The following is a 256,828-nucleotide window of genomic DNA, read 5'->3' on the forward strand; positions in this document are numbered from 1 at the left end:
ACACCAAAGTAAGCTTACTTCATGTCTGGAAAAGGGGTAAGCGGTTGGTGATCTAAGGAATGTGGCAGAAAGGCGACTAGATGCAATAAATAAAGCAAAGACCGCTTAATAGCAATCTTGACATTAAGCCAGCAATGCTCTGCTCCTCGCCCCCACCATCACACTTGCTAAGAGTCGCTTATCCATGAACAACGCCTTTGCCCAAGGCACACCACGTCATGTTCCACATCCTTCAAGGTGCCTTCAGATCGGTTTGGAGGCCGGAGGCCGGAGGTCCCGGCCCGGGCACCGGGCACGTTGCAGCGAGACACATCAAACATACCGAACGGGCCTCCGATCACTACAGGCTCCACTTCCCGGACCGACAGCCCGGAGCCGTGGATCCACATTCTGGACGGGGCCTCCGTAGGGTTCTCGGTGCGACAAAGTGAACTCCCATGACGAGTTGGCACGCCCGGGATCCAAGACCGCAGATGGGTTTTTCGTCACCAGAGTCGGGATCGGTGAGCTACCGTCTCCCGAGTGAGCGTCATCAGTGCCTCAGGTGGGCGAGGGTACGTTGGTGGCCAAGGCAGTGTGAGACGGCAGTCTCAATTCGACACCCAGCTTTCTGAACACTTTGTAGTGTGTAGATGGAAGATCATCTCCGGCCCGAGCGGCGCAGACGGGTCTTGAGCCCTTGGCTTTATCGGTCGCGGCTCTGTGTTGATCGTTGACGTGGCAACGCGCACTCGCCACGAACCCTCGGAGCTTCACCTCCTCCCGCGCGTTTCTTTTTCTCCAATTCCCCTCCCCCAAGAGAGGAGACTAGCCGCTGGGGGCCGAGCCTCAGTCATGTTCAAAAACATTGTCTCACGACTTCAAAGACGTCGTATTCTCTTGCCAGATTCCCCCCTCGCGCGCTCATGAGGCCAGCTCGTGACAATGCGCACGACATCGCGGGCATCGCTCGGAGATAAGCCTAGATCACGCTAACGCAAGTGGCCCCTTCCGTTCGCAGGCACCAATGGTGAAAAGAAACAGGGAGAAAGAAAAAAGAAAAGAAGAGAAAAAAGCGGACAGCATGCTTTCCACAGCGCTGTTCCCCTATCCCTACATGAGGGTCGAAACTATGGCGAGACGCGAAGGCCACCGAATTATTTACCGCAGCATTAGGTAGGCGTGGATATCCCTCATAAATGTTGAATACAAGTCCTCGGGGCACGAAGGACCGCCTGGATCGAAGCGAAGTCGAGTCTGCACGGCGGGACTGTGTCCGTCCCTGAGCAAAGGGAGAGATTGCATCTTATGCCGGCAATTCTCCTTCCGTGCAGGATGGAATAATGCATGAGTGACATAGAGTGGCTTGCATGTATGCGTATGCACCTCTCCGTCGACCTGGACTCGCTTAACTCGGCAAACCCATCACCTTCTGTGAGAGACACGCCCTCCTCCTCCCCCCATCTCAACGCTTTCTTTTTCTCGTCCAACTTGCTGCGCTCCCTTATCTCTGTTGTCTCTACTCCCCACGCAGGTGGGCCTCACATTTACGACCTGCCAATCAGGGCCGGATGCTAGGCGAAGGATATCAATCAGCCTGGGAGTCGCTCTTGCGGGCTGAGTTTGTCCGCATTTAGCAGGCGAGCAAGCGAGCGAGAGAGAGACATCTTACCTCATCACTAGACCAGCTACCGAGACTTTTAACAGACGTGAACGCACCATTGAGAAGAAGCAAGAGGAAATTTAGAGCAAGGGGGAGGGCGAAATCTCAGCACACGAGAGATTGAAGGGAGGAGACTATGGATGAACCGTCGTTGCGCATGCGTGCATGCATATGCATGCACGAACAGAGCATGTTGTTTTTTTCATCTCCACCAACGGCTTCATCGTCCTCATGCTACCTCGATGCTGTAGCACCTCGCCTCCCTTCCCTTGCCCCCAACCCCTCTTATTCTTGTAGCCTTATTGCTACTGTCACGGTCCAGAGATACGTCATGACGCTTTCTGATCTGCTGATAGAGGAGCCTGTTGATAGAGGCGGTCTGCCGGTAGATGGGGTGAGGGAAAGAAAAGCTCTCCTGGGTAGTACAACTTTGCCGCTGCCGCAAAGTGCCACGACGTTTTGTGCATCGACGCATAAACAACAGTGAAGTACCGGTAGGATGCTTCATGAAAAAGATGCCGGGCATTTGAGAACAGAACGGGGTGGCTGCAGATGAAGCTTGCGGCGTCGTACGACCTCAGAATTGGGGGCACAAGGTTCCCCATCACAGCTGGTTTTCACTTGACTGCGACACGTCATGTAAGTAGACAGGTACACTATATCACGACAAGCATGCTGAGACATTCAGGCATCGCCGAAATCGGAACGCACAATGCACAATGAAAACAGTGTAAATTTTCATTATCGATTGAATGATTACTGCACGTTTACTGAATATGTGGCGGTCAGAAAGGTAAGGTATGTTCATCCAAAAAAGGAAGAAAAAAAAATGCCCCGCGTATAGTAAAAGGGAATAAGTCGCAAACCAGATGATTGGTCGTGAATGACAATCGCACGCAATTTGCCGCCCCGCGCCGTACCGTGCCCATCTCTAGTCAGGTATCCCCCTCTAAATTACACCAATTAAGGGAATGGTTTTTCTGGGAGCTCTCTATATGCTCTGGGCGTTCCCATGCCATTACCCATTTAGGGGTAGTTGAGATACTCTTGCGGTGTGACGGGCCAGGCGTCGATGCCATCCTGGATGATGGCAGACATACCTCCCTGAATATGACTCTGGATGTGGCAGTGGAGCAACCAGGCGCCAGGGTTGTTGACGAGGTACCGCACAGCCATCCATGTAGGGTTGTCGATGGCGTTAGGAGTCGCGAAAGTATCCCTGCGAGGGGGGTCGATCAGGTTCCAGCCAGTGCTGTTGGCGGCAACAGCCTCTTCGATGGAGTTCCAGGTGAAGTTGCCGGTGCCGGAGCCAAGCAAGAACATCTTATTGCCGTGCTTGTGAATAGGATGAGGGGGTTGCGGCGAGTTGACAACCTGGAAGACCATGTCGACCCAGGTACCGTTCTTGTTCGAGACGATGGTAGGATCGTTCTCATTGGTGTTGACACTGAAGAGAACAGGGGTGTCGTTCTCATAATCCGCGGGGAGGAGGACGGTCTCGTTCAAGGCCCAGAAGTAGGAACCGCCCGAAGTGTGCATGAAGAACTTGTGGAGGACATTGCCGTTGCGGGGGATCGGGATGGGCGGGTAAGGCTTAGCGAGGGCCTGGCGGAAGACGCGGACAGCGCTGGAGACCGGCATGCCGTTGTCGGCGACCCAAGGGGCAGAGGGCACGATCTGGGGCTCGGGCTGGCCCTTCTCGCGCCACTGGAGGAGAGCGGTACCGCTAAGCATCTGGGTAGCGATAACGGAGTCGGCGCGGATGGTGAAGTCACCCTGTTGCTTGTACTTGACGAGAACGGAATAGCGGTCGCCGTTGGTGACAGGAATGGCTTCAACCTCCTGGGGGAGAACGTAGGCGCCATCCATCGCGTAGACCCACATGGAGTGGTTGTCGATGGAGAACATGGCTGTGTGCAGGTGGTAAGCACCAACAATGTCGAAAGCAACCCACTTCTCAGTGTCGCAGTTGCTCTTCTCAACCTTGAAGGTCTCCTGGCCACCATCGCTGGGCTGGCAGCCGTCGAAGACGCCGGGAGGAACCTTGCTCAGGTCTCCCTGGCCACGGGCGATGATAGCAGCGGGGATACAACTGCGCGGTGTTAGTCAGATGGCCACCCTAGCATTTTGCGGCGTCACTTACGCCTTGTCTGTCATCCTGGCACCAGCAAGGTTGGCCAAGACGTCCTTTCTCTCTGGGGTCAAGAGCGCATCGATTTCCTCAGGGGTACGGCACGTGACTTTGCCCTTTCCGTTGAAAAGGAAGGAGTCATAGCAAGAGAACTGGATGTTGGCAGCTGCAGAGAGCTTGGTGACCTCCTCGGAGATCATGTGGCGATGATCGGAGAGGACGAGGGGAACGACCTTCTTTTCAGCCTTCTCCATAGCGTTGATAGCAGCACCATCGCTGGAGATCAGGCTGAAGGGCTTCTGGTGAGAGGCGGCAGGGTGAATAGTGATGGGGCCAAAAAGACCATCCTCGATGAGGCTCTCCCAGTGGGCGTGATACCAGTAGGCACCGTACTGGGTAGCCTTCCACTGGTACACGAAGCTGCCGCCGGGCGGGATGGGGCGCTGGGTGACGCCAGGGACACCATCGGACCAGGGGGTATCCAACTGCTCGATACCTGGTTTGAGGGATTAGTCATAGGCTGCCATTGAGGCGGGTGTGCGTCGGGACATACCATGGTAGTGGACGGTGGTCGAATAGGGGAGGTTGTTCTGAACCTTGATAGTGATATCGTCTCCCTCAGTGGCCTCAATCCTTGGGCCAGTGAACTGGCCGTTGATTAAAATCATCTTCCGGGCGAATCCATCGGGGGAGGCCGTCTCCCAGGTAAGATTCAATTCGAAGTTGCGAGACTCGGCGATGGCTCCCAGCGCCAGGGCCAGGGTCGGAAGAAGGTAGCGTAATACTGACATTTTGACAGCTGCGAGACGAAAGAAACGTAAACGAGTGAATGGATAGGATCTAAGACTGAGATCCAAAAGGTGAGTGAGCTGGTGTCCTTCCTGAGAAGTACGACTGAAGAGACGGAGGACGATCATGATATATATGGAAGAGACACATGCACTGCGCTCGCTTCTCCTTGGCCCGCCAGCAGAAGGGGGGAGGGGCGTACAAGGCAAGGGTGATGTGCCGTCCGCCATGGCGCAGTCCTTCGCATTGGGACGTATCCGAGAATGGTCGACGACCAGGGGTGGCGGCCAAGTGCCATGGTGCAGAAGGAGAGAGGGCGCACCTCCTCGCAGGTCCAGCTGCAATCTCGAGGCTCACAGACCAGACCTCAGGCCCAATCAGATCGATTCACTTGTCGTTCTAGTCGCGGGAGATGCGTAGTAGTCTGGGTCAAAGCCATGAACTCATCGACACCTTAGCCACGTTGTAATCCATTGTCGCCATCGGGATGCGGCGCGGGTTCGTTTCTAGTCCCTCCTGTCTCTGCTCCCCAAATTTATTTGACTTTCACCACACAACTAATGCCGGAGCTGGTGGCCGAGGGTCCGTGATTCTTTGCCTTTGCGCCGGCGCGTCGAGCTAGACATTCGAAGTGGATAGCGAGTGGAGAGAGACGAGAGAGAGCCGAGAGAGAGAGAGGGAGAGGGAGAGAGAGAGGGAGAGAGAGAGAGAGAGAGAGAGAGTGTGTGTGTGTGTACCTGTGTGTGTACAGTTTGGTGTGAGTGAAAGAGAGAGTATCAAGGTACCAGAGTGGATGATGTCAGCAAGCCGAAGAACAATCAACAAAAGCCAGGCAAAAGCAAATATTACAGAGGCAGAGACTATCAGACGCAGTCGCAGAACGAAAGACTTCGCCCCCTGACATCTGACATAAACCCCAAAGATCCTGGCCGGCGATCGCCTCACTATCTGCCGTAATTGGTTGTGGCTTGTCCGCAACGTCTCTCTCAGCTTGAGGTATCCGTATACGGAGCGCAAAGACAGACAATCAAAAAAGCATTGAGCGCCAAGCAGGGGATTGATCAACGCCCCACCCCTTCTTCTTCTTCTCCAGGACAAGCCAGAATAGGTGAAGAGAGAGAGAGAGAGAGAGAGAGAGAGTGAGAGAGAGAGAGAAAGGCCTGTCGTGACTTCAGGACGCAGGGTGTGTGCTCTCCACGTTGGCGCAACGCCAATGTAGCCCGTCCGGCCGCTAGTCCGGCTTGCAATTTCAGGAGCCCCCGGAAATCGCGATGGTCAGACAAGTGGCGTAAGCTGGACTAGCCGTCGTTGAAATTGATCGGGCGCGCGCGGACCGTCTTGATTCTTGGTGTTTCCTCGGCTGGGATCAGGTTCAGGCACCATCGAAGCCTTTTGTCCATCAAAATAGTTCATGCCGAGAAGCGAATCTCAATGCGCCACATCATAACGCTCCTCCTCCTCCTGAACGAACCTCAGGGACCCCCCAATCCAGCCCTCCTTGGTCAACGTCTATGCACAATGCACAATTTCCATCGCCGTTCCGCCTTCTCTATTTCTGGTCAAGGACTAAATGCCGAAGACCTCGGATCGGAACCTTCCATTCTCAATCTCGCCTTCGCCCCATGACCTCGCGAGTTGTTTAGTGATGCTGTCAAATCTGCATCCTTCCACCCGCCACCGCCCATACACTCGGCCGGACGACGCCAGAGATGCTATCCGCATCCACAAGGTGACTCGCCCGACAATCACCGTAAGTCAGGCTTGCGCGCTTGTCTCGTGCAAATTAGCAAGGGTCGAGACGCGAGAGTCGTCGATGGAGGTGGCGACCGACCGCGACGACAAGAAATAACCCTTCGTTCGTGGAGGCGCACCTGCGTTACTAAATGAATCATCAAGACAGACGGGTCTCGACCGTGACTTCTCCATTTGCCACAACTTTCTGCCCGAGGCTGTCTTGGGCCTGTGGCCTGATGTTTCGACGAGCGGGAAACATCCGTTGCTTGTCCAGGCTGCTGGGAACCGAAGCTTCAACGCCGGACGCGTCGCCACGTGCCTAGGCCGTTCGAGAGGAGCATTTTGCCCCCCCTCTCTCTCGCATCCCAACGAACGTATGCGTGTGGTGGGTGGTAGGAACAATGTCATCCCGTCACACCATCCAGCCAGCTCTTTGAGTGATGCGACGGTATGGGGTACACTCCGGACGACGTTGTCACGGTCCCTCCTATCGGATATGTCCCTCTCGGCGAGGCACATAAACCTTGTTGCATCGGCAGTCTGGCTCTTGCAGACCGTCTGATCAGAATTTATCCGATCGAAAACCCCCTCCCAGCCTCATGATGCTATTTTTGTGATGACGCTTTGGCGGTACTCTGTTGAATCAGGTTGCCGTGAACACTTCCTCACGATGCAAGGTTCAATGGCGGGGGGAGGGGGGTGACCATCACGTCACGTAGACTTCGTCACCTGAGGATTTTCTTGCTATTCGATTTGGAAAGACGAACAGGCCGGTTTCATTCCTAAGAGGAGGGGATTTCCAACAACGCTCCCAACATGAGTTCGAAGGGACCCGGTATTCTGGCCGACGTGGGAGCGACTCCTCCCCGCCTGGGTCCACTTTGGAGCCGTATTGGAAAGAACCTCACAAACTGTCCTGGCAGATCACACCAGCCTCCATCTATGAAACGGCTCTCCATCTGACAGACCTCGTGATAGAGATCCGTGTCCTAACATGAATATAGGCTTGGCAGGCTCTCGCCGTTGGTCAGGTGTTCCGAATACACCACATCCAGGAAACTGCCGACGGCAACACCCAGCACGGAAACAGGCCAAGGACCTGCGCTTCCCGCTTTGTCATTGCCAACTCTTGGCCAGTATTACACGGGTATGCACGGAACCGCGAGATGTGGCGCGCCGAAGATGGTGTTTCCTCCTTTGAACAGTCGGGCTCGGAGCTAGGTATTTGATTTACCCCGCAAAGGGGATATCCTCACTTTAGCATAACAACTGATAAAGCACCTTGGTGGCTGGTAATGCAGCATGGACTTGTTGCAACCCAAGTCGGGATCTCAGTTCCAGACGTCGAATTGGGGTGGCGTGGGTTCTCCAACGACGACAACCATGCGTCTGGGGAGAGGGTTCCATGCCGCTGACCAAGGCCTTCGAGCCCGTGCTACCATGGCTCGTCAACGGGTAGAGGTTCTTATTGGAACGTGACAGAGTTGCTACCCGAGCGCGCTTTACAGCCTTTGAGCCAAGCTGACTCCGTTGTTTCCGCAGGCCGAGGTTCCTGCGATGGTTGGGAACAAAAGCATGGAGGCAGGATTGCGGGGTACCGGCCAGTGACCTTCTTGAGAGCAAATTGATATGATCAGCGACAAATCCCCAGCGGAGCGGCGGTCGCCGAAGCTTGCAGCTCAAGGGGCAGCAAAAGCAGGCGCACCGACGAAGCTGCACTCCTCGACCAGTTAGTGCGTTCGAGGCTTAGCTCACTCATCATTTAGCGGTTCCATCGAAGGCCGATGCCAAAGGTCTTTACAGATAAGCGAAACCAGCCAAGGCGCCGACGGACCCCAAGTTCCTCTGCTATTGGGAAGTAGTTGTTTGACTCATCTGGGCAAAGTTGGATTGAGACTGATCGTATCGTGCTTCCTGGTGGTTAATTGCCCGCAAGTGTGTGCTTTGTTCGCCACAACTCCAGTAGCAATCCATAAGGAAAACAACCTGTCGAAAGGGAAACAGAAAGAGATTGCTCCGGATAACCTGCCTCTGAGGATACATCTTTGGCGAGAAGGATTCGAAAAGGCGAGATACCAGCATCAGCCTAGTCTGCCATTACCCAGCCTGTGGTTGTTCAAACTGGGGAGGCACCTGGCTGGTTGATCTTGCTGACGCTGGCTGTCGCTCGACTGCTCCAGCTCAGACTCAATGAACCGTGCGGGTCGTCGACAAATCCGTATGTGGGTATTTCAACGCCATCGCCGCATAAATTAAGGCTGGGCCATATTGCTGAATGGCAGGGACGTCGACTCACGGGTTGTCCGTCACCGTGAACCGCAAAGGCAGGTCGTGCGGTGCGCACGATATTGCACCATTCCTTCCAAAAGGCAAATGATCCACCCGTCTGCGGGATTGTAGAGGCTGGCAATGAAAAGGCTACCCTATTCACAGCTGCAACCTGGAAGCTTCAACGCAACACGGACCAATAGGGCTGAGGAATTTTTGACTTCCCCAATGCTAGAGTGAGCGCAGCCACAGTGCCAGCCACGCAGATAGCCATATCACGTTCAGTTGCAGGATGAATACTCCAAAGACCGTTCGACATGGCCCCCAGCCGCTTGACGGGGCCGATGGGCGAAATTGACAAGTGCAGCAGACGTAGCGGCTCGGTTTAAAGAAAGCCCGATGGTGAGCGATGGCAAACTGGACAGAAGGCAGTCATTCGTCAGACGTGGGAGGAAGTCGTCGTCATCTCTGAAGTCGCCCCAGACGTCGTGTGTCTTCCTGCATGCCGAATCAGCCACAGTCAGTCACTGGCCTTGGCGCCATCATCAAGGGGGCTTACTGCGCATCCCGGGACCAATTTGTATCAGCCCCGCGAGAAGGGACTTTGGCTTATGTCTATTTTCGAAAAGGATGACGGGGAGGCTCTGTTTGGATGGCGGCGCCTTCAACACTCAATCGAAAATAAGGATTTGAGGGGTGGCGTTGGTGAAGGTGAAGGTGAAGGAAAGGAAAGGAAGGGAAAAGAAGGGAAAGGAAGGGAAAGGAAATTAGTCACTTCCAAACCGGAGAGGTGAGATTGCACTGCTCCTGCCTGCTGTCGACCTGGACATCTGGAGACGGTCCACTCCACAGCGGTGGGCACGTGCGTGCCTGCTTGTTTGTTCTAGACTGACTCTCTCGCTTTCAAACGACGTAACTTTCCTCTTTCGGTGACCAGGAAGTGACGGTCTGAAGCCTCATGTCTGGGAAAAGCCACATAAAAACGCAACTTTGCCTCTGCTTCCAAATCCTTGCCCTTCTTCCACGTACAGATACTGCGCCTCCACCGGCACTCCCTCGGGAAGTGCAGCGAGAGAGGCTTGAGATGTAACTCAACACCGTGGACCCCATCGGGGCCGCAAGTAAACTTGATATCTACCTGTTGGGATATGAAACCCGCTTCCAAATACAGACATTTCCAGAGGCTGAGCACTTGCATTCCATTCGCTCTATGGGCACGCTGACGTGCCCTGAGAAGGTCGTGCGAGCTATGATTTCATTGCAACGTAACATGGAAGTCTTGTTTGCCTTCCTTGAAGCAAAACCCTATACAGGAGACGTAATGTCCGACGACATCAATCCTACAAGCTTCAAGACAGACTGGCAGACATTCTTTCAGGTAGTCATAAATCAAGTGTTTGATTAAGTGCAAGCTCGGCGCAATGATCGCGGCCCTACTTTTGTTGAGAAAATCATCGATATCGGTCAAGCGAGCAAAGGACACAGACCATAGCATAGGATTCGCCGATACACAAACAATCAAATAGGAAGGGTTTCCGTGAAAAAGCCAAAGGGTGAGCTTCGCATTTTCAAGAAATACCCCCGAAGTAAGCACTGCAACAATTCGGTTTGCTATCATGTATTCCTATCTATATCCCGTACCTCCGATCAACTTGCTGATTGATATCTCTTACCGAGAATTAGATGCCACATATTGCGAATCTTTGCTCTCTAGCGGTATCAGTCTAGGTTGTTGAATTCTTAGTACAACAACCTGGCAATGCTGTTGGTAATATGGGCACATCCTCACGGCATGAGCCACCGGCCGCTTCTGATGCTTGCATCTATCGGTCACCAAACGGACAAAGTGTTGGTCTAGTATGTTCAAACCCCGACAGAAACATCTCATCCTCGTCACAACATACTATTGATCGAATGCCATACGAAGATCTGCTTCGGATAACACGGACTTGTCTGTATCAAGCACGTGACTTCCATGTCGTCAAATAAGCCCAGATACTACAACATCCGATAGGTGGATTTCCAGGCCCGCCTCTTTGTCTACGACGTGTTTTCCAAGAAGAGGGATAGCCTAAATGCTAGCAGCTTCTCACCGCGGACTGATTCCACTTGCCTCATCCCCAGGGTGTTTATCTGAGTGTCTGAACACTCTAGCCGAGGAGGCAACGACTGACCCTTTCGAGGGAGGAACTGTACTAAACTCTGGAGATCTCACTCACAACAATCACCATCGAGCGCATACCTATTCCCTGAGAACCGACTTGGAGCCTCTTAATCGATCTCTTCGTCAAGAGAGCACGAAGACAGCTTCCCGCAGCTTCCAACGATGGGGCCTGCAAGCATGTAGCCAGGCATCGACCTTGACAAAAACCGCTCTTGCGAATTTGAGGCGAAGAATGAATTATCGCATATGTGGGTGCTAGACTTCAACCCCTATAGCACGAAGAAACATGAAAAGACCAGCCGGAGGTTCCGCCGGCAGCGGCATCGCGGAAGAAATGAACCATGGCATGACATCAGATATTGACGAGGAACGTACGATTTCAGGGCAGCGAGTGACCGCAACTTTCTGATCGAGAATCCCGCAAAGGCCGTTTTTGAAAATGTCCTGCTGAGAGTTGGCGAACAAGACGAGTGACGGTGCTTTCTCTCCAACCGCACTTGCTTCACGAGAGGCCGATGGCATCTTAATTATGGTAGGTTGGGCCTATTGCATATATCCTTTATAGTCTGTTTCGAACGAGAAGGGACGAACCTAAACGCAGAGTTGGGATCCTGAGCATTGCGAGACCAAGGGTTAAGCGGTGTTTGTCCCCCGTTGCCAGACTACGGCAGGCACGAAGGTCACTACAAGTGGCTTCCTCTCCACAATACTCCTAGCAACATCAATCCATCCAACCACGGACACACATCATTGCACCCGTCCTTGGACTTATTGGCCCTTTTCGATCAACCTCTCTCTGGGCGGCCTAGCTTGTATTCAAGGAGTCTTTCCTAACCGGCAGCAGGTTCCGAGGAGCGTCAAGCGTGGCTGCGCAGCGTCGATGAAGATGAGATACGTAGACGTGGCGTTGATATCCCCCCATGTCCATACATACCGGGCACGACAAAGTTGCACTTCTTGTAGGCAAAATGATGAGAGCCAGGGCCCGATGAGCCTGTCCCGATACACAAGTCTCAACATTGCCCCTGGGCTTCCCCCTCCGCCTCCCTTCGCCAAATCCAGGAAACCCCATTCGGACCGCCAAAAACATGAGTTCTCTGCCGCTCCGGGGGGGCTCCGCGGTTCATACACATATGGCAAGTTTCGCGAACAGCAAACCGGACACGTGCGGTCCCCCAAACTCTCATGCTGCATATTCCGTCAAGGAAGATGTCACACATGAGATGCGACTTATGGATCCAAGACATCGGATGATCTGCCGCGATCCCCAATCCCCGGTCCCCGGCCCCCGGAAGCCCCCGCTCATCCCGAAACCCCCCGCCCCGACGTAACATCGTCCCGACTTCGCGTAAACTTCCCTTGCCGTCCCCCCACCCGGGATCCCATGACGCAGTCCATACCGTACTTCCCCTCCAAACATCGGCCGAAACCCGCGCTCCCGGAAAAACAACCTAGCTCATCGCTTCATCATGCAAACCCAAGCCTTCCGTCACCCCATCTCATCGGCTCAATCATCTCATCTTGCGAGAATCCTTTCTCCTTCCATTTCACCCGCCGTCCGTCCGTCCGTCCTGAAACCCTTTCCTCGATTCGACGACGTCACCTCAGTCATCCCCCACAACGGGAGAAGGAGAAAAGAAGAAGCGGATACTGAAGCTCCCAAATCACTCAAACACCCTCGGGAAATCGTTTTGCGACGACCTTGCTTGTTCGCCAAGAAAGAAAAGGACAAGGAAGGAAAGAACCGACGCGGGGCAACGCGAACCGAAGATGCCCTTCCCCTCCAAGACGGCCCTCGTGACCGGCGCGACCTCGGGCATAGGCCTCGCCCTCGCGGAGCGCCTCGTCGCCAACGGCACTTTCGTCGTGGCCGTCGGCCGCCGCCGCGACCGTCTCGACGCCCTCGCCGCAGCCCACGGGCCCGGAAAGCTCGCCGCGGAGCCGTTTGACGTCACCGACCTCGACACCCTGCCGGGGTGGGTCGAGAAGTGAGTTCCCCTTGAGTCCCGTGATTCCCTCCTCTCACGTCGCCCCGCTGTTGCCGTTGATGGCCGTTGTCGGTCGTCGACAACTCCCCAGCAGCGCGCCTCACCCCATGGGGAGGCCCCGGAACAATGATCGACTGACAACCACTCCGCAACCCCCAGGATAACAACGACCTACCCGACCCTGGACACGATCATTCTCAACGCAGGCATCCAGCGCAGCGTCGACTTCACGGACCCGTCCGCCATCTCTCTGCCCTCCGTAGCCTCGGAGCTCACCACTAACTATCTCGCCCCGGTGCACATGATCACCTTATTCCTTCCCCATCTCCAGTCCCTCCGTTCGTCCACCACCGCCTCCATCATCCTCGTCTCCTCAGGCCTCGCCCTCGTCCCCATCCCGCGCTGCCCAAACTACTGCGCCACCAAGTCCGCCCTCCACTCCCTCGCCTGGTCGCTCCGTGCCCAGCTCGCCGGCCACGGGCCGTCGTCCCACATCCGGGTCGTCGAGGTCGTGCCCCCCGCCGTCCGGACCGAGCTGCACTCCCAGCAGCCCGACCTCGTCGCCGCCGGCCAGGCCGACTTCGGCATGCCCCTGGACGCCTTCGCCGAGGAGACGTGGGCGGCGTTGGAGAAGGGGGAGGAGGATGAGATCATTGTCGGGCCGGCCAAGAACTTTGCGCATGTCGAGACGGACAGGAAAATCATGTTTGACAAGATGGCCGAGTCGTTCAAAAAGGGCAACAAGGCTTGATATCAAAACATGGTTAACCGTCATACCGGCGCTCTGAGGGGCGTGGACACACAATCAAGTCACCGGTGGAACTCGGGTGTTGGCTATCAATCTTTATTGTGCCAAATCCTAAGCTAACTACATTTCTCGTCCTGTCAGCCGCTATCATAATCGTCAACCTAGCCTTCCAGCGAGATACGACGAAACGACTGCGTGTTGTGCGTGTTTTTCTTTTCTTTTCCCGGTCTGTTAAAAAAACCCTGCACAAGGACTGCAAATAGAAAACGAAAAGCAAGCGTCTCTGGCGCGCCGGGTCGCCCGCGTTCCATTTCAGGAAATCGTATCGAGGCCCGCTGCGCAGAAATCAATTCCATCGTAGCCGAGAAAGGGAAGAAAACCAAGCCTGGCCAAAAATGTTTCCTTGACTCCCTTTCCCTAATGGTATATCTATCTCTCGAACCGTCCAGACCAAGACTGCATGAGCCTCTAAGATGTTGCTCGTTCAGAGTCAAGCAAGAAATATCAGTGAGAGGCTGTCGATACCTCATTGACTTGGCTAAGAATGTAAAAGAAGTGAAGATGGATTTGTAAGTCAACCAAGCTCGGATGCTGGAATGTAAAAAGAGCCGCCAAACCCCTTGAATAGTAACACCGTATGATTCGTAAGAACGCGCCTGTCCATCCGACCCGTCGTTCAATTCTGCGGTCCAAGGGGTTCAAGGATCAACCCATCCCTTGCGCAAGTCGTGAAAAGGAAAGACATGGATGTGTGCGCATAGTCATCGTAACGTCAAGAGACCAAACATGTCTATGCCAGAATGCCGCTCTTGCGCTTCTCGGCACTGGTCAGGACCAACATGGGAGCCTTGCGCTGACCGTCCATCACTTCGATCCCGGCGCGCTGAGCCGAGTTCTTGAAGACGCTAGCGAAGCTGTTCTCGCCGCTCTCATTGCTGCCCACGCTGTCGAGGCTCTTGCGAGCCCTCTGACGTGAGCTCGGGCGGTCGGACCCAATGGCACCCCAGCTGCCGTTGGTAGAGGTTCTTGAGCTAGGGAGGGAGCAGTCGATGTCACCCGCCAGGCTGCCAGATCCGCTGCGACCTGAATCAGACTCATTGTCGGTGATGGGGGAACCAGACTCCTCCTCGGCGCTCTCGGATACAGGGCTCATGCTGCCGTTAGAGCTGCCGGTTCCCTTTCTGCGCTCTCGTCCAGCACGAACCAGATTGTGTACGGCAGACCGACGAGTGCGGGTGGCAAAGTTCTTGCTACCCTCGTGCTTTGCAGTGGGCTTGGCCTTGAGTTCTTCAATAGAAGGAGGCCCACGAGGCTGGCGGACGGGGTGCTCGCCGGCACGTCCCTGGCCAGGTCCATAACCTCCAGACAGAGGGGTGAGCGGGAAAGAGGCCGTCTTAGGGCCGGCAGACTTGGGAGGCTCTTGAGAGGCCGAGAGGTTGGCCTGGTTACCGCTCAAAGACATGCCCTTCTTATGGCCACGGCGGAAGGCATTGGCCGACGGGGGAGGCAGGGGTGCGACCTCGGAGGGGGACTCGTAGCGCTTGGGGGGAGTCGATGTGCGGAACGGGGAGGAGTGGTTCTCGGGAGGTGGGGATACCTGAACACGGGGCGCTTGCTGCTGCAGCATCTGTTGCTGCTGCTGCTGAGCAAGGGCGGCGTAGAGCTGGGCAATCTGAACCTGCTGGTCGTTCTGACCTTGGTCGACGTAGAAACCCTGCTGGCGGGTGACGGGGTCGTAGTACGTGTAGACATTCTGCTGCTGCTGGTTGGCCATCTGCCCCATCATGGACTGCTGGATGCTCTGGAGCTGCTGCTGCTGCTGATACATGGCCAACTGCTGCTGCTGGATCTGCTGCTGGGCACCCTGCAAGTTCAGGCCTTGGAATTGCTGGGCAGCAGCCTGAACGCTGATAAGCTGCTGCTGCAGGCGCTGCTGCTGCTGCGCTAGGTACATGTTGGTAGCAACCAGCTGGGCGTACAAGTTGGGATCCATCTGGTCCTGCTCGTCGAAGTGAATCTCCGGCGGCGCCAGAACCTGCTCAGCGCTGTAGTGCTGACCAGCGGGGATCGACTGGTGGATCTGCTGCTGGGGCTGCTGCACAAATTGCTGCTGCTGTTGCTGCCCAGCGTACCGGGGCAACGCAGTCTTGGGTCCATTGTACTGGCCATTCTGGGCTTGGGGGTACATAGCGCTGTTAGGGTTCAGGTTGTTCCTCCCGAACGACTGGGCGGTGGGCGAAGCAACGTTGGCAGCCGAGAAGCCGGCCGCAGCAGCGGACTTGGGGGCCGTCCTGAGGCCTGCCAGCAGATGAGAGCGGCTGGTACGCGGAGTGGGAGCTCCATTTTCAGCTGCGTTGCTGGTGGGAGTGGCGCTGGACAGGGAGAGCGGCTTGACGGGGCCACCACGGCGCGAGGCGAGGCCTCCGCCGGGCAAGGCGAGACCGTCTGCCGAGAAGTTGTTGGGGTTCATTTGAGCGAGACCGCCTGCGTCCATTGCTCAAATAGGGGTCGGTGTCGAACGTGGAAATGAGCTGACGGGAGGTTCCGGGCAGGCGTGGTTCCAAACTCAACCGAGTTTGAAGGAAAGAATGAGTGATGGTCTTGCGAAAGGCGGAGCGCAACTATGTCGAATTACAAGAAGGATAGTCGAGATATAATGCGCGGCGCCACGCGTCGAAGAGGGGGTTTATTATGGTTCTCGAGTGTAAGGGTTTGACAGTGATGTGTCCGACCGAACCAAGTGGATATCCGGAGCTTGTCCTGGAATAGCGGCGATGGGGTATCTGCGGAGTCGAGTGAACGGAGGTGCCAAAAAGTCAAGATCCAAAAATCGGCGGTATTTTGGATGGAATCGAGGTGATGTTGCGAGTGTGGTTGAGATTAGATGGTCGCGTAGTCAAGCGTCGAAATCAGGGGCTAGAAATAAAAATGATTGTGGTGATGAAGGAATGGGCGACCAATGTTTTGCCGTCGGAAAGTGAAGAACAGTGCTCGGCTCGAGTTGTCGAGGGGGTCCGGAACCACAAAGGACGAAAAGTTCTTTGTTGAACCAAAGTCGAAGGCGCGCGTGCAAGCAAGACAGGAAAAGGTCGCTACCGAAGCGGTAAGAGCGAGCGAGATCGGGTGACTGTTGACTTTTCCAGAAAAAGAGTGCTGGGTGCAGCTGCAGGGACGTTTTCCGTCGAGAGGTGCTTCGGGCAGATGTGGAGCGCTGAAGATTACGGAGGCAGGCTTCTTCGCTGGCGTAATTGCGAGGATCGAAAACAAAAATGAGGTGTAGACGAAAGCGAAATAAAATACAGTCGATTAAAAAGTTTTTCTCTCGGATGGCTGTTGTTGTTGTCGTCGGTGGTTGTCGACTGCCGATGATGCGGAGATGCCAGATGCGCGATTGTTGTGTGAATGGACCTGTTGCCTCTTCTCTTGCGCCTCTTGATTGGTTCCTTTCGGGAAAGAGAGTTGAGAGTTTTTGTGCGGTGGTGTTGCGAATATGCGGAGTCTTCGGCGAGAGCAAACCTTCCAGAACCGGTAAAGTATTTCTGTGGTGGTTGAAGAAAAAAAAAAGATGAGGCGAGACGGATCTCAAGAGAATGCGAGCTTTGGGGGGAGTGATTATTTTTTTGTTTCTTTTTTTTTTCTCGTGGTTTCCTTTTTTTCTTACTTCCTGTTCTAAAAAGACGACGATAACGAACAAATCGCAGACCAGAGCGGCGGGGGAAAGAGTAGGGGGAGAAAAGGTTGAAGGAGGGAAAAAAAGAAGGGCGGTGAGCTAAAGAGAGGAAAGAGCAATTGTAGAAGTAGAAGATGGGGGCAAGCAGCAAGTGGACGACAGATATGGATATGGAGTGAGTGGGTGGGCGGAAGGGAAGGGAAAGGCCAGCCAAGGAGGTGGGAGGAGGGAAGGAGGGGAGGAGGGCGGCAGCCAATTAGAGCCCACGCCAGTCCAGTCACTGACTGCCCGGTTCTTGTTGCCCACCAAAAAGGCACAAGGGCCACCACCACAATGGCCACCACCCACAGTCACTACTATTAGGGTAAATACTGTGCGTACATCATCCCTCGTCCAGGTCCCCACGTCTAGTCACCAGTCCAAAGCCGCTCCAGGAGACAGTACGTAGTAGTCCAGGACGGGACGAAGCAGCAGGGACATGGCTAACTACAGTGTACCTACTACTACCTAGGACAGGCAAGGATAAAAAGAAGAGGAGAAGAGAGGAAAGGAAAGCCGTACGGATACGGGTACACTACTATGTATGGTACGTAGACGGTAGAGCGGAGCAGAGCAGGTGTGGACAGGCGAGGCAAGGCAAGGCACCAAAAGCAGGTGTCAGGGGGAGGGGGCTCGAAAGGAAGTGGGGACAGAACAAGGCCAGACAGGGGCCACGAGCGCCCTGCCACAGGTGCGCCCAACTTTACCAACTCGAGGCGAGAACCCGGCCAATGGGCAGAGGAAGACGCGAGGTCCGGCGACAAGACGCGCCAATAGGAGAGGCAGGAACGAAGAAGACTCAGAAGAGACATGGGTCCTTTGGAAATGGGCCCACCTGCAAACGTACGGAGAAATGGGTAGGTTCCCTTTCTTTGCCTTCCCAGACCACACCATCGCACCACACAGGCGTGTGTACCTACCTGCCTTTGTACGTACCTGTCCCATTATTTTGCTGTACTCCATACACGCTGCATACTGACCAAGGCAACCACGGGTGCCCAACGCTAGAAGGAACGGGCGACTTCTGTATCTGGATTTCTGTCTGTCGTATACGGAGTACTAAGTACTAACGGAGGAGCAGAGAGTACGTACCCAGAATGGATACGAAAGCTGGGAAACGGGGAAACGGGGAAACGGCCCACTTTCCATCCAATACCGTATTCCTATCGAGGACAAATATCTCAAATAGAGGGCAAATACCTCACATAGAGTGGTAGCAGACACCGGTAATCATATGCACACCTACCTGCCTACCTACCGACCTACCGACCTATCTACCTGGGTACACAGTTAATACGAAAATGAATATTACACAAAGCCAGCCTCAGCCAACCAGTCAATCGATTAGTCGGTTTCGGTATAGCGGTGGCGGCGACGGCGACGGCGACGGCGGCGAGGGGATACCCTTCCAGATGCTGTTACTACCTATAGCCAATCAAGGAAGAAAACGCGCTGGGTGGGAGGCATGGCCAGGGATGGTGGAATGACGGCACCAGTCCCGGTTTTTTCTTGTTGTTTTCTGGGATAGATGTCGATCAAAGAAGCGCGGCGTGAGCGGTGCATTGTCGGAATTCACTTGGTTTGAAATGCATTGGTGACGAAGAACCGGGTGCCCCAGGTTGCGACTATTCGTATGTAATTAATTGAAAGTACCTACCTAGGTAGGAGTAGTAGGTTGGTGTACTACTATGCATCAACCGCTCCTTCCTCCTTCATTTCCTGTCTTGCCAGCTGCCAAACGTACCTGCTGCCTGCTGCCTCGCACCCGCACTTCCCTCCTTCAGTCATTGCCTATCCGTACCTATCTACGGTACAACCGTGTAAAGTAGTTGCAGGCAACCTCCTGCCGCAATCCACGCCACCAAGCACCATACCGTTCTGCATCCCCCCAGCGAGGCTAGCCGGTGTGATGACTTGACGCCTCGTAAACCAATCACCGCCGAGTCCCTCCTAGGCTCTATCTGTACCGTACCGTACCGTACCGTACCGTACCGTACCGTACCGTACCAAGGTACCTTACACAGGCTAAAGTGCACTGGCTGATGCATGCTGCATAACACTGGAAACTGTCACTGCCGCCCGTTGCATGCACTTCCTATCCTATCCGCCTTCGGTTCCAGATCCCAATGCATGCACAGCTCCGTGCGCACATCGACGCACTACATCTACCGGTAGCATACGGATACCTAGGTAGGCACACATCCACTACCTTGTCCATCTGCCGCAACAACAAGTCAACCATTCTACAGCCCTCAGCCACCCGGCGCTCGCTCGCTCGGACTCCCGCGCCATCACGGATACCTCGTCCAGAACATGCGTCTGCCCAAGACAATAACCGCCTCTGCCATTCTATCCCGCCTGACGGGAATCAATCCTCTACCATGCGTGGCCGCCCACGAGAGAGCACCCGGCGGCCCTTCCATCTTGGACAAAACGTAGCCTCGCTCTAGCCACGGTTTGGGCTCTGTCGTCTACACAACGCGCCGCCACAGCGCTCTCTGACTCATTGCGGCATATGCGCTTCCAACGGAGCTCGAGCAGGCATCAACCCCCCTCGAGCCCCTTACCGGATCAAAAACAACAGTCTCATGGTGATACTGTTCTCTTGCTCGCCAAAGGCCGTATCCAAAGTACCGCCTGTTCCGATCCACCTACCTGCCTACCCACCACCGATGCCGACTGCTGTGTCCCTCTGTGCATAGCAACCGTCCTGAGGTTCCGGCCGTTGCCAAGGGGGCCAAACCTTCGCTTCGCTGAAGCCCGGATCGCTGCTCCCCTACCCCCCGTCTCTAGGTCGGTCCCCCAGAAAGGCCGCCATGCACCCCTTACCTATACGGAGCATATGCCACCATGTCTTTCGTTCTCGGACGCCACTGCTACATTGAGCAAGCTTCCATTACTGTTTCTGGCCAACGTTACGATACCGACATTATGGAACATGCCCGCCATAGCATGACGGGCCACCCAAGCCTCCGAACGTTCATCCCACCCACCATGTGCCGTCCGTATACCGTACGCGTCTACAACAACACGGTGTATCGAGGCCAAATCACACTCAAGAACCCCCCATCTCTCTTTTCTATTTCCGTGTCTTGATCAACAAAGAGCAGGCATTTATGCCCACATATCCACCCGCCGCACCCACGGACGTTTTTATTCTGCTGCTTTCATCAATCAGCAACGGTCTCGATGGCTATTCAAACACTGCCAAGACCCCCCTCCCCCTTCAATGTGTGCGCCCGGCCATAATGATTATAGGGGTTCTAGGGGTTCGCCCGCTGATATGAGCCAAGGCTAATTGGGTCATCAACACCATCCGATCTGCGGTGGTGGCCTTTCACGCCCCTCTCTCAACCGCAATCGTCGTCCGGGATTTCGAACAGTGGCCTTGGCGGGCAACGTCGAAGCTTGAATGTCTTCACCTTTTCAACATGCCGGCCTTTTGAAAACGATAAGCTACGGACTGCATAGCGCTCATGTACTACGCAGTGACTACGTACGGGAGTCGCAGCCGAGGCCAAGACGCTTCGACATACACTGGACAACGGCAAACCGACACCGACAAGACGGCGACGGCAACCATCTCCATGGCAAGCTTGGACTGCTTGAGCCTCCTCCAGGGGTTCTCCCATCCACCGATACCGAGCTCCTCCCACCAAGGTTTCCCCAACTCAGCCGTGGCCCATCAATTCTTCGCGAAAGAAAAAAAAAGAAAAAAAAAAGGAAGAAAAAAATCCACTTCGGAGTAGCGATGCAATACCTCACGTGCCGTCTTCCTTTTTTTTTCCCCCTCATCCCTACTCCGTAATCCGTACATGTACCGGACTCCATTTCTTCTGGTTCTGAGGGCCAGCCCAATGTTTCCTTCAAATAAGGCGACATAAAGCATGATGCCGCTCACTGGGTTCTGCAGACCGACTGGCGATTTTCGGAGGGCAGGCGACATGAGCAGTTTACCCCTTGCTCGCTCCCAGCATTTACCAAACTCGGTATACGCTGACCTGTTTCCCATGAAATTAAAAACAAAAATGCTTAAGTGAGCACGTTTCACTTCGCTCGTGAGCACGATTCCGCGCACCGGAACGGCCTAGGCCCTCCGAACACACACCACTTTTGCCACTGGGTAACATTAGGCGGCATTCCCAGGCGCTGCAATTCGTCTTGCACACCGTGGACGGCCTTCATCCGTTCAAAACATGATGGAAAGCTCCGGCCACGAATTGACCCGAGGAAGCTTTGGAGATGATGTGTTGTGCCTCCGGTGCACACACGCTCATGCCAGATGATGCCCTGAATGGTAGATGAACGGTGTGCGTCTTTATCAATCACGATGCGACGAAGCAGAGCCCCTGGGTCCACGGGCTCGATAGATACGAATCTCGCGTCCCGATATCCCCAGGTCCGCTGCCGACGGAGACTTTTCATCGCACTACCTTTTGACTTTGTGTGTCGCTTCTACTTTCGGAACAAGCGTGCCAGGGGAGGCGACGCCTTGCAAGGTTGGAAGCAAGGGGCAAGGAAACTGAGACACACCCGCAAAGGAGGCTCCTCCGGGATCAAGACCCTCAATGGGGTCGACGGCTCTGTGCGCTTTCCAGGACATGGGCATCAAACCTCCTGAAAGAGGTACCTGGTGCCTTAGGGTTACACTCACGATGGATCTTGAAGGGGTATGCCCACCTGAAGGCTGTGTGGTTGCCAGCGAAGAAGGTGTCGAGGGCCGGATCGGCGAGCGTCCGTCACGAGAAGGGTATTTTAATCCTCTCGACAAGAAGCATCGGCTATTGCCCCCCTTCGTCTTTCCTGACGCTGCCCGCGGACCGCCGCTACATCACAATCCGGCATTGACAGGTGGCCTTCTTCAGAGGTGGACCGGGCAGAGACTAGAGCAGATGCAACGGGAGAAAAGCCTTTATTTCCCCGGTCACGTTGAAGGAAAACTGTTAAGCTCGTTGCGAACGAGATATAACGAGCGGCCAATCTGGCACCCGCGGCTATACGCATACGTGTGTACCTAGACCCTTCCGCCGCGCCTCGAGCTAAATTGCCTGTGGAAAATGGAAAATATGTGCCACCGCCGCTGCCGCAGACGCGTCTTCCCTGCCGCATGTTGCGCGAAGCAAAGAATTTGTGGCTCTCGCCGCACGACTCGCAAAGCCACACCGTCCTGTCAATCCCAAACCTTCATTTCCTTCACAATCCTTTCCCATGCTGACAGGAGTTGGCACCTGTGATGCGACGCTGGCGATCCCGGATTTGCGGGAACAAAGGGGTCCCGACCGAGATCTCGCCAACCACATTCCCGAACCGGCATGTCTGTGCTGTGAGGGGAATTTGGGCCGTCACGAGGGGGTCTCTCTGCTTCGTGCATCATCCCGTCAAGATCCTCCAGTCATCATCACTCGAGAGGCTGGCGGGTTACCGTAGGAGCCAGATGATTGGCATCGCCTTTACCAGAAAGATTTCCCCTCTTGCTCCCGCCAGTGGCCAGCAGCCAATCTTTGCCTGGCTTTACCACCCACACCGGAATCCTTTCGCCTCCTCCTTGAGGCCCAGCGGCCTTGTCGAGCAATTGCCCTATGAGGGGTTCCACGTAGATCGGCTTGTGAACCGCAAGGAGTCCCCCTCGTGAAACGCGCTTTGCAAGGTATAATCCACTTATGCGGGGGAGATTTGAGCACGACGAACTGGGATCCAGAACACTGGACCGTTCCCAGAAGTGTCCACTTGCATCCTGCATTCTGCAAGCCTTTTCTGTCCACGAGCGCTTAAGCTGCAGCAACAGAGCTACCGGTACAGCCACTTTCGCAATCTCTTGTCCTATGATAATGATAATCCATCTGCTGGACTTGGGGATCGCCAACGTGGCTCCAGTCAGTCGGCTCCCGGACCTCCAGTAGTCACTATTTGACCGCCTAGCCGAGCTAGCTGTACCCTTAGCCGCCGCCCCCCTTGCGATGCCACCTCGTTGATTGGTGTTGGACAGGACGAACTGCCAACAGCGCACAACCCAGACATTATTTACGCCCTATGCACTCGGCGTGACAGACGTGCTGGTTCTCATATGTGTTTGGTTTAAGCACCAAACTATCAAAGATCTGCTCTTCCACAAGCAAGCGCGTAAGGTGCAGTATGCGGGATGCGTTGCGGACCATCTATCGCCGGGGGCTGATTGAAAATTGACCGTTAGTAGCGCTTCTATCAATATAAAAGCGCGCCAAACATGGAACTCGTAGCCGCGCCGCTCGCAAGCCGATATTGGTTCCAGGCTCCCGGGCACTATGTATATGCCTCGGCTTCGCTGGGACTAGTCGGTGGCATCTTTGGGAATAAATGTTTGCTGAGCCGGTTCTAGAGAACATGTGGGAAGTGGCATGGGTAAAGAATCTGCCAACAATCCTGTGGCCGGGTCGTCCATTTCTCGTCATGGCCCCGTATAAGGCAAGAATTGTTCTAACCATGGATGGTGACAGAACCGGTCGACGCTCCAGAATGTTCCAAGGTGCCCCACGGTGCTACGGGATGCCCTGGTGAACCCAGCCCAAGTAATGCTACAGATGGCGCTGGCAGACGCAATGTCATCGCTGCGACAGCAACACCAGGCAATACTAACCGCATCCTGACTTTACATTCGAACTGGCCTTATTCAGTCACTCCTGGCATACAACCTCGAATTGTGGCCCAGTATGCAGGTATCAGTAGCGTCGTCCGAGGGGGCAAGCTGTGTCTGACAGCAACTGATCTGTCTGGGGTAGAATCGGATCTTCAGCGGCTGACATGACGATGACGATAATCACCTCCCATCGGACAAGAGTTTGACAATGCTGGATTTCTCGTCACTCCTCCGCCTTCATAGATACTTCCTTACAGCATCGAGCGTCAAAACTGCCGTCTCGGTTTGTAACTGCGACATCGCCCGAACCTTGACGGGCTACGCATATGCTCGACCTGTGATCCAACGAGACTCTTACTCGTCAGAGAAAGTACGATGTACCAGCATGAAGTAGTCGAGAGAGAGGTCGCCTCGTCGATGGAAGGGTATCTGTACAGTATCAGCCGTGAACGTTGTTTGATCTTGCTGCAAGAACGACAAGTGACACACAACCCTCACATCTCCAACACAGTTCTTTCTCCAGCGTCCTGTTGATGTCAGACTGCACACCGAGTCGGCGATGCTCGCTCGACTGAACGGATGCGGTTCACTATCATTCAAAGTAAGTCGATGCAGCTCTCGGGATACCTATAGCGTTCGAAGTATACATCAATCGAGATGTGAAAGAATTTACCTGTGGCAGCCCAAAAGGTCATCATGCCAGAAATCGTATGAGTTTGCTTGGGGTTGAGTTGAGAAACATCAAGAAGGCCATCAGCCGTACGTCGTCTTTTCCCATTCAATAAGAACTTAAGCTCGAGCACAGCGTCGAAAGGTCGCGTTGACCGGCCTCGCCAGGGCCCATTGCAACAAACCACCCCCCCCAGCCAAACCTACCTGGAGGCATTCAAGCACGCCCAGGCTGGCCGTGCCATAGGGCTGAGGGTATTTGAGAGTAAAGCTCGGTCTCCTGGTCCTTGGGTTTTGGTCACTAGCTCTGCCCTCGAAGTTCGCCGCTCAGCCAATCAACCGTTGCGTCTGGCGAGGTTCGTATATCAACCCAATGGCCACCCCAGTAGGTTTTTGAGGAAGGATTCCGCGCTTCTCTCGCGTCCCACGACCCATCCCATCCGAGAAACGAATCCTTCCGCCGCCTTTCGTGCTGCGATCCCGCCCAAGGCTCGATCACACGGTCGACCATGGTACTTGACCAAGGCTGGCCTACTACGCGGGTTTTCCTGAAGGCGACACGCCTCGAAACCCAAGAACGGTAATATGCTGAGAGGATCGAGCAACCTAGACGGTTCTTCCTGGGTTCGATCAACGCATTGCCAAGAGATGGCTTTCGACAAAGGAGGCGGGGGTGTCAGCAGTGAGGCAGCTGACGTGGGAATAATCACACTCCCCATCCATCTCGATCTGTTGACGCGCAAACCGGAAAATTATCCGCTTTAAGCGTCTCGGACTCTTCCCAGGATCTCTGCGCCGGAAAGTGTTTGCAGCAGAGAACTCGATTGTAGTGGCGCATCGAAGAATCAGTCACCATGCCCTCATTACCGCCCCCCCCCAATATCTACCCGCCGCCCCTTTCACCCGAGCTTCTTCAAAGAAGCTACGGTATGTTCACTGATCATGATTTCTGAACGACGTCACGGCCTCTGCCGATATCGCAACACCGAATCCGCGCGTGACATGCTACACAGCATTCATTTCTCGGGCAGAGACTGTGCGCAACAATGACTAACCGCCCGGGACGGCCATAAGGATCGATAGGTCATGGCAATGGGACTTCGGTTGAGGTCCCACCACAGAGCCGCGTAGCTGACGATCGGCCTATCAGTCGCCGCCGCCGACGGGTGCGTACAAATCCATCGACATCAACGATCATCTGCCGTCCTCTGTGTGTCATGCCCGCGTGACGGCATGGAAGGATGAGAGCCACACATACACTTCATCGGCCTAATCGGGTCCCAACTTTACGAAGGATGCCGACGTCAACCTGTCTCCCACGCCCGGTGGGATCGGTTGTGCTTTCTGGAATCTCCCGAGGATGACGTGAGATGAAATAGAGGGCCGGGCAGGGTCAAGGGTATTAGAGTTTCGTTCCGGGAGGGGTGGGTGTGTGGAAGGGCAGTTTGTCCAGGTACAAGCGCATCCTGAACGCGATACCCGCCGCCTGCCTTCTGGAAAAGGTCATGAGGGTACTGACGAAGTTGCTGACCCGGCGGTAAGACGGCAGTGGAAGACGTGGAACCCACAGTTTCGAGTAGTTGGATCCCGAATACCATCACTAGACTGCCGCTCCTCGTCGTCCAGATGCTACGAACACACCGCCTGATCCGCTTGGGGATGCTGAGGCGGTCAGGACTTTCTGGCACGGCGGCAGCTGCTTCAAGTCGGAGAGGGGGGGGGGGGGGGGGGGGAGCCGTTGGATTCCTGTGACAATGAAGCGGAATCCTAGACTCGCTGCGCTTATGATGAAGAAGGGTGACGGTCCTTGACTTGCAGTGGCAGCGGCAGTGGCGGGGTATCCCCAAAATCCCACCATGGCGAATGGTGATGGGCGATATCGCAACTCGTCCGAGAAAGCCCCCTCCCCCCTTTTCTCAGGTGAGAGAGCACTCTGGCGCAACACCACAGCGTCTACAACTTCTACTGTTTCCAGCGGATATGATATAAAGCCGTTGTGACATGGATGGTTCGTGAGAGCGCCTACACCGAGGAACTTGACTGATAAACACGGCCTGGGGAAGACTTGGAAAAACAGAAATGTTAGAATAATCTTTGGGTTAGGACCAAGTGGAAAAAAGAAAAAGAAAAAAAGGAAAAGTACACATTCCTACGGATACCATCACGACGCTAGGCGGATCTCCCTCCGATGGCGGCTCCATGGCGAACGCGCGTATCCCCGGGGCGGGGAGGCGAGTCTTCCGAGGCTGGTGGGCTTCCGGCCTAGTTTTGCTGACCGTCTCGTGCTGTTCCGCCAGGCTGGGATGGTATAGGAAACCCAGAAGGATCATGAAGAAGGGGGGGGGGGGGGGAAGGAGAGGGGGAGATAAGCACCTGTCATTGATAGATCAAAAAGACACTCGTCTTGCTCCATGACTTCGCAACGATATCTGTTGCAGCAGGGGAGAAAGAGGGGGGGGGGGCTCGAGATGCTGACAAGCAACCTCAAGCCGTCATCCCCCCCTCCCCTGCTACTCCCTTCCCTACTCCTTGAAACCAACATGTATGACTGACGGAGGGAAGCTCCATGTTACACCGACAGAACGTGCCCCCTCCCGATCCGCAGTGGCCTTCTGCCCGATTGTCCGGCCGGACGGATCACGCAGCTTCACCTTCGGCCCGAGGGGGCCTCGTCGTGGCTTTAGACAGTAAGGCAGCCAGCCATTGAGAGAAGGGGAGGGGCTGGGGCCATTTAGCTAGTATTGGTGGACTGGAAGAGACTCGGCGCGTCGACCGTGGAATCGGGGAGTGTAGCGTGGTGCTCGGAAGCGCGTGGTGTCATTCTGCGGGAATCAGGTCGCATTGCTTTCGATAACGGAGGGCAGACACCATCTGCGCCGCGCCGGGGGGTTATTTTTTTTCGCTTTTGATATCATGAACCTTTTTGTTGTTTGGATTACACACACGCGCCGTACATACATGCTCTCACCCTCGTGTAGGCCTCTTCTCCTAAGCCATGTTCCTCTCGCGGAAGAAAACCTGCAGCCCGTCTCTTTTCTCTCGAGCCGGACATACACACAAACAAAACATACAGGGCATTCCCCCCATCTTCCACTTTGTGACCAGAAACCGAGTCGTCAGCGTCGTCAAGTCGTAAATGTCATCAAGCGCGAAGAAGCTACCAAAAAGATGAGAGGGTGAAAGAGAGAAAATAAAGAAACCCATACCCTTCCCACCCCAATATCACCTGTAAGCTTCTAAAGCCCGTGAAAGAAAGGAGCAAAAGAAACAAAAAGCCCCCCTTCTCCACCATTAGACACACCAGGCAAGGCCAAAAAGAATGACCGAACGGGCCCAGCTCTCAAGCTCTGTGAGCTTGAGAGTAAAGATACAAGACGACTAAAATGCTGCAAGGCTGAAGCCCCTTCCCAACGAGATTTAAAATCGAATACCGAACAAACCCATTTTGTCCCGCCGTAACGCTGGTGAGGCCCTGCTCCCACCTCTTTCTGCTTTACGCCTCGAGAAACCAACTCGTACCAAGGGGTATAGACAGCCACTGATCAGACAGCTGTTTGTAACCGACTCCAAGAAAGGCTCAGTACCGCTTCTCCTCTGGTAAAACGTTCTCTCCATAGAAACCGCCGTGGTGACCATCATCACCGGATGCTGCACAGGCGAGGCAGACGCCGCCGCCGTACACCCTAGTGTGGCGTTTCCACCCTTGGCCGGCATCATCAAGGAGAGAGATGATCTCGCCTTGAACTAGGATCTCTCGATTTGTGGCCTCGTCGTAAAGGATCTCGCCGTATATGGGAGGAGGTCCCGGCAGCAGAGGCGACGTGGGCGGGTATGATGACGGAGAAAAGGTCATCTCGGCATCGTCAAGGATAGGACTCGTTGAAGGAATTGGCGTCCCAATAGACAGTGTTTTGGTGTAGGATCTCCTTCGAGGCGTTAAGGACAAGCGCGTAGTATGCGTGCTCTGTGTAGCTATCGATGCTCCTGTAGACGTGGATGACATGTAGTCTGGGTTTGGCTGTTCAAAGAAGGAAGCGTCTAGTTCCGATACGCCACTGGTGAAGCTCCTCCTGCGCTCGTCGTATGTGAAAACGGACGGCGATATTTCCGGAGGCGTCATGGGTGGCGGAGGCTGGGGCCTCGACAGCATGAACCGGGCCGAAGCCATGTTTGAAGGCTTTCCCGGTGCAGCAAACATGGCGCCGCGCGACGATGGGTCACTGCCGTTCCCCTTTCCCTTACCCTCTCCCGCTTCTTTCTCATTTTCAGACGAGAAATGTAACTGCGGATCTGGGTCCCCGGCCGATCGCAGCCCGCCGACCTCAGTGTCACTGCTGACTCGACGTGTCTTTTCTTCCATTACCCAGCCGTCTTGCTGAGCGAAGGGATGATGAAGCCGTTGATGTCTAATGAGATGGTTAATGTCGTCAACGACCGGCGTATGGCTCTGGGCGGCCTTTTCCTTCTTGCTCGTCGCAGAGGAGATGGCACGACATGCTACCAGGCGGAAGACGGTCAGAAGTGCAATTAAGGCGAGCCCGGTGCATAAATGAGAGAAGGTGAAGTGGTGGTAAGAACGGGCAACCGAGGGCGGCTCGTACAAGCCCAGCTGAGGATGATTGACAGCGGGCATCGCTGCTTAAAGGCTGGCCCGGCTTATTCGGGCAAGTGATTAGGCTTGGGAGGTTGTAAAGGGGGTCTCTGCCAACCTTCACCACGGAAGTAGAGGTACCTCGGTCGGTGAGCTTCAGATGCGGTATGGTCGGTCTTTGGAGGGGTATGCCTGTGCCTGGCGGCCTAGCCAAGAACTAACGGTGGCTTGCGAGTAATGGAATGGCGCTGCTGGACATAAGCGACTAGGGGGTGTGATGGTGGGCCTCGGCCGTTGCATCTGCCGTACGTCGGGAGGAAAAGTTGTCTTGTCAAGAAAGATCCGGGTTTGTTGAGCTGATTGCTTTGTGTGGCTCGTTCAGTGTTCGGATGAGGAGGACAGGAAGTGAAGGGATAGTAGAAGTGGCAGGCGTCCGTCTATATGATCGATGTGTAAGTGCTTGAGCGCTTTTGTGGTGCTATTTTCAACTGGGTGCCGCGCGCTAGGGTGGCGCGAGGCTCATTGCGCCGTAGGCTCTGAAACGAACCCATGAGCAGAACATGAATGGTTCCCACGCGTCGCGGGCAGCGGCGTCGTCGTCCAATAACTGCATACGATGCCAGACTTACAACAAGGCAGGTTCCAGATTCCTCCAAAGGCTGCGAGCTGAAGTGAATTAAGGGCTCGGTTCCGTTCTTGGCAGATGCAGGTCGCAATGGTTGAGGGATGAGGATAAGGACGAGTACGAGGACGAGGACAATGCTTTGTCTTCTGGCGACGACAATTTGATTTTTATGTGCCCAAAGGACGGCCAAAGGATGAATGAGGATCGGAACTGGGGAGGGTTAGGACCTGAATGGAGCGCTGGTGGGGTGGAAGGACTGCAGACAAAGCGAGACGGGCAACGGGCAGCATATATATAGACACAAAGTTGATGCACCAAGCCGCGGGAGACGATGCAGTACGGGGACAGCTCGCAAAGGTATCGCCAGATCTGGCTCGGCAAGAAAGGACTGGCAAAAGGAATGGGATAATGAGATCAAAGTAAGAAGGGGTCGAGGCCGTGAGGGTGTGGGACAAAAAAGGAGGTGTGTGGTAAAGGACGGCACACCCCTTGGCTGGCGTGGAATGAACAGCTCAGCCCAGGATCCCCCGTTTCCAGAGAGCACGGCCTTCGTTCTCAGTCAGCCTCCTTTCCTCTTCTCCCACTCTCACTCTCACTTTCAAGCGAGAGCCGGCGCAGACTAATGACGCTAGCCAGACCCTCGGGCGTTCTGGAACAGCCATGATGGCGACAGCGCTTTGTTTGATTTTGCCGCAAAGCGGCGCATGTAGTGGTGTGCGGTTATCGGCCTCGAGTGGTTGATTTCGAAGCTGGAGACGCCTCCATGTTAAGCGGAGTTGCAGAAGCGGGCGTGAACGGGATTGAAATGGATGCGCCTAAGGGTGTGGAGGAGACCCGGCTACAATGAACGCCATGGTAGTCTGAAAATGCGGTCATCATGTACGTTGGAGAGTAGTTGACTTTACATCCTTGGGTTGGGTAGGCGACTGACAGTTGGTTATCGTCTCGGCTGTTTGACTGGCCAGGGCAGTTGGGAACGTCAGCGCCAAAGCTGGCAGTGACATGGCAACGACATGGCCGCGACTCTGATAAGGACAGGCAGGCATAAAATATGGAGTGGAACGGCGAACGTGGTGTTGGATGGATGGTCGAGCAAAGGCGGTATACTCTTTGACGAAAATAGCCGAAGACGCCGGCAAGATTGGATGCCAACGATCCATACCTCGAACTCGTTTTGCACTGTTGGTGGTTGCCGTTTCTCCGAACAGAGAGCAATAGTTGGGGTCGACTTTTCTCGAAGCGAAGCCAGGGGAAACTAGCACAGCCGATCCCTGTCGTTCAGCCCAGCATGATCTTCGCTCGAATGACCCCATCCGTGGCACCCGTAGTGCTGGGAAGACCAAGCTGGACTGATCCCAGCACCAGTCCGGTCGCAGTGTAGGTTGGTGACCACGTAAAGTCCAGATGATCCACAAAAGAAACAAAAGAAAGGAAAAAGGGAGACGCGACTCTGCTTGGTCGTTCTGGTCTGACGAAGCGCAGCGCAAACTTGAGTGGCGATCCCACATTGTGACTGGTATTACACCATGGCTAGCACTAGGACGCTTCCAGTGGCCAACACAAGCCGGAGCGGACACCAGCTCGCGGGTCCCAAATCCAGGATGAGAGTATGGCCAGGGGAGTGGAAGACGCTGAGCAGCTGGGGCATTGCTGACATACCCACCATGGTGGTTGGACACAATCCACAATTGCCAGCGGCGGCGGTTCGGTGACCTCTGTGGTATAGTAGTACAAAGTAGCTGTCGTGATCGGATAGACCCTAGTCGCGGCAAACGGGGACTCGTCGGTGGCAGGTGACCGGTTCGGACCCAAACGGAAACGAAAAGTCGCAGAAGCAAGCTGGCAGAGACCCTGTCAACGAGGGTTTGGGATCTTAGGGGGACTAGGAGATATGTCGTAAAACCAGTTAGCGTTGGCTGAGTGGAACGGGGGACCTGTTCAGCTGAGGTGAGCCCTACAGCCACGCCATCTGGAGCCCACCCTGTCTAGCGGGGTGGAATACTTCCAACTTTGTTCCTCTTCTAGGCCCTCTCCATCGCACGATTGGCTGCTCAGCCAGCCCTGTGGCGCCGATCGATGCGTGCCCGTCAGGATGGGGAATTCTCGGGCCAAGCGACCATGTATCGCGACGCGGATGATGGAGTTTGACTCAAGACGCTGCCGGAGCCGGATTGGGTTGGGCGTTATGCGTGTCGGTATAGGTTGGTGTCACAGTGTTACTGCAAAACAGACAGACATGTCGTCACAGACAGCCGGAAACCGGCGTGCCGCAACAGACCAGGACAAAGAACCGGCGATGGGAAGTTGCCGGGCCTACATGACGTGGCGCATGAGGAGAGCAATTGCCGGAAGCTAGCAAGTGAGCAATACACGGTGGTAATGGCGACGATGATGGATGGGATGGTGCGACTGCGAGGTGAGCAATGGCAAACCAACCAGGGTGAGATGATGGTATAATCATGCCGATGTAGAATTCTTGAATAGACGGTGAGGTGCCGGGATGGGTGGGAAGTCGAGCTTCGTCAGCTGCGAAGATGAGTGGGTGTAAGAATCCGAGGAAGCGTTCGCACCATGCCGGTGGTAGCTCCGTGCACCATAGCAGGATGGATGTGGCGTTGACCGGGCGTGACTGTCTACCGGGAGGGAGGATGCCTAGACGTACGCCCCTGGGCGACGACGAAGAAGGATTGGACTGTGACTACTGATCCAGATCCATCACGCCCAACTGGGTTAACAGGGCCAAAGGCCAGTACGATGTTTGGCAGTGTCGGTGGCCGTGAAATCGGAATCAGGCGGAGGAGGAGCGTGCCTATCTGGATCTAGATTCCTGACAGGAAAGTGGTGTGCTACGGGAAGCTTTGTGGTGTGTGTGTGTGTGTGTGTGTGGAGAGAGAGAGAGAGAGAGAGAGAGAGAGAGAGAGAGAGAGAGAGAGAGAGAGAGAGAGAGAGAGACGATGGGCCCGTCCCTAGGTTGAAGGCTTCGAAGACATGGCGTGCACTGAATTCGGATTGGAACTTTGAATTGTCTGATGTGGCTTATGCGAAGGCATGAAAAGCGACGACGATGCGTGATGCGTGATACCTAGTCTGGCCAGAAAAGCATCCTTCATTCAGCCGGCGTTGAAGCGGCAAGAGCCTTCCATTCGCTCTTTCCATCCAACCAAAGGTGGAACAATGTTTCGAGAGGTGCATTCCCCAAGGGTTCCTGAGCACGAATTTAGTAATTAAAAAGAAAAAAGGAGAAGAAAAAAAAGAAAACACCAGTACGTCGTCCAAACTATGCATAGTTTGATTCATGCATCGCCCACATCTGTCATCTGGTGGCCTTGGCCCGAGTTATTCTCATCGCCGGTGGCCCTTGCCGTCCACGACAGTGACTAATTTGGGGCAATGCTGTAGAAGGCAACAGGAAGCTGGCAAGTCAGACATTGGAAGGCATGTCGTCCAATTACCTGCTCCTACATTGTGTATACTGTATACCACTCTACCAACTTTGGGTATCTTTGGGTAGGTACCTATCCAGATAGGCATGCGCGACTGCCTTCCCCTTTGGGAGTAGCCTCGGAAAGCGACTGGCTGTGATGTCCGAGCGTACGGAATCATACACTCACTCACTCTCCTCCGTATACTAAGTAGGTAAGTACCTACGTAAGTAAGGCAGAGGGGATCGATCCCCCGCCCGTGTGATGGCTTTTTTCTTCGTTTTCCAGTGAGAGCATCACATCACATCGCATCGCGGGGACAGGTCGTTCCTACCAACTTCACGCTGTCATCCTTGATGTGTTGCTGGTCCTGTCCTGTTGGATCGTGATTATCCTGGAGAAGCCGCGTCCACATCCATCCTTCCTGTATTCAGGCGCTGCTGATGACAAATGGTGCCCATACGAAACCCCGTCGCGCCTGCCTTGCATTACTGCACGATTAGAAAACCCCCCTCTTAATGGCCAAAAGACGACATTGCATGCCGCCATGCCAGCCGTCCCTTATGCGCGCAAATGAACCTCAAGTCGCTGCTGCTGCTGCTGCTGTTGCTGATCATCGCACTTGCTCCCGCCTGTAAGGTCCCGTTCCGAGCTTCATATCCTCGAGATGGGGGTACATCTTGCATCCGCGGCCACCATCAATCATATCCTGGCCCAGACATCCAACAGCTCCTTTCGACATTTCCTCGCTGTTTGGTTTCGCCTCCCGCCCCCCTTCAGCGCCATGGCATGCATGATGATGCCAAACGGCCTCTCACTCGCTTTACTTGCCAGAGATGCAGCGTTGCGGCCGCACCTCGCCGACACAGCCACCAATCCGGCCCCCGCGACCCCCTTTTTCTAGTCCATCCATTCCCAACGCATTTTCAGCTCGTCCCCGACACCACGGTAACGAATCAACCTCTCTGAGAGACGCACTCGTGTCTATTCTTGTGTCTCCCTTAGAAGCACGCGGACTGACTTTAGATTGCAGATGCCCCTCCCGAAATGGGGCGCCGAGCCACGGAGCCGACGCGGCCGCATCGCCGTCCGTGGGGTCCCGTTTTCCCTATGGACGAAGACGTGTACCTATCCCAATGAGTTCCCGTTCTTGTCCCTGTCCCTGTCCCCTCAGGCAGCCGGCCCTAGGCCCGGGTGCAACCAAAACGCTGCCACTTGACTTCTCGATGCCAACCAACGCAAACGTGCATAGTCTTTCGCTGACCATGTCTCAATCGCCCTTCCTCTAATGAACGTTGGCCCTGGCTTGCCTTGCCGGGCCCCTTGTCCAAGGCAATTTCCATTGACGAGTTTACGAGGGAAAGATCCTGTTCCTTTCTCGCCTCCTTACGAATCCTTCATTCGCCGGTCCTGTTTGGTCGCGCATCCCGGTCACCCTGGACTTCTCAGGAGCAGGAACAGCTCTCGGCAAGCCTGCAAGTCATTCCCAAGCAACGCCCGCTATGACAGCCCGGTGGGAGCAGCTTGACAGATTCTGCGCACTGGTGCAGGCCTTGTGTAGCGTCCCCTCTTCTGCTAACGTCTCACCCAACCGTTCTGCCTGCCGATCGTTCCCGAAGAACACAAAAATTGACCTACACGTGTTCTCTCATTCCTTGGCCGCCGTCCACAATCTCGCAACGCCCGGAGTAGACACTCCATCGCCTCTTTCGCTAGGGTGCAAGCGGTACCGAGACGGCGTCGAGGGTTAGGGACCAGGGGGGAAAAATATAATAAAAAACTCTTGTGAGAATTCGATGTTGCCACCACCAAACGTCTCGTATTACAGACACATCTGTACCACACGCCCTTGGCCAAGCAAGCCACCGGGGCTTCCAAGGCCATGCGTCTTGCAGCATTTGCCTGCCGTGCGCTGAACAAGGGGGGCAGGAAAAGTACTGTGCCGTTCCTAGTCCGGGCCAAAACATGGGGATTCGGCCAAGTGCTTATCCAGATGTCGTCTTGCTCCAACCTCGAAATGCAGCCGACCGTCGTCACCTCACCATGCATGAAATCTGCAATGCACCATTGAGATGTGTCACAAAACCCAAGCTTGTCACGTCCGAACCCCAGCGGCAAAGGTACAATCTTTCATCTGGCGTCAGCGGACTGGACCGATTTAACATCGGCCCTCGTGGTCGCGGCTGTCACGGCCATTCACGCTGCATCGCCGGCAGCCTCCCTTGCTCTCTCCCCTTGCACACATCCCAGCCCCCTAAGGCCCCAGGAATGCGAAGTCATTCGGGACCCTCGCGCACTTCAGCCTTACGAAGATCATGACATACCCTCGCGTCAGCATGTTAATCGGCCCTCATCCACTAGGCACTCCCCCCGGCCAAGCCCTTAGACGTCCCCCTGGTCATTGGAATCCCATTGGCTGACCCTTCTCGAATACTTTGCCTGACTAGCATGCGGATGTACCATCGGTTTGCTTCGATGGGGGAAAAGGGGGGGGTTAGCCAGGGTGGCCAGGCTTTATGAAATCGCCTCAGAACTTGGCCATCTAGCCTTGGCCTGTCGTTTCCATGTCACCGCAGTTTCCGCTGACCGCCTCGCTCACCCGAATGCGAACTGTTGATGTACCCGCTGCAAAGTATCTTCACGTAAAGCCGCTAAAGGGTCCTGCTGCCAAGTCGGGCGCACTAGCGACAATTCTCGTGTCAGGAGGGACGACGAGTCGAAGAGCCATGCACCCACTGCCTGCCATCGCCACTCATTCGGTGAGACCTCTCATGGCGCGCTTTGGCCATCATCAGATCATGATAATCCCCACGGGTGTAGCTTTCAGAATGCCCCGATACTTGATCACCATCGTAGCCTTGTGCTTCAATGCTACAGGTCAAGATACGACGTGCCTCCAGCCTTGGCGCGCGCAGCCGATACTTGATAATTGACGGCCCTTTCACACCCGCGGAACACCACATCCGGTTGACGAATCATGCCAAGCCATGCAAATTGCGACTGCGGCGACGGCAGACATGATTCCTCTCCAAGGATACCTTTCTACAGCGAAAGACTAGACTGGTCACAACATCACGCTTTGTCCGACTCCTGCCCGCGTCTTGGCCTCGGATGAACGCCTTCCTCCCCCGCCCATGACCAATGTTCGGATCCTGCGGCTCTGCTCCGACGACGTCGGAGTCGAGTCAGCCCTGCATCCCGTCGTGACCCAACCTCGCACATTGCCTCTAACGGTACCGAATCGTTGCGGTCGAAACGACGTCAGTAGTTGCAAAGTACGCAAACATGGTGCTGGCTCGGTTGCGCGCATGAACCCGGGAACCTCGGGGCGACGAACAAAACGTCAGGCGGTCGGTCTCCCTCGCGACACCGAGTCGTCGCTGTTTTTTATTGCGGTGAGCGTCGACGGCTAAGCTGACTCCTTTCTTACGCCCTTCTCACATACTAATCTCGTCGCCCGGGCCCGACGGGCATCGCATTGCCAAAAGAGGTAATATCCCCCCCCCCCCCCCCCAAAAGTATCACCAGGTGGACGTGACGCCGTGGATCACGAGACCCTACACCCCCGCCTTTAGGCCCGGAACTTTGAAATCAAGATAATGGGGATGAGGCGTCGTGATGGCTGGCTGGTACGCCGAGTCAGCCCGCCAGCCGTCACGACAAGCTTCCTTGCCCACACTATTCGAGCGGCCGGGCTGACACGTCGGGGATCGGTGTCGGGTACCCTTCCCGTCCCGCCATCAGTCAGCATCACCGGGGAAACGGACAGAGGGTTTGTCATGATGATGGTCCGTTTGTCATGTCCGGACTCTGCGTGAGAAACTTCGTTACGATTACGCGGCACTCTTTGTCTTTCCAGGTCTCCATCTCCTCTCCCCTACCCTCTCTCTCTCGCTTTCGAACCCCGCCAAGAATTACACAAGGTCTAGTCAGACAAAAACACTTGCGCGCTTGGTGGCCTCTTCAAAGTGCTCTTCTTCTGCTCGCCTCAGATCCGCTTCCGCACAACCATCCCACACTTTCCCCTTTTCCCGTGAATCCTCAAAACGCCAGTTGGAAATGAAGAGAAGAAAACCCAAAGCGTAAAGCGTACTTTGCTTTGCCTGCCCTGCCCTGCCCTGCTCCGCCCTGCCCTTGCTTGAGCGTAAAACACCGAATAGAAATCGACAGAAAATCCCGAACCCCTGTGCATTGAAGATATCTCCCCTTTTTGGAATCAGGCGGAAAAGACACTTTGTAAAAACATCACATGGACCGGGCGAGGCGAGCTCCATAGAGTCGCGTCGTAAATCTTACATCCAACCGCTGATTGCTCAGGATACGGCCGAGTGATGTGTCTGTTCACCTGCCTTGGCGCCTGCTGGTAATCCAACAAACAGCCGGTGCCACTGGGACTAAATGCCAATGCCGATGCCGATGCCGATGCCGCTCATTCCAACGTCCATGGGTTCGAGTCCTGAGCCATCGCCTGGCAGGTCGCGATCCTCCTCCATCATCTCGATGAGGTTATCCAGGTTCTCGTCCAGGTTCTCGGCATCGGCAGGAGGCAGGCACTTGCGCAGCAATCGGCGGTACTTGTCAATGTTTTCGCCCGTGCCCACCATGCTGAGCGCCTCGACATAGTCAGACTCGGACTGCCGCTGCTCCGAGAGCATGGCTTGCAGCTGCTTCGCCAGGGACAGACGGTCCTCATACGAGGCTTCGTCGACGTCACCGTTCAGCTTGCTTATCTCTTGGTCGAAGGCCTGTTGCACGTGCAGACGGTTCTGGTGGGTGATGAGGGACATGACCTGGTGCTTGGCGCGGTTGGCTTCGCTCATGATCTGCGCCGCGCCGTCGTCCGGCTCGAGCTGCGCCTCGAGCTCGGCGATCTGCTGTCGCACAGCGGCGAGCTCGGCTTGCGTGTTGGAGAGGATGCGACGGGCTTCTTTTTCTGCCTGATCTTTTTCGCGGAGCTCCTCGTCGTAGCTCCCTGCGAGGTCTTGGAACTTCTCCATGATGAGCGGCGTGATGCGCGCGTGCACTGTGTTAGCCGCCTCCGAGCTGAACGACGAGAGGGCAAGCTTCTTGCTGGCCGTCATTCTTTCTGGCATCGCGTCGCGGAAGGAGACGTGGCGCTGGGAGTCGGGCGCGAAGGGCGACGAGGAACGCTGGGGGCCGCGCTCTTTCTTTGTGGCGTTGAGCTGGGCGATGAGATCTTCCGCTCGTACGCCCTCGCTGTTGGGGATATCGGTTGACGCTTGGCGGCCGAGGAGTGCCCTGATGCATTTCCTTGCATTGCGTTGCGCCGCGAGGTGGAGGGCAGTATTGCCTTGCTCGTCTTGCGCATCAATGAGCTGTTGGACATAGGCGGGATCGTGCGTTTCTTGCAGCTTGTTCAAGATGTTGTCGAGGTAATACCTCGAACACGAGTGGCTGACCACCCTCCCGTTCTTCATCACCGCGGCGTGGTGGATGACTGTGCTGCCTGAAGCATCCCGGGCATCAACGGTGTCGAAGAGTTCCTTCATGACCTGGGGAAACGTTTGCTTCTCGTAGCAGTTGGTGAAATGCACCGCACGCATGAAAGGAGTCTCTCCCCTCACGTTCTGCACGCTCAAGCTGGCACCGAACCGACGGAGCTGCTTGATGACATCCACATCACCCATGGCCGAAGCCCAGTGAAGCGCCGTGTGTTCCTCGGAATCGATGATCCAGTTGGGCTGGAAATTGGGCGGGGGCTCGGGGCGGTATGCTGGCTTCTCATTTCTAGAGAGAAGGAAGTAATCGAGGAGCTCGTCTCCGTAGACGGAGTGCTGCTGCTGCGTTAGGTCCTGGATCGCCTCTTCTCTCTTCCTCTTTCTGTGGCCGGTGGACTGATGGGATAGGTCGAAGCGGTCGTCCTCACCCATGTACGAGGCCGAGGCAACGGTGAGGTTGTCTGGGGTATCATCATCATTCATGACCGAGTCGCCGACATCGTACTCTTCTGCCGGCGGGAGTGCGGCTTGCGCCGAGTTAGCAGGGGCGTGGACTTGTGGTGGTAATTGCTGCTGGTGCTGTTGCTGGATGTTCGTACCGGGCCATTTGGGCACTGCGGGTTTCTTTGGTGCCTTTGGTTTACTTGTGTGCCGGGGGGCCGGCGGCGGGCTCTGATCGCCCGGGGTGTATTCGAAGATGGGCCGCAGACGGTCGTAGATGTTGTTGCGCTGGGCGAGTGCGACGCCCTTGTCGAGGGGGATCCATGTGCCCTGGTACTTTCCGTATCCGCCCTGGATCTTCTCGTGCTTCTCCTTCTGTACCTCGCGCTCGAGAATGCGTGTTCGTGCTGGCTTATCAAAGCCAGCGGCCTTTAGAATGTGTGTAGCGTTGATCCAATCATCTTGCCGCCGTCGCATGACATGTTCCTTGAGGTCATCTCCGAATTGGAACTCGTAAACGGGGATCTAGTCGTACGACGAGTTAGCATATACGGTGCCAATTGGAACAGAGCGGGCCAATATGTCACTGGGCATGCTTGATTTCGACGTTGACATTGAAGCCATCCCCTTCCATGGGGAAGCATTTTAAGCGCCCAGCCTGGCCAGGCGGCTCGGGGTGACAGGATGAGAACCCCACGAGGCCCGGACAATAGATATCTTTACAATCCAAGAGACATGGACTTACACCACTGTAGGTGGCACTGTAGATGCCGGGCTGCGCATTGCCCTTGACCATCGTCATCAGCCTGGAGCAAGGGACAGGCCCTGCCGACTTGTCGCAAACTGGTCAAGAGACAATTTGGGGACAGGTCGTTTCGGTCGGCGGCAAGGAGAATCGACGAGATGGTGGTCGATTGCAGGAGGTCACTCGGAGTTTTCGTCTTTTTTGTGTGGCGTAAGGCACGTTGTTGGGCGAGAGAGGGTCGTTCGGTGAGGCTTGTAGCTGAGGATCGGCTTCACGGAAGATTTCACCAGATTGAGTGGATGCACTTCGGGTGATGGAAGTGGCACGTCGGTGACGCGAGACGCGCCTTCTTAGATTACCTTACGCGCGCAGGGCAGGCACTTAAGCAGCGCGAAAGAAAAGGTGGCCCGAGCGTCATTACCAGACAGTGGGACACCTTGCTCCTGATGGCAGGTCACGTGCCGTCTAGTCTTTAATCAGGACGTCCAAGCTTTCTATCCGTCAAGGGTCTGTATGATTCCGTATCATGTTCCCGTTCCATTACCGGGTCTTGCGAGAGTAAGCACCCAGTACGGATACGTCGATGCAAGTATCCCTAGGTAGGTATTCAAAAAACAGGACACGTCCAGTATAGACGTGCATATAAAATGTTTGTCAAGCCATCTGTATACACAAGCCATTCAGAGTCATCTTTGTTCCATGGATAGTTGCACAAGACGGTCTTGCACTAAGTCGCCTTGACAACAGAATGGCGCATACAGGAGCTAGGGTTTAGGAGTTAATGTTGATCCCGATAAAGCAAGACGTCACTCTTTGACAATAGGGCGGTTGCCAACGCTCCAGCTTGTAACTTACTCAATTCCAATCCAACCCATTCGGGAAGGAAGGGAGACCATTAGCAGCCTCCAGTTCAGAATAGGAAGCTCTTATTCATCAGTAACCCCCCTATCTCGGTGACGTCTTGCGTTGTCGCATGTGTCTTTGCCCCGCAAAGATGGTGGGGTTTCATCCCCCACTACGAGCACGTCCCCCTGGAAGTCTATCTCATCACGACATCGCTTTCGGACACAAGACGCTTGTAACTCCGATCACATCGACACCGGAGCAAAAGGCCTCATACATAAACAACGTCCAATATATATCCCCTTTGAGAATCTCAGAAGGAACAGCTGTGTCTTTGTCTGGTAGGCAACTCCCCGATCCTTAGACTCCCCGCTTTTGTATCCGCATTGTCCATCTTACTCAAGGGTCCCCAGCAATCATCATGCCTCTCGTCGCCTCAACCCCCAAGGACCGCGTTATCCTGGGTCTTATGACCTTCGGACCCAAGGAGTCTGACGGCGCCCGAATCACCGACCTGGAGACCTTCAACAAGGCTCTCGACGTTTTCCAGAGCCGTGGCTACAACGAGGTCGACACTGCCCGTGTCTACGTCGGTGGGCAGCAGGAAGCCTTCACCCGTGAGGCTAAGTGGAAGGAGAGAGGGTTGACGCTGGCCACCAAGGTCCAATATCCCGGACAGGCTGGCGACCATGCCGCGGCCAAGGTTTTCGAGTCGGTGGAGACGAGCTTGAAGGAGCTGGGTACTGACTGCGTCGATGTGAGCCGATATTGTGCCGCGCCGTTATCTGCGAAGAGACGAGCTAATGAAATCACCTAGATTCTCTACCTTCATGCTCCGGTATGAGTTGACCTCATCCGTCGTGACCAAGGCCGACATGGGCCGACTAACACTGGCTTGCAGGACCGTGCCACGCCGTTTGCCGAGACCCTCGAGGCTCTGGACAAGCTCCACAAGCAAGGCAAGTTCGTCAAGCTTGGCCTGAGCAACTTCACTGCATTTGAGGTGGCCGAGGTGGTCTTGACGTGCAAGTACAACGGATGGGTTCGGCCGACGGTGTACCAGGGCATGTACAACGTCATTACCCGCAGCCTCGAGTCCGAGCTGATCCCGGCGCTGCGACGTTACGGACTGGACCTTGTTGTTTACAACCCGATCGCGGGCGGGCTGTTCTCGGGCAAGATCAAGTCCAAGGACATGGTGCCGACCGAGGGCCGGTTCTCGGACCACAACGGCACGGGGGGTAATTACCGGGGGCGCTACTTCCGCGAGAGCACGTTCAGAGCGCTGGAAACCATCGAGGCGGCGGTAGAGAAGAACGGGCTCAGCATGATCGAGACGGCGCTGCGATGGACGGTGCACCACTCGGCGCTCAAGATCAAGGATGGCAACGACGGAATTATCATTGGCATCTCGAGCGTGCAGCAGCTCGAGAACAACCTCGACCACCTCGAAAAGGGCCCGCTCCCCGACGAGGTTATCCAGGCGCTCGACCAGGCGTGGGCCATCTCCAAGGCGGACACGGCCAACTACTGGCACCTGGATCTCGAGTACAAGTACGATACCCGGGATGCGCTGTTCGGGGCAGGGGCCAAGTGATGGATGATGAAGTGGAGTGCGAATAACCGTAGATAGGCAGGGCAGGCAATGACAGACAGACAGACAGACAGACAGACAGACAGACAGCCGGCAAGGGCGATGTTGCAGTTGTGGACGAATAAATGGACCTATCACATGTCAAAATTGGCGCACGCGAAGGGCACCTAACTACTTTGCAGTCAGTCCTTACTGCGATGCGCGGCGCGAGATGTGTGTGTGACGTGACTGAGAGAGTGTGAGAGAGCGTGTGAGTGTATGTGAGCGCGAGTGTGAGTGTGTGCCAATGAGAGTGTGTGGCAGCGGGTCGATGCCAGTCATGCGACTGCATGCGTGATGGCGTAGAATGGGGGTCGAGGTGGTACTTTTTGAGGCCCTCTGCTCTACCACGGCAGCGGTCTACAGGGATAACCGGGCGCACTACCGGTAGTCTAAGACATGGGCGGACTGGCGACCGGCTTCACAGCGTGAAGGTTTTTATCAGATGCAGCCGCAGGTGACTGACTGGGCTTGTCGCGTCGCTCATGAGCGCAACTTGTGACAGATCCGGTATCTACCTTAGTAATCGGCGCGGTGCCGTGATACTACTATACTATATCCGTAACACAGTCGGGACAGGTGCTGGCTGGTGCTCTTGCGGTCTGGCATCTCAAGGATGGACCTGGCAGGCTTAGTTCTGGTCAGTGCGGTAGGGACAGACGCACACACACACACACACACACACATACACACGCACATACACAGGACGAATGATTGCTTACTGGAAGTACACCATGGTACTTGGGTGAGGTTAGAGTGGGAAGGGCTGTATTAGTGTATGCGCGTGTTCGTCCAAGTAGCGTATACAGAGTGTACAGATATGTGAGGTAGGTGTGTGGTACAGAACGTTGAGACGGCGTTGCGTGTGCCTCACTGGATATCGGAGAGTGAGGGGAAAAGACGGAAATAGATGAAAAAGATGGGGGGAAGACCCTTCCGCGAAAACCGCCCATGCCTCCAGTCTGTGCCAACTTCCAAGTGAGGCAGCAAGTGATGTCTCGGCGTAGAGGATGGGGCATGGCATGGCCTATCCATCCGTCCGAAGGCGTTTAAACCCTTCCCTGAGATGAACAGGCAACAAGGGCTGAACGGGGGGTTTGCTTGTTTGTCTCGTGCAAGTCCCTCATCGCGGACACGGACGCCAACATGTACACATCGGATACTTTTTTTTTTATACTCGGTGCTCAAGGCGGACTCTTAGTAGTGTCCAGCGCATTCCGGGGCGGGCTCTTTTTTTCCCCACTGGGAATTCGCATCTTTCGAGTCCCGAGGCCACGTCCAGCGTCCCTGTCTGCATGCAAGTCTACGTCAGGTAGACTACTTAGGCACTTGGGCAGGTATCTACCTATCTGCAGGTAGTAGAACCCACCTAGATATTCAGGCATGTGCCTGTTTAGTAAGGTACCTACTCAGTAGTGTGCATGTGCTATAGTTCCACTCCCCCCAAAAAGTGACACCAAAGCATCTCCTGCAGCAAAGCGACTCGCATCCTATTCCCTTCCTTTCCCTTTTCCTACTCGACTCTCCTTGCAGCGCATCTCTCGTAGCAATTGGGTTTCCGATTCCAAGTCACTCCTTCTTGCCTAGTCCCTTTTCCTCTCTGCGCCTCTTTCTTATCTTCCGCCGTTATCTTTTCTCCCACCCTCCCTTGTCCCTCTCCCTTCTGACGCTCCTTTGGCACATCCCTTCTTATGCCTCCCAGACTCATCTCAGGGCCGGACGGAAGCCTCAACCTCCCCCATCTGCGCCGACTCGAGCAGTTCCAGAACCCTCCTCTGACCGCCACTACATGCGATTCCAACATCTCAGACTACATCGGTAGTGGAGCCAGTAGTCCTGCACGCACCCCCGGACTCGACGCGCGCCTGGCCGAGTTTGATGCATTGCGTAGCGGCAACGACCACTACTTCGAGCACGACAAAGACGCCGACTACGACTACGACGACGACTACGAAGACAACGACGATATGGACAACCGGCCACCCCTCCTCCGAAACGCTCACTCTCGCGCCGGCCAGCCTCTACTCAACCCCAAGGTCCGCGATGGCGATGACGACCACCGCGGCAGGAGTTATTCAACTCGTTCCCGAGGAGCCAGCCCCTTGCTGACCCCGAACCGACCGACCTTCTCTCGAAGTTCCACCATGCGAAACCACTCTCCCTCCACGGTCAAGGCCAACGCGAGGAGGAAGTATATGTACGCCGCCTTCTTCCTCGTCCTGAGCCTCATCTCCTTCGTCATCCAGACCGAGCTGTCTGCATACATCCAGCAGGAGCTGCACTGGGACAAGGCGTACTGCATGCTCTACTTGACCCATGGCTCCTGGGTCATACTCTGGCCAATCCAGCTACTCATCTTGCGCATTAACAAGCGCAAAACCTCCTGGCCCTCGTTCTGGCGCCGCCATCGTGAGCTGGTGCACACCACCGCCGTCATGGTCCAGAAGCAGGACCTCGACCTGTCGCGTCACCCCGCCCACCCTCGCTCCTCGCCGTGGTTCTATCTCGTCCGCACCACCGCCTTCATCACCTGCGCCCTGACGGTTGCCGGCCTGAGCTGGTACGTCGCCGTCAACATGACGACTCCGTCCGATCTGACAGCCATCTACAACTGCTCGGCCTTCTTCGCCTACGTCTTTTCCGTTCCCTTGCTCAAGGAGCCCCTGCGCATGGACAAGTCCCTCGCTGTCCTCGTCGCCATTGCTGGCGTCCTCATTGTCGCATACGGTGACAGCAGCCCTACCGACGACGATGCCGCTCACAGGCAAGCTGCCGGCGAGCGGCTGACCGGCAATCTGACCATTGGCGTCGGCTCCGTTCTCTACGGTCTGTACGAAGTCCTCTACAAGCGCTATGCTTGCCCGCCCGACGGCTGCTCGCCAGGCCGCGGCATGGTCTTCGCAAACACCTTTGGTTCCTGCATCGGCGCCTTCACCCTCACTGTGCTTTGGATCCCGCTGCCCATCTTGCACTGGACCGGAATCGAGTTGTTCGCCCTGCCGACCGGCTACACCGCCTTGATGCTCTTGTTCAGCGTCGTCATGAACGCCACTTTTGCCGGCAGCTTCCTGGTTCTCATCAGCTTGACGAGTCCTGTGTTGTCCAGCGTGGCCAGTCTGCTCACCATCTTCATCGTCGCCGTCACGGACTGGTTCCGCACCGGCGAACCCCTCAGCGCTGCGGCTCTCATCGGCGGTCTCATGATCATGCTCGCCTTTGGCATGCTGAGCTGGAGCACCTGGCGCGAGATGACTGAAATCGAGGCGGGCAAGGCAGTCGACCTCACAGACAGTGGCGAGGATAGCGACACCGATGAACGTGTGCGTTGAGCGAGATCGAATTGCATACGTGGTGTTGGCAAACATCAATGGCGTTTGGGGGGGGGGACCGGCGATTACATCTGGTTTTGTTTTCTTGTATTCAACACGGGCAATGGCATCATTACATCAGAGGCTGGCGGTGTTTTCTGGCATTGGATCGTAACAGCATGATCGCGACGGACCCCGAACCGTCACAGCGGACGTCAGGAGGGAAGGCAATGGCCATCGCCATTGAGGTGCAATGTTTGATTTATTGCACATCGGCCCTCGGCTCTATTCTTAACTGTTCATGTTATACTTTTTTCTTTCCTTTTTTTTTTTCTTTCCCTTTGGTTGGTATATTCTTGGGCATAGATGATTCTGGTTCAGGTTCATTGGGGACCCTTGTTTAGAAAAGCGGCAGGATCACGAGTCATCCACAGCTGCTAGATGGTAGTCTTCTTTTTTCTTCCCCTCGGGCCAAGCCTTGAAATAGGATTGCGATTGCTGCTCTGCAGCACACAAGCCAAAAACCAATGACTGACTTCTGCAACCATCTTCGCAGCCTGCCAACAGGCCAGCTGTTCTCCGGCCGCGAGGTAAGTGGCATTATGAAGAGACTACGGATACCGGGTTCGGTTGACTTGAAACAGGGGCGCTCAGCGATGAACCCGACCCACCCCGAGACGGGATCCACGTCCAAACCCTTGTATCATCGACTTAACCCCCCGGACAGGACCGACGGGCCAGTCACGATGCTCAGAAGCCGGCCCAGGTGATGGAGATGCTGGACATGCGAGATACAGATCTTCTTGACGCCGCTCCGCTGCTTGGGGCGCGACCTCGCAGCATACCCACATGGTAAAGTGAGCAGCAGATGGTGCGTCAGTAAGTCTGGGAGCGACGCAAGAGATTGACCTCTCAACTCAATCGTGAGTTAGAGTTGAGATGAGGCTACGGTGAGTCAGGTGCGCCCATAGTAAAGGGGATATATGGTGTCAATTCTCGACAGGTCGCGGCATCTCATCAGCGTCCGCGTTGAAGGCCATGGAGAACTTTATGCTGTTTACCCCGAAGATTAAAACAGGCCAAGTCTGTGTGACGTAGCTCTCTTCCCTTTAGCAAGGTATGCAGTTGTAGTTATAATCGTAGGCGCCCATCTCTTTACGAGACATCCTGTCCGTCCACAATAGCGTCAAAAGCTGCTTGCTTGCTTGCTTTTGGGTTCCCTGGCCCGCGTCCACAAAGGGTGGGACTTGTTCTGCTCGACAGACACCCAGCACGTCCCCCCCCCCCCTTTTCTAATCACCGACTTAGTTTTCGTTGCGCGCGCCCCGCCACTGAAACAGGTTCGACGTCCACACTTGGAGCCTCAACCCGTCGTCCGTCCTGCACTCCCCCCCCCCCCCCCCCGCCAATCAACGGAAAACATCCAACAATGCTCGATCAGGCGCTCAAGACCATCGGCCTCGTCTGGGTTCTCTACTCGGCCTACCGCCTCTACGATGCCCTCGCGCTGCGGATCCTCCCCGCGGTGCCGCTGACGCGGTACCAGAAGAACGGCCCCTTCGAGTCCTGGGCCCTCGTCACCGGCGGCTCGGCGGGCGTCGGCCTGGGCTGCGCGCAGGAGCTCGCCCTGCGCGGCTTCAACGTCGTCCTGTGCGGCCACGACGTGGACGAGCTCGAGGACGCGCGCGCCCTCGTCGAGTCCGAGTGCCGCCTGCGCCGCCTCAAGGGCGACGTCGCCGTGCGCCTCGTCGTCCTCGACCCCGTCGCCAGCTCGGCGCGGCAGCTGCAGGCCGCCGTCGACGGCCTCGCGGACCTCGACGTCACGGTGCTGGTCAACAACGCGGGCGGCGTGCCGGCGCAGCAGCAGCAGCAGGGGTGGCCGCTGCTGCGGGAGATGAGCGTCGACGAGGTCGACGCGACCATCGACCTGAACGCGCGGTTCATGGCGCGCCTGACGCGGCTGATGGCGCCGGCCCTCGCGCGGAACGGGCCCTCGCTCGTGCTCAACGTCGGCTCCTCCTCGACGACGACGGCGGCGGCGGCGGGGAGCGAGCCGGGCTCGGCCGTCTGCTCGGCCACCAAGGCCTTCGTCGCGTCCTTCAGCCGGGCGCTCGCGCGGGAGATGAAGGCCGACGGCGCGGCCGTGGACGTGCTGTGCGTCGCGGCCGGGGAGGTGAGCGGCGGCACGCGGGCGAACCCGGGGTCGGTCGGGCCGCGCGGCGTGCCCGACGCGCGGGCGTTCGCCAAGGCGGCGGTGGGAATGGCGGGCCGCGCGGCGCGGAGGGGGGTGCTGGAGGTGACGCCCTGGTTCCGGCACGCCGCGCAGCGGGCGTTCCTCGAACGCGCGCCCGAGTGGCTCGGGCGGAAGCTGGCGACGGCGCCGTCGGAGAGGAGGAGGCGCGCGGCGCACGACGAGAAGGTCCGGAAGGAGGAGTGATTTGGAAGGGCCGTCGGGCGCTGTTTACGAGGGGGGGGGCAAGAAATCGGTCCGGTACACCTGGCGTCATGCCATACGGATCTTCAAAAACGAGATGGGCTTCGCCGAGTATAAATGCGTACCGTACAATTACGACATCCTATAACATGACATCTTATACGAAGGTTTCAGTCGGAGGAGCTTGTGGATGATGCTCGAAGGGGAAACCGAGGAGACGGTTACGCGGTTCGAAGGAAGAACGGCAGAGGAGGCCTATATAGAGCTTTTCCCCCTCGGTCGAGTCTGCGGAGCTCGCAGAAACAGAAATGATGAGGCCAGAGAGGCTGCATGACCATGGAGGCAAGAGTCGAGTTCCGGACCCTCCGCCGCCTGGACTCGACTTCTTGACTGCTGCCTTTGGGAACCATACTAGTCGTAGGCAATCGCAAATGATGTTTTCTTCCATACAGTGCCTGCACGCTTTTTCCTTGGGAGGGGGGGTGGCCCCCCTTGTTATCACGCCTTACCCATTCAGATCACAACGTGCCTAGTTGGTAACCTAGGAGAGTTGATACTACCTCGGGGAGAGGGGGGCATCCATAGGAGACCTAACGATGGCAACTATGCCTTTTTTTCTCCTACTCAAGCCGACCTGGCGATGGATACCTCAAGGAGAATAGCCGTAAAATCGGTTCGCTAGAGTCGGTCGGGTGATGGAGAAAAGCGAAAGCTAAGCAAGTGTAACCACCATCTCCTCCGGACGAGCCGCCCAAAAAGCACAGTAATTGACCTTCCCTCCCCCGATTCTCTCCGAAACGCCGTCCCGGTCCCTCAGAAGCAGCACGTCGTACACGTCGATGACGCCCACCCCGTTGAACCGTCCCTCGTCCCAGTGCGGGTCTCCGTTCTCGTTGTCCGGCGGCGCCGTCCGCGGCTCCGCCGTCTCGTTGGGGACGCTCGCTCTGCCCGGGCCCGAAACCCACTCCTGGTTGAAAAGCTGGTGCTGGATCTGATGGGGGTGCGCGCCCCAGTAGGCGTCCCAGCCGGGCGCCGGCGGCGGCACGTGTGGGAGGCTGCCGCGCGTGATGGCGGCCAGGTGGTGCTCGGCGCCGTCCGACGGGTCGTACGGGGCGTTCAGGCTGAGGAACCCGGCGCGGTAGCCTTGGTGGTAGACGATCCGTTGCCAGGGCGGACGGTAGTTTGCCGAGCGGTCCTCGTCGTTGTAACCGATCTGCAGGTGACGGTCCTCGATTTCCATCTTGAAGGGTTCTTGTGCCATGTCGCAGGCCACGACCGGCACAGCGTGCGCCATGAAATACAGCATGCCGGCCCCGTCTGGGCGATCGTCGACAGTCTGGCCCGGCAGACTGGCCGGGTATGTGAACCTTGCGTTCTGGTAAGCGGGGTGGGAATAGACATGTCGGTTACGCCCTTCGTCATGTTCCACAGCCCAGCCGTCATCCTCCATGTCGTCCATATGGTAAAGCGAAAAGGGGTTGAGCTCTCGCAACAGCACTTTGGACTGGGCCACCCTCTTGGAGTATTCCTCGACCTCCTCTTCCGTCCTCTCCCCCGACTCCTTGAAGTTCTCGATGATCCATTTGGGTTCGACCCTGACCATCCAGCGTATCACAGGCAAAGGCTCCCAGCATATCGAGTTCTTCCAACCTCTTCCGCGATAGGACACATGGCCCCGCCAGGCGGCCCACGACCAGCTTGGGAAAAGGGATTTGCCGTTCAGAGAACGCCTTTCGAGGACCTCTCCGGGATTCCACATGAGGGATCGCTCGAACGCGAAGGAGGGCAGTCCGTACCAGAACTTGGCGTTCGTGCCCTGCCTGACGATATGCTCTACGCCGCCAAAGGCGTCGACGGCGTCCGACTCCCAGCTCAGCTTCCGTTTCGTGTAATCGTCCACGGCGAGGCGGTACAGATCCCAAGGCGTCGATGCCTGGGCCTCGCCGAGGGAGCTCATGAAATCCCGGGCCGCGTCCACCGTGACCTTGAAGACGGATGCCTTCTTCTTCAGCATGTCGGGCCGGAAGTTCTCCAAGTCTATGTCATCGGACGACATGATTGCATCGCCGAACCCGTGGTCCATGGCGATGCCTCGGTTCGCAAACCGTCCCAACGAGGGATCGCTCCAGATGCGAGGCATCAGGTTTTCCTTCATCCGGTCTTCTGTCGTCGAGTATCGGAAAGCCGGGTCGGCGACCGGCATGGACTCTTCGAACATCTCCGGGCCGTGGACGCACTTGAAGACCATCTGCGAGCGCGTGAAGTGGACGGATCGCCGTGAGAGAGCCCGCTCCTGGAACGTCCACGCGCGCGAGCTCCAGACGGAATCCTCGATGTCCGGTACCGGTCTCCGGGGGTCATGCAGCGCAACAGCTAGAGCCATGCCTTGTATCTCTGCGGTTGTCTGGGCGGTAGGACGCGGGGCAGTGCCCATTCCTGGGAGGCCTTCTTGGGGATCGGCGTTCGTAGAGGCAACAATAGTCAACGTCGCGCCGCCGTAAATAAGCCCCATCTTTGATATGAGTTTAGCCTTATCTGCAGCATCGTCTTGAAGGATGCAGAGAGCATCGACCCACAAGTAGCGCAAGCCGGCTTCCTGGGTGACTTTGATGGCATCTTTGATTGTCTGGGGCAAGCCGAGGGAGTTGTCCGCCAATCCCTCCGGTGCTTCTAACGCCTCCTTTGTCGCGGTGGTGTACTGTGTCTGACTCCCCTTCCCCCATACGTAAGAGAGGCAGCTATAGCGGAAGGGCATCTCCACCTCCTTGATGCAAAGTTCCTCGGTATCGATGACTCGCAGCGAAGTAAGGTCGGGATCGGCTCCCTGACTGGAAACCTGATGCGTCTCCTCGCAAATACCAAGCCAGTTCCTCAAGCGGCCCATGTCAGCGTGGTCTTGCCGCACGATTCGGCCAGCTAGAGGCTGTCGCGACAGTTCCTCAATCTTGTGCACTAGAAACCTCTCCGGCCTCTGCGCCGCTCGGTCCTCGAGTTCCACCTCCAGTCTCAGCGCACGTTCGGGGCCCTCGTCGACCACGTTGAGGTAGAAGCCTCCTTCAGAGATCTCTTCTGCTGTCATGCCGGAGACAAGGCCGTCGCCGGTGATCTTCTGCCGCAGCATCCTGCAAAAGGAGCAACTGTTCTCTTCTTGCATCACTCTCCACAAGCCGTGAACAGTGATCCGCACGGCGCCCGAGGGGAGCCCGCGCTGGGACAGCAGCAACTTGAAGTCGATGTGCCGACACATGTCGCAGAGATACGCCGGGTCATCCTCGGGCAGGACCTCTGGCGACGCGATGAACCACGCCACGTCCAAGGTCGCATCCGACGACCTTGTTGGCCCCCAGCTCTCGTCTGGCGAGCTCAGCGGCTCCCATCGTTTCACAAACGTGTAGTGCCTGAAGCTGCGGGATGTCTCACCAACAGACTTCTTTTCCTGTGGGTCATTGTCGTCTTCCTCTTCGTCCTTGAGGGAGATGGTAATTCGCTCAAGGTCCTTGTCGGAAAGGCCATCGACATCGTGCTTCTTCTCGCTGCGAGATGCATCCATCATTGCCAGGGTCCTGGCGCCTCGCCGTTGATAGAGGTCAAGCAAATCCCTGTTTTCTGACGCTTGAGGCTTCTGCGACTCGCCTGCCGCGATGGCTTCGTTTGTACTCGGGGACGCCATAGTTGTTTAGCGGCGACTAGGCCGCGATTCTCGTTCAACGTACACACGAAAACAACACACTTGAGTTTACAAGGCAGAGATGGTTGAAAGGTCACAATAGCCAAGTGACTCACTCGTCTGTAAGAAGGCGAAGCTGGAGCGGCTCTGGTTGATCAGGACGTTTGGAGGCCTGCCGTCAGATGTCTCCACCATCCTAACCAATAAGCCCACACTCCTGGTGCGGTAGGATCGCGTCTGCCTAGTATAACACCGCGATGCTTACTCAAAGACGATTGTCTTCGTTGCTACACGGTTGCGAGTGAACGCAACGGGACTCGATCATTCCAATGCTCGCGTCAAGACACTTTCGCTTGTGCTCTGAGCGAGTAAAAACCCCGTGTGTAATGCCCATGAACTCGACTTTTGGGCCAGCGGGCGCCGGCCGGTACCTCGACAATGTTTATGGGAGCGACTTGCCCCCATATAAGCGAACCGGGATGATTTCCACAAGACGTCGAACTCCGCATGATCTCAAAGAGCTAATGTCGTGTTGCCGCATATCGACACTACCCCGCTTTGTTATCATGTCAGTCTAACATCTGAATGCATCATAGTCTGCGATTAGGCGGGGTTGAATCATAACAACAAATCAAAACCCTGATGGCTTTCCTCTCTCTTTAGTACCGAACCGTCGTCCTCTTTCCTTGGTACCCTCACGTAACAGCATCGAACCCCCCACCCCGCCTCGTCTCTTCCGTGGTCCACAATCATAATGGACAAACGCGTTGCTGATAGTAAACCCGCGCTGGTCTCGCTCTCCCCCGTTCAAGCCGAAGACGTGCCGGCTCTCTTGAGGGTCCACACGGCGGCCTTCAAGACCGACCAGTTCTCGAACCTGATGCTCCTCAATCGGGACGAGGACGCCCACCACGAGGTCATGGGCAGGTCGATCAGACGATGGATTTCGGACCCCGCCGCCAAGCTCACCAGGGCTCTGGACGAGGACGGGCGGCTGGTCGGCTGGTCGTGCTGGATCGTCAAGACCGGGTACGAAGAGGAGCCCGCGCCTATCCGGGATCCGGTGGCGGACGCAGGGGCAGGCCGCGCCGAGGCAGGGCATGCCGAACGCGGCCCTCCCCCCGAGGCGCAGAAGGAGCAAGACCCCGCACGGGCGCTGGGCGGGCTGATGTTCAGGGACATGACTTCGTGGGAGGGCAAGCACCTCGGCGGGAAAAGGTACGTGGTGTTGCAGGCTCTGGCGACGGACCCGCGCTACCAGCGGCAAGGGGTCGCGACCAAGCTGGTCCGGCACGGGCTCGAGAAGGTCGACTCGCAGGGTTTTCCGTGTTGGATACATGCCTCGCCCACGAGCCACAGCCTGTACGTCAAGGCCGGGTTCGAGGAGGTCGGGAGGAGCGACTATGATTTGGACGAATGGGCACCTGGTGGCAAGGGCGGAAATCGAGGTTGGGGAAGATACACGTTCAGATACATGTTTCGACCAGCGAAGAATGTCGTCTAGTCACACAGTCTCTGGTCGTTGGTCTTGTGCACTTCCCGAGAGCCAACACGGGATGGGGTGGTCTGGGGGTGTAGCTGTAGCGATCAAATGAACAATGGTAGAACCGAACAACACACCTTTGACCTTCGACTCTATCTTTAGCCATCGTTGCTATACTTGGAAGTGCTTGACGCTGGTCTAAGGACGGATAAACTGGGCACCCAACACTAACGGTGTGGCGGTCCGAATTCCAAGTACATATAGTATAGGCCTTCTGCAGCCTTCGGTTATACCAAGCTAGCTTGTGCCGGAGTATGCGAAGAACATCACTTGACTCTTTGAGCCCATTGCTGACCCGATAAACTTTCCATAAACGTCTGAACTGGTGGTATACCAGCTTGTGCCGCAATGACGGGTAACTCGGTTACACACTTGGAAGAGCCGAGGGCCTTACCAATTCACCCCGTACCAATAACAATAACTCAAACAAGTAGTGGGGGAAGGTCATGAATATCAACCTTCGATCCAGACCCAGAGACCGACTACCGAGGCAGATAGGCAGTGAGTGGACTGCATCAACGAGCGTCGAAGCTGTGGATCTTGCCGGCCTACCTGCCAGGGAGTATTGTACTCTCTTATGCATCGTTCCCGGTACACCCTTCACCGCGATAGTAAAGGATTGCGGCCAGACGTGGGAAAGTGGTGTTGTCACTCCAGTGGCCAAGAGTGATACTCGAGAACGGCGCTCAGAATGCTGCAGACCTGTCGAGCTAATTGTGACGGGAAGGAGATCGGCTGTATGCACATCCAGCAAGCGACGAACTATAAGGCCACAAGACAAAACGGCATGCGAAGGGACATGTCGCAGGTAGGCTGCCGAAGCGTGATGGGTAGAGTTCGGAAAGCACCTCTTGCTCTCGCTCTGATTCCTTTCATGGTCATCTGCCCCCCCACCCCATGGAAAGGGCAGCCATCGGCGGTTTGCAACTCATTACTCAAAAAAGCTCGGTTGGTGATTCTAAAGCAGTAGTCAGGCCCGCCCCCACGGGCCTTGCCACACTTACTTGCGCGCCACGGGAGCTTCTCATAGCCCATCTCGATTCGGACGTCTGCGTGCTGCGCCGTCTTTGGGTCTCCTCGACCACGGCCAGGTTGCCTAGGCGGTGCCAGCGCAGTCGGCATCCATCATGTGAGGGCTGAGCAAGCAGTCGACAAGGCATTCGTACAGCCGCGACCAACTTGTTCCTCCAACAGTTTGTTGGTCATCTGCAAGCCCATCCAACATCCGCGCCTCTAGCGCCAACAAGCAATGGCACCAACACGCCTGGCTGCCGACAAGCGCACTTCACGCCGCTTCCATCTCCTCGCGGCCCAAGCAGCCAAGCGGCCGAAGGAGCAGACGAGCATGATGAGCAAGCAACTAGCGCAAATGGAAGGGGGCCATCTCGAAGTCAGATGGCGGCTGACATGGGTGTCAACAAGACAAATGTCGGTGGGAAACTGCTGCCATGAGACCTACCAGCAATAGGCAGTCCAACGTTGGCATGCGTCCTAAGCGCACCTCTTCCGGATGTCAGCGGGTTTGATTGGTCGAATGGACGCCATGCGGGCCACACGCTACTCTGCCGCGGCGATTGAGCGTCGACCGGGAATGGAAGAAAATTGATTATGTGCAGTTAGTCGTGCTTTAGTAGTCCACCCTCTGCGAGCTGCTTGCGTTAGTGGACGGCGTCTGTGTAACTGGAAGTTGCGGTCCAACGTAGTCCGCGGAGGGGGATGATTGGGAGCTTGGGACCGCGTGATCGTTGCTTTCCTGCGCGAACCCCTCATCCCTAAGCGAACCAGGCTGGGAACGGCTCCGACGCAGGCCGCGGGATCTCGGACAAAGGCCGAACGGCGCAGATAAGAAGCTGTTTGTCAGCCCGATACCTGGAAGTCTGCTCTTGGTTCGGACTTGGCGTTCCGTGGTGGTCTATGGCACCTCGCAGGAGTGCCTGCGCCGCACGTAGCGTGCCCGTTGGAGGTAATAGTCTTGACGCCTGCATGATCCGTGCGTCTTGCAGTTCCAGAAGAGAGGCCAAAACGAATGCAGGATTGAGGCACGCAGCTTGGTTGCGCGTTGTACTTTCAATTGCGACAGACAGTTGGGTGCTCTAAAGTTCCAAACGAGAAGGCGAGAGAGGACGTGCTTTTGACAGCCTGAGTCGAATGCTTGGCGTCGATCAGACGGCCGAGTGCCATTCCTTTGGGTCGGCGAGGAAATCCTCGCCAAAATTTTCGACCAAGGACTGCTCGCTTCTCCCCCCCACGCTGCCGTTCGTCTTCGTTCTCGCTTGTTTATGAGATAGCTAGGAACCCCAACCCCAAGAGCCAAAGGGGCTGGCTGCAGGGGCCATCACACAGTCGCATCATCGTGTTGTGTAGGTAGTCAGTTAGTGAAGGCCGTTTAATCACGGATGGGCAGTCGGTTTGATCGTCGTACATCGAAGAAAAGTTTGGACGAACACCCTCCCGAGAAACATGATCCTCCTTTTGTTTGGATTGTTGGGTCGTTGCGGGGCGGGAAGCCTTGGGGTGATTGTCAGGTAGGAATGAGGGGATTCGGAGAAAGCATGGCTGGGGTGCCGCACTTTGAAACCCGGGGCTAAGTATTTAGTGGCCGCTTGAAACGGAGGGGTTTCCCTTGGCTTGGGAGCTGCGGGGAACGAATTCTTCATCGCCCGCAACGCGACACGGCCATGGAAAATTGACTTTACATCTCTGACGAATTCCGCCTGATCAGTCGAGGTGTGGGTGGCGCAAAATGTCTGAGACGCCATCAAGACGCATATCCCGTCCAATTTCGATATTCGCGATCGGCTCAAGGGATTCTTGTTCATGCCTGGGTAGATTAGATTGCAAGGAAAAACCTAGCAACATTGATTGCGGTTCGGTCTTGTCCGGGATTAGTTATTAGCACCAACACGATAGATGGATAGAACGAAAGCTTGAATTGCGGCCCCCATGGGTCTTCGTTTCCTGAACCCCATCTCGAAGCGACAATGAGGCCCCGCAAAGCTGTCATTATGATGCCACATAGAGTTTGAACCTGAGGGAGAGAGAGGGTCAAGCTCAAGATACGAAGCTTAACGTGTCGTGTAGGTGGTTCCGAGATTCTGGTTGTGCACAAGGGACTGTGGGAGTTTGTCCGATGACTTTCATGCAAAGAGCAGGACGGATGAAAGTTGGACAAACATGATTTGCCCCTGAAGCCTTTACGTTGTGGTTCAACGAAGCCATCAATCACCATCAGAGTGCCAACGGTAGGTGTCGTATTGCAGATCCCCAAACGACGCGACTGAACTGGGCGAAGTTTCAGGCTTGGCATGTTGAGCTCTGTTGCGTGGAAGACTAACCAAATACCTACCCGGGCAGAGATATACCGGCGAGAAGGTTGACTATACGAATACAGTTCAGGTCAGGAGAAGGTGAGTCTGAAATAAAGTGCAGTTGCAACTCCATCGCACAGTGGAGCACCGAAAGGCCCTGTCAGCCTCTGCCCGTTCCCGTGGCGAACAGTGATCAGGTTGCCAGGAAACGAAACGCCCAGGATGCAGGGAGAGAGAGGCGTGCCGAGCAGATGACGGTAGCGTGGAGGAGACCCGCCGATTGCATCGGGGAGCTGTCAAGCACCATTGTCAAGCAGCGGGCAGCTGACTCGGTTTCAAGGTGAATTTTAGTAGTAGTGTGTGCAAAACGCGACGGCCGCCGGGGAAAAAAAAAAGAAACCGGATGACGAGATAGACGGCCAGGGCTCATCCTGTCATACGCGTCTCTTTGGCGAAGGATAGCGACCTAATGCGATCTCACGACCGAGGGCCGGCGTGCTCCAAATAAAGAGGCACCCGTCAGAATTAGCAGCGGCCGCTAATTGAGCCAGTCAGCACGCAGGTGGATTCATGAGGTCTCGGCTCCTCGGACAGCCGTGCTATATTTTGCGAGGGGTGCTTACTTGGTAATGGAAGCGTGGTAGCCGAATGCCCAGCCACCATCAGCCAGTCGTCGAGGCTTTGACGCGGATTAGCGGGGGCAAACAGGCGCATGGGGATGGGTTGGTGAGGGGTCGAACTGTCAGCGTAGACGCGCCCACCCGCGATGAGCGAGAGATACGGAATGGCGAAGTAGCATCCAAGACGCTTTGTTTGGTTCGAAGTGGTGTCGGACTCGACAACACAAGCAAGGGCCACGTTGATGGTGGATATCTGGACAGTTGGTGGGTTACATGAAGGAAATGAAGTACCTGTACGGAGGTGCGTGTCAAAAGTTCATGCCCGATATGCCAGGACCAAATCTAGCTAATGGACCCACTTAATATATATCTAGCTAATCAGAAAGGCAGGATTAATCTACTGTAATTTCTTCTTTACAGGGGCTAAAGCAAAGTAGCCTATAATAACAACAATAACAACAACAATACCACCTTTTTGCTTCTTTAACTATTACAACTTATAGTGCATATTAACCCTTCTTTATAGGCAGTTATTCTTGCCCTCTAGAGCTATATTAGAGGTAAATTAGCTAATAAAGTTACTTAAGCCCTAGGGTTATCTAAGCGTATAGTTAATAATATTCTTAACTAAGTAAAAAAGTAAGGCTTTAATCTAACTGCTTCTACCTTCTCTTTATAACCTAAATATATTAATAATGCCCCCTAAGCTAGCTAGCTAAAGAAGGCTACACCTATAGTAGCTAAGCTTATTATCTAAAAGGTTTACTATAATTAATATAGCAGGGAAAAGACATATACTAATATTACTAGCAAGCTCTAAAGTAAGCTAGACATAGATCTCTTAGTAATAATAGTCTACTGTATCCTTTAGTAAGCTAGCTTTAGAAAAACTAAACTAATAAAGAAGCCTAGCTTAATAGCTTAGATAAAGCAAGAAAGGCTTTCTTAGTGTCTAGCTTATTACTACTAGTTACTTAAGGATTAGAAGAAGGTTGTCTAGTCTAACAAGACCTTAGTAGTCTTAGGCTATTGCTATAGTAGCTATTATCTATAGTAACAAGTATATAAAGCCTATATAAAGTTATATATTTATGCTTAATAAAAGGGATACTCTAAGTTTATATTCTAAGGCTACTTTATATATAACAAGAAAGGCCCTTCCTACTACTAGTTACCTAAGTTAGTAGTAATACAAAAGGCTACTAATAAAGAGATTATAAAGTTAAATACTAAGCTAGAGCTAGTTAAGTGTCTTAAATAAGAGTTAGAGAAGAGGATTAGCTAGCTTTAGCTTTAGTAGCTCCTTAGCTATAAACTAACTTTTTACTAGAATACCTATACTAGTAAGTTAGTCTATAAAAGTAAAGAAAAAATTAACTAGTATTATTACTAGAAGAAGATTTTTCTACTAAAGCTCTTCCTATTTATTTATAATAAGTGCCTACCTAGTACTTTTATTTAAGAGGATAAAGCACCTTTTTATAATTACTACTTTATTTACTAGACATATTTAACTTATAATATTAAAAAGCTCTACTAGTGTAGTAATAGCCTTAACCTTAACCCTATTAAGCCCTACTAGCCCTAGATAAAGCAATTTATAACAAGGAAAAGTGCCCTAGTTAACTAGGCAGCAGCTAAAAAAGCATAGCAACAGTGCTAGTAGGCATTACCTTAAGAGTAAATCTAGGCCTAGATAGAGAGGCTACTAGCCTATATTAAGGCTATTATTGCTCTTAATAGTAGCAACAAATATAAGGAGGGGCGTTATGCTGGCAGATATTGATCAGAAGTTCTAGATAGGCATTATTAAAATGTTAGTGGCAAATTTATTTGGGTGGCTACCCCTGTAATTACCCTTGTTAATTAACATGGGGTGGTCTTGGCATATTGGGCATGAACTTTTGACATGTACCTCCATAGTTTGACGACTGGAGAAAGGTGTGCATGCCAACAGAGTCAGCACCATCTCGGCCATCTTTGACCTGGTGCTCGTCCGAAGCCTCGAGGATCGTGGAGTCAGTCATGGGTGGTGGTACCAAGCCAAGAAACGGGGTCAGAGACGACCAAGAAGATTGGCTCTGAGGATCTCCGTGCTTCCCCTCCTCCCAAGCAAGCCTGACAGCAACACAAAGGCACATCCGAGGGAAGACCGGCTGACAGGATATGGCCGCCTGCGACCGCCGTGGATCCGAATTTTGATATGGGATGAGGTAAGGCGCAGGGGATGGGAAAGAAGGAAAGAAAGAAAGAAAACATACAGAGAGTATTACTGCATAGGTACGGAGTAGTATCCGTAATGTTCGTACCTGCCGACCTTCCTACCTACCTACCTACCTAGGACCGCAAAGGCCGGCAAACAAGCCCTTCCCAGCCACTGGCAGCCCCACCCCCTTCATCGTTCCTGCCGTCTTCAGTCACAGACCCACAGCGGTTGGTGGGCTGCCTTCCGACATAAACGCGCATTGCGCCAGGCATCCCCGCAGAACGAAGGCAGGGGTCCATCGTGGTGGTTGCCGATTAAGTACATCGCGTATATGTCCTGCATCGGCCGGTTACGAATACAGAGCAGGTAGGTAGGTAGGTAGGCAGGCAGGCAGAAGGTAAGGAAGGCAGGGAAACCCGGCCTTTCGTCGCCCGTTGGACCTGCCCTACCGATATCCTTCGCATGGTCCTCGAGCCCCTTCGTCTCATGAGGAAGGAACGCTATTGTTCGTGTGTGGGTGTGTGTGTGTGTGGGTGGGTGTGTGCGTGCCTACTCCCTCTTTGCACGTCTTCCACGTTGCTGTTCGCGATCCATCCTCGCAGCAACCTTTTCCGCCATGGTGTTTAGCTTGGCTTGCAAGCAACCCGCATGCACGGCACGGCACAGACGGACAATCGCATCACCATCTAGCTCTCTCTCTCTCTCTCTCTCTCTCTCTCTCTCTCTCTCTCTCTCTCTGATGCTCCTAAAGAAACCCTTGCCTCATCCCACCTGCGGGGTAGCGGTTAACAGGCAGACACATTGCAGGTCTGCCCACGGGCCCCCGAAGTACCGCACTGCAACCAACATTAATTATATTAAAATAATAGATATATTCGGATATTCTGATTAGTTAATCTAGTTAATGTAGGTCCACCACATCCTCCGCGTTTTTTCAGGGTCAACTAGACCACCTACCCACGCGTAACAACAGCAAGTCAACAACCTATTGCTGCTAACCTATTGCTGCTAACCTATTGTTAACTACGTTATTTATTACTAATTAACCCTTTACCTTATTATTATTGTTTTCTTTATGTTACTATAGTATTAGATATCCCTCTGTTAACTGCTAGTAAGGCTAACGTAATTAATATATTAGATAATAAAATTATAACCCTCTAAGTGCCCTTACTACTTAACTATAAAGACAATATAGTTAACTTTAACCTAAAGGACTTTTAGAAGAAGCTTAATAATAAGAATATTCCTTTTACTAGCTTACCTACCTATCTAACTATTTACTCTATTAGGACTTACCTTATATATCCTTAAGACCTAGGCTAGCCTTATTATTATACTTAATAACCTTGCTACCTACTATAAGTAATACTTTTACTTTACTAAGCCTATAGAGGTAGATACTACTAAATTTAAATAAATATAGGCTTTTATTAGTAATTTCTTTAATTTAACTAAAGCTTAAGGCTATACTTTTAGTAGTACTACTACTACCTACTATTACTGCCTACTTTAGTTAACTAAAGCTAATAAGCCTTAAGGTAGTAAGGCTATAATAACCTATAACTACACTATATAGGTAAGCACTAGTTACCTTATATATACTAAAGTTATTAAGTAATAGATAGGTAACTTTACTATAACAGTAGTTATTTTATAAGTTAGCCTAGGCCTTTATAACTACCTACTTAAACACCTTAATTAAATTTACCTACTATAAAGTATTAAAGACCTTGCTACTAAGCAAGTTGCCCTTAGTTATTTGCCTACTAAAGTCTACTATATACTCTAAGGCTACTTTAGCTACTATAAGGCTATTAAGTAAGCGCTAGCAACTATAGGTAGCTATTAGCTTTCTTACTAGGCTATATATAACATAGGCTACTACTAGCTAGCTATTTACCTTAACCTTTACCTTATTAGCTATAACTATTTATAGTACTTATAAGTTACTAAAGCTAAGGCTTATTACTATACCTATAACCTTTAATTTTAGTATTATATAGTCTAATGTACTAATAGGGTAAGTAAAAGGCTTACGTAGGCCTCTAAGGCTAGCCTTATATTATTATAGTAATATAGCCTTTTTACTATAATAAATATTACTTACTAGACTAACTAGTTTAGCTAGCTACTTTATATAGTTATAGTTAGAGATACTATAGGTAGCTAGATACTAGTTAGCTACTTTTTTACTAAAAAAGGTAATACTAATATTATTACTGCTTACTTATATATATTAAAGGGCTAGGCTAACTAGTAGTTATATTACTTTTTTACTAATAATTTAGCTATTAAATAATATACTATATATAATACTTTTTATAGCCTTATAGATAGTAAGATAAAGGTATTATACTTCTTTTACTATATCTACTATAAAAGAACCTTTTACTATTGTCTTATAAAACACCTAACTAGCCTACGCTATATAATCTCTATATTAAAATATTACTATATAAGGCTAGGTTATTATAAATCTATTGCTACTATAATAAAAAGTTTAATATATAAAGAAGCTGCCTATATTAAAAATAACTAGCTACTAATACTTAACCTCTAGGCTAACTATACCTATAACTATTTACTACTACTACTCTAGGCTAAAATAACTAACCTACTTAAAGGCCTTTATAGCGTTATTAAGTGTAGCTACTATTATATACTCTAGTAATTTAGCCTCTAAGGGGCTATTAAGTATATTAACTATATTAATAGTAGATACTTTACTACTACTAAGCTATACCTTGTAAACTTTTATAGTAAAGTCTTTTATAAACAATAGGTCTTACCTTATCTTTTTTGCCTACTTATACCTATATAAAAGTTAATTACTAGTAAACTTTATAAGGTAGAGGTAGCTACTACTAATAGTTTAGATTTACGTTATAACGTGTAGGCAAGTAATAATAGGCTAGTATATAACTATAGCTTTTATAAGTAGTAGGTTTTACCCTACTAATATATCCTCTAATAGGCTATAACTAAGGATAATATTATAGGTGCCTACTAGTAGTAATAAATATAGGGCTAAGGTAAGGCTAAGTACAAGATATACAAGGCTTATAAGGTATACTATATACTATATATAGCTAACTATAAAAGTATTCTTATCCCCTTTAGGCTTACTATTTAGAGCTATATAGAGGTTTTATTAAATTAATACTATTAACAAGAGGAGGCCTATTATAACAAGTAACCTAATTACCTTACTTAGTATATAACACAAGTAGAGGAGGCTATTACTTAGCTAGTAGGTCTTACACTTAATAATTAGTAATAAGGCACTTTAGTTAGCTATAATAGTTAATTTATACTTTTTAATATTATAGTAGGTAACCTAGTAAAAAATAAAAACGTAAACCTTACTGTTAATAAAGAGATAAATAGTAGTAATTATTAGTATATAGGTAATATAGCTAGAGGCAGTAGGTTATATAATACACTGCCTACTAGTAGAATCCCTTACCCTTGCCTATACGCAAGGGTGCTACTACACTTATGCTTCTACTTTACCTTGTTAACTAGTTAACTATTAATAACTATAAATTTAACTACCTTTTCTTAACCTTTATAATATTACAAGATATAGGATCCCTATTAATTAACTAGTAAAAACTAACATTAATTAATAGTTAATTATTACTAATAACTAGTAATTAACAAGGCTTACTATTACAGGAGTTTACCTAGCCTACTATAACCTAGCAGACTACTAACTAAGTTAAGTATTATTAAGGCTACCTTACCTCTATAAGAAACACTATAGCATCTATTACACTATTAGAACCTCTTTAATAAGCAAAAATCTCTTTTACACTAACCATAGCGCTATTAAGAAAAGACACTTAAGTAGTAATAATTACTACCTTATTTAACTTTCCCCTTTATCTTTACATCTACCCCTTTAGAAAACTATCCCTATTTACCTTATATACATAAAAATAACCTAGCACTATCTAGACTTACAAGTGTAAGTTATATTAAGAAGAAACTTACTACTTAATTACTACTATAAAAGTTATATAGTAATTACTACTAATTAACCCTAATAACTAACCTTATAATAAGTTAATCTAGCAGTACCTTATACCCTAAAGTACTTACCTCTATAGTAAGATATATTAACTATAAGAAGTATAGCTAAAAAATCCTTCTTAATAAGTAAGACCCTTTTACTATTTACTTTTACTTTACCTATTATATAGCTAAATAGGCTAAATGCGCCCTTATAGGTTATAAGCTCTAGAGGGACTTTTAATATTACTTTAATAGATAAGATAAAGCCCTCTTTAGCGTAGCTAGTAAAACACTACTATTAATTTTTTATAACTTCCTTCTTAATTAAGGTGTCTTTATACCTAAAGACTATTAATAAATTACCTTATACCTTATTACTATTATTAATAATAATAAGTTTTATGTTTAAATAGATAAAGAAGTTAAAAAGGTATAGTATAAGTTAGTAATATTTAATAGGCTTATTAAAACGTATAATAGCTTCCTAAATAATATTTAACGTAGTTATATTAGCCTAGAGTAGTGTAAGTAAAAACAGTAACAGTAACCTATTACCTATATAACTAAATAAAGCCTAGTAATATTTATAAACCTTAAGTAATAATTAGTAATAATATAAGCCTAACTTAATAAACAAGTGTAGAAGTTATAGTAGTAAAAGCAGTAGACCTTAGTATTACTACAGTAGACTTAATCTATATAAGATTTACTACTTCCTCTATATAATATAACATAGGGACTATCTTAACAAGGTAATAGCCTATTATCCTTCTCTACTTATTATTAATTACAGCAAGAACCCTTTACTTGCTTACACACTAATCCTATAGAACCCTAAAGCACAAGATAGCTACTACTAATTAAGAATAACACTATTAGTAACTATCCTTCTCCCTAGTAATTAGGCACTTTAACTAAGATTATTACTAATAAATCTAAGTATACTAGTAAAATATATAATATATTTAACGTTAAGTTAAACTTATTCTATAATAACTATAGTAAAATTAGTATTAAGAGACACTAAATAGCATTAGCCTTCTTGTTAATACTTAAAGGCAAGGCTTTTACCTTTTATTTTACCTAAATTAGCAGTAGGAATATCTAAGACCTTACTACTATAGTTACCTAAGTAAAAGCTTACTTTAAGAGCCCTAAGGCTATTTAGATGTACCTTACTAAGTAGCAAGATACTACCTTTTACTACGTTGTATATAATAACCCTAAAAAAAGTAAGCTTAAAGTGCTTAAGAAGCTTATTAATAAACTTACTCTTATCTAATAAGCACTACCTAATAGCTACTACAATAATAAAGTCCTTTAATCCTAGCTATTAAATACTTACTCTAGAGTTTACAAGTATAAATTATGCCTATTTAATCTAGTGCCTATATTAGAAGAAGTCTATAACTAACTATAGTTATTAGTAAGTACTATAATAAAACATAATAACAAGGTTAGCTAGTACTAGGTAGACCCTAATAATTAATACTAGGTTAACTATACCTACTATAGCTAAGGGTATAACTAGTAGTTTAGTAATAACTATAGTAATAGTAACTATTATAGTAATAATAATAGTAACTATAATACTAAGAAGTACTATATCTACTATAAGCCTAGTTATTAGTTAATAAAATATACTACTAATAAGTAACATAAGGTATATTAATAATTTAAAAATAACTACTAAGTAAAAGACTCTTTACTAACGTATATTAATCCTTTCTTGCTAGCTACAAAGGTAGTTACCTATAGGAAAAAGAAGATAATAAAGATAATAAGGACCTTAGTTACTACCTTTAAGGTAACTACACTCTTAAAAGTAGTAAAAATAAACTAGAAGGTAATACCTTTTATACCTTTACTATATTCTTTAGTAGTGCTACCTTTAGTAGTAATAAGCTTACCTTTAGCCTAGCTAACTAAGTAGTCTATTACTAGTTAACAAAGGATAACCCTAGTATAGTATCATTAGATCTAGCTACCTCTTTTATATTAATTATTACTTATTAGGCACCTTTTAAGGTATCTTGCCTAATATAGGCGTAGTAACCTTCTCTACTACTAGTTACCTATAAGTAACTATATTACAGTAGATCTAACTGTTAGTAACTATTAATATAGCTACTACTAGCTAAGTAAAGATCTAGTTTAGTAGTAGTAACACTATTTACTTAAAGGGCACTATTATAGTTAGTATACTATTTAGGCCTATTACCTTTTATATAATACCTATAAATATACCCTTCTTGCTCTACCTAGTAGATATAGATTAACTACTTATTTACTTTAATAACCTTATAAATACCCTTTAACAAGGCAATATTATAGTACTAGTTATATAAAAATAAAGGCATCTATAAATACTCCTTGCCTACCTAAACGCAGCCTTACTAGTTACTACTTAACTAACATAGAGTTATAATAACTTTACTAATAATTTAGGCACCTATTAGTCTATTACCTTTACAAGGTCCTTTATAAGGCTAGTTATAAGGTTAAGGTTAAGGCTATTAAGCACTTAACTAAATACTACTATTACTACTAGCTTTACAAGAAGGCACCTTTATAATTTAAATTTACCTTATATAATAACTATTCTTTTAACTATAAGGTTATTATTAACGTTATATACCTTAAAGGTAACTAACTAGTTCTTTATATTATTAATACTGTAACTACCTTTAATGTAGTATACTTTCTTTATAATATTTCTATAAAGACTATATAGAAGGCACTTTATTACTACTAGATTAATATCTACTAAGACCTCTAGACTAGATTATTACTAACGTAGGCAGGAACTTTACTATAACTAAATTTTTATATAAAGCCTATATAATAGGCGTTAAAGTTAAGATTATCCTATTAAGGTACACTATAGCGTTAAAAAGGTTAAATAATACTATATAGTGCTTTAATAAGCCTATAAAATTATACATAAAAGTACTTAACTACTAACTATAAATCTATCCTTTAGAGCGTAGTCAAGGCAGTTAATAATACTATAGGCCCTAATAGCCTTATACTAACCCTCTTAGTATTTAGCGCTTACCCCTATATAACTACTAACTTTACCCTTTACTTAACATTATCTAATAGCAGCTACTATCTAGAAGGCTACTAATAACCTCTATAAGAGCTATATAATACACTAAGTTTATAAGGCACTTAAGGTATATAATAGCCTAGATACTTCTACTATTAAGGACCTACTGTTAGGCAGTAAGGTATAAGTATAGTGTAAAAAGGGTAAATAGTCTAGCCTACACTACCTACTATCTATTAACAGTAAGGATTACACTATTAATATTAATAGCCTATATAACTTCTATTCTACCTTAGTTAAACCTACTACACTAAAAAGGAAATAGTAAGCCTATTAATATAAATCCTTAACCTAACTAACCTATAGATACTAACTACACTAGTAAATATATAGAGGATACTATTATTATTACTATAAGGACAAGAGCACCTGTCTAAACTATAGCTTCTCCTCCTCTATAGTATACCTATAGGTAACTATATAAGACTCTAGTTAATATACTACTATAGAAAATAAATAAACCTCCCTTACTACCTTCTCTTTACTAAAGAAGAAGCTAACCTAGCCCTTATATAATAACTATATAACTAAGGCGTTATTACTACACCTAGTAAGCCCTTTAAACAGTTAGGTAAAAGTAAGATCTAAGGCCTTATTAACTACAGCGTATTTAAGATTATTATATATAATCCTTCTATTTACTAGGGCTATATCTTTAAATCTTACCTTATTAATAAAGTCAAAGGCAAAAATAATAAGCTATACAAGAAATTATAACTTATAGTACAAAGTTATAGTAATAATAGTAAAGAAACCTTGCTAGTTTAGTTACCTATAATTTAGAGAGCTAGCTAGCATGTAATTCTTACGCTTACCTTTTCCCTTATAGCTAACAGTAAGGTAATATAGCTATAAGATATAACGTAGGCCTATATATAGTTAACTTTATAACTTAACTATGCTATCTATGTATAACTTCCTCTCTAAATCTATAATTATTACCCTTAAGGCACTATTATAAAGGTTATAAAGCTATTATATAGCCTTACTAAAGTAAGTACCTATTAGTAAGCAATATATAACTACTACTACTATAAAAAGCTTAATATAGTTACTACTTTATATAACCTATGCCTACTCCTTTTATCTATAAAAAACCCTAACTTTATAATAATTAAAATATAAATAGATAAATAATTAGCCTAACTAGCGTTAATTTCTCTAACTATAAGGATAATAAGCTTACTAAGGTAAAGCTCCTTATAAAAAAGAAAATTTTACTTATAGAGAATAAACCTCTAGTATTTAATAAAGAAATTATCTTATTAACTTTAGCTAAAAACACCTTTATTACACTTTACTAAAAGGGCTAAAGCGTAAAGCTAAGACTTATTAACAAGAAATTACCTATAGCCTAGCAAGACTATATCTAGTAGTGCACTTAAGGAGTATATATTGCTTCTATTTACTAGCCTAAAGTATACTTTGACCTATCTACTGTAGCCTAGCACAAGGAGCCTAACAGTAAAGCTATTTAGTAACTTAACTAGAGAATCTAGTAGTAGATAAACACACTTAACTATAGCCTTACTTTTATTCCCTTTAACCTACCTAACGTAAAGCTTTTTATATTTATTAATAGATCTTTTACTAATAATTATAACTTAACTTTATAGTTAAGATTTATTATCCTCTTTACTAATAAAGAGGTTAATAACTAGTAAAATAAGTTTACCTTCTGTAGTAACGTCCTCTATTTCTTATTAACTAAATCTAAATAAGTAATATAAAGTGTTCTTACGTTAGAAGTCTATAGTATAGTTATAGGCGTTAATATAGTGTATACTCTCTCTATAACTATTATAATAGTAGTAAACAAGCTTAGTAACCTATTAATCCCTACTATTACTTACACTAACTTATACTTACTATACAAGTGCCTAGTAAAGTTAAGTACTACCTATAAAAAGCACTTAATAATTAATATTATAGTACTATAATAATTATATAAGTAACATAAGCTCTTTAAGGTATAATAGATCTATAGTAATAATAACCCTACTAATAGGTTTATAAAGTCCTTACTAAACTAAGCACTTAAGAGTCTTATCTCTTATAATAAAATAAAGATATAAATAAAAGGATAAGTTATATAAATATAATAAGAAACAACAAGAACAATAGGATATAGGATAATAGACACTTAGAAGAAAAAATAGGTTATATAAACTATATAGATTAATAGTAGTTAAATCTATTTAACGTAGGTATATACCTTTAACAGCTATAGCTAAAAAGAAATACACCTAAATAAGATAGTGTAAGCCTACCTTTACTAAGTAAATAGATAAATAAATTTATAGTAGTATATAACTATAAAAAGTGTAATACTTTTACTTTTCTTATTTTTATTATATTTTTAGGCTTTTTAGGAAGAATAGGAGCACTAGTGACTTTTACTACACAAGAAAGTTACTAGTGTTAGTATATAGGTAATATAGCTAAAGGCAGTAGGTTATATAATACACCGCCTACTAGCAGAATCCCTTACCCTTGCCTATACACAAGGGTACTACTACACTTGTGCTCCTACTTTACCTTATTAACTAGTTAACTATTAACAACCACAAATTTAACCACCTTTTCCCAACCTTTGTAATATCACAAGATACAGGATCCCCATCAATTAACCAGTGAAAACCAACAGTAATATAAAGGAGGAAAGAAACAATAGTTAACACAGTAGGTAGGCAAAGTGTTTATATATAGGTACAGATATAGGCACATCTGTGCTAGCCCCCCTAGTATGCCCCCTATACTGCCTCATTGGGTTTAATGCTGACTTCAGGAGAAATAGGTGGCCGCCAGGGCGAAAGTCCCTGAGGTACGCATGCGCACAGATGCCAGCCCCGCAATGTGTCTGCCTGTTAACCGCTACCACCTGCGGCCTAAGCAAACGCCATGGTACTTTGACGACTCACGCCCAACATCAACATGGTCCAGGGGAGTCATTCCGCGACCCGTCCAGCAGGATGCTTCCCTGCTCCTTCTCCCCCTCCTCTCCCTACACCAACGAACACTGCACCAACTTGTGCCCGCGATGGACACATACGGACTGCCATCGCGGCCCCCTTCGTGACCCCTGCGCCGCCTTGCATTCCGAAAAGGAAACCTGCCTTGTCAGACCGGACGAGAGTGCGCCTCGTTCAGGTGTGGATGGATACTGACAGGTCGCATCCAATTCCTCGTTCCCGGGTCCTCTCCAGCTTGTCGTGTAATGTTCAGAATCGATATAAAACCCATCCTCCAGTTCCGCTCCATCTCATCTCTTGGTCCGTCCCATAGCACAAACTTTACTCATCCTCTCAGCTCTTTCTTGTTTGCCATCTCTTTAGCTCGAATCTTGCCTGCTCTGCTCGCTGCATTACTACCAAGGGCCTTTTCCTGCACCTCTTTGTTTATTTATTCTCTTCCATCTCCCGCCCGCATTAGTCTCGCTTCTTGTCTCGGTCCAAGACCTTATCCGCCCCATAGCAGCGCCTGTAAGCGCCGTACCTAAATTCGGCTCAAATTACCCACATAACCCGCCTCCCCCAAGGTCATCTCCAAGGCGGCCCGCCGCATTACGCCCCTACTATCCGTACCGATATACTAGCCCCTTCTTTCTTTTATTCCTTGGAAGCAATCTTTTATTAGATCCGAATTCTCTGCGCGTGGCCTGGTAGCTACCCGCATACGTCTATATTACCTCTCTTCGCCGCGTCTCTACTTTCTGCCACCAACACCCAACGCCAGAGTCCAGTCCATTGCCGACCACAGCCAGCCCAACATGCTCGCCAAGACCTTTCTCCTGCTAGCCTCCCTGGCTCTCGCCTCGGCCGCCCCAGCAAAGAGAGAAGCCGGCCGCCCCGGCTGTGGCCCCAAGCCCGTCGCTCCGACCCTCCCCACACACGGGAATGGTACGCCACATCTGCTTACATCCTCTCCTTGAAGCCATCACTAACACACCCACCTTGAAGGCGCCGAACTTCCCGCACCTGCTGCCGACCTTGTCCTGAAGTACATCGCCCTCGGCCACGGTATCCAGAACTATACCTGCGTTGTTCCAAACGCCACAACCCACACCGCCGTCGCCACCGGTGCCCTCGCCGCCCTCTACGATGCCCGGCCTCTGTACCCGAACGCCGGACCCGGTTCCCTCCCCTCCGTCGAAGCCTTCGACGCCCTCACCACCAACGCCGTCTGGGGCTCCCCGCTTCCGCTTGTCTCCGACGGCGTCACCCGCTATGGCGCCTCTTTGGATCCCTTCCCCGCCCCAGCGGATCTCGCCCTCCCCAACATCGCCCCTCTGAAGCAGATCGGCGTGCACTTCTTTGACAACAAGGGCGTGCCCACTTTCAAGGTCGGCCAGGGCATACTTAAGGCTGCCAAGCTCAACGGCATCAAGGCTCCCGCGTCTGCTGACCCCGGCCCTGAGGAGACCGGTGCCGTCGACTGGCTGCAGTTGGGCGACAAGGGCGGCAGCAAGGGCATCACAGCTGTCTACCGCGTCGCCACGGCCGGCGGCGTTGCGCACAAGTGCACTACGGACGGCGCCAGCGACAGCGTGCCGTACGCGGCGTACTACTGGCTCTACGGCCCCAAGGCTTGATTGAGCATGGCGTTCCGGCCTCCTCGGCACCTTTCCCTTCCCTCTCTGGCGTCAAAAAGAAAATCATAAACCGGGTCACACGGCCCTCAACGGCAGTCATGACAGGCGTTTTTCTCCATTTTCCTTTCCCCTTTTCTAGATGTTCTTTTCTCTCTTAAACTTCTTCTTTCCCCCCGCCCCTCCCTTACAAAATTCTCTTCCAATCCCTCACAAAATCTTCGTATATACCCCCTTGGGCGCGACTGAGACGGATCGACGGAAAGATGTAATCAAGGTTGGGGGGTCTAGCTGGAATCGCATCGCGGCCAGAGAGGTGCCCCGTCTTGCCCTCATTTTCACATGTACTTATTTAGGATCTTATTCTATTTTACATATCACAGTACCCAGTCTGGCAATTGGCGACAAGAATATGTTTTGTTTCTCCCATTGATCATGCCCCCGCGGCTATCCCCTCCCGTGACTTGCCTGAATCCACACAAAAGGAAACTTGTGATCAGAGGACGCAGACCACCGGGAAACATACCCTTCATCAAACATTGGCTACGGCCTTCGATCGTGCATGCACCGGTAGGCCGGAAAGGGAAGGGGGGGCGAGACAGGTATCGCAATGACGACCTCGACTCAAGTCATCGCGTCGGGGGGAGGCGACAACAGGGACGACAGGGACAGGGCCGGCTGGAAAGACAAAGTCTTGTCGCAAGACTTGGAAGAGACTTCCCATTCCCGGAGCTGGAAAAAGGCAGGATGGATGGCTACACCTGCCGCTCACTTCAACTGGGCGTCGATGGAAAGATGGCGATTCCGAGAAAAAATTAAACCAGAAAAAGGTCGGCCACGGATGTAGAATCGTAGGTAGGGAATTACTGTGTAGGTAAATTGAGAGATTTCTCATCATCTTGGCCGTGTTCATTCATCCCCCCCTACTCTCAAAGTCGGGCAGTCTAGTCTCCTCCTTTCCTCCTCCCCCATGACCTCTTCTTGCCTATCCTCCTCTTTTTGCTTCTTCCCTCCCGCATCAGAAAAAAAAAAAAAAAGGTTCGCCGTCCAAAACAATGCCTACACCTTCTAGCGGCCCGAGGCGTCTCGACCTTTGATTTGCTTAAGCTCGAAATGACATCATGTCCAATGATCGCAAAACGGCCCGCCGGTGGTTTCTGCGAGTCAGACACATCCCCTTCCCCACCCTCCTTCCCCATCGGTGCGCGCCTATGTCCATGACCAATGCAGGTTTCTTATCTCCGGTGATCGAGACCGCCGGCAAGGTCCGCCTCCAGGCCACCTCCCTGGCCGGCGTACTCTTGCGGCCTGGGATCCGAGGACGTCCATCCCGAGTTTCCTGACGGGATGGGGACCTGGCTGGCACCTGGCTGCTGGCCGGCGGCCTGCGAGCCAGCCTGGGTGGCTCCGGGAACGGTGCGGACCAGTTGGCGGAAGCGGTAGACCTCGTCCAGGATCATTTTGCGCATCTCGCCGACGTCCTCGACGACTTCAAAATCGAAGTTGAAGGTCGTAGGGCAGTCGGGCTCATCGGAAGCGTCGTGCCAGATTTGAAGGTAGGGGTGCTCGAGGGCTTGCTCGACACTGATGCGGCTCGATGGGTCAAAGGCAAGCATGCGGTCGAGCAGGTCGAGGGCGTCGGGGTTGGCCTGAGGGAACAGGCTGGGGAAAGCCTTCTTGGGCATGAAGGGCAGGTTGCGCACGTATTCCTGGGCACGGGGCGAGCCGATGCGGGACAGAGTCTCTTCGTTGGGCGTTCCGAGGATGTGGAGAATCTGGTTCAGCTGGTCGACGTAGTCACGACCCTTGAAGAAGGGACGACCGCCAAGCAGCTCGGCCAAGATGCACCCGACCGACCAGACGTCAACTGTCACGATTGTTAGCCGGCCCGTCCAAACATGATTCGTGATGCCAGGCGCTGTGAACACGTACTGGCTTTGGTGTAGCTCTGGAAGCTCAGCATGATCTCGGGGGCACGGTACCATCTCGTGGCAACGTACTCCGTCATGTAGCCGGCATTCTCCTCGGGGTCGACGGAGAAACCACGCGCCAGACCGAAGTCGCAAATCTTGAGCTCGCAGTCGGCGTTGACGAGCAGGTTACCGGGCTTCAGGTCGCGGTGCAGGACGTTGGCGGAGTGGATGTACTTGAGACCGCAGAGGATCTGGTAGATGAAGGACTGGAAGTGGGCGTCGGTCAGGGGCTGGCCGGATCGGATGATGGCAGCCAGGTCGCATTCCATCAGCTCTGGAGCACGAAGCACGGGTCAGCAAGCTAGGTCGGGCTGCACGGGGGGTCTGTCTGCAAGCAAATTGGAAATGCGTACCTTCGTAGAGGTAGGTCTCGTTGAAGTTATCGGGTCGGGGGATGTCCATATCGTACAGGCAGGTGATCTATCGCGACAGGCTGTCAGCATTCTACCGAGGGCATTTCCTGCAACCGTGTGGGTGGCGGCGCTGACGGCTGCGCGCGCGCGCGCGCGCGGGGTTGTTGGGAGATGGCTTGACGGTGAGGGGGAGAAGGGTGACAAAGGACTCACGTTGCGGTGTCCCCTGAAGTGCTGGAGCAGCTTGATCTCGCGCAATGCGCGCTTGGCGAGGATCTTCTTGCTGAAGACATTTGTAACCTTCTTGATAGCAACACCTTCCTGAGTCTGGTTGTTCACAGCGGCACTGCGTGAGGAGGAAAGGTCGTCAGCTTCATGTCGTGGGCGCAATGGCGGGGCAGCGACGATGGGGGAAAACAGTGAAACGGTGTACACACCAGACGATGCCGTAAGCTCCCTGGCCGAGCTCCTTGGTGACGGTGTATCGCTCGTCGACGACGAAGTCCTGGTTGAAGACCTTGAAGACCTTGCGTCCCTGCAGATCAGCCATTTTTGCGAGGTTGTTGGTTTTTTCTTCTTCCTATTTTCCTTTTTTCCCCCTTTTCTTCGGTCGGGTCGGGGTTCACTGCGGGAAAGCTGTTGTGGATTTGTTCCAGTGGTCGAGTTGTTGCCGTGTGTCCAAGACCTTGAAAGCGAGGGGTATCTTTTGGCGAGTCAAATCGAGGCAAAGGTGGGGAAGCAAGCAAGGAATGCGATGGGATGCGACAGTTGCGGAACAGACCAGGGAGGGAAGCGAGGCTCAAGTATAGGAGAAGAAAGAAAGATGGATCGTTCAAGCTGCCGAGTCGACGAGGGGAGGCCGTAAGGTATTATATGGCCCCCTTTTCCACCCCTTCTCTTCCTTGTTGCTTCCGCTCTACTCGGTTCAGGATGACGGGTGACAATGCAGTGTCGCCGAAACAATCTTCGTCCTTGTCCGTCCTGCAGGAGGTTTATTGCTTTGTGTGGGATCCTTGGCTGTTTAAAAGGATGATGGGATGTGAAAGAACGAGAAAGCGCAAGAATGGCAGCAAGAGGGAGAGCCAGATATTGTGCAATTAGTAGTTTCGGGGGGGCGAGGAGAAGATACCTCGGGATAGGTACCTACCTACTCGAGCAGATAGGTGGTTTATCTACCTTAGGTACTGTAGGACGAGGGACGATGAGTGGGTAGAAATGGGGGATGGGATGATGGCATAGGATGGGCATGTCGGTTCAGCTTGGTTCAGGCACCACTTCTGGGCTGCTGGCTTATGGGATAGGAGAAGTCGAGAAAAGGTCAAAAGCAATGGGATAGGTACGTACGGTACGTGTACATACCATACCGACTTTGGGCAGGACCAGATGCAAAAGCACGAGGCGAGAGGGGGAGGGAGGAGGGGCAGTACACACACACACACACACACACACACACACACACACACACACACACACACACACACACACACACACACACACACACCATGGCGCACCAGGGACTGGACTGGACCTTGACGGGAATGGAGAAGGGAGGGGCAGCTGTACTGTCATACTTTGACCAAAGTGGACTGTTGTCGTTTGGATTGGATGGGACCCGGGAATTAAAACGGAGGATACGATACAATGCTCCTGCGATTCTGCCACGTCCTGTTAATCGTACCGTGCGTGCCAATACTAGAGCTCTCTCTCTCTCTCTCAGCTTTGCACGTCTCTCTACCTTGGTGCTTGCAAAGGCCCCTCCCTATTCATGCCGGAGGAGATAGCTACCGAGCAAGAAGCTCAGCTGTCTCCGAGTCGATGCTCCAGCTGCCAGGAGGAGATGTTCAAAAGTACAGGGTACAAGGTACAGGTTTGCTGACGTTAAGCCGGAAGCGACTTGGCGGGAGAGACCCGCACATCACCCCCGGTACCGCTCCTGATTTGCTGACATGGGCCTTCTGACGCTTGTCATTGGCCTGTTTCTGAACCATTTGCCTCGGGGCCGGTAACCGCTGAGCACCGTGATTGGGACTGCAGCTCTGCAACCGCGCGACAAAAAACAAAAAAACCCATCCTTGGTGGGGGTGTGTGCCTGTGCGTGGGCAAATACCAGGGAGACCAGACAAGTGTGTTAGTTACAAGTAAACTACCTACCTGTATGGCAATCCCGGTGAGAGTCAGTTGCCTATGGATCCACCCTAGAGGACGCTGAGAAGAAACGGAACTCATTGCTGAGGACGAGGGTTCGGGTTTCAATGTTTCCCCGGTCCCTTGGGCGAGCAATCCCGACCGGCTGGGATATGTGGTGAATCTCTCGAGACCGAACTCCGGAGCTGAAGAAAGGTTTTGCATAGTGCAGCAATGGTACCGTACTGGTTTCATAATGCGGGTAGATCGCTGTCAGCCATCTCAGCCGCACACTCTCGCCGAGGGATGCGCCTGTCAGCGCGAGGAACACGGAGACTGCTTGCCTAGGTACCGTACCGTAGGTACCTATCTATCTACCTACCAGCATGGCATGGTGTGTTTGTTCGCAGCGACATATCGCCTCAGCCAACAAGACATATCATATCGGCTTCCGGTGTTTCCAAGAGCAAGAGCCCCTCGTTCGCGGAAAGCTGACACCATAGCAACTCCTTCAAGATGACGCTGCCTGCCGTCAGCACGAAGCGTCGCTCCAAGTGCTCGTCGCCTGACGTGATCCAGCTCGGCGTAAGCCGACGCAACCGTGACGGCACACTGGGCCGGGCCATCATGGTCACGACTCACCGCCTACCGAGACCTACCTGCTTCGTCCTTCCTCCATGTGTCTGCAGTGTATAGGGCTGAAGACTGCCTCCTCCCTTTCGTCTATTTGGCTGTTTATCGTCGACCCGGTCACACTGTACCTCTGTGATGCCAAGAACATCGTTCATTGGCCGCCAACAGGGACGGCTTGAAAAATCAAATCTTCTATATGCAACTTGCATTTGCGGAACCAAACAAGACACGCTAATATGCCTCTCCCAATGCCTGTCTGTCTGCCGGATAATCACTTCACTAATGCATCTGGTTGTGTCGGTTTTCCTCTTTTTTGTCTTTCTCTTTCTGCAGATGGCCCTTTCCTTCCCCTGCCCTCGCTCAGCGCTGTACCGTAGACGTGGTCATCGTCGGCCTTTTTTCTTCTGCAACGGCGGAATATGTCCCTACTGCAATCTCCATGCCGCCTTCCAAACGCCTTGCCTCTCCACGACTAGTCACGTGCGAGCTGCTTACCTGTGCTCTCCGGCGCTTGTCGGTGCCCCTTGAGAGTGAATCGCCGTGCCTTATACCTTGGGGTCGATGTGGGGGAAGATGTGTTTGAGGAAATTGCCGGAAAACCGCGTGCACTGCTCGTAGGCCTTGGAGAAGCCCTCGTCGCCGCCATAGTACGGATCTTCCACTACTTCCGGCCTCCGCCCCCCCGAAAACTCGCCAAACAGCATCACCCTGGCCTTTGAGTCAGGGTTGCCGCGCTGCTGGAGGTTTTGGAGGTCTCGCAAGTTCGATCGGTCCATGGCGAAGATGTAGTCGAACTTGTTGAAGTCGGATGGCGACACCTATCCGATCAAGAGACTCGCGTCAGCTTACTGTTCGTTACGTGGCTCCCCGGCCGACGCGCTCGGGGTGGGAGGGGTAGCGCGCCGAAGGTTCGAGAGGAAACAGCCGTCGTACCTTGCGACCGGAATGGCGGTAATCCGTGATACCGTGGTCTTCAAGCGTCGCCATCGTCCTGGAGTCTGGGGGGTCGCCGACATGATAGGCAGCTGATTATCCCGTCGTTCTTGTGTCAGCCGGCTGCGCAACAAAAAATACCGAGACTTGAATCCATGACGTATTCGTCCGTACCTGTACCGCAAGAATCCACCTTGGCGATGAGGCCCTTGTACGGCGGCTTCTGCGCAATGTTGCGGAACACGCCCTCGGCCATGGTCGAGCGGCAGATGTTGCCAAGGCAAACGAAGAGGACTGATACCGGCTGTTCCGTCATGTTTGGCAGCGCTGGGTTTTGGATGAGTGAGCGGGAGGGTTCTTTATCGCGTTGGGGAAGCTGACTTTGTCCAAGGACCGACCGAATGCCCCGCGGTGTAGCCTATCTACGTACCTAGGTAGGTAGCTACGGGGGTAGATGGAGGGGCAGCGATGCACCGTAGCATCCGTCGATCTTTGCACAGTATGCACTGTGAGTGGATCTTTCGATTTCGATCTCGTTACTCCGTACTCCGTACCAAGCAGCAATTCCGACCTCCTTGGGTCCCCACCTGATTTTCCCTACCTAGTTAGTTTCCACTTCCTTCCCAATCATCATCATGTCGACGTTCAACTCGCTCACAGTCGTTGTATGTTCCGAATCTGCACCCGTTCTGCACTCGGTGGCAAAAACGTGTCGTCTACGACTGGTCTAGGGCTCTGAGAAACCTAGACAATTGCGTCTCCCGTCTCCCGACTCCCGCCCTCATCCTTATCCTGCTCGCGATGAAAAACCCGCTTTCGCTTACCATCTCACACCCAAGTCCCGACCTCCTTTGAAGCATAGGGCTTGGTCAAGCGATGGCCTACTCTCGGCAATATAGCCGAATGGAAATCATTCGTGAGCCTGGCGCGGATGGAGTTGTCGTTCTAGAGGCAGCGAATGCAGCAAAGTCGGGAGAGCAAGCGACCTGCTGACCAAAAATCCAACCATGATGACATTGACTTTCAGCCCTTTTAGACAGCAGACGAAAGCAGCGGCGGCGCCGTCAGTGGTATCAACCAATGGAACTCGCCGGAATGTCTGTCGAGAATAAATGCCATCTGCACCACCAAGGTTGGACCCTATTATCAACGTGCAGCCTCTACTCCGGATTGCTCTAGAGCACCGACTGAACGAATATATATGGCAGCATGCCATCTCGGCTGGTCCTCCCGATCCGTTTCTTGGTCTCGGTATAGTCCCAGAGACTGATATCTCCGCCCAAGTAGCAGAGCTGTAATCCACCTGCAGCGTCGGCCATTCATTCGAACTCCAACACCGGCGGAACAACTGATCCGGGAAGACGCGCCTTGGCAATGGTCATGACCACTATGCCAGAGCCAACCACACCACGTGATGTCGAATCACTGCCTCGGATTTGATGAATCGCTCTCGGCTGTCTCTGACTTTCCGTTTGCATTCCTTTCCGTTCATAGGGACAACACGACAACCGACCATTCCATATTTATGCCAAGACCGCCATTGCTTTCACCTGTCGGCGAAGCCCTGAACATTTAGCTCCAGCTACCTCGGCGAGGGAACAATAAATCCTGGATATTGCTTGAAATTGACAAAGCCACGCTTGCGGATCACCTCGGGAACGCTCAAGGGGCCATCTTCATTTGGGCGAGGTGCTTTCGGATACCGTTGTTTCCCACACAGGTAGACCATATCACGTTTTCCAATGCGACTCGCATGGATGGATCCCGCGTTTCATTTAGCAAGCGACAGCGGCATGCCAACATTCACATTCAGAGCGAAAGCCCTGAAGAAAGCGGTGACGCCACTCTTGATGATTACAGTTTGCCCTCACAATTGAAATACCAAGCGAGCGGATCGGGCAAGGTAGGGCTACGCCAAAACCTATGAGCTGACGACAAAAAGGTGAGATGGCAATCTCCTACAAGCAATAGATTCGACGGCATGATCTAGAATAGGTTAGCGGTAGGCCTGCCTACATTGCATCACCCCGACCAGTGGCAACTAGACAGCAGCTCTTGCTGCAGAGATAAAGCGAGTTCCACAAGAGCCCCTATCATCCCATCATCAAGTTAAGGGTCCAGGTGAGATGGTGAATGACGGCTAATGCAGGTGTATGTTGCCAACGCGACCCGTCCGCCGGGGAAAGGGTGAATATGATTGGTCAGGCATCTCGACCATCCTTCTGATCTGCATTATTGACAGGGGTCTACAGGAAGCTTACATGATGCCGGACGAGCTTAATCGACGTTCCCTACGCCAAAATGTCTCAAACCACAGGCTGAGATGGTTAACGACATGTCTGCCACATCCAAGGCACAAAGGTTATCGGGAGACGCATTCTTCTCTAGATCCTAGACTTCCTCGGAGAAACAAAAAACCATCTCTGCACGGTCATTCGGCCATTCCGCTTTGCAAAGGCTGTTCGTTGTTCTTCGAAATGTGCCAAGCGGACGTTTGCGGAGGACTGGCTTTAGCTCAAGGGTGGGAAATGGATGCTACTAACTGACCTAGGACCAGGTCTAGCCGCCTTTGTGCTATTGAGCCTCGACTAGCGCCTCAGCCTGCTACATAGCAGTAGAGAAGCAATGGAGGAAAACCACCGGGCCAGTCTAGGCAGCCCATCCCACCAGATGGCAGATGCCTCATGCTCAGGACGCCGTGGCAACATTAAGCCGATAGTCTACAAGCTACCAGAGACGAGTCGACATAGATTGCACGGACATCAACTCGGGCCGACGGGACCTCTTGGCCTTGTTCACTTCACTTGCGCCCTGCGATCTTTTCCGCTATCGAGACCGCGCCTTTACCTAATCCGGGATGCAAGATATCTACGGCGGGCTGGCGTTGACCGCATCTTGACGGTGTTGGGAAGCCTCGAGTAGACGACCTGGCTGGACGCGTCCATTTCGGCGTTCATTTGCTGCTTAGACTGCAGCGTAACGGACTCGAAGATGGTCTTGTCTATAAGAGCACCATGGCCCCTCGGCTGACTAGCTTACGGTTGATAGCAACAAGCTGTGTTATAACATCTACACCTCACGCTCTACCCACACTCTCATCGCAGCATCTATCAGCCCATTCCCGGCCACTATCGCCCAGATTCCGAAGCCCATCTATCAACACTTGCCAAGATGAAGCACACCGCCATCACTTCCCTGCTCGTCGCCATCGTCGCTGCCGACACGATTAACCAGCTTGTCGACCAGATCCCCACCTGCGCCGTCACTTGTATCAGCGACCAAGCAAATGCGGTCGGGTGCGACATTACAAATTTTGCCTGTTCGTGCGGAAAGATTTCGGAGCTGACCCCCAAAGTCGTCTCGTGCCTCGCCACATCCGGTTGCAGCACTGCAGATCAAGCCAGTACGTTTGCCACCCTCGTTTCGATCGCCGTCGATTCTCTTGGGGGACTCCTGAGCAGCCAACTAACGTGTGTAACCTACAGAGGTCTTCCAGATCACACCTCAGATTTGCGCTCAAATCGGCCAGAACACCACCACCGCCACCGCCGCCGCCAACGCCAGTAGCCCGACGGCAACCGGGGCCATGTCGACCGCGGTACCCGCCGCCGCTGGCAAGGTGCAGGCTGCTGGCTGGGCCGGTGTCATCGCCGCCGCCGCCGCTGCCGCCGCTTGGGCTCTTTGAAGCCCTGTTTGCCATGCGCATCATTCGAGTGGATTTTGTACAACCTGCTCTTTCTTCCAATCCCATTCATGGAGGTCGTCTGGGAGGGTAAGCGGTGTTGAGGAGTTTATCAGGCAAAGGGGGGGGAGGAAAAAGAAATCATCAAATGTGTATCTGAGAATGGAATTTATGTATAATTGATGCGCACGCACGCATGTCTAGCTCTATCGGCAGGTGTAGCAAACAACCCGTTCAAACAAAACAACCATGCCCCCCTCAGGTGCGAGAGACTTCCCACACATGTAATGTGGCCCTGCCCTTGTTTGGCTTGGCCAGGTCCTTGTACGGCCAAAAAGTTCCCAACCCTAGTCTATCTATATTCCAGGCAAAATTTCTATCGGGTATCAATCGTCCCTCGCCCTGCCCGCCCGCTTCTGCTCCTCCCCCGCCTTCACCACGCGACCCGGCGACTAGCCGCCAAACTTGGCCAGCGCGCTGCCGTCGCCGCCGTCGGCGCCGTCGAGCCAGCCGTGCAGGTCGTCCATGCTGGCGAAGCGGGCGGCGTACTTCATGCCCTCGCGGCGCCTCTTCTCGACCATCCTCCAGTCCCAGGCGCCGTCGTCGGCGACGTCGCTCAGGTCGACGTCCTCGTCGCCGACGCCGTTGGGGCCGCCCTGCCAGCCGCCGTCGGGGCGCTGGGGCAGCAGCTCGCTCTCCTCGAGGGCGACGGCCGGGTGGACGGTGAGGCGGCCGATCTTGAAGACGTACTTGCTCACGCCGGTGGCGTAGATCTTCTTCTCCCAGTCCTTGCTGTCGGCGTTGGCGTTGGCTGCGCCGCCGCCGGGGCCGCGGCGCACGCGGGCGGTGCCGAACTTGGGGTCGAGCCACTCGGTCGGGCGGGCGGTGCCCTTGGGGACGAAGTGGGTGACGATGTAGAGCCACTTGCGGTCCCAGGCGAGGACGCGGGACCACATCTCGTAGGGGGCGTAGGCGGTGATCTCGCGGCGGAAGGAGCAGTGGACGGCGCCGAGCATGATGCCGAGGGGGCCGCGGGCGGGCTTGCCCGAGGCCGGGTCGAGGACGAGGCCGGTGGTGGCGTTGTGGGCGAGGCGGCGGAAGCCGGGGCGGAGGAGGTAGGTGCACAGGTGGGTGCGGGAGACGTCGAGGTCGGCGAAGTAGGTCGAGTTGGACTTGTGGATGTTGTAGTCGATCTCCGTGATGGGCGCGTGGGACTGGCTGATCATGGGGCGGAAGAGGGAGCGCGGGCCGAGGCGGGGGGACTTGCGGATGAAGAGGTGGTAGATGATGGCGGACCACACGCGGTACTGTGGACATGGAACATGTTTTGTCAGTTCGGGATGCCCCCCTTTCTCTCTTTCTCTTTCTCTCTCTCTCTCTCTCTCTCTCTCTCTTTTCTCATATAAGCTTCTCCGGGGGAGGGAAGAACGTACGGTCCAGACAAAGGGCATGTTCTTGAGGTTCAGCAGGGCGAAGAAGAGCATCAGGATGCGGCTGACGCGGCCGGGGCCGGTGAAGAAGTTGGCGAGGAGGACGCGCCAGTGGACGCGGTAGGCGGCGTAGGCCAGCCCGCCGGCCGTGGCGAGGCGGACGAAGCGCACGACGCGGACGGGGACGCGGTCCAGGTCGGCCTCGGTGCGGGTCGCCTTCGCGATTGCGGACGCCATTGCGAGGGGAGTGTCGAGGTCAGGTCCGGAGGGGGGGATAACCCTTGCGATGGATTCTTATGTCTGTCTGTCTGCTTTTGTTCAGGACGACGCGAGAGAAGACGGGCTGGGGGATCTCCTCGTCTTGTCCGCGACGGCGGCGGTGGCGGCGGGCCGTCGGGGAGGAGGAGGGCGAGAAGGGAGCACGCGCTGACGGACGGCGCCGAGGAGCAGGACGACGAGGACGAAGGCCCAGAGCGGTAGGGATCGGAGGTGGCACCAGAGCGTGCTGGAGCATTGAGCAAGGAGGGAGGGAGAGGGTGGCATTGGAGGGACGGGGGGGGGGGGGGGTTTCTGGATTTATTAAAAATCCGGCGAGAACGCGGACCGACGGTTCGCAATGCGCGGCGGCGCGATTGTCCTTATCCACCCACCCGGTCGGTCGATCGGTCGTTCGGTCCGTTCTAGGTAAGGTAAGGGGTGATTGGCCTCCTCTTCTTTTCCCTTCTTCCCAACTCACTTTTCCCCCCTTGGATTTGCGAATATTGCGGGTCCCTCTCGCCGGGGTGCCGTCACGTCGTTGGGGTGTCGCGCGCCCCGTGTGGTTGCTTCTGTTGGGTCGGGGGGCGTGCGGTGCGGTTCTCTGGCTGGCGCATTCGAAGCCGTTATCACAGCAAGATTTGGATGGCCCCCCACTCCCTGGACTGGGTTCAATGGCTTTGGGTGCAAGTGACGGTGTGGGAAGGTTTGGGATGGTGTCGTGGTCTTGGTGCCGTGGTCTTGGTGCCGTGGTACCTGGACGGGCTTGTCTTGGTGTGTGTGTGTGTGCTGGCTCCAATTGGAGCTCGTGGTGGTACATGCTGGGCCTCGGCTCGCCCCTTGAACATTCGTTCATTTGGAATTTTCTCTCGGGGAATGGACCATGCATGTCATGTCACTCTGGGCCTCGGCCGCACTGGCTTTTCTTTCTTTGGTGCCTACGGAGGATCGGATTGATTAGCAGAGTTGCGCTGGACTCGGGTCCCTCGGAGACCCGAGCCTTTTGCTTGGTTGAAAGCATGAAGGACGGACACACACCCACGTCAGGCTCATTTTATGGCGAGTTGCGTCGTGGGATTTACCCGGGTGTGCAGTGAAGTGAGTGTGTGTGTCACTTGGATCTGGCAGGTAATCTAACCCAACGCCGTCGCTGCATGAAGACACACGCGCTAGCCAGCATCTAGCCCTCAAGCCCCATCATGCTCTTCGGCTTTCGGGCGACGGCTCGTTATTAACTCACCCGACTTTGCAATGCGGGCGGAGGCCGCTTTCGGTATATGGTCCCGGCCGGGACGCGGCGGCTTTTTGAAGGGGGGCCTTCAGCTCCGGTTCGCGCACGGCCGCTCCGGGATCCCGGAGTCATGGGCTTGTTCAAATGGTTAACTACGCTGTCCATGACTAGCTTATCTCGGCATCATGATTTGAAAACTGGCCAATTGCCTAACATATTGCAGCGGTAAAATCTGATCAGACAAACCTGACAGGTTGCTGTACATACTGACAGAAAGAGAACACTAGCTACTCCTCGCCTCTAGAGTCTTGCCAATCTTCCTCCAGCCTCTGTTCAAGACGGACCAGGTAGTCGTCGGGAAGAAGACTTCGCCAAGTGAACTCCAGGTCTTCCCGGCTTCCCAGCGGCCCTTTGCTCGCAGCCACTCCGGCCGGGTTCGTTAGCTCCAGCTTGGCTAGCTTTTCCCGCCCCCATATCGCAAGGCCCAATTTCCGAAACGGCCAGAATTCGACACCGCGTATAGGAGAGCGCGGGTTGGTGTGGAGATGGCCGAAAAACGCCCATGCCGTAGGCGGGGTGTTCAACCGCCTGGTCCAGCCCGGCCAGGCATCCGTCGGGGGCGCCTGGCATAATACTGGCCATGAAGGGGCCGAGCCGTTGCCTGTTGGCGGGTCCGGAAGCCTCATGTCGCAGTCTTGAAGGGCAAAGCGTTCTTCTGGTTTGGTTGTGTATTCGCGCACGAAATCCACCACGGTGAGCAGCTCCTCCAGCTGTGGACCCCAGACATCGAAGAAGTCTTCAGGTGTCATGTCAGCGGCCTCCCGCTTGTCTCGTTCGGACCACCTAGTGCGATCCTCGGATGATGCTGTTTTCAGCTCGTGAAACACCTGAAGCCTCCAGAGCCCGCGCATCACACGTTGCTCTTCGATCCATGTTGGCGGGCCCACGTCTCGAGGCCGATAAGGGATGCCATCGGAGCGTTCCTCCCAGGGCTTCGATGTCATCCCACAGGATGAGCCTCCCCGCTCAGTTCTGTGAGATGGCGTGATCGAGAGGCATCTTTCGCGGTAGCTGGCAATGCAAAGCGAGGTCAGGCAAGCTATGCGCCGGGCAATCAAGAGCAATTTCCTGACGCCCCCAAGCTCCTTCTCACCGCTGCATGTCTGACTGAGAGGCGGGGCCAAAGGGAAATACTCCTTGTCATCCGCCGCGGGACGGATGTACTGGCCCAGGAAGGCTTGGAAAGAAGGCGCTATTGGACTGCTCGGTGTTGACGTGCGTATAACCCCCACGAGCCGGATGAGTTGATGGATTTGCGGAGGCACAGACCGGGCAAGGACTCGCTCCAGGACCTCGGCGCCGACTGCTGTGTAGAGGCGGCAAGCGGCAGGAGACGCTCGAATGAGTTGATACAGAGCCCTGGCGTCGGGTAGTTCGGCAAGTATCAAGATGAGTATCTCTCTTGGAAGGACATCCAAAGAGACAGTTGGAGGGCATGCGGCCATTGAATGAGATCATCGACAAGGGCCGATTCCGGTGGTCAAATGGTGATCAGGTTGACGCTGCTTGACCAAGCTGGGAAATCTGACAGCATGTGTCGAGGGGCTGACTTGTATACCATCCCCTCCCCCTTGCAGCTCGGGCCATACCGTATATGTGCATCTTGGCGGTGCTCACGTGAGACACATGAGATGGTGTTTTAGGAGGCGGTTGAAAACTTGCCGCAGCGGACAGTATGCATATGCAAGCAGGATCTGTGTAACTGCATGCATGCTCTGTGATTTCAATCAGTGATTAATTCGCTCGAATGTTGTTGTCTGCAGTAAGGGTACGGCCGTGATGTAACTTTAATCGGAGAGTGTTGCCTGATCAAACGACGAGACAAAGCTGCCAATATGACTCTTTATACATAATTAAGTTATTAGCTGGCTTATCGTTCTTGGCGTCAGTCAGGAACGTGCCTGGTCAGTGGTCACTTCGCTTTACCATCGCGAAAGACGACCATGTGCCGAGTCTCGTGGGTGTGCATTGCCACACACGGGTTTCCCGCGCCCAACGAGCTCCTTTTTCAATTTCTCCAACGAATAAGTCGGGGGAGAAGGCTTCACCGTCGGATCTCTTGGCAAATCGTAGCCCTTAGGAGTCCTTGAGGCCTGTGAGAAAGATCTGTGTAATAGCCAGTTTCGACTTTCGCGGTGACCCGGGCGGCAAAATGACTGGAGGGAATGCGCTGTGAAAGGAGTACCACGGCCAACGGGACTTTGGAAAGGTTTCTGGGACTTTAATGTCGGCGGTATCACTTGCTCGGGACAATTTCACAACTCTCTGTGGTGAGTTGTAAATATATGCCTTCCTATGCATTTATAGCCTGTGGCAAAACTGACTGATTCTAATGCACTGAGTGCAGAATACGTCAGAGACAAGACATAACATAATAACAAGTAAGGGGGAAAAAAAACTAACTCTGAATATTGCAGCCTCAATTTTGTCCTTGTATGTTATGGGCCGTTGCCATTTTGAATCACCCGCGGGTATTCAACTTCACCTGATACAGGTAAATCAAAGTACTCAAAGGGTTATACCTGGAACAGTCAAGTCGCACCACGTTCCATCCGCTCCCAACTAAACTCTTTCCGCCTCTTCCTCGCGAGTTTCGTCATTTCGCCGCTCGTCTCCTCCGCCCACTTGCTGCCCAGCGCATCCAGGTCATCCACCCCCTCCTTCGCCGCGAGTTCCTCTGCGAACCTGACCTGTGCCTCGTTCAGCGAGTCCTGGTGTAGCTGCATGTCGCCCTGGAACGGCCCACACGTGAACCGGATCTTCATCCACAGGGGCGGCAACGCCCTCATCTTGCTGGTCGAGAACCTCATCCACTTCATCCACATCTTTATCTTCTGCTCCTCGGTCTTGCCGTCCAGCACCATACCCTCCTGTTCTTCAAAGTAACTCGGGTCCACATTCAAGATGGCCGTGAAACGTCGCAGCTTGGGGAAGTAGGACTTGAACAGGTACGCGTCACGGATCACTATGTGCCACAGCTCGCCGGCGTAGTGCTTCAAGGGATCGTACCTCTCGTACCACGCGTTGTATTCGCCGTACTGCCTGCAGCACATCTGCAGCGCCTGCGCGTGTGCGGCCGGGAACTTGTCAAGAACCTTTAGGGGACCCCCCTCGAGCCGCGGCTCGGAGCCGATTTCGACCTGGTTGTAGCGGTGGAAGACCTCCAAGGCCTCTTGGTAGACTTGCCGGCATGTTTGGAACAGCGACACGACGTCTTCGCTGGCGAGGAAGGGCCATCGCGCCGACGCGCCGCGACTGTAGTAGGCTTGGTTTTCGCGGTAGAGGTAATAATAGTAGATCCTATCACGGACCTCGCGGGGGCAGGAGAAGATGGCGGGAACGGTTCCTTCGCTGTTGAGGGACGGAACACACGCGGGTGACGAGGTCCAAGGCTTGGTGGACCTGTCCTCTTCGGCGATGAGAATCGAGCCCAGGGCCGATTGCAGCTCGTCAATTGCAGACGGCTCGGCCTCGGAAGACGATGCTGGAGGTCCATCATATTCAGGGAAATCGAGCGGATAGTCGAGGGCCTCCATGAGCGAATGCAATTCTTTATGGGACCGTCGTATGGATTGGTTTCTTCCATAGTCTTCCTGCACACAGCGCAACAACGCCACTACATATACAGCAAACCTCAGCCCCACAGTGAGAAGCACAGTACAGTCGTGGTGGAACTTTTCTACTAGTCACGGGGATGAAACTGGCGTTACAGCTCCTCACCAGCGTTATGGATAAGAACCAAGTGACGGCGGACATGGGGCCCGGGTCTTGGGTTACCTCAAATAGACAAGAACCACCTCGCACTGCAACACTGCAACCAGGTGACACGTGACATGCGGCGCGCGAAGCGGGTGTCGGCTATCTTCCCAAAGGTGAACGGGGCGTTGAAACACTGACGAGTCAATGCGCTTCCGACTTTTAGAGGGGGTGATAATATGGGCAATGGGGTTTTTGTGTTTCAAGAGTTCCTTGGTTCTAATCCAAACCCGTACTCATGCTTTTCTTGGGTAGGACCAGCAATGAACAAATTGAGTTACCCCACCGGTTCGTGGAGGCCATCGGGCGAATGATGGATTTGCCGATGGACAAGAGATCCACCTAAGCGAGTTTATTCCAGCGACTGACGTCTGGGGCTATGCGATGGACCTGGCTGGGTTGACATCTCTGCCGGGCTGGTATCTCGGCCGCTTATTGTGGTAGACCCAGCTAGATCAAGAGAGCGTGGAGTTGGTTGAAGAGATTCGGCGGCGAGATGGCATAGGCATTTGTTGTGCTGCTCACTCCATACCTCCTACGCTCCGGATGGCCCTCCGATTGGCTATAATGCGAACCACCCTCCTGTACCATCTCCCTTCTCGGGCTCTGCCGGGAGGTGATGGCCGAGGTCGAGTGCGACTTCGTCTCGCGCGCAAACCGCGACGGATGGAGGACTCTTGTGGAATGGATAGACATACAGAGCCCTTCCTGGTCCCGTGAGCTCACATAAAAGGGACTTGTGTTCACACCGGCTCCATAGACTCGCACGTGAGGAACGGGCCATCCAGGACAGCCCGGAGCCACGACTTCCGCACAAGCGCATCCTCTACCTCTACCGCCGACGGCGGGAACGGTCCTCTCCGCGTGAGGGGAGCCCAGCAGGCCACGGCGTCCCTCACGGAGACCCGGGGCGCATCCGCCCAGGGGACCAGCGCTTCAAGCGGCGCGTCGAGGCGGGCGCGCTCGTGACCGAGACCCTCGTTCAAACGGCCGCCCGACCGCTCGGAGGCGGGTGCTTTCCCACCATCGAGACTGCCCGCCGGGGGTTTTGCCGCCGATGACATGGACATCGCGGACTGCGTGCGCCGGGGGCGACGGAGGCGACGTGGGACTTCATCGGCGCCCCGCAGCCGTACCATCGTCGGTGTGCCCGTGAAGGTTCCGCGGCAGCACGCCGCCCCGAGGCATACATGGTGCCGACGCCGCCGGGCGGCTCGCGGCGCTGCAGCGTCCCGCCTATCCGGAGCCGGTGGGGCCGGATCGGCCGGGGCGGATGGCTCGTGCGGCACAGGGCCAGCGGACCCATGGTCCTCCGAGCACCGGCGCGAGACATGGTAACATACAGGTTGTTCTTGTAAGGTAGGTAGGTATTTAGTTAGATTTAATAACCGGTTCGTCCTCGACTGTCAAAAAATTAATAAATTTGGTGCATCACATCTGCATTAGGGCGTCTCCAATTCCCGTCTTCGACCCCCAATGAAGTGTCCCCCTCCCGTCGCCTGGACCAGTTACAGCGCTAGCAAACACCTAAACACCCGACTCTTCTGACCCAATCGTCTCCAAGCACCTGCACCACCACCAAACACCTTCCCCCAGCTGCCGGTCCTTGCGTGACTCTTTCCAAAGCCATTCCTCCCCCTTCCCCCCCTTGCAACGACCAGACAAAACGAAACCCGACTTCTTCCCTGCGGCTTGGCTTGGGCTGCTGGGCTTCGAACTTCTGGAAACGCGTTTTCCTCCCGTGTTGCGATGCGCTGGGGAAACAAACACACGTCCCAGTCATCCACCGTGACTCCTCCTGCATGGCGTGCCACGCCGGTGGGTGTGGGGGGGGGGGGGGGGGGTTGAATAGCCATCCACCATCCACCATCCACCACCAAACCAACTCCCCCCCCCCTTTTTGTTTGCCCTTTTTCGCGTCAGTACCGAGTAGCATTCCGAGGTGATTCTAGATAGTTGGGGCTGCCAGGATGACGAGGGAAAAAAAAAGAAGATAAAAAAACAGACACATGCCGTGCCGGTCCTGCCACGCACTTGCCTCTCTCTCTCCCTCCTTGTTTCCTCGCCCTCCTTTTCTTCATTGACGTCGATGACGCTGGCCGTGTCGTAGTCCCCTCTCCTCCCCCTTGCCCAGTCTCTTGGATTCTTCGATTCCATTCAGTTACTTCCCGCTTCTCTTCCATTCGCACAAGGTCTCTGTGTGATTTAACTTGACACTGAGAAAAACTCTCAAGAGCCGGTCTCACTACTCAGCTACCGGTTCATAAACACCATCTTACCCTCACAGGCTAACCGCGCCCCCCCTAAAACCCCATCAACGCCCGTCACCAAAATTGCAAGCCAACATGCGCCGCCCTCTCTCGTTCCTCCTCATCCTCTTCGCCTCCTCGGCCGCCGCCCTCCCGGCGGCGCCAGCCACACCGACAGCTCCGCCGCCCACCTGCACGGATCCGTCAGACTCGCCCGGCTCGCCGTTCCTGCGGCCGCCAGCCGAACCGTTCCTCCCGACCGCCGCACCGGTCGCGACGGAGGCCGCCCCCACGGGCCCCGGCCCGGCCCCGGCCCCGACCCCAATCTACTCGACCCTGCCCCGCCAAGGTCGCCTCTCGACGAACTCCTCGTCCCCCGCCGCAAACTCCACCGTCCCCTGCGCCGACGCCGCCTCCCGCAGGCCGCTCCGTCTGGACCCGGCCCGGTTCCACCGCAGGCCTCCCCAAGACCCCGCCGTCACGCCGACTTCCGCCTCCGCCTCCGCGTCTCTCGCCGTCCCCGCCGTCGCCATCGCAGCCGCAGCCGCCGCCGTCGAGACGCCCGCGGACTCCGGCCCCCGGGACTACGCCTCCCTCCTCCCGCCCGCCCCCGGCGTCACCCCGCGCCCGGAGCCGAACCTCGCCGAGATGGGGTACTACCAGACGACCTACTACTCCTGCGTGACGCAGGAGGCCTCGGTCCACTGCGGCTGGCACAGGCCCATCATGGTCGCGCCAGCCAACAACGCCGCCGCCGCCGGGTCCTCCTCCCCGGGTCGGCGGACGGGGACATGGATGCTCGTCGTCGGCCTGGCCGCCGTTCTTCTGGCGGGCTGAGAGAGAGGACCGAAGAACCCTCTCCTGGTTTTTGATAATGATAATGATGATAATAATGACGATGATGAGGATACACATCAGTGGGAAGTATCTCCGGCAAGGGACAGGGGAGGACCAGTGAAGGCCTCGCAAAAACCGCCGCCTTGTGCGGCCCTGCCCGGGACATTTACTAGCGCGGCTCCCGACGCAGGCTCCCCCCCCCCCTTCGGCGTCACCGAAAGAACCCCGCGCGGCGCGCACGCGCATCGGCACTTGTTGGACAGAGAGCCGTTGACATGGCCCCCTGGCGAGAAAAAATGTGATCAACGATGGATGACGGATGACTGATGACGGGTTGCCCAGCTGGCTGGGCAGGGAACGAACACGATGATATGGCTGGGTACAAAACATGCCCCCCATGTGTTCTCACGGCGATGTTGTAATTAAATAAGTAAATAAGAAAAAAAAGGGCCTGCACTCTTTCTTTCCACGAGAACGGCGAGAAGGTGGGATTTCATACAATTCCTTGTACATCGTTCCAATACAAACTTATAGAGAAAAGATAAAAAAAGGGGGGGAGGGGAAGGGGGCCAAGGAGAAAAAACAAAATACAAAAAACAAAAAACACCACCAGCCTATTTTTTGGCCCCGTCCCAAACCACGTTCTTTTCTTTTCGCCTTCTAAGAACTTCGGGTATTTTTCAGAACGACAACATGGAATGACACCAGAGAAAACGAAAACATGTAGGACGAGACACAAGCATAAAAAGACACAGCCAGCAGCCCAATAAAAAACCTATGATGGATGTATGTGGGAAAGGCCGTTCCTCCCCTTGCCTTTCCTTCGGCCCTCCTTCTGCCCCTCCCTTTCCATTTTCTCTCCGTATCGGCGTAGTTAATAACGTTACATTGAGAGTTTGGGTGGCGAAGAAGAAAGAGAGCTGTAGGCGAGTTGGAGGACCCGGTGCTGCCGATTATTAGTACGAGGAACCAATAGTCCTTCAGGGCGGTCATCGGCAGCGCGCTCTTCCGGAGGCATCTTTTCCTGAGCCCATAGCCCGGGCCGCGACGGGTTATCAGATAGGTGATAAACAGTCTAGTATCCGGGCGGATTCGGTTCGGGGGGACGGTCGATGCCTCGCTATGTAATCTGGAGTGACGCACAGATTGGGGAGGGTGAGATGGGGCTGAGCGGACGGGTGGGTAGGTGGGTAGTTCCGGTCGGCGAGTCGGTGAGTCGTAGAGGATGGGGATTGTGATGATGAGGCATATCCGTCGTCTTGTCGTTTACTTCTTGGCCGGAGCGGGGGGTGCCTTGACGTTATTGGACAGCCAGGCCAGGCCTTCGAGCAGGCCCTCACCCGTAGTCGCGCAACTGGGCACGACGTACCAGACCTTGTCTTTCAACTTGGAGAGCGAGAGGGCCTCGGTGACTTCTTGCGGCTTCATGGCTGTGGTAAAAACGTGCGTTAGCGACTTGCTTGCCGTTGAGGAGAGCAGCAGTCAGTCTCAGCGGCGGCGGTCCGGGTCCGCATGAGGGGGAGGAGGAGGAGGAGGGGCGGTGGTGTCAAACTTACCGCCGTTGATATCCTGTTTGTTCGCAAACACCAGTAGCAAGCTGTCCTTCATCTCGCGGTCGTTGATGATCCTGTGCAGTTCCGACTTGGCCTCGTCGATTCTTGCGCGATCAGACGAGTCAATGACGAAGATCAGACCTTGGGTTCCTGAGCAAAGGGGGGGGCGTCTCGTCAGCGCAATTGTTCAAACGGCAAAAGGAGGGGAGCATTCGCTCGGGCGAGGCAAAGGGAGAGGGGGAGAGGAGCAAAGCGGAGGCGGCAAAGACTCACCGCTAAAGTAATGTCTCCAGAGGGGACGGATCTTGTCTTGGCCACCGACGTCCCAGACGTTAAACTTGACGTTCTTGTAGGTGACGGTCTCGACGTTGAAGCCGACGGTGGGGATAGTGGTGACGTCTTGGCCGAGCTTGAGTTTGTACAGGATGGTGGTCTTGCCGGCGGCGTCGAGACCCAGCATCAGCAGGCGCATCTCCTTTGATCCGAAGATCTTGCCCATCATCTTGGAGAGTTGACCACCCATTGCGACGGTCGAGGGTGGGTAATGGGTATGGCGTGTTGCGTACAGAAGTCAGAATGTGGATGTATGTCGAAGGTGTCGGTCGTGGGCGGGCGTGTCGTGACGCGGTGTCGGACTTAAAGGGGATGTCGCAACGTGGTAGGGTGGGTCGCTCCCTCTGATGACTTGTGTTAAAATGCGGTGACGGCAGGCCTATCAAGGGTTCGGGCGGATGCTGCGCGTATGAATGATTGAACCGCAAAGGCGCTGCGCGGTTGTCGGGGTGAGAGGATTGTAATTGGGCGGTAGACAAGAGGGAGAGAGAGAGAGAGAGAGAGAGAGAGAGAGAGAGAGAGTATGTATGTGAGAGGTGCAAGTGTTGTGGTTGAAGAAGATGTCGCAGAGGAGAGAGAAGAGGGAGGAAAAGAAAAAAAGAAAAAGAAAAAAAAGGAAGCAGCCTTGCGATTTGACACTGGCGCGCCCCGATGGCTGTCGAGGATCGGAGGTTGGGGGAGGGGGTCAAATGCAGTTGGGCTCTTTTCTTTTGCTCAGGCATGGGACCTAGTGGACGATTGGCCCCCCTCTCTTGGGAGGGAGCTGGAACGGGGAATTGGTGGTGGTACTAGGACTGGGGACGTGGGCCGAGACGTGTTGGACATGGGGGATGGGGCTTGGGGAGGACAGGAACAGGAACAGGTCAGCACACTACAAGTATCATAACAGGCCAATTGACAAGTATATTTGGAGCGAGATTAATGCTAACCGTCGTCCGAAACAAAAGCTCAGCACGAGAGTGTACCGAACGTGTATATTCGTGGAGACGTGTGCCCATGCCTTATCCCAAGGTACCTACCTCCTTTTACCTTAGCTTACCTTAGCTTACCTACTCGGTCGATTAGAAACGCTGTGCTCGTCTAGCGCTGCCGTTAGGAATGAGGAACCCCGTCTTGCCTCACTCATGCGTTTCAACGTTTGCTGGAAGGTGGGGGGGGGCGAGAGGGATGGAGGCTCCCTTCCACTTCATTCAGTCCTACCTAAGGTAGGTGGGTAGGCAAGGTAGGGTCAGGCAAGTAAGCGAGTGAGCGAGCGCTCGTACTTTGTAATCATCAACCATGGGCACGGTTACATCAATGATCAGATGCCTTGCCTCGGATGACCGCTTGTGGTTTTTTTTTTTTTTTTTTCTCTTCTTCTTTTTCTTTTCTCTCTCCTGGGGCCCCGCGTCCAACTGTGATGGCTAATCACGGAGAACGGAGAGGAGAGATTGGACCATTGAATTATTAGACCATGCAGCAATGCAAGGCACATACATGTGTGTGTGTGTGTGTGTACATGCACAATGAGTGGCAGGAGGCCATGCAATGCATGCTTTGCCAAAGCATGCACGGAAGCTAAGTACGGATGGAGACTCTCTCTCTCTCTCTCTCTCTCTCTCTCTCTCCTGCGAAGAGGCAAGGAATTCGTAAAGGTACACACCGTACTTGTACGGAAACCTACTTCGTAAAGAGTATCCGTAATTATGGGACCTTCCTTTCCTTCCATCCTTCTGTCCTCTCACCCTCCTCCCCCCCCCTTCCCCCGATCCGTCCGTTTCTCTCTCTCTCTCTCTCTCTCTCTCTCTCTCTCTCTCTCTCTCTCTCTCTCGCTTCACAGTTGTTTCTCTCCCTTCACCCACGTTTGTCACCCCCCTTGGCTGCGCCCGACCAACTAACTGGTCCATCTTGACTCTTGGCCCGGAGATTCGTTGCGGGTAGGAGGTACGTACTGGGAACCACACACACACACAAACGCAAACCCGCCGGCACCTTTCCATTCCGCACGGGGACGAGGAAACTGCACCGGACCAATGAGCTGTCCCGTGTACCTTTTTTGGAGGTGGATTTAGGGACCCAAGGCATCTCCAAAAAAGAAAAAGTGGGATACCTCCAAAGGGTCCTGCTCTCGTTTGGGAGTAGCTTCATCCGCCGTGCTGCTGATGTCTCTCCCTTTCTCTGTCTTTCTCTCCAACGGGCTGCCCGTTGGAGCCAAAAACTGCTCTGCTCATCTCCTGCACGTCCCCTCTCCAATTTCTCCTTTTGGCTTCTCCGCGCTTACGACTCGCAACTCGTCGACCTTGATCCGAGGCCCCCTCCCCTCCACCAGTTCCCCCGATGCACTTCGCTCTTGGTAGCCTATCCCCCCCTTCAGCCTTTGCTGCCATGGCATCTGCTCCTCCGGCCAATGGGCATATTTAGCGACCTGCAGGCAACGTAGCCGGCGCGGCATTCCACGAGTGCACGTGCCATGCCGGAGTCAGGGGGGGGGGGGGGGGCCAAATCTGACATTTGACACTTTCCAAGCCAACTGACAAGAAAGTTTGATTGCACCGTCGCCTTGTCCGCGTACTGCGAACAAGAGAGAAAGAGAGGGAAAGAGATATACTAAGGCAGCCAAGGAGCTGTGGTCGTGCCAAGGTCTCGATGAGCGTGTCGACAAGACACACAATACTAAGCCCTTCATATCCGTACCGCCACGAGCGACCCTTTCTATTGTTGCCATGGTTGCCGCTATTCGCCGAGCCGACCCTTGCGTCATAATGCTCGTGGTAAAAACTCCGTTTCGACCCGCCTCGTCATTGTCCCCTTTTTGTTTTGTTTAATGAGGCTTAACGATATGAGATCCTCTCCCATGTCCAGGCCGGTGATCCTTCGGCCAATACGCCGCACCCAACTCAATACTTTAAGCGAACGCCCGCTGATGGCTGTCGCTAGCACAATCCAGAGGAACCCCCCTCTTCCCTCCGCTTTTCGCTCGCTCTCCCTTCTTTGCGTCTCGTGAACCCCCAACCCCCCCCCGGCCGGAAACGCCGCACGGGGCTGCTGGTCACCTAAGGCCGAAATTCCAGCACGTAGCGACGCTCCACCTGATGTGTAGTTGAGGAGTCGTTCTCGCCGTGGAATTTGAGATTGACCGTCTTGCCGTCCGCTTCCGTGCCGACAACGTCTGCCGCGTAAAACGCCGTCGTCTGTGGGTACAGACCGAGTACCATCTTGCCGGCCTCCAGCTTGGCGAGATTGTGCGTCTGGTTCTCGGGCGGGATTGGTATCATGCCCGACGCGAACGTCTTGTATTCCTTCGGCTTGACGTTGTCTTCCGGCTCCACGTCCAGGCACTTGTACCGTCGGCTCTTGCCTTCGCCGATCACGCCGACAACTTCACCTAGTATCCAGTCGTAGGGGGCCTCGCCCTGCTGCGGTTCGTCCTTCTTCCGCTTGAACGCAACCTTGTCGCCCTTTGAGAACGACACCTTGCTGCGCGCTGCCGATGCAGCGCTCGACCCCAGAGCGCCCGAGGACGACCCCGCAGTGTTGGACCCCGTGGACCCCTGCGGCTCGACGCTATCGGCCTTGGGCGGCATGCTGTCTCGGTTACTGCCTCTATCGCCAAACTTGCGCGAGTTGCCGCCGATAGGGCTGGGTACGGGAGAGTCGCCGGCGCCGTCAAAATCGTATAATGCCGCCGCCGCAGCATCTCGGTTGCGCGTCGAGCTGCCGGTCCTTGATGATGTGCTAGTCGCCACAGGAGCCTCGGTGGCTTCCTTGGCTTGCTGTACGGCCTTGAGGATCTTGAGCTGCTCGATAAGGTTTTTAATGTTGTTCGAGTTGTTCTCGGACAGTTTGACTCCCGAGCGACAGTTCTGCTCCATCTTGTTAAGGTCGGAGCCGGTGGGCTTGCCGCCGTCCATGCTCGCGATGGCGGCCTTTTTGTCTAGTTTCAACAGCTCGGCCAGGTTGTCGTTCTCCTGGTTGACGCCGCTTACTATCTCGTGAAACTTTTCCTTTGCCGACTCCCATAGTTGTACCTCCTCGCCGTGGCCACTGCCGTTGTTGCGATTCGAGCCGCGACCGCTACGGTTGCGTTGAGACATCTTGGCCTGGAGTGAGCCCAGAGGGCTGGGCTGGTTGTTGGGCGAATCACGTTTCTTCTAGACACCTGTGACGGGTACACCCAAGCCACTCGCCGTCGTCGTCGTCGTCGTCGTCGTCGTCGCAGGAAGGAATTCGGTGGCGGCGAGCTTTCTCTTGCGACCAGCGGGAAGCAGCCTGTTTGCCTTGGGCGTCGGTTTCTCTGGCATGTTTATGTCAGCCCCGGGGTCGCGTCTGATGTTGGGTTGGAATAGAGCAGTGGGTGTTGAGGAGGAGCAATCCAAAGAGGTGAAGCCTGGATCTGATCTGGGTCGGAAAGATCTAGTCCGCAGCTACTCACAGGATAGGGGAGGAGCGACGTTCACTTGGGCACTACTCTGCCAGCTGCCGCAGGTCCGAGGTCAGATCGAGTCGCGTTAGACAGATAGATGGAGCTTGCCTTGCGCTCTAGGGCTGTTGGGTATCTCTGGGCAAAAAAGAAGCTATGAAAGAAAAATTCAGAGTCGCGTAAAAAGGGGCTAGGTCATGATGCGATCGAAAAAGACACAGTCCACGATTATACAGGTACTTTGAAGCGGGCGAGGTCGTAGACAGGGGACCACGATACGTTGAAGCTACAGACGACGGTCTACCTTGGGTGGGGTTGCAGGTAGCAGAATACAGGCGGTAAGCAGTGGCAGCTGAGGTACCCGTACCTCAGGAAGTGCGGCCGCCGCGCATTCCCAAAGTGGAAAGGTGGAAACTCGGAATGCTAAGTAAGCCAATCAGGTCTTGGCAGTACACCTTCCGCAGAGCGGCCCGACCACTTGCCCGGCCCGTGCTCTAATCATCCATCGCATTGGAGGGGAATCTGGAGCAGGTAGTAAATTCGACGATTAACCCCCTTGGCTCCAGTTTGCGGGGTCTTCCAGAGTGAAGCTCTCCCTGACGTCAAATTCAATGGTGGGGTGAGCGTACGTACGTACTGCCTGCCAACTCTAATACCACGACACAGCTGTTGTTGTTGTCGTCGTCGTCGTCGTCGTCGTCGTCGTCGCCGTCTTCTTCTCTTCTTTTTGAGTCTTGCTCTTTACTTTTTCTTCGAATACATTGAGCGTTTAACACCTCTGCACTGACAACATGGTTCTGCAAGTCCCTCTGTTCAAGCTCCAATGCGGAGTGAACTCGTATGAATGGGGCAAGAAGGGAGAAGAATCAGCAGCTGCGCGCTTTGCTGCCACGACGCCCTCGGACGGCTTCAGCATCCAGTCGGAGAAGCCGTACGCAGAGGTGAGCTCCTGGATTCCTTGCTTCTCCCGCCCTTCTCTGACATGCGCTAACACCGCCAGCTCTGGATGGGTACCCACCCCTCGAATCCCTCCAAAGAGGTGCAGTCCGGCCGAACCCTCCTCGACCTTGTCCAGGACAACCAACAGCTCCTCTCCTCCCCCGTCGCTTCCAAATACGGCTCCAAACTTCCCTTTCTCTTCAAGGTCCTCTCCATCAACAAGGCCCTCTCTATACAGGCCCATCCCAACAAGAAGCTCGCCGAACAGCTTCACGCCCGCGACCCCGAGAACTACCCCGATGACAACCACAAGCCCGAAATGGCGATTGCCATCACCTCATTCGAGGGGCTCTGCGGCTTCCGCCCGCTCGCCGAGATCTCCCACTTCCTGGCCACCGTCCCGCCCCTCAAGAGCCTGGTCGTCGACAGCAAGGCTGACGAGTTCATCAACACGGTCAAGGGAGAGGAGGAAAGCGAAGACCCCGAAACCAAGGACCGGAACAAGAAGGCCCTGCAGCATATCTTTGCGTCGCTGCTGTCCGCCACGCCAGACGAGATCGAGAAGCAGACGGAGAAGCTCGTCGCCCTCGCCAAGTCGGAGGGCAGCGGCTTTGCCGCCGGCGGCATCAGCACGACCGACGGCGAAACCCTCTCGGAGCTAGTACTCCGCAACCACGGCTCCTTTGGCGCAGACATTGGCCTGTTTGTCCTCTTCTTCCTCAACTTGGTCAAGATGGAACCCGGCGAGGCCATGTTCCTCCGCGCCGACGACATTCATGCTTATCTCTCGGGTGACATCATCGAATGCATGGCCGCCTCGGACAACGTCGTCCGCGCCGGCTTCACGCCCAAGTTCAAGGACGTGACCACCCTTGTCGACATGCTCACCTATAACTACGCCCCCATTGATGAGCAGAAGATGACTCCCACCGAGTACCCCTACGCCACCCTCAACCGCGCCGCCTACAGCTCCGGCTCCGCCGTGATGCTGTACGACCCTCCCATCGAAGAGTTCAGCGTCGTTCGCTCGCTGCTGAGGGGGCACGGCTCCAAGGTCACTTTCGAACCGATCGAGGGTCCCAGCATCGTCCTCTGCACGTCAGGCAAGGGCACCATAGCGGTTGGCCCGACCGTGCACAAGATGAGCGAGGGAAATGTCTTTTTCGTCGGTTCCACGGCCGAGGTGGTGCTGCAGTCCGATGTCGACGAGGATGATGAGTTTGTAACGTTCAAGGCGTTTTGCGAGGTCGAGGAAAAGGCCGAGGGGAAATTGTAAAGAGCACACATGGATTCCACGTACACATGCGCACGCTCATCCGCTGATGAGGCGCGAAATTAGTTCATACCCAGTATATTATAATATCAAGCAATCACGAAGAACAGGAAGAGAATATCACGAGATATATACCAGGTTGGTGCGGGCGCCTGCTCTCTGTGTGGACCGTATCCGGCCCGGGCCCAACGGCTCTTTTTGGGCGTGCCGTCTTCGTGTCGTGGTTCAAAGAGTGATGATAGCTTTGATGGATTGGCATAAACGTTTTTTGGATTGGGTCTGCGCATCGCGGGAAGATGAAAGTCGAACAGCAATCTGGTGGACAAGCAAACGGCCCAACGCCGTCGTCGTGTAAGAGAAGCAGAAAAGCGAAACCCGATAGCGCCCCCCCGATTGTCGCGATATTTAGGCACCTCACATCCCGTCATGTCCTCTCTCCACATCCCAACTTGATCACGACCTCGTTTCCTCCAATCCATAGGATGAGAAGGTTATGGACGCCCCAAAACTCGCGCTAATTTTATGTATCACCGTACTCTTAGGACCAACCCAAGCCTTTGGGCACCGCATCATCCCGCCGGCCAAGGGAGACGCACCCAGCCCACCCAGTCTCTATGCCTATTAACCCCCCTATCCGCCCGTTATGCATTACACCTGTCCTCCGTGAGCGTTCCCAAATAGAGAAGCTCCGAACCCTAAAAGGCGAGCGGACGGACTCAGAGAGAATCCCGACGAAAATCAACGGAAGCAACAGGAAAAGGAAAGCAAAGAAAAGAAAAGAAGAAAAGCACACGCAAGAAAACAATGGTGAGCAAGGTGCCAACACAGGCCGGACAAGCAGAACAACAGCGGGTTGAGTATGACACACCATGCCCTGCATGCATAACAAGCCAGAGGCCGGAGCGGTTCTGACGTAGAAGAAGGCAGCAGACAGAGAGAGAAACCAAGGAAAAGTACTTTTTCGCTTCGGGTCACGCCCAATCAGTCGGGTATTCGTGCTTCCCCCCCCCCTCCCATGCCATTCCATCCCCATGGCGCTCCACGCAAGACCCAAGGCTTTTTCTTTTGTTGCAAAATGAGAGTAAGAAAGTGGAATATGAGAGTGAATGCGAACAATGAAAGCGATTGGCGAAGAAACGACGTCTTCTCATGTGTGGTGAAAGGAACGACCAGGATTGGTTTTGTAAATGGGGGGGCCCGAAGGAGAGGTGAAAGAATGTGTGGTGAAAGCTCCCGCACTCTATGCAGCCTCGAGGCACGTCATATTCCTAGAAACCTCGCCCTCCCCCCCCACCTTCTCTTCATCTGCCATTGAACAGAAAGGAAAGCCACCTTCGGAACAAGAGGCGGCGGCCTCTGGGGACACGAAAGGAGGGGCTGGAGCCCGGGCTGGACCCGTCCATTGGTGGCCCGGCATTAGGTCTGAAGCGAGCGGGATGGTGGGAGGGAACGAGGCGGGAATTTGGGGTTGGGCCATCGGGTCGGGTGGCCGCATGACGCCGCCCGGGGTCAAGTCCGATTTGGACCGTTGGACTCCCGACATCCACACGTTGACCCCTTTGCGGACAGGGGACCATCCACACACATCCCAAGACGCTATTCGACCGGTGACAGCCCGCATCAAGCCAAGAAGCCCAACGGTCAGCCTGGCCTTGTGGTTGAGGCCGGGGGAGGGGGGGGACAAGACGTCAAACCCCTTGCATTCGGACGCCTCGCAGCCGAACCAACCGTGATATCTCCGACAGCTGGCGGCGGCGGTGGTCAGAAAAGTGCATACCGGGCCGCAGCCGCGCAGTACGCCGTCCCAGCTGCTCCCACTCGCCCCCCCCCCCCCCCCCCTCCCCCCTGGCAACCCAATCCAGTGCCCAGTCCTGGCCCCGGTCTCATGCCAAGGCAAGCCACCTCGCTCCCATGGACAACAGGCCCTGCGTTTTGCTTCGACGACGTACGAGCATGTACGGAGTATGTGTGTGTGTGTGTATGTGTGTGGCGTCTTCCCTTTAGGCGGTATACGAGGCGAGCCATGAAGGAGAACAAGGCACACGGCGCCCTCGAAAACAACCTGCAGGCCGTCATCTCAAGAGACGTTGAGTTTCGGGTTGAGGAGGGGGGGCTTCGTATGTGAGCCCTACAGTCACAGTCCTCGGACGAATAGGGGGGCGGGACCGGGAACATTCTTTGAGGGATGCTGATACGTGCAGACTAGCTTAGCTGAAGAGGTCCCCAAATTAGAACTGAGAGGATATCGTCGCCTTGAATCTGGAATTATGGAACGTGATGGTTGGCTGCTTGTGAGCATGGCTGCCGAAGTGCATCTGGAAAAAATTGAGAAACGCCACCAGGCCCAGGCCCCCTCCCGTATTCTCCCTCCCATGGAGGGTCGGATGAGGACCTCGCTTTCTTGTCGTCTCTTCCCCCCCTCTCCCCACCTCCCCCCCCCCCCTCGGATGCTGGAAGCGATGCGTGAACGGGCGCTACGTGTTGGTATCGTGCCTAAAAGCAACGGGCGTAGAAAATGCAAAGAAAACAAGAAAAGAGAGAGAGAAAACAAAAATAGAACCACGAGAAGCAGCGTTGAGGCAGGCGGCGCTGACAGGGTGGGAGGAAGAGGGGGCTCCTTTCCCCTATTTCCTGCCCGGCACACTAGAGGGATACACCCATCCGGCCGTATGCCTACCCCCCCCCCCCCCCCCTCCCCTCCTTAGGATACGGATAATCCGCCGGCGGATCTCCGGCTCGCGTGATGCTCGGCTGCGGCGTCCTCGGATATCATGTACTGCGAGACGTGGTGCCGCCCGTGGCCCGCCACGGCGGCGTACATGCCCACGGACGGGGTCGTGACGGTGTACTGCTGGCCGTTGGACAGCGAGCCGGCCGAGCTCGCTGTCTCGCCGCTGCCGCGGCGGCCCGCGGAGGACGCCCCCGAGGACCCGTCGGTGTACTTGTAGCTGAGGTCGGACGCGGAGCCGTGCGTGCGGAGGCTCGCGTCCGAGACGCTGAAGATGGAGTCCGCGCCGCCGGCCGTCGAGGGCGGCGGGTAGCCCATCATGTCCGCGACGTTGGCGGCCCGGTGGTGCTGGTGGTGGTGCTTCTGCGGCGCCATCGAGGGGAGGGTGTGCGCGGGCGGCGGGTACGCCGTCACGGGCGAGGAGTCGTAGCTCCCCGGGCCGGCGACCGACGAGGCGCTGTAGCCCGCCGTCGCCTCGGACGCGGCGCTCGCGGGGGAAGTCTGCGACACGGGGCTGCCGGAGGACTTTGTGGACGACGGGGCGCCGCCGCCGTCTGTGCGGTAGGCAAGTACGTTGGTGTTGGGGAGACGGGGCGCCGGGTTCGGGAGGAGGCGGTCGCCACCGCCGCCGCCGGCGTGCGGAAGGGACGCCGCGACGGTGGAGAGGGAGAAGTTTGATCCCTCGCTCTGCTGCACCGATGCCGTCGCGGCGGGCCGGTGAACCAGGGACGCGGCCCCAGCGCCACCGTAACCGTAGCCTGTTGCGGCGTCCGCATTGACATACAGGTCCGCCGCGCTCGTGGCGGCGGCCTTGGCGGACATGCGGTAGTAGTAGCCCGGGTCGTGGTTCTGGTAGGGGTACGGGTAGCCCATCGCCGCGGCGCTGTAATCCACGGCGCCGGTGCCGTCGTCAGAGTAGCCCGGGTGGGAGGACCAGCTCGGCATGGTCGCCGCCGAGGAGTAGTACTTTCCTCCGCCCCCGTAGGACGAGTAGCTTGCCGAAGCCGGGGGGTAGCGGGACAGGCTGTCGTGCATCTCGGAGGCGTAGTGCGGCGGGGAGGCAGTCAGGGGCGATACCATGGCCTGCTGGGCTTGGTATGCCCTCGCCGCCTTGAGCTCGTACGCGAACTCCGGGGTCTGAACCCAGGGAGCTTCGGTCGAGGCGACCTTGGATGACGCGTGTTAGTCTTCGTGATTCAAGAATAGGGGGGGCGCGCGGGGTTTTAGACTTACTCGTAAGAACATGCAGGACTCGGCGCCGGCGGCCTTGCAGTTTTGGCACGGATGTCCGTTGCCAGTGTCTCCGCTGCAGCGTATTTTTCGCTTCCGACAACGACCACACTGTCCGTCTTGTTAGGTGTCTCCCTATTTTTCGTTTTCCCGCGCCGAGTATGGCTATCCAGGTTTCCCTTCCGGCGTCTTCAACGGAAACCCCTTGACAAGGACTCCATGGAACATTAAAAAGACACGGAGCAGGTTACATGGAAGATGAGATATAGAAAGCGAAGCACGCAAGTAGTGAAGATGAAAGACGGCAAGACAGAAAAGAAGATAGCAACAACGAAACAAGAAGAAACTTACAGCAACGGCAATGCGCTTGCGAGGAGGTGTGTCGGTCTCGGACTCTCGTTCAGTCATGGTCGACGACTTGCGCGCTTCGGAGGAGTGTGAGCGTCGCTGCTGGCGTTCGGGGTAGCTGTACGTCGGGTCCAGACGGCTATATCGTCGTCCGTCCGAGTAGTAACTCGGGCTGACCATGGTTGACGATAAGAAAAGAAACAGAGGAAGAAAAATAGAAGAGAAAAAAAAAAACACCTCCTCCTCGGATGATCTTGCTTTCCCGCGGCCGGGGAAGATACGGGGTCGTTGGTGACTAACAGGGACCGGTGTTGGGAAGGATTTGGCGCGCGTGCTGTTACAGGAAGCGAGGGCTGGGTCCGGCCCTTGGGTAGTTGAAATGGCCTGTTGTCTCTGAGAGGGGCATGTAAGCGCCGCAGCGGGTGATGTTGGGTGCCGGTGAGGTGGGTTGGGTCGCCTCAAGGCTGCGTGTGCCTGCGTTTCTTCGCGATCGCGATGGGACGATGGGCCTCGATGCTGATGCTGTCGTGACCAGCGTCTACCTGCCTGTCTCGTTTCAGCCCGAGCGGACCACTCCCTCTCCGTCTCTTTCTACCGCCTTGTCTCCCTGCGCTTGTGACTTCGATGCCGTCGAGGACCGGAGAATGACAGATGATCCGGAAGTCGTGGTGGACAGGAGGCGGACAAGATCTGAAAGGAGTAGGCTTGTTGGCCTCCCCGCGTCTCTCCTTGTCAGACGTTTGATGTCTGAAAGAAAGAGAGAGAGAGAGGAAGAGGATATGTTGCTCCGTCTTCCGGGTGCGAGGGAAAATGAAGAAGAGCAAAAAAAAGCGAGCAAGTCGGGGACTTGGTCGGTGTTCCACACGGGGAAAGGAGGAAACGAAGACCAGACAGAGATGTTGGTGGAAGAGAAGATTGATAGACAGAGAAGGATGAAGAAGCAGCTGCAGCCGGTGCAGTGTTATACTATCACAATCCTGGAGTCCAGACTTTGAATAGATCCGTGCAGAGAGGTTGGCCGCTGCGCCTGTGTTTGTAAGTCTCTTTTCTCTCTCTCTCTCTCTCTCTCTCATGCCTCTCAGATGTCACCTCCTTTCCACTCCATCAAGATCTGGTTCTGCCCTATTCTCTTGATACCTCCACTTTGCGTAGAGCGAGAACGGGATAGGGCGCAACGAACGACTAGGCTTTGGAAATTACGACAACACACATCTACACACTCCCCTCCTTCGCTGTATGCGCCCCTCCCCCATGAAGGCTTGAGGGCACAATACACGACATGTGTCATGGAACCCAGCGAGGGAGAGGCTGCTGCAACCATTGGCAGACCCCTTGTAAGTAGACAGGACAGGGCCGACCAGTTCATGGCAGATACCCAGAGGGAAGCCAGCAGACGGAGCAGACATGGTGCAAGATGTGGTGTAGAGCTTCTCGACTGGCAAAGACCCATGCGTCTGTATCACGTCACACCGGCGCGGGAGCTTGCAGAGGACAGGTGTAGAGGGAGGAAAGGGGGGTGGATGCGGTCCCCACGTCCGCTCTAGCAATGACAAACACGCATGGCTATGGGTGGGAAGTGGTGTGAGTGGCTGGAAGAGCCAGGATCCGCAAGTCCCCTTGTTTTTCTTGCTTTTCTCTGTAGCTTCTATCGGGAGTGTGCTGTAGATTTGGGGAAGGGTCTTGGGGGGGGGGGGGGGGGGTGGTAGGGGGGTGGTAGACGGACTTGAAGGGAACGAGACAAGAGCAAACAGAGAAGGGGAAGGGGGGATACCAAACGTGGTTAGTTGGCAGGCCACGGCGTGGGAGGAAGACGAGGAGACGGCGGATGGCGGACGGCTGAGAAGAGCAGGGATCCTGGCAGATCTGTAGGGCCCAGTGGGCGGCGGGCGATCTGAATCTTGGGATGAGTGTATCTGGGTATCTTGGGCTGACGGGGGGTCTAGGGTTGCGGGCCAATCTGGGCCCAGGAGACTCGCTTTCTGCAGCTCTTGGGAACCGGAGATGAGGAGCGTGAGCGAGCGGTCTGAGACCTTTTCTCTGAGACTGCTTGTTTCTCACCAAGACGCCTCACTCCCGCTGCAGGCCCCAATGAGATGGCGGTATGTCGTATCCCCCCCCCCCCCCCCCCTCAACTGGTAGAGGAGAGAGACCAGAAAGTCTTTTTCGGCCTTGGTTAACCGTCACCATCCCACCGAATCCACCCCTGCCCGCATTGAATGGCTACCTCTCGGAGAGGCGAGACAACAAGCTCAATATCGAGACGCATCCCGGACACGGCGAGCCTTGCCTTCTCCTTGGTCGACGCCTCCCCCCCTATCCCCACTCACGCGCGCTTGTATTGCTGAAGAACAGAGGCCAGACTTTTGTCGGAGCCGAGAATGTCGTAGACTACTCGGTGAGAGTAGACCAATGACGGAGAACTAGACAAATGGCAATACAATGCATTGGACGGCTGGGCTCCACGACGAGCAAGGCACATGTATCGTTGCCATGGGAGCTCCGCCAGTCTGCGAAGCCTTCTGCGCCTCTCCATCTCTCTATTTCCCCCTCGGTTCTCAACCACTTCCACAGGCCCAGGATGCTCAACATTTGCCGATTACGGGCCAGCTGTGGAAGAACAGCGAGGTCACACAAGGACCCAAAAAGGAAGAAGAAGGAAGAGGGCGGCATCTGCTTTGAGAAGAAGGGCGCTTCTCAAACGGTAAAAGCGCCCATGCTCCCCCCGAATGACACCGAAAGGGCCACCACGAGGCAAACACTGGGCCAGTGTCGTCCGGCGTCTGGTGAGACGGCCATCTCGGTCCCACTTGGAGGGCGGGAGAAGGGTGGGGGAGGAGGCAAACCATGGCACTCGGTTCGATTGTCCGACGCTGCCACGGTACATTGACCGTGAAGGCATGAATCGGGGCCATCATTTACGGCCGTGGTGGACGCGCAGAAGGGACAGGACAGGCTGAGTCCGCAGTCTTTTTCCCCCGGTTCATGTACATGCCGAAGGGGGGGGGGGCAGAATCTAATCAGAACCCGGACGGAGAGAGTATTTCATTCAACGACAGAAGGGGGAAACATGAAAAACAGCAAAAAGCAATGAGAGAAAACCCTGACAGAGCACACACACAAAGTAAAAGAAAGGAAGAAAGTCAGGACTGCAGAAAGCTACGTGACGCAAGCCATCGTCAGTGGAATACGCTTGTGTGGGTGTCGCTGTCTCCCCCGTGTTACGCTGCCGGAGCGGCCACACACCCCTCCCCTCCCCTCCCTTCGCTGTACACTACGTGAGGTCAGTCAGGATGATGCAGAACCGATCAAGGCAATGGTGATCGACCGTCCGTTCCAATCCAAGCAACCGGCGGGACGAGCGAACGAACGGAAACGGTCGCAGAGGCCCGTCTATCAAACGGTAGGCGCTCCTCTTGCATTCTGTCTCTCTCTCTCTCAGTATCAGAGTCTCTCAGTCTTTTTCTCACGCGCGCGGGTTCTCCCGGTCAGAGTAACACCGCCAATTGCTGAAGAAGAAGACAAGAGAGAAAAGAGCGGTGGGTTGGAGAAAAGAGTTTTTTTTTTTTTAAAAAAAAAGGCAAAAGAAACCCCCCATAAGAAAGGAAAGCAAATCATAAAAGCTCGCTGCTGCAGCTGGCGCGTGCTTGCGTTGCGTGCGTCAGGATTTTGTTCGCCAAACATTCCCATGAGCGGCCAAGGGTGGGAAGAAGCTTGTACTGTTTTGTAAGAAATGAGCATCTTAGGTGTGTGTGTGTGTGTGTATGTGTGTATGCATGTGTGTATGTGTGTATGCATGTGTGTATGTATATTTGTATGTGTGTATGTATATATGTACGTATGTATATGTGCACATATAGTGGCGGTGTCGGAGGTTGGCCGTGTCGGCCGTGTTGGTCCTGGCCGGATAAAGCCCGCCCGCCACCTGCATCGACAGCAAACCTCGCCCTGCATCTGCCAGGCCCGGCGGCGGCTGCGGCAGCTTCCGCGAAGATCCTCTGTCGAACAAACCGACCCATGGCTGGCGAGGGAGAGCAACATGACATGTCAGGACGCTGGCGGGTTCGCCGGCCGGGCCCTTTTCTTCTTCTTCTTCTTCTTCTTCTTTTTCTTTTTCTTCACAACATCTCCCCCCCCACGCTCCGAGACGGCCGCGGCAGTGCGTTGTTTGCTCTAGTGAGTGTATGTATGTACATATATATGCATCTATATGTACATACGTGCGTATGCTACTGTTGGGAGGGCAATCGGGGCTACATGAATGGGCCACCATGGAACGGCCGCCGAGCCACCCCCCCCTTCGTCAGATGGCCACTCAGGGTCTCTCTAGAACGAGAGCTGCCAAACAAAGCCGTATTCTGTTGCACCGTTCTCTTTTTTTTTTTTTTTTTTTTTTTTGCTCTTTCTGGCTTAGACCGGCCGCGCAGCGCTTTTCTCCATGCTTCCCGCTCTCTTGCTCCCCCCCTTGCCGTGCTTCTAGAGGCCATATCCGCAACGGCCTCGTTTCCTCATTCGTCTGCCTTGCTCTCTGATAAGCGATCGACCTTGGCTACTGGATTTTTTTATGCTTCTTTTTTCCCTTTCGTTTTGCTCCGTCTTCCTCGAGCTTGCAATTCCGAAACCGCAGCTGACAGCCTGTCTCTGGGGCGAGGACGGGGGGGGGGGACGGGCAGCACACGCTCTTCGACACCGCCGCACAAGAGGTTGGACGACGACGACGGCGGCGACGACGACAACAACAACGACAACAACAACAACAGCGGCACTCCGAAATAGCAAACGGGGCCGCCGAGGGGACGGCGTGGTGGTTGTATCCCGAGGCGAAAAAAATGCTTGGTATGGCTCCCTCCCCGCTTCTGCGTTGCCGTCCTCCACACACACACACGCGCGCACACACGTGCGGCACGCAGGGCGATATGCATGTCCGTTGGCGTTAGCCGTTTCTCTTAATTTTTTAATTAATGTTTCATTTCTCTATATCTTGTTCTCTCCCTCACCCTTACATATATCAAAACCCGAATGCAACCTCCGACCTGCTTCCGCGAGGGGAAAGGGGATGGAGGGGGGTGAGAGGTGGTCTCCACACCGGGGGGAGAGGCCGGTCACCATCCCTTGACATTTAGCGATGATGAGATCGATGGGATGAAAAGCGAGAGAGATATGAGAGGAGGCTGCGATGCTACCTCGTCCGATATCTACCTCCCCCCCCCTCCCCCTCCCCCTTCCCCCAATGCCGTGCATTTGAATCAGGGGCAGATGCCATGCATGAGCTTTAAGTGAGTTTACTCGCCCGGCGATGGCGTCATCATGAATGGGCTAGTCCTTCAGGCCTCCAGAAACCGAGAGAGAGGGATAGAGGAGGAGGGGGGGAGTCTCGCCTATGCTTGAAGCCGACGAGGAGATCGTGTCGACAATCGCGATTTCTAACGTCCGTAACGATGCGTTTTCCAGAACCAAGACTCGTGCGCCGTATATGCTTATTGCTTAGAGGGAAAGGGAAAAAAAAAACACTTTCTTCCTTCACCCCGGCAGCGCAGCGGGCACACTGAGACATACCCTCGCTTCGTTCGCGGCCATATCTGGGCCGAAAAAGCAGGTCTTACGGATAAACCTGAACCACCCCCTCCCCTTCTACCACCCCCCCCCCTCAAAGACAACAGCAATAGCCTCGCCAGGGAACATAGTTTTTTCCCTCCCAAGAATGGGCAGTTCGTATCGAGAGTCGACTGAGGAGTCGTTGGCGGCGTAGCACAACATCCTAGCACTGACATCATGCCAGCAAAAAAAGATGATGGATGGGCTCCCGCTGGCCCCCGAAGTCGACGACGACGACGACGACAACGACGTCTCGACGACGATCAGGCTACTGCTGTGATGATGCAGATCCCGGCCACCCCACCCCTCTTTTTTCCTGCCTCTTCACCGGGCATTTTCTTGTGCGTGTGCCTGGCCAGCGGGAGAGGGGAGGGAGCTTCTGAACAGGAGGTCCCCCCAAAGCATCACGCACATGGCCCCCGACAGGCTCTTCTTTTTTTTTTTTTTCTCTTTCGTCTTCGTCGACAACGGAAATTTTTTGCGGCCATCGCCTCCGGGGGTTGCTGCATGTACCCTTTTCTTTATGGGCTGCCAGAGCCGGTGTCTCTATGCGGGCAGCCGTTTGGCGACACGACGCGCGAGCCCGTAAGCGATTGGATCGGGCTTTCAGGGGGGGACAGACACAATGCCATCTGACAAGGCCATACAGCAGGGCGCGGCCATGTCCCGGAGCAGTCCGGGAGAAGGTCTTTTTTTCCCTCCTCCATTTTCAATTGAGATCGTCCAGGAGAAGAGGCGACCGCCTGGCCAGTCGCGAAAGGAGAGGGCGGATGGGAAGCGCGAGAGACGAGCCGATCCGGCTGCGCCCCCCCCCACTCTCACGCGTTGGCCGATAATGGACGTCATGTCAGGCCCAGGGTCTAGGCCTTGAGCCTTTTTGGGGCCCCTTGCGAGGCTGTGTCGGTGCCGGCTTTCCAGGTACCGTGCCAACGAATATGCCGTGGTTTGGCTCGAACAGAGACGCCGCTTGCGCTTGCATTGGGGGGACGACCGGCGTCCTCCGTCTCTTGGGGTCCCGGCCATCGTTGCGCCCCTGACCAGCACCTGAGGCCACGAGAGTGAGAGTGAGAGAGAGTGAGAGTGAGAGAGAGTGAGAGAGAGTGAGAGTGAGAGAGAGTGAGAGTGAGAGAGAGTGAGAGTGAGAGAGAGTGAGAGTGAGAGTGAGAGTGAGAGTGAGAGTGAGTGAGAGTGAGAGAGAGAGAGAGAGAGAGAGAGAGAGAGGGTGAGAGTGAGAGAGAGAGAGAGCAGTAAAAGAGTGACACGGCTAGGGGGTCGAGATTCTGGCCCTCGAATGTCTCTCACTGAAGAAGGACGGCCCGTTACACAGGACCTAAAAAGACGTAATGCCCGTTGACCAGAAATAAACTGCATACAACTACCTCCCTCGCTCTCTGCAGAGAGACTCGACACGTTGTCACTTTCTCGTGATCCTGTGCGACATCAGCAGCTGGAGGGGGGGGAGAGGGGAAGGGCTTATTTCCAACAGTGGCAGACCTTACGAAAGAAGGGTTTATGGAGGCCCATTTCGGAGGTCACATCGGGGTCCGCGTCGGCAGCAGCAGCAGCAGGGACCGGAATTCCTAAAACGATTAAGAGTCGGCCATTGTCGGACGCAGGTTGAGAACGCCGCCGGCGTGAGCTTTTCCAGCTCTCCATTCCGAAAAAGCACCCTGCAAACCCCCATGTGGCAAAAGCTGGACGGTGAGGATGGGGGGGGAAACTTGGTAGACCTTGACAGGCCCCCCCCAAAAAGGCGTCGTTGCACCGAATCCTGGGTGTTCTGCACGAGGGGCGGCTGCGGACTTGCATATGGGATGGCTTGTTGCATTGCCCATCGCCCGTCTAGATGCCGCCAAGGTGCTGTCTTTCCCTCCCCCCTCCCCCTCCCAAGAACACAGGAATTTTTACCTTGAAGATGTGACAACTGACAGATGACAGCTTCATCAAACGCCAGCGGGCTGATGTAACCTCCCCACCCTTCGCGTCACCAAGAGGGTGCATCAACCTCCCCCCCTCCCCCCAGCACCGCGGGGCTTTCGGAAGGACGCTTGCTTGCATATGGCTCTGCAAGTGAAATGGCCTCGGTAGCGTGTTTGCAACGGCGGGAAATAACGACACAGGAACTTTGCTGGCTTCGAATAGGTCACTCGCCGCGTCGCACACGGCGAGCCGCCCCACGGCTTCTTTACCTTCTGGCGATTTCCCCCTTCCCCCTCCGCTGCACCCCCACCCTCGGACTTCCATGGCCCTAAGGGGAGGAGACAGAGAGAGAGAGAGAGAGAGAGAATATGACAGTAGGAGAGAGAGCGAGGGATGGGGCTCGCGTGCAGGTTGCCGTGGCCCGCATCTCGACAGGTTCAACTTGTTTTTCGTTCCTGTCCATGAAACACTAGCCTTACGCGGGGGTCAAGTGGCCGGTATTTGGCGGTCGATTTTGTATGTATTTTCTTCGAAGGGGGTCTACATCTGTGACCGACCGACCGACCGACCGCGCGCCGCCGCCGCCGCGAGATGGGGTTCAACGGCTGCTGTGGGTATGCTGCTTGCGCCGCGGACGAAAAAGGAAGAAAAAAAAGAGGGGGACGAGAAAAGCGTTGGGCTTGCGCCGCCGCCGATGCTTTCTGCTGCCCAATGATTGCCAAATCCTGCTATCTTCGTCTCTCCGAGTCTCGATCCCTACCTCGATTTCGATTGTCCCAATCTCTGCGGTCCCTGCGACCCGGGTCCCGATCGTCTCGCCGTCGGTCTTGGTGATCGTACCGCCGCCCGGCACCCCGGTCGTCGGGTCGAAATCGATCGCCATCTCCCCTGCCGTCCCTGTCCCTGTCCCTGTCCCTGGCCCTCGGACGTCCGGGGCTTCGACTTCGCCTCCGTTCCCGCTCTGCTCTGGGGCGGTCCCTGTCCCGCCGGTCTCTGTCCTCCTGCTCTGCCCTCCGCTCCGACGGCTCCGGACGACCATCTTTGGCGCGCTCGTGGCGCCCCTTCATCTCCTCGTCGCCGTATACGAGGTTGTATCCGTCTTCGGTCCGTTCGTACTCGTCGCGGTACTGCCGCCTCTTCTCGAGTTCGTCGACTCCTCCCCAGCCGCCTCTGGAGGCGTGCTTCCTCCGCTTCTGGTTTGTGTCGTCTCGCCAGACCTGGCTCAGCTTGCTCACGCTCTGCGAGAAGTCGACGTGGATGCGGCGGTCGTCGATGAGGACGTCCTGCATCTTGGCGTAGGCCGCTTCGCAGGAGGCCTTGTCGGCGTACTCGATGAAGGCGTACTGGAGACTGTCGCCGGTCTTGGCGTCGCGGATCACCTCGCAACTGAGAATCCTGCCGAACCGGCCAAAGATGAGTTCCAAGTCGGCATCCGTGGTGACCGGGTTGAGCTTGCAGACGAAGAGGACGTTCTCGGGTGGGGCGACTTCGGCGAAGGGCAGGTCGCCCATCATTTCCAGAGTGAGTGCCTGCGCGCGTGCCTCCCTGTCCCTCCGCCGCTTCTCGATGGCCTCCTCGTCCAGGTCGTCGTCTTCGTGCAGCGCGGCCTCGTCGGCGATGCGGACGGTGTCGAGTTGTGCCTTGGTCGGAGGCGGCGAGGCGCTGGGCTCGCGCAGCTCGGGAGGGTCGGGGTACGGGTCGTCGAGGATGATGGTGTGCTTGATCCGGATGTCGACGAGCGGGTGCCCCTTGTCGTCGACAATGGCGTCGTTGATCTTCTCGAGGACGTCGAAGCCCTCGACGACCTTGCCGAAGACGGCGGCCTTGCCGTCGAGGTAGTCGGTGTCGTCGCCCAGGGTGACGATGAACTGCGAGGCAGCGACGCGGGTGTCTGGGTCCGAATCCAAGGGCGCCGTGGCCATGCTGACGGTGCCCCGCTCGAGGTGCTTCAGCTTCGGGTGGAAGAAGGCGGGGAACATCTTCTTGGAGCTGTCGCCGGACAAGAGGCCCCAGATGGATGTGCCTCCATCGGACTCTTTGGACAGGGGCCCCAGGGGGTCGCCGGTCTGAAAGGAGAAGTTCTTCTGGACGGAGTGGACGGGCGAGAAGTTGTAGTATTTGACTTTGCAGAGCTTCAGGAAACTGGCGAGCTTTTGGTTAGCTGAGCAAGAGCTGTGACGCGGCGACCGGGCGGGGGGTTAGAGCCGGCGACTTACTTTTCGCACAGCTTCGGCGCGTAGTCGACCAGAAGGTCAATCACGATGTCGCCCGAGCTGGTCTCCAAGAGGACCGACATGGCGCCGGGGTCTCGTATGCGCCCTGTGTTTCTTGGCCTCGGCGGCTGAACGAAGGTAGTCGCAATGGAATGGCCGCAGTCGTCGCGGTTGTCGCCGGTGGGTTTGATTGTCTTATCCAAGACGGAGCTCTCCGGAGCTAGTTCTCTCCCCTCGGCCTCTGCGCCGCGAGAGGTGATCGACACAGACCAGCCGCTTGGAATATTTCGCTTGGTCGAATGCGCAAGCAAGATCGGCAGCTCGGCCGAAGACAGGGGTTGGAGGGTATGTGTGTGTATGGGTTCGATGGCGTTTGCCGTGAAGGCGGTGTGATGATGTTGGAGCAACAATCGGTCGGACAGAAAGAAAGAAGCCCTCGTCACATAGTCCGAATCCACTCGGTTATCCATACTTTGCACTGTAGAGAAACCAAAAAAAATCATTGGCGAATCAGGCGGTGACGAGAGCTTCTGGGATGGGTCCCCCCCGCCGTTCCGCTTTTCTACAGTGTAACCGTACATTAGCAGCTTTGGAACTTGTCCGATTGGCATTCTCTACCACAAGTGTCTCACACCACTCCACCACAGCATCTCTATGCTCGCACGCGTCTTGCCATTACAAAAACCTCTCCGTCATGGCCGGGCCACTAAGCACAATGATCGAACAATTGATTCACTAATGGAAGAGGGTTGGCCAAGTATGGTAAGTAGGTGTTGGTAATCCGGTGTCATATCAGTCATTACAAGCTACAAGCTCTACTACTATGTAAGTTTGTGTGTGTCTGTGGTATCCGACAACCCTCCAACTGAGAAACGTATATGCCGATAAAGCACGGCGAGTGAGAAGGAAAAGAAAAGAAAAGTAGAAGACAGAATAAAAGGTTGGTAGGCTGTTGTATGTCAGGCCGCTCTCGCCAAATGACACCCAATATCCGACGGGCGAGGCGAGATTGAAAATAAAATAGAATAAAACAATGCCCGCCCGTTTGCGCCAGCTTTTCCCCCCCGATCCTTCTGATGCGGGTGGCTCCCATCAAGCCCAAATAATGCCATGCCATGCCATGCCATGCCATTGCCTTTCTCGGCACATGTCGGAAACCCGCATCCCTTCCCATAACGCCGTTTGATAAGGTAATATCCTGCCCGTCCAACGCCTCCAAACGATGAGTCTCCGGGGCGATTACGTTGGTTAAATGACGATGCCGCTATGCCGCTCTTTCTGTGTCGATCCGTGGGGATTTGTGTGGATATGTGTGTATGTGTGTGTGTGTGTATGTGTTTTGGGTATGATCTAACGGCGAAAGGGACATGGTCCTCACGGGGCGCTTTTGCGTCGCCGCTCGGAACGCAGCTCCTTTTCCGTATCCATCAGGCGGCACTGCACCCACATGCGGAACGAGCTGTCGCTCCGCACTTGTTCGCAGTTGAGGAGCTCCATCAGGGCCCGCTTCATGCCCTCGTTGACGTCAAAGAGGCGCCGCTCCTCTTCCGCCACAGCCCAGATGGTCGTCTCGTCCGCGATGGGCGCGAGCGAGCTGCTGCGGCGCGCCTTGGGCCCGGAGAGCGACGGGCACCTGCTGCGGCCGTGGTGCCTCCGGCCGCCGCCGCCGCCGCCGGACGAGGCGTTGGGGTACTGCCCGAAGGGCGAGCAGGTGCTGCGGGTCGGCGACACGGAGGGCGACGACGAGAGCGACGTGTTGCATGTCGTCATGGGCCTGATCTGGTCCAGGTGCTGGCGGAGCTCCTCGTGTTGGGAGTGCAGGACGAAGTATTGCTGGAGGGCGAAGTTGGACGTCTGCTCCTGAGGAGAGACGGGTGGGGATGACGGGGCTGCCATTTTTGCTGATGTTGGTGGATATGGTCTTGGTAATGTGCAGGTAATGTGTCTCTGGGCTATTGACGAGCCCATTGGGAATTGACCGAGGGCTATTTAACGGAGAGGGGTGGGTTTGGCTTGCAGGTTGGTTGCTATATGGTAGAGCCAGGTGGCGACGATGCCCCGAAGCTGTTGTCGATGGAATCTGCGCTATGAAGGTTCCCGTGTAAAGGTGATGTGATGTGATGTGATGTACGGCGGGCGGGTTTAGCTTCGGCCGATGTCGTCAGCGTGATGATGCTGCCTAGTAGTAGTAGTAAACGGCGGTTCCTGACAAGGTAGATATATATATGCGTCTGTTGACTTGGTGAACGTTTGGCGAATGCTTCTGTTTCTTGTCTTCCTCGTTGGCGGGAGAGGTAAAAGCCCAAAAAAAGACAAAACAAAGGCGTTGGCAAGGAGTAAACACCAGGTCGGTGAGCGTGGCTGGTTTGACGAAGAAAGTTGACTCGTGGTCTGGAGCTGGTGGTTCGAGAGGCAGAGGAGGCGGCGCCGAGTACTAATACTAAACGAGACCAAATGAGATAGATGTAGGTACCTTGTAACAGCACCTCAGTCTGGAGCCCCCGGCCCTGTCGACGGCGTCGATCTCCAGGTGGACCCGGCGGCCTTTGTCTCCTTTCAAAATGAACTGGTACCCCCCCGGTTGGGCGTGCAATGCCTACTAGGTACTAGACGAGAGAGGGGAACACGCGGGCGTGCGTTAGAAGCTTGCGGGGGTTGCTGGTAGACGGTCTGGACAGCCCCTCTCGACCGTCGGTGCTAATTGTGAAGAAAAGAGGAGCGCGTGGTCGCTGTCGGACAGATGTTTGGTTGACGACTGAGGCACTTGTGTCTTCCGGGGGGGGAGGGGGATGGAGGGCAGGGGTAGGAACCAAACAAGTGATATCTACGGAGTATAGGTAGAGAGTCCAAGAGGTGTGTGTGTGTGTGAGTGTGTGTGTGTGGTTGGTATGTGGCTCTGGTTCTTCTTCTTCTTCTTCTGCGGCTGCTGCTGGGGTTTGCAGTTTGCGGTGTGCACGTCCGATGCGGCCGCGATGCAGATGGGGACGCAGGATACAACGCAGCTAAGTACTTCTCCCCCCTCCACACCTGCGAGCAGTGAATGACTTCTGATTTTATTATTATTAGGCAATTGTGGGTGGCCCGGTAAGTGACAGATGGCCTGCGCGAGATGCGGGAGACAAAAAAAAAAAAAAAAAGAGGGGAAGACGAGACTTTTCCCCCCCTTCTATCCGGTCTGTGAAATAAGGTATTCCAGGATGTCGCCGAGGAAATCAAGGCCAAATTCCGGTACGGCAATCACAAATGCCTAGGCGCCCCCCTCGTGGAAATGGAACATTCAGCCACAGGGCGTTTACCACCGACCGGGATATGTCCGATAGTTAAGGGGGTGTGTGGTATGCTTGTGTGTGTAGAGTGTTATTATGTGTGAGCGAGTCCCACTGTTAATCAAGACAACGACCGAATATTAGTACCGGTACCCGCGTTGCAGACGGAGAGCAGGGCAACGGCGGGTTCGGTAGGTAGTCAGGAGTAAAAGAAGAGGAAAATGTGCGCCCCCAAACCTTGGTTTGAGGGGGGGGGGGGGGGGGGGAACAAAAAAAGGAACAAAAAAAAAGGGGAGTACGAGAAGTGGCGCCGGTCCGGTAACCGCTCGGTAACCGAGACGAGGTTTTGGAAGCTTTATGAGAGCCCACGATGCTTTCGATGGAGCGGTTCAGGTTGGTCGCCGTCGCAGAGTCAAAGCCCCTCGACACTACCTAAGAGACTAAAATAAAAACCTTGCCGGTCTAAGAGCCGTGGTGTGGTGTGCTGATGGTGTGCTGATGGTGCTTGTAGCCGTGACGAAGGCAACCAGAAACCTTTTTTTCTTCCTTCTTCTTCAGATTGTGTGTGTATCTACCTCTCCTTCTAGGGATAGCGAGGGATGAGGGGGGCAGCCTGATAGCGTACAGTGTAGGAGTACTACGTAGTGTAAGACGGGATATGACGGGGATATGGATGTCTGAGAAATGGGTGTGGAAGGGGGGGGGGGGGAAGCTCCTCACTCTCCTTAACCCCACCCCTGGTTCGAATCAATATGTAGACCCGGGGCCAGGCCGGATGGGATGATGACGGGAAATACGAAGAGCGTCACCGAGTTGGTGGAGGGACGCTTCGTTATCGGTGGTGCAATAAACCGGCTCAATGTTGCGCCATTCAACGCAGCCACAGCGTGCGTCTGTTTATGCAACCCAGGATGGGAGAGAGCCGTACCAAGTCGGTCCGCGCTCGTGGCCAGGCCTTGTTCTGCCCCGTAGCGCAGCCCGCAGCGTTTGATAGCGCTAACGTTCTTTGGTCTGACCTTGGGCTGATAGGGCCCCCGGTTGGGTTTGAGTTGGTGGGTGTGTGCTGGTGCCCTGGTAGTGTACGAGGAATGGGTCGCCCGTCAGTCTCCTCAAAGGGGGGCGACGTGACGATGATACGCAGGGTCGGGTCGGCGTGGCGCTGCTAGTGCCGACTTGGTGAGATTGTGAGACGGACGATGCAGTCGGGGGGAGGCGATAACAAGAGTTCCCTGATAAGGTGCGAATGTCTCTGAGGGCGAAATCGACCTCAGCTGGCCACTAGCGCGATTGGGCGTGGCTGCAGCCACCGTAGGGGTTCCTGATGATGATGCGATGGCAGAAAAGTCTGGCGAATGGGAACCGGCTTTGGCTTCACCTGAGCACTGGCCCGCGGCTGTTGGGTGCCAGAAGATTCAAGAAGCCGGGCAGGTCGTAATGCTGATGTTGTTGCTGCTGCTGCTGCTGCTGCTGCTGATGGGGCATATGGCTATGCTCGGTGGGAACGGCCGCTTGTTCTCGTGATTGTTGACGTTGATGCTCCTCCCGATATTGTGGTCCTTGTTCGGGTTTATGCTGGTTTTCCGAGGGATCGGGGGTGTTCCACGTTATATCACAGTGATACATATCAATGCAAGGAAAGACGGCCGATGTCAAGACTTGTCTCGTTCGTGTCTGGCGAGATGAGATGGCTTGTCGTACAGTTTGTGTATGTGAGTATGTGAGTGTGTGAGTATGTGTGTGTGTGTGAGGTGTGTGTTGTCAGATTGTCTCTGTAGACACTAGGTCCTGATGCCGATGAGGCTGGTGGCATTTTGTACTTGCAGAGTGTGAGCACAAGGTGACGTACTGCGTACATGCCTCCCTCACCTTGAACAGCTCGTGTCTCAGTCATCGATCCCACGTTTTTCTGCCTGCCTGGATCTGCTTCTATGAGTTACGACGCATGCACCCATCGGGGCATGGTTTTCTTCCCTTGATTTAATCTTGTTTAATCTGGGGACGGCGGACGAGGAGCCCACTCGCATGAGGCCCCGCCAACCTGTGCTGTGCTCTGAATAGAAGCAACGCTGTCCGGCCCAGCTTGCCGAGCTGCCCACCAGACAGAGAGGAGTCGGATGGCCCTCCCACAAGCAAAGTGTATCCTATCCTGCCTTCTGCCCCCGTCCGAAAACGCACATTCGTCGTGCGGGACATCCTCTGGGCAAAGACGCCTAGATCGACGCACCTCTATGAGCTCTCAAGCACGCTGCGCAACAGCCTAGGCTTGAGGACGGGCGTGAGGGGATAGCCTTGGGATTCCGAGAGCCAGCGGTCAGCCGCCTATGTGTACCTCCTCTCACTAGGTAGTGTACCTCACCGCGTGGCTAGGGGATCAGATACTTTGGGGGGCTTGACAGCTACTTTAGTCTACACTACACTGCGTGTGGTGACCAAACCCTCAACACGACCACGTCCGGTGTGGGTTTGCAAGCGGACACACGACCGGAGAGAACTTCACCTTCTCCATTCGGTCTGCTGGCGGCTGCAAACTTGACCGGAAGTCGGGACGTGCATCGTCAAATAATCGGGCAGCATTAGCCTCGCCTGACGATCCGGCTTCAGTGATCGACGGCCGGCGTACGCAACTGCAAGCCACGAGACCATGGATTTGGGCGTTGCGTGCGTACCTTGCAGAGATGCCTCTCGGGCCCAACAGTTGCAATGGGATGCCGGGGAGTAGGGAGAACTGACGGGAATTCCTCTCGCATGTTTTGCCATACCTACTGCGAAACCACACACACACATATACACACACACACATACACACACCCTCTTCTTCCTCATCGACAACCCATTCACATTCAACCGAACTCCCATAGAGGGGTGGGGAGCCCAGCACCGGCCCTCGAGCCCAGCTCGACCTTTTTCCCCCGATGCTCATCCACGGGGGGAGGGGGGCGGATACGATGACTTCATGGCCTCGTTTCAACATGCTCGACGCTGCCCTGTTTGTCGCCGCCTATGCGCTTCCGCGCTTCTGCCGTCTTATCGTTTCCCAATGCGCCAGAGAAAAAGTCTGAGAATGTGCCCCCCGCCGAATGGCTAGACCGCAGTCCCGATGTATTGGCAATGCGCTTGTGATCCGGGATGCTTCCCCAAACCACCCGATCCGCCCAATCATCGAGCTCCCCAACCCTTTTTTTGGTTTCTTTTTCTTCCCGCATTTCTGAATGATGTGCAAGGGTGAGCTCCTTCGTGTGAGCCACACGACCTCCAACGTCACTCTGACCGAGCTTGCGTGTTCGTCTCCAACGTACAGCACGTCGTCCTCCAATGATTCCAGCCACATCTCGAAAATCAAAGATATGACGTCCAACCTCTCTTACCGCTATGGTTTGCCTCGTCGTCGTTGCCACCTCCACAGTTCATTAAGCCGGAGCGTCATCTCCGTATCTGCTACCAGCACAACCTTACGCAATAGTTCCTTCCTCCCTACCCGGCAAGGCTTCTGCCATGAATTGAGTTCATGGGGTGCAGACCGGGAGGAGGGGGGGGGAGAAGGTACCAACACCATCCACCGAGCGACTTCGAACCTTCTCCGCGTTCTGAGACGGCCGAAAGCATCAGACCACACCCGCTTAGCTCTGGAAATGCGGGGAAGCTCGTCGTGTCTGACAGACGATAAACCTGACAAGTTGACTGTTCCGCGGGGACCTCCGCCAAAATTGTGTTTCGGATGGCATGACGGCTTGAAACTTTGATAATGCACCTTCATGATCGGGGCTTCGGTTGGTACCGTGTGCCGACTTCACTGCCAGTTTTTTATCCTTTGGGCCCAGGATGACGACGCTATTTGCCGCTCGAGACTCTCGTCCACCCTCGTTCGTATCAACAAGTTCATCACAGTATCCCCTCCCCCCCGTGAATCAAAGTTTCTTGCGTTTCGGGAGGCGCCCGCCTAGCTCAGTAGAGGTGCATCACCTTATCCGGAGCTCGGCTTGGACCCTGGGCTTTTGACAACCTGCATGCATGTACCTATGTCATTGCTGATCCTTGTTGCACCTCCAGACAACCTTTGCGCTGGAATGCAAGCCTGAAGTATCGGCGAGTCAACTTTGCTACGGTAGTTCACTTTGCAAATTGGATTTCTTTCATAATTGTCCGCCCGCACTTGTTGAGCCGATCGTCAATGGTTGACTTTGCTGTCAATGTACCTACTCTTCGCTATCCAATGACGTGCGGGCCAGAAATGTCTGGGAGGCCCAGAGCTGGTACTCGTGATGATTCAGGTGAGCAAGGGCATCGTTACTAGCATCTCATCTTGTCTCGACTTGCGCCAGTTGCATGTGCGACCTTCAAGAGAGGCCGCCTTGTAACCGTACCTCAGTCTTGGTAGCGTATCACGCGGGAGGTAGATGTCATCAAGTCAGCTGCTGCAACATGACACCGCGTCCGAACATTATCGCCCGCCCACCCACCCAACCATCTTACCGCTTCACGCCCGTGCTTGATGGCGCCGACACTCGACAGATTCGAATCGGCACTCTGTCGCTGTAGAACGGACCCGTTTGCCGCTCCCTCGCGGGTATCGGGAAGTCAACGTAGCCGAGGCCCATCCCGCGCTGACGGCAACGGCTGCAGAACGCCTCAAACGTTGCCTCGTTCCTCTGGGTTGCGGATATCAAAACCTCGACGTCCGGGAACAACGAAAACAGCTCGTGGATGGTCGCGATGAGCGCCGGGATGACGCTCTGATCATAGGTGATGTCTGCTCCGATGACCACGTCGACAGTCTCGCCGTTGTTCCACTGCTGGTCTTCTGTTCCGATCATGGCATGACCCCATTTCAATTCCATCGGTCTGACCAGACTGCTTTCTTGCAGATCATTAAGGAAGAAACTCTCCGGGAGGTTGTTGATAACGTCATCCGACCCGTCCGATGCAACGACATGCGTGGCGGCGAGGTGCTTGGCACAGAGGATGGCCAGGTATCCGGTGCCGGCTCCCAGTTCGAGAACCCGCTTCCCTTGGATGACTTGCCGGTTCGAGCAGAGATATTGCCCTAGATGCAATGCGGCCTCCCATGTTCGGAGGCCCGTGGTACCAGAAGCAGAGATCAGCGAACGGGACTCGAGCAGGGTGATGTCAGGCCTATGTAAGTGCGTCTCGGAAGGGTCCTGCGCAAGGCTGCTCATGTGGTAGGTGACGTAGGCCTTCTGCTGAGCAGAGGATATCTCAGAGGGAATTGGGGTTGCAAGAGATTCTGATAAGGCTGCCATGAGATCTTCCGAGACTTCCTAGGCCACCGTCAGAGGGGAATACACGCATCTGACGGCAGAGACGTCTTGCCACGGCGTCTTGCAGTAGAGGGCGCTTACGTGCTGGTCCCAATCCTCGATGCTCGACTCGATGCGTGCAACGAGCTCTTTCAGGACCTTTACGCGGTACCTCGCAGGAGGGCTGTAACGGGGCCCCTCGTCCGAGAAGAGATTCTTATAAATTGTGTCTTGCGCTGGTTGTTCCCGTATGACCTCGGCAGCAGGGTAGTCAAGGGTCGGTTCCAGTTGAAGATACTGGTGGCAGAACCGCTCGACGGGATCTGGCGTGGGAGTGGAATTCGTCATGGCTGTAACACGGCGGGCGTTTAACTCGTGAAAACGTCGTGTGCTGCCCGATTCGGTGAGATATGAAGCTTCAAGTCTGCGCTCTTCAAGTGCCCCCCCTGCAAGATACCTCGTAGTGTTTATTTGCCCCGGTCGAATCAACGCAACGCAGACTTCACCAACAAAGAGAAGCCCAGCGTTCTCCCGTGTTGAATCTAAGAGACAAAGAAAAACCCCAGGTCTGAAGGACACAGCGAGGTAATTAAGCGGCGACAAATCGTGGAAGTCTCATCTTCAGTCGATATTCACCAAATGCGAGGCAATGAACCAATGCTGAGTCAGAAGGAGAAAAAAAAAAAAAAAAAAAAGAGGTGTACCGTGCAAACACCGTGTCGTTTTGCTGCTGGGCCGCCCTTGGCTCTTCGCTTTTTCCGCACTGCCAAATCAAGCAATGGCATTGCGGACGTGGACAGGTCAGCTGATTCTCGCACTGCCAAAGAAGTGTGGTCCGTGCCGCAAGCGACCCACGTGATTTCTGTTTTTTGGTGCGGCTCGCCAGGCCTCAGGCACCAAATTAGGGCTTCCACCCACAGTTTGGGGCGAAAACTCTCGGACCCCATCACAACCACAATCACTCTGCGAACTTTTGACGATACCACACCTTTCCGACTCTTCTGTCCCAGCGCCAACCCATCTCGACAGACAGATCAGCCCCCCCCGACCGCAAAGATGGCGGACGTCGACACCCCCGTCACCCTGCGAACTCGCAAGTTCATCCGTAACCCCCTGCTTGGCCGTAAGCAGATGGTCGTGTGAGTTTGCCCCTCCAGATATCATTTCCCACGACGGAAGCGCGCACGGAAGGCAACATCGAAAAAGGAGAAAAAGGAGGGGGGGGAGAAGAAGATGAAGCACATCGTCAATTGGCATACCGACACACGCCCCCAATCAAGCTATTCGGACAGCCGCGGACGGGAGGAGGAAGAGGGACTAGGCGCGCGCGCGCGCGCTCTCCCGGGGGAGGGATCGATGAGAATTTTACTATTTGATTGTGTTGTGTACGGAAATGCTGACGGCCGATACGCACAGTGACATCCTCCACCCCGGCCGTGCCAACATCTCCAAGGATGAGCTCCGCGAGAAGCTTGGCTCCCTCTACAAGGCCACCAAGGACCAGATCAACGTCTTCGGCCTCCGCACCCAGTTCGGTGGCGGCAAGACCACTGGTTTCGCCCTCGTCTACGACTCCCCCGAGGCCATGAAGAAGTTCGAGCCCCACTACAGACTCGTCCGCGTCGGCCAGGCCAGCAAGATCGAGAAGGCCAGCAGACAGCAGCGTACGTCGAATCCCCTTCCCCTCTCCCCATCCGATTGCTGCCGCTGGTGTGACGGGTCGTCGGGTCGGACATCCATCCGTCTTGAAGACCCGGACGTACCTTGACACATGCCGCGGTGGCAAATCGCCACATCCAAGAGACCGCATGACTGACATTACCCGCGCTCCACAGGCAAGCAGCGCAAGAACCGCATGAAGACTCTGCGCGGTACGGCGAAGGTCAAGGGTGCCAAGAAGAAGAAGGAATAAGCGTCTCGCCTTGTTGCCTAGGGTTAAGGCACGCGAGGGATTTCCCCCGGATCATCCGCAAAACAGTGGGCGGCGTTGGTGGAACATCAAAAAAAAAGAACATACGAATCAAAATGTCGTCTTTGGGCTCTCGTGTTGTTGTTCCACTCCGGGGGGTAAACCGTTCCCTCGCCCTCTCTATCTCTCTCGCTCATGGGGTTATCCATTTCGGCTGCGGCCTTGTGTGCATTATTCCTTTTGCATCGTCCCTGTGCCGGTCCGGAGAGGTTTTATTTATGGCCGGCCGCACAACACTAGAAGTCAAACGCGGCGTGAAACGGGGGGAATGGGTTCATGATTCTCTCAAATATGAAATGCATCAAAAAACAAGTACGCCCGGCGGTTCCCCCAAACCCTTGCTGTTGTCCATGACGATAACATGTGCCGAGGGGTGATGACATCTTAACGCTCAACATTGTGATGTCCCAAAAGTCATTGTTCTCCAGGAGACGGGGTGGATGCTCTCCATGTAAATAAACTCTGGATTATTCTCGTGATACTGACTGACGCCTGTGGCCCTTGGCATTCCTCCCCTGTCGACGCGGACGCCGTGCCATCTCTCGAATCATGGTTGCTCTTTCATCGGTGGGCACCGTACGCATGATAACCTTACAGCCTACTGGATTTGTACTCCCTCTCCTCCGAATACCAACAGCTAAAGCGGCTTGATGTCTGACCCGTGTCGGTACATACCAAAAGAAAAGAAAGGAATAAAAGCCTAATCATACCGGGAGTAGGTTAGAAAACATCAAATCCCAGCCGGCCCAAGTGACAATTCTCTCTGCCCGTCGTCAAATTCCCCCCCGCTCCCTCCTAACGCCATCAAAGCAGCCAGCAACCTCGTACCACCGTACCGCAGCCACGTAGACGAGGAACGGCCCCCCCCCCCTCTCCCCGCTCGTTATCTTCCACCAGCTGGCCAACCAGGGGCGTCACACACTCTTCGTGCCGTCTCCCATCTGCCCAACCACCAAGAACACACGGGAGGGAAGCTTGTGCCATATCACTGCCCCCGCGACGCAGACCGCGTACAAACCGAGTAGCAGCGCACTACAGACTTCTCCTCCGTACCCCCTTTGACAGAACGTCAAACCATCCCCAGGTCCTACTCGAGGAGTGCGACGACCGAATAGGGCATATAAAACACTGAATAGCGAGCTTCACGAGAGGCCGTTGTACCTGGGTACGAGCTCAACTTACGCAGTCTCGCTCGAGAGAAGGGGGGGAGGGGGGTCCAAACCGAGAAGCCCAGATCCCTCGGTTTCATTCATCGCCTCGAAACTTTCCCCATCTACTTTTTACGTCTGCAATGCCTGTGAATTCTCTTCTATCAAACCTTATACAATGGTATCCGTGCACCAATCAGTCCCGTAATCAATGAACCCCCAACGCCATTATCCGCTAAGCCCGACCCTGTGGTTGTGTCTGTACGATGATCTGATGCCACTCAAACGCCATATCATGCTGCCGTTCTATATCCCCCACTCCTCTTGGGTGTCCTCCGGATGGAATGAAACCGGCCTTACACCTCCCTCAACTTCTTCGCTGGCCTGGCCAGCGAGTCGTCCGGTAGCCCGCTTCGCTTGGTCCCGGGCAGACTGCTCGTCCGGATATCATTGTCGTCCTGGCTCACCCTCCGGTGCGGGTACTCGTTCTTCAGCCCCTCGAAGCAGTGCGCGTTCAGCCGGTCCCCCGTCGAGAAGAACGGGTGTTGTAACGCCTTGGCCGCCGTCAGCCGCTCCACGGGGTCGTACTCCAGCAGGCTCGCCAGAAGCTTGTACCCCTCGGCCCCCAGGCTCGCGAGCGGTGCCCCGTTTCCCTGCGGTGCCGACGTCGCGCTGCTCGAGGCCCCCTGCGAGATGGTGCTGTAGTACCACTTCTCGAGGTTCGACCCGCTCGGCGCGGGCGGATGGTGGCCGTACCCGTGCCCGCGATGATGTCCATGGTGCCCGTGATGGTGTGGCGTCATGGGCGGCTGCAGGGTCGACAGCTGGGGGTACTCGGGCATGGACGTCAGAAGCGGCCACCGCTCCTTGGATGGCAGGCCCATGATATCGACAATCTTCTGCATCTGGTTCCGTTGGAAGGGTACCGTCTTCTTACTATCCATCTTGGCCTCCTCGCCCTTGAAGATGGGCCGCAGCGACAACAGCTCGGCAAAGATGCAGCCGATGGCCCACAGGTCGATGGCGGGTGTATAATGACGGCTGCCCAGGATGAGCTCCGGCGCACGGTACCAGATGGTCACAACGACTTTATCGCCGCTGAAAAGGGAATGCAGCGGCTTGTCGAAGCGACGCGCGAGTCCCAGGTCACCAATCTTGACCTCGCCGGCCGAGGTGACCATGATGTTGGCGGGCTTCAGATCGCGGTGCAAAATCCAGTTGGCGTGGAGGTACTGGCACCCGTTGAGAAGCTGGAACATGATGCTCTTGACCGTTTGCGGCGGGATCGGGTGGCGCGGGTTCTGGGTGTGATGGTGGATGATCTGCAGCAGGTCGTGCTCGGCGTACTCGAAGACCATGAAGATGCACTTGTCCTCGAGAATGATCTCGATGAGCTTGATGACGTTGGCGTGCCTCAGCTCACTACACAGGGACATTTCGCGGATGGCCGACTGCGAGATACCTGTGTACGAGATTTGCTCACCCTCCTTGTCGGGCTTGAACTTTTTGATGGCGAACTCGCCCGTCTGGCCCTGGCGGCCGAGGGCTTTGTAGACGCGGCCATAGGTTCCGGAACTAATGAAGCCCACGACCTTGTACCGCTCGATGACGCGGACTTTGGACTGGTAGTTGATATGGCCAAGGCCACGGTCCGTCGGGTCTGCAAGAAGTCCGGTCAGCAAGGCCGAGAGCGGGTGAAGTGGATACCGATGTGAGATCGGGAGAGGATGTCAAATACAGGAGCTGTGACTGTGTAGGCCGCCGTAGCCGATACCCCTCCACATGTTGTCTGAGAGGAATGCAAAATATTTACTTGTTCTGGTAGAACGAGATGAGGTATATGGGCGGGGCTGGCGAGAGGATGAGACTGTTCAGGAAGGAAAACACGGTATGCACTCGCTGTACTAACGACACATGTCTCTCTTTGACTATTTTCGTCCGTAAGCAGGTGGTACCAGACGATGCCTCAGAAGCGACACGCAGCTGACGATAGCCGGCCGTAAGACAAGCAGGAGGCAAAGCTCACCGCTGGTCAGAGGTGGAAACAGGCCTGAGGTTTGGGGACCGGATGAGGCAGACGGGCTTTGGGCATTCGGGGAAAATGCTCTAAGCTATAAACAGCAATGACAGAAAGTGGCACCGGCGGAAGAATGCAGACTGTCACCCGCTGATACACAATTCACAGCACAACGCTCGCGGAGTTGCGCCGGAATCCTCTCCCTCTTGGGAAGAGCGATCGTGTGAGATGCAAGGAGCGGTGGAGAGGGAAAAAAAGGAGGAGTCCGCAGCTGCAGATGCAAGGCCCCTCAAGAAATGTGTATCCTCCCCAAGACGGGATGGTATGTATACCCGGCAGCACGGGATAAGAGGGGGCAAGGAATAGGATTGGGATGGGGGGTAGGGGTTGCTGTTGGGATGTATATGTGTGTGGATGTGTACACGTCGAGAATTGCCTTGCCGAAAAAATGGGGCAAAGCGAAAATGTAGAGTATGATGAGGTCGACTAGGAACGGCAAGCGAGAACGGAAGCCAGGATCAATACCCGAGCACCTCGCAGTTCCCAGAACCAACAGTCTACTTGTGAGAGGGAGGAAGAGGGAATGTGGGCGTGTGCAGTAGAGCATAAGATATGCAGTATTAGGAGGGGGAGGGGAGCATTTGACGAGATGCGATTCGACACGCAAAGCGGGTGGATGGAACACCCGGGGTGGTGGTGGTGGTCGATCAACAAGAGGAGAGAGGTGTGGATAAGATCATACAACAACATCGGATACATAGTAGATGGTAAAAAAAGCCCGGAGAGCGCCGGCGGCGGCGGCGGGATAAATCGCGACGTATATCTCACTCGTGTCTTTTTCTCCGCCCACCAGAACTTGGTGTCCTTTTTTTTTTTTTTTTTTTTTTTTTTTTGCCGCACATTGCTAGTGTCCCTCACGTTCGGCATGTCACTTGACTTTCGGTTGACTTTCAGAACGGTACATCATTGACAAAACTCGAGTCAGGTCGAGGGCAAAAAACCGGGGTATTAGGGAGGGCCGAAGTGACGGCGTGGAGTTTGTGAAGAGTAAATGTACGATGGACCCGGACCAGAAAGCAAACGTCAAAACTCACCTTCAAACGCTGCCTGGACACTTCTCTTGAGGTGGTTACCCGTCCGCACCGAGCTAGGGCCCGAGGCGACGGTTGACGTTGACGGGTTAGTCAGACTCATTATCCGTCGCAGGGGGTTCGCTGCTGGCTTCGATATCCGTATTAGGGTCGAGTTCGAGATCCTATCAGGCTTCAACTGCCCAGTCCCGGGAAGCCTGGGCGGATGATGCTTTCGTCTGTTCTAACAAACTTCGCCGAAACGTGGCGATAACGACTCTCAATTTCCCCGATAGATATTACTCTGGGCAAATCTGAGTCTGAGATGGGGGTAGAAAGACCGCAACTCCGGCCAGAGTCTCCAAAAAGGCCAACGGCGGCTTGGCAAAGCAGGGTCAATGGACCAGTACCACGAGAAGACAAATCAAGGTCCTCTCACTCAACGGTCCGTCAGGATCAACTTCAAGGATAAGCGTAGACGCCAGAACCCAGCCAGAGCCTCGTACGCCGCACAAGGTGGAGAATGGCGCAGTGTTCTCCTAAGGCGTCAAGGCGCTGCTGATGTGCGCGCTTTGGGGGTTTCTGAGCCTTCTTATGTCGCAAGCCCAGGGTGTGATGCCCAATCTAAACGGCTCTGCACGTCGGATAAGACCAAAAAGAGAAGAAAAGAATTAAAAAAAAAAGAATAAAAGGGATATGCGAAGCCCAGAAAACGAATTGTTTGGCTAGGCGTCTGTGACGGGGCTGTATCTCTGTGCACGCGTGTGTGTGTGTGTGTGTGCGCGCGCGCGCACGCGGGAGTCGCCGATCTAGGTGTGAGTGCCCTGATTTTATCTCTTCAATTGCGAGGCGTCTCGGAGATCGGAGGAAACGCGCGTGGATGCCACGGGAAGACTTCTGGGGTCGTCGGGCAGACTGGGCACAGGATCTTCGGCGGGTTTGATTGCAAGCACTCCAACACCGTTTATGATGCGGCCGCGCGGCTGGGGAAAATGGCAATTCCACTGAAAAGGTCTGCTTTGCGTCTTGATGCCTGCAATGCGACGGTCGGCGTCGCGCGTTCTCGCCGTTTACTGCATGCGATAGCGATGAGGGAACTGAAGACCTCGGTGCGGAGAATGCCTGGACAGAAAAATCCCCGCGCGAGAGGAACGACTGATGGAGGGCGGTTCACGAGATTGTCAAGACGGGAGGAAGAAGCAAGCGCAAGCAAGCGAGCGAGCAAGACCGTCGTAGAGCAACTGACTGGCGAAAGCGAATGAGGTGATGAAGAGTCCCTGATACGGGTGTTCGTATGTGATGTGAGAGAGGGAAGAAAAGAGTAGGTTAAAGTGACGACGTTTCACAAGGAAGCAACGGGCGACATTTCGCCAGGGCGTCGCTATCTCGAGTGGCGGTAGACCACTGCCTGTCTCGATGTACAGTGCTAAAAGGCCTGGCGCGACACACGGTGTTGGCCGACAGACCGGCGGCTCAAACCATCGTGACGTTCCATCCCTTGCTCCCTCCCCCTTACCTAATCTAATGCCTCGACGCTTGGGCAACTTGAAGTGAGCAATGCACGGTTAAGCGTTACGCAATGCCAGGTAAAAGACTTCATCGACTTTTTTTCGTTAGAAAAAACAAAAAAACGAGGCTCTAAAACGTGCCACATGCATGCTAGGTCTACCACCAAGACTAAGACGGACCCCAACCCCGGAGAGAGAGAAAGTGTGTGTGAGAAAGAGAGAGAGAGAGTGTGTGTGTGTGCAGCTGCTCATCGTGGGCCGAGCTTCTCGAGCACACGCGGTCCCTGTTCATCCCACTCCGCCTTGGTCACCCACATAGCCTCCTTGTCGGCCATGATGTTGGCCAGCACCGCACCTCCGAGGAACACCATGTGTCTCCGGCGGGGTGGGTCCTCTATCCGAACCTTGAACTTGTTTAATCTCTCCGGGTTGCCGCCCAGAACCCGCGTCAGCCACAGCTGCTTGAGCTCCTTCTCCAGACGTGAAGGGAGACCGGGGTACATGCTGCTGCCACCGGACAAGACGATGGCCTTGTACAGCGACGACCTCACGTCCACGTCGGCGGCCTGGATCGTGTTGAACAAGAACTCGGCAATACCAGGCTGCTCGCAGTCCACGAGGTGAGGCTGGAACAGGCACTCGGGTGCCTCGAAACGCTCGCTACCCACCCTGATGACGCGGCCATCGGGTAACGTGTAACTCTCTACCAGCACCGTCGTATCTTCGCTCAGGCGCTTGTCCAGCTCCAGGTCGTACGAGACGTAGCAGAGCTTCTCCTTGATCTGACGGACCGTCTCGAAGTCAGCCGTTCGGTTGAGCGCGTATCCACGGCGCAGGAGGAGCGCAATCAGGTTGCGCGTGACGTCGCGGCCCGCGACATCCAGTCTGCGGGTGAGGTGGTTCAGGACGACCGACTCGTACACTGGGACGATGTGGGTCACGCCGTCACCGGAATCGACGACGACACCGGAACTCAGACCTGGAGGTCACCAATGTCAGACCCGTTGTGCACCATCACCAATTGAAGGGCCGAGAAGCTTGCGGGCGTGACGTACCTTGAGCGTAAAGAGCCAAGACGGCCTGGATCGCAACATAGACACCGCCGAATCCGTAGCGGTCAAACATGACCTCGCACATCTGCTCGCGGTTGCGCAGCGGGTTCATCGGCGGCTCGGTCAACAGGATCTTGCGGCCGCGCGGGTCGACCTTCATCTTCTCGAAGAAAGTGTAGTCCCAGAGATGCTGCATGTCATCCCACTTCTTGACAATGCCGTTCTCCATCGGGTAGCTGATCTGGAGCATCGTCCGGGCGGCGGCGGCCTCGTCACCGCACATGATGTCCTTGATGGTCACATCGTTGTCCTCGCCCTTTTCTTCGGTTCTGATGATCGGTCGGCCGACGATGGAAGGGTACTGGAATTCGGGGAAGTTCTGTGCTGCGTAGCCGACCTTGAGGAAACCTGTTCCTCCGTCGAGGACTGTGGATCTTTGCGTCAGCCACCTCCCCAATCGAAGCATCAAGGGACGGCAGCAAAGCCAAGCTGCTGCTGCTGCTGCTGCTTCTACTGCATCAGAGGCATTGTGTCTTACCGATGGGGGCCTCGGCTGCCATTGTGAAAGCAGAAGCTATAAGCTAGCAAGTTGAGAGCTTCTAGCGGAAGGGCGGGGGGGGGGGGGAAGTGAGATGAGGTGTGGTTGAGGAGAGCGCCCGGGAAGCTGTTACGTCTGTGTCGTCGATAGTGGGGTTGGGCTGGGTTCGCTGCCTTCCAGTCTCCTGCTGTCCTGCAACTGGATCGTCAAGCCCAGAGGTGGCTGAGCTACATGGTGTCACGTGATACCCCGCAGCGAGCATCTTCTCAGGCTGTGCACTGTCACTGAGAGAAAGTGCTGCTCTCTCTCGCAGACTCTCATGCAAGTGTGTGTGCAGAGCGTTGACGGACCGGTACAGCCCCACACTGACGGGAGAAATCCCCACCTGTTGACGGCGGGACAATACTGGATGGACATGGATGAAGGAGCTTGAAGGACGTGGAGTACGGCAACTTCACACACTCTTTTTTCCATCTGAATTTGCGCGGGTTCGGTGTTGGCCGAGATTCACACCTGAGGAACTGTTTTGTCCACAGCAGCAACCATGACAACCCGCGTACTTCGACGGAATATCAAGATCCTCGTGATCAACCCCAACTCGTCAGAGGACATGACGAGGGGCATGGAGAGGGCCATACAAGCAATGCCCTTGCACGACGTAAGCCGGGGTCGCGAATTCCACAACTCATAAGCGAAAACAAGAGAAGAAGAAGAAGAAAGGGGTCGTAAGGCGGCAGAGGCTGACTTCCGCGTCAGTCCCTTGAGATACATATGTACACGGCGCCGTCGGAAAGCCCGGCGAGCATCAACGACGACGTCGACATCCAGTTGAGCACCGAGGTCGTCGTTAAGGATCTCGTCAACAGCGGCAAGCTTGACCAGTACGACGGCGTGCTTATCGCGTGCTACAGCGTCCACTCTCTCGTCGAGAAGCTCTCGCGCCAGTTCCACTCGTCCCTCGCCGTCACCGGTATCTTCGAGGCAAGCACCCTCACCGCGACGGCCCTTCTGCCGCACAGCTCGACCGCCTCGTACCTCTCATCGAAATGGGGCATCGTCACCACGGGCGATTTCTGGGAGAGGCACCTGAGCAAGGGGGTCAAGGGCTACCTGGGCCAGGCAGAGGAGTCGGAGAACGTCAAGTTCGGCGGGGTCACGTCGACTGGCTTGACGGCCGGGGATTTTCACCACGTCAGCCCTGCCGAGGTGAGGGGCAAGCTCGAGCAGGCAACCAAGAAGCTCCTCGGCAGCGGCGACGTGCGCTGCGTTGTCATGGGATGCGCTGGCATGGCTGGGCTGGAGGACATCATCCGCAGCTCGGCCATTGACGTGTATGGTGAGGGCAAGGGCAGGCAGGTCTTCGTTATCGACGGCGTGAGGGCCGGCATCTTGCAATTGGAACAGACGATCAGAAGCAGACGACTCTTCCAAATTTAGGTCGTCTACCATCTATTAATAATACCCATCACCGGCAAATCATCCAACGCCAAATATTTTCTTTTCCCTATCCAAATAACAACAACACAAGTAACTTGTATGGCGGCCGATCACTTGCATGTCTTAATCAAGGCGTCGAGCTCGGCCCCAAACCTCGTCGGCATCCTTTTTGCCCTTTGTTTCGGGAACCTTGACTGAGACAAAAATAGCAAACAGCAGAGCAAAGCCGGCGAAGAGGAAGTATACCCAGCCGGCACCCCCAAGCCAATGGTTGAGCGCGTTGTTGGTGATGGGGAAGAACTGAGCGACAAGGAAAGTCGCGATGTAGTTGGACCCCAGAGACCAAGACTGGGTAGCGCCAACGGCCTCCTGTCCAACCAGCTCCGAGGCGAGAATGAAGGGGACTGGCCCCAGGCCGACCGCAAAGAAGGCCACAAAGGTCACGACCGACACAGCCGACAGGATCTTGGCCCCAAACCGGATAGAAAGAGCCAAAATGAAGGAGCTGACGCCCTGTCCAATGATGGAGATCAGGATGCACTTCTTGCGGCCAAGCTTGTCTGGTAGCGGAGAGCATGCGGCGGTAGTGATGAGGTTGACCACGGAGATCAGGATCGTCAGCAGGGCCGAGCTCACGGGGAGAAGGTCCGTCAGCAAAGACACGGAGTACATGATGATCGAGTTAATGCCACACAGCTGCTGCGCAAACATGATGCCGACGACGGCAGCGATGGCAGGGCGGGTTACCGGGTCCTTGACGACTTGAAAGAAGCCGAAATGAACAGGCGAGCTATGCTTGGAGAGAGCAGGAGACACGGGCGGCACGTCGTCAGCCTGGGCCAAAAGACCCTCTTGCTCGGCGTTGGTCTCTCCATCCCAACCCTTGACTTCCTCGCGGATATCAAAGTCCTTGCCGCGAATCCGCTGCAGGGTGCGGCGTGCTCTCGGAATGTCACCGTTGGCGGCGAGCCAAGCGGGGCTCTCGGGAATCAGCAAAAGACCAAAGGCCTGGCCCAAGGCAGCGAAGACGCCCGCGGCCAGAATCCACCGCCATGCCTTGCCGTAGCTCAGGAAGAAGCCCAATGTCTGCACAATCAGAATGCCAACGTTGATCGAGACCTGAGTCATGGCCCCGAACAGGCCGCGCTCCTTGGGCGGCGCAATCTCGCTAATGTACAGCGGGACGATGACAGTCGACGCGCCACCCGCGGCGCCTGTGAAGAACCGGCCGATGGCCAAGGCGGGAGCCCCTCCGGCGAGCGTCTCGATGACGGCGCCGACGACGAAGAAGATGGCAGTAACCCGCATGGCAGGACGTCGGCCGCGTTTCGAGGAGAAGGGGCCGGCGCAGAGAGCTCCAACGAGGCCGCCGACGGTGAAAATGGAGGAGACGGTGGCGAAAACGGCATCGGTCATGGGAATACAGTCGGGAAGCCAGCTGTTGGTGTCGGGGGACTTGGCATGAACCCATTTCAGCATGATGCCCTTGGAGGCAATGGACTTCTTCCGGCAGGTGAGAACATCCTGAGGTGCGTTGAGTTCGGCCTAGCAAACGGTCGCGGTTAGTTGGCACCCCGTTCCCAACGCGAAAAGGGCGGGAAGCAGTTGAAGACCAGGGACCACAGGATAGTGGTGCTATACGTACAAGGTGGAAGCCGAACTGCAGGGGGCCCAAGGTCGAGACAAGAATCAAGACAATGAGGTAGAGGCTGACATCGCGCATGCACTGTCGAAGACCCGAGGGAGCCATATTGAAAACGCTCGGTATTGGGGAACTAAGTGCGCCGTCCAAAGCGAATTCAGGTATTGGTGTATGAGGGAGGAAGCTTTGGATTTCTTGGTTTGGCGGAGAAGGGATTAAGGGTAGCTCAGGGTAGAGGGGGAGCTGGGACGACGAAGCAAGCGAATACGGATCTGGGGCACAGGGAGCTGTCCACATGCTTCGGCTCCTCATCCGTAACCGCCTACATCACTGTTGCGCGTTCCTGACCACCCCCACTGGGCATGTTCCAGGTTACCTACGCCAGCGGGCCCGGACCCGTGGATGGCCAGCGCTGTCGTCTCCCCGCACCACCTAATTAGCCATCGCATAAAATTACCATTTAATAAGGTAACGTTATAACATTGACTAGTTATATATATGTACAACTGGAAATTGCAATTGTTCCATAGCTGCAAGATGAATCAAGTGTGAATGGGAAAATTAAAGACCGTGAGTAGACGAATTGTTCATTTATTAAATACGAACATCTCAAGTTGGAGTCGTTCGGTATGGTGCACAAACGGCTTAGTTTACAACTTTGCTTTGGAATCTTCCGTCATTGGCGTATGGATCGTCAATTATGCCTCTCTTGAACAACTCTATTGAACAACTCTATTGAACCTTACCTAATGCTCGCTTCACGGCCACCTCCAACGTCTCGACGTCGTCAGGCCCAAGTCCAATTGTCTCGTTGTCCGTCTTCTCGTACAAGGTGCTGCCCTCGGCCCAAATGCGTCGCAGAGTGAAGATGGTGGCAAAAGGCACACCCTCGGCCCATGCCTTCTCTTCGGCCTCCCTGAGCTTTTGCAGCGACGAGTACGTCACATCCCACTTGACGCCTGTTTGCTTCTCGAACTCGGCCAAGATCTCCTTGCCCGTCGCCACAAAGGACTGCACCTTGAGGGCCTTGTTGAAGGACGCCTCGGGGTGACGGAGCGAGGCGACCAGAGTCGTGCCGACACTGGAAGGAGTCAGTATGAACTTGACGACACATGAACAACACAGGGCCGGCACTCACTCCTTCATAGTGATCAATCCGATCTTGCCGTCGCCGTCTTCAACCAGGACGGCCTTGTGGTTTGCCGAATCGAAACCACCGGCTTCCGGGGCGGCGGCGGCGAGTTTAAAGAAAAAATCAGCATACGGACCCGTGACCAGGTACGTGTACTGGAGCCGCCGGACGTTCTCGCGGATGTACTTGCGCACTTTGAGCTTCTTCTGGTGGGGCTTCTCGTGGGCGCTCTTCGAGTTGTACTCGATGTCCGTGCCGTACTCGGAGGGGAAGAACCACTTGACGGAGTCGGTCTCCTCTGCCAGCTTGATCAGGTCGATCTGCTTCTCGATGACGTCCCTTCCTAGCGCCGAGATGACAGTGTCGGCATCCTTGTAGGCGGTCTTGACCTGTTCTTCGTCGTCGATGTCGCCGCTGACAATCTTGGCGCCCTTCTTCCTCCAACCGTCAAGCAAGGATGCCTTCTTTTCGACAGTGGCGGGCGATGTGAAGATGGTGATTTGGCCGAACGGGGGGCTGGCGTCCAACAAGGCGTCGGTAATGAAGACGCCAATGTTGCCCGTCGCGCCAAATACGAGGATCTTGGAAGGGCTGAAAGTTGACATGGTTACGTGTCGACGGATAGTATCAGAGAGTGTTACGGGCTGTCAAGTTTCGATAATTCTTCGAGGTGCGGGGTTTGCGACACAAAGCAATGATGCAATATTTTGAGAATGTAGTTGCGACTCCTACGGCAGGTGGGAGTACGTCTAGAGTCATACGATATCGGGTCTGTTCCGTAGAGCGACAACGGCAGGCCAGAATCACCCCGCTGGGACTATATATCTGTAAGTCACCCCACAAATTTTCATCTTTTAAGTACTGCTGTATTTGTAAGACGCTTTGCTCATTTTGCTTGTCCGTTGTGCTTCAATCTCTCGGAACGGACCCCGGTTTTAAGACGTGCTTCAAAGGTTGGAGGGGAACTCTGTTTGGGCAAGTAGACCGTGAGATCCGAGGGCCGTTCAACCCCGCGTCGTTCGTCTCGCCTGTCGTCACCTTGACTTGAGGTAGTCAATGAGGGCAAAATTCCCGCGTGTAGGCGGCCGCCAGCCGCTCTTCTCCACATTAAGAGCTACATCGGGCTCCCACCTCTGGGGCCAAGCGAAACTTGTCAATTGCTTCAATGTTCGGGGGAGGAAGATGGTAAATCTCCAAGACCCGGCCTGGGTACGTACTGACCAGCTCCACTGAGACATCCCTGCATTCGCGGTGTTGTCTGATAGGCTGGACAACCTGGGCGCGGGAGACGGGCGACCCCACCACCGATCGGTGAAGTTTCCCTCGAAATTTTTTTTAAACCGAAAGAGAAGAGCGAACTGTTTTTCGAAAAATCGGGAACGCAGCTACCTCGCGACCCGCCGGGCGAGATCGACGAACACAACATAACGAAACCCGGCACAGCAGCACCCGCAGCCATGGCGGCGATCGATTCCCCGGTGACCAATGGACGCAAGTCCGACAAGAAGAGCAAGAAGGACAAGAAGGAGAAGAAGCGCCTGCGCGAGGAGGAGGATGCCGAGGCCGGCGAGGAGCGCAAGCACAAGCGCACAAAGAGCATAGGCGTGGTGCCCGACGACGATGAGTCTCCCTCGGGATCCCAGGACCTTTCGCTGGCCCCTTCAGCAGCCCTCAATGGCGAGCCGTCGCCCGAGAAAAAGAAGAAGAAGGACAAGAAGCACAAGGAGTCAGTAGGCGAAGCCGAAGAAGAAGGTGCTGCGTCGGACGCCGAGCGCAAGGAGAAGAAGGACAAGAAGAAGAAGCGCAAGTCACAAAAAGAGACGGAGGACGACCTCGAGGAACCCTCCGCCGAAACAACCGCCGCCGCCGCCGCCGAGCCGGCAAGCGAAAAGAAGGGAAAGAAGAGCAAGAAGGCCAAGGCGGCGTCTCCCGAACCTGCAGCCGACGACAGAGACGACGACGAAGACGACGCAATGGACGTCGACTCCCCCGCGAGGACGAAATCGACGTCCCGAGTCCACCAGCCCCCCGACGCGCCGCCCAAGCCCCAGTTCCCCTTCTTCACCCAGACCGTTTCCCTATACCTCCCCATCTACCCCGTAGGCTGGGACACGCCCTGCACGGCCGCGGCGTCGCAGCACCTCGAGCCCCTCGTGAACCGCTACGTCCCGGAGCTCAAGGGCGTCCTCCTCGCCTTCCGCAACGTCTCCCTCTCGGAGCAGCCCGGCCGCCGCCACGCCGCCACCAACGACAGCGAGCACTGCGACCTCGTGTCCGTGGACGAGTACGCCGTCGGCTTCGGCTACGTCACGGCGGACGTCGACCTCTTCGTGCCCCGCCGCGGCGCCTGGATGGAGGGCAGCATCAACCTCGAGAGCGAGGGCCACATCGGCGTCGTCTGCTGGGGCAAGTTCAACGCCAGCATCGAGTCGTCGCGCCTGCCGCCCGAATGGCGATGGGTGCACGCCGGCTCCGCCGAGGCGGCGTCCTACGTCGCCGACCCCTTTGACGGCGGCGACGACGACGACGCCGCCGCCGAGGCCGAGGACGAGCACGGCGCCGTGCGCCAGATCCACACCACGGGCTTCTGGGTCGACGGCAACGGCGACAAGGTCAAGGGCCGCGTCCGCTTCCGCGTCAAGGCCTTCGACGTCGGCGTCAGCGGCGACCATGGCTACCTCAGCCTCGAGGGCACGATGCTCGACGCCGCGGGCGAGAAGGCGGCGACCCAGCGCGACGCCGAGCAGGAGCGCAGGCGCCGGGCCGGTAAGAGCGGCGTTGGCGCCGGCGCCGGCGTCCTCTCAAAGGAGCGGCGCCGCATGCCCGAGTTCAGCGTGACCAAGTTTGGCGCCGTAGAGGACGAGGAGGATAAGGCGCTGCGGAAGGACGTGTGGGATACGACGGAGCCGGCGACGGAGAACAGCGAGGCCGGGGAGAAGGAGGCATTTGCGGGCATTTCGACCGAGGAGGCGTAGGAGCGGGGGGGCGGGCGGCCTGCTGCATAGCGTCGTGTCGAGCGGCTTGGCCTATGCGTCTGTGATTCCTGGCTGGGTGGCGGCTTTTCGGGCGTTTTGAGGATTAGGGAAAGTTTTTTGAACCACGACACCAATACCTGCACGCCCATGTCCTGATGAAATCGGACTACCGCGAAAAGCAGGGTGGCTGTACTTTGTAATGTCACCGTTGCAGCTCTCGAAATGGGAGCCAAACTATATCTGACGATCTGCTTGTGCACAAGCATGCCGTGCCTTTGAGCTATTGTAGCATGACATCTAGACGAACGCCCCCCTTCTGCCGCCGTTGGCATTATGGACCCCCTGCTCCTGTATCCTCTTGGAGCTACAATAAGAAAACGACGTTCAAGGAGTGCCGTTGTCGACGGCATGGCCGGACCCAAGCTGAATCGTGCAGCCAAATCTCGTTTCCCAGCCCGATACGCCTCAATCCCGCAACCGGGACGGCGTTTACCCGTCGTATGCCGGTGCTTTCCCGTGCCGCAAACGCCTCACCAGTCAGTGTACCAAGCGGTGGCCATGCGCTGCAGATGAGCAACGAACTCGGCTGCGGGCACGAGGTCGCGGTAGAGAACCCAGGAGGCGGGGCCGAGGAATCCTATCGCTCCGAACCGAAGCCGTCAGCCTTTTCTTCTGCCCGGGGGGGGGGGGTTTCTTTCTTTTTTTCTTTCACTCTTCCGGGGGGGAGGGGTTCCCCGGAGCGCGCTCCGCGGATATGCCTCGTCTGCCAACTTACCGGTAATGGACCCCTTGGGGCCGTAACCCATCCACGAGAGCACCGGGGTGATGAACAGTCTGATGATCATCCCGACGGTCATGTCTGTGAACCACGCGAAGACGGCGAGGATGATGTGGGCGAACGTCTGGGTGTAGTGGCAGCCGGCGTCGAAGAGGGAGCAGAAGAAGTCGAGGATGAGGAGGGTAAGGTAGGTCGTCATCTCCAGGAGAACCATCCTTGCGTGTTTCGTTTTGGGGTGTTTGCGGAGGATGGAGGACTCGACTTGATTCGGTTTTTTTACTTTTTTCCCGCGAGCTGTTTCGGGGCTTACCCATGAAGAGGTCTCTATTTTTTTTATTTTTTGCGGTCTTTTCTGTTTCGCAGTATGGGAGAAAGAGGGAAGAAAAACCTCGTGCTGCTGATCGGGAAGAGAGCCGAGAAGTGTGGTCTTGGCCCGGCAGTGTGCCTTTCATCACAGGCATTGGAGTCAGAAACGATCCATTATTAGGTCTTCCGTCCCCTTTTGTGGTGAATATCATCATGCGCGAAGGCTGGCTTTGAAATGTTCACGGCATCTGCTTCCTTTTATCACAGGTTTATATCCTTCAAGGAGGAGGGTTCGGACTACGGCCGGCTGCAGGTGAGGATCAGGAAATATGGTAAAGCCTAGAGAGAAGTGATTCGAGTAGCGTCTGGCTACATGGCAAGGAGAGCGTTCTTCTTCCGCTCTTTAGCAAATATCGTTGTGGTTGAATCTTACTAACTTGCTTCACTCAGATAGGAACGACTTGGGAATAAGGCAGAACGAATATAATGTGGAATTGTTGAGTTGGGAGCCACGACTACAGATTCATTACAGGTTGTAATACAACAGTGTAACAAGAAGCTGTCTGATTTTTTCGTAATCACTTTGAGCCAAATACCACTCGTGCTACCTCTCGAAACATCACTCTGTCCGCAAGACGACAAGACTCATAACACATTCAACCCTTCAGCCACCAGCGTTTCAATAACGGCTACCCTCAGACCGGCTTTCGGAGTTGTTCAGAGGCATAGCACCTGTTAGGAAGCAGTTGAAATTCGCGTTGAAATTGGGGATTGAATATCATCCCAGTTGTGACAACGCCCTGGAGGCGCGCGAAGAATCCTCTAGCAATAACATTTGCTCCATGTGTGGACCGATGGTAGGCAGCAGAGGAGTCTAGGTGCAACACGTTGTCATAAGGTCAGCCAGAGGAGATTAGCTGGGACCAGGAGAAACTGACCAGCGCGGAGACCGAAGTATCACAACCCAGTGAAGGAATATTTCCTTGCTACAACCGTGAAAAGAGCCGGCAAGACGAACCACAAAACCGAACTCAACAAACTAGCAACGAAAAACCCCATCTTGTCGATATGTGACGGAAAGTGCCGTGTGTGGCGTACGTAGTATGTAGCGTTTTGATGAGGAGCAAAGTGCCTTGGCAGAGGAAGAAGCGGCTTGGCGTGGACACTCTACGTTTGCCTCTCGAAAGGGGGTCTTTTTATACTTGAAAGACGTTGGAGAGAGGCATCACAAGACGGAAGGGTACCGAGGCCAACTCGCGTTGGCCTAGCCTTAACGAAGCGAGAGTAAAGCTGGTTATCAAGGTTCGCAATCGGGCCAACGAGACACGCATATGAATAGCCGCCGATGCTGGACAGAGGCCAAAAAAATGCAATTGGCAAGGGAAGCTTCGGTCTAACGCGGGAGGCCGTCGACATCAGAAACGAGACACTAAAGAGCCTTTCGGTGTTCCCAAGACATTGGCAATGCTTTCGTCTTCGCCTTCCCCAGCTAGAACCTTACCGAGAACCCATCACATCATGGGTAGGTCATGAGGAGAACAATCGCGAGATGAGATCTTGGGTAGGAAGTTTGATATTTTGGTACTGTCGCATGGTCAAGTAGCGCTATCGTGCTATCTTTTCTGGCATCGTGGTTCGCCGAGGACAAGAAAGTATCGCCAAACGCTCCATTCCAGAGTTCCCAATGACTTTATCCTTGCTCTGTCTTTTCCCTGTCCTTCACATGATATCTCATAGTTCGGAAGGCGGCGTGGTGTTTGAGTTGACGTCGAGGCTAGATGAACCAAGTCATGGCAACATGCTGACACCACGCAAAGATCGAGCCGGCGGGAACCGCTGCGCCGTACACGAAGCTCTGAAAGAAGGCAGCGAATGATCCTGTGTGGAGCAGATTAGCAGCAGATCGACCGGAGGAGTTTACCCTGGACGAGGACTGACCCGCAATGGGACCGAGGGGTCCAAAGCCAAGGAGATTAAGGCCGAAAACAACGGGCCAAGCGAGGAAGGCGAACATCTTGGTGGTGTTTTCTGATCGGGGTTGTAAGTTGTGGTGTGATATGTGGTGAATTTACACTGGGTAGTATGCCTGAGAGTGGAAATAGCGAAGTTGGGAGTGCATTATAAGGATGGTGATGGGAAAAGAGGTCAGGTTATATACTCATCTTTCTTTCTTGAGCGGGCAGACAGGTAGGCACGCCAGTTGGACGGCTTAAAGTGCGTGTGAGAGATCATTTGTCCCGAGTGAGCCTTGTTAGTAGGCCAAAAGGAGGCCAATAGCCGCGTATATTTCCTTGTCTTTATTCCATATATGCTGGCTTCTTCTTGCTCTCAGCAGACCGACTACGTAGATACTACTACAACCTAGACCTCACCCGCACCACCTTCCATATCGGAGCCAGAAGTCATTTCCATACCATTCCGAGGCGCTGAAAGAAGGAGAAGAGGGACCCCTTGGGCACGAAGCCCGCGTAACGGGCCTGCCAAAAAGAGGCAAAGGTGTCTGCGGCAGGACAATCAGCGCTCAACTCGGGGGGGAACAACGACAGAAAAAAACGGCGCGCGACGTGGGGACTTACTGGCGACGGGGCCGAGCTCGCCGAAGCCGAGGGCCTCGAGAACCCAGGGGGCGACGGCGACCAGGACGCCGATGGCGACGAGCGTGACGAACACCGGGTGGTCGGCGGCGAAGTCGAAGAATCTCTCGGCGGCGTCGGCGGCCGCGTCCGTGGCCCCCCTGACGACCTGGCCGATGGTGTCGCGGTGCCGGACGAGGGCCTCGACGCCCCGGAGGATGTGCTTCGCGATCTCCTCCGTCCAGGAGTTGGCGGTGACGACGTTCCTGAGGCGGCGCTCGAGGTCCTTGCCGCCCTTCTCGGCGGTGCGCAGGATGTCGACGAACTCGCCGGCGGCTTCTTGAGCGGACCGGACGGGCTGGTCGGCGATGACACCGGACGGCTTCTCCGCAGCGGTTGGCTGCTGCCGTTGCGGCTGCGGGGGCTGTCCGAGAGGGAAGCACTCGAAGAACCGGCTGCAGTCCATCTTTGTGTGATTTATGTTTGAGCTGCCGAACCGGGTATCTGAACAAGAAGCTGGCAAAAAGAGTATTTCCAAGTCTTGGTATGGTTCTTCCGGTTGCTGAAGGTGAAGAAGAAGCTGGGGCTGATGTCTTGAAATACCGAGATGTTGTGCTGTTTTGCCTGGCCCGGGGAAAGCCTGGACTGGAGTGGAAGGCCTCCCGCATCAAAACTAAAATCTGCCTTGCGTTGATGCTCTTGCCGCCGACCAGTGTCGAGGGCCATTCGCATGCACGTCTTGTTGGCCCGATTTTGAACCTAGCCAACCAACATGTCCTCAGTTCGATAAGACCCGACCAACAACCGCTGACCTCCTCATGAACCTGCTGTTCACATCCTCCGTATGTATATGCCTTTTCTTATTCGCTTATAGCAAGAGGCAGCCGGATGCATATGGCCTTTTCGCGTTGGCCCGCGCATCAACCACCATCTTGGTCGGCCCCTCACACGCTCTCTTTCATCTTCTCTCACCTACGAGGTCAAGTCAGCCAGCAAAAGAAAAGGGTATTTATTTTTCTCTCCAACAGGAAAAAGATTTGGGCCCTAACCAGGGATCGAACCTGGGACCTCTCCCAGAATGAATCGCCGTGAAGACAACCCTAAGGGAGAATCATACCGCTAGACCATCAGGGCTTATTGTGCTCATTGCAGGCTTGCTGCTGGATGACTGAGAGGGCCGGAAATGAAAATATGTTTTCTGTGGGAACGGAACGCCGGCCTCTCCCCACAAAACAGAACCGAATCCTGAGCAACAACCCCACCGTCACATCTATATTGTATCATTGCCCAAGGGTCAGTGTCATCTTCCCGTCTGTCATTTGCACGCTACGCATTCCACATCATTACGAGACCGGGTTTCATAGAATCCATTCTATCACTTCTATAGACGCTCGCTAGATGATAAAAGGTCCGCTTGAATATATGTACTTCATCATGTGACACACGATGACCTTCACTGGGATCGGGTCAAGTCCTGCAGGACCTTACGTCCCCTCAGCACGTCCTCCTCGTGGGTCGGCTCCCGCATCGTCTCGGCAATGCCCTCCTCGATCCATTGCTTGACGGCAGGGTGCCCCAGCAGCGTCTCCACGTACGCCATCGCGGGCCCCGAGAGCCGCAGCCCGAAAGTCTGCACGCGCGTGGCCACGGGCGCGAAGAAGGCGTCGGCGGCAGTGAACTCCCCGCCGGCGAGAAACGGCCCGCCGAACCGCCTGAGGCCGTCCGTCCACAGCTGGTCGAGGCGGTCGAGGTCGCGTTGCAGCGCCGTGTCGGGCGGCCCGCCGAGGTCGATGCGCAGCGCCACGTTCATGGAGCACTGGTCGCGGATGGCCTCGAAGCCGGAGTGCATCTCGGCGGCGGCGCAGCGGGCGAAGGCGCGGGCGGCCCTGTCCCGGGGCCAGGCGGCCGGGTGGGCCTCGGCGATGTACTCCACGATGGCGAGGGAGTCCCAGACGGTGACGTCGCCGTCGACCAGGGCCGGGACCTTGCCGCTGGGCGAGAAGGATAGGAACGCGGGCTGGCGGTGGCCGGGGGCGAAGGTCTGCAGGCGCTCCTCAAAGGGGACGTCGAGGGCTTTGAGGAGCACCCAGGGTCTCATGGACCATGAAGAGTAGCGCTTGTTGGCGATGAAGAGGACGAGGCTCATTGTGAGTCACGGTGGGTTGACTAGGAAGGGTCTCAGGGTGTCTGAGATGCTTGAACCGAGATTGGCTTAAAAGGAAGGGGTACAATAAAGATGAAGGGCAAGTCGTATGGTGTTCGATGGTACGAAGCGTGAGAGGGAATTTGATGTATATATATATATATATTGCGCACCAGCTAGCGGCTTGACTCACCTGGCGATACCCGTCTCCGTCTCCATCTCCGGATACCTCATTCGCGCCCCAATGGTCGAGCAGCGAAGAATCACGCAGGCGGAGCCATCCGGTTTTGGACGACAACGGACACTGGCCCAAATTAGGTAATTATTGGTAACGGGCCTCGAGGAGTCGAGCTTAAAACGACTGCGGGTTACCGGTACTGCAGAGGTGTGTGCGACTGAGGCGGCGCCAGTCCACATGGGTGCGGTTATCTGTGGAGCGCGTGCTGCTGTCGCCTGAAGCATATGTCAACGGAAGGGCGCTGCGAAAAGGGAACGTTGTGGGCCCAGCGAGCTAGCTATGGAGCTCTGCCGCTCGGAGATGAGGTAGAAGCTCCAGCTCTCGGGTGTTTCGGGTTTGGACTGTGCAATCGTTAGAATTGAACCTGCCCTTGTTCGTGTCGTGTAAGTCGAGGTCAACCAAGCCGGGGCGAACGCTCCGGTGCGGCCTGTGTGGTTTGGCTGGGGTCAAGCTGAAGGCAAGGGATCGATAAAATGTATCGTTCAACGGCCAAAACGGAGGATCGGGATCATTTGTAGGTATGTGAGAAGAGTTTGGACGAAGGGAAATGAAATGAAAGACCTTGATGTTGGTGGTTGTGTATGGCAATGGGATGAAAAATACGTATTACATAAGATACGTTTTCTGAGCAAAGACGCTGCACCTGGAAAACGTACCGGAGAAGCTCCTGCATGCAGGGTCGAGACCATTTGCAACCAAACTTTTTTTTTCTTTCTTTTTTTTCTTTGAACGAGCACCTCAATTTGGACCGAATTCCACCAATTCTCCCCCGCCAGCTCCCCGATTTCTACTCGATTATGCTCGCGGCGCCATGGGTGTGTCGGCGTTGCCTGGGAGGGCTCCTGAAGCCCAGAAGCACCCAATTCATCCGCCGTGCTAGCTCAGGCAAGCTCCTCTCCCCCCTCCATCGTCATCGTCTCTACACCCACGCGCCCATGAGCTAACACTGTCTCCCTTCCCCCCCCTTCGCAGACACAACCGCACACCTCCCACCGGCCCTCCTCCAACGAGCCCGCACCATCGCCACCGAACACGACGCCCTCGCCCGCTCCCTCGAATTAGACTACGACGCCAAGACGGCGCGCCGCCTCGGCGAGCTCTCGAGCGTCGTCACGGCCCTCCGCGAGTGGGAACGGGCGACGGGCTCCGTCGCCGAGCTCAACGGCCTCCTCGGCTCCAAGGACAAGGAGCTCCGCGACATGGCCGCCGAGGAGCTCGAGTCGACACGAGACCAGCTCGCCGCCGTCTGTCGCAGGCTCTCGGCCTCGCTGACGCCCAGGGACCCCTACGCCCACATGCCCTGCCTGCTCGAGATCCGCCCGGGGCCCGGCGGCCTCGAGGGCCGCTTCTTCGCCGACACGCTGTTCCGCATGTACAAGCAGTACTGCTCGCGCAAGGGGTACCGCGCCGAGGTCATCAAGTACGAGACGGCCGACGCCGCCGGCGACCAGTCCACCGCCGCCGGCGAGAGCCCGCTGCAGGAGGCCATCGTCGAGATCCACGACCCGGGCGCCTACGACCTGTTCCGCGGCGAGGCCGGCATGCACCGCGTGCAGCGCATCCCGGCAACGGAGAAGAACGGCCGCGTGCACACGAGCGCCGTGGCCGTGTGGGTCCTCCCGTCCTTCCAAGAGAGCGGCGGCGACGGCGGCGCCCAGGACGTCGACAACCCGGAGAGCGACTTCTACATCGACCCGGCCGAGGTCAAGATCGAGACGATGCGGGCGCGCGGCGCCGGCGGCCAGCACGTCAACAAGACCGAGTCTGCCATCCGCATGACGCACCTGCCGACGGGGACGGTGGTGAGCATGCAGGACTCGCGGTCGCAGTCGCGCAACCGCGAGGACGCGTGGAAGCTGATGCGGTCGCGCCTCGCGCTGATCCGGCGCGAGGCGCGCGAGGAGGCGGCCGCCCAGCTGCGCGACTCGGTGCTCTCCAAGCACCGCATCTCGCGCAGCGACAAGATCCGCACCTACAACTACAACCAGGACCGCGTCACCGACCACCGCGCCGGCCTCGACGTCTACAACCTCGACGACGTCATCAACGGCGGCGAGTCGCTCGACAAGATCGTCGACGCCGTCCGCGACTGGCTCGTCTCGGCCGACATCGCCGCCATGATGGCGGACGAGGAGGCCAAGGCCAAGAAGGTGCAGAAATGAAGGGCGGGATGGTCTAATGGCGGTAGCGGCGGCGGCGGCGGCGGCGGCGCACGCAGGGGTCATGTATCATATTGTAGGACTATGTATGTATGTATAGCAGCAAAAGAAATGCCCGCGGACGACGACCGCAAAGGGTCCGTTCCGAAACCAGCCCATTGCGTACCTGCACATCCGGGCGAGTGATCCGGACAAGACAGACAATGTTGGCCTATGGGATTTGTTTCCCATCTGCTTCTCCATGTGTTTCCGTCACGAGACCGGCTGGAGCCGACCGGGTGGGACCAGTAATGAAAGAAAAAAAACCTTTCGACATCGGGTACCGGTACAGACGCAATCGTCCAAACCTTCCGGATGTCGTGCAGGCCGCCAAGACCCGGGGCCGTATGCTAAAACCAACCGGGTTTTCAGCCAGTCTCCGTGGGCGTCCGCCGACCAGCCCGAGTAAACGGTTCTTGGTCTGACCAGCCAGCCACAGGGGTGTGTTGTTTGTGTGTGTATGTGTATGTGTGTGTGTGTGGTGTTTGCCCATGCACAAAAGACATGTTTTCCACGAGATGCTCGTGGCGCTTGCAGATTGAAACATTGAAAAATTTTGTTTTATTTGAATACATGTTTGACTACATCAGTGTCAACTACAAGAGAGGGGATGTCATACAGAAACGGCATGACAGAGCAAGCCCAATAATGTTTTTTTTTGTTTCCCGTCAGTCCACAGTCCGTTTTCGTGCCGTGTGTCCTCAACCGCCGTAAAGAAAGCCATAAAGACGCCGCGCTATGGTCATATATAGTAATGTACAACAAGTGGGTTGGGTTAGGGGTACAAGGGAGTACACCGGAGCGTGAGCCGCGGACTGCCTAGCCGTCAGAGGAAGAGTCCGTCGCGAGTGATGTACATGTGTTCGCGCTCTCTCCCCTCCCCCGGTCCAGGTCACGCTCCAATGTTCGCATCCATCGAGGCGAGAGAGGCCTTCAAGCCAATTGGCGCTCCCGTCTCATCATCTCCAATACGCCGACGACGCCGTTTTTGCGGAGCCTCTCCAAGACGACGCGCATGCCCTCGCGGCTCTTGCCCATCTGGTCCTGGGTCTTGCTCGAGGCGATGCTCTCGATGCTGCGCTGAACACCGCGAGCGCCAATGCCGCTCATCCATCCGGGCATCCAGCGGCCGTCCTTCTGCTCGGGCTGGTCGACGGCCGAAGGGGCCTGGTCCTTCTTCCCGCCGCGGAGGCGGTCGCCGAGGCGTGACTTGTAGACGAGGGTGGTGGTGACGTCGGTGGCCGCATCGGCGGGGGCCTCGGCGGGGAGGCGGAAGTCCTGTTTCTCGACTACGGAGAGGACGTTCATGAAGTTGAGGTTGCGGCTCTCGGTGGTCATCCAGCCTTCGCGCATGTCGATGACGGAGGTCTCGAGGACGTAGCTCGCCTTCTCGCTGGCGGAGCCGCCGCCGGTGATGGAGGCCGGGAGGAGCTTGAAAATGGGGGCGGGCATGCGCGACTTCTTCAGGTGGATGCGGGTGGTGTGCAGCCTGCCCGTGGCCGGGTCGAGGTGGCTGTCGATGGTGTCGGTGCTGAGGACATGGGTTGAGAAGGGGTTGAGCTTGGGGGAGGAGTAGCGGAGGAAGTAGGCGAGCGTCACGGTCGGGAAGGGGTGGGAGTAGGTGTGGTTCGTCGTGTGTGTGAGGACCATGTTGGCTTGAAGATCGAGTGGTCTGGTGTTGTTGTTGTTGTTGTTGTTACTTGTAGGATGAAGGTTTCAGTTGGTATCGTTCTTCGTATCTCGTGCCCTTCTTTCCGTTCTTGGTGTGCGAAACGGCGCTCACTTTCTTCGGGATGAAAGAGGCGTTGACATTGAATAGCCTATTGTGGGCGACCCAAGGCAAGTATCAGGGTTGTTTTGGAATTTGGGGGGGAGGGGAGATTTTGAAGCTATATCCGGAAGCTCGAGCACCAAATCGTCGGTTTTTGTCAGCGTCGCTGGGATTGGTATAATACAAGTTGCTGTCGTGGTGAAGGTAAAGAGGTTCAAACAAGGGAGAGGAAGAAACGAAGAAAGCGGCCGCTGCGGAAAGAGGGGGATGGTGATGACGAAGAGATGGGAAGTAAAAGAGGAGGAGGAGGAGGAGGAGGAGGAGGAGGAGAGGTGAGGAGAAGGTGGCAGTTAATGATGTAGTGCTCGTGCTCGTGCTCGTGTGTGTGTCGTTCGATAGGTCGACTGATTTTGGGGGAGAAATGCGACGACGATCGACACTGTTTTTTGGCCTAGCCATCCATCCCTTCCCCGACCACGACCCCGACCAAATCGTTGCTTCCGTTGCACACTAGCGGCACCTGCCAGCCACTGAGGGACGGCGCCAATTGGCTTTTGCTGGCAGAGCCAACGCCTCTGATTGGACGGGCGATGCTGCAACACCCCGCTTTTTGCCCATGCGAGCTTGGGCCATTTCCCGGTGGCGAAGTCACATGATGTGGAGCACACCGAGCTTCACCGAGAGCTCCGGTGAGCTGTCACTCGTACGGTCGTACCTACTCAGGCAGTCGTACACAGCATCACCACTCTTGCTCAGGCTCCCGTCACCCGTGCTCAGTGCTGCTCAGGATACAAATCCCCTTAATCACCCCCTCCTCAAGGACACACCTAACTGTCTACTCAAAATCTTAACAATGCCTTGTTATTCTAGTAGTCTACTAAGCCTAGTAGATATTCCTTGGTGTTACTAAGATACTATAAGTCAGGTAGTAACAGGGGAGTACTAGTGGCTAGCTAGAGAATTGGTATGCTGCGCAGTCGGGCTGGATGTTCTTGTCAATCCAGTTCCAAGTATCCATCGGAGCGTCTGGCATTTCTTCGTCGTTAACCGGGGCATTCCCGGCAGGGTGCGTCCGAAACCGGAAGCCGGGCCCGGGTCCAAGGCGGTCATACGTTCTGGCCCGTTGACTCTAACTGAATGGACTCAACAGACTCACTGGCTTATATAGGAGAGCGGACGGAATCCCGAGTTCTCCACTGGGTATGGTCGTATGTGCTCATTTTACAGCAGTAGTCCAACTATGACGTTACGCTGGATTATTTGGCTGACACGCCTAATTTGCCATAATTTGCACCAATGAGAACAAAGCATCCTCACCTGAATTCATCTTCTCGCAGGCTCACCTACACTATTCAACAGATGCTCAATTCCTTACTCTCTCCAACCCAGCCATATTCGATACTAGCGGCTCACCTGGAGGGGTTAGCTAGATTGGGTCCTTGCCTCTCTTACCTGACGACCTGCTATCTCGAAAGGGACGGGCTTAAGTTGCTGCTCCCGCTTTCTCTTTGTCTCTCTTGTTGTCTCTCCCAAGCCGGCATTGCCCACTTCTCCATGTACTCTGATCTCATCAGCTGCTCAGCTGTCAACCTTTCAGTAGGTTCGAACGCCATCATGCCCCGCAGCAACTCCTCCAAAGCCTGCATCTCACCTCCCTGAGTATCCCATTGGCATGTATCAGGCGTCTCGCCACGCCCCATATCCCACATACGCTGATACAGAGAACGGGACCCGGGGGTGTAGATCCTGTTTTCATTTATATGACAAGTCCAAGAGTCGTCAGACTCAAAGAAGTCCTTGCGGTTTGACCATGTATTCCACCATCGAGCAGGTAGTGGCCCAAATGTGCTCACCATCTCGGCTATAATGTCGTCACGGTCCCAGCCGAACGATTCAAAGAGAGGTCTCTCTCCAAGCACTTCATAAAGACTAACACCGAGTGTCCATATATCTGCAGCTTGGGTGATGAGATCGTTGAAGAAGCCTTCCGGTGGGAGATAGAGAGCAGGTGTGTGTAGCTCAGGTGTATGGGGTTCGGTCAATGCCTCCTTGACAGTCGCAACCACAAAAGAGGTTCCGTAGTCAGATATGCCAACCATGGGATCCACAACATTGTCTGCAGGCGTTTTTACATGCATCGGGTAAACAGCATATGGCGGCGCGTGAGGTCCAACTGGTGTGCCATCGAACCTGGAGATAGGGGCCTTATCTAGGCGGTAACGCTTATAAAGCCCTTCAGGATCCAGGCTGTTGAGATTCTGATTGAAATCCTGACTGTAGAGAAGAAAGTTCCTCATGTGAAGATCTGGCTAGTATTAGAACCACAAGATAGTTGGGCGAGGATCGTGATCCGAAGGCATACGAGATTGATTAACCTACCGCCGTGACATACTCCACGGGAGTGCAGATAAGATACTCCCATAATGATTTGAGCAGCAATAGACCTGGCAGTCTCGACAGGGAACATGAGGCTTACTGAATCTTCCTTGGATGCAGTAATATTACAAGCAGCAATTGGTTTCTGCACAAGGCAAACATGATGTCCGTTGGGGCCGCTGAATGAAAAGTCGTCCAGTAGATGCGGAACAAATCGTCGCCCTGGGTGAGAGCCACCGCAGCGCAGTTTCCGGAGAATAGAGGCTTCTGTTGATTTTGAAGATTCATCGGCAATCATGATCTTCAACGAGACGTACTGTTGCAGGTGTTTATCGCGGGCTAGCCATATTGTTGAATAGCCGCCAAAGCCGAGCTTGTGAACAACCTCGTAGCGATTGTCAAAAGTGTCCCCGATGGTGGTAGGGTGGTAGCCGCCAGTCCTATACTCTTCAAAGTCTTCAAGATCGACCTCAGGGATGTAGACCGCCCCGTTTGGCCCGTGCGGGGAAGCGTTGATGGCCATAGCCCGGCAGGAGTTCGTACCAAAGGACTTCTGCAGTGATGGAAATGTGCGTGAGATTGCTTTCCATGAAGACCGCTGATGAGACTGCACTTGACAGGGAATCGCTGGAATGGTGCGAACGCGATGTTGCCAAGCGGTACGCACCATGGCTGTTGACTATTGCGTCGAACGGCGAGGTCTCGCTATAAACTTTACTCTGGAAGCACCGGCTGATTCAGTCATATGCTCAGGTATATGTACCTAGCTGTCCATGGCCGTGTTGCATACCTCGCGTACCTGCAGCACCTGATTGGCCTGATCTCGCCGGACTTACTGCCGTCATTTGGTGAACGGAAGCAAACGCTGATGCTCTCGAGACTTCACTCATTTTCATATTTCAAATCATTCCACCAAGGGCATTCTTTTTCAGCCGAGAGTTCGTCAAGTTGTAGAAGTTCTTACGCTATGTCATTCAAGCTTCATCCGTACCCCCCTGCCACCGAAGCAATCACCCCTATCAGTACTTCATTCGTCCCGGAATGCGCAGTGGCGAGTTCTCCAACATCTCCCAGAATTCAGCTGCAAACTCGTCGTCCTCCAAGTCCCAGTCCCAGTCCCAGTGCAGCTTCCAGTCCTCAGGCATGGGACCACTTGTGAGCGCAACCAACCGCGGCCCCCTGCCTCCAAGCAAGTGCCACCGCCAGCCATGTAACCATGCGTTGTCGAGGTATAGCTTTCGCACTGCCGCACCGTATTCGTCTAGGTCTGTGCCTGAAGACCGAATATCTTCGAGCCACATGACCACCACTCTGGACATACGACGTTGCCATTCGCGCTTCTCCATGTCGAAACATCCAAAGTAAAAATCCAAGAAAAACAAGCCACTGAACAACGGCGATAGATTGTGCTCTCGACGCAGCGGCACAGCATTGGTCTGAGTCAAAGCTTCCATTGACGCGGCAGGCAAGATCCGTCGCGCAAGTTTGCGCCAGCTTTCGAATTTCTTTTCCGTCCCAAAGTCTCGTTCCGAAGCCTCGTGTGCCCCATAAGTCAAAGCCTGCACGCCAAATCAATGGAATCGCTTGCAATGTATTTGCCTCTTTCCTGAAAAAGCGACGGCAAATACTCGTCAAGGTCGCCGCTGAGAGCGAGTAGCCTCATTACACTGACAACCTCTTCTGCACTGCGTCCCATCAACCACAACACCTGTAACGCTGGGAGGCCAAACAATGTCGTCTCCTGGGTGCCGAGGCCCAGCTTGATCAAATTCATGAAGACGTCGACATTTCCCCCCAACGCCGCCTTCTGAGACCAGAAATCAGCGATGCCATCGACCGGAGAAGACTGGAAACGGCTGATGGAGTATATGACACAATGCAGAGCGTTGCAAAAGTATGCTTACATGTAGAAGTGTCCATCCAGATGGGTTGCGGTCTCGCAGAGATGCCTGGTTCCGGTTGAAAGCGTCAAGGACATCTGCCCAGGACCCATATTCGGCGTGATGAAATATCGGAGCGTCGTAAGGACGTGTGATCCATGGCAAAATAGAGAACTTCCAGCCCTGACACGCCCTGCGGGCTGTAAGGTTACTTTGCAGGAATCAGTCAGAGAGGAGCTGTAAAATGATATGGATGATGTAAAGTGTGTACGCCACCTAGTGTCTATTATATCAGCAGGTAGTTCTTACCCATGATAAACACAGTATGACGAGTCACTGTCTAGAAGATCCTCCTCCTTAGGTATAGAGCAGTCAGAATCTTAACAGGGGAAGACGAGCAAAAGCTCTTGATATTGACTTGGTCCGTGTCACCGAATGTGCTTTGATGCGGAGCCGTTGATTGCCCTACGAACACCGTCTATGGAGCGGCTGCGTCTCCCATATATAGCGATACACTGGAAACAGGCAGCACGGTGATGCCATTGAACGCCATGCGTCTAAGTCGACCTGGGAGGCTTTGGCCTGAATTAGTACCTCTTCGAGTTCATCATGGTGATTCCGGCACCACTGACTGAGACATGCCGAGGATCGCGCTGGCGCCTTCCCCCCCATCACGCACGAAGACGCCCTCACTCTCGACCTTCCACCCGTGAACGCCGCTGAACTGCACGAACTGCACAGCCATATCCCATGCCTCCTTGTCCGCTGCATCGCCGCTCTCGAAGACCTGTAGGTCGAGCCAGGGGCTGTCCACGCCCGGGTCGAAGAGCTCGCGGAACAGCATCGAGTAGGCTGTGTTGCGCTCCATCCACAGGTCGGCGATTTCCACGTTGCGCATCTCGTCAACGTCCTGCAGAATGTCGCTCCGGGGCACGAGCTGCACAAAGAGGCGGTCGAGGCGGGGGATGTTCTGGACGAGGGTGTTGAAGTGGCTCGACAGGGGGAAGATGCCGACGTAGGACAGTTCGCGGATGGACGGCGCCACCATCGGTTCGTCATTGGGGAATTCTTCGGATCCGAGGAGGGCACCGAGGATGGACGGCGGGCGCTTGAGATAGAACTCGTATGTCTTATAGACGCGGGTCGAGGAGCCCTCGTTGAGCAGGAGAGCTTGCCACGGGCGGATGGTGAAGAGGTCACAGGGGACACGTTTCTGGTGCGAAGCCTCTGGCGGGGGTGACTGGCTCGACGAGGCTGTAGCGACGTTTGAACTGTACCTTGTCGTGGGCATCTTCTTGTCTTTCTGCGAGAGAGACAGGACATGTTGGGGCATGGAGAAGTTCCACGCATCTCCGAGAAAGAGCATGCGTGATAGCAATTGTGCTAGTACTCGCGGCGATGCGATGATTGTAAACCGGATAGGATCGACATGGTCGAAGATGGTCCTCCATAGCCAGTTGTAGTCTTCGCTGTAGGAGGCTTTGTTGGCGAAACCAGTCTCCATGAGCGTGGCGCTGCTGGTGCCGTCCGAGATGCCACCCATGGCATCCTCAACAAAGAGTGTAAGCGATTTAACATGATTGGTCAGATTGTTAGTCCTCAGGAAAGCAAGAAAGTCGATTGCGGATGCTGGGTCTCTCGTCTCTTCAATCAGCGGCAGCTCGAACCGGTCGAAGGTCCATACGACATGACGGAACAGAGCGGGCAGTATAGCGTCTCGCCATCGCTTGCATACAAGGGAAGTGGTCTTGAGGTCTCGATCAAAGAAGAGATTCTGCAGCATAAACGAGGATGGCTGGTCGTGGAGCTTCGAGTCCGACGGCGCGGGGCGATCTAAGTGGGAGAAGATTTGAGCGAGGATCTCGTTCGGGAGATCATTGATGGAGACGACCATGTTGAGAGCTGTTAGAATGTCGTCGGAAGCGTAGGTAGCAGGTAGTCTGAACAGACGTGGATTCTATCAACGAGCCTTGGGAGGCCGTGCCGTCAATCTAGACTGAGGGGCACTCTGTTTCACGCAAGAGGTGCGGCCGAGGCGAGTTTCAAGTTCGGATGATAGCAATTCTGGCCTTTGAACAGGGTGCCACCGTGATGGGTGCTTGCGGCGACACAGTGTTGTTTCTCAAATGAGAAACTTAATGGTTGAGTGGCTGCAAATAGATGCTCGTGATGTTGCGCCGCAGCCCAGCAGAGACGTGGGTGATGTAGTGTAACAGAGAGGAGGTCCGCAATGTCATCGCGGGGTCTATCCATAGGGGTCCTTTGTGAGAGCTAAGTACAGGCAAGCCTAGGCCTGCCTTTGCCACCGCCAGCCCAGCCCCACTCAAGCTTCGATAAGACGACGATAAGAGCTCCATGCCTCCTTATCCGTACATTGATGCAATCGGGCTCCCAGAGATGCATTTCCAAATAGCAACCATCTCTCTCTCTCCCGGTGCCCAATTCTTAACTGCTGCTACCCATTAAGCTCGACATGCAAGATGATGGAGCGAATGCGAAAAGCTCCATCCAGTCAAGCAGTCACTACTGCATCGTCATTTGCTGCCGGCAAGAAGAGCACACACACAACACATACAGTCCGTACGGCCGACTAACCTATCACAAAGGGCGGGGAAAGCGGGGACCGAAGGCGGGTGCGCTAGTGAAGCTTGGGGAATATTACGGCAGCCTGCAGGGCGCACTGGTCCAAAAGTCAAACAGTTACTACACCTACCCCATTAGTTTCTAGAAACACTGTATATTATTAATCTAACCTGTATATAACTAATTAGTCTTTTAAATAAATTATCCTTTTAGATATATTTATATTACTCTATATAGCCTAGAATATTATAGTTCTACTTACTTAGATACCTTAATTATTTAATTAGTCTATAAATAGAGAAGTGTGTGCCCTAGAGTATATACCTAATAGAAGTATATACCTAAGGCTAATTATAGGCACTTTGCCTTAACTATAAATATATTTCTTTCTACTTCTAAACTTTTCCTCTTTTTCTTACGCCTAATTTAAAGTATATAAGTAACCTCTAACTATATACTCCTATTAACTTTTATTTAATTTATTTATCTTGTTTACTTATTTATTTTATTTTTTAATTATTACTAAACTAATGTTTTTTTTATAGATTTTTATATATTTATATATTTTTAGAGGTACCTAGTATTACCTTATATATTTAATAACTTTTTTATATATTCTTATATATTTTTATATATTACTATATATTACTATATATTACTATATATTACTATATAATCCTATAGGTCCTTATACTTTTGTCTATGCCTATTACTAACTATATAACTTCTATATATCTATATAGACTTATATATTATAGCTAAGCTTATCCTAAAAGAGATTAGAGGTATATAGCTTTTAGTAGATAACACTATTCTTATATAGCTTAGTAATAATTTTACTAATATAGAAATTACTATATACTATTATAAGTGTATATATATATTCTTATATATTTCTACTTTATTTTATACTAATCTATATAGTTACTATTAAGTATACTTCTTAGTAAGTTATTACCTAGTTCTTTAATATAAAAGACACTTTTATAAGTTTATATATATATTCTTTCTATAAGTACTAACATCTATATAGCCTTATATACTTAATCTCTATATAAAAGTATCTAATAGTATCTATACTAAGCGTAAACTTAAGTATAAATATACATAGAACAGTAACTTAATCCTAATATAGGTGTATAGAACTATACGCCTTAGTTTAAAAGCTTATACTAGTTACTAGAAGGGTAATAGTCTATATATAACTTATATAGTTATCTTAAATACTACTACTTATACTAACTATACCTATAACTTTAGTATAAGTGCCTATAGCTTTAGTAAGTTCTATATATTTCTAGCTAGTATTTATATATACTTATACTTATATATAGTTCTAGGTAATTATAAGTAATCTAGTAGTAAGCTATTTACTCTATATAAGTCTAAGGCTATTAAGGCTACCTATATAAAGATAGACTTTCTTGTATAGATCTATAGGCTTAAGCCTAAGTATATATACTGTATTAGTAATACACTTATTTCTATAGTAAATAAGCTTAAGTCTATAGGCTATTATATATATCTATATAACCTTAGTCTTTATTTATATATTTACTAACTTTTATATAAGTGCTAATAATCTTATTAACCTTTTAATTTAGTTTAATAGTAATAGTAATAGTTATACCTAATCTATATATATCTATATATATCCTAGCTAATTTAATACTTTTATATATACTTTTATAGTAGTAGTTAAGAGGATAATAAGGAATATAAGGGTTTATAAAAGAATATAGGCCTTTATAAAAGGATACAGAAGTTTATAGGTCTTAGAGAAATATATATATTTAGGTAATATAGTATATACCTAGCTAGTGTAAAATAATAGCTATGGGCACTTAACCAGGTAGGGCTCAATAGTAGGTATTAGTGTATTATAAGACTTAAGCTTGCAGAGCCTAGACAATAAGGGCTCTGCTACTAGAAAACTAGATGGTGGGGTAGGGCGCTAGAGGCTCGGCGATCCATCGCCAAGACCCACAGCTATTGCCATGAATCCTGTTACAGCTAGTTTTTTATAGTAAAGTGTAGAGTTTAGTAGATAAGGTTAGTTTTTTATAGACCTAGGCACCCTTATATACTCTTATATATTAGTTTTAGCCTACTTAGGTCTTTATGTTTCTAGGTTTTTAGATACCTAATCTTATAGTTCTATATATAAAGATTTTTCCTTTATATACCTCTATATAAACCTATATATCTTGAAATTTTTTTCTCTAAAATGCCTTAGACTAGTTGCCTATTATATAACCTTATATAGTATTTTACACTTATTTAAGAAAAGTTAAATTCTAGATAGACTTATATAGTAATTATTATATACTTATTAAAAAATTATTAACTTTAAGTTTCTTTTACTACTTTTAAATAATTCTTACTTTTAATTAACTATTACTATAAAGTCTATATATAATTCTTAGTTCTTTTATTTTAATGTATTTTTAAGCTCTTTTTTAACTACTGTCTTTTTAATTAGAATATTCTTACTATTTTATATATAAAAGGATTTTAAATCTTATAATATAGCCTTAAAGATATCTAAAGATACTATTTACTATAGTAATACTAAACACCTAAATAGCTTTAAGCTATATATTATAGTATAGTTTAGTACTTTTTATTAGAAGACAGTATAGTAAATATAGTCTAAGACCTAGGCTATAAGTTTTTTTACACTTTTATATACTAATATAGCTATATTATTAGCTAAAATATCCTTTATAAAGCCTATTATTAAGTTTTTCTTAAAAATATATAAGAATATTTAAAAGAGCTTTAGTATTAATAGAAAGGTTAGACTATACTAAGGCCTAACTTTATTTAGTTAATTAATACTTATAATAAGCTACTTCTGTTTAGGTTTAAGATATATACTACTATTAATATATACTTTTAGTATATTATATAGTTTTATATAGAGTTCTCTGTATATACTACTTAATCTATACTTACCTAGTACCTCTCTATTATTCTTAAATAGAAGTATATACCTTTTACTATTTATTTAGACTATAGTATAAAAGTAGCCCTTACTATAAGAAGGCATTAGTATTTCTTATAAGAGTATATAAAATATACACTATTTTAACTAGATATAAATATTCTTATAACCTTTTATAATTATTAAGTCTTTAGTAAAAGTATTTATAATATTAAGATTAAGAGTTAGTAGAATTAATTATATTAGGCCTAATCTATATAATTAAAGGTAAATACTTACTTGTCTATATATATATTCTAAGATACTTATACTTTATATAGGGATTCTTTTATTAACTATAGTCCTTATAACTTTTTTCTTTAAATTCTTTTTTTAATTAGATTACTTTACTTTTTATTTATATACTACTCCTTTATAAAGACTTTTCTAACTTTATATACTTCTAGAATAATTATTATATCTATATATAAAAGAATTAGCCTTATAGTGTCTATAGCTAGCCTTAGTTACTCTTTTATTAGCCTAATTAGACTTTTATAATTAATTTTATATAGAAGGTTAATCTTTTAAAAGTATAAAAAATACTTATAGTACTTAAATAGGATAGTATAAATCTTAATTTATATTTACCTATATAGATAACATAAGTCTATAAAGATATTCTTAGTTCTAGAGAGACTTTTTTACTTATTATAGAGTTTTATAGTTTAAAGTACCCTTATATTAAAGTATATAACTTCCTATAGTAATATTTAGAGATATATATTATCTTAAAGGTATCTCTAGAGGTTTCTCTATTAGAGAAGTAAAGTAGTAAAGTTAAGTAAGTAAAAGTATAATTTATTACACTTAGGATTAATTTATAGTAAATCTTTATAAAGTAGTTAACTTTATTTTAAACTAGAAGGTAAACTCTCCTTTAGTTTAACCTATATATTCTCCTATATATCCTTTATCTAATCCTTATTTTTAATATTATTCTATATAGCTACCTCTTAATTTTTACTTCCTATATTCTTTACCTTTAAGTATATATACTTTTATAATTTTACTTATAAGCTTACCTCTAGAGCTTTAAGTATTAGTTTTTATTTTATTTTAGTCTAAATAGTACTAAGGTATATAAGTATAGGCTAGACTTTCTTTTACTATACAGGAGTAAGTAGCTTTAGCTAGTAGTACTTAAATTATTATTTTTTTAAAACTTAAGGCTTAAAGATAAGTAGTTTAATTTATGTTTTAGATATAAGTATAATAGTAAAGCTATCTTTCTTACTAGAAAGTAAAGTCTTATAAAGAAATATTTAGAGATTAAAGGCTTTATATATAGTACTATAGAACTTTATAATATCTAATAGGTTTTTTATATTAATTAAAATTACTTTTTACTTATATCTAAGAAAGGCCTTATCTAAAGTAAACTTTATAATAAGGTACTTTATTATATTAATATATAAAGTATACTTTATAGTTAATAAGAATTATAACCTCTTATTAAACTTCTTAAGGTATTATATATAAGTGTATATATAAAAACTAAGGCTATTAATATCTACTTTATAATATAAGGTAACCTAAAGACTAATATTAATATAGATAGTTAGGTCTTAAATTAGCTAGTTTTTTATCTATTATATACTTACTTTATACTTCTATAAGCCTTTAATAATTACTATAAAGAAGCTTATTAAAGGTTTTATATTTAGGATATATAGTATAGACTTAGTTAGGTTTATATTATTTTTAGGTAGTTATAATTAAATACTAGTAGAAGATTTTAGGAGTTTAAAGATATTTTTATTAATTAAGGTAAAGTTAATTATAGGTAGTTCTTAGAGAATAGTTAAATTAAGAGAATAAAAAGGGCAAAAGTGCTACTTATAGAGTAACTTTACTATAAAATAGTTAAGGCTGTCTTTTTTAGGACACTTTAATACTATCTTATACTAAATAGTATATATTATAGGTGTATAAGTCTATATATAAGTGTGCATAAGCTATATAGATTTTATCTTTATATAGATAAGGCTTATAAATGCTATATAGATAAATTATTATCTATAAAGTAATATTACTGCTATCTGTACACTAGTGGTGGCCTTAGTACTGATTAGCAACCTAATTAGGCAAGTTCTGACTTTTGGACCAGTGCGCCCTGCAGGCTGCTGTAGAATATGACGATGATGGACTGAGATGACATCGTCGAGACCGGGGACTAGGGCTGGAAGGCGAAAAATGCTCACTTGGGTCACATACGCTCTCTCCAAGGAACCCTGCCGACCGGATCATTGGCTTGCTGCCGAATTTCCAAACCCGCATCATCGAAATGCAGTTTCGTATGTAAACCAGGCCACCCACGCTACCCAGCCGTCCCAAGTATCGACGTCTACATAGTAGCTGGAGCTTGGATTCATTCCAACACATCTTTGAGAATGCAGTTCCTCGCCCCGTCTGTCCAGAAAGAAATCATGGCTGCCAAGAATCACCAGAGGCCGCCCTTCCGCGCCGAGCACATGGGCTCGCTGCTGCGACCCAAGGCCCTGACCGAGAAGCGCACAGCCCTGGACGGCAAGAAAGCCGTCGAGATTGCCGCGGACGAGGAGCTGAACCAGCTTGAGGAGCAAGGCGTGCGCGACATTGTCAAGATTCAGCTGGACCTCGGTTTCCATGCCGTGACCGACGGCGAGTACCGCCGCCACCAATTCTGGGGCAACTTCTTCCCCGGTCTCGAGGGCTTCGAGGAGGTCGACGCGCCGAGCTGGGATATCTTCCGCATGTACGTCCCAGACATTGCGGCTTTTGGTGAGCTTCTTCTTCGTCTTCTTCCTCCGATTGCTGAAGGCGTGCCTGCGTGCCCATGTCTGATTTCTGACGGCCATGTTCCCCAGTCGAGAGCGACCACAAGCCCGGCGAGTCCATCGTCTGCACAGGCAAGATCAAGCACAAGGGCAGCACGTATCTGAGAGAGTGGAACTTCCTGAAGAGCCTCGTCCCGCCTGAGCGCGTCAAGGAGGCCAAGTTGACTCTGCCTGCGCCCGAGTGGTATCACCTGCGGTATCAGAAGGGGCACGCGTATCCCAAAGGCGTCTATGCCAATGACGAAGAGTACTTTGCGGACATTGCCAAAGCATACCGCACAGAGCTGGAGATTCTGTACGACCATGGCGTTCGGAATATCACAATAGATGACCCCAACTTGGCGTGTAAGTAAACCCGCGCCCCTCCCAAACATTGCCCCCCAGCAACCGGTCAATAGCATCTTGACTAACAACCATGCGGCCTAGACTTCTGCTCGGAAAAGATGCTCCAAGGCTTCAAGGACGCGGGCGAGGACTCGGACGCCCTGCTGCAGTCCTACATCAGGCTGTACAACGACTGCATCTCGTCCCGCCCCGCCGACATGCACGTCGGGATCCACCTCTGCCGCGGCAACTTTGCCTACTCGCGACACTTCTCCGAGGGCGGCTACGACCGCATCGCGCCGCGGCTGTTCGGCGAGATCGATGCCAACACCTACTTCCTCGAGTACGACACGGACCGCGCCGGCGGGTTCGAGCCCCTCAGGGCGCTGCCGGCGCACAAGAACGTGATTCTGGGCGTTGTCACATCCAAGTTCCCCGAACTCGAGGACCTGGAGGAGATGAAGGAGCGGGTGCTTCAGGCAGCCGACTTCGTGGCCAAGGGCGTGGGTCAGACACGCGCGCAGGCGCTCAAGAGGATGGGCGTCAGCCCGCAGTGCGGGTTCGCGAGCCATCACTTGGGCAATTCGGTCTCGCACCAGGACATGGTGGACAAGCTGAAGCTGGTGCGTCGGCTGGCAGATTCGATATGGCCGGGCGAGCCGTGAAAAAGAGCGCCAAGTGGACTTGAAGCAGAGGGTGTTGCGGCGTGAGGTGCATGAAGAGGGTGGTGGTACTATGGGATCGTACGGTTGCCAGAAAGGGGGAAAGAAGGTCCTTTGCGAATCAACTTTTGGTAACCTACTAAGTTTTGCAACATTTTCAAAGAAGTTCGTGTTACATGAGAGGAATCGGATATGACTTGTTCCCACCACCAACGCTTCACGTTTCGGCACGGTTATATATGCCTCGACGCATTTGATACAAGCAGATAGCTAGATAGCTACCATCCGTCGCCCAATGAACGTCACTCCACGTGAAGTTCAGAATGCTACTGCAAGAAAAGAAACAAACAAACAAACAGGGGTATCATTTGAGCACATGGCTCGACCTACACACGCTTAAACGCCGCTTTTACTCAGTATCCGCATGACTCCCGCCCTTCGTCTTCCCCCCCTTCCGTGTGGCAGCTGGTGTCTCCCCCTCCCCCCCCAGCTCACCACCTAGACGGTCAGCGGCTGCGGGTTGTTCCCGACCGTCTTGTACAGCTCGCGCAGCTCAAAGGCCTCGTGGCCGCCCTCGGGCACCTCGCCGACGACGCGGGCGGGCTGGCCGGCGACGACGCTGAAGCTGGGGATGACCATGTTGGGCGGGACGACGGTGCCCTCGAGGACGCGGACGTAGTCCTTGACGATGGCGAACTCGCCGATGACGCAGTCGCGGCCGATGTGGATGTGGGAGCCGAGCGAGGCGGCCTGGATGACGGTGTTCTGGCCGACGAAGACGTGGTCGCCCATGCGGAGGGGCATGTAGGTGAAGGCGCTGCCGGGGACGTTGCCCGCTCGTTAGCGAATGCGAGAGAGAGAGAGAGAGAGAGAGAGAGAGAGAGAGAGAGAGAGAGAGAGAGAGAGAGAGAGAGAGAGAGAGAGACGAGGAGTGTTGGAGAGGAAGAGGGAGGGAGAGATAGAGAGAGTGAGAACGCACCCTTTGTACATGCGGCCCGGGGGCCGGAGCACGGCGCCCCTCGAGAGGAAGCAGTATCGGCCGATGGCGACGGCGGTGCTGTTGGCGGGGGCGCCGCCGGCGGAGGGCTGGGCGGTGCGGGAGAGGTCGCCTCGGATCATGACCTCGGGCTGGATGACGGTCTTGCCGCCGAGCATGATGTTCTGGGTGCCGACGAGCGTCGCCTTGCGGGCGACCTTGTTGCCCGTGTCCTGTTTTGCGGTTCGGGTCAGTCGGGGCGGTGAGGTCTCGCTCATGGGGGGGGGGGGGGGGGGGGGTGTGATTTTTCGGTGCGCATCAAAATGCAAGGGGCGGGGGACAAACAAATCAACGTACGGTCTCGATGTAGTCTCCTTTCGCTGGTCGTCGCGACATGGTGGGCGGTTGTGGGCGGGCAGGCGGGGATGGGAGAGATGGATGGCTCACGGGCTCATCGACTTGAAGCGGGATGGGAAAGTTGTCAACGGCGTTCGCGGGGACGCGTTGGTGTGACGTGGGCTGCTCTCAGCGGATCGGGGGTGGGTCCACTGGGCGCTAGAGGCTGATTCCAGGGTCTTCCGGCCGGCATGTGTGCGCCCTGAGTCTAGGCTCGCTTCTCGTCTAGCATGGACGACAAGGGGGTGTTGGTATTTATTATCTGCCAACCCAGCAGCAAAGGTGTTAAAACAATAGATATGCTTTCTGTTTAATTGAATTTGTCATTCATCTTCTTTTTTATTTCCGGTCAATTTTGTCCGTCTCCCTCTTGGCCACTTATTCCGTCTGAATATCTAGCTAACTCGACAGGTCTCGCTTACTATATGCAACAATAAGCAAACACACCACCTATTCGCCGCATATTGAGTGAGACGCACACAAACCGGGTCGCGCCAGGTCATTCATACATACATAATGAATGGAAAAAAGCTAACGAATTGGCAAAAGCGAAGATGCGGCCAGTGTGGATTGAACACACGACCTTCAGATTAATTGAATGAAGTTTCCCAAGTCCCGAGTGGAACCCGCTTCAGTCTGACGCTCTCCCAACTGAGCTATGTCCGCCGCTCATCTTCGAAGTTGCCCGGGCTTTCCAGGGCTCTTTGATCCATGGTGGGAATGGGCCGGCCAGTTTGGCGGGGCGGCGGATCCGGTGGGCGACGAGATCGGAGCGTATTCCGTAGGTTGGCGACGAGGTGTCTTATCCGGACTTAGAGTCATAAAGAGAACCCATGATTAGCACATCACAATACTACACATACGAAAATGGCAAAAGAGACTGAACATCGGAGAACGCGAAGTCCAGGAGGCTCTGTATGTACTAGCCAAGCCGACAACTGTTATGCCTCGCTATTTTTCCATCGGGCTGTCAACACTGTGACTCTCTGAACTGATCCATCCTCTGCGAGCCTGTATCTCAGGACGGACATGCCAACACCAGTCACGAGATTCCCGTTCAAAAGCCAAGGCCTCTAGCCCAAAGCCAAAAGCTTTGTCATTCTCTCCTGATACAACATGAAATCTTTCGCAAACCCACAGCTTCAAAGGCGACCTTGCAGGAGACACCCCAATAAGCCAGCCCAAACGAGCGATCAATACTTCCCAGCTCCATTATCCCTCCATACTTCTCGCCGATATCAAGGTTCACTGCAATGTCTACAGCGACGAATCTGAAGCAGCTGTTTCCGGACCTAAGACTCCGCGTATGCTTAGCTTCGGGGAATGAAATCGGCTATAGGAGCTCGACTCGAAGAGCAACCATAGCATGACTGTACAGAAGCCAAGAGGCATAATCTGTTTGTACGACCCAAACCACGAGTGTCTAACACAATGTCACTTGACACCTCGATTTTTTAGAGAAAAAAAGTCGTATTCGTTGTGTCTCAACTGCTGGTACCGATCGAAGTACCGCTATTGTGAAAAATAAAAGCAGAACAAAACAAAAATGCAAAGCAAGCTGAACTGAGAATGAGATAAGAAAAGGGCAAAAGAATCTCCTCGACGGGGAATTGAACCCCGGTCCCCTGCGAGTTGCTGCTAAGGCAGTGACAAGCAGATATCCTCACCACTAGACTATCGGGGATTGGTGGATGTTTTCATCCAGTGATAGCTGGTTGGGGAACAGACTTCCAAGGCTACCTATATAGTCTGTGCTTTCCCCACATCAGCATGACGTTGATCCCCAATTGCGCGAACTACCTAGGCTGTACAGTAAAAAGCGTAACGGGCTTCGTAAATGTTTTAACATCTTAAGTAGTAGTATGTAGAGTCTGGTCTATGTAGCTTCGCCAAAAAGTTTGTCAGTAGCAGTCACTAACAGAGCCAGAACTGACCAGCAAGTCGTTGGGAACCCGCGTGCCTAGCACTGTCGGAATAGGATACTACTACTGGTTATCAGCTATCCAGCACAGTTTGGCCGATCAATTCAATTCGGGCCCGGAATAGCTACGGACGAAACCGGGGACCAGGGCTCATTGACCTCACTTAATCTGCCAGCCCCCAGATAACTTCCTTCTTTACGCAGAAATAGGACAATAACAGTATTACCTCCTTCGTCACCTAGGCTAATGTATACGGTATACCAAACCCCCTGTTATTGTACTATTGGACACGCCGGTGTCTTGCTAGGTTGCATGTCAGTTAAGGCATTTCACAACCCATTATCGTCCAAGTAGCATAATGCTAAGGCCAAAGACCGTCGACAGACCATTTTGTTTCCGTCACCACATAAATCTTCAGCATCTACATCAGGCAAGAACCCTGAAGCCCCTTCTGTCTCTGAGGCTTACACAGAGGATCTTCCGGATCTGAACAATACAACTTGTCTCCCGCGCATGTCAACGCAACCCTTTGAACTTCTATTCCACACTAGTGTATTCGTTGTTAATGACAGTATTTGCTCAGACCCAACGCTCTACGACTTGCAGAAGGTGACTTTTGAGACTATCTTCGAGCACCCTGGTCCTGGTTTAGGGATTGCAGGAAATTCGGACTGGAAAAGCAGCGGATCTTATGTACCGTGTACGCGGGAAAGCGGACGGCCTTGGAGTTCGTTGCATGCACAAACATGATGTCACGCAAAAGACGACGCCGTTAATTGCGGGCAGCACAACTAACGCCTTATATCACCTCGTGACACATGATGAACGAGAAGATTTATAACCTACGTAAGCCGATTTTCCCTAAGGCTCTACACATCTGTAAACAATTCCAATTCCGAGTCTGCCGAGTCAGAGTGTGACTGACGACTTAGCCCGCCAACCTTCATATCACCCAATAGTCTGGAGCTGTCACGACATCGCTTGTAGATTTCAGTCCCTAGCAGCAACGCCGCCTGCAAACCCGGGTATACTTTTTATGTTTTCTTCGACGATGAAAAGGGGTAAGTTTCCATAAGTGAGAAGCTGGACCGTGGAGACCATTGCTGCTCGAAACTCGATAAACCGCAGCATGATATGGTTCGATTGGCGGTTCATCATAATCACTGGATGCAGCGTCTCATATGTTGAGAAATGAGTGCTGAATAAGCTCCCGGGCCGATTAGTGAACAGCCGTCCGCCCAATGCGCGGCAGGGCTTCGGGATCAGTAAACACGGAAGCCGACGGACATGGCTGAACACCAATAGTAGCCACTCAAATTCCAGTAGGCTGCTCACTCTAGACGTCCCGCGGCCAGGCTAGGTCCGGTGCGATGCAGTTGACCGTCGATGGTTTCTTCCCAATGAAAAGAACGATGACCGGGTCTTTTTGCCCATATGGGTTTCTGGCCTGCTCTCCACACCGTGCCTGATACTTCGTGTCTTTCATCTGAAGCTTAATGATAGCCGCCCCTGAGGGATTCGTAACTCCATGTGTCTTTGTTTGTGTCTAACATCTCTAAGATGTATTCAAGCCAGCAAAAACTCATTCTAGCCGTGTCGGCAACACTGCTGCACGCGCCTAGCATCGTGGGCGCTGCGTACATTTCGATTAGTGATCTCGCGATAGCCCGCCACCATGCCTCGCACGGCGCTTCCTCCACCATCCCTGCCAGCACTGACATGCCATACCTTGATTGATGTTTGCTGAGAGAAGCAAGTTGTTGATTAACAATCTTGCGGCGTCAGTCTGCATACCCGGCGCCGAAAAGACACTCTCTTGCTTATAGATCCCTGTTGATTCTGTTCCGCTTCGCCCGTGTAAGAGTGTCACTCTAGCAAATCGATTCTGGACACATCACCAACATGTCATTATTTAAGAGGTGATGATTGTCCGTCCACATAGCTCCTGGGAAACAAACCAGTATCAGTAGTAACATCATTCACCACCATCCTCCATCACGAAATCGCATTCAACAACCGAAGAGCTCCTTGACCACAGCCTCTAAACAACCTACGCAATGTCTTCCGGCCTCACCTACCTTATCACCGGCGCAAACCGCGGCCTCGGCCTCGGCCTCGTGTCCCTCTTGGTCCAGCGCCCCGCCACGACCATTGTCGCCGGCGTCCGCGACCCGTCGAGCGCGTCCTCCAAGGCCCTCGCCGACCTCCCCAAGGGCGAGGGCTCCAGGGTCGTTGTCGTCAAGATGGACATCTCGGTCGAGTCCGACCCGGCGTCGGCCATCGCGACCCTCCAGAGGGAGCACGGCATCACCGCCCTCGACGTGGTCATCGCCAACGCCGGCATCTCCTACGGCGCCGCCAGGGTGGCGGACGTGGACTTCAAGACGGCGCTGGACCACTTCGCCGTCAACTCGGTCGCGCCGGCGGTGCTCTTCAAGGCGGCGGGGCCGCTGCTCAAGGCCAGCGCGAGCGGCAACCCCGTCTTCGTCGGCATGTCCTCGCTGATGGGGAGCAACGGCGCGGCCGGGGCCATCGCGCGGATGCCCGTGAGCGTCAGCCCGTACGGCGCCAGCAAGGCGGCCCTGGGCTGGTTCGTGCGGAGGCTCAGCTTCGAGGAGCCGTGGCTGACGGCCTTCGTGTTCCACCCGGGCCTGGTGGAGACGGACATGGCGTTCGAGATGGCGGGCAAGTTCGACGCCGACATCAAGGCCTTCGGCTCCATCACCGTCAAGCAGAGCGTGGAGGGCATGGTGGCCACCATCGACAAGGCGAACAAGGAGATTACCGGCTCGTTCAAGAACTATGACGGCACTGATCTGCCTTGGTGATCTGGAAGTCGTTGAGTGTTGGGGGGTTATCGACTCACTATAGGCTTGTCAAGCTTAATATGTTTAATACTATTCCACATACGCCACAACAGAACCGGATCGTGAAAGAAAAAATGATCATGACTTTATCTACGTTTTGTAAAAAAATATATATGTCAAGAAGATATAAAACTTTATCATTATTGGCTTCGCGCCACCTGCCAGTAGAAGGCTGGGGAGCACTTCCCCTTGCAAGGCCGCCACTGGGAACGTCCCCCATGCTTGACAGCCACCGATCATAAACTCTAAATCAAGCTCCGAGCCTAGCTAGGCGTCGCGGCGATACGGCGCTTCTGCGTCGCCTTGCCGTTGTAGAACTCGTCGACCCAGGTCTTGAGCTGGGCAACCATGGACGTGAGCGCGGCTTTCACGTCCGCGTTGACCTCAGCGTTCTTGATGAGAAGGTCGTTGCAGTGGCGCGAGCCGGGGATGAGGTTCACTGGCGCGCCGGGGCGTGACTGGAGGGGACCGCCGGGGCGGAGCTCGCTGGACACGGAGGCGGAGCGCCAAGGGTCGAACTCGCTGGTGATCAATAGTCAGTATTGAGGTCAAGATCCGTGTGTGTGTGTGTGTGACGATAAAGGGGGGGCGGAAGTTTAACTTACCCGTTCGACCAGATCAGGCGAGTGGTGTTGGTGAAATCCCATCCGCCGGTTTGCTTGTTCACGTCATCTGCGGTCTTGCCGAGGTTGGAGGCGTAAGTGTACTCTCCCTGCTTCGGGAAGAAGAGGTCACACTGGCGCTGGTAGTACTCGGGCGTGGTGAGGCGCGAGACGATGGTCGGGCGGTCCTCGGGAGCACCACTATGATAAAAGCCATCAGGATCGGGCTGTGGAAAGTCACGCGGAAGGACTTGTCAACTCACGTCTGCCAGTAGAACAAGGGCTCGTTGCACAACATCCAGTACCAAGCGCGGCCAAAGTTGTTTCCGGCGGTCCAGTCAGTGTAGGCGGGGCTCGTCGCGTTGTACGTGTCCCAGCAGGCCAAGCTCGTGGGGTCTTGCCAATCTTCATATCCGTAGGACGCGCAAACTAGGGGGGGGGGGCCACAGTGAGCTTCAAAGCCAACCTCATATAACCGGAAGGGGAGGGGGAGGGGGTGAAAGATATCTGCTCACCATCTGTAATCATATTGGCGCGCCACCACGCGGCGAAGTTGTCGAGGGCCTTGGACAGGCCGACACCGTCGGGGCCGGGGGCAGTGGAGTTACCGGTGACGTTGCCGGCGACGCCCTCGACCGTGTCGCACATTTCGTAGAAATCCGAGTAGCCCGAGTACTGCTGGATGGATTGCCAATTAGAACCCAGATGCGAAGACAGGGCGCTGGCGCCGCGTCAGCAGGAGAGATCTTGTTGCAGGCACTGAGGTTTAGGAACGGTCCGACTTACGAGGCAAAGTCATCGTCGTGGGCGAGGTCCTGCATGAGGAACTTCTCCTTGAGGGCGTAAATCTCGTCCTTGGTGCCGTTGTTCAAGACGGTGTCAACGTGGTCAATGATGCGTTCGAAGTCGCGGCTGCAGTTCTTGGGCATGCCCTCCTGCATCGGGAGGAAGTAGGACCAGTAGTGGTAGACGGCCTCGACGGGAGCGCTGCTGGCGTGGTAGGCCCAGAACGTTCCCGGGGCCAGCTTGGCAATGGCGGCGGCCAAGTAGCCGGCGTAGGAACCGCCGGTAAACACCCACGGCTGGAGGTTTGGCGTCAGCAAGTTTCACAGGCGGGGGGTTTCGGATCGGAGCACAGGGAGGGATGAAAGCACTTACGGCCTGGGGGGCGTTGCTGCTGGTGTTGGTGTCGAAGGGCAGCTCGACGTTGCGAGCGAAGTAGACGAAATCCTGGACGGCGTTTGACACGGTGTGTTGCTGGAGGTTCTTGGTGTCCTGGAGGGCGTACGGCAGAGAGGTGCCCCAGTTGCGGTCTGCGCAGCGTCAGTCTTTGGAATCCCGGGGATTACGGGCGCGGCCTTTGTTTCCATACGCTCAACCATGACAACGGCGCCGCCAATTTCCTTGGCAATGGCGCCCGAGATAGCGCGGTCCGTCAGGTATCCGGTGTATGCCTCCGCCTCCTGTTCACCGGGGGTAAAGAGGACAATCTACAGCCGGTCAGTTGGTATGTCTATTCCAACTTCTGCGCGAGACGTCGGTACTTACCGGAGAGCCAGGTCCCTTCCAGAAAGTGCTGTTCCACCAGTACCGCTGTTGAAAGGTGCCCAGTTCCGGATGATTGTGGTCGATGAGCTGCTCGAAGCTGCCGAGCGCGCGCTTGGAGAGAAGCCCGTCTACATCGTCGGCCTTGAGAGGAGGCGGGGTGGGCCGGATGGCGAAATGGGCCCGAGCCGCCGCCGTCAGGCAGGTGAGCAGAGCGAGCGAGACTTTCATGGTGGCAGAGACACTGCTTGGGAGGGAGAGACCAAGAGTCAGACTACACAACACAGGACGACGACTGCTTCGCGACTACGTCAACCAGACAAGAAGAGCCTCGTCAACGGCGGGGGATACTGCCGTCTTTAAAAGAGATTCGGTGATGATGGGTCTAGAGCGTCGAGCTGTCTCCCCCCCTCCTCGCCGCCCCTCCCGACGGCAGATGGAGCAATGATGGGTGACATCTGATCAGCGCAAAACCAACATGCAAAGGCCATGGACGGCCGGCCATTGAGCCATGACCAACGACACGTACGATTCATAGTGATTCGTACGACGTCGATAGCAGCAAGCTTTCCAAGAGACAATAGAGGCGCTTGGCTTAACCCTGACCCCGGTGACGACGCAGGGGCTGGATAAAGCTCTTTTGGTTGAAAGGCCGGTGAAGAGAAGGATGGTTAAACGGGTGGACGGCCAATTAGGGATAGTGGGCCGCGATGTATTAGCCCGAAACGGAAGGTAGCTAGGAACAGTCCACATCCCCGTTGTCAGGAACGGGTCATCCCGCATCGGCATTCCGACTGGGAAGCTTTGCCTTCAGGTTTATGAATATGCAAATAGACGACCTGCGGTAATGGGAAGGTGGCTACTTGAAGAAAGTTTGAATCAGTGCGGGGGGTGTGTGTGTGTGGCGGAGTTGATTGTGGAATATTGGGCCATAATCCGTAACCCCCTCGATGATCCTCGGCTCAGCCCCCATGGATCAATCGTTTGTTCATACGTATACGGATGTAGTGGGCAAGAAAGATATAGTATAGGCAGGGAAGAGAGAAACGAATCTTCAGATGAACGACTCGAGTCACGCGCCCCATTGACCGAGTTGCTTTTCCAAGTAGCAGAGCGAGGTTTACGCCGAGGGTGTGACATGAATTGAATAAGAACGAGAGTTCCCCGGATACGACCCCAGGGCCTTTTGGGTTTATTTGACAGAAGTCTAGATGGCACCATAACCTTCCTTACGTCCCGAGCCGCGGGCGTCATTCCGATACTGAACAACTGTCACCGTCATAAGACGAACAAGTAAATAGGTACACAAATGTTTGGGTCTTGACTTGGCCCAGCGGGTGAACAAAGCACAGCACCGAGGGCATTCCTTCCACGACAGTATCGAGTCATTCTAGAAACGAAACAAACCCCGTTTGTTTTTTTGTTTCTACGCCGAAACGAAATGTTTCAATGCAGCGAATGTTGAGTCAGGAGTTTCGTGCGCTGCGTGGCGGCGTCTTGCTGAACCGGGTTGGACGTGGCAAGATGTGTTGATTGTTGATTGTGTATTGAGTGAAAGAGAGACACAAGATAGAGAGGAAAGGGAAAATCAATAATAAAATAAAACAAAGATAGGGAGATGCAGGCGGCCGTGCACCACCAAACTCATTTCAGCCAATCAGAGACACCAGAATACCATCACCACGTTCAGGCCTTACAATCCAGGCCACAATGGAATTACCGTCGGCAAGGCTCCACAGTCCAATCCAAAGCTCCGACGACATTTCAAGATCCAGATCCAATTGACCACCGACGATAGCCTCATTCGCCCATCGCAGACCCCCTCCAATTGCTGTCACAATGGCCGGAGACTCGACACCAAGGGGTCTGTTATCCCCCTGACTCCCATTCCTTGTCGCGAACCCCTCTCCGCTGACGCAATGGCTGACAATCCGTACAGAAGCGACCCGCGAGGAGATGCGGGATGCGAAGCTCCCTCTCGCCTACCGCGACAGCTGCGCCCACCTCCTCATCCCCCTTAACCGCTGCCGTGTCGACTCCTGGTACCTCCCGTGGAAGTGCAACGTTCGTTCCCCTCCCCTCCCCCGCCTTGAAGGCCTCCTATCCTGCGCCGCTCGCGCCCAACTCGCCCCGACCCCATCTACCGGCCCAGTCGCCGCGGAGGGACCACGTTCGCTAATCCTCTCGGAATAGGACGAGCGCCACAGCTACGAGAAGTGCCAGTACGACGAGTTCAAGAAGCGTGTCGCTAAGATGAACGAGCTCCGCGCGGAGAAGGGTACGAGAAGCAACTAAAGAAGGGAAGAAGCATTTATGCGACGACGAGGGGAGCCCGGAGGCGGCGCGACGTCTGTGTACATAACCCGTTATTCGAGGACCGGGGCGAGGACTAGGGCAAACTAGAAAAAAAAGCACAAGGGGGGGGGGGAGCTGGTCTTGCCACGTGGGTCATAGATCGAGCCGAATCTACGTCTTTGCGATTTACAACCGATTGATCGTTGGACCTTTGCTATGTCGTTTTATCCTTGGCGGTCACCAAGGGAACTGGGTTGGCAAAGATGACAGTGACAGGACAACAGCCAGAAAGCACTCGGGCGTCAGGCGAGAACAACAAGCGCGGCAGGATGAATCACCGAATCCCAAGGGCTTTACTACGGCATTACAGCACGCTCCAACCAGCAAGTCAACGCGCGATACGGGAAGGCCACTTCGAAAACAAGAAGAAGCCCGAGACGGGCTGCATCTCGACTACGAGCGAGGAACGGAACCAGACACGTACAAGAACGCAAAATACGAAATGACGGCGAGACCATCTAGGTGTACCATCTCCAGCCCAGCCCGATTCATCAGTGCTCCTTCGCTCGATCTAAAAAGTCCAGCAGTCGCTTCTTGAGAACAACACCCATCACCTTCACGGTCTCTGGCTCGACAACGATGATGTACCTCGGCCCGAGCTTCCCAAACACTTCGAGGACGTGCTCCATGGGCATTTCGGCGCTGACGGTGATCGGCGTCCGGTCAATCAGCTCCGTCATGATCTCGTCTCGCACGTCAATCCCGTTGGCTTCGTCCTCGAGCTGCAACGCGTACTCGATCTCCATCTCGGGAAAGTAGCCAAAAAGCAAGCCGGAAGCGTTGACCAGCACGAGCCCCGCATCCATCAACCCCCTGGCCTTCAGCTTCAGCTTCCGCAGCTTCTCCGCGAGCACGTCCCGCCGCACTCGATACTCCCTGCCCACTCCAAGGGTGATCTCCGCCATCGTTGTAGCTGGCGGGACTAGCTCACGGGCTGTGGCCTCTCGGTGACGGACGACTTCGAAGGCCTGCTCCGCGTCGAGGAACGGGTGGCCCAGGAGGTGCTGGGAGAGATCGTACACCGACTCTGTTGAGATGGCATCCGCGACCCATTTGGCGGTCAGAAATCTTTTGGCGACAATAGCCCAATTGGTCATCGAGTAGACGGGCCACCTAGGCGCCAATCTTGAAGCCGCCGGGCATCAGGCTCTGGAAGGTCCTCTCGGGGTCGACCGTCCTGGACACGTCGAGCAGCTTGCGCTTGTTATCCTCGCCGTATCCGGCATAAATTTCCTGGAAGCCAGAGGCGTCGCCCATGTAGTTGAAGGCGTCGTAGATGCCCGCCTCCTTGGTCTGGCGCTCGGCCTCGGCGGTCGTCTCCTTGACCCAGGCCAAGACCGCCTCGTCGTACCGGCTAGACGACCACTCGACGGCCCAGGCCCACGCGTTGTAGATGCCCTTCGTCTCGACGTCGATGCCGAGGGCGTTCCCGCCGGGGTTCGAGCGACGCGAGGCATCTTGCCAGGTTTGGGTGATGGGCTGCCAGTTGACGGAGAGCAGGACGAAGTCTCCCTTGGGCACGGCCTCGAACAGCGAGTCGAGAGAGTTGACGAAGACGTCGTGCGAGATCCGAACGCCCTTGAGAATGGTCTCGCGGTCCTTGCCCACAGTGCAGCCGGCAATGAACACGTCGTTGATGTCCTCGACGACAAGACCGCCAACCTCGGCGGAGAAGTCGGCCAGAGTCTTGAAGCACATTGTGTTGGCAATGCTGGGAATGTCGAAGAAGGGCTTGAAGCAGCCGGGGTTGCTCTCCGTCTCCGAGTCGTAGAAGAGGACTGCCGAGGCGACCGAGTTGTTGCTGTCGGTGGGGACGACCATGGGCACAGCATGCGACAGAGGGTCGGTGTTGGCGGTGGAAAAGTCGGCGACGGCCTCGAGGAAAGCGGGCACGTGCTCCCCGGCAACGGTGTAGGCGCCAGCAAAGACCTTCTTGGACGGAAAGGTGCGCATGGTGAAGCGGGTGACGAGGTCGAGGTTGGAAGAGCCGCCCTTGAGGGCCCAGAAGAGTTCGGGGTCCGACTCGGCCGTCACGTTGGCGATGGTGCCGTCGGCAGGCACGACCTCGTAGGCGACGACGGTGTCGGCAGACCATCCGCCCTGGTTGGCGTAGAAGCTGACACCGCCGCCCAGCAAGAGCCCCGGGACACCGACGGGCGAGAGTCGACCGCCGGCAACTGCGAGGTCGTCCTCGGCGAGACGGGCATAGACTTCGCCCCAGGTATGGCCGGGGCCGATGTCGGCCGTCTTGAGGTCCTCCGAGACGGAGAGAGCCCCGAGGGAAGAGGCGACGATCAGGATGCCGTCCTCGATGCTCGAGGCGCCCTCGACGGCCATGTGGCCGCCTCCGCGGACGGCAAACCTCGCGCCGGTTTCACGGCTGGTCAAGATGGCGCGGGAGACATCCTCGGCGTCGGCGGGGCGGAAAACGCAAGCCGGAGAGAGAGAATCTGGGTGTTGGACCAAAAGGCGTTCCTCTCCCGCTCGTACTCGTCGTCTCCAGGCACAAAAGTCTTGTCCGGGCTCGACTGCAGCAGCTCTGCGCAGCCCGGGTTGGCGGGAGAGGCAGCAGCAGCAGCAGCAGCCAGATTGGCCGAGGCCGGGCCCAGAAGGGCGGTGGCGGCCATGAGCCATGAGGAAGATCTGACCATCTTTTGCTTGGCTGATGTGACCCTCGTCGGCAAAGTGCGGGGGAGAGAGAGTTGGAAAGCGAGTCGTCAAGTGCAAACCAGCGGATCTACGATAGCTCCTGTAAGAAAGCACAAGTACGCATACAAGAGTGAGAGGACAGGCAGGTCATGACGTGAAAAGGATTGGTCAGATCCATTCCTATGGGGCAGCCAAGAGTAAAAAGGTGGGATAATGCGAATACCCGTGCATAGCAGCGTGGCATTCTCGTGCTCTTCTATCAAGTCCAGCTCCCTGCAAGAGGGGGGGCAGCCAAGAGGTTGTTGTTGAGGAGGACCAGCTGGATTAGGGAAGCTGCACCGATGTTGCATATGGCAGCAGGCAGCATGGCAACAGGCCTTTTCTGCAGCTAGTCCAAGTGGCAGGGGACTGACTGTCGAGGCTGAGGTGGTGCGAGGTGATCATTGTGCCCAGTATGTATGCAATTGCTCGCTTCACGAAGCAAAGCCAGATATCTGACTCCTTCGACTGCTTCTCGTGTTTCTTGCGCTGCCCCGAGGGGGTCGAACTGCAACACACCTAGTCGGCCCTTAACTGCTTCATTGACCTTCATGAGTGCTCTCCTCACTCTAGGCACCTTGTGTTAAGCGCGCCAAGTGGCTACATAGGAGTCCAGGGACTTGTCACCCAAAAATAGTGCGGATGACTCGACCATAAAACATACAACACCAGGTATTCGCTGGTCGTCACCGACCCAACTACTAATCCGGCCCTCATTGGCTTATCTATGGGAGAGCGGACGGGATCCCGAGTTTTCCAATGGGTATGGTCGTATGTGGGAGATACTTAATGTTAAGTGAACTATATAAGAAAATACCACGGAAGTGATGGCTACCAGGTACTAACCCGGCCCTCATGAAGGCTTAGCTATAAGAGCCTCAACTTCCTAATTCTCAAGTATAACACTTCCATCATCAGAAGACAAAGCTCCTATTTTAGCCGTAATTTGTGGCGTAAAGTAATTCTACACTAAAACAGTATCCTTCTGTCTTCCTGTATTAAACACTACTAACTAGAGTAAATAGTGCTTAGATATATATACTCCTTCTCCCTACATAAAAGTAGGAAGTTAACTTTAGTTCTAACACCTATACCTATCGACTGCCTCTTACTTCCTCTTATTATATGCGTGTAGTGCAGAAAAATAAGTGGAGATGGGGCCTTATCGCCCCTGATGGGATACCTGGCCTGCTGCACCCTAGTCAGGCTTGGGACGGGTACCCCACACAAGCCAGCCCACTAAACCATGTCCCCGAACGTCAGGTTCCACCACTCTCAGCCGCTGGGTCGGATGGCTCCAGTTCTGTTGTTTCTGCGGGTGGTCGGCGCACAACCAACTCAGCGACACGACTTGACAGTCACCTCGTTTTCACTCCCGCCGGGCGTGCCTGGTCTCGTGTCGGTGGATTCTCACATCTTCCCACACTCTCGTTTCTCATCGGCCCATGCACCGACCCGGACGTCCATTTTTTCCCTTCACGGTAGTCAAGCACCCGAGACCTGAGACCCAAAATCAGTCCAGCCCCTCTTGGCCTGCTGCCGAGCTTTTTAGCTGACGCCATCAGCTTGGTCCGGCTTCTGGATGGTTGGTGTGGAATGATTTTCCCCTTGGTTGTAACGCGTTCCGCCATCTTTGCCTCTGTTCATCCCTGGAAGAGGCGACCTTTGCGAATGCAGTTTGACCGTATGTAGCAATATATTCCTGATCGGATAGCCCCGCTTGCTGACCCAAGTGTTCGCCGAACGGGATGTGACTTAGGTAGTCTACGATACCAGTATTAACCGGTCTAGGTTGCCTACTTTGGATTCAGCACTGTGACCATCTGAAGTATGTTGCAAAACCTACAGTCCCTTTCCATCCCATCGGTAGACAAAGATCTCAGGCTCCTTGGATCCAGCTGTCCCGTTGTCCAAGAGAAAGTAGCATTTTACATTATTGCTAGCGTACTGACCCAACGAGTTTAGCACATCTTGCGTCTTGTCGAAATCTCGTTCCCAGTGATGCAAGCAGATGATGTTGGCTATTGTCTCGTTTCTCTGCGTCGGGGGGCCTGGGATTAGGTCCGATTGACACCTGACCAAAATGCGTTGTGCCATAGCTGGAAAAACAGGCTGGATTTGATGTCTAGAACAATTGGTGCGGGAGAAGGTCAAACTTATAATACGAGTTTTGGGGTAGCAGAGTTGCTGCCTTAGTTTAGAGGCATTTGCTACGTACATGGGACCCCTTTTTTACCACTGATCATCCTCAGCATTGTCGTCACCCCTCTCCCAAGTCCGAGCTTTCGTTTTGCATTGGCTATGCTATTCTGAGTCTGGTGGTGTAGCATATGCGCACTCTGGACATACGACTTGTTGGGGAGTGGTCCTATTACTCCAATTTGAACAATCGTTGCGTCCTTGTTCGTCACAGTCGTTCCAGCCGGCAAAGATGAGATGCCCGCATCTGTATTGAAGCCAGTTTTCGATACACATGTTACTAGAGAGTTAACAACAGCGATTTCTAGGCCTTAGAAGCAGCACTCACGATGGTTCTTGGGGAATCGACTGATGGAAAAGTATGTTGTGAAATGCAGCGTGATCGTTTGTTGGCCGGACCCATATCATATCCAGGAAGACATACGAGCTGTCATACTTGAGCGGCTTTGGCCCCTTTTATCGTTGCTGCATTCCTGAGAACAAGGATGATAATAGCATACCCAAACGATGCATTGCAGACCCTTCCAACGAGATTCCATATCCAAGATAGCCAACAAGGAAGTTCTCTAGTGACGACGTGGGTGTTCTGCAGAAATGTGAGTGGGTCTTATCACCTCTAATACAGTGCACATTTGTGTAACCGCTGGCTAACGCTTCAACTGCAGTTGGACCCTTTGACCTCCAATGAGGGTAAAGCCAATAAGAGGCTACTATCTGACCTCCAGCCGCCAACGCCCCCCAATATACCTCTACAAAAGGTGGCCGATTGTCTACCCTGGTATGGTAGCCGAGACAAGGTGGCATTTGCGCCCGGTAGCAAGGGGGGAGCCTTGGCTATTTGATTACGTAGTAATAAAGTGACCTCTTGACTGCGGACCTCGCTGATTACACCTGTTGTATTTGACGACTGATACTTGTGGAGCTCGGGGCCTGTGACAGGCGCTTTAGCCTTGTCCAGATCTCGACACGAGGATACGACAGGAGCTCGGTGAGCTTTCGTCACGGCAAGTAGATGGCAATTCATTATAGCCTAGGTACCTTATATCCACAAGAGAGGCGTTCTCCTAGGCTTCTCAATGCCCGCCTCATGGGGGCCCTTGGCGTGATTAAAGATATATGATAGATATACCAGCATGAGAAACGGAAGGTGGATCGGCAGGTCGAGCACAAACTTCCGGCCACGTACCACCTAATAGGCCGCGTCTTCAATGATCTTGTCGGCCGCCACCTCGGCGATGCCGTACGCGGCCGTCTGGATGTGCCCCGACGGGATGATGGGCACGACGCTCATGTCGACGACGCGCAGGTTGGCGGTGCCGTAGACGCGCAGGTCCGCGTCGACGACGCCGCCGTCGGCGCGCGGCAGGAGGGCGCAGGTGCCGACCGGGTGGTAGAAGCTCAGGGCGTTGTCGGCGGCGAACTTGCGGAACTCGTCGACCGTCTGCACGCCCGGGCCGGGCGCGACCTCGACGTCCCACGCGTCGCGCATGGCGCCCGTCCCGGCCATCCTGCGCGCGAACCGGGCGGCCTCGGCGAGGGCGCGGACGTCGTGCTCGCTGGCGAGGTAGCCCGGGTCGATGACGGGCGCGCCCGTCGGGTCGGCCGGGTCGACGTGCACGCTGCCGCGGGCGAAGGGGTGCATGACGGCGGCGATGACCGTGAGGTACTTGCCGGAGCCGGGGTAGCCGGCGGCGCCGACCCAGTTGGCCTCGACGAGGAGCTCGTAGTCCGGCACCGACGGGTCCGCGAGGAAGGCGAGCTTCTTGCGGTCGACGGGGTGCGTGCTGTTGCCGAACTCGGCCCGCGCGAGCGCCGCCATGACGTCCCGCGTCGCGCCGCCGGCCTGGCCCCAGTCGAGGAAGCCGTAGGCGACCGTCGTGTATTCGTACAGCGAGGGCGCGCCGTCGGCCCACCTCTTGAGCTCGCCCGTGGCGTTGGCGCCGGCGCCGTCGTAGATGAAGGCGTCGAACGAGTCGACGCCGTCCTTGAGCCGGTAGATGTTGGACGTCCGGACGTGGTCCTGGTAGTTCTCGCCGACGCCGGGGAGGTCGATGACGACGGGGGCGACGCCGGCCGCCTTGATCACGCCGGGCTGCCCGATGCCGGAGAGCTCCAGCAGGCCGGGGCTCTGGACGGAGCCGGCGGACAGGATGACCTCGGCGGCGGCGCCGATGACGGTGCCGTCGTCCAGCGTGACGCCCGTCGCCTTGTGTCTCTGGCCGCAGTGGCTCTCCAGGTTGATCTTGGCGACCCGGGTGCCGGTCCTCACCTCGAGGTTGCGCCCGGCCAGGGGCAGGTAGCTGTTGGCGCTGTAGGAGCGCCTGTAGTTCCGGTCGTCGACGTTGGTCCCCTGGAACATGAGGCCGATGGGGCTGCCGTGCATGTAGCCCTGCTCGTTGACGGGGAGGCCGAGCTCCTGCGCGGCGGGCAGCCACCGGCGCACGACGTCGTAGACGACGCGGTTGTAGGTGTTGCGGATGGGGCCGGCGCGGCCGCGGGGGTCCCGGTCCGTCCCGGTGAAGTTCTCGGAGCGGGTCATGGCGTCGATCATGGCCGCCCACGTCCACCCCTCGCTGCCGAGGTCGGCCCAGGCGTCGTACTCGACGGCGGCGGCGCGGTCGTAGCAGAGGTAGTTGATGGCCGACGAGCCCCCGAGCACCTTGCCGCGGTTGACGTCGATCCGGCGCCCGCCGAGGCCGCCCTGGCGGACCGTGGTGAAGTTCCAGTCGTAGCCGGTGCCCAGGAGCGAGCCCCGCAGGCCGGGGACGTTGATCCGCAGCTCGTCGGGCGCCGCCGGGCCCGCCTCGAGGAGGAGGATCTGCGCGTCGGGCAGGCCGAGGCTCAGCCGCGCGGCCAGGGCGGAACCGGACGTGCCGCCGCCGACGATGACCTGGTCGTTTCGTTTCGTGTTAGTCAAAGACCCCCGCCCCCCTCTCCCCTTCGGCCAGCCATCTCCCCGACGAAGGGAGCGCTATAGGTGGAAAAGGTGCACTGGGGGCAGACGTACGTAGTCGTAGGACTTGGCCGAGACATCGCAAGCCGTGCCCACCAGGAGCAGGGCCAGCCAATGCTTGAGGGAAGCCATCTAGACGGAGAGGGGGGGCGGGAGCGAGCAGACAGCCGTTGCTTCGCCCGAGGCTGGCAGAGAAAGAGGCTTTAGGTTTGGTGGTGAAGAGCGCGCGCTCCTCGTCGTTGTCGTCGTCGTCGTCGTCGTCGTCGTCTGATGGGTCGGGGTTTCAATTTGTACGCGCCCGGGTCTTTGCTCTCCGCGCGCATCTGACACTCCCTTTCGGCAACTCGTACTGTTCCGCGGGAACCGGCCCGCGCGCGTGCGGCACTCAGACGAACGTGGCTATTCCCGAGCTGGACGTCGTGCAGTTGCCCAGAAGGGCCACATCATCTCTGCACATGGTTGTCTTAACGCGCCTCAGAGTCTGGACGAAAAGCCGTTGGTCGGGAGGCCAAGGCAATCCGGACTGGCCACCCCCGCAGTGCAAACGACCTGCAGTTGCCTGAAGCTTTACGTGTACATTGACGCAACGCTAGCTGCTATGCTTTGCTCGGGTGATGGGACGGGGGGGGGGGGAGGGTTTACCAAGATATTGTGTCGTAACCGATGCGGGGGAGGTTGTAAGCGGAATACGAGTTTCCCCAGCCGGGATCAAAACCACCAGTTTAGACGTAAGCCACGAGCGAAAAGGCAGCGTTGAGAACCCTGAGCCCGGCAGCGGACCACGACAGAGACGACGATGACGACCCTGTTACGCCGGCGCTTTGTTGGAGTATCATTGGAGTGGCGTGGTCGCGTGTGCACCGAAGGTTTGATGCCGCCTGATGCCGGTCACTTTCAGTCACCCTGGGCCAATTGCAACCGATCGAACGAAGGTATATCTCATGTCCGGGCCAGAAGGGATCTTGGAGAGCACTCGGCCGTACGCGGGTTAGGTAGATGACCTCCCCCTCCCCCCCCCTTCCCCTCCTTCACGGGGCGAGGAAGAGGAAAGATCCGGTCTGACTCAAGTCGGGTTTGAGACCTCTCTCCGAAAGCTCACGAGGGCGGCTTCGGGTCCGGTCTCGCTCGTTCTTCTCCGCCTGTCCCTGTTCTTCGGAATCGTAGGCGGTCCCAAAGATTGCGAATCGTGTAACGGAAATGCACCCAAAGCAAGGCACGACAGAACGAGAGAGCGCGGCTACTTTATTCGCCGTGCTGGAGCGCAAACGAGTCGCAGAGGTTTCAAACCGTCTCCCTTGCAACGCATTAGCGAGGCGAGTCCAGGCGAAGGATGTACTGCTGATAGCATAGGGACGTGCGAAAAAAGGTCTAAATGCCGTCATCCGCGAGTTTGTTTCGATCCGTCCCGGCAGGGATGCAGGTGTGATTGGCGCGTGAAACGCCCGTCTTGTCAGCATGGAAACGTGGTCCTCCTCAACGCCCGGCCGCTGGCAACACTCCGACAGCCCTGGTTGCTGACCGCATATCTAGGGCGTAAGTCATGGCACGTCCCCTAGATCTGGACAGGTTTGTGCAACGAGGATTGTTAACCGATCAGGCACTTGGCTTGTTGGGCAGGTTGGTGCACTAGTCAGATCGGATCACTGGATACGATGCATCGGGGATCAAGTCCCATTTCAAGGGTCCATACAATGGGGAAATCGAAGGACGGATAGGGGGGATCTGTTTCAGCCCACATTCTTATTCAAACCACAAACATCAACACCGAGGTGGTACGCAGTATGTGGTTAGTACAGCACACACACACACACACACACACACATGACAAGTACGGAGTACGCATAGTCTATTCAAGACTTGCCAGAGTCCATCGCGTGACCTGCTTTTCAATCTAGGAGTGGTCAAGGTTCGCATAGACTCTTCTCCTCGTCCCCTCATCCTGTCATCCTGATGGTGCCTCCCCTTCTTTTGGTGGACCTCGGGCCCTGTCCCATCTCGTGCGGCGACAACGATGAAGGTTTTGGCTCCTTGATCGAGTCGAACTCACTCACGCAGTTTAAACTCCTTTTCTTGGCTTTGCCGCTTTGGCATCTCTGGTCTGGTGTTATTGGCAGTGGGTGCCGTTGACGGGCGATCTCTCGCTATCCAAACCTACCCTACCCTGCCCGTGCAGTAAGCGTGAACAAGACATAGCTGTACATCTCCCCGCCCCCGACAAAGAATTGCACGAGAATATAAATAGGTGAACTGCGGATAAGATACTGGTGCTGGTGCTGGTGCTGGTGCAGACGCCACATGCGCGGCCTCGCACGTCCTCGCTGCGACCCTTAGCCGCCTTGAGGGAGGGTTGCGGTATACATCGGGCGGCGGTGGCATTGGTATTAACACCTTAGTACGTAACAAGTGGTTGAATGAGAAAACAGCAAGATGGCTTTCGATGATCGTCGTCTGGCGCGGAACTGGAAATGAGATCGGTTGACCATCTCGCCGCAGAAGGCATTCAACCAAGACAAAAGGCCAAGGCATCACGCGTCTCCAATTCGCCACGCAAGTGTGTTGTCTTCATAAAATAAGCGCATGGGAATCATCGACGCCGTCATCGGGCCCGACTGCCTGTGTTTCGTTTCTCTCTCTCTCTCTCTCTCTCTCTCTCTCTCTCTCTCTCCCCTCTCCGAGTGTTCGTATACTCGCAAACTTCGGGCATGAATACGAAGGAGCCATGACAAAACGCCCCCCCCCCCCCAACTCGGGGAATATAAACTTTTGCAGCCTGTTGCGGAACACCATGGACCAAAAGACATGCTCGACGCGAGGACCTCCCCTTCCCGGCTCGAGCACAATCCCCTTCCATCGTCCCCATCGTCCCTGTCCGTCGTTGCAAGCTCCGCTTCGGCCAAATGGAAACTTCTTCGGGGCATGCCACCACCAACCCTGGACCGCCCTGGCGAGAAAGTCTTGTTTCTATGAAGCGTGGCGGACAAGAGCCTATGCCGTTTCAAGCGTCCCACCTCCTCCCACCACCTCAGTCTCATCCTCATCCCTCCAATGCTGGAAAGTATATATATCAGACAAAAGACCGCAGATGGCCTTTCATTGGCTCCTTGCCTGTGAGTAATCCGGCTCCGTCTCGGCTGCCTTGTAAATCAGCAACAGCCTAAAGGGTTGAATCTGATGCTGCCTGACTTGACGCATTCTCCTCACGGCACCAGTGTTTTTTTCTTGAGGGAGGACGTCGTCGGATGCCCAGCCGCATGGCGAGAGACGAGAAAGAAGAAACAACCTCACCAGATAAAGACCGCTACGTGCATTTCTACGAACGTCCCCTGGTTTTGCTTTGCCCGAGATACTCAACACCGAGAAGGCGGAAGAGAGAATCGAGAAAGCCAAAGGACTTGAACCGCGGGCGGATCTCCTCTGTCTACTCAGATCCATGCACACTCTTCGGCGAGAAGAGCAAGTCCGTACACAATGGCCGCTAACGCGACCGCCTCGAAAATACGCACCGAGACCAACGGGCCGTACGTCACCGGGATCGCCATCGGCTTCGCCATCGCCTCCGCCGCCATCTTCTCCCTCCGGCTCTACACGCGGCTCTTTCTCCTGAAGACGGCCGGGAAAGATGACTGGACCATCTGCATCTCGATGGTGAGGCAGGCCCTCTCCCCACCCCCCCCCTTCTCTCTCCCACGACGGGTCTCTGAGCATCATGCTGACCGCGCGCCGAGAAGGCCTGCGCCGTGGTCGTCACAGTGTCAACGTGCTTGGGTAGGTGGATAGCCGTCTGCAAGAGCGAGCTCTTCGTTTTCCTTTTTCTTCTTCTTGGGAAAGGGAGGGGTCTGAGATGAGACTAACAACTGTTTTCTTCCAAACGGCACAGAGGTGAAATATGGCATGGGAAGACATGCCGAGAACGTGTCGGCGGCGGAGACGCATGAACAACTCAAGGTGTGTGTGTCCATTATTCCCACCACCCCCGTCATCGACCAGTGAACCCGTACCGGGGGGCTGACCGGCGCCGGGTTACGAGCAACGAAGCACCTCCTCATCACCATCCTCAACTACAACGTGGGCATGAACGTCGCCAAGCTCTCGTTCCTGCTCCAGTACCGGCGCATCTTCGTCGACCGGGTCGTGAGGCGCGTCTGCGCCTGGGCCATGGTCTACGTCGCCGCCTGGGCGTGCGTCCAGGCGACGCTGCTCGGCCTCGGCTGCCTGCCCATCTCCTTCATCGTGCCCAGCACGGCGGGCTTCTGCCTCGACACGCTGCCCATCTGGTACTTCTCGTCGTCCATGAGCCTGGCGACCGACCTGGCCATCTTCTGCATCCCGCTGCGCTCCGTGCTGCAGCTCCAGCTCCCGAGGAAGCAAAAGGTCATGCTGTTTGGCATCTTCTGCCTGGGCTTCGGGTATGTATTTCTTCGATCCGGGGGGGGTTCTCTCACTCGCAGCCCGAGGCCGCCGTCATGTCAGCCCGTGTCGTGGTTCCAGGAAAGCTGACACGGCCCACTGCTGCAGCGTCTGCATCATATCCCTGTACCGCATGTTCACCCTCCGCACCGCCGTCACCAGCGACGACCCGCCGTGGGAGAACATCGGCGCGGCCATCTGGTCCGTCATCGAGCTCAACACGTCCATCATCGCCGCCTCGCTCCCGACCATCCGGCCCCTCCTCGCCAAGTGGCTACCGCGCGCGGGGCTCTCGTCGGCGCGCAACGAATCGGGCGACTACCACTCAGGCATCTCCCACGTCGGCGTCGGCGGCAAGTTCAGAGAGTTGAGCAACGCGAGGCGCGGCGACGAGTTCGATACCGACGCCGGCGCCGGGGCCAGCACTGATGAGCTCGTGCTCAAGGACTTGGGAGGCCTCATCAGCGGCACCGGCGGCGGTCTCGGGTATCCCGTGGGCGGGCCGTCGGTGTCCACCCGCGCCGTGGCCCACCCAATGCAGGGAAGCGGCCACGGCGGCGGTCAGGCCGCGGGCGTCGGCCGCCACAACATCGTCGTCACGACGGAGACTAGTATCAAGGAGATCGGGCGAGAGGGGACCCACAGCTGGACATATTCCAAGTGATTGCTTCCATACTAGAGGGTGTTCGTCTCCATGGTTTGTCGAAACTCTCTTAGGAAAAAAAAAAAAAAAAGGAAAAAAAGGCGGGTGGGAAGGATATTCGGCGAGTTTCTTCTGGTCACGTCTCTCATTGCTAGAGCTGACGTTGTCCACCTTAATATTCTGGCCTGGCAGTCTGATATCAGGGGAACGACTTTTAATAATCTTTTCTTATTTTTTTTTTCCATCGAGGTGGTATGTTCGTTTTGTTTGATTTTAATTTTTAGAGCTCAAATTGGGTATTGGTGTTCAAGCGGCTTCACTTTCCTACACGAGGCTCTTTTTCGCCGTTCTCATCTACACTACAATTTGATAATCCCGGCTAAACATGCGGAACACACGCCCGTTCTATGCTCGCTCGAACAAAAGGAAGAAAAAAAAAGGGGGGTATTGCTTGAACCCCGTAGGACTTGGTGGTACATGGAGTGCTTTTCCAACGCTCCTCTCCCACGCTTATCGAACCCGCCCGTCTCCGTTATCGAACAAAGAGAATTAACGTATGTAAGACTTGTCACCCTCGGGCAACGCGCGCGGCTGCGTCGTGACCGCGTCAGCAGGCGACCTTGATCATCGGCTCCCAGGGCCGCGTCGTGTTCCAGAGGTAGGTCTCGGGCGGCGCGCCGTCGTCCGAGGCGAGGAGGTACTTGACGTACATGGGCGGCACGACGGACGGAACGAACGGGAGGAAGTCCATCCTGTCGCCGTCGTCGACGTCGTCGACTGCGTCGTCGTCGTCGTCGTCGTCGTCGTCCTCCAACATGTCGTAGTCCAGGTCGTAGCCATAATCATAGTGGTCGCCGTAGGTCAGGCCGAAGCCGAGGTCGAAGTCGAAGTTGTAGTAAAAGTCGCACATGTCGTCGTCCCGCTGCGTGACGGCGGGCAGCTTCCCCACGATGCTCTCGACGACGCCGTCGACGACGCCCTCCTCCTCGACGACACTGCAGCCGCTCGCGAGGCTGGCCATGAAGGCGTCGACGCTGTCCCGGTAGGCGTCGGGCCGCAGCATGTGGGACTCGTTGACGAGGACCTGGAAGCGCACGGTCTGGATGTCGACGACGACGCGGTCGACCATGGCGGGGAAGGCGTAGGTGCAGCCGGCGCTCAGGGCCCAAGACTCGCGGCGGCGGTCGCCGGAGCTGGCGCCGTCGTACCAGACGGCGGTGCCTGCTTCGGAGGTGTCGCGGAGGGCGAGGCGCCTGTCGGCGTCGAAGGTGATGTGGCAGTGGACGGGGCTGATGCCGGACAGGGACGGGAGGACGACGTCGCAGACGTCGGGGTCGGTGCCGAGGACGAAGCCGACGTGGTTCCGGGGGGGGCTGGTGAAGGACAGCTCGAGCGCCGGACGGGGGGTTCCGGACGGAGACGAGCTCTTGGTGAGGACGGACGGATCGATGGTGGGCGTGGAGGGGGCGGCGCCAGGGTTCGGGGTCTGGACGACTGGGTCGTAGGACGAGGGTACGGCTTTGACCCTCCTGGTGGCGTTCTGGGGCATGCGGACGGCCTCTATGGCGGGCTGGTTGGTGCTGGAAGGGAGCAGCCAGGCGATTACGTTTGTGTTTTCCATTTTTTCTTCTTCTTCTTCGGAATGTGTGTGTATAAGTTCGAGGTGCTCGAGGGTAAGGGAGAGAGAATGGAAAAGCTGGTGAGTTTTCCGTATTGACGAGGGAATATGATGAAGTGAAAGCAAAGTTGGCTTGCGTGAGCGAGAGTATACGAATGAAAATGAAGTGAACAATACAGCAAGATAACTTGAAGAAAATATGAAGAATTTTTTTAAGTGAAGGTGAGCGAGATAAGATGTTGTGTAGTCGCTTTGGGGTGGTGACCTGCTGAATAGTCGATATTATCGAGGCCCTCGAATGAGTGAAGTGTGGTATGATTGTAGACGTATGATTGTCTGATGACTGCAGAGTCTGATGTTTAGAAATCAAGAAAGATACGAACAAGATATTGAAGTCACTTGATCTTCTTATACCACGAGTGAGTGAGTGTGTGAGTGAGTGTATGTGTGTGTGAGCCAGCTGGCGACGTTTTGGTAGCCCGGCTGCATGAGAAGAGGGCCCTATCCACTGGACGGGCGCAGCGTGTTGTTGGCCACAAAACAAGAAACAAGACGACGACAGCCACTAGGATTGTGGGTGCCACGGAACCGTAAACAAAAGGTAAACAATCAACGACGAACCGTCCCGCCTGCCGGGGAGAGAGGACCTCTCATAAGATGCCCAACATGCAAGCAGCAAGCATGGTGCGCGTGAAACGGGTCCAAGGGGACGAGTGAGTGCTTGCAGGCTGCGGCATGACGGGAGCGCGATAGCCAATGATTTCTGCGCCACCCGTACGGGCTGTTGGCCTGGCATTTTGGATTCTGGCGAGAGCCGCGTTCTGCGTATGCGGCCAGTAGGAAAAGGGCATAGGTTCGATGCGGATGTGACTCACCTTGACAGCACATCCATGACCCCCGGTCCTCCCCCAGACGCAACGCGACGAACGCCAGCCAAACGCCTTCCGCCTCTCTCCTGGTTCGCTGCGCGTGTGCGCGTTGGTTGTCATGGGACGCGGGCTGAGGAGTGGATAGAGAGAGAGGAGGGCCTCAAGTTCACAGTAGACTACGGAGTACTTACCACTTACTGTACATGTGCGACGTCCAGATTCTCAGAATGGGAAACCAGGAAAGGAAATAAAAAAAGGTTTCGGGAGGCCGGGATGAGCCAAGGAGAACGGATACACCTGATGCAGGAACCCGCACGACGGGAAGCCGATTACCTCTTGAGGAAGTTGGATCCAGTATGTTGCGGCACACGAGGATGTTTCGCGATACCTCCAGGAGAAGGGATAACACAATAGACCAGGAGCAGGGCACAAATGGATTTGCTGCGATGCGATGCGATGCGATGCAATGGGGCTGCCGAGAGTTCCTAGTCCCGGCGACTTTTTTTTTTTTTTTTTTTTTTTTTCCGTCGTTGGCTGGCGAAGGTTTTGGCAGCGCGCGGGTGATTTTTAATGCTGACTGAAGAAATCCTGGATACTCGACATGGCGAGGTTTTTCATTGGTCCAGATTTAGGTTTTAGCGATGCCCTCGAGGATACACAACAGCAACATTATACCTACGATAATGTGTGCATGTATGTGGTGGCTGCCCATGGTCCAGTCAGTCTTGGGAGTCCATCTCCTCGTTGGCTGTCATCGATATGTCGAGTGTGGTGGGAATTATCCAGGAGTAAACAAACAAAGAGGATCGAATTACGAGACGACACATCTGTGAGGTTTGCCATGTACCCCGTATACGGGAGCAATAGTTGATTCCGTTCATCTAATCAATCATATGGGCGCGCTGCGAAGACCGGAGACCAGGGCGGCGCGAGATCCAGATTTCTTGGATTAGCCGCTTCCAGGATAAGATGATGTAATCACTTCATGATGATGTAATCAAGGGTATCCCCACTAATACATGCCTGTATGGAGTACCTAGGTGTGCGGTACACACAAAACGCTTAGTACGAAAGACACTGCTGACCCCGCCATAGGTCCACTAGAGAGAGAGAAAGACCCTGGAACCTCGGCGAAGAACGTCCCCCGCGCGCGCGGTCGCAAATCCTCAATACCGGTACCACCTCCCGCGAGCCAAGGTAAATTGCAGGCGGCGGTACATACTACATACGGATACTGTCTGACTAATCGATTATTCTTTACCACATCGCTTCCGCTACCGCATCTAGCACCACTCACTTCTCGCCGCTCCGAGCGGAACCGGTCCCTCAATGCAACTAAACTCGCCGTCTACCTCTGTTCCGCTCTCCGCTCGCGACAGCTAGATTCCTCCTCCTTCCAACTTTCCTTCTGCTGTCTGTTCTTCTCTATACCCGACCGACCGACCATTACCTACTAGAATTGGCCGCCCTCCCACACATCTCGACTCAATCCACGCATCAACAACCCACCCCCCACTTCCCCGACATCTCGCACCCCCCCCCGCCATGCCCGGATTCGAAGACAGCCTAGACGGCGCCGATGCGCCCAAGGACTGGCGCCAAGACACCACACAACTCCCCTCCTTCTACTCACCGAAAACGAAGCCCGTTGACGGTCCTGCTGTCAATGCCGAGAACCCCGAGCCCCAACAGTTGGACCTGTCCGACCCCGCCGCCCCCGCGAGGACTGACGACGATGCCGCCTCGACGACCTCAGCCACCCAGATCCCGCCGCCCTCCCTGCTGTCGCCCGCCTTCACGCCCCCCGCCACCCCCGGCACATCTACGCCGCTCACCAGCGAGGACGCCCCGCGTGGCGTTCCCGTCGACAGTTCCGTACCCTCCGGCGGCTGCGGCACCAAGCGACCCCGCCTCCTTGAGACCTTGCCCGAAGTCCAGTGCATCGTGCGTGCGCGCATCCCCACCGTCAATGGCACCGAGATGTTTCTGCACCTGTACCAGAACAACGTCGACAACAAGGAGCACCTCGCCATCGTCTTCGGCCCCCACATCCGCAGCAAGTCGCTCGACGCGCCGCGTCCTGGCGAGACCGAGATGGACCGCATGATCCGCGGCGCCTACACGGGGCGCCTGTTCCCCGGACGCTCGACGAGCGGCATGCCCGGCGGCGTCGCCACCCCCGTGGGTGAGGACCCCCCCGCCCAGCGCGGCCCTGCGCTTGTGCGCATCCACTCGGAGTGCTATACCGGCGAGACCGCCTGGTCGGCGCGGTGCGACTGCGGCGAGCAGCTAGACGAGGCCGCCAGGCTGATGAGCCTGCCCGGCAACACCAGCGGCGGCATCATCATCTACCTGCGCCAGGAGGGCCGCGGCATCGGCCTCGGCGAGAAGCTCAAGGCGTACAACCTGCAGGACCTCGGCTCCGACACTGTCGAGGCCAATCTGCTGCTGCGCCACCCCGCCGACGCTCGCAGCTACGGTCTCGCGACCTCGATGCTTCTGGACCTGGGCCAGCACGAGGTGCGTCTGCTCACCAACAACCCCGACAAGATCCGCGCCGTGGAGGGCCCGAACCGCGAAGTCAGGGTGACGGAGCGTGTGGCCATGGTGCCGCTGTCCTGGAAGGGCAGGGGCGGGTTCAGGAGCAACGAGGTCGAAGGCTACCTGAAGACAAAGGTATGTTTGCCCTGGTGCTGTGTGTGTGTGTGTGTGTGTGTGTATGTGCGGTGCCGCCGCTAACTCGGTGACAGATTGAAAAGATGGGACACATGCTCGACATGGGCGGCATGCCGTCATGAGTATGCTTGACGACAGAGACTGAGTGAGCGCTGGTAGGGGACGAAACGAGGCGGGGCGGCGGCCGGAGTGATCAAAATATATGGGTAGATACGGCGTTCTGATTTTTGAGACGAATACCTGGGACTGGCGCATTGTGGCATATTCTGTCATCTGGAACCCCCGACAACTCGGGGAACTGTTCATGGGGACCCTGTTGGATACTGGACTCATGGCAATTCATGGATCGAAAATATCATGGAGGTGATGGCTGGTTTCCGTCAGATATACGTGCGCAGCCGGCCAAGACAAGCCGGCACAAGATATAGTGTGTCATTGAATCGAAGCCCCTCGGAACTGAACATCACAGTAGGCAGGATGACTTGGAGGAAGCCCGAGACAGAGATGAATATGATTTGGTGTTTTCGGATACCACGCACGTCTTGGAATTCCCTTTCTTTGTGTTCTCTCTCGGCCCTGCTGTATGATTATGATTACCGGTATGAATATGATTCCGTTCTGCCCTGTGTGTTGGGGTGAGACACTGCGTAGCCACTTCCACCAGCCACGACGCACGCAGTATGGGAGCCTTCAGGGTGGCGTCTGCTAGGCGGCCGTCCGCAACGGCCCGGCCCCACTTTCCAGAAATTTGCGTCAGTCAGTCGCGGTTGGAGCTTCACCTCACCTTTTCCCCTGCCTACGGTTACCCACGCGCGTCTAATTGATTCATTCTCTTCTCCCATCTTACCGCGTCTAATCCCAGAGTTTCCCCCAAATCGGGAAAATTTCGTCTCTTCTCTTCTACCTCCCGTTGCATCTCTATTCCGCTGCCATATTTCCTCTTAATCCCCGATTGTACCTTGCCTTGTTGCGACACACGGCTGGCGACCTTGTCACCCTCCATGCATTACACCCCGCGCGCCACGAATTGAACCATCTCCGGCCAAGATGGAGAAGGACCTGCGTTTGCGTCTCGTGGTGCGGCGCCATGGCGTGCCCGACGTCAAGCTCCTCTGGAATACAACCGCCGACGAGGACCTCACCATCTCGAAGCTCCTTGCCCAGATCAACGAAGTCGTTCCCTTGGAGAGCGGCGAATGGGGCCTGGAGGACTACGCCGTGGAGCTTAAGGATGCCTCCGGCGACGCCTTCGAATGCGTCCACTACCATCTTGTGTCCAAGCTTCTCAAAGACGATGACCACGTCCTGTAGGCTCCTTCTGCCCTACTTTACACTCTGCTACTGGATACAAGCTAACGCTCTACACTTAGTGTTCGACCTCTCCTGACTGGCGATCTCAAGAGACGACGACTGAGTGGCAGACATCAAATATCGATCGACGGAAGACATCTCGTTGACGGCCTTGCCTTTGGACGACCCTGGCTCCGAGCCCCCCGAGACCGCCCTGCCGTCACCCTTCCACCCAGGAAGAAGGCCCGAATCGCATATGGCAGCGAAGACGAAGACTCCCTGCCTGAAAACGACGAGGAGCGTCCCATGCTGGAGTATGCATCTACAAGAGCCCAGGAAGATCCGGCTAGCGTCAAGCTGCGCACACGTTTCTACGACGCCGACTCTGACAGCGACTCTGACGTCGAGCATGATTATGACCCCGACTTGGATAGAGCCGAGGAGGAGGATGACGACGACAACATGGACTCGGACGACGGCGACATCCAAGATGAGCTGCGTCTGCTCAGAGAAGACAACGCTGCTGTCCGCGAGGGCGATATCCTCGAAGAACTCCGCGACATCCGGAACAAGAGGGCGTCGAGTGGACCGGGCGACAGTCGTTCGGCGGAGGCTTCTGGGGACTCTCTCGTACCTTCGGCCGGCAACGCCCTTGTCAGGTCCGGAGGACAAGCCACCAGACACCGCCTCAATCTCGACACCCTTGACAAGATAGCAGCTTTGAAAGCGGCGTTCCCGGGTGCGCAGGTGTCCGCCATCGAGGAGACTCTGTTGAGGTATGATGCGAATTCGGCGAGGGCGTATCGCAAACTTCGCAAAACCTTCGCTGCCCGCCTTAGTCTGCAACAAACCCTAGATCACCAGGCGCGAAGCTTGTCCAGCAGCCCTATTCGGCACGCGCACGCGCACAAGCACGTGAGCACGGGACGGGAACTTGTCCTCAGAGAGTCGAGCCCATCCGAGAGGGCCTCCCATGCGACGGCGCATGATGAGGATGAGGAGGAAGACGACGAGGATGCCTCCATAACGCTGAACCATAATACTGCTGCAGCGGACCGTGGCCCAGGAAGTGGCCAGGAGGGATCAGACTCCGATTCTGGTTCTGCATCCGAATCGGACTCGGACTCGGACTCTGGCTCTAGCGTCGCCGCAGCAACATCCGACCTTGATCGAGAGGCGGAGGAGTCTTCTGACGACGATTCGGCGGCCTCATCTTCCGATGACGATGATGGCGATGGCAGCCAAGATGAAGACGAAGAAGATGACGGATCAAGTGAGCCGGAAGGTGGCGGATCCGTCTTGGACGAAGAGGACGCCGACTCTGTGGACCAGGATGCCTCCAGTTCGACTGATGATTCAGAGTCGGAGGGATCTGGCAGTGATGGGTCAAGTGTCGCGGCCGCAAAGAATGGCCCCTCAGAGGACGATGCTGCGATTTCCATCTCGTCAGACTCGTCCTCTGATTCTTCGTCCGAGGACAGCAGCAGCGATGACTCGAGCTCGGACTCTGAGCCTGAGGAGATTCCTAGCAAGACCCTCACCAGCCAGCGCCAGATTTTGGAGGATTCCCAACCACAGGCGTCCCGCAAGCTGCCTCAAGCCACACCGGCCGCCTCAGCAGCACCTGCCAATGAGCAACCTACCGTCCCGCCTGGACAAGGATTGACCAAAACCCAGAAAAGGAATGCCAGGCGCAAACTTGCCAAGCAGTTGGCGGCTGGCAAGTCAAGGTCGGCTCAGGGCAGCGAAGAGCCTTCTCAGACCACGGCTATGGGGGCCAGTGCAGAAGAGGCATCGCTCCTCGCGAGAAAGCAAGCACTGCTTAACGCCATTGCCTCTGACCGCCCGGTCGATCATACCAGCGAGGAGAGTTTCCAGGGACTCTCCGACTCAACCCCGTGGGAGAGGGAACATAGCCTCCCCTCCACCGCCGGCGCTGGCCCCATGGTGGCTTCGCAGAATGTAGCTGGACAAGCCGAGGCTTCGGCCCAGCGTCGGATAAAGCCAAACATTGGTGCCACGCGTCGAATGCTCATGGGGTCTCTTGGCCTCAAAAACCCCAAGACCAAGGCCGACGAAGACAAGATTCGACAAGACCTGATGAAGGGTGTTCGTCCGCACACCAACGCCCGTCTGGCCGAGGCGTTGTCGCAGCATAACGAGCCTCCTCAGACACTTGAATCGATAGAGGAAGATCCCGAAGCCTGGCGCGAGAAAATCGCTTACCGAGCCGTGGAATGCTGTCACGACGGGATTGAGCTCTCGGAACCGCCATTTCCTTTTGTCCAGCGGTGGGACCCCCAACAGCAGGTAGACGAATGGTTCGGATCGAAGAATAAGCGCGGGGGGAAACGTAAGCGCGCACAGCGCAATCAAGCGCAATTCTACGAAGACGGAGACCCTCAAGCGTCGAAGAAGCGTCGGATAACCGGTGAGAGCATGGGCGTGACTTTCTCGGAAGCAGCCGAGCCTTTGGAGGAAGGAGATACGACGCTCAACTACGATGATCCGCCTGACGAACCCCTGATAGCCAAGACCGCAGCTGAAGGAAGCCAGGCGACGGACATTGACGATCTTCCATCCTTGCCCGCAGACCTGACTACGCTTCCCGATCTCCGGCCGGGAGAGGCTAAGCTAGGCATGGTCATCACCTGGAAGCAGTGGCTTTTGTCTTCGGCGACTAATTGGCAACCCGAGGTCGTCAACCTGACCGGCGTTCTTGTTAGAGTACATGATGAGGAGGCGACCGATCTCGAGTTTCTCCTGGCCCACCGAGACCGAGAAGTCGACAGGACGGAGAAAAAGTACGACGAAGAAACAGGGCAGAGGGTGTACGACCGGTTTGAGGCACCCGACGACGATGACGACGACGATGATGCGGACGATGAGCTCGACCAGGGTTACCGCAGATTACAGTACGCGGAGCTTATCGAGCCCAAGATCGTGCAATTGCCACTGGAAGACCGGGCAAAACCCGCCGGCAACGAGGATTCGAGCGTTCCTCTAACCGACAGCATTGTTCATGAGACCGTTTACGATGACCACAGCCAGCCGTACCAGGTCAACGGAGAAGACGCTGGCCGGTCCAAGGCGGATATAGATGGAAGTCAGTTACCAATCGATGCAAAGGACGATCGAGCCAAGGCTAATACGGATGACGAACAGCCTCGAGTCTTCGCGGACAGTGATGTCCGACTTGATGCCACAGACCCTCGGTTTAGCCACAGCCCCGATGCGCAGCCCGATAATGTAGAAGCAATCGCCGAAGCGAACATGTCGACCCCTCGAGCAAACACCCGTGCGAACGATGAAAACCAACTACCAACAGAAGACACGGAGTCGCAGAATTCAAACGGCAACGCTCTCTCTATCACTTCAGACCGCCGCCACGAGATCAGCATCATGATCCAGGACGCAGGATTCCGCAAGGACGTCTTACCCTCCGTCCTCCGTCAAGAGACCAGCAGCCCTTCCCGCCAGTTGCTGGAGATGGCGGAGGTCGCCAGCCATCCTCGCGTTGCGTCGAGGTCTCCCCTTTCCCAGGAAAGCATGGTCAAGGTAGCGACGCATGTGCCCAAGAAAGAGCTCGGCCTTACTGCAGGAAGCACTGGCGGAGGGGCTGCAGCACCATCTTCATCTGCGAGTAGCATTCGCAGCGGTCGGCAGCTTGATCCCGACGACTTGGGCTTCAATGTGAGCGGCGACGATCTCCAACAGATTAGCGACATGGGCGACGGCTCTCTCCTACTCGACGACGACGTGGCGACACCGAAAGCCAAAGGGCAAACACCTACTCGGGACAAGGAAACTTCTGCCCCGCCCTCAACCGACGAGTCACTTCCGTCGCTGGCAAGTCTGGCGAGGACCGCCTCGCAACAGAACTTGCACAACCAGACGCAAAGCCCTTCCGAGGCCCAAGCATTGGTCCCATTCACGTCTCGCGACTCGAAATTGCCGCGCAACGAGGAGTACGAGGCGGCAATGCGACGGATTGACGTAACCGACAGTGACGAGGAAGATGGCAGAGACGAGGCGCCTCTGGAGCTTAGAAAGACCCGAAAGCAGCTTTTTCCCGCCTCCGGCCGACCAGACCAATCGCCGCTGTCTGAGTCGGCAGATATGCCCGACATAAAGCCAGTTGCAAAGACGGCATCTTCGCCGTTTGTCGAGAGGCAAGGCGGCAGACTGTTGCGACAGCGAGTGCGTAAGAGCTCTCCATTCGCGGTCCCTCCTGGCTCTCAAGTGGTCACGTTGTCGTCGAGCCCATCTAGTTCGCCCCCTCAGGAAGACTACGCGGAGGACAGTATCGATGCCGACTATGAGGACGGCAACAAGAGGAGCAGTCTCCCGCGTAGCTCCGGTCGGGTGCAGAAAACCAGGGCACCCAGGGCTAGCTCGCGGGCCAAGAGCGTTCCGGCGAACCAAGCGACGACAAGGTCGGCGAGCGCAAGGCGGTCTATCCCCTCGAGTTCCATGCCTGCCAACCCGGGCATCAACGGACGAGGGCAACGCATGCCATCATCGATGTTTTAGGAGAGACTTTTGTTTTGCAGGCGTTGACAGGGGACGGGGATGCGTATGCGTATGCGTGCATGGATGAGCGAGTTGGACTTGTACTTAGTAGCCTTTTCTCCCTTAACTGTGGGAACTGGCAATTTGGAACTTGAGTTGATAGTCAAATACCCGTTACCTGGCAAGGTACCTTTTACTTTTACGTCAATGGACGGGATTCGGAGCCAATGATGCTGACCACAGACTGGGCATTCGAAACCCCCGTCTGAAGATTTGTTTCCCCCCTCCCCATCTCTATTTTTGTTATATTCTGGGGCGGACCGTTGACATCTTATGCATGAACTTTGGATCCGGGGAAACCCGTCCGGGTATATTTGACGGACGAAACGCCCGGGTCGGGACGAGTTTCATTATGTAAGCTAGATGTGGCTACCTAGTTGACGGTGATTTGGAAAGAAAAGAAAAGGAAAAAAAAGAAAAGGAAGGGAACAGAACGAGAGAGGGAGGGAGGGAGAGAGAGAAAGAGAGGAGTTGATAAAAAGAAGAAACACCTAATGTATTAGAGGATGAGGCACGGTGGTGCCTTCGTGCCCCTCCAGGATGTGTACGTGTGGTGTTGTTAGTGGGGAGACTAGCGTACAGACTATATGTACCATTTGCTACCCACGTTTGCACAACCAACTATCACTGGATGAAAACATCCTATAATCCCCGATAGTCTAGTGGTGAGGATATCTGCTTGTCAATTAAACGATTCGCAGGGGACCGGGGTTCAATTCCCCGTCGAGGAGAATTTTTTGTCTTTTCTTTATATGTCCCTCTTTCTTTTCTAACGCTTCATTTATGCACATGTATGTATGTATATAGTCTTGGAAGATTAATACTTAGGAACTCGGTGTGGGTTACGCTGTCTGTTCAAGTCTAGAAATCAACGGTAATTGTATTAGTCTTAGAATATAAATGCATTCGAACCGCCGCAGGCCGTCGGTCCCGTTTTCAAAAGCTAACGCCAAGGCGGTGCCGTTTATAAAAAGACAAAAAAAAAAAAGGAGAGAAAAAAAGAACCCGGATCTTGGCGATTCTATGCTGTGAAATCGCGCTCCATGAATCGATACATCCGCGGATCGGAGGCACTATGGAGCAGAATCAAATACAAGCTTTTCACCAGGGCCCAGCGACGATGCCGATTACGGACAAACAAACGGGATATACTTGCACATCGCAAATGCCATCCCCGCCGAGTGGGAGCGTCCCGGGGGAACCGTCGCTGGTTTCGCTCGCCCAATCACGGGGAACGCAGCGCCGCTGACCTCCGCAAAGCGGGCAGGCAAAGGACCATGTGGGGCGCGTGCCCGGGTCCGTCTCCACTCCCGATGCGCCGCCCCCGCCCCCCGGAACTCATGATGTCTGCGTAGTAGCCCGCTTCGATGACTCGTCCACATGTAATTGTATGTATGCCGTGCGCTATCTGTACACCGCAACGACTTTTTGCGTACTTGCTGCGTGTCCAGGTGGATCGACACGCTCACCTGCCCAACCGGGTGACGTTTGCTGCGGGGAACCGGTCTAGGTCTTGGGAACTTTTGTCGCAGGTAGCTTAGCCGCATGTGTCGGTCTGTCACTCTCTCTACCCTACTCGTGTCCCCCTCAACCCTTCCACGGCGGTCCAGAAACTTGCTCTTCGTACCTCAGTAGGGAAGAAAGGGATCCAGACGGTACGGTGATGAGTGACACTAGGTGCGAGAATCGATTAAAAACAAAACTTCGACCAAAGTCATGACGACAAGTCCGCGTGAGTGAAAGAATTACGTATATTAACGGCATACTATATACTATCAGGCAGTACCAGAAAGTTGGTCATTGTCTTCGTATCACTCTATCAAGTCAACCACTCAGGCCGCGTAGCCATTCGGCGGGTTAAGCCCGTCGGGGACGTGGATGGTGTCTTCGTAGTACGTAGGAGCCGTGCTGTCCTTCCAGGTCTGCTTCACCGAGTCGAGGACCCCCTTCCCGGCGGCGTTTTTCCCGAGCGCCAGGTTCGGCTTGGGGTAGCGCGCGGGGGCGTCGGTGTTGAGGAAGCCGGCGTACGACTGGTTCCAGAAGCGGTCGGGCACCGCCGCCGCGGCGCTCCACTGGCGGACGACGCTGCCGGTCTTCTCGGCCACCCAGCGGTAGACGTTGGCGCCGACGTCCCACCGGCCGAGGCTCGGGAGGTCCCAGTTGGCCTGGACGGTGGCGAGCTCCGAGTAGTGGTTGTAGAAGGACGGGTCGGTGGTGTTGACGAGGGCGCGGGGCACGGCGTCGCCGAGCAGGATGCCGAGGACGCGGTTCTGGCGGGCGTACGACTCGTTCTCGTCAAAGGTGACGAGCACGAGCGTGTTGCGCATGAACCTGGCGTCGGCGAGCAGGGGCTCGAGGAAGCGGCGCGTCCACGAGCCGGCGACCGTGACCGAGGTGTCGTGGCCGTCGCTCGTCATGTTGGGCGTGACCCAGACCCACTGCGGCAGCGCGTCGGCCGCGAGGTCGGCGTGGAACTGGGACCGCCCCGGCTGCGTCATGGAGACGTTCTTGATCTGCGACAGGCGCTGCTCCGACGACGCGACGCTGTCGAAGAGGACCGGCGGGTTGTGCTTGCGCACGTAGTCGTTGGCGCCGTTCTGCCGGTTCACCCAGGCCACGCCCTCGAAGCCCGAGAAGGGCATGTCCTCCATGTAGGCGCCCCAGGAGATGCCCCGGGTGTCGAGCAGGTCGAAGACGGTTGACACGTTGCGGTCGGCCCGGTTGAAGTCGTCGTTCTGCATGCCCAGGTAGTCGCCGCAGACCGAGGCGAAGTAGTTGGGCTGCGAGGGGTGCGTGACGGCGAAGTTGTTGTCCAGCAAGATGCCCTTCTCGGCCAGCCAGGACAGGTTGGCTGATTGTGGGAGGAGATTTGTTAGCAGATTCCCCATCGTAGGCCCGTGAACACACACATCAGGGAGCAATGGGGAGGGGGAAGGGGCGGGGGAGACCTACGATCACCGCGAGCCTTTTCGTAGTCGGTGTTCTCGTTCCAGATTATAACAAACCGGTCGAAAGCCTTGCCCGTGACGTTGCTCGTCAGGCTGCTCGTCTTGGCCGTCGCGGCCGCAGCAGCAACGTCCGCGGCGCCCGTGGCGGTGTACCTCGTCTCCCAGCCGCCGTCCGTGACGGAGGAGGAGGAGGCGTTGGTGGACGTCGCCGTCGCCCGGGTGTCGACGACGGCGGCGCGAGCGGTCGCCGCGAAGAGGGCGGCGAGAGTGGCGCAACGCATCTTGGGGGAGGTTGAGATGAGTCGTCGGTGAAAAGCAGCAAAAGAAGCCCCCTTTCCAAAGGAACGACAAGACAAGATGAAGGCGTCTCTCTTGACAGGCCTAAAGACGAAGGGGGCGCCCGCCATCCAACGCAGGACCCCCCGAACATCTTATTTACATATCTCGCCGAACCGGACATGCCTGCATCAGTACCGTTTTTTGCTGCAGGCAGACCGCAGCAAGCCAGGACTGGGGGGGGAGGGGAAACTCTCGCAGGCCGGGGATCCCCTCCCCTGTCCCTGACGTTTATGCCGCCATACATCGGATGGATCGAACGGCATGCTAAACGTGCTCGCTCGGTGAGTGGTCACCCGTCGGCCCGTCTTGATTGTTTCCCCCTCATTCACTTTGGGCTGAACCCTGCGGTGGTCGGACTAACGATAACGGTTGCTGAAGACACGTGCAGCGCACGGTGATGCCGATTCATCCCGTGGGGTGGGTGACATTGACATTGCAAGATTCCCGCGCCACACACACGGCCAAAAGATCCGCATATTACATCCCGCAGACGGAACCGCCGAGCGCGGTCTGATCCCTCCCCCTCCCCCTCCCCCACTCAGCGCGGCAGCGCTTTTCGTCCTTCAACACCCGTTTGCCCATCCTGATTGCTCTCAGCGTTGTGCGCCGGCGATGATGACAAGCAGAGGCTATCATGGACCTTGAACGAGGAAGCACGCATGAGATACCCTCGAATCCCGTACCAACCCGCTTGACGGTGTTGGACCAGCACGCGGATGATGATGATGATGATGCGTCCATCGGCGTGTTCGCGGACGATCGTTCCGAGAAGTCGCCGTTCCTCCGTCTCAGTCACGATGAAGAACGCGGCCGACGAAACACACCGCGGAAGACCAGATTCTCTGCCGCCGTGTTCGGCGCCGTCGTTTTCTTCGTCATCTTTTACGCGTCGGGCATGATCTTCCCGGCGACTCCAACGCACAGCCCAGCAGCTGCGGCACCAGTTCACGTGGTCCAAGAACCCATCCCATCAACGCCGCGCTTGAGGGACACGTCCGAATACGTTCTCGGCCCTTCCTGGGATTTCAGTGCGGCCAGAAGTGTCAGGGAATATCACTGGACCATTCAAGATGCGACCTTGAATCCGGACGGCATCCTTCGACCCATGATGCTGATCAACAATCAGTTTCCGGGGCCGCTCGTCGAGTGCAATCAAGGGGACACCATCGTTGTTCACGTCCGCAACGAAGCCGCGAACGCCACCGCCATCCACTTTCATGGCATGCTACAAAACGGCACGAACTCGATGGACGGCACCGTTGGCGTCACTCAGTGTCCGATCGCTCCCAACGCGACCTTCACGTATCGGTTCACCGTCGACAATCAGTCGGGCACGTACTGGTACCACGCGCATCACAGCGTGCAAGCTTCCGACGGAATCGTCGGCCCTCTGGTCATCCACTCGGCAGCCGAGACGAGTCCGGAAAACACGTATGCGACTGACCGCATCGTCATGATCCAGGACCACTACCACAACACCTCGGCCGAGTTGTTGATGGACTACCTCCAACCGGACCGAGAGAACGAGGAGCCCGTGCCGTCCAGCGGCCTCATCAACGGGAGGAACCACCGGGACTGCTCCGACTTCGACGGCTGGGACTGCCAAAACGACGCTCCTCGGCTGCAGTCGCTGGAGTCCTTCGACTTGGCCCCGAACGAACGCCATCGCCTGCGAATCATCAACACGGGCGCTTTCGCCGAGTTCCAGGTCGAGATCGACGAGCACCCCTTCTACGTCACCGAGGTCGACGGCACAGCCGTCCACCCCGAGCCCTTTCATCGTCTCAATGTCCTCCCGGCACAGCGCTACAGCGTGGTGCTGGAGACCAACGCGACAGCCGCGGACTCGTTCTGGATGCGCGCCAGGATGGTCACCCATTGTTTTGCGCGAGAAAACCCCCGGCTCGACCCCGAAGTGAGAGCCGTCGTCCGGTACAGCTCCCCGGCACGCCCGAGCGGCGTGAGCACTGCCGCACGAGATGCCGCAGGCGCATACGCGGAGCCGCAGAGCAAGAGCTGGGGCGAAGCCCCCGAAGTCGAATGCCGGGATATGGACGCCGCCGTCCTCAGGCCCGTCGAGGTCGTGCCGGCGCCAAAGGCCACCGCGTCCATGTTTCTGCGCGCCAACTTTGAAATCGGCGCCTGGCGGCTCTCCCGGGGCTTCTTCAACGCCTCGACGTGGCACGCCAACGTCACGTCGCCGGCTCTGTACCGGGCCGTCGAGGCCTCCAAGGCCGAAAACGGCACCCTGCTGCCGCCCCTGACGACCGGGGTCAACGACGTCGCCTTCGACCCGGAAAGGGAGTTTGTGTACCAGACGACGGGGATACAGACCGTGGACATTGTCATCAGCAACTTCGACGACGGGGCGCACCCCTTCCACCTGCACGGCCACAAGCTCTTCGTCCTCAAGCAGGGCCCGACGGGGTACCCGCCGGCGAGCGCGGCCGAGCTGGAGGAAGAGCTCGCGGCCGCCGGGGTCCTGGGCAACCCGCTGCGGAGGGACACCGTGACGGTCCAGGGCTACGGGTGGGCCGCCGTCAGGGTCGTGCTGGACAACCCCGGGATGTGGGCGTTCCACTGCCACAACGCGTGGCACGCGGAGGCCGGCATGATGATGGTCATCGCCGCCATGGTCGAGACGTCCAAGGAGTGGGGAGTGGGCGAGGAGGAGACGCGACTGTGCGGGCTGCCGGGGGTCGAGAAGGGGGTCCGGCCGGGCGATGACGTCTGGTTCGGCAACTTTGGCTGACATGGCGTCGGTCCCACGTCGCGAAGAGGGTCATGACGACTTGACGAGAAGCCCGTAGAAGATAGTCACCGTGACGAAGAAAGGAAAAAAAAAAAAAAAAAAAAAGAGAAAAAAAGAGACCAATAAACTTTACCTCTGACCATATCGTTCGTTGTCCATCACGCCACAGCTTGGGAATGCCACGGCGGAAGAGAGGAAGAAACTCTGTCAACCGACGACAGTACGACATCCTTTGCTCGGAATTACACCGAGAATTTCAAAATTGGCTTTTGGCGATGGTGGATATGAGCGTATCCCGCGCGGCTGGACTAACGTAATGTAAAGCTCCACGCATGTGAGCCCAGACGGAAGATGCCGGAGCGGCCGCCGGGCGGGAGGCAGCATCCCTCGACCGCGAGGTTCTAGACTCCGCACACCATCTCCGGCAAGCTAGGCGGTTTCCAGCTTATGAGCGGGTGGGGGAGGGGGTGCGTACGTGATAAAAGCTGGGAGATGAGGAATGGGTTGAACAGGGCCATACCTGCGAAGTACTAACTTGATCTGTCTCGAGACTCCGCTTCCCTGCCAAGCCCGCGTGCATCGAGGAGTCCCCCGTTGCGCCGACGTATCGTGCCCCACTCCCAAAGTTCTGTCTTGGCTGATAGGGAGGGTTTAGTTGCGGTATTCCATGGTACTGTGGTTCTAGTTGGAAACCTTTTTCTTGTTGTGTTGAGTACCGGGCATGATGCTTATACTGTGCTTTTTCCGGCTGTGTCCGACGCGGAACCAGCTTTCAGAAGCCAGGGAGCGCAATAACTTTACTTTTTCTTCAGTGGATGTCGGCAACTTTGGGCGGAGAAAAGCATCGTTGGATCGAATAGGTAGGGATGCAACGGGGGCCGGGGCTTCGGGGCCGGGGCTTTCGGGCCTGATGTTTTCGTCTGCTGCGTTTACTCTTGCTCTGCATAAAGCTCTCACGAACGTTAAGTCGAACGAGCGACGTTTTCGACGTTCTTCGCGGTCTGGGGTCCGTACGGACGCCGAAGATGGATCGAGGTCTCGAGGACGATCGACGATCGTCCTACCGACGCGGCAAAGCCAGACTTAGACGCGACGTTGTAAGTTAAAGCGCTGCCCAGCAGTTCTCCAACCCGCCCCCCTTGCAGCCGTTCGTCGCGTGGACACGAGACAGCCCGAACTCTAATCCGGAATCGGGGCGGCAAGGGACAGAAAATGCGGCTCGAGCATGGTGGCATACACACGCAGAGTTACGCAGCGGCAAGTCCCGCGACGTTTCCGGCCGACGGGACCAGGAATCATGCCACCCTCGCGATCGCCCAGATGGTCGATGCCAAAGTCCCGCTTGAGGGTCGTTGGAAGACGAGCCTGGGCTTCCCTACGCTGCCGCGCATAACGTAAAGTAGCCATCGTCTGATGATAGGAGGCGACGCTGTTTTCCGGAAAGCCAATCCGATTGCAACCTAACGGGTGACCCCCACCCCCAGAAGTCCCTGAACTACGTGGTATTATACCTACGTGTTTGCCCGGGCTACCCGGTCGTCGATCATACTGGTGGTATTATGTTCAATTTAGACTTCCCGAAGCTTGGTAGCAAGCTTCCACCAATAATTGCGCCACGTCAATGTCATCCCTGGTGAACCATTGTTCCGTCACGCTTTCCTGTGTTCTCTATGCATCCGTCGAATGTGCGTTGGAACTCGACTGATCTCGACGCAATAATACCCCACCGGAGCTGGAAGAGACGGCACGGACTGGAGCTGGAAGAGACGGCACGGGAACTCGGCAAGCTGAGGAGAAGCGCCGAACAGCATCAGTTGGATCCCGCCAGGGCAAGTTCAGGCAACGCCTCTCAGAGGCATAGGGGAAGGGAGCTCCTCAATGTCGGCCGAGCGAGATTCGACGCCCCTTGAGCGGCAGAATCTGGCATGCTTGCGGAATTCCAGGAGCCTTTGTGGGGTTCTATAGATTTATATCCGCCGCTAATCATGCAAGGGTCAAACCCCCCTGCACTCGCGAGATGCAGTGGAATAGTTCCATGGCCAATCTACTTGGTCCGGCCAGCGTTTCCGTGTGCAGGTGGCGTGCTGTATGTCGCGGTAAAAGCAAAGAGCCGTTGATGAAGAAATCCTGACAAGGCTACGCCAAGAGATCTGGTGGCTTTGGATATAAACCCGACCGCCAATCCTCCCCCAGGTCCGTTCGCCAAGAGGATAATCCAAGCCATCAAAACGTGCAGCTCACCCTTCTCCCGTCTTGGCGCATTCGACATCTTGTCCTAGCTTGTTCTACCTTATCCAAGACATTCTGATACTACGTATCAAGTCGCTTTCTTAACAAGAGCCTTTTCACCTTGCCAATATGGTTTCTTCTTCCCTTCTCGCCCTCGGCGCCTTGGCCGCCTCCGCCATTGCTGCTCCCCTCGATGCCCGTGCCGACTGTACTTTCACCGATGCCGCCTCTGCCATCAAGGGCAAGGCGAGCTGCCAAAATATCGTCCTCAAGGACATTGCCGTGCCCGCCGGTACCACTCTTGACATGACGGGCCTCAAGTCCGGCACCCACGTGCGTCTAAGCTTTGAGCCTCGAACGAATAAACCGGCCTATTGAGCAGCCCTACTGACTGACACGCGATTATAGGTTACCTTCCAGGGCAATACCACCTTTGGCTACAAACTGTGGACGGGCCCCCTCATCTCCTTCTCCGGCTCCAACATCGTCATCGACGGCACCGGCGACCACGTCATCGACTGCCAGGGCCAGCGCTGGTGGGACGGCAAGGGAGGCAACGGCGGCAAGGTCAAGCCCAAGTTCTTCGCCGCCCACAGCCTCAAGGACTCCATCATCAGGGGCATCAACGTCCTGAACACCCCCGTCCAGGCCTTCTCCATCAACAGCGTCACCAACCTCGGCATCTACGACGTCAACCTCGACAACTCCCTTGGCGACACCCGGGGCGGCCACAACACCGACGCGTTCGACGTCGGCTCCTCCGACGGCGTCTACATCTCCGGCGCCGTCGTCAAGAACCAGGACGACTGCCTCGCCGTCAACTCGGGCACCAACATCACCTTCACCGGCGGCGACTGCTCCGGCGGCCACGGCCTCTCCATCGGCTCCGTCGGCGGCCGCAGCAACAACGTCGTCGACACCGTCGTCATCTCCGACTCCAAGGTCTCCAACTCGGACAACGGCGTCCGCATCAAGACGGTCTACCGCGCCACCGGCTCCGTCTCCAACGTCCAGTACAAGGACATCGCCCTGTCCAACATCGCCAAGTACGGCATCGTCATCGAGCAGGACTACGACAACGGCAAGCCCACCGGCCACCCCACCGACGGCGTCCCCATCACCGGCCTCACCCTCAGCAACGTCACCGGCACCGTCGCCTCCTCCGCCATCGACGTCTACATCCTCTGCGACACCGGCGCCTGCAGCAACTGGAAGTGGACCGACGTCGGCGTCACTGGTGGCATGCAGTACCCCAACTGCACCGGCATCCCCGAGGGCAGCGGCGCTGCTTGCTAAATGCCTCTTACGAACGGGGTCTCAGCCAAAGCATGCGTTGGTGTCGTGAAGGCGCCACAGGCGTGGCTTCACCGACCCCGCGGGCTACTTTTAATGTTATTTCATCCCGATTAGCGGGCCATAGTTAGTTTCTCGATAGATCGACTATTTTACACTTCATTTTACACTTCATTTTACAGACGCTGCGGTTCATCACAGCTGGGTAGCCTGCTACATACAGGGCATGGCCCTGGGAACGTCGTTGTGTATCACGAGATATTTAAGTGTTCGTTACTGCACCGTAATCAACAGCGTCGTTTTTGTTACGTGACAATATGCTTTTCTACTAGGCCCCCTTTGTACCCAGTGAGTCGCCCGTTGGTATGGAATTCCAGCTTAACGCTACGTTATTCGTGTATACTTTTGGCGGCGGTCTACATACCTGATCCACACTGCATCGCAAATTCAACGCAACTGGTTTTGTCCATTATTCTGTCGCTCACAATCACCCAACGGTAAATCACGTCCCAAAACGGAGAGCATTAGACTCGATGACATAATTCTAGACGCAGCATCCCTGGACCCGGAATGGATCCTCGTCTCCACTGGGGCCACAAAATGCTGGATACGCATCCGCAGCACAAGACACAAACAAAACCCGGATATCAAAAAAGGAAATTGCAATGCCACCCAAAAACTGCAAAAAAAATCTCCTCGACGGGGAATTGAACCCCGGTCCCCTGCGAATCGTTTGATTGACAAGCAGATATCCTCACCACTAGACTATCGGGGATTATTGGATGTTTTCATCCAGTGATAGCACTTGGGCGGACGGGTAGTAACACTAACTATACAGTCTAAACGTCTGCTTACCTTATCACTCACAACTCTGAATAATAAGTCGATAGCTAACCTATCAAACTTTAAGGGGGTATAAGGTTCGTACCTCAGAGGCTTGTAATAGGCAGTACGCCTATTAAGTTGTTAGATATTAGAGCTAGGCACAGGGTGTATGTCTAGCAATACACAAAGCCAGTAAGGAGGGAAGATTAGGTTAGTTATAGCGATCTCCGAGCTGGCTGAGCGGGCTTAAAATTTCAAAGTCTATTGACAGGTGGGTACGTAGAATATTTCTCATCGTGTAGAATGTACAGGTAATATGTTTATTGCGGTGTTAACTATATACATGAAGGTAATGTGCTTTATGAGGACTCGGTCGTGAATGCTGTCATTGTAAAACTCAAAGTCAATTGTCTTAGCAAGAAAAAACGGCAGGGCCAGGTATAGTGTAGGTTGACGCTTCATGAAGTTAACATTCGTCCAGTGTAATCTCATGGGGAGTGGCTACGTACGTCTGTAGGCATCGTAAGTGACCCCAGGATCGGTTGCCTTGTATGCACCAGGAAAGGCCACCAAAGATGTAGCCGTCTTGGTTCCGGAGCCGGTAACTTGCAGCTGGTGGCAGCCGGGGTAGAACTGGGCACCCGGGTAGGAGGAGGCAGCGTGGAGAGCAATCGTCTCGTGGCGGACCAAGTAATAACCGGGCTTCAGACAAGACGGGATGGTGTATTGCACAGCAGAGCCGGCAACCATGAGGGGGCTCTGTTGAAAGCTTCGAGTCAGCAAATACGCGCCATCTGTCGTGCTTCGTTCCCGGGTCCGAACTTACAGAAGCCCATGTATTGGAAGTTCCGGTGCGTCCACCTTCCTTGATCTTAAACCAAACAGCACTGTAACAATGAGTTAGCCATGCTCACTACCAAGACCTCGGACTGCCTACGAGGTCCCAGGCTGCCAGTCATTGCATCCGGCATCGGGGCACCGCGCCATGTAGGTGATTACAGGTCCGACGTGGGACTCGGGCCACAGGGTCCAGCGAAGCGTGACGGTCGAACCCGCCGCAGCTGGGGCGTGGAGCGCCGCGGGCTGCGAGCCGGAGATGCCTCCTGCCGTGTACCCTCCGCATTGGAGATCGATCAAAGTAACGCTCTCGACAGGGCCGTTGCCCTGAATAGGGCGAGATATTCTCTTGGGCTAGAAGGAATATTGGTTCGTTATTCAACTCATTCGGTAAGGAAACAAGAATCAACTTACGGCAGGATTGGTGTAGGGATCTGCATATGGCTGGTGTTGTTAGTTTCTCAGTTTTTGTAGCGCATACTTCTCCGAAAGAAAACACCCAAATAGGACGGTTCACCTGATAGAACTATGTGGCAATTAGATTTGTTGCTGACCTTGGTGCGAGGTACGGGAGTAAACAAACCTGGTAGTAGGTTCCGCCAATGGTAGCATTGTCGACGTACCCGTGACCGGCGACGAGAGCCGCAAAGCCCAGAATGCAGGCAACAATCTGCATCTTATTCAAGTATTGATTCTCTAAAGACCTGCTTCTTATGTAGGAGTGATCCGAGACTATTGCAATCAGTTGCTGCGCGCAAGAGTAACTAAAAGGGAGTTGCAAGTACTGTTGGAGGCTGGGGACTTTAAGCCACCGGCCTTCTCAGACCTAGGAATCTAATTCATATTTATTAGCACGTTTGCCTCTTTGGACAGAAGCCTTTGTTTCTTGCTTCAATCATCACCCATACTCAATATTCGACTCAAGACACCACGGCAACCAACAATGTGCCTCGCATGGCTCTATCGGCTCTCTTCCGGCCGTAGCATCTCGTCACGAGAACCACGCGGTAAACGCAAAAGGAAATATCGGAACCAGGCAAGCGAGTGCCATGGCTCAAGTTAATTATTTCAGCAGGGGCCGGTTGCCAATGAGGTTGGGCGAAACCCGACAGACACTTTGGGGGTGGCGATTCCACCAATCAACTATTCTCACAGCAAACCGAGAATCGCTGCTAGTCTTCTGCCAACGCAGCAAGTTCTTTTATTAAAGAGCCAACTAGAGAGATCAAGCCAATGCACACACACTGCATGTGTAGACTCCAAGAAGCGCTATGCTTCGGTCCGCCATGTGCCGTGAACTTGGATTCTGCATTGTCACCATGTCTGGCCCCTGAGCGTTGAGGATGCATGAAGACCTACGAGAGATGCCGAGCGCTAATGTCTCAATCACTTATTGAAGTCATGGGACCGGCCGGGCAGCTGGAAAGCTCGGCACTGAAACTCGCACAGTGTTTACAAAACTTCAAACCAACAGGGATCTGCGGAAACACAACTGCAAGACTCCGGCTTCAGAAAATTTCCGCAGCGGCAGCGGCTATAGCCTATTTTTTCCCCCCTAATTTCGAAACGTTTCACTGAAAATGTCGAAACTGCAGCGTTCGATTCGAAGCAGCGACTGCATGAACATCCAGAGAGTCCGGATTGGTAGACTCTTGAGCATCGCCACACTTGTTTCCGTTCCAAGTATGACTAATTCAACCATCTGTGCTTCCGGTCAGAGCCCAGAACCAATACAGCATCTCAACCAGATGCGGTAAGCTGCACAGCCGCAACTGTGTGCTAGCCTGCAGAAAACCGTCGTTTGGTGCGGGGCTGAGTGGTAGCCTCTTCAACAACGTGGATTTCAACTATCACGTGCGAGGCATAGGTATTCTTCCAATGAAATTGATCAGAAGTTGTCCTGTGGTATCTTGAGTTAAGGTTACGAGCCTGGCCGATATACATAAAATCTGCCAGCAAAACGCATATGTTGTAACATACACAGCCTCTTATTCTATATTACCTACTACAATCGAGCGCACGCCATGTTCGAAAACTCTATTGCTGCAACTCGGCTATAGACATTTTGGCTAATGTAGCGGAGCATTTCTCCCGGGAAAGAGAGTCAATAGATATGCTATCTCCACGAAAAGCTAGTAATAACTGCGGAATGCCCGGCTTACCATACAGCGGCAGCAGCTGGAGCCTGGGAAGATGGGCCTCAGAGCCATGGATTAAACGTACTCAAAGGCGAGTTGGTGCTCTTGACGAGATGCAATATATCGCATTTGCTTCGAAACAGGCAACTTGATATAAGACATGCTACCCATTTTTGGAGCGTGAAGTCAACTTGGCGCCAAAGATGAAGACACAATGCATTGCAATGTAGTCTCAGCCATGTCGAAGATGGCGGATGAAATAGTGTAATTGACTATTAGGCAACAAGCTCATCCCTCTATGTTATTGAACCGACTTCCTGGCTAGCACATTTCACAAAGTCCCATCGAAGAGTTAGTTGCTTCATTTATTGAGACCTCACTGAAACCCAAAACGACAATCAACCCCAACTTACACTACAGATCATACTTCCAGACCAAGGTTTGTTGTCGTGGTCACCATCCCATCACGTTTTGTAGTTGAGCTTTGTCAAAAATTGGGAAAGTCTATCAGTTTTTTTCTCTCTACTTTCCAGAAATCTTCTTCTAAACTAAGGTAACTCTGGGCCACTAAATCTCGTGTTTGAGACACTGGAAATAGGCTGCAAAGTTAATCGCGGAAGCTCAACGTCACACGTGTATGCGGAGTCTGCTCCGCCCTCAGGATCGTCTAACATCAGAAACTCTATATTGACGCAACGATGCAGCCGAAATAATGGCTATGTCATGGGTATCGCGTGGAGTTTCATGGTACCATATGTATTACCCGCAGCGTCCGTCTGAAAGATGTTGTCTACCGTCAAGTGGAAGGCTTTGCCGATGAGTCGATCATTTGTAAAGCTTGGCACAAAAGTAATAAGAACTTTTGGTCCCGCTTTCTCCACATGATTTTCGATGAGCTTACTGATTGAGCGAGTCACAGCGTCGTCTGTATACAACAGGCCCTCATCGTAAATTCTCAGCCCTATCTTTTGAGTCATGGTCGGATTTGAACTGGAGGTGTAAATTCTTTGGACCTTTGGTGAGTTTAGCCAGGAAAACATTCCTGTCACAACGAAAAAAAGTCAACATAGGGCTACGGTCCAGATTATCAAAGCTGCAACTTACTACAGGATGATTCCATGATGAGAATGACCTTGCAAGGTGGAGATCACCTGGCGACGAGGCCAGACACCGCGAGGGTTGAGATCGATCAGCTCATGGCCGGGGATGTGTTTTGATGACTCATAGCCCATAGATAATGGAGACAGTGCTCAATGCCATGCCGTGAATACTATGCCTTGGAATCAAAGCCAGGCATATGTGCTCTCTTCGACCGGAGGGCCGGAAATTTCCGTTCTCCGCGTGTAGAATCGAGTTGAACTACAATTTGTGCTATGACTCGTTTTAATTTAGGCTTGGCGGTATGAAGATGAGCATTCCCCTCGTCTAGACTGGTCATCAATATGGACTAGTTAGCATGGCGATTGTTTTGCTATCCCCTTGCCTCTTACTAAGTCATTCCATCTTTGCCAGAATAAAGCCGCTGATCTCTTCCTATGTCATCTCGCTATCAACAAAGTTTGTTTTCACGACTCCGTAATTCGTATCACCAGGCTCTACATAATTACATCATGTCTAGCGTATCAAGATCTGACCATTCCTAGCCTTCTTCTGTGGGACAACCATCTTAACAGCCATAAGACTAGCCTTGAATCCTTTTTCGTTTTATTTCGCGGCTAAACTTTCGCTGCCTTACATACTCTTACGCTCCGTTTCAGTGAATGCGTGAGCGAATATTTCGAAAGGTCTGTGCCATCTATCTTGCCCTGGCATATCGTCACACTAGTGTGGAAGTATGCTTGCGGGGTGATCATCAATCATGTGGCAACAGCACGGGGACTGATGCGTTGAACTTGCTAGGCAGCGGGTTAGTAGAGCGGCCGAATAAAGGCGAGGGGGCAATGTGGCGAATTGACGAGCAATTGTTGAAAAATTTGCTACGTGCACGTTAACTAGTCCGTATGCCATGGTTCAGATCAGAGGATAGTTCTTTATTTAGAAATACGGAAGCAGACATGTTCAGGTTGATGTATGGTTATCTGTTCGGGACAGATTATAGCCTGCCGCAACGATCGTCTGATTATTCCTGTAACTAGTCTGGCATGCTGGGTCAGGCCTCGCACTAATGGTTCGCGTGAGTCATCCCACGAGTGTGGCGTCGGTTGAGAATTTGCAACACATCGAATGATGACAGCTCTGGCTGTTGGTGATTCGGGACAGTTACTCATCATGGTGTTGAGGAAGACCCTTGGCTTATCATTACGGGTTTAGTCTTGCCTTTAGTGGATTGTCAACACTCAGCTCATGATCCCATTTTCAATCGAAGTCCCATTCCGGTATTGAGTATGTTGCTCTCTTGTCATGGCTCTACACCCTCGCCAGTATATTCGAGTCCGCGCAGAGGACTACCCGTTCTGTCGCCTTGGCAGCAACATGAATCAACTGCCAATGGCAAGGGTGTTGCTTGTATACCTTTGGCTTGGGGTTAGACTTTCAATCTGACAGCTATCAGACCGCCTGCTCAATCGGTAGCATGAGCACGTCGCAATAAAGTTACGGGGTGGGGTTAGAAGACCGGAAAGATGTCTCTGGCTACTATGCCACTATTCGATGTCTTGGACGAAGGTCTCGAATTTTAAGAAGAAAGGCGAAAACAAACTGTGAGATCAACTGCATAACGCAACAGCTACTCGGGTTTTTTTTCTCTGCTGCATTTGCCTCCGTGGAGTCCCTTTTGGTCACTCGGCTGGAAGAGACCAACACAGGTTCGCATGGATCTCGAATTGCCATTAACCCCTGCCCATGTCCACACCCACTCATTTGAGATCAGATTACTCCTCTTATGTGGGTGAGGAGTAATCTGAGATCATACGAGTGTGCTTTAGTTTCTTCTATACGCAGGATAACCACAAAATCCATCTAAGAATCCGAGTTTCATCAGGATCAGCGAGTGTTATCAGCTCCCAAGTCACAGTGCATCACTTCTGGCGCATGAACCATCTCGGACTGCGGGACATCACGTGATCCCCATTGTCTGAGTTGAGTATCTGTCATCTTGTCTCACGAACAATCAAATGGGGAAAGACTCGTCAGAAATGATTCTAGATTTCTCTAGATTTCTTTTCAAGGTGTCAATGCGGTCTTTGCATTGATTATACATGTTGCGGATTTGCCAGGCTCACGGCCCGGAGTACGTCTGTTTGATGGAACACCTTCAAGAATCACGAAAAGCTAATTCACTTGCCCCTGGAGCGATGCCTAGAAAGAGCCAAAGTTCTGCCGGCGTCCAAGCAAAATACCTAGAAATAGTCCCACAGAGGTAAATCCAAGAGAAGGAGTGAAAACTCGGCTATGCTTGCTTAGAATGAAACTTGGCGTTATGTGAATCAAGCGTCTCTAATACGTCAGGCACAACTAAAACTCTTGGTAAAACACGGGATCTTCGACCGCCCCCGAAAGATCTTACTCGCGTATACTATCAACCATACCACCCATTCGTTCATGCGGCTCTTTGCTCATGTTTAATACGTTCACAAACACTTATTACTTTTAGTTTCTCTCCCTGAAATAATCTTTCTTGAGCCAACTGTGCATCGATGGAAAAGCACACTTCAAAACTGCCATTTGTCATTATACGAAATGGTTACCGAAAACGAAAAGGATGCCGTATCTGATGGGGAAGACCTCGACCCATCTAAACTTCTAGGAGATGTCACCGAAATTAGTTCGTGGAAGGCATACTGGGTAAGTAGCGGTTACTGGTTATTAGCTCACTACTGACACGTTGACGATCTTAGAGAGTTTTTACATATGCCGGGCCGGTAGAACGCGCTCTCATGGCCGTGGCCGGATTCGCTGCAATCGCTTCTGGAGTCGGCATTGCTTCTCAGAACATCATCTTCGGCCAGTTCATTACTGTTTTTACTGACCTCGAAACCGAACCTGCTGGTTCCGAGGGCTTTCGTAGATATGGCTCGAACTTGGCGTACGTTCACAGTTGGTTCAGATATGTTTATATGAGAATGTTTGCTGACTTTGACGACAGCCTCTATCTCATCTATCTTGCCATCGGCAGGTTCGTGATGGCTTATATTTATAATACGTTGCTTCACTACACCGCTTACCGCATTGTTCGGAACATTCGCCATGAATATATCAAATCGGCATTGCGACAAGAAGTGGCCTACTTTGATTTCGGGACTGGTGGCTCCATTGCGACACAGGCCTACTCGAGCGGCCGCCTTGTCCACAATGGTATTTCCGAGAAGCTTGGGCTCACAATACAGGGTATCTCTGCTTTTGTCAGCTCCTTCATTATTGCTTTTCTCACAAACTGGAAGCTCGCTTTAACCGTCTGCTGCATCGCTCCTCTCACCGTCGCTGTCATGGCCGTCACATCCTTCATTGAGGCTGGCTATGAGACGAGGATCCTCAACCACCATGCTATGGCCAACTCCTTTGCTGAAGGTGTTATTTCCAGCATCCGAACTGTTCATGCGTTTGAGATGAGAAACAGACTTGTCAAGAAGTTTGATACCTTCTTGGCCGAGGCTCACCGATGGGGCGATAAGAGCTCTTTGCCTTTAGGCATTCTATTCTCGGCAGAGTACACCATTATCTATTGCGGTGATGCGCTCGGATTTTGGCAAGGCATCCGCATGATTTCGAGCGGAGAAATCAAAAATACTGGAGACGTTTTCACGTAAGCCTGCATAATCACAACTTCTTCAATCTTGCTATACAAGCAATAGCTAACCCGACCGTCATGTAGCGTCCTTCTGTCTGTAACCGTTGCAGCTATTAGCATTACACAGCTGGCTCCGTACTGCATAGAGTTCACCCGCGCTGCTTCTGGCGCTGTTCAGTTGTTTCTTCTGATTGATAGAAAGAGCGCCATTGACCCCTTTGACCCGTCTGGAGACCAGCCAAACCTGGAAAAGGGAGACGTGGAACTTGAGCACATCACCTTTGCCTATCCTACTAGACCCAACGCCACTATTCTGGAGGACTTTTCACTGAAAGTCCCCGCAGGCAAAACCACTGCCTTGGTGGTGAGTTAAACCCATTCGCTGGTAGACACATATTGTACCGACAGAAGATAACAGAATCTTTCGACAGGGCCAAAGTGGTTCTGGCAAGAGCACAATTGTCGGCCTCCTTGAGAGGTGGTACAACCCAGCATCAGGTACCATCAAGATAGATGGTCGGCCCATTGAGACTTTGAATATCGGTTGGTTAAGAAGGAACGTCCGTCTGGTGCAGCAAGTGAGTATCCTCGAGACAGATGTTTTACGTTTCAACTGTTCAGTGCTAATGATACGTGTCTTTCACCAGGAGCCGACACTGTTTCGGGGGACTGTGTTTGACAACATTGCTCATGGTCTTATCGGCACAACGTGGGAACACCAATCCAGGGAAAAAAAGATGGAGCAAGTCCAAGAGGCCGCCAGGATAGCCTTCGCTGACGACTTCATATCCCAACTACCCAACGGATATGATACAGAGATAGGCCAGAGGGGCGGTCTCCTTTCCGGAGGCCAGAAGCAGCGAATTGCGATTGCCCGTAGCATTGTCTCGCAGCCAAAGGTCTTGCTTCTCGATGAGGCAACTAGTGCGCTTGACCCCCACGCCGAGGAGATCGTCCAGAAAGCACTGGACAAAGCATCCATCAATAGGACCACGATCGTCATCGCCCATAAGCTGGCGACAATCCGTAAGGCGGACAACATCGTTGTCATGTCCAAAGGCCGCATCATCGAGCAGGGGACACATGAGAGCCTCATTACACAAGATGGCGCGTACGCCCGGCTCGTGAAAGTCCAACAGCTCACCGGTTCAAACAAGGCCTCGGCAGAAGGCAGCGAGGATGGGATATCCATTGATGACAAGTTGAATGAGTACAACGAGAAATCATCCACCCCGTCCTCTACCGCCGATCTCGACCACGTGGACGGCCAGATCAACCGTGAGGACTACGATACGCACAACCATGATGGGCTCATCATGGTTGTATATCGATTGATGAAGGAATCTACGGACCTCTCTGTGTCGTATGCTGCTACCGTCATCGGCTGCATTTTGTGCTGTAAGCATCCTCAATCCAACCACTATTCTCCACTGACTCTGACCGCGACCCTACAGCCGGCCTGTTTCCTGCTCAGGCTATCCTTGTGGCATACATGGTCGAGGTCTTTACCCTGTCTCCTTCCCAGATGACCGTTCCCGGCAACTTCTTTGCGTCCATGTACGTCGTCTTGGCAGGTGCATGCCTCATATCCTGGTTCCTTGTCGGTTATGGATCCAACGCAATGTCTCAGGTATGTAGACGCACTTTCATATCCACGGTTGGGCAACCAACTCGTTAGCGATCAATTGCTGATCATCTTGATGTAGACTCTGGCACACCGCCTGCGCAAGAGAATTTTCGAAGACATGCTCCGGCAGGATCTTAAGTTCTTCGACCGACCCGAGAACAGCATTGGAGCCCTGACCAGTCGGCTCGACTCTCATCCACAGGCTGTTTTCGAGCTCATGGGCTACAACATTGGAGTCATCATAATCGCTGCGCTCAGTGTCATTGCCTGCAGCGTTCTCGCCATCTTTTTCGCCTGGAAGCTGGGCCTGGTCATCGTGCTGGTCGGGCTGCCCCCTCTTGTGGGTTCCGGTTGGCTGAGGATGCGATTGGACGGGAAGCTGGAGCGTGACATCTCGAAGCGGCTCTCAGCTAGCTCGGCGATCGCATCAGAGTCGGTCACCGCCATTCGAACCGTATCCTCCCTCGCGATCGAGGGCTCAGTCTTGGACAATTATACCGCCGAACTCGACCATGCCATCTCTACTTCAATCAAGCCACTCGTGTGGATGATGTTGTGGTTTTCCCTAACGCAATCGATCGAGTACCTATTCCTGGCTCTTGGCTTCTGGTTGGTTCCCTCCCGTTTCGAGTTTAGGATCAATAGAATAAGCGGCTGACATTTCTACAGGTATGGCATACAGCTTTTCACAGCACATGAAATCACAGTGTTCTCTTTCTTTGTGGCGTTGATGGCCGTCTTCTTCTCCGCGCAAGGGACGGACCAGATCTTTCAATTCTCAACCAGTAAGGGAACTCATAACTCCATTGATGAACACGAGCCGAAGGAACCCAGCCGCTAACGATTATGGAAAAAGGTATGACGAAAGGGATAAGCGGAGCCAACTACATCTTTTGGTTGGGCAGGCTTCAACCGACAGTGCGTGAGACACCTGAGAATCGAAATCACGGGCCCAAGTCGGGTGGCCCAATTGATCTGAAAGATGTCCAGTTCTCATATCCCCTTAGACCGAAATTTCCCGTGCTAAAGGGCGTGAGTCTGGATGTGCGAAAAGGGCAGTTTGTTGCTTTGGTAGGCGCCTCAGGTTGCGGCAAATCCACCATAATATCGATGCTCGAACGGTTCTACGATCCGTCCGCCGGCACTGTCAGAATCGCAGGCGAGTCTCTACAGCATATCAACCCTCGTATGTACCGGCGCATGGTAGGCCTGGTGCAGCAAGAGCCGACCTTGTTCGAAGGTTCTATCCGCGAGAACATTTCACTTGGCATTGACGCAGGCGAGCCTGGCCAAGACGACACTACACCATTGACACCCGATCATGAGATTGAGGCGGCGCTGAGGCAGGCAAACGCCTGGGATTTTGTGTCGTCTCTGCCCGATGGGCTTGCCACACAGGTCGGCTCCAACGGCACCCAGCTTTCAGGAGGGCAGCGGCAACGGATCGCCATCGCGCGGGCCCTCGTCCGTAACCCGAGCATCCTGTTGCTCGACGAAGCCACCAGCGCGCTCGACACTGAGAGTGAGAAGATCGTCCAGAGCGCGTTGGCCGAAGCCGCCAAGAAGGGCGACCGCATCACGATCGCCGTGGCGCATCGCTTGTCGACGGTCAAAGACGCGGATCTTATTTGTGTCTTCTTTGGCGGACGAATCGTTGAGATGGGGACGCATACCGATTTGCTGGCCAAGGGGGGCATGTACTCAGAAATGTGCGCGGCGCAGAGTCTGAACTAGATGAAAATAGTATTACTCATAGTATATATTAGTAAAAACAGAACATAGGAACCATATCTAAAAGTCCTCTAACAAGTAGAACTGATCATGTAAAAGGGCTAAGACCCCTATATGTCTATACTTAGGTAAAGGAAGGTACTATAATTTACATAGTCGTACTGGTTCAATCAGCTGACTCATGTGAGGCAGGTACTGCTCAATGACATATTGATGGCTTTATCTTGTGGTTTGGGCTAGAATTTGTAAATGTGTCGAGATTGAAAGCAGTATGAAATAATGATCGAAAAGGTGAAAACATATACCTATAGTCCTGAAAATCAAACACTCCATGCGAGGAAAATACCGTGTTCAGTTTTAGCTTTTCCATCTAGGCTCTTCTCTGTTACCAGTATCTTCTAAAGATGTCGCTAGTTCCACTTATATCGCGACAGCTATGACTCTGACTGGTCATTGTTCCAACCGACTACACGTACAAGATCTGTAAGGCTCGTTATAAGCTTATTTCCCAATCAGGGTGTTGCACTACCCACCCACTCGTCCATAGTGCATTTGTTCAGTTTTATATCCGACGGTATTCTGCCAAGATAGCGATTCATTGACAGCAAATAAGCAATTGTGATCGCCCAAACCCCCTGTGAAAAAGTATAAATGAGGGTCATGAAACGCTCGCAGAGCCTGGATTCTAGTCCCAACAGCTAAGACATGGGTGAACTTTTTATCACGTATGTTGCTGAGCAGCCAACGCACTTTTACAATGTTCGTATAGGTTTTGGTATGAGTGATCCACCGGGCGATTGCATTATCTCCTCCACGCATTGCGTATGCTGACTATGGAGAACCAACCTCCCGAGACCGTGGGACGTTGCTGGTTATCACACATAACAGACCGAGCCGGGTCACTGGCCGGGGGACCTCGTTTAACGGCTTGGCAGCATCATATGGTGCAGCCCAAGACAGCAGGTGCAGAACGCATCTCCCGACCAGGAATCAAGACTTGCACGACCCATAAGCCGCCAACTATCCAACTCTGTAGGCGAGACAAACCTGCACGGGTGTTACTGCTCCCTATGTTTTCTTACTGTGTTCCTGCATCATTGTGTACTTGCCTTATTCCGTATCTCAGTGGCGTGCTATCAAGGCAGATACAGAAAAGAATCAAGGACGAGGCAAAGGGTCTGAGGCCGGTTCTCAGCCGCCCCTGAGTGCGGCACAGGGAGCAGGATGGGCGGACGCGCTGCTAAACAGCCGTTGGCTGCAACCCGCCACGCAGGCGATATTGCAAAGGCTTGGCACCTGCCCAATGGGGTTACATCGTGGCGATGAAAACATTCATGTCGTGTGCCTCTTTGCTGCGTCTTTTGCGCTCGCTCCGTCTTTTTCACTTTATTTTCCGTAGAGCTCGGCTTCTTGCAGTAATCTCCTCCGTCGTTGCATGACATGGCCCGCCATACCGTTGGCTGAGGGTGATTAGACTTGCCCGACGCTGGCAAAAGAACCCTTGGCAACCTCGCAACTATCTTCCAGAATGCTTATCAGTAGTTTCAATTGAGAGACATGATTCGCTTCTGTCTCGTAGCCCCGCTCCGTACCAGCGGTCTCTGGCTAAGCCAGTGCGTGCCAAGCTGGCCGAAAGCTTGAGCTCTTGAGGGGCATCACCATGTTGTCTGCGCAGCGTGGCATCGAATGCAGACGGGGAACATGGAGGGTGAAATAGAAGATGTGGTATTGGTATGATGTGATATAAAAGGCGTCAACGTCCCCCAGCGCGGGTGTGTTAATTGCGAGATCAACCCGCTTTGCTCCTCTCGCGGTCTCCTCCCTCGTCTTGTCGCGTTCACCGAGCCATCTATCAAGATGAAGACCACTTGCCTTTCCGCTGCCACCTTGGCGCTCGCAACGACCACTTTGGCCACCGACCTTCTCACGGCCGACAAGATTGAGGCTGACATCAATACCGTCGAGTGAGTCATCACGCTTGTCCAAGCACTGCCAATCGCAGTAGGCATCATCGCTGACCCGACGCTTTTCACACAGGCTTGAGCGCGTCCTGTGGAACCTGAACAAGATTGGTCGCGACAATGGCGGTACTCGCGCCTTTGGCACCCCAGGCTACAAGGCTTCGGTCGACTTCGTCTTGGAGCGTGCCCAGACACGTTTCGCCAAGGAGATGGACACCTGGGTCCAGCCCTTCAACCACACCTTTGAGCAGACCAATGCTATTTCCGTGACTGGTCCCGATGGCCAGAACGTTATCGTCATCAGTGCCGAGTACAACACGGCCACCCCTCTTCCGGGCGGTATCACTGCCCCCCTTATCGACACCCCCGTCGACGACGAGAACGGCTCCGGGTGTCTACCTGAGTCGTTTGAGGGCATCGACGCCGCTGGAAAGCTCGCTCTCGTAAAGCGCGGCGTGTGCGCTATTTCAGATAAGATCAAGAACGCGAAGGCGGCCGGCGCTCTGGGCGTGATCCTGTACAACCAGGTGCCTGGCGACGACATCGTCAAGCCCACGCTCGGCGCCGAGAACATCGGCCTCCTCGTCCCTCTCGGCATCATCACGCTCGAGACCGGCGAGGCCTGGAGCGCTGCACTTGCTGCGGGTGAGGAGGTCACCGTGACCCTCATTGTGGACGCCATCTCTGAGGAGCGTGTGACGTGGAACGTCATCTCCGAGACCAAGGAAGGCGACCCGACCAAGGTCATTATGCTCGGCGCGCATCTCGACAGCGTCCTCGAGGGCCCCGGCATCAACGACGACGGCTCCGGCACGGCGGCGCTGCTCGAGTTGATGGGATCCGTGAAGAAGTACAGCGGGTTCCCCCACAAGATCCGGTTCGCGTGGTGGGCCGCCGAGGAGGCCGGCCTGGTCGGCTCGTACTACTACACGGAGAACCTCGCCGCGGAGGAGGCCGACAAGATCAAGTACTACTTCAACTACGACATGATCGGCTCGCCCAACCCCATCTACGAGCTCGCCGCCTACAACAACAGCGGCGTCGGCCCGCAGCTCCTGGCCGACTACCTCGAGGCCAACGGCAAGACGGTCTCGTACGCCGAATTCGACGGCCGCTCCGACTACGCCGGCTTCGTCGCGCTCGGCATCCCGACGGCCTCCATATTCACGGGCGAGGGCGAGAACGACCCGTGCTACCACCAGGCCTGCGACGACCTCGACAACATTAACTGGGACGCCATCACCGTCAACACCAAGGCGGCCGGTCGCGCGCTCGCCACGCTCGCCAACTCGCTCGAGGGCGTCCCGGCCCGCGCTGACACGACGCCCATTCTCCGCGGCCGCGCCGGCGTCCTGCAGCAGCTCGGCCGGTGGAAGGCTATGGCCGAGCACTCCCGCCACGGCAAGACGTGCTCGCACAATGACGTGAACAAGATCTACTAAGACGTTGGTTGACGTCACCGGCGGCGGTGTGATTGGGCCGGCTGGCGAGTCTGAGTCCGATGTACATATAGCGCTGACTCAATAATACTTAAGATGTAATTCTAGCACAGTGAGAATCGTGAATATGCATGAGTATGAACAGTGAGTATGAGCAGTAAGTATAAGCAGTGAGTATAAGCAGTGAGTATAAGCAGTGAGTATAAGCAGTGAGTATGAGAAGTAAGTATGAGCAGTGAGTATGGGTAGCGAGTATGGCAGTGATGAGCATTCGTAATTTGTATGAGTATCTATGAGTGTGAATCAATGCCCATTTATGAGAACCTCTCTCAAATCCTCAATGCAGATAATATTTCGCCCTATTCATCAGTCGGACCGGACTCTACGGGCGCCGAAACCGGTATCCGTACGCTATGACTGCCGCCCGCCGGCTGGCGACGGAACTCCACAGTAAGCAAAGCCCCTTTTTATGGTTTAATTAGCGGCGCGGCGGCGGGAAATTGGGCACCGCAATTGTTTTGGTGTTGCGCGTTCTGCCCCAACAGAAAAAAAAAAACCCCCGAAATATCTCACACCGCGTCACTCGCAGGGAACCCGCTGTCCTTCCATCCGCACAACCAACGCAGGCCAGTCGCAGTTCGTCAAACATCATAGAAAACATCACGACCGTAACCATGGCCCAGAAGAAGCACAAGTACGAGTTCGGAGGCCCGTAAGTTTCCCCACACTGCCGCCGCCCGCGCCGGTCCGTCCCCTACGGCTAACCTTGCGCGTGCGTCCTCTTGTAGCCCCGGCGCCACCGCCATTGTCTTCGGGCTTCCCGTCCTCCTGTGGACTTTTTTCTTCGTCTGCAATGACAAGACCGGCTGCCCTGCCCCTTCCACCCTGAGCCCTCGGACCCTGACCTTGGAGAAGCTCAAGGCCGAGACCCCATGGCCCGCGGTCGGCATCTGGGGCTTCTGCACCTGGGAGGCCATGGGCTGGACGCTGGCCTACTACCTCCTGAGTCTGGTCCTCTACCGTGTCCTCCCCGCCCAGGAGATGCTCGGCACAAAGCTGGTGCAGTCTGGCCTGCCTCTAAAGTACCGTTTCAACTGTGAGGCCACCTTACCCCCGGTATCGTCCACGGGGACATGCGGCTGACATCTCACCACAGCATTCAACGCCTCGGTCGTCCAGCTTCTCGCCTTGGCCGCGGGGACTTACCTCCAAGGCGCCGACTTTGTCGTCTGGACTTACATCTCGGACAACTACCTCCAGCTGCTGACCGCAAACATCATCCTCGCCTTTATCATCACCGTGTACGTCTACGTCGCCAGCTTTAGCGTAAAACCCGGCAATCCTGACCTCCGCGAGCTCGCCGTCGGTGGCAACACTGGCAGCCTGATCTATGACCTGTACATCGGACGTGAGCTGAACCCACGCATCACCCTCCCCCTCTTCGGTGAGGTCGATCTTAAGGCTTGGCTCGAGATGCGCCCCGGCCTGACCGGCTGGATCATCCTCAACCTCACCTTCTGCGCTAAGCAGTACCGCTCCTATGGCTACCTCTCCGACAGCATCATCTTCACCACTGCCGTCCAGGCCTACTACGTCCTCGAGGGTCAGTTCATGGAAGCCGGCCTCCTGACCATGATGGACATCACCACCGACGGCCTGGGCTTCATGTTGACCTTTGGCGACATCGTCTGGGTCCCCTTCCTCTATTCCACCCAGACCCGCTACCTCTCCGTCCACCCGGTCCACCTGGGCCCGGCAGGCATCGCCGCCGTCCTTGCCGTCTTCGTCACCGGCCTGTACATCTTCCGCTCCGCCAACAACCAGAAGAAGGTGTTCCGCACCCAGCCCGATCACCCGAGCGTCCGGGACATGCCCTTCCTCCAGACCAAGCGCGGCACCCGGCTGCTCACAGGCGGCTGGTGGGGCCGCTCGCGCCACATCAACTACTTTGGCGACTGGCTCCAGGCCTCGCCCTTTAGCCTGCCGACCGGTGTCGCGGGCTACCAGATCCTCGCCGCCGGCAGTGCCGTCTCGGGCGCCGTCACCATGCTGGACGGCCGCGAGGTCGTCCAGGGCGCCGCCCGCGGTTGGGGCATGGTCTTTACCTATTTTTACGTCCTGTACTTTGCCATCCTGCTCATCCATCGCGAGGGCCGGGACGACGTCGCTTGCTCCGAGAAGTACGGCGAGGATTGGGACAAGTACAAGAAGATCGTCAAGTGGAGGATCCTGCCTGGGGTCTACTAGATCAACAGCATGGCGGCAGACTACTGCCTTCTGGTCGATTCATGGCGAAAATAGCCAAAGGAGCTGTATATTCTTGATGCTATATTATGCTAGGTTGAACCAATCTCGCTGTGTTCCACCAATTGCTTCTGAATGAGAAACCTTATGCTCTCAACATCCGGAACCCGGTCTCTGAAATATTCACTGTCATCGGAATTGCCATTATTCTCAAACAGGGTCTCCATAATCTCTTCATGTAGCCCGGATACACAGATCTCGAGGGGTAACTTACCACCTAGAAATCTGGATAGCCCTAGGTGATCGTATTTGGCCTCACCCGAAGCTGTGCTACCCAAGGCGCTTGTCATCGCTCCGTTTCTCAGCAAGGCGTCGACTCCCTCCAAGTCGAGAAACGCAACGGCAACCTGTAACGGCGTGAGGGCGTAATCCTGCGAGTCTACCGGCGCCCCCGATTCAAGCAATTTTTGAACTACGCACCAGTCCTTGCAATCGCGCTGATGTGCGTGCCAAGGTATGTATGAGACAAGAACTGTCCGAAAATCAATGGCTCCAGCCCAAGAGTCAATGAGGTATTTAAAGATTGTAGGGTTTCTTATGCAATGCATCGCATAGAAGTCAACGACTGAGCCGTGAAAGTGCCACGTCCTGCTGTGTTCTGTGGGGCCGATATCATATAAGTCCAAATCCACTTCCAGGTGGATGTCAGCCTTGAGTATACTAGCAGCATTACTTTTCTGCAGCAGGAAATGCGACAATTTGAGGGCGCCACTCAGAAGCAGTTGAACCAGAGTGCGAATCTGAGGATCTGGCAGAGCATTCCAGGTTACCGAGTAAAAGGTGGGGGTGGTACCATATATAAAGGTCGTTGGATCTTCATCTTTGAAGCCTGCGAATCTGTGGAGGATGTCCAGAAAGTGGGCTTTCTCTGGCTCAAAGCTTATCACCAAGCTGGCAAGGCTGTGTTTTTCTGCCAAGAAGCTGTCATGGCGATCTATTAGCATTAAGGCAGAGAGGGCACAGTATGTCGGGAAATTCGGCACCCGCTCGTATTGCCTGCCATCGACATCTTGATTCGTAAAGTGGCCAGCGTCGGCAATGCTGAAGAACTGCGCTTGCTCAAGAATAAGTTCTGCTTGGTTGACCAGCATTTCGTCTTTATCAAAAGCAAAGAAGCGGTTGGGCTGGTATCGACGGGGGGAGGCCAGATATTCGAGAACGGTATAATGAGCAAATGAGACGTGTTGTTGTTCACCTGGCTGCCCGTCAAGTTTGCGGATTGTCTGCAGCTCGACGGTGATTAGGCATCCGCAGAGTTCGCGAAGTAGATCGATGTCGTACTGATATTCCCGAGCACAAGTATAATCCCCGGAAACGTCGTTCTCAACGGCGCCTAGGAGTGTGAGGCTAGGGATGGTAGGGCTGAATAATTTTTGGTTAAAGCAGATCCACCGCATAGCTGAACGGACAACAACCGCATCTTCCTCGGGGATCGACTGAAAGATCCTGTCGTAGACATTGTCCAATGTCGTTGGGAGATTCCTCAACTCCCTCCTGATGGCTGTGTTTGTCCCTTTCACTCTTCGAAGGGAATCAATTTGACAGACTACCCATCGAAACCTGGCATCGTGAATTAGCTCCTGGTGTCATGCCCAAAGTAGGGGGACGGTTCGACGCACATTCCCTTTGCACCCGCACATAACGCTTCCAAAGTTTCATTTCGCAACTCGAGCGGCCAGTTCTTGATTTTTTCGTGATTTCTCAGGCGAGATTCGGTGTACAGTCGTATATCGGCGTCTAGATACGCATTCCGCATTGAGACTTCGGTTGAGACGTCTTGCATGGCTTTCTCGATGTCCAGGTATTCGCGACTGGTCGCTAACAGTCGAACTTTGGCGAACCTGTGATCAGTGGCGAGGTTCCGGATGACTTTGAGAAGCTCGTCTCGAGGTTTACTCTCATCAATGGCGTCAATCGTGATGAATACATGTTCGAAACGTTCAAGAGCTGCTTCGAGGGCTGACAACAAGCTCTCAGTGCTCGGTTGGCCTCCGTGTTGGAAAAGTTTCCAGAGAAGGTCAGGAACTAGCTGCGCTTGTCGGCAAAGGCGTACAAGAACCCATTTGAGGAACGGAGACGTCTCGTTTTGATTGTTTCCAAAGTAACAGTAGTAGTAGATACTGATTGACTTTGAATCAGCCGAGTCAAGTCTCTTGCAGTTTTCCTCCGTGATTGTGATGAGCTGCGAAGCCAAAATCGTTTTGCCGGCTCCAGGAATCCCGTGGATCCAAAGACAACGTATTTTCCCGTCGAGGAACTTGGGCCACTCCGGAAGACGCGACATCCAGTCACACGTCCCGGGCTCGTGGTTTTGACATGCTCGGTGGTGGATAGGCGAGGGGTCGACGTCTCTGAGCCATTTGTAGATTTCTTTTTGTTGAGATTCTGTCTCGTCTCAGCATCTTCTTGCGCGATAGTAGTAAGTTCTTCTGTTCCGACTTACCGGTCAGAATCTTTTGAATGTTTCTGATGCCATGGCTATACATTTATCCATCAGCATCTTCCTAAGGATAACACAATACAATATTTTCTGATATCTACGATTCAACGTTCTCTCGTTCGCTTCATCACGGAGATAAGGAGCAGAGATGGAGTAATTGACTAGACTTACGCGGCATCCGTGGTGAGCGCAAAAGTGATGGTGCCTTTATGTCGCGCGATATCTTCCAGCAGCTTTCTGGCCTTGGTTTCCTTTAATGGCCAAGCTATCGTCTCGAGGGTAAGTTGTATGCACTGCCGTTTGGATTTACCATGAACCTTCTTCTGATGCTGTTTGGAAGGGAGTAAGCCCAGTAGATCGGTAATCGCCTTTCGACATCCCTCGATCGGTCCGGATCCACCCGACAAGCCATCAAACATTGATTGTCCATTGTCGCATTTAAGTAGAAACTCCACATTCTCCAGAATCGTTTTCACTGCTGATGTCTCGACCAGGATTACTCGGAGATCCGACGGTGCGTCCTGGACACTTTCGATGTAGTGTTTGCAGATGCCGACCAGCCTATCTGCGATCTGTATAGTAGCGAAAACGCTCGCTGCGAGACTGAAGGGATCCGCCATGATGCGGCCACCGATCACCAAATTACAGCAATATCCTGTGAAAAGGAAAGCAAGGGAATTGAGTTCATTTGAAGGGTCGAAATACGAATCAGGCTACGAGCGGGGTTTTCTTACATTGATGGGAGTCTGCCTAACAACGATTGTGCCACAATCCTGCAACTTAAGCCCAATCAGCGCCTTCGAGCGAGCGCCAGTGAAACATCGATGAACACATCGACAAGCCAATGACATGATGACCAAGTATCCACTCAGAGAATAAAAACGCCTATGATATGTTGATCTTTAAACATGCATGTAGGGTGAGAACAAACAACGCTGACCGCTCACAAGTTGCCAGGAGTTTTAGCAACAATGTCCATAAGCACATCCCGCTCCGGCACCTGTCCCATCTTGTCCGGACTTCTCTCGTTCTGGAAGCCCTCGTCGGGACTCGCCCAGCTGTAGCCCTTCCAGACGCCCAGCGCCGGCCACATCTTCTGCTCCACCAGCGCCTTGAGCTTCTCGTACCTGGCGGTCGCCGCCTCGGCCTCGCTGCCCGCGGCGAGCCCCTCGAGCACATGGTTCCAAGCCGCCACGGTCTGCTCCAGCTCGGCCGTGTTCGTCACGCCCATGACACTGCCACCGACGCGCAGGCCGCTCTGGCCAGGCAGCTGGACGCCAAGGCCGGCTGAAGCGCCGACACGGGCGTACTCCTCCATCGACCAATGAAGGGCGACGGTCTCCAGCCGCTCTCCCGCCTCACTTGCTATCGTCGAAAGCTGCCTGCAGGCCGAGCGCAGCTCGTCCGGCGCCGGGTGCCACGACGCAATGACCCCGGCCTTGCCCTCTCCGCCCTCCGAGCTCGAAGGGATGCCAGTCGACGTGAGCAGGCCCATGCCCAGCATGCTGGCGTTGAGGACGACTTGCACACCGGCCTTCTTGAACCTCCGCAGAGGGCTCTGGTCGTCGTTGTGGTCGGGGCCCGCCACGACCTCGGGCAGGCCGAGGGTGGGGTTCTGGATGGTGAAGTGGCCGTAGCTGAGGATGGCGTCGAGCGGCTCGCCGGTCTCGGCCAGGACCATCTCGGCGAGGCTGCAGAGCACGTGGACGGGGAACCCGCTGATGCCGACGTACCGGATCTTGCCCTCGTCGCGCAGCTGACGCAGCGTTTGAACGGCGCCGAGGACCTCCGCCGGGGAGACGAACTCGACGTCGTGCATGTACACGAGGTCGAGGTACGTGGTGTTGAGGCGCTTGAGGGAGCGGAGGACGGAGTGGCGCACGTACGCCGGCGAGTAGTCAAACTCGTTGCCGGCGATGCGGCCGGCCTTGGTCACCAGGACGTAGGCCTCCCGGGGCAGCTTGGTCGCCGCGGTATGGGCAGCCAGCGCGTCGCCGAGCAGGACCTCCGAGGGGCCGTAGTACGGCGACGTGTCGAAGCCATTGACGCCGAGTTCGAGTGCCCGCGAGACGATCTGCCGGTACGGCATCTGCAGGGGGTCCTTGACGTGCTGGGTGTTGAAGGTTGCTGTGCCCAACAACAGCGGCGGGAGGACGGCCGCGACGGGCGGCCGGGCAGCCGGGTTGTGGGTTGTTGTGGTGGCCATGGCTACACAGGGGGGGAGGGGATGTTAATTTTAATTTGGCAAAGACAGGACAAGAAGAGAAGCGAGATGGTTCGAGGATGGAGCTACTTGAGATTGACGGAGGGGAAGGTTGCAGACTCTCGGGAAACGTGTAGCCTTAAGATGGATGTGAAAGAGGGCCAAGGTGTTTGCTCGCTGATATTGGAGGATCGTAGCAGGACTGGGCCCAGACGTATGGTCTAAACAGCCAGAACTGGGGTCTGTTGGACTCCTCAAGCAAGGAGCAGCAATGTGGTTCGAAGCATGGCCGGTGTTCTGGACAGGTATGGCGGCACGCCCCCCCTCCCTCTCTCTCTCTCTCTGCCGAGCATACGTGGAACCCCTCGTAGACTACCAAGGACTGTGTCTATCCGCCTCGGGCACACTCACCTCATCAATCCAATACTGGGAATCTCCGTTGCGTGGGGGCGATGTATGAACTCTTGGCGCGGGGCTTCCAGGCAAGACTCGGGAGTCCATATCGAAGTCCATGGGCCGATCGCACGCGCGTTCCCCGTCCCACAACTGCCACAAACTTTGCTGAGGTGGGTGACAGTTGTGAAAGGGTTACAATGGTGCTAACCCTCGTGCCCTCCCAGGATGGCGGGACCCTTGCATCGCACTCTTTTTCCTATCGGCCCTCTCCGGCTCAGCGGCATAAGTGGTGGGCTCCGTGCATCCATGCGTCCATCCATGTATCCATCTTGAGACTTCCCGTTTCAAGCCGCCGATCCTTGACTCGTCGACCATAGATAGTAGACAGCACAGACAGAGCCGATAGGCCTGGCTGTCGGCCCGGAATGCTAGTGGTGGCATCATCCACTGCGGACGCTAAACTAGTATTGTAATATAATCCCTTAGTAATTCTTCCACAACGGAGCCTCCGGGGTTGCGTTGTCCACTCCCTCAAGTTTCCTCTAAAAAAATAAAAAAAAAAGAGCCTTCCATCGTGGAGAGTCCTGCTCCGGGCGTCACCTTTGAGCTTCCTTTTCCTTGCTCAACTCGCAAGATTATATCGCCATAGGAGATCGATCTTCCGTCTCGCTGGCCCGAGATGTCTCCCGTTGCCTCGCTGGACCCGCGCGTGCGCGGCATCATCGATGCCGCCGCCGCCGAAGACGGCATACCCTTCCGGGCGAAGACGGCGCACTTCCACACCACGTGGGCGCGCACTTTTGCCTCGATGCCGGAGCTCTACATCCTTCCCGAGTCGCAGGAGGAGGTCGAGAAGGCAGTACGGCTCGCCCGCCGGTGTCGGCGGCGCCTCACCACCGTCGGCCACGCCCACTCGCCTTCGGACTTGACGTGCACGAGCAACTGGCTGGTCAGCCTTGACGGGTTCAAGAAGGTCTTGTCTGTCGACAGTAAGCACAGACCCCCCCTCTCAACGTTACAGCCGCGTAATCGCTGCCGTATGCTGATGCCCCCCTTCCAGAGGAGACCGGACTGGTTGTCATGCAGGCCGGCATTCGCCTCTGGCAGCTGACAGAGGAGTTGAACAAGCATGGCCTCTCGTTCCCCGTGCTGGGAAGTGTCAATGAACAGACCATCGCCGGCGTCATCAGCACGGGCACCAGAGGCAGCACCTTGAAGTACGGTCTGCTCTCCGAGGCCGTCGCATCACTCAAGATCGTTCTGGCCAATGGCGAGACGGTGTCATGTTCCCCCACTGAAAACACTGATCTCTTCCGCGGCGCCTTGCTGTCGCTCGGCGCCCTCGGCATCATCACCGAAGTCAGCTTCAGGGCCGTGCCGGCGTTCAGCCTGAAGTGGCAGCAGACCATCCAGGCGGAGAGCATCATGCTCGATACCTGGAAGCAGAACAACAAACTGTGGACCCAGTCCGACTTTGTTCGCGTGTGGTGGCTGCCGTACACCAGACGAGCCGTGGTCTGGAGGGCCGACATCGTTACCAAGGAGGACCTCGAGTCTGGCAGGGAGAAGAACCGAGATCCGCCAGTCGGTTACTACGACGGGCCCCTCGGCTATCACATATACCACAACCTCCTTTACCTGTCACGTTTCATTCCACGCATTCTCCCCTGGGTCGAATGGTGAGAACCCCCCCCCCCCGTTGGAAAGCAACACAGCGCATCCAACGGAAGAACGTAAGCTAACAAACCTCAGGTTCGTGTTCGGCATGCAGTACGGTTTCAACGACGGATACACGTCGGGGGCCGTGCAGCCCATGGACAAGGCCCTCTGGATGAACTGCCTGTACAGCCAGTACGTGAACGAGTGGGCGATCCCGCTCCACCGCGGCCCCGAGGCCCTGATGCGCCTCGGGTCCTGGCTCAACAGGCTGCAGCCGGGCGACCCCGACTATGTCGATCACGGCATCCCCTACTCGGCCGAGGGCCTCTACGTCCACTCTCCGGTCGAGGTGCGCGTCTGCGACGCGACCGTCCACACCAGCGCCGAGAAGGGCAACCGGCCGTTCCTCGACAGCACCATCAAGGACGGCCCGACGCTGAACCTCAACGCCACCATGTACCGCCCTTACGACCTCGACCCCCCCGGCCTGCGGCGCTGGTTCCAGGGCTTCGAGTGGCTGATGCGCGACCTGGGCGGCAAGCCGCACTGGGCCAAGAACTTCGACGTGAAGAACGAGGAGTTTGCCAAGTGGTACGGGGACGACTTGGTGCAGTGGCGCCGGGTCCGCGATGAGGTCGACCCCGACGGCCTCTTCGTCGGCCCCTGGCACCGCCAATTTGTCCTGGACCCCGCCACTCCCCGCCTCCCGTTCGAGGAGGTCGAGAAGACGAGGCACGACGCCGGCAAGGGGGTCACCGTGTACGGCGCCCGTGCGCCACTTGATGATATTGAGAAGGCCGAGAAGGCGTGAAGTACGTAGTAATGCCGAGACCATAGAAACCTGGTTACACAGCCAATCTTGTTACGGCGAACGGCGTAAGCAGTTAGACAATCAACAGCGTGCATCTTTGACCTTATCCGAAACCATGCAAGTTCTCAGCGGGATGGGAATAGTGAAGTGAAGGCCCGGGGCTAGAGAGACATTGACCGCGGTCGGGTTTGATGACACTCCTCCTCAGATAGACGAGGACCGCCGATCTCAACCTCGCAACGGCTCGGACTGCAACAAATCTGGCTAGTCGTCTTCTTGGTGTTTGCTTTTTTTTTTTTTTCCCTTTCTCCCTCATACCGATACTTCCAGCCACAAAAGGTCCTCGAATATTGGAGCATTTTCCTCTTTCGGTACGATCACAAACACGTTACAGTTTTACCCCCACGGACACGCAGGTTTGGGTTACAGCTGTCACCTAGGGAAGCGCTCAATGTCGACCCGCGCGGGAATAATACCATCGAATAGGCCAGCCAACTTGGCAAAGTAATACATAAGTCGCACTCGAATACCTCAAGGAGCAGTAGCGTCAAGACCCCTGCTCGTTCCTCTATCGATGGCCTTGGATTGTCGCAAGACGAGCAAGGCCGTGTTACATTCTCGGAACCGCGGTGACTGATATCTTGGTAAGGGGCTTCGAGAAGGCGGTTTGGAAGAAGGTAAAAAAAGGTTGTTGATGATCATCGTCATAGCAAAACATCAAAAGCGTCACAACACATGACGATAATGGCCCTAATAATGATGAATGATAATGATGGCAGCGTCCAGAAACAAACTGAGACGAGTGACAGAACCAGGGGGGAACATCTTTCACGGTGCAGCCGTCAGGTCCATGTCCTTGGGAAGCCAATTATGTTTAGAAGCGTCAGGAGAGCGGCGGGTCAATGGCAAACGCCAATGTTTGATGCACACGCCAGTTAATGCAGCTCGTACGTTCTATTCTACTCTTACCTACTTCACCTCGTTGCCGTAGGGCTGCAGCTAGAGCTGTATAGTTAGACGAGAATCCCAGCCGCGAGCTATATGCCATCGTTTATTATCTGCACCGTTGAGGCTTATTCTTGCGCCCGTACAAGCAAGCGACTCACACGCAAGGGGTTAGCTCTAATGCATTCTACAAGGGACTTGAGTCCTCGGCATTTCGGCCAGTCCCGGCTAGGCTGGCTGGCGCAGCAAAGCCGAGATGCCAGCGTCAAATGTGCTATGGTATCTGTGTTTCCCGATGCACTCGCTCTGCGGATTCAATCACTGGCTGGAGTCTTGTATTGATTGATATATGATTGACGGGTCGTTTGGCGAGATTCTCTCATACCGATCGGAAAGTGAGCGAGAACTCTAATTGATTGGTGCTGCGGGGAACATGTGCATGAAGATTCGGCTGCTGTCTGCCGGTTTTTTGCGCGCTGGTGCCAAGGGCCTGTCGCAGCGCCCATGATATCCACCAACATTCCCTTAATGGCAGGTCAATATCATGTTCGAGACATTCGTTGCACTGGAATAGAGGGCAAACAACGTGGTAGCGACCCGGCTTACACTTTGTTTGGCGATAACAGACAGATTCGATGACTGGAGACCGATGCGACGCATCCCCCAGATAACAAGCTCACCGCCCCTGCACGGCGCCTCTATAAGCCAAACTGAGACGGCTGGTGGAATACACGTGGGGGTACGAAGTATACGGATTGCAGATACGAGGGAGCCTGTGGAAACCGCTCAGAGCCAATGACAGACAGATACTGGCACATTCGATGAGGACCCCCCATTCCCTTGTCACGTCAGCAAATGCAGTCAAGGGTGCAATCCTACTCTGCATCTGGCTGGACACCTCTTGGTTTCCAGCGATGCCGACTCCCGAATCCCACACGACCGGGTCCCCCAAGTAAAGTTTCAGCGTAGGGGCCTGCACTGCACCGAGCAGCGTGTACTATGTTTTGTCGAGCTTTTCCGGCCTCGGTCTTTCCTTAGCCTAGAAAAGTTCCGCTGCTGCTCGAGTCACGACAGACGAGCCTCAAGGCGAGTGAGGGAAAAGTCGGAGGATCATGGCAATACGGGCGCTTGATAGCAAGGGGTTGAGACTGGCAGGGCTTCCACGGTACGTCCGATTCGTAGCAAGAACTGGTGAGGAGCGCGTCAGAGTTGAGGGCGCGCAGCATTCCATCAAGTTCATTTCCGAGCAAATCCATCAGACGCTGTGAAAATCCCAAGATGCTCTAGCACTTTCGTGCCGTGCCAGGCTGGCCTCTAACAGCGCCCGGAGCTCTGAATGGTCGAGGCCGTTCAAGATCCAAGATGCACGGGCTCGGGTCGGGGTCGGGGTCGCAACTCCGGAAATGAGGGGACAGACGGGATCCACGGACATCGCGCGCGGTAGCTGTGTAAGATGTGACAGTGGACAGGCAAGGAAGCCTACGAGAAGATATGATGCGTGCCAAGGGGCGGCACTGCGGGTGGCAGCCAACAGGATGTGGCCCAGGAGCCGCGTGCTGTGTAAGGAGGTCAGGGGCCAGGCTCCTGGGAGGAAAACAACATCTGCAACGGCTGGCTGTCAGGGACGCCAGTGAGACTTGCTAACTGCTCCATAATTCTGAATCCCGCCTGAACCTCGGAGACCTTATCACTCGAGGTCTTCTTATCTGGAGGGACTAGGGCGAGCTTGCGTGAGTGAGGCCGACCTGAGGGTGGTTTCAGCCACGCGGAGAGAGCGCTTGGGCGGCGTGATCGAGATGGGAACGGCCGCGGCTCGCGCAGCGTGGCCGCCACCCCGTTGCACACGCCATTCAGCATTGATCATGTTTGGCGGTATGCGATGTCTGTTTCGGTCGGCAGACGGTGTCGGCCGGAACAGTATGGCCCCCCTTAACCCCACGGCGTGCATCTCTGTCGTTGCAAACTTGCCACACACGGGCGGATCAGAGATTGGAAGAGGGAGAGAGACAGCAAGGCGAATAACAGCATTGCCATACATAGTAGTAGCAATTACAGAGGGGCTAAGTTTGCCGCAAAATGCAAGCAAATGACCGACAACGCCACAACTGAGGATGATCCAACGTGATCTGCGATACAAAACTTGCACGAGGCCCCCCAAGAAGGTTCGTCCGCACGAATACCAAGCAGCTGGGAACTTCAGATAAACATCACGTCGAACCAAAAACAGACGATCAGAAATTAACGTTGTGTGCCAGCCAGGAGATGCCAAGTCGCAAGGGGGGGGGTGGCGTCGTCTGTACATACATAGCATAACTAGTATGTGTGTGTGTGTGCAGGCCTGTGGCAATGCCAGCGGCTGGTTGGCCGCACATATACGTAGTACGTAGTATATACCACGCCCACGAGAACTGCCGACACTGGTAAGAGTACCCGCCTGCAGCTTGGCACTTTGTGTGACTCTCGAGGTGCATCAGGGGTTCCCTGCTGCCAAGTTCAGGTCAGAACAGACGGTTCCTCCCGACCAGAAAGTCGGGTCCAGTCGAGTCGCTCTCCAAAGTCCAAGCCAGACCCCCCCTCCCTGGACCCGGCTCAATATACCCAGAATGGTAGCCGATTGACGACAGGGACGACAGGGGCATGAAACAGGGCTTCTATTCGCCCCCCCAAAGCTTACGTGGTAATCGTTGCTACTTACCTAGTATGTGATGTTGCATGTGGGTTCCCGTCAGTGTGGCTGGTGAGCAAAGATGCCAGGTCAAGGAGGCTCTGCGAAACCTAGCTTTCTGGGCATTCATCTATTGGGTAAAGCTACCACGGCATAACCCAAACGACGATATTATCGTCCTCTCTCTCCCGCAAGCCCTTTGTCCGCCCACGTTCCGAATCGGCCGCTTCCCCCCTTCCTTTTCGTCCGCGTATGCACATCCACCTGGCGCCAAACTTGGACTCCAAAGCGCTGTTTCAAACGAGCAATCAGCTTCTGCCGAGGAACAGGTAGCATCGTCCCATCGCAGTCGAAGTCGTCTCCTCTCTTGGTGCGGCTGCCATCCAGTTCCAACTGCAGTTAGCCCGACGAATTGAGGCAGCAGCCGTTTCAGGCACTGTGCACGATTCCGTCCAAGAGAAGAGAAGAAGTAGAAGAAGAAAAAATGAAGGTTGAGAGAGGTTCCATACTCAGGGATCAGACGAGAGCAGCACAGAAGTCTCACGGAGCTTTCAAGGTTTGGACGGTACTCAGCCAGAACCCGTCCTACTGCGATCGTGATAAGCCATATGCACTTCACGCGCGCTTGCCCAGCGTCTTTCTAGTATATCTACAACATGTGGTCCTTGACTCCTTCTTGGCAAGCCGCGATATGCATCTACAGGAGTATCTCTGATATATATTACCAATCTCACCGGGTAGGCGCCGAGTTGGTCAACATTAAAGTTTGCTCCAGTCGTATCGAGTCGTACCTTGCGTGTTGTCACCTTCGTTAGACGGAGATGAAGGCAGTTTGGGGGATATGGGCCAAGACCGGCCGCCCGCCCGCCCCTTGCCCGTATCACGGGGACGGCAGATATCAAAAGCAAACAAGCCAGCAAGGACTCTATCCACGTCCCCCTCTTCCAGTAAAACTTGACCTCGTTCCTGACAGATGAGTGCATACATACGCCTCGCTTACTGAGGCTCTCTAGACAACGACATTGCGGGACAAACCAGCTGGCATCTGACATGTTGCTTGTGTGTCGAGTACAGAACCCCTCGCATCGAGTTGCCATTTGGATAGGTAAGGGGCCCGCAAAGTCTTGGCCCACTGTACATTGTGGGTTATTTTGAGACTGCGGCTTCGTAAACCCCCCCCCCCCTCCTGAGTCCGGCAGCCATGTCCAGAGTAAATGAAAGGCTTCTCTGGTACTCCCTCCCCTGTAAGAGCATGGCTCACCTTGCAAGAAGCCCGTTCAACCCCGGCCAAGGGCAGAACGCCACCACGATAGCGGCGTTGCCCGCGGCCCTATCATGGTTGATACTTTACGGCAGATCGCCCATGGTGGTATCGAGCCGGGGGGTTCCCTGCGCACCAAATTGGGTATCCGCTTTACGCCCAACTTATCAGCCTTTCTCTATTCACGGTGTACCCGTACACAAGAGATATCGAGAGTCGAGGTAATTGACCTGGCGTCTTTGATCAGTATTAAAGTCCGGATCTCCTCGCCCTCTCCCATGATGCAGTTCATTAGCATCGACAGGATCATCAACTACGCTTCACCACAATTTCTTCTTCTTCTTCTTCTTCAAGAATCAACCGGGTTGGTCAACTGATCTGAGCGGGACTCAGTTTACTGCTTTACCTTGATCAAGATCCAAACAAAGTTTCCTTCATCTTTTTACCAGAACTCCCTTCACAATGGTTCCTCCCCGTTCTGGATCTGCTGCTGGCATGCGCAGCCGTGGCCCGGTTGAGCTCAACGTCAACCTCGCCAAGTCATACGAGATCCGCGGCCCCAAGTCGCCCATGCCCAGGTCTCCGCTGCGGGATGCCGTCCACGAAGATCGTGACGCCCGCGCCTCGTACGAAGAGCGCCTCGACGGCGCCATTCACGTCCTCCGCACAGAGGCCAACGCCCTCGTGGCACTGACCCAGCTGTACTCGTCCGAGCGCGTCTGCCGCGACGGCTTCTACCGCTCCATCGAGGCCCTCTCCCGCCACCGCGACCACCGCGGCAAGGTCGTCTTCATCGGCGTCGGAAAGTCTGGCTGGATCGCCAAGAAGCTCACGGCCACCTTCAGCAGCTTGGGCCTCCCCGCCGTCTTCCTCCACCCCACCGAGGCCCTGCACGGCGATCTCGGCGTTGTTGGGGAGCACGACACCCTCATCATGATCACCTTCTCCGGCAAGACTCCCGAGCTCCTTCTCCTGCTCCCCCACCTCAACAAGAAGTGCCCCCTCATCCTCCTTACCTCGCCCACCAGCATGGAGACGTGCGAGATCGCGAAGCAGCGCCCGGACCTGATCCTCCTGCCTGCCCCCATCCCCGAGTCCGAGAAGGACACCTTCGGCGTGTCTGCCCCAACGACGTCGACGACCATGGCCATCGCCGTTGGTGATGCTCTGGCATACGTCGCGTCCAAGGAGATGTACCCGTCCGTGTCGGCCGTCTTTGCGAAGAACCACCCCGGCGGCGCCATTGGCCAGGCCTTCAAGGCCAAATAGACATCATGTCGCGTCGTTTCCGTTTTTTTTCCCCCCACTATTCGAGGGCGGGGCGTCGCCTGGCACTGAACATTCTGGATATAGGGCCCAGAGCTCATTGCTCACAGGTTGTCCGATCTTCATTGTACATATATTCGGACGGAGTATAATTTGTTACACTGAGCGCTTTCCTTTGCACTTTCCTGTAGATCTCTTTAACAGTTCGATACCACAATCTGAACCTTGGCACTCTCTTGGACTGTCTTTTCAATATTAAAGATCAAATGCGGCATACTTTTCAGTTTCACTACTTGGCAAGCTGCCTTGGGAGGCTATCCCCCACTTACCGGTGACGCCTGTGAGTTTTGTGCTCAGTTCGCACATGTGCACAATGTCAAATAGCTTCCGCCCAGGGTCGCAAACTAGGAATCTAATCCACTCTGCCAAATTGAAACTGTTCTCATTTCCTGGAACAAGCAACATTATCACTTCTACGCAGTTGATCCGTTTTGCAAAAGGACACAGTCGCTCAAGAGCCTTCTGCTGTAGATGCATTCATTCCACCTACTATACAGCAATCATAAGAGCGACTTTAATGGAAATTCGCATACAAACTAATGTAAATTGACTATTAACTTTTTCATGCTCCTTACTAGTTCATTTCTTTTCCCCATTCGAATGTGTACGTACTTTATTGTTATCAGTCTACTACCGTTGTATGTTGAATTATGTGGGGGTTTTCTCTTTTCTTCTTCTTTGAAGTAAGATGAGCGGCAGTCTAGACGTTGTGTATGCCGTCACGCTAATGCAGGATCACTGTGAGACTGTCTCATATGAACAAGACAAACTTCCTCTTGTTTGTAATTGGACCTACTGATCCGCTTTCTCCCCCCCTACAAACCTATCGCACCAATCGATATTGTTAGCTATAGAGGACGCGCTAATCTCGTTGTATCAGCCCCCAGCTCGTCAACGTGCCGCGTTGCCGCGACGTCGCCTACCGCTTCCCGACTAGGGAATCAACGGGTCTCAAGAGAGCCTCAAACAGCACTTAACGTGTGCGAGATGTGCAACAGGCCGGTGGGCAACGGATTGCGCGGTATTATCTCCAGAAACATAAGACTTGGCATCCACCCGCGTGTGCCATTCATGGGCCTGTTTGGACTTTCCGCCGCTGGTATCCATAGGGGAGAACGTACAGTTCCTGATCCCATGCAGTCCAGCCCACGTCATCTGAAAGCCAGTATTCTCCCTCGCCTTGTCACTGGCAAGCAACACCATGTCGTGTCGCATTCCCCCCCTGATGATCACCCGTGCATACCGAGCAGTACTTACGAATGGTATTGTCCAACCAAGGATTGTGCAAGGGTATCCCTGGTCGATCCAGAAAATCTCGCCAACGTCTCATGGGCTCCATAACCAGGGTCTGCCGCCATCGGATGAAAGCGCCGAAAATGGTTGTTTGCATAGTTTAGTATACATGCTGTAGCTCCGCAGTGGGGCCTTGTTGCTCATGTTGATGCAGGAGCCCTCAGAGAGATTAATTCTGCCTGGGCTATCGCTGCAGCTACTATCCCAGTCGATCCGAACCGCTGGGGTTCCCGGCCGGAGGAGTAGCTCATCAGCCACCCCGGGCAGATGGCGGCTATGACAGCCTGTGCCATGTTTGGGGGCCTTCGCTGGGTCTTGGACGACGACGTCGAAATGAGGTGGCTCCAGCCCCTTACAGCTTGTGGTCCTGATAGGGTCGACCCCGTACTCGGCGGCCTTGTTTCCCTGCCTCTGCAGTTATCACTGCATGAGGCCCATCGTCGACTGATCTTTCTCTTCCTCACCCATCGCTAGGAACGATCAGTATGCACCATCACCATGTCGGTTTCTTTGCAAGTACCTGACTCTGCCAGGCTACAACTCTTCCCTTCTACCGGCCGGAAGCAGGCCAGATTCGCACCTCTCCCATCATCGGATCCTCGGCCACTGGCTGGTCGGCTTTCCCACATCAATCCTAGGAGCTCATGGATGCGAAGAAGCCAGCGCTTCCAGCCGCAACCGTTTAACAATTTCTCTCGCGTCCAACGCCTGAGCAGGCTCTCATACTACCCCGTCGCCAACGAATATATCGATGGCGTCTTCAACGAAAAGACAACGCTCCCGCCGCGCTGGTCATTTTACGTGCCCGACTTTGACTTCGACGTCAAGGAGTTTGACCAATATGAGAATCCCGAGAACGAGGAAGACGCGCCCACGGCGCTGAAGGCCTTCCGCGTCGACTTCTGGGACGGAGATCCGGATGACCCCCAAAACTGGTCGACGGCCTACCGCATCGTCGTCATTGGCATGTTCGCTCTGACTACGCTGGCCACCGGCATCTACTCCACAGCCTACTCAAGTGGCATCCCCCAGATGTCTGCTGAACTCAATATCACCAACCAGTCGCTGCCTCTGCTGGGCATCTCTCTTTACCTAGTTGGCCTGGCTCTCGGGGCCCTCATCATGGCGCCACTGAGTGAGACCTTTGGAAGGAGGCCAATGTATATCGGCGGCCTGAGCGTTTTCCTAGCGTTGATTCCAATTGCTGCGCTTGCTACCGACTTCACCATGGTGATTGTTGCGCGTTTCTTAGGGTAAGTTTCTCCTCTCATTCCATATCTGAAACCGTGAGGGCTAAGAGAACAAAGTGCTGTTGCCGGTAGTGTGATGCTTTCCAACGTCGGCGGGTCCATCATGGACATCACCAACCCCAAGTATCTTCCCCTTGCGATGTCGGTATACTCTTTCGGTCCTCTCAATGGTCCCGTACTCGGACCGCTCATGGTAGGTAACAGTTCTCGAGCGCGCATGAAATTCATCTAACAGCTCGGACAGGGCGGATTCTTGGTCGAAGCTTATGGCTGGAGATCACTCAACTGGATGTCCTTGATCTCAACAGCCGTTGGGGCTCTCTTCATCATGACCGTTCCCGAAACATACAGGCCCACGCTTCTCCGGAAAAAAGCAGCCATGAAGCGGAAAGATGAGAATGACGACCGGTACTGGTCCGACTTTGACGACACGGTGCCCATCTTTCGCAGAATCAGGACTGCTGTTTCCCGACCTTTCATCCTCTCGTTTACTGAGCCCGTTCTTATGTTCTGGAACATTTACATCTCCGTCATCTACGCTATCGTCCAGCTGGCATACGTCGCGTTCCCCATCGTATACCGAACAGAACGTGGCTGGAGCACGGCCATTTCTGGGCTCGCGTTCATCGGAGTCTTTGTCGGCATCGCGCTGGTTCTCGCGACGGAGCCGCTGCTGAGAAAGCTGGTAAACCGACAACCAAAAAACCCTGAGACTGGCCAGCTAGAACCAGAGGCCACCGTCCTTCTCATTTGTATCGGTGCAGTGCTGGAGCCAATTGGCCAGCTTTCGTTCGCGCTCACTTCCCTACCCATAGAAATTCCCTTTTACTGGAGCGTCTTGTCCGGCGTCCCCTTCGGATATGGCTTCGGCCTTGTCTTTATATACGGAACCAGCTACATCTCGAAGGTTTTTGGTATGTACGCCACGTCCGCGTCTGCGGGCAACCTTGTTTTCCGATCAATCTTGGGCGCCGTGCTGGTGCTGGTGGGCAAGAGCATGTACGCTGCCCTGACGCCGCGGATTGCGGGCATTACTGTTGGCGTCGCCGAGGTCGTGCTCATGCCGGTCCCTTTTATTTTCCTCAAATGGGGCAAGAAGATTCGGCAGAAGAGCAAACTCATTCGGACCTTGGAGGAGCAGGCGAAGAAGATGGCATAATATTCCCTCTGTACTGCGGTAGACCTGAAGATACCCCTTTCCTAGGTCACTGCACCGTGAACCAGTCACATTCTTGTAGATTAGATTTTCTCATTCACTGTAGATATAAAGAAAAATTCGTGTTTGACGAGCTACTATCACGACCACCAGTATACTACTGTCATTGCGCAATATTCAAATTAGACATACGGTGCGCTGATAGAAGCAGCTCATTGACCACTCTCTGCATGTCTAATGACCGTGATTCCCTTTGTGTGCAAGCAAGAGGTCCAACATGCGCCTACGTAATCGGCTGGCAGCCACACAACCAGTAGTCAACCGTCTCAGTGAACCAATCTTTGAGAATTGCATATGGTTTCTTGCATGTGAAAGTTTGGCCCGACGTCGCGTATCCGAGACTCACTGATCTCGAACCCACGTCAAGTAAAGGCAGTAGTCTAAGCTGCACTTGCCTGTAAAGCGAGCACATCTCATCAAACGTGATGGTTGCAGTCTGGAATATCCCGTACCCTGCTTCATATTCGGATATTGCGGTAAGAGAATATAGCGTATATTTTACAGCCGCATCCCCGACGCAGAGCCAAAAGATCATCTCGAACGTGTCTGAAATCCAAGATCAGTCAAATCCCCAGTCCGCGACATATCGTGGTGTTTTGGGTAAAGTACTATAGATCACGTTGTAAATGTGGGACGATGCTTAATAGCGCCAGCAAACAATCGGATCCTTGTATCCGTATAGCCCAGGGCTGCCGAGACCCTTGCTTGGTCTTGGCTTCTCCGACTTTTTTCGGAAATAGAACGCCCCCATAAGGCAAGGCGATACGCACGCCCCGTATAAAATGCAGCCGACCATGCGTCAAGCATTGTGGTGCCTCGTGGTCGGCTGAATTGACATGGTATGCTGTAGCTTAACCCTGGCGAATATCTTTGCTGTCATTTGGATATGAGACCAAGCCAAGCTCTTGATACGCCAGTTTCCACTGGGCATTATGAAAATAACACATCTCTAGTATTGTACGTAGACTTTCGGGCTGTGACTGGAAGGCCGCATATCCCAGTCATATTGAGATTCCATCTTTCCCGAGGCAATATGTTATTAACAGCCAGTCAAACAGGCCAACCCTGTCGACTTAATTTATAGTGTCTTGATGCACTTTATCTTGGGGATTTATTAAAGATTGGCGATCGAGTCTTTTAACCGGAAAGCCAAGGGTTTCAGATAAGGTTGTAGTCGTATTGTATGTTACGTGAATTGATGAGACGCGTTGCCCTGCCATGCCGATAGTAACATGTCTGGCAACGATGCGAATGTACCGCGCAATGGCGTCACATCGATCGCAAGTGCACGAAAGTTAGTCTAACCAAAATGGCTGAAAAAAATCTCGCTTAAACATATCAATTCATTGGCACAATGGGATGGCACTGCTGATCTTGTAACTGAGAATTCAACGGACTGGCAGCAACCGTTTACTGCCATCCAGCAAAGCTTGGCATCATAAGCAAGGCAACAAAAATAACTTGAGATCGAACCATCTCCAAGCCCTCTAATTTTCAGTCTGCAGGCGGTTTCGTGCCAAGACTTCCGGAGCCAAAGAGCTACAAGGCAATTAATCGAACATCAGCCAATCTTACATGTACTATGCCTTTTCAATCTAATAGCAGCGACACCAAGGGCCTAACCGTCCTATCCGAGATAAAGTAGCCTGGGAAAAGAGGTCAAACTGCCAAGGAAAGTGAATCCTCAATCAATGTAAACGAGTACTGGTCCATTAACTTGTATTATACATGGATTGATCATCAGAACTTTGCAGTCATTTACAGGTTGTCCTCACTCCGATGAAGTTAGTGATGTTTTGGTTTGCTTGCCCGACCAGACCAGTGAGAGGTGGACTAGTGCTGAGCTTGTACTAGCTTTTAATGCGCCCACAAAGATCACTGCCTTCTGTTCCGAAGACCCCACATAGGGGGCTTGGTGCCATCTTGTAGATCGCGCCAAATTTGTTATCTCGTGACTGAGCACTAGACCTAGTCAACCGCCGTCATGTCAGCACTGACGTTCCAGCTCCTTTCTCACGAGCTAGGGCACACAGCAGATAGGGGTCATATGTAAAGTGAAGAAAAGCTTGACTATAAGAAATAGGTTCTCGAGAGTAAGGGCCCATAGAGATACAAGTCCCAAGGTCGGTCATGTGACATCGGAAATAACGTGGCTGATGCAGTCAGCCACACTGACGTGAGCCTCCTGTGATATCCTTCTTGATCAGCGGTGTCGCGACCTCAGCAGCCAATCAACCGTGACTTGAGCGTGAAAATATACCTGTACTTTGCGCCACCTCCAGGTTTCTAGCTCTATGACGAAGGTGGCGCCTCTAGTTCTCATAAAAAAAAGAGGATTTCTCCCTTCACCACCGATCATCCAGGTCTGCGATAAGTTACTTACAGACAACAGTAAAGCATTAGACACTCGTGATGGATCGCGCAAAGCTCATCCACACGCTTGCATCGGCGCAAGCATCGCCGAAGAGGCCGATATTGACTCTCGTGAACGGCGATACCACATGGCTCGTTTCCGTCCCCCGGACCGCCGGCACGAAGGGTAAGGCTTTCTACCACATCCTCGTGGATCCTTGGCTCGAGGGGAACGCTGAGATGGGTTTCGGCTGGGTCATACGTCTGCAACTCAAGGAGAAAGCGGCGCTCGGCAACATCGAGGCCATCGAAGACTGGATTCGGGAAGTTGAAACGGTTTGCGGGATCACGGACGGAGAGCACGAGCAGTGGCTCGATGCAGTTCTTGTCACGCATGCCAACTTTGATCACCTGCACGAGCCGACGCTGCGGACCCTTGGCCAATCGGTACAAGTCCTTGCTGTGCAGGACGCGGCGAAGATAATATCGGCAATGGGCCACTTCGAGAATATCATAGTGGTGCCGGATTTCGTCCCCGGCGGGGAGTGGCCGGCCACGCCCGATATGCCCGGATCGTTATCGATTTTCCGGCTCCAGAGCAAGGGCGACAAATACACAAGGCTGTGTCACGCCGTGATCATCGGTATCCCGACCGAAGATGGGAAGAGCGAAGCGATCCTGTACACCCCGCACGGCGTTGAACCGGAGGCGGTGGAAGCCGCCAGGAAAGCGAACTCGGACGCGAGTTTTCTGGCGATGTTGCATCCACTTAATAAGGCCGGCAGCATGGGCGTCATCTCGAGAGGGGTGAAGGAGGGCCTGAAGATCGAACGAGAAAATTCCGTCCGTCACTGGGTGAACACGCATGATGACAATATTAGCTTCACGGGGGTCTTATCTTATGTAATGCAATACGGGCGCACGACGTTGGAAGAGGGTCTCGAGCAGGAAGCCAGGGAAAAGGGTCAGGAACAAAGGAAGCCAAATTACGTAGTGGTTGGCAATGGTGGAAGTCACATCTTGACTTGAGAAGGCGTTGTTACGTGGTTCGAAACAGTCTGTCAGCCATTGTTGACGAAGAGTGTGGCGTCAATAGGCGTGCACATATTCCAAGAGAACAGTCCGAGTCTTGCTTTTTAACATTTTTAGAGACTTGGCGATCACTGAGTCTAGGATCCGAGCGAAGAAAGCAAATTGAACCAAAAACTTGACTCTGAGAATAGGCAAAGAATTCTCCTCGACGGGGAATTGAACCCCGGTCCCCTGCGGATCGTTTGATTGACAAGCAGATATCCTCACCACTAGACTATCGAGGATTGAGATTGGAGACCGCTGGGGATGCAATGTGCTAAGTAGCTGAAACGATACTCCATCTACCTACAGCCAGGTATTCAAAGCACTAGATAAGTGTAGGAATCTTATGCTCTCTTTGTTAAGATATCAGTTTCCATAGGAATGTTGACGGCAGTGGTTCTAGTAGGAGTAGATAGTTTTATTACTTAGTAATGAAGAGCTGATTTCTTTTAACAATGCTAACTAAGGATTCTAGCAGTAACACACCCCCCCTAACAGTTGTTCTGGATCTGACAGGGCAAGTAGGCTAGATATACTGACGTGTAAGGAGACACAGCAACGTCACTAAGATACACAGCAGAGAAGTAAAGTGTAACAGTAAAGCAGCAAAGGGTAACAACTAACAAGCAAGTAAGTACAAGGCAATAATAACATAGACAAAAGGAGGTATAAACAAGTCACGTGTCACAGGACAAGTGCTGAAGACAGTAGATAGATAGCATAGGCAGTGGATAACTCCACTAGCACGTGTTCATTCACGTGCCTATAGAGTATATATCCTATTGCCTAACGCCTCCTATTAGGGAGGGCAACTTCAATACACTATCTACTCACATACCTATCTTTTGTCCTGTGTTAATTGTTTAGCTCTATGTTATTGCTCGCCTTGTTTCACTGCTCTGCTGTTACACTTCACCTTTGCACTGCGTTACTTCACGTCACTATTGCAGACTAGCTTCTCCTGTTAGATCCTCAACGGCTGGCAGGAAGGCTGTGTCATCACGGTTCACTTTAATAATCCCTTTGTTAGATAACACAAGGCAATAATCTAATATAACTAAAGGCACGGGACTTACTAGAACTATTTAGGGTCCTAGGGTATATACCACTTTAGACTATAATAAGCTATTAAAGGCTAGTGTAGTACTAAGTAAAAGAGTTAATAATGCCGTAGTAAGAGGTCCTTAGTAACTATTATTTTAATTTATCCCTCTAGAAAACTCTAAAGCTGGTTTGAAACTCCTTTTATATATTGCCTAGTGTAATGTTATCCTGCTCTGCTGCTGTCCTAGCCCCTACCTGGTGCCCCCCCTGGCACCCCGCCCTGAGGCTGTCCCATTCGGCACCTGACACAGTGGAAGAGACATGGCCTTCTATGACTACGAGTTGTGCTCAGAGCAGCAGTATGTCACTCATCTTGGCCTTTGCTTGTGGTTGCGGGTCACAGAGTCGTCCTAAGTAATCCTTACCTGAATGGGCCTTCTATATTTATAACGAGATCGGCATGCTCAAGAAAAAGTCCCGTGAATCTTAAAGACCCGATTTTGGAGGTGCATCTTGTGCTCAAGCGGCATCTCATAGATCTTACACTCTATCTTGTCATCGGCTTTTATCTTGGACAAGTGCTTACGTTTGAAGGGCTTTGTCAGGTTAGTGGAAGGGTAGAACTCTTGGATGAGATCTTTTGTTTCAACCACTACGATCACTAGGAGTTGACTTCCGATGAATATAACTGCTTGAATATTATGCGCGTTGCAAAAACTTGGAATCCGAGTCGGTAGCAGGATGACCGATATTTAAACGCTTTCTATGACATCCATCAAAAATGTGCATAGTGCATAACACGATAGCCAGATCCAAAGCGAAGTACAAGAGAACGCAAAAAGAAATATGCAAGAAGTATGCAAGAAATATGCAAGAAATATGTGATGACGCCAATGGCGAATGACAAATGTAACAAGGACTAGTTTCCCAACGTCAGGAATGATGCAACGATCCTCAATGTCTAAGCTCAAAGACCTCGTCAAATCCAAAGGAACTCCTATCGAGTGATCCAGAGTAAGCGTCAATCGTGAAAAGCTTGGACTTCTACTGCGAAAGAAATATCAAGTGGGTAGCGCGACGCGGCTGGGGAAGAAACGGTTGCGAAACATGAGTCCCAGTTTGGCGATGGGCACGCTGACACCATGAATCACCTATTGGATGTCAGTATACTTTGAAAATGACAGAAATAGGGGTTTGCATAAGAAGCACTCACGATACTGCAAATAATCAAGAACCAAACGGCGACAAGCATGGTATCACCTAGCGTCTTCGCATCTGCGCGTTGTCCATCGTTATCTGTAAGTGTCTCAAGGAACTCGAGTCCAATATAAAGGTAAAAAATGGCAGAGATGCCGATCGGGCCAAAGTATCCGACAAACAAAGCCTGCGACGGACCGCGGATCTGGCGGATGTAGCGATGCAAAACAAGGATAATCGGAAGTCGTCGAAGAAGAAGGACGAGGAGGCCAAGAGCACAAAGCCGCCAAGGCTGGATCAGCTCTGACGTCCAGAATCTCTCCCAGGGGCACACAGCGCCCAGCCACATGAAGATGGCCATGTTGAGCAGCATGTCGATGGCGTTCTGAATCGGGTCGTCCAGAGTCTTGAGGCGGAACCAGTCGTTCCAGTTGAACGCGTTTCCAGCGATGAAGCATGCCAGCACATCGTCGGTGCCCACCATTCCACAAGTACCGAGGATAAAGATGGCCAGGCCGATTGGGAAAAGTCGAAAGCTCTCCCTATCCACAAATTTGCGCCGCTCGGCCCAATGGAGCAGCTTCTGCCCGAGCCAGCCGACCACCCAGCCGTAAAAGACACTCATCAGCACGACGTAGATGCAAGTCTGGCCGAAGAAAAGTCGAATGGCCGCGGCGAATCCCCCTTCACTCGAGGCGGGATTGCCGTCGCTCTCAGTATACTTGATGAGGTACAGCGCGAGGTAAAGAAAAGGGTAGCCTAGTCCATCGTTGGCACCCGATTCGGCGACGATGATCTGCTGAAGATCTTCGGGGACGTTTTGGTCGGCGAAACGGCCCTTCAAGATTGTGGCTGAGAGAACCGGGTCCGTCGGGGTGACGCAGGCGGCGATGGCAAGAGCGTGCACAAGAGGCAGGTCCGGGACAATAAACCAGACCACGGCGCTCGTGCATGCCCACATGCCGATCATAACGGGCCCGAGGAGCAAAGAGAGAGACTTCCATTCCTTACGGAGGTAGCGGCTGGGAAGCTGCACGCCGGCAATGACGAGCTGGACGCCAAGGACGAGACGGCTGAAGTTGAGGGTGATGGAGGCCACGGCATCGTCTGAGTCGGCGTATTCGCTGGGTTTCAGGAATCCAGCAACGTGGGTGAAAGCTACGCCTCCCAGAAGATAGACAACTTAATTGCAAGTCAGCGGGCCGGGATGGAACGATGTGGTGTCCTGCAGCTGCTGAGGGCTAGATATTGCGCTGTAGTAAAGGAGTTGGACGTACGGGCTTCAGACAGGTAAAGTGTCTCCTTGATCAGGAAAGAGAAGGTGCCGAAGAGGACGAGCCAACCGCCAAGCACGCTAATGACGGCGTTGAAATTTGTGACGGCGGACCAGTCCATCTGGCTCACTGGGCAGGCTGTATGTAGGTCTAGGGCGGCTTGCTGTTTGGTCGGAAAGCCTTGTGATGGACTGCAGGCTGAGTATGCGGCGGCCGCAGGAATGTGGAAAAAGAATGCCTTAATGTCAGAGGGTTGACTGACGTAGGCGCCACTCTCCTTTCTCACAGCACCGAAAGCATTAATAGAGGCCAGGGGAAGGAGAAAACCAACAGAAAAGCCCGCGGAAAACAGAAATGACAACACTTGATCGCAGAGGCTAAAAGGAAAATAACGGTCTGGGAAAATGTCACTTGACGGGGCTGGGATGAAGCACATGGGTAGCCTGTCCAGCCTTTCTAGCCTTTCTTAACATAGTGTTTGCAAATCAAGACATTCGTAGTCAGTATTTACGTGTCATGCAATGGCGCGGGCGGTGTATGGACGTTAATGGAAGGGGAGGCAGCCTGGGGCAGGGGTGAGACCTTGGGTCACATGGCTTGGAATGAGGTATTTTAAGTCTAGGTACTACGTAGTACCTAGTGTGTCGGACGGTCGTAGCGGGCGCTCAGCTTGCGCCAAGCCCGGTCATTCTGCGGAGACATGTGCCCTCTTTGTGCCAGTTGTTGAAGTGGGCAATGCAATAGCTTAATTCAGACGAAGATGAGGCAATCCGGCTGAATGTCGGATACGTATATGGGAAGAATTCCGCTAGCCGAATGCCCAAAATCCGATGGCGAGTACATTTGGCTACTGGCCAAAAGGCTGGCCAGCAGCTGAGGAGGTTTTCCTGGATAATCAGACACTCATATACACAACAAGGATATCCTATCAATCGACGTACTTCGACACCACTGAACCTGGCAGTCTATGAATTTGGACGAGGTTGTTCTTTGCCGCGGCAGATGTAAGATCGACACCTGTGTCTGGAGAATGATTCTCAAAACTACCTACCAACGGTAGATACATAACAAACCCCGCTCTGTTCGAAAAGGGGGGGTCATATCTTACGTATGTTAGATAACAGATGCTGATCCAATGCAATGCACCTCGGGCTCATCGATTAAATAGTGAATATAAAAGCCTCGGGGTTTTTTTTGTCCCAGATTCTTTCTGTGTGAGCGGTTCTTTGAGGTGGCCCCATCGAACCGCCAATAGCCAGAATCCCTAGAGAGCAGAGGTATCTTTGAATTTAAGTGATGCCCAAGCAAGTTACTAGATAAACCCTTCTCGCCTCTTGACCAATTAACTGCCGACGAGATAGTATCCCTTATTGACCTTAGTACTCTATACGACCACCCTTTCTGACATGTTTAGTAAATACGATCTTCCTTGTTCTCACTTATGTGGTCGACTCTGCCTTGAACTTATGGTCTTTTTACCAGCCCAAAGCGTTGTCAAGCATAGCTGCGCTACAAAGCAAAAGCTTTAGTAATGATGTAGGTGCATTATTTTTTGCTCTGCAATATATAATTATGTAGCCGATTGGGTCGTAACACAGCTCCCGTTCAACCAAAGCGAATTTTATTAGCCAGAATCGTAGGTTCACTTGCTTATCTCTATTTTCTACTGTGAAAGATAGTATATCACAAAGCAGGGTCACTAAGTGGGAGATATTGAGGTTGAAAGTGGCTTGATCTAGCTTAATTAGATATCTAACATGAATTTAGTATATGCGGCGACTTTGCGCAGGTAACTAGTCGCAGGGAGTGAGGCCGGTCCGGAAGGCGTCGTGATAGACTAGGTTGGCACAAACCTCGCATTGCTCTGCGACAAAATACTGTCGTCTTAGCGGAGTAGTCTAAATTAAGACACTGGGCCGTTGACGCAGCAAATTCCAAGCGTGCGTGTTTCTGATTTCAACACTCATGCACCGCCGATGGTCTTGGTGGGAAAATGGTTCCGAGAGACTTCTTCCATAGGCATTTTCTCGTCGCCATCCTGTTGCAACGCATCGGAATGACGCTGGCCTTCGTTTGGCAGCATGATGGCACGGTCAAGTGTATACGGCAGTCCGCGGTCACGACCACGAATCATCATGGCGCAAATGACGAGCTTGCCAAATGCCGTGAACTCTCCGCAGAGCGATGTCATAACGGAAGGATGTCCTAAGGACAACCCCACGTTGCCACTACGAGTTAAGTGAGCGATACAGAACGAACAACAATGGAGTGGGTTACTTGCTATGCGCTGACGACCTCGAAGAAGACTGGAAACACTGAGAAGGCCTGGAAAAGTAAGGTTAAGCCGTATAAAAGGCTGCTGAGCGGAGCACTTACTGGTTCGTTCAGGTCCATGATTCTTTTGGATTCTGCAATACAGATGCAGAACGTCCCGAGGAAAATGTACCATAGATCGAAGCTGAGCTGGTTCCGTACGTGGGTCATGACATATGAAGCGCCGTCATTCTCGTCAAGGTGACTGTCGGCACTGTAGACGCCAAGAGCCCTCTCTTCGTATGTATTGGAGGCACGGATGCTTATGGCTATTGGAAAGACAGCGATGTACATCATACACAACAAACTAAACTGCACGGCAGGGTTGACCAGAGCAAGATTCAGAGTCGAGGTGCCGGTGTGCCTGGCTGACGCAGCTTGGAAAAGAGCCGATAGTATACGAGGGCCCGTCGCGAGGTCGTTGACTGCAGGGTTGTCTAGGTCCAAAACAATGATCAATAGGACGTCGACAAAGTTCAGCATGAAGAGTATGCCAAACAAGATCCACGTCGGCCCGCTGGGAAAGAGAAGTGTGTAGCATCTTCGAGGATGGTCAAGAAGAAACTGGAGGTGTTGTTTCATGGGCGACTTCTTGCTTACCACCTTCGACATGGTCCAAATGACCAGTCGGAGAAGGATAGGGTAGCATGTGTTTCCAGCAAAAGCAAGGAATGTCATGACGAGCATCGGCCACGTTGCGTCCCTGAACGTGATCATTGAGTCTGGGGTGAGCGTAAAGCCCAGATTGTTGACCATGGTCTGAGCAGAATAGAAAGCCCACCAAGTCTGGCTTTGACCGTTGTCCGCTAACCATGCTATATACTTGGAAGGAGCGTGCAGAATCCAAGGCAAAAGACAGATAACTCCGAGGAGATGGAGCCCGAAGCAGTAACCTGCCATTAGATCAGCCAAACCTGTGTAGCAGAGAGGTGGTTATGCAGGCGTATACTAAAAATAATCTTGAGGAGAAGCTTCAAACTTCTGTACTCGATACCGCCGAGGAGCTCACGATCACGCTCGGTCAGATGAAAGAACTGGGAGTTGCGTCCAACGGTGACTTGGCGGGATAGGTTGGGAAGGTCTGACGGGCGTGGCTGAGTTGAGAGGTCAGATCGGCGAGACTCGCGTCCCGAAGACTTGGTTTGCCCGAGGACAAGAACGGACGAGGCAACCTTCTCCATCGAACGGGCGGCACGCATGGCAGGACCCTCGGGGAAATGCGACCTTCGGCGAGACAATCCTGTCGCCGACGGTCCAACTGGACGGATAACATCTATCTGGGTTAGAACTTCATGCCGGTTTCCTCAGTCGACATCATTTTTGTAGCATTGGCTCACCGTCATCTTTATCCATATTTTTGCCTATTTCAATCATAGGCTGGCCTATAGACGCCGAAGTTAGCTCGGGCATGACTACAAGATCAGATGTTCTTACCGTCGTCGCGGTCCCTGGGGCCAGGAACGTGCAAAAATGTTTCATCAGCTTGCTTGGATCGTGATTGGGAGAAGCTCTCGTCGAAAGTGATGGTGGTTGGCCGGGCTGGAGGGCTCGGATTCGTGGCTTTGTTTAGCTTCTCTTCCGCATCTGCCTCAGTAGTGCGGATGGGTTCCGTCTGACTCTGGGGGTATTTTTCAGCTTGTGAGGTTCTTTCATCGCCGTTCTCCAATGGAGGATTGGCTTCCAGGTCATCGGAATTTCCTAGTTCGGTGGCGGCTACTAACTGGTGAGTGCGAAAACAAAGCCGAGCTAGGCCAAAAGTGTGACTAACCTATGCTTCTCAGGCGTTGTCGAAACCAGTACAGGCGAGCAACAACGACCATCATGTTGACAAACATGAGATTGGTAATGATCGGGATCACGTAGATGTAAACCTGTTGGTAGGTTTTCAGGTCCTTGACATCCACACTGCATCGCATACCACAACCGATTAGTATCTATTATTGGCTGTAATTTCGTAACGCCGACCACTAATCGTAACGTACGTGTTAAGGCCGGACTCAGTTGAACCGCTACATCCGAAGAAGAAAGCATCGACGGCGGTTAAATTACCGTACGGATACAGGATGACAAAAGAAAGTAAGCTACAAAAAATTATCCATGTGTCTGCGATTCGAAGCATCTATTAACTTTGGCTTCTCGCGCAACTGGCCACTAGTAGGAATACTCACAGTGAAGGGTTATGAAATTTAACTTGGGCTTCCACATGGCTGCGGGTGTGGGCTACAATTGGGGAGCTTGGGACTTCGATTATACCAAGATTGGATGTGAACGGGAATCTCAAATGTAGACGTTCAAGACGGGATACCAATGTACTCTTGCAAGAATGAAGCATGCCTGCCCGCGTTTGTGAGGGAAATGCCCGGTTAAGAGCGCGGCCAGGAGAGGCGCAGTCACGGTGCCTGAGGCCAGAAGGGGCACCGAAAACTTGGCGACTCACCCCCACTGCAGGCCACGCTCTTCTTACACTGTGAGCGAAATAGACCCTAGCCTGCTTGAGGAAAAGCTTGAGGCATTTTCACGACCTGCGGGTGTTAGCCTTCGTGGTTGACTCTAATCCAACAACAGGGCGAAGCAGGGTGTCGCAGTTCGTCGAGGGCGTTTCGGCTGTCAGCCAAACCCTGCTGTCCGGGCATAGCTGCTGGCAAAGCGGACGAAACCAAGTAGGAATCAATCGATCAACAAGGCATGGGCGTCGCGCTTAGCGCTCCACAGTCATAACTACGTATCTCTGGTCAGCCACACTGTCTGCCCCTCAGGCAGCTCCAGCCTAGCCGCCATGCCTTAGAGGATTTTCCCACGTGTTACAAGCCCAGCTCCTCCTCCTGAGCCTATTTTGAGCTTCTTTCTCAATAATCGCGATTTCAACCTGCTGTAATTATTCTATGCTTTCTATTTTTCCCATTAGAGATTGCGCACTGTTCAATGCGTTGCGAGGATCGCAGGTTTCCTGTCTGCCGCGCTGCATGTATTGATGAAAGAAGGATAACCACGATAAGCCGATAAATGTAAAGATGGGTAAGGTTGGAGAGGGTGACGACGAATCAGGGTGTGGTCGGCCGCTGCTCATGAGGAGTGATTAGTGGCCAGGGGGTATTTCCGGCGTGCATAACCCCTTCGGAGGGGGGTACCCAAGCCCAGATGCTTGCTGCGGCTAGAAAGTTAGATTTATGCAGTATATCTTTCTGAATCCATCGCAATACACCACTAAAAGAGGGAAAGCGTTAGTCAAATTAGGCTTTTCTGCTGTTAGTCTTAGCTCTGTGGAATCAGTAGCTAGTGAGTATAATCAGTGGCCAGCCTGCCTAGATGCTTAAAGTGATGCTGAGTGAGATCAGGGTTAGGGTTCACTATACTATTTGAGTAAGCGGTGAGCAGGTTATATACTATACCCACTTTGGTGGTACAACGAGCAGCTGCCGACCACACCCTTAAGAAGGGAGGCGTTACTCCTTCTGACCTCCTATTAGGTCTGAGAATTCCCCTTTTTAACAGCCTCCATATTGCCTGTGAGACCAAGCCACCTAACCCTGTCACATTATCTAATCTAAAAGGAGATATTTATGCATTTTCAGCCTATTTGTGTAATTGGCCTATTGTTCTATGAATTTGTAGCTGAAAACTGCTGTCGCTATTTGTGAGGGGAAATTCCTTCGTGGATTGGGAACGAGAGCGGATTACACCATTGTACTTTTTCGGCTTTCGGTATTCAATGTGCAATGAGCACATCTAACACAGGAGTCGTGACATTGTTTTGCCACCCCTATTGCCTGATGGCAGTCTCGAATTCTCATTCGGCTTACGGAGTATCGTATCAACTTTTGGCAACATCTGGTTAGTTTATCTTATCATTCAAGGCCCATGTCATGACGCTATGACGATCCTATCACGCCCACTGTCACCTGCCGCTTTGGGTGCTCTGGCCCCACCGGAACTTCACCACGCCCCGGGATGTCGCAGAGCGGCTGTTCCTCTTCGCCACCTTGTTCTCCGTGTGACACAGCCTGGCATCGTGGACATCGCCTTCTTATAATTTGCACTGAGCAGCGATGGCGTCCGCGAGTATCTGGCAGTCAGGGGGGTGGGGTTGGATGGCTGCCTTTGCGGTCGGAACCCTAGTGACCTCCGTCTGTGCCGGGCAGCTCCAAGTCCAGCACGCCGCGCAATACCGGAATCTCGACATGCGAAACCCAGGAAAGGAGCATCTCTTGGCGCATATGGGGCGGCTCGCATATGAGGTCGAGATGGCGGCGAGCACTTCCTCGCCACGGGCGCCGCTGCTGGACACGTTCCAGGTGGCCGAGCCTGTGCTCCTCCCGTCCGGTGCCGCCGGTGAGGAGGCCATCACTGTGACCTTGATGGACCACCAGTTCGCCAACAGCTATGGGACCCCGTTTGTCGGGAGCTATGCGCCGCCGGACTTCGAATTCGACCACGTCGTGATCAACTTCACCGTGGAGGTCAAGGGCAGGCAGTTTGACCGCTGGGGCAGCGTGTACCTGGGCGACGTCAACATCTTCTCCACCTCCACCGCCGAGCCCACGGCCAACGGTATCACCTGGACCTGGCTGAAGGACTCGACGGCTTACCTCTCGCTCTGGAAACAGCCGCAGACCCTCATCTTCCAGCTCGACAACGTCATCACGGACGTCTACACGGGGCTCCTGAACTCAACGCTCACGGCGACCTTCTTCAATAGTCCTGTCCAGAGCGGGGGCCAGGCGCCCGCGGACCTCATCCTCCCCGTCTCCGCGCAGAAGAGCCCCGTGACCGGCAGCTTCTGGACGTACCCCGAGGAAGACGCCACCGCCTCCCTCCGGTTCCCCCGCAACGTAAACCGGGCCGTCTTCTCCTCGTCCGTCAAGGGCCAGGGCAACGAAGAGTTCTGGTGGAGCAACGTGCCGCAGTCCGCCGTCGACGCCTTCAAGCCGGACGTCGGGACCTACCCGGGATACTCCCCGTTCCGAGAGGTCCAGATCCTGATCGACGGGCAGCTGGCCGGCGTGCACTGGCCTTTCCCGGTCATCTTCACCGGCGGCGTGGTTCCGCAGCTGCACCGGCCGATCGTGGGCATCGACGCGTTCGACCTGCGCGACCACGAGATCGACATTAGCCCGTGGCTGCCGCTCCTGTGTGATGGCAACAACCACACCATCGGCATCCGGGTGGTCGGGCTTGTCGACGATGGAGCCGCTAGCGCGAGCCTGTCGGACACGACGGAAAGCAGCTGGTATCTTGTCGGCAAGGTGTTTCTATGGCTCGACGACGAAGACAGCGTGACGACAGGTGTCATCGGGTCCACCGCAAACCAGGATCCGGTCATCGAGTTCTCCCAGACCATCAAGCAGAACGCAACGGGGTTCAACTCGACGCTGGAGTACGCCATCGCAGCGAAGAGGAACCTTTCCATCACCTCGCAAGTCAGCACTCAAAAGGGCAACGGCACGGCGACGTGGAGCCAGAACCTGTCGTACTCAAACGTGGGCGGTCTGTACGCAAATGGCTACGGCGGCATCAACACGTTCTCGACGACCGGCAAGGAATCATCCAACAGCCCCGGGTGGGATTACGAGACGACCTTCTCGTACCCCTTGTACTGTAATACCACGACCTTGTACCTGCCCGAGGGCAACCTGACGCTCTGGGCGCAGCTCGACCAAGGCCTGAAGCTCCACGTCCAGGGAAACACCGTCTATCCGACGGGCCTCGAGGCTTTTCAGAAGGAGGGGGCGGAGTGGGCCACCAGCGTGATCGACACGGATAGGAACGGCACGGCGAACTACTCCCGGTATGCAGACAACACGGTCACGTCGGGGGTCGGGCGGACGCATCAGGTGTTCCGTCTCAGCGGGCTGGATGGCGATGGCACGTACGAGACGCCGGGAGAGGAGCTTTATTTCCGGGACGTGACCGCTTACAACAACAGCGTCGTGGCACAGAATGAGGTTGTTACGGGGAAGGTGATGTGAGAAGTCCCCCGGAGACACCGCTTTTTTAGTCTTCCAGTAGAAGAGAGGGTAGGCAGGATTTGGTTTGAAGAGCATGATTTTGATAATTTATTTAAATGTAATTAACCTCAGTTTAGACAATATTATAGGAAATTGAACTAATGAGAATTGTGTGCGAATATTGAGGTTTCGGGTCTCCCCGTTGATTTCCGAGACATATCCACGTTGTTTTACAGCATCTGCTTTCGGCAATATCAGGTTCTTATTACCACTGGGCTTCTGACAAAGAGCCCTTCAACCGCGGCCTTGATCAGCAATCTCGCCGCACGGCTTTTTTCGGACGGAAGAATGGCCCAGCTATGCTCTTCTACGACTCTTCTTAGATAGTGGCATAGGTGACGTCCCTACCTCGCTCGGCGTGCCTGAATGAATTGGGTCGAGGTCACAGATTTGAGTTGAACCAATAGTTATGTATGATTGACTACGCCTTTACTCAAGCTAATGGACAAGAATACCGCATGAAAGTAGCAGTTCGCTCGCCAAAGAGGTCCCTAGAAGTATTCATGGGCTTTGTTTACGGGACGAATCGTACGTAGCATACCCCTATGGGGGGAACTAGCATGTCACAATACCTTTGACAATGCTATCCGCCCTCTACACCTAGATCACGCTGTGCGGCTCACCCATGGATCAGAGCGACGAGACGAAATAACTCCACATTGGTCTA

The 256,828-nt window shown here is 54.0% G+C and overlaps 86 protein-coding genes and 6 non-coding genes across 92 annotated transcripts; 38 read left to right on the forward strand and 54 right to left on the reverse strand.

The window, feature by feature from the left end:
• Positions 1-2,668: 2,668 nt before the first annotated feature.
• LY79DRAFT_516779 (multicopper oxidase) lies at positions 2,669-4,564 on the reverse strand (the record flags this gene model as incomplete). Its single annotated transcript, XM_060554859.1, has 3 exons — positions 2,669-3,734; positions 3,786-4,269; positions 4,327-4,564. 3 exons carry the CDS (start codon positions 4,562-4,564, stop codon positions 2,669-2,671), a joined length of 1,788 nt encoding a protein of 595 aa, XP_060413403.1.
• A 1,689-nt stretch (positions 4,565-6,253) lies between these two features.
• LY79DRAFT_230153 (uncharacterized protein) lies at positions 6,254-7,207 on the reverse strand. The gene has a single exon (XM_060551672.1). The coding sequence runs from the start codon at positions 6,813-6,815 to the stop codon at positions 6,318-6,320; it is 498 nt and encodes a 165-aa protein (XP_060413404.1). The 5' UTR covers positions 6,816-7,207; the 3' UTR covers positions 6,254-6,317.
• A 5,291-nt stretch (positions 7,208-12,498) lies between these two features.
• LY79DRAFT_580302 (short chain dehydrogenase) lies at positions 12,499-13,467 on the forward strand (the record flags this gene model as incomplete). Its single annotated transcript, XM_060560093.1, has 2 exons — positions 12,499-12,716; positions 12,876-13,467. 2 exons carry the CDS (start codon positions 12,499-12,501, stop codon positions 13,465-13,467), a joined length of 810 nt encoding a protein of 269 aa, XP_060413405.1.
• Positions 13,468-14,254: 787 nt separating this feature from the next.
• Positions 14,255-15,958, reverse strand: LY79DRAFT_590762 (uncharacterized protein; the record flags this gene model as incomplete). Its single annotated transcript, XM_060561196.1, has 1 exon — positions 14,255-15,958. The coding sequence occupies one exon, from the start codon at positions 15,956-15,958 to the stop codon at positions 14,255-14,257; it is 1,704 nt and encodes a 567-aa protein (XP_060413406.1).
• An 11,875-nt stretch (positions 15,959-27,833) lies between these two features.
• Positions 27,834-29,505, reverse strand: LY79DRAFT_230855 (uncharacterized protein). The gene is made up of 2 exons (XM_060551675.1): positions 29,165-29,505; positions 27,834-29,110 (listed from the first exon to the last, which is right to left on the reverse strand). Exon 2 carries the CDS (start codon positions 29,086-29,088, stop codon positions 28,033-28,035), a length of 1,056 nt encoding a protein of 351 aa, XP_060413407.1. The 5' UTR covers positions 29,089-29,110; positions 29,165-29,505; the 3' UTR covers positions 27,834-28,032.
• An 815-nt stretch (positions 29,506-30,320) lies between these two features.
• Positions 30,321-31,496, reverse strand: LY79DRAFT_230487 (uncharacterized protein). The gene has a single exon (XM_060551673.1). It carries the CDS (start codon positions 31,177-31,179, stop codon positions 30,547-30,549), a length of 633 nt encoding a protein of 210 aa, XP_060413408.1. The 5' UTR covers positions 31,180-31,496; the 3' UTR covers positions 30,321-30,546.
• A 2,170-nt stretch (positions 31,497-33,666) lies between these two features.
• LY79DRAFT_580305 (uncharacterized protein) lies at positions 33,667-35,412 on the forward strand (the record flags this gene model as incomplete). The annotated part of the gene is made up of 2 exons (XM_060560094.1): positions 33,667-33,727; positions 35,015-35,412. 2 exons carry the CDS (start codon positions 33,667-33,669, stop codon positions 35,410-35,412), a joined length of 459 nt encoding a protein of 152 aa, XP_060413409.1.
• Positions 35,413-37,321: 1,909 nt separating this feature from the next.
• Positions 37,322-40,073, reverse strand: LY79DRAFT_230931 (uncharacterized protein). Its single transcript, XM_060551676.1, has 2 exons — positions 39,739-40,073; positions 37,322-39,518 (listed from the first exon to the last, which is right to left on the reverse strand). The coding sequence occupies exons 1-2, from the start codon at positions 39,793-39,795 to the stop codon at positions 37,488-37,490; spliced, it is 2,088 nt and encodes a 695-aa protein (XP_060413410.1). The 5' UTR covers positions 39,796-40,073; the 3' UTR covers positions 37,322-37,487.
• A 470-nt stretch (positions 40,074-40,543) lies between these two features.
• LY79DRAFT_555995 (aldo/keto reductase) lies at positions 40,544-42,252 on the forward strand. The gene is made up of 3 exons (XM_060557970.1): positions 40,544-41,338; positions 41,399-41,419; positions 41,483-42,252. Exons 1-3 carry the CDS (start codon positions 41,003-41,005, stop codon positions 42,176-42,178), a joined length of 1,053 nt encoding a protein of 350 aa, XP_060413411.1. The 5' UTR covers positions 40,544-41,002; the 3' UTR covers positions 42,179-42,252.
• A 1,524-nt stretch (positions 42,253-43,776) lies between these two features.
• On the forward strand, positions 43,777-45,831 carry LY79DRAFT_230990 (uncharacterized protein). The gene has a single exon (XM_060551677.1). It carries the CDS (start codon positions 43,906-43,908, stop codon positions 45,541-45,543), a length of 1,638 nt encoding a protein of 545 aa, XP_060413412.1. The 5' UTR covers positions 43,777-43,905; the 3' UTR covers positions 45,544-45,831.
• Positions 45,832-46,951: 1,120 nt separating this feature from the next.
• On the forward strand, positions 46,952-47,665 carry LY79DRAFT_491545 (short chain dehydrogenase; the record flags this gene model as incomplete). Its single annotated transcript, XM_060553319.1, has 1 exon — positions 46,952-47,665. A coding segment is annotated over one exon (714 nt), but the record flags the coding sequence as incomplete, so codon positions are not given.
• A 1,003-nt stretch (positions 47,666-48,668) lies between these two features.
• Positions 48,669-51,626, reverse strand: LY79DRAFT_516979 (uncharacterized protein; the record flags this gene model as incomplete). Its single annotated transcript, XM_060554874.1, has 4 exons — positions 48,669-48,898; positions 48,922-49,040; positions 49,087-50,079; positions 50,656-51,626. The coding sequence occupies 4 exons, from the start codon at positions 51,624-51,626 to the stop codon at positions 48,669-48,671; spliced, it is 2,313 nt and encodes a 770-aa protein (XP_060413414.1).
• Positions 51,627-52,398: 772 nt separating this feature from the next.
• Positions 52,399-53,058, forward strand: LY79DRAFT_477867 (acyl-CoA N-acyltransferase; the record flags this gene model as incomplete). Its single annotated transcript, XM_060553247.1, has 1 exon — positions 52,399-53,058. A coding segment is annotated over one exon (660 nt), but the record flags the coding sequence as incomplete, so codon positions are not given.
• A 4,309-nt stretch (positions 53,059-57,367) lies between these two features.
• Positions 57,368-61,444, forward strand: LY79DRAFT_580311 (uncharacterized protein; the record flags this gene model as incomplete). Its single annotated transcript, XM_060560095.1, has 10 exons — positions 57,368-57,395; positions 57,515-57,527; positions 57,621-57,654; positions 57,905-57,915; positions 58,425-58,437; positions 59,018-59,129; positions 59,436-59,666; positions 60,388-60,414; position 61,323; positions 61,414-61,444. The coding sequence occupies 10 exons, from the start codon at positions 57,368-57,370 to the stop codon at positions 61,442-61,444; spliced, it is 501 nt and encodes a 166-aa protein (XP_060413416.1).
• Positions 61,445-70,201: 8,757 nt separating this feature from the next.
• Positions 70,202-71,023, forward strand: LY79DRAFT_516980 (malate dehydrogenase; the record flags this gene model as incomplete). The annotated part of the gene is made up of 2 exons (XM_060554875.1): positions 70,202-70,331; positions 70,392-71,023. The coding sequence occupies 2 exons, from the start codon at positions 70,202-70,204 to the stop codon at positions 71,021-71,023; spliced, it is 762 nt and encodes a 253-aa protein (XP_060413417.1).
• Positions 71,024-71,133: 110 nt separating this feature from the next.
• LY79DRAFT_231163 (uncharacterized protein) lies at positions 71,134-71,990 on the forward strand. Its single transcript, XM_060551679.1, has one exon. The coding sequence runs from the start codon at positions 71,363-71,365 to the stop codon at positions 71,837-71,839; it is 477 nt and encodes a 158-aa protein (XP_060413418.1). The 5' UTR covers positions 71,134-71,362; the 3' UTR covers positions 71,840-71,990.
• Positions 71,991-72,047: 57 nt separating this feature from the next.
• LY79DRAFT_231119 (kinase-like domain-containing protein) lies at positions 72,048-74,000 on the reverse strand. Its single transcript, XM_060551678.1, has 5 exons — positions 73,784-74,000; positions 73,560-73,692; positions 73,347-73,413; positions 72,953-73,267; positions 72,048-72,887 (listed from the first exon to the last, which is right to left on the reverse strand). Exons 1-5 carry the CDS (start codon positions 73,894-73,896, stop codon positions 72,256-72,258), a joined length of 1,260 nt encoding a protein of 419 aa, XP_060413419.1. The 5' UTR covers positions 73,897-74,000; the 3' UTR covers positions 72,048-72,255.
• An 830-nt stretch (positions 74,001-74,830) lies between these two features.
• On the forward strand, positions 74,831-75,314 carry LY79DRAFT_556012 (uncharacterized protein). Its single transcript, XM_060557971.1, has one exon. The coding sequence runs from the start codon at positions 74,988-74,990 to the stop codon at positions 75,303-75,305; it is 318 nt and encodes a 105-aa protein (XP_060413420.1). The 5' UTR covers positions 74,831-74,987; the 3' UTR covers positions 75,306-75,314.
• Positions 75,315-76,172: 858 nt separating this feature from the next.
• Positions 76,173-77,452, reverse strand: LY79DRAFT_556014 (phosphotyrosine protein phosphatase). The gene is made up of 3 exons (XM_060557972.1): positions 77,211-77,452; positions 77,037-77,128; positions 76,173-76,921 (listed from the first exon to the last, which is right to left on the reverse strand). Exons 1-3 carry the CDS (start codon positions 77,350-77,352, stop codon positions 76,649-76,651), a joined length of 507 nt encoding a protein of 168 aa, XP_060413421.1. The 5' UTR covers positions 77,353-77,452; the 3' UTR covers positions 76,173-76,648.
• A 2,755-nt stretch (positions 77,453-80,207) lies between these two features.
• On the forward strand, positions 80,208-80,721 carry LY79DRAFT_670287 (uncharacterized protein; the record flags this gene model as incomplete). The annotated part of the gene is made up of 2 exons (XM_060563761.1): positions 80,208-80,439; positions 80,522-80,721. The coding sequence occupies 2 exons, from the start codon at positions 80,208-80,210 to the stop codon at positions 80,719-80,721; spliced, it is 432 nt and encodes a 143-aa protein (XP_060413422.1).
• Positions 80,722-80,965: 244 nt separating this feature from the next.
• Positions 80,966-82,695, reverse strand: LY79DRAFT_659847 (uncharacterized protein). The gene is made up of 2 exons (XM_060562753.1): positions 82,152-82,695; positions 80,966-82,025 (listed from the first exon to the last, which is right to left on the reverse strand). The coding sequence occupies exons 1-2, from the start codon at positions 82,383-82,385 to the stop codon at positions 81,171-81,173; spliced, it is 1,089 nt and encodes a 362-aa protein (XP_060413423.1). The 5' UTR covers positions 82,386-82,695; the 3' UTR covers positions 80,966-81,170.
• Positions 82,696-82,700: 5 nt separating this feature from the next.
• On the forward strand, positions 82,701-83,490 carry LY79DRAFT_556022 (uncharacterized protein). Its single transcript, XM_060557973.1, has one exon. It carries the CDS (start codon positions 83,049-83,051, stop codon positions 83,358-83,360), a length of 312 nt encoding a protein of 103 aa, XP_060413424.1. The 5' UTR covers positions 82,701-83,048; the 3' UTR covers positions 83,361-83,490.
• LY79DRAFT_556023 (uncharacterized protein) lies at positions 83,475-85,386 on the reverse strand. Its single transcript, XM_060557974.1, has one exon. The coding sequence runs from the start codon at positions 85,137-85,139 to the stop codon at positions 83,922-83,924; it is 1,218 nt and encodes a 405-aa protein (XP_060413425.1). The 5' UTR covers positions 85,140-85,386; the 3' UTR covers positions 83,475-83,921.
• An 839-nt stretch (positions 85,387-86,225) lies between these two features.
• On the reverse strand, positions 86,226-87,230 carry LY79DRAFT_516813 (uncharacterized protein; the record flags this gene model as incomplete). The annotated part of the gene is made up of 1 exon (XM_060554861.1): positions 86,226-87,230. One exon carries the CDS (start codon positions 87,228-87,230, stop codon positions 86,226-86,228), a length of 1,005 nt encoding a protein of 334 aa, XP_060413426.1.
• Positions 87,231-88,193: 963 nt separating this feature from the next.
• Positions 88,194-88,783, reverse strand: LY79DRAFT_670290 (uncharacterized protein; the record flags this gene model as incomplete). The annotated part of the gene is made up of 2 exons (XM_060563762.1): positions 88,194-88,465; positions 88,528-88,783. 2 exons carry the CDS (start codon positions 88,781-88,783, stop codon positions 88,194-88,196), a joined length of 528 nt encoding a protein of 175 aa, XP_060413427.1.
• Positions 88,784-89,644: 861 nt separating this feature from the next.
• LY79DRAFT_231370 (uncharacterized protein) lies at positions 89,645-91,065 on the reverse strand. Its single transcript, XM_060551680.1, has one exon. The coding sequence runs from the start codon at positions 90,933-90,935 to the stop codon at positions 89,904-89,906; it is 1,032 nt and encodes a 343-aa protein (XP_060413428.1). The 5' UTR covers positions 90,936-91,065; the 3' UTR covers positions 89,645-89,903.
• A 580-nt stretch (positions 91,066-91,645) lies between these two features.
• LY79DRAFT_688336 (ADP-ribosylation factor family protein) lies at positions 91,646-92,612 on the reverse strand (the record flags this gene model as incomplete). The annotated part of the gene is made up of 3 exons (XM_060564693.1): positions 91,646-91,966; positions 92,093-92,239; positions 92,363-92,612. The coding sequence occupies 3 exons, from the start codon at positions 92,610-92,612 to the stop codon at positions 91,803-91,805; spliced, it is 561 nt and encodes a 186-aa protein (XP_060413429.1). The 3' UTR covers positions 91,646-91,802.
• A 2,842-nt stretch (positions 92,613-95,454) lies between these two features.
• On the reverse strand, positions 95,455-96,495 carry LY79DRAFT_516898 (SAGA-associated factor 29; the record flags this gene model as incomplete). Its single annotated transcript, XM_060554869.1, has 1 exon — positions 95,455-96,495. One exon carries the CDS (start codon positions 96,493-96,495, stop codon positions 95,455-95,457), a length of 1,041 nt encoding a protein of 346 aa, XP_060413430.1.
• Positions 96,496-97,612: 1,117 nt separating this feature from the next.
• On the forward strand, positions 97,613-99,036 carry LY79DRAFT_580322 (phosphomannose isomerase type I; the record flags this gene model as incomplete). The annotated part of the gene is made up of 2 exons (XM_060560096.1): positions 97,613-97,762; positions 97,822-99,036. The coding sequence occupies 2 exons, from the start codon at positions 97,613-97,615 to the stop codon at positions 99,034-99,036; spliced, it is 1,365 nt and encodes a 454-aa protein (XP_060413431.1).
• A 1,019-nt stretch (positions 99,037-100,055) lies between these two features.
• Positions 100,056-100,855, forward strand: LY79DRAFT_231423 (uncharacterized protein). Its single transcript, XM_060551681.1, has one exon. It carries the CDS (start codon positions 100,221-100,223, stop codon positions 100,764-100,766), a length of 546 nt encoding a protein of 181 aa, XP_060413432.1. The 5' UTR covers positions 100,056-100,220; the 3' UTR covers positions 100,767-100,855.
• Positions 100,856-100,937: 82 nt separating this feature from the next.
• LY79DRAFT_556036 (uncharacterized protein) lies at positions 100,938-101,440 on the reverse strand. The gene has a single exon (XM_060557975.1). It carries the CDS (start codon positions 101,405-101,407, stop codon positions 101,168-101,170), a length of 240 nt encoding a protein of 79 aa, XP_060413433.1. The 5' UTR covers positions 101,408-101,440; the 3' UTR covers positions 100,938-101,167.
• A 294-nt stretch (positions 101,441-101,734) lies between these two features.
• On the reverse strand, positions 101,735-103,519 carry LY79DRAFT_590778 (uncharacterized protein; the record flags this gene model as incomplete). Its single annotated transcript, XM_060561197.1, has 3 exons — positions 101,735-102,928; positions 102,995-103,102; positions 103,343-103,519. The coding sequence occupies 3 exons, from the start codon at positions 103,517-103,519 to the stop codon at positions 101,735-101,737; spliced, it is 1,479 nt and encodes a 492-aa protein (XP_060413434.1).
• An 818-nt stretch (positions 103,520-104,337) lies between these two features.
• LY79DRAFT_556040 (uncharacterized protein) lies at positions 104,338-104,862 on the reverse strand (the record flags this gene model as incomplete). Its single annotated transcript, XM_060557976.1, has 1 exon — positions 104,338-104,862. A coding segment is annotated over exon 1 (254 nt), but the record flags the coding sequence as incomplete, so codon positions are not given.
• Positions 104,863-105,467: 605 nt separating this feature from the next.
• LY79DRAFT_556042 (uncharacterized protein) lies at positions 105,468-106,585 on the forward strand. Its single transcript, XM_060557977.1, has one exon. The coding sequence runs from the start codon at positions 105,768-105,770 to the stop codon at positions 106,224-106,226; it is 459 nt and encodes a 152-aa protein (XP_060413436.1). The 5' UTR covers positions 105,468-105,767; the 3' UTR covers positions 106,227-106,585.
• A 1,150-nt stretch (positions 106,586-107,735) lies between these two features.
• On the reverse strand, positions 107,736-108,695 carry LY79DRAFT_231519 (uncharacterized protein). The gene is made up of 2 exons (XM_060551683.1): positions 108,317-108,695; positions 107,736-108,172 (listed from the first exon to the last, which is right to left on the reverse strand). The coding sequence occupies exons 1-2, from the start codon at positions 108,575-108,577 to the stop codon at positions 107,813-107,815; spliced, it is 621 nt and encodes a 206-aa protein (XP_060413437.1). The 5' UTR covers positions 108,578-108,695; the 3' UTR covers positions 107,736-107,812.
• A 601-nt stretch (positions 108,696-109,296) lies between these two features.
• On the reverse strand, positions 109,297-110,538 carry LY79DRAFT_231449 (uncharacterized protein). The gene has a single exon (XM_060551682.1). The coding sequence runs from the start codon at positions 110,300-110,302 to the stop codon at positions 109,538-109,540; it is 765 nt and encodes a 254-aa protein (XP_060413438.1). The 5' UTR covers positions 110,303-110,538; the 3' UTR covers positions 109,297-109,537.
• Positions 110,539-111,579: 1,041 nt separating this feature from the next.
• Positions 111,580-113,147, reverse strand: LY79DRAFT_670296 (RNA recognition domain-containing protein; the record flags this gene model as incomplete). Its single annotated transcript, XM_060563763.1, has 2 exons — positions 111,580-112,993; positions 113,068-113,147. 2 exons carry the CDS (start codon positions 113,145-113,147, stop codon positions 111,580-111,582), a joined length of 1,494 nt encoding a protein of 497 aa, XP_060413439.1.
• A 1,291-nt stretch (positions 113,148-114,438) lies between these two features.
• LY79DRAFT_516825 (uncharacterized protein) lies at positions 114,439-114,960 on the reverse strand (the record flags this gene model as incomplete). The annotated part of the gene is made up of 1 exon (XM_060554862.1): positions 114,439-114,960. One exon carries the CDS (start codon positions 114,958-114,960, stop codon positions 114,439-114,441), a length of 522 nt encoding a protein of 173 aa, XP_060413440.1.
• Positions 114,961-119,070: 4,110 nt separating this feature from the next.
• LY79DRAFT_556055 (uncharacterized protein) lies at positions 119,071-120,774 on the forward strand (the record flags this gene model as incomplete). The annotated part of the gene is made up of 1 exon (XM_060557978.1): positions 119,071-120,774. A coding segment is annotated over exon 1 (455 nt), but the record flags the coding sequence as incomplete, so codon positions are not given.
• On the reverse strand, positions 120,775-122,227 carry LY79DRAFT_556057 (putative methyltransferase-domain-containing protein). Its single transcript, XM_060557979.1, has 2 exons — positions 121,688-122,227; positions 120,775-121,606 (listed from the first exon to the last, which is right to left on the reverse strand). Exons 1-2 carry the CDS (start codon positions 121,931-121,933, stop codon positions 120,797-120,799), a joined length of 1,056 nt encoding a protein of 351 aa, XP_060413442.1. The 5' UTR covers positions 121,934-122,227; the 3' UTR covers positions 120,775-120,796.
• Positions 122,228-122,641: 414 nt separating this feature from the next.
• Positions 122,642-123,497, forward strand: LY79DRAFT_516998 (ribosomal protein S24e; the record flags this gene model as incomplete). Its single annotated transcript, XM_060554879.1, has 3 exons — positions 122,642-122,724; positions 123,002-123,249; positions 123,421-123,497. 3 exons carry the CDS (start codon positions 122,642-122,644, stop codon positions 123,495-123,497), a joined length of 408 nt encoding a protein of 135 aa, XP_060413443.1.
• Positions 123,498-125,058: 1,561 nt separating this feature from the next.
• On the reverse strand, positions 125,059-126,486 carry LY79DRAFT_590783 (kinase-like domain-containing protein; the record flags this gene model as incomplete). Its single annotated transcript, XM_060561198.1, has 2 exons — positions 125,059-126,362; positions 126,441-126,486. The coding sequence occupies 2 exons, from the start codon at positions 126,484-126,486 to the stop codon at positions 125,059-125,061; spliced, it is 1,350 nt and encodes a 449-aa protein (XP_060413444.1).
• A 2,967-nt stretch (positions 126,487-129,453) lies between these two features.
• On the reverse strand, positions 129,454-130,972 carry LY79DRAFT_556069 (actin family). Its single transcript, XM_060557980.1, has 3 exons — positions 130,888-130,972; positions 130,353-130,775; positions 129,454-130,276 (listed from the first exon to the last, which is right to left on the reverse strand). Exons 1-3 carry the CDS (start codon positions 130,907-130,909, stop codon positions 129,546-129,548), a joined length of 1,176 nt encoding a protein of 391 aa, XP_060413445.1. The 5' UTR covers positions 130,910-130,972; the 3' UTR covers positions 129,454-129,545.
• A 459-nt stretch (positions 130,973-131,431) lies between these two features.
• Positions 131,432-132,324, forward strand: LY79DRAFT_670302 (hydantoin racemase; the record flags this gene model as incomplete). Its single annotated transcript, XM_060563764.1, has 2 exons — positions 131,432-131,545; positions 131,644-132,324. 2 exons carry the CDS (start codon positions 131,432-131,434, stop codon positions 132,322-132,324), a joined length of 795 nt encoding a protein of 264 aa, XP_060413446.1.
• A 123-nt stretch (positions 132,325-132,447) lies between these two features.
• Positions 132,448-134,074, reverse strand: LY79DRAFT_516947 (general substrate transporter; the record flags this gene model as incomplete). Its single annotated transcript, XM_060554873.1, has 2 exons — positions 132,448-133,869; positions 133,970-134,074. The coding sequence occupies 2 exons, from the start codon at positions 134,072-134,074 to the stop codon at positions 132,448-132,450; spliced, it is 1,527 nt and encodes a 508-aa protein (XP_060413447.1).
• A 418-nt stretch (positions 134,075-134,492) lies between these two features.
• LY79DRAFT_231724 (NmrA-like family protein) lies at positions 134,493-135,843 on the reverse strand. Its single transcript, XM_060551684.1, has 3 exons — positions 135,105-135,843; positions 134,713-135,047; positions 134,493-134,636 (listed from the first exon to the last, which is right to left on the reverse strand). Exons 1-3 carry the CDS (start codon positions 135,701-135,703, stop codon positions 134,617-134,619), a joined length of 954 nt encoding a protein of 317 aa, XP_060413448.1. The 5' UTR covers positions 135,704-135,843; the 3' UTR covers positions 134,493-134,616.
• Positions 135,844-136,555: 712 nt separating this feature from the next.
• On the forward strand, positions 136,556-138,073 carry LY79DRAFT_580331 (uncharacterized protein; the record flags this gene model as incomplete). Its single annotated transcript, XM_060560097.1, has 1 exon — positions 136,556-138,073. The coding sequence occupies one exon, from the start codon at positions 136,556-136,558 to the stop codon at positions 138,071-138,073; it is 1,518 nt and encodes a 505-aa protein (XP_060413449.1).
• Positions 138,074-138,603: 530 nt separating this feature from the next.
• LY79DRAFT_580332 (uncharacterized protein) lies at positions 138,604-139,065 on the reverse strand (the record flags this gene model as incomplete). Its single annotated transcript, XM_060560098.1, has 2 exons — positions 138,604-138,710; positions 138,849-139,065. 2 exons carry the CDS (start codon positions 139,063-139,065, stop codon positions 138,604-138,606), a joined length of 324 nt encoding a protein of 107 aa, XP_060413450.1.
• Positions 139,066-141,559: 2,494 nt separating this feature from the next.
• On the reverse strand, positions 141,560-142,196 carry LY79DRAFT_517007 (uncharacterized protein; the record flags this gene model as incomplete). Its single annotated transcript, XM_060554881.1, has 2 exons — positions 141,560-141,657; positions 141,734-142,196. 2 exons carry the CDS (start codon positions 142,194-142,196, stop codon positions 141,560-141,562), a joined length of 561 nt encoding a protein of 186 aa, XP_060413451.1.
• Positions 142,197-142,770: 574 nt separating this feature from the next.
• On the reverse strand, positions 142,771-142,864 carry LY79DRAFT_t149. The gene has a single exon. It is a non-coding gene; the product is annotated as a tRNA-Pro (tRNA).
• A 319-nt stretch (positions 142,865-143,183) lies between these two features.
• Positions 143,184-143,876, reverse strand: LY79DRAFT_517032 (glutathione S-transferase domain-containing protein; the record flags this gene model as incomplete). Its single annotated transcript, XM_060554882.1, has 1 exon — positions 143,184-143,876. The coding sequence occupies one exon, from the start codon at positions 143,874-143,876 to the stop codon at positions 143,184-143,186; it is 693 nt and encodes a 230-aa protein (XP_060413452.1).
• Positions 143,877-144,746: 870 nt separating this feature from the next.
• Positions 144,747-146,412, forward strand: LY79DRAFT_556080 (RF-1 domain-containing protein). The gene is made up of 2 exons (XM_060557981.1): positions 144,747-144,996; positions 145,084-146,412. The coding sequence occupies exons 1-2, from the start codon at positions 144,783-144,785 to the stop codon at positions 146,271-146,273; spliced, it is 1,404 nt and encodes a 467-aa protein (XP_060413453.1). The 5' UTR covers positions 144,747-144,782; the 3' UTR covers positions 146,274-146,412.
• Positions 146,413-146,855: 443 nt separating this feature from the next.
• On the reverse strand, positions 146,856-148,379 carry LY79DRAFT_556083 (PRELI-like family protein). Its single transcript, XM_060557982.1, has one exon. It carries the CDS (start codon positions 147,957-147,959, stop codon positions 147,243-147,245), a length of 717 nt encoding a protein of 238 aa, XP_060413454.1. The 5' UTR covers positions 147,960-148,379; the 3' UTR covers positions 146,856-147,242.
• Positions 148,380-149,543: 1,164 nt separating this feature from the next.
• LY79DRAFT_590795 (kinase domain-containing protein) lies at positions 149,544-150,979 on the reverse strand (the record flags this gene model as incomplete). The annotated part of the gene is made up of 3 exons (XM_060561199.1): positions 149,544-149,792; positions 149,934-150,385; positions 150,460-150,979. The coding sequence occupies 3 exons, from the start codon at positions 150,977-150,979 to the stop codon at positions 149,544-149,546; spliced, it is 1,221 nt and encodes a 406-aa protein (XP_060413455.1).
• A 347-nt stretch (positions 150,980-151,326) lies between these two features.
• Positions 151,327-152,362, reverse strand: LY79DRAFT_231880 (uncharacterized protein). Its single transcript, XM_060551685.1, has one exon. The coding sequence runs from the start codon at positions 151,908-151,910 to the stop codon at positions 151,476-151,478; it is 435 nt and encodes a 144-aa protein (XP_060413456.1). The 5' UTR covers positions 151,911-152,362; the 3' UTR covers positions 151,327-151,475.
• A 452-nt stretch (positions 152,363-152,814) lies between these two features.
• On the reverse strand, positions 152,815-154,230 carry LY79DRAFT_590796 (F-box domain-containing protein; the record flags this gene model as incomplete). Its single annotated transcript, XM_060561200.1, has 2 exons — positions 152,815-152,911; positions 152,969-154,230. 2 exons carry the CDS (start codon positions 154,228-154,230, stop codon positions 152,815-152,817), a joined length of 1,359 nt encoding a protein of 452 aa, XP_060413457.1.
• Positions 154,231-159,999: 5,769 nt separating this feature from the next.
• LY79DRAFT_556093 (5-methyltetrahydropteroyltriglutamate-homocysteine methyltransferase) lies at positions 160,000-162,181 on the forward strand. The gene is made up of 3 exons (XM_060557983.1): positions 160,000-160,668; positions 160,755-161,069; positions 161,151-162,181. The coding sequence occupies exons 1-3, from the start codon at positions 160,299-160,301 to the stop codon at positions 161,711-161,713; spliced, it is 1,248 nt and encodes a 415-aa protein (XP_060413458.1). The 5' UTR covers positions 160,000-160,298; the 3' UTR covers positions 161,714-162,181.
• On the reverse strand, positions 162,182-163,155 carry LY79DRAFT_556095 (dynactin Arp1 p25 subunit). The gene is made up of 3 exons (XM_060557984.1): positions 163,032-163,155; positions 162,690-162,919; positions 162,182-162,527 (listed from the first exon to the last, which is right to left on the reverse strand). The coding sequence occupies exons 2-3, from the start codon at positions 162,863-162,865 to the stop codon at positions 162,209-162,211; spliced, it is 495 nt and encodes a 164-aa protein (XP_060413459.1). The 5' UTR covers positions 162,866-162,919; positions 163,032-163,155; the 3' UTR covers positions 162,182-162,208.
• Positions 163,156-163,637: 482 nt separating this feature from the next.
• On the reverse strand, positions 163,638-163,748 carry LY79DRAFT_t148. The gene has a single exon. It is a non-coding gene; the product is annotated as a tRNA-Phe (tRNA).
• A 221-nt stretch (positions 163,749-163,969) lies between these two features.
• Positions 163,970-164,623, forward strand: LY79DRAFT_556099 (uncharacterized protein). Its single transcript, XM_060557985.1, has one exon. The coding sequence runs from the start codon at positions 164,449-164,451 to the stop codon at positions 164,608-164,610; it is 162 nt and encodes a 53-aa protein (XP_060413460.1). The 5' UTR covers positions 163,970-164,448; the 3' UTR covers positions 164,611-164,623.
• Positions 164,624-164,677: 54 nt separating this feature from the next.
• LY79DRAFT_t147 lies at positions 164,678-164,766 on the reverse strand. Its single transcript has one exon. It is a non-coding gene; the product is annotated as a tRNA-Asp (tRNA).
• Positions 164,767-166,946: 2,180 nt separating this feature from the next.
• Positions 166,947-167,930, forward strand: LY79DRAFT_633433 (short chain dehydrogenase). Its single transcript, XM_060562213.1, has one exon. It carries the CDS (start codon positions 167,062-167,064, stop codon positions 167,830-167,832), a length of 771 nt encoding a protein of 256 aa, XP_060413461.1. The 5' UTR covers positions 166,947-167,061; the 3' UTR covers positions 167,833-167,930.
• A 204-nt stretch (positions 167,931-168,134) lies between these two features.
• LY79DRAFT_516986 (serine carboxypeptidase S28) lies at positions 168,135-170,249 on the reverse strand (the record flags this gene model as incomplete). The annotated part of the gene is made up of 8 exons (XM_060554876.1): positions 168,135-168,393; positions 168,477-168,674; positions 168,737-168,902; positions 168,989-169,194; positions 169,260-169,555; positions 169,632-169,786; positions 169,846-169,963; positions 170,022-170,249. The coding sequence occupies 8 exons, from the start codon at positions 170,247-170,249 to the stop codon at positions 168,135-168,137; spliced, it is 1,626 nt and encodes a 541-aa protein (XP_060413462.1).
• A 1,520-nt stretch (positions 170,250-171,769) lies between these two features.
• On the forward strand, positions 171,770-172,508 carry LY79DRAFT_556109 (NADH-ubiquinone oxidoreductase B18 subunit). Its single transcript, XM_060557986.1, has 3 exons — positions 171,770-171,882; positions 171,958-172,082; positions 172,212-172,508. Exons 1-3 carry the CDS (start codon positions 171,858-171,860, stop codon positions 172,311-172,313), a joined length of 252 nt encoding a protein of 83 aa, XP_060413463.1. The 5' UTR covers positions 171,770-171,857; the 3' UTR covers positions 172,314-172,508.
• Positions 172,509-172,864: 356 nt separating this feature from the next.
• On the reverse strand, positions 172,865-173,278 carry LY79DRAFT_670319 (uncharacterized protein; the record flags this gene model as incomplete). Its single annotated transcript, XM_060563765.1, has 1 exon — positions 172,865-173,278. The coding sequence occupies one exon, from the start codon at positions 173,276-173,278 to the stop codon at positions 172,865-172,867; it is 414 nt and encodes a 137-aa protein (XP_060413464.1).
• Positions 173,279-173,486: 208 nt separating this feature from the next.
• Positions 173,487-175,024, reverse strand: LY79DRAFT_670320 (FAD binding domain-containing protein; the record flags this gene model as incomplete). Its single annotated transcript, XM_060563766.1, has 2 exons — positions 173,487-174,753; positions 174,837-175,024. The coding sequence occupies 2 exons, from the start codon at positions 175,022-175,024 to the stop codon at positions 173,487-173,489; spliced, it is 1,455 nt and encodes a 484-aa protein (XP_060413465.1).
• A 1,560-nt stretch (positions 175,025-176,584) lies between these two features.
• On the reverse strand, positions 176,585-177,349 carry LY79DRAFT_232025 (uncharacterized protein). The gene is made up of 3 exons (XM_060551686.1): positions 177,280-177,349; positions 176,908-177,186; positions 176,585-176,857 (listed from the first exon to the last, which is right to left on the reverse strand). Exons 2-3 carry the CDS (start codon positions 177,156-177,158, stop codon positions 176,623-176,625), a joined length of 486 nt encoding a protein of 161 aa, XP_060413466.1. The 5' UTR covers positions 177,159-177,186; positions 177,280-177,349; the 3' UTR covers positions 176,585-176,622.
• Positions 177,350-178,449: 1,100 nt separating this feature from the next.
• LY79DRAFT_590802 (GMC oxidoreductase) lies at positions 178,450-180,345 on the reverse strand (the record flags this gene model as incomplete). Its single annotated transcript, XM_060561201.1, is given in 3 exon segments — positions 178,450-178,768; positions 178,781-180,150; positions 180,268-180,345. The coding sequence occupies 3 exon segments, from the start codon at positions 180,343-180,345 to the stop codon at positions 178,450-178,452; spliced, it is 1,767 nt and encodes a 588-aa protein (XP_060413467.1).
• A 2,905-nt stretch (positions 180,346-183,250) lies between these two features.
• On the forward strand, positions 183,251-185,284 carry LY79DRAFT_650259 (uncharacterized protein; the record flags this gene model as incomplete). Its single annotated transcript, XM_060562534.1, has 5 exons — positions 183,251-183,858; positions 183,942-183,978; positions 184,091-184,158; positions 184,249-184,619; positions 184,729-185,284. Exons 1-5 carry the CDS (start codon positions 183,682-183,684, stop codon positions 185,282-185,284), a joined length of 1,209 nt encoding a protein of 402 aa, XP_060413468.1. The 5' UTR covers positions 183,251-183,681.
• A 586-nt stretch (positions 185,285-185,870) lies between these two features.
• Positions 185,871-186,884, reverse strand: LY79DRAFT_516990 (uncharacterized protein; the record flags this gene model as incomplete). The annotated part of the gene is made up of 2 exons (XM_060554877.1): positions 185,871-186,040; positions 186,260-186,884. 2 exons carry the CDS (start codon positions 186,882-186,884, stop codon positions 185,871-185,873), a joined length of 795 nt encoding a protein of 264 aa, XP_060413469.1.
• A 2,411-nt stretch (positions 186,885-189,295) lies between these two features.
• LY79DRAFT_517004 (GTP cyclohydrolase II) lies at positions 189,296-190,548 on the forward strand (the record flags this gene model as incomplete). Its single annotated transcript, XM_060554880.1, has 2 exons — positions 189,296-190,426; positions 190,501-190,548. The coding sequence occupies 2 exons, from the start codon at positions 189,296-189,298 to the stop codon at positions 190,546-190,548; spliced, it is 1,179 nt and encodes a 392-aa protein (XP_060413470.1).
• A 925-nt stretch (positions 190,549-191,473) lies between these two features.
• On the forward strand, positions 191,474-196,249 carry LY79DRAFT_516924 (uncharacterized protein; the record flags this gene model as incomplete). The annotated part of the gene is made up of 2 exons (XM_060554871.1): positions 191,474-191,733; positions 191,797-196,249. The coding sequence occupies 2 exons, from the start codon at positions 191,474-191,476 to the stop codon at positions 196,247-196,249; spliced, it is 4,713 nt and encodes a 1,570-aa protein (XP_060413471.1).
• A 687-nt stretch (positions 196,250-196,936) lies between these two features.
• On the forward strand, positions 196,937-197,019 carry LY79DRAFT_t142. Its single transcript has one exon. It is a non-coding gene; the product is annotated as a tRNA-Asp (tRNA).
• A 927-nt stretch (positions 197,020-197,946) lies between these two features.
• LY79DRAFT_556134 (phosphoesterase) lies at positions 197,947-200,114 on the reverse strand. Its single transcript, XM_060557987.1, has 2 exons — positions 199,241-200,114; positions 197,947-199,139 (listed from the first exon to the last, which is right to left on the reverse strand). The coding sequence occupies exons 1-2, from the start codon at positions 199,641-199,643 to the stop codon at positions 198,121-198,123; spliced, it is 1,422 nt and encodes a 473-aa protein (XP_060413472.1). The 5' UTR covers positions 199,644-200,114; the 3' UTR covers positions 197,947-198,120.
• LY79DRAFT_556135 (multicopper oxidase) lies at positions 200,065-202,432 on the forward strand. Its single transcript, XM_060557988.1, has one exon. The coding sequence runs from the start codon at positions 200,210-200,212 to the stop codon at positions 202,325-202,327; it is 2,118 nt and encodes a 705-aa protein (XP_060413473.1). The 5' UTR covers positions 200,065-200,209; the 3' UTR covers positions 202,328-202,432.
• A 2,253-nt stretch (positions 202,433-204,685) lies between these two features.
• Positions 204,686-205,852, forward strand: LY79DRAFT_516860 (family 28 glycosyl hydrolase; the record flags this gene model as incomplete). Its single annotated transcript, XM_060554865.1, has 2 exons — positions 204,686-204,889; positions 204,965-205,852. 2 exons carry the CDS (start codon positions 204,686-204,688, stop codon positions 205,850-205,852), a joined length of 1,092 nt encoding a protein of 363 aa, XP_060413474.1.
• A 689-nt stretch (positions 205,853-206,541) lies between these two features.
• Positions 206,542-206,624, reverse strand: LY79DRAFT_t146. Its single transcript has one exon. It is a non-coding gene; the product is annotated as a tRNA-Asp (tRNA).
• A 462-nt stretch (positions 206,625-207,086) lies between these two features.
• Positions 207,087-208,187, reverse strand: LY79DRAFT_633464 (family 61 glycosyl hydrolase; the record flags this gene model as incomplete). Its single annotated transcript, XM_060562214.1, has 6 exons — positions 207,087-207,130; positions 207,184-207,433; positions 207,501-207,561; positions 207,612-207,865; positions 207,926-207,955; positions 208,095-208,187. The coding sequence occupies 6 exons, from the start codon at positions 208,185-208,187 to the stop codon at positions 207,087-207,089; spliced, it is 732 nt and encodes a 243-aa protein (XP_060413475.1).
• A 1,944-nt stretch (positions 208,188-210,131) lies between these two features.
• Positions 210,132-210,984, reverse strand: LY79DRAFT_659883 (uncharacterized protein). The gene is made up of 2 exons (XM_060562754.1): positions 210,754-210,984; positions 210,132-210,691 (listed from the first exon to the last, which is right to left on the reverse strand). The coding sequence occupies exons 1-2, from the start codon at positions 210,767-210,769 to the stop codon at positions 210,366-210,368; spliced, it is 342 nt and encodes a 113-aa protein (XP_060413476.1). The 5' UTR covers positions 210,770-210,984; the 3' UTR covers positions 210,132-210,365.
• A 2,343-nt stretch (positions 210,985-213,327) lies between these two features.
• LY79DRAFT_608470 (ABC transporter) lies at positions 213,328-217,780 on the forward strand (the record flags this gene model as incomplete). Its single annotated transcript, XM_060561907.1, has 10 exons — positions 213,328-213,432; positions 213,486-213,673; positions 213,734-214,390; positions 214,460-214,739; positions 214,807-214,953; positions 215,023-215,773; positions 215,830-216,005; positions 216,082-216,611; positions 216,672-216,787; positions 216,859-217,780. 10 exons carry the CDS (start codon positions 213,328-213,330, stop codon positions 217,734-217,736), a joined length of 3,828 nt encoding a protein of 1,275 aa, XP_060413477.1. The 3' UTR covers positions 217,737-217,780.
• Positions 217,781-219,526: 1,746 nt separating this feature from the next.
• LY79DRAFT_608473 (peptidase family M28) lies at positions 219,527-221,350 on the forward strand. Its single transcript, XM_060561908.1, has 2 exons — positions 219,527-219,697; positions 219,771-221,350. Exons 1-2 carry the CDS (start codon positions 219,591-219,593, stop codon positions 221,134-221,136), a joined length of 1,473 nt encoding a protein of 490 aa, XP_060413478.1. The 5' UTR covers positions 219,527-219,590; the 3' UTR covers positions 221,137-221,350.
• Positions 221,351-221,651: 301 nt separating this feature from the next.
• Positions 221,652-223,427, forward strand: LY79DRAFT_704115 (ergosterol biosynthesis ERG4/ERG24 family protein). The gene is made up of 3 exons (XM_060564977.1): positions 221,652-221,845; positions 221,922-222,229; positions 222,290-223,427. Exons 1-3 carry the CDS (start codon positions 221,808-221,810, stop codon positions 223,378-223,380), a joined length of 1,437 nt encoding a protein of 478 aa, XP_060413479.1. The 5' UTR covers positions 221,652-221,807; the 3' UTR covers positions 223,381-223,427.
• A 1-nt stretch (position 223,428) lies between these two features.
• LY79DRAFT_556154 (uncharacterized protein) lies at positions 223,429-226,571 on the reverse strand. Its single transcript, XM_060557989.1, has 4 exons — positions 226,049-226,571; positions 225,881-225,915; positions 225,057-225,822; positions 223,429-224,997 (listed from the first exon to the last, which is right to left on the reverse strand). The coding sequence occupies exons 1-4, from the start codon at positions 226,495-226,497 to the stop codon at positions 223,470-223,472; spliced, it is 2,778 nt and encodes a 925-aa protein (XP_060413480.1). The 5' UTR covers positions 226,498-226,571; the 3' UTR covers positions 223,429-223,469.
• On the reverse strand, positions 226,549-228,578 carry LY79DRAFT_232382 (L-galactose dehydrogenase). Its single transcript, XM_060551687.1, has 2 exons — positions 228,492-228,578; positions 226,549-228,085 (listed from the first exon to the last, which is right to left on the reverse strand). The coding sequence occupies exon 2, from the start codon at positions 228,081-228,083 to the stop codon at positions 226,821-226,823; it is 1,263 nt and encodes a 420-aa protein (XP_060413481.1). The 5' UTR covers positions 228,084-228,085; positions 228,492-228,578; the 3' UTR covers positions 226,549-226,820.
• A 419-nt stretch (positions 228,579-228,997) lies between these two features.
• Positions 228,998-231,259, forward strand: LY79DRAFT_556158 (sugar 1,4-lactone oxidase). Its single transcript, XM_060557990.1, has 3 exons — positions 228,998-229,465; positions 229,537-230,155; positions 230,229-231,259. The coding sequence occupies exons 1-3, from the start codon at positions 229,156-229,158 to the stop codon at positions 230,944-230,946; spliced, it is 1,647 nt and encodes a 548-aa protein (XP_060413482.1). The 5' UTR covers positions 228,998-229,155; the 3' UTR covers positions 230,947-231,259.
• Positions 231,260-236,279: 5,020 nt separating this feature from the next.
• Positions 236,280-237,307, forward strand: LY79DRAFT_608489 (SIS domain-containing protein; the record flags this gene model as incomplete). Its single annotated transcript, XM_060561909.1, has 1 exon — positions 236,280-237,307. The coding sequence occupies one exon, from the start codon at positions 236,280-236,282 to the stop codon at positions 237,084-237,086; it is 807 nt and encodes a 268-aa protein (XP_060413483.1). The 3' UTR covers positions 237,087-237,307.
• Positions 237,308-238,881: 1,574 nt separating this feature from the next.
• Positions 238,882-240,956, forward strand: LY79DRAFT_608492 (major facilitator superfamily transporter). The gene is made up of 3 exons (XM_060561910.1): positions 238,882-239,689; positions 239,744-239,879; positions 239,931-240,956. Exons 1-3 carry the CDS (start codon positions 238,935-238,937, stop codon positions 240,843-240,845), a joined length of 1,806 nt encoding a protein of 601 aa, XP_060413484.1. The 5' UTR covers positions 238,882-238,934; the 3' UTR covers positions 240,846-240,956.
• A 2,034-nt stretch (positions 240,957-242,990) lies between these two features.
• On the forward strand, positions 242,991-244,570 carry LY79DRAFT_556161 (uncharacterized protein). The gene is made up of 2 exons (XM_060557991.1): positions 242,991-243,087; positions 243,163-244,570. The coding sequence occupies exon 2, from the start codon at positions 243,315-243,317 to the stop codon at positions 244,281-244,283; it is 969 nt and encodes a 322-aa protein (XP_060413485.1). The 5' UTR covers positions 242,991-243,087; positions 243,163-243,314; the 3' UTR covers positions 244,284-244,570.
• LY79DRAFT_t145 lies at positions 244,488-244,570 on the reverse strand. The gene has a single exon. It is a non-coding gene; the product is annotated as a tRNA-Asp (tRNA).
• A 1,863-nt stretch (positions 244,571-246,433) lies between these two features.
• On the reverse strand, positions 246,434-247,964 carry LY79DRAFT_516871 (Na/H antiporter; the record flags this gene model as incomplete). The annotated part of the gene is made up of 3 exons (XM_060554867.1): positions 246,434-246,523; positions 246,586-247,751; positions 247,847-247,964. The coding sequence occupies 3 exons, from the start codon at positions 247,962-247,964 to the stop codon at positions 246,434-246,436; spliced, it is 1,374 nt and encodes a 457-aa protein (XP_060413486.1).
• Positions 247,965-249,440: 1,476 nt separating this feature from the next.
• Positions 249,441-252,540, reverse strand: LY79DRAFT_556169 (cation transporter). The gene is made up of 9 exons (XM_060557992.1): positions 252,325-252,540; positions 252,139-252,259; positions 251,925-252,061; positions 251,591-251,869; positions 251,494-251,538; positions 251,106-251,429; positions 250,220-251,049; positions 250,125-250,168; positions 249,441-250,071 (listed from the first exon to the last, which is right to left on the reverse strand). The coding sequence occupies exons 1-9, from the start codon at positions 252,359-252,361 to the stop codon at positions 249,807-249,809; spliced, it is 2,082 nt and encodes a 693-aa protein (XP_060413487.1). The 5' UTR covers positions 252,362-252,540; the 3' UTR covers positions 249,441-249,806.
• A 1,662-nt stretch (positions 252,541-254,202) lies between these two features.
• On the forward strand, positions 254,203-256,122 carry LY79DRAFT_516925 (peptide N-acetyl-beta-D-glucosaminyl asparaginase amidase A-domain-containing protein; the record flags this gene model as incomplete). The annotated part of the gene is made up of 1 exon (XM_060554872.1): positions 254,203-256,122. One exon carries the CDS (start codon positions 254,203-254,205, stop codon positions 256,120-256,122), a length of 1,920 nt encoding a protein of 639 aa, XP_060413488.1.
• Positions 256,123-256,828: the final 706 nt, after the last annotated feature.

Source organism: Colletotrichum navitas (genome assembly GCF_030913465.1).
Source record: "Colletotrichum navitas strain CBS 125086 chromosome Unknown LY79scaffold_35, whole genome shotgun sequence".
Taxonomy (NCBI): domain Eukaryota; kingdom Fungi; phylum Ascomycota; class Sordariomycetes; order Glomerellales; family Glomerellaceae; genus Colletotrichum; species Colletotrichum navitas.

Coding starts and splice junctions, on each gene's coding strand:
- LY79DRAFT_230855 (XM_060551675.1), bottom strand. CDS start 29,088: ATGCCCGCTGTCAATCATCCTCAGCTGGGCTTGTACGAGCCGCCCTCG.
- LY79DRAFT_704115 (XM_060564977.1), top strand. CDS start 221,808: ATGGCCCAGAAGAAGCACAAGTACGAGTTCGGAGGCCC. Junction 221,846..221,921: donor AAGTACGAGTTCGGAGGCCC/GTAAGTTTCCCC, acceptor GTCCTCTTGTAG/CCCCGGCGCCACCGCCATTG. Junction 222,230..222,289: donor TCTAAAGTACCGTTTCAACT/GTGAGGCCACCT, acceptor ATCTCACCACAG/CATTCAACGCCTCGGTCGTC.
- LY79DRAFT_556154 (XM_060557989.1), bottom strand. CDS start 226,497: ATGGCGGATCCCTTCAGTCTCGCAGCGAGCGTTTTCGCTACTATACAG. Junction 225,916..226,048: donor GCGCTCACCACGGATGCCGC/GTAAGTCTAGTC, acceptor ATAAATGTATAG/CCATGGCATCAGAAACATTC. Junction 224,998..225,056: donor TGTGCGGGTGCAAAGGGAAT/GTGCGTCGAACC, acceptor TCACGATGCCAG/GTTTCGATGGGTAGTCTGTC.
- LY79DRAFT_556012 (XM_060557971.1), top strand. CDS start 74,988: ATGCTCCTGCGATTCTGCCACGTCCTGTTAATCGTACCGTGCGTGCCA.
- LY79DRAFT_659847 (XM_060562753.1), bottom strand. CDS start 82,385: ATGGCGTCCGCAATCGCGAAGGCGACCCGCACCGAGGCCGACCTGGAC. Junction 82,026..82,151: donor ACATGCCCTTTGTCTGGACC/GTACGTTCTTCC, acceptor CCATGTCCACAG/TACCGCGTGTGGTCCGCCAT.
- LY79DRAFT_556083 (XM_060557982.1), bottom strand. CDS start 147,959: ATGGTCCTCACACACACGACGAACCACACCTACTCCCACCCCTTCCCG.
- LY79DRAFT_556134 (XM_060557987.1), bottom strand. CDS start 199,643: ATGGCGGGCGCCCCCTTCGTCTTTAGGCCTGTCAAGAGAGACGCCTTC. Junction 199,140..199,240: donor CGAAAAGGCTCGCGGTGATC/GTAGGTCTCCCC, acceptor TCCCACAATCAG/CCAACCTGTCCTGGCTGGCC.
- LY79DRAFT_231163 (XM_060551679.1), top strand. CDS start 71,363: ATGTACTTATTTAGGATCTTATTCTATTTTACATATCACAGTACCCAG.
- LY79DRAFT_232025 (XM_060551686.1), bottom strand. CDS start 177,158: ATGGCACAACGCATTTTGGTCAGGTGTCAATCGGACCTAATCCCAGGC. Junction 176,858..176,907: donor CGATGGGATGGAAAGGGACT/GTAGGTTTTGCA, acceptor AATCCAAAGTAG/GCAACCTAGACCGGTTAATA.
- LY79DRAFT_556022 (XM_060557973.1), top strand. CDS start 83,049: ATGGCCCCCCACTCCCTGGACTGGGTTCAATGGCTTTGGGTGCAAGTG.
- LY79DRAFT_556158 (XM_060557990.1), top strand. CDS start 229,156: ATGTCTCCCGTTGCCTCGCTGGACCCGCGCGTGCGCGGCATCATCGAT. Junction 229,466..229,536: donor GAAGGTCTTGTCTGTCGACA/GTAAGCACAGAC, acceptor CCCCCCTTCCAG/AGGAGACCGGACTGGTTGTC. Junction 230,156..230,228: donor ATTCTCCCCTGGGTCGAATG/GTGAGAACCCCC, acceptor AACAAACCTCAG/GTTCGTGTTCGGCATGCAGT.
- LY79DRAFT_556169 (XM_060557992.1), bottom strand. CDS start 252,361: ATGTGGAAGCCCAAGTTAAATTTCATAACCCTTCACT. Junction 252,260..252,324: donor AAATTTCATAACCCTTCACT/GTGAGTATTCCT, acceptor TTCGAATCGCAG/ACACATGGATAATTTTTTGT. Junction 251,539..251,590: donor CCCCAGGGACCGCGACGACG/GTAAGAACATCT, acceptor CGGCGTCTATAG/GCCAGCCTATGATTGAAATA.
- LY79DRAFT_230487 (XM_060551673.1), bottom strand. CDS start 31,179: ATGTGGGATCGCCACTCAAGTTTGCGCTGCGCTTCGTCAGACCAGAAC.
- LY79DRAFT_231449 (XM_060551682.1), bottom strand. CDS start 110,302: ATGCAGTTTATTTCTGGTCAACGGGCATTACGTCTTTTTAGGTCCTGT.
- LY79DRAFT_230931 (XM_060551676.1), bottom strand. CDS start 39,795: ATGACGATGGTCAAGGGCAATGCGCAGCCCGGCATCTACAGTGCCACC. Junction 39,519..39,738: donor ACAGTGCCACCTACAGTGGT/GTAAGTCCATGT, acceptor TCGTACGACTAG/ATCCCCGTTTACGAGTTCCA.
- LY79DRAFT_231423 (XM_060551681.1), top strand. CDS start 100,221: ATGGGGGGGCCCGAAGGAGAGGTGAAAGAATGTGTGGTGAAAGCTCCC.
- LY79DRAFT_608473 (XM_060561908.1), top strand. CDS start 219,591: ATGAAGACCACTTGCCTTTCCGCTGCCACCTTGGCGCTCGCAACGACC. Junction 219,698..219,770: donor GCTGACATCAATACCGTCGA/GTGAGTCATCAC, acceptor CTTTTCACACAG/GCTTGAGCGCGTCCTGTGGA.
- LY79DRAFT_556093 (XM_060557983.1), top strand. CDS start 160,299: ATGCAGTTCCTCGCCCCGTCTGTCCAGAAAGAAATCATGGCTGCCAAG. Junction 160,669..160,754: donor CCCAGACATTGCGGCTTTTG/GTGAGCTTCTTC, acceptor CATGTTCCCCAG/TCGAGAGCGACCACAAGCCC. Junction 161,070..161,150: donor AGATGACCCCAACTTGGCGT/GTAAGTAAACCC, acceptor CATGCGGCCTAG/ACTTCTGCTCGGAAAAGATG.
- LY79DRAFT_230153 (XM_060551672.1), bottom strand. CDS start 6,815: ATGTGCCTCGCCGAGAGGGACATATCCGATAGGAGGGACCGTGACAAC.
- LY79DRAFT_556036 (XM_060557975.1), bottom strand. CDS start 101,407: ATGGGAGGGAGAATACGGGAGGGGGCCTGGGCCTGGTGGCGTTTCTCA.
- LY79DRAFT_556135 (XM_060557988.1), top strand. CDS start 200,210: ATGGACCTTGAACGAGGAAGCACGCATGAGATACCCTCGAATCCCGTA.
- LY79DRAFT_556109 (XM_060557986.1), top strand. CDS start 171,858: ATGGCCGGAGACTCGACACCAAGGG. Junction 171,883..171,957: donor CGGAGACTCGACACCAAGGG/GTCTGTTATCCC, acceptor CAATCCGTACAG/AAGCGACCCGCGAGGAGATG. Junction 172,083..172,211: donor ACCTCCCGTGGAAGTGCAAC/GTTCGTTCCCCT, acceptor CTCTCGGAATAG/GACGAGCGCCACAGCTACGA.
- LY79DRAFT_633433 (XM_060562213.1), top strand. CDS start 167,062: ATGTCTTCCGGCCTCACCTACCTTATCACCGGCGCAAACCGCGGCCTC.
- LY79DRAFT_231519 (XM_060551683.1), bottom strand. CDS start 108,577: ATGCACGGCATTGGGGGAAGGGGGAGGGGGAGGGGGGGGGAGGTAGAT. Junction 108,173..108,316: donor AGGGTGAGGGAGAGAACAAG/ATATAGAGAAAT, acceptor AGGGAGCCATAC/CAAGCATTTTTTTCGCCTCG.
- LY79DRAFT_556069 (XM_060557980.1), bottom strand. CDS start 130,909: ATGGCAGCCGAGGCCCCCATCG. Junction 130,776..130,887: donor GGCAGCCGAGGCCCCCATCG/GTAAGACACAAT, acceptor AAAGATCCACAG/TCCTCGACGGAGGAACAGGT. Junction 130,277..130,352: donor CTTGGCTCTTTACGCTCAAG/GTACGTCACGCC, acceptor GGTGACCTCCAG/GTCTGAGTTCCGGTGTCGTC.
- LY79DRAFT_556095 (XM_060557984.1), bottom strand. CDS start 162,865: ATGCTCGGCGGCAAGACCGTCATCCAGCCCGAGGTCATGATCCGAGGC. Junction 162,528..162,689: donor CCGGGCCGCATGTACAAAGG/GTGCGTTCTCAC, acceptor CGTCCCCGGCAG/CGCCTTCACCTACATGCCCC.
- LY79DRAFT_556161 (XM_060557991.1), top strand. CDS start 243,315: ATGGATCGCGCAAAGCTCATCCACACGCTTGCATCGGCGCAAGCATCG.
- LY79DRAFT_231370 (XM_060551680.1), bottom strand. CDS start 90,935: ATGGGGGGCATGTTTTGTACCCAGCCATATCATCGTGTTCGTTCCCTG.
- LY79DRAFT_556014 (XM_060557972.1), bottom strand. CDS start 77,352: ATGACGGAACAGCCGGTATCAGTCCTCTTCGTTTGCCTTGGCAACATC. Junction 77,129..77,210: donor GGTGGATTCTTGCGGTACAG/GTACGGACGAAT, acceptor CGGGATAATCAG/CTGCCTATCATGTCGGCGAC. Junction 76,922..77,036: donor ACCGCCATTCCGGTCGCAAG/GTACGACGGCTG, acceptor TTGATCGGATAG/GTGTCGCCATCCGACTTCAA.
- LY79DRAFT_556023 (XM_060557974.1), bottom strand. CDS start 85,139: ATGGCCGCATGCCCTCCAACTGTCTCTTTGGATGTCCTTCCAAGAGAG.
- LY79DRAFT_555995 (XM_060557970.1), top strand. CDS start 41,003: ATGCCTCTCGTCGCCTCAACCCCCAAGGACCGCGTTATCCTGGGTCTT. Junction 41,339..41,398: donor TGGGTACTGACTGCGTCGAT/GTGAGCCGATAT, acceptor GAAATCACCTAG/ATTCTCTACCTTCATGCTCC. Junction 41,420..41,482: donor TTCTCTACCTTCATGCTCCG/GTATGAGTTGAC, acceptor ACTGGCTTGCAG/GACCGTGCCACGCCGTTTGC.
- LY79DRAFT_232382 (XM_060551687.1), bottom strand. CDS start 228,083: ATGGCCACCACAACAACCCACAACCCGGCTGCCCGGCCGCCCGTCGCG.
- LY79DRAFT_608492 (XM_060561910.1), top strand. CDS start 238,935: ATGTCGGTTTCTTTGCAAGTACCTGACTCTGCCAGGCTACAACTCTTC. Junction 239,690..239,743: donor ATTGTTGCGCGTTTCTTAGG/GTAAGTTTCTCC, acceptor AAGAGAACAAAG/TGCTGTTGCCGGTAGTGTGA. Junction 239,880..239,930: donor CCGTACTCGGACCGCTCATG/GTAGGTAACAGT, acceptor CAGCTCGGACAG/GGCGGATTCTTGGTCGAAGC.
- LY79DRAFT_556042 (XM_060557977.1), top strand. CDS start 105,768: ATGGCAATACAATGCATTGGACGGCTGGGCTCCACGACGAGCAAGGCA.
- LY79DRAFT_556057 (XM_060557979.1), bottom strand. CDS start 121,933: ATGACGAATTCCACTCCCACGCCAGATCCCGTCGAGCGGTTCTGCCAC. Junction 121,607..121,687: donor TCGAGGATTGGGACCAGCAC/GTAAGCGCCCTC, acceptor ACGGTGGCCTAG/GAAGTCTCGGAAGATCTCAT.
- LY79DRAFT_231880 (XM_060551685.1), bottom strand. CDS start 151,910: ATGGAAGCTTTGACTCAGACCAATGCTGTGCCGCTGCGTCGAGAGCAC.
- LY79DRAFT_231724 (XM_060551684.1), bottom strand. CDS start 135,703: ATGTCAACTTTCAGCCCTTCCAAGATCCTCGTATTTGGCGCGACGGGC. Junction 135,048..135,104: donor GGATTGATCACTATGAAGGA/GTGAGTGCCGGC, acceptor GACTCCTTCCAG/TGTCGGCACGACTCTGGTCG. Junction 134,637..134,712: donor GGCCGTGAAGCGAGCATTAG/GTAAGGTTCAAT, acceptor CAATGACGGAAG/ATTCCAAAGCAAAGTTGTAA.
- LY79DRAFT_231119 (XM_060551678.1), bottom strand. CDS start 73,896: ATGGCTGATCTGCAGGGACGCAAGGTCTTCAAGGTCTTCAACCAGGAC. Junction 73,693..73,783: donor GGAGCTTACGGCATCGTCTG/GTGTGTACACCG, acceptor CTCCTCACGCAG/TGCCGCTGTGAACAACCAGA. Junction 73,268..73,346: donor CGAGACCTACCTCTACGAAG/GTACGCATTTCC, acceptor TTCGTGCTCCAG/AGCTGATGGAATGCGACCTG.
- LY79DRAFT_556099 (XM_060557985.1), top strand. CDS start 164,449: ATGACTGTACAGAAGCCAAGAGGCATAATCTGTTTGTACGACCCAAAC.
- LY79DRAFT_556080 (XM_060557981.1), top strand. CDS start 144,783: ATGCAGGGTCGAGACCATTTGCAACCAAACTTTTTTTTTCTTTCTTTT. Junction 144,997..145,083: donor CATCCGCCGTGCTAGCTCAG/GCAAGCTCCTCT, acceptor CCCCCTTCGCAG/ACACAACCGCACACCTCCCA.
- LY79DRAFT_230990 (XM_060551677.1), top strand. CDS start 43,906: ATGCCTCCCAGACTCATCTCAGGGCCGGACGGAAGCCTCAACCTCCCC.